Source organism: Prionailurus viverrinus, chromosome A1, assembly GCF_022837055.1.
Source record: "Prionailurus viverrinus isolate Anna chromosome A1, UM_Priviv_1.0, whole genome shotgun sequence".
NCBI lineage: Eukaryota > Metazoa > Chordata > Mammalia > Carnivora > Felidae > Prionailurus > Prionailurus viverrinus.
The window spans coordinates 140,155,945-140,382,605 of NC_062561.1; the positions used below are offsets into that span (position 1 = coordinate 140,155,945).

Sequence of the window (226,661 nt, forward strand, 5' to 3'; positions counted from 1 at the left end):
GGTGGCACTGGGGCACCTTCCGCACTCAGAACCTCTATCCACATCCTCCAAAGCTGCCAGGGAAAAAATCCATATAATGATTGTTTCTTACTAGGCAGTTTTAAAACAAGTAACTTAATACCTCTTCTAACCATGAAGCTGCCCATGAACCCCTTCTGGAAGAAAATTCTGAACCTGCAAACTTGGCAAAGAATTCTCCCCTAAGAGAAGCTTTATGAGTTAGATTAGTATGTTTATCATTATTGTGTTGACCAATATCTGCTTCTTTTCCTATTTTAGGCATATGAAAGTCTGCCCTCCTTAGTCTCTGCAGTCCTTGCAGCTGGACAGGGCCACGTGACTAGTTGTGATGGCCAATGTAATGGCATATATCATTTCCAGGCTGAGACAGTGAAATGCCCATGTGTGATCCTCTAGGCTCTTTCTGTTACATGAAGGAATCACAGAGAAGGCCTTTTGCTGAGATAGAAGGCCCAAGAGTTTGAAGCAGCCAGAAGAACTAAGTCTTTATGCAGAGGATAACTGCCCTGGAGAGCTGCCTGGGCCCACAGAGGATTTTGCATGAGAGAGAAATAAACCTTTGTTGCATTAAGCCTGTGAGATTTGGAAATTGTTTGTTACTGCAGCATAACTTAGCCCACCCTTACTAATATAGAATTAATGTTCCATGGAGTGCCTGTTGTTTCTCCTCTGATCCCATCCTTCTCCTCTAGCCAGGTATTCTTTTCTAAGCTAGACTTCTCTCCTGCAATTTTCTGCTTGGCCAGATACTCCTCTCGTGTCTTTCTTCCCCCCGTCAAACCATCCTCAGACCCTGCTCAGTTATAGAGTTCATGCTTCAACTGCTCAAACCTTACCATCCTGAAATCTTTCTCAGCCACAATGGCCTAAATAAGCAGGAAATTCTGCTGAAAACCCATCCAATTGTTTCATGAAACTGAAACTGTCAAGCCCCATGGAGAATTAGTGTAAGTACTGAGGGAGGACAAAATATTTGGCTTTCTTTACTTAATAAGTATTTTTACCTAACTAAGTTGTGGAGCAAGTCAAGATAAGACTACTTTCCTTTCATCCTGACACCTATATGTCACCCTTAGGACTTAAAATGTTGCTGTAAAAGTAGTTGTTTTTCTGTGAAGTTAACAGCTAAGCGTCTGGGAGGCTGTGCTACTGACCCAAACTTGAGACACCAAGCATTTGTACGGAAAGATGTCTCCCTGGCCAAAGACAGTGCCTCCTTTGCCTGCAAGTCAGCAAGTCAAGTTCGTAAAGGGCTTCATTGATCTGAAACTTCTCACTCTTACACCGTGACGGCTGGAAGGAACGCGGGTAACTAACAGGATCACCATTCTCTCTGATCACCTGTGAGCTGAGCCAAGCAGCGTAAACAAAACGAGGGGCCCGTAGATGTGCTTTAAGAAATCTACTGAGGTGAACTGTGGAGTTCGGAAAGTAGACACCGCTTGGATGAAATGCCTATTTGCCATTATGACTTAGTTAGAAGCAAATAACAGAAAATCTCATTATAGAGCCTTAAACAACTGGCAGTTTCATTGACCATTTCTCCTGGTTTGATACCTTAGAGCTCCAAAGAACTCTCTGAAGGTGAGAAGTAGACCTCCGAGAGTACCAGAATGTTATTCTGGCCCTCACGATACAGGGCTCTGTCAGCTATGGAGAGGTCAGAGAGCAGTAAAGTGTGAGAAAAAGCCTCTGTGGACCATGAGCAGGACAAAGAGGCTCCAGGACAGAGACAAAACTGATCCACTTTCTGTAGAGGATGTTATCGGTTGCTTCAGGGGTAAACCCTGTTAAGTAATTATCCACCCCGGGGCGCCTGGGTGGTGCAGTCGGTTAAGCGTCCGACTTCAGCCAGGTCACGATCTCGCGGCCCGTGAGTTCGAGCCCCGCGTCGGGCTCTGGGCTGATGGCTCAGAGCCTGGAGCCTGTTTCTGATTCTGTGTCTCCCTCTCTCTCTGCCCCTCCCCCGTTCATGCTCTGTCTCTCTCTGTCCCAAAAATTAAAAAAAAAAAAATAATAATAATAATTATCCACCCCAAATCTTATGTCCCCTTCCCCTTCCTTCTACAATTCTTCTGGCGTGGCAGGCAACACATCTGATGACAAATCATTCCTAAATATAAACCAATCATGACAACACTATTTCCTGCTTCCTCAGACTCATTTGCAGATAAGAATGGCCGGGGACCTCATGTGAACCAATGGGTAAGTTTGCTAGGGGACTTCTGGGAAAAATGTGTTGCATTTAAAATGAAATGGACAAGCGTGGCTGGCAAGAAATCCTCGGTTAAATGTAATGACAATGCTCAGTGATACAGTAACCGTTTGTGGTCATGACTAGGCCCCACGCATGAGGGGAAGCTTCCAGAGAAAGATGAAGATGGTAGACACCCCCTTGCCCCTCAGGGACTTCTGTTTCTGGCTGAGATGGTGTCACAGGGATCAGATTTACCCTTCTACCTGAAGTGAACATAAAAGAGGACAAAATATATGAAATGACAAGACCCAGGGACATCAGGCAATGAAGAACGTTGATGCATAAGAGGCCAGAAAAAAAGAATGCGAGCCCTATAGTTACCCCCAGAATTCTGCCTTGAAAGAGTTTCCAGGCTGTGGAGCAGGGAGGGGAAAACCAGGTAGAGCCCAGCAGACTCCTTGAGTGGAGGTGAGAGGGACAGAGTTGGAGGAGACCACAGCAGCTAGAGTTTGCAGGACAGAGAACCAGAGAAGAAAGAGCTGTATAAAGAGAAAAATCCAGAGATCTGCAGAGGGCCCTCCTTGAGTTTGAGCCAATTATTGATTAGGACAGGCATGTACGAAAATTACCTAAGGCTGTGAAAAAGAACCACCTGAATGGATTATGGTATGTTGCCTGACCATAGGGAATTAAATTAGAAATGAATAACAGAAAGTTCTCTGGAAAATCCCAAAATATTTGGAAACGAAACACCTTTCTAAAAAAAATGCGATCAGGGGGCGCCTGGGTGGCTCAGTCAGTTAAGCGTCTGACTTCAGCTCAGGTCATGATCTCACAGTTCATGAGTTCGAGCCCCGCGTCGGGCTCTGTGCTGACAGCTCAGGGCCTGGAGCCTGCTTCACATTCTGTGTCTCCCTCTCTCTCTGCCCCTTCCCTGCTCATGCTCTGTCTCTCTCTGTCTCAAAAATAAATAAACATTAAAAAAAAATACGATCAAAGAAATCAAAAGGAAAATTAGAAAGTAGTTTGAACCGGAAAAAAAAAAAAAAAAAGAATACAACATATCGCATTTTATGGGATGCCACTAAAGCAGTACCTGGGGGAGGGGGGATATCATAACATTAAACATTTATATTAGCAAAGAAGAAACATCTTAAAATCAGTGGTCTCAAATCAGTGGTCCAAGTTTCCGTCTTAAAGAACTAGAAAAAGAATCAATGAAACCCAAAGTAAACAGGAGAGTGGAAATAATTAATACCAGGGTAGAAAACACTGAATTAGAGGAGACAGAGAGGGATAGGGAGAGGGAGAGGGAGAGGGAGAGGAAGAGGGAGAGGGAGAAGAGGGGGAGGAGGAGGGGACGATGGGGAGGAGGAGGAGGGGAGGGGGAAGGGAAGAGGCAGGGGCAGCAGCTGGTGATGGAGGAGGAGAAAGACCAATGAAACCAAAAGCCAGTTCTTTGGGAAGGTCAGTATAATTGATAAATCTTATTAGGGGGGAAAAAAAAGACACAAATTACTAATGTTAGAAATGACTGAAGTGTTATCACTATAGATTCTATCGATATTAAAAAGATAGTAATAGGCTATAATGAATGCTTTTATGCCAATAAAATTGATAGCTTAGGTGAAATGGAAAAATTCTTTGAAAGACAAATTATTAAACTCACACACACAAAGATAACCTGACTAGCCCTATTGAAGAAATTGAATTTGTAGGTAAACAGTTTCCCATAAATAAGACTCTAGATCCAGATGGCTTCAATTGTAAATTCTACCAAACACTTAAGAAAGAAATAATATTAATCCTACAAAATATCTCCCCCCAAAATTAAACATGAGGAAAATATGTCCCAACTTATTCTATGAAGCCATCATTACCATTAGACTAAAACCAAAGACATTACAAGAAAACTAGAGCCAGAAATGAAAGACTGGTTTAGCATTTGAAAAAAAAAGATCTATCAGCAACAATCTATCAATAATTCACTATATAAACAAACTAACAACTTAATAAAACAACTCTACAAGATGATCTCAATAAATGAGGAAAAAAGTTAACAAAATTCAGCATTCCCTCCTGACATAAACTCTTAGCAAACTAGGAATAGAAGGAATTTTCCTAAACCCAATAAAAGACATTTGCAAAAATACACAGTTAATATCATTTTTAATAATGAAAGACTAAGAATAAGAACAAGACAAGGATGACTCAATACTTCTGTTCAACAATGCCCTTGAGGTCCCAGCCAGTGAAATCAGTCAAGAAAAAGAAATAAAAAGCATTCAGATTGGAAAGAAACAAAACTGTCCATTCACAGACAACATAATCTGTAGAAAAAAAAGCTACAAGAATGAGAGTTTGACGAGTTAGCAGGATACATGCATAACGTATAAAGATCAATTGTATCTTTGTATACTTGCAGTGGACGATCAGATATTTGAAATAAAAAAAAAATTAGCATTTATTCATTTTTGAGAGACAGAGAGAGATAGAGTGCAAGCAGGGGAGGGGCAGAGAGAGAGGGAGACACAGAATCCGAAGTAGGCTCCAGGCTCTGGGCTGTCAGCACAGACCCCAACACGGGGCTCAAACCCACGAACCATGAGGTCATGACCTGAGCCAAAGTCGGATGCTTAACCAACTCAGCCAACCAGGCGCCCTGAGATATTTAAACATTTTAAAAGAATACTAATTACCATACATAAAATATATGAAAAACTTAAGGAAAAATCTAACGAAAAGGTACAACATCTGTGTACTGAAAACATTACTGAAAGAAAATTTCCAATATACAAATAAATGGACAGATAAACTGTGCTCATGGGTCTGAAGACTCAATACAACAACAATACCATCCCTCCTCAATTTATACATTCCATGAATCCTCGGGCACCTGGGTGGCTCCGTCAGTTAAGCGTCCGACTTCAGCTCATGATCTCACGAATCTCACGATTCGTGAGTTTAAGCCCTGCATCAGGCTCTGTACTGACAGCTCAGAGCCTGGAGCCTGCTTCAGATTCTGTCTCTCCGTCTCTCTCTGCCCATCTCCCACTCGCACTGTCTCTGTCTCTCTCAAAAATAAATAAAACATTAAAAAATTTTTTTATAGATTCCATGAATCCCAATCAAAATCCCAGGAGGCTTTCTGGTAGATATTTGAGAATTCATATTATAATGCAAAGGACAAAAACTAGCCAACCATCTTTGAAAAAAATTATAGGACTTACATTACCAATTTCAAAACTTCTTTATTATTAGCTGTAATAATTGAGACAGGGTGATACTGACACAAAACTAAACAAGTAGATGAAGGGAGTAGAATGGAGAGATCAGAAATAAGCTCAAACAACTTTTCACAAAATTACAAAAGCAATTCAGTAGAGGACAGTCTTTTCATCAAATGATGTTGTAACAACTGAATGTCCATCAGCAAAAGGAAAAAAAGTGAAGGCTGATCTAAACCTCAACTGCATACAAAATTTAACTCACTTGGCCTAAGTGTAACATCTAAAACTTGTTCTTAAAAAGCTTCTAGAAGAAACTGTAATCTTTGTGACTTTGGATTACACACAGATTTCTTAGATACACCACTAAAAGCATAATTCATAAAATAATTTATCAATTGAATTTTGTCAAAATAAACAACTTCTGCTTTTTCAAAGACACAGGCAGAAGAATGAATAGATAAACTGCACACTGGGAGAAAATATTTGCAAATCATATATCTGATAAAAGACTTATTTCCAGAATAAAGAATCTTCAAAACTTGAAAAGAGGAAAACAAACAACCCAATAAAGAAAAGGACAAATTTTTGGATAGACACTTCACCAGGAAAATGTTAAGAAATAAACACACACAGAGGATACTTAACATCATTAGGGAAATGTAAGTTAAAACCACAATGTGATACCATTATATGCTTATCAGAATGGCTATAGTGAAAAAAAATGACCATACCTGGTGTTGCCAAGGATAGAGAAGAACTGGAACTTTCTTACACTGCTGGTAGCAATGTAAAATGGTGGAATCATGTTGGAAACAGTTTGGCACTTTCTTTAAAAAAAAAAAAAAGAAAAAAAATCTACTTATCAAATGATCCAGCCATTCTGCTCCTAGATATTTACTCAAGAGAAAAGGAAACACATATCTGGACAGAGATTTTTACACAAATGTTCATGGCGACTTCATTTGTAATAGTCAAATTCTGGAACCAATTGAAAAAAAAAAAAGTCTGGAAACGATGTCAATACCCTTCAATGGATAAACAATCTGTGATATATCCATACAGTAGAACACCACTCACTTTGTAATTAAAAGGGATAAATTACTGATACATGACACAACATGAATAATCTCAAAATAACTATACACAGTAAAAAAGTCAGGCAAAGAAGGGTATATACTATTGATTGCATTTATAAAAGTTTCTAGAAAATGCAAACTAATTTATAGTGACAGGATGTAGATCAGTGGTCACTTGAGGGGTGTGAGAAGAGACAAGAGGGAGGGACTAAAAAGGAGAATGAGGAAACTTTTGAGGGTAACGGGCATGTTCACTATCTTGAGTGTTGTGATGGTTTCATGGGTATATACATGTGTCAAAATCCATTAAATGGTACAGTTTCATTAGTGGAGTTTAATGTAGGTCAACTAAACTTCTACAAGGCTATAAAAAAGAAAAAAGAAGATGCTGTCCCTGACATTGTTGAGCCATTCGACCAATGATAGATAACTATCTGTCTCCAAATTTTTGATTATGAAAAACAATGTAAAGAATTAAGCCATGGCAAGCCATTTTCCCCATATTTGCAGCTGGAAACAAAATTTGCTGCTACATCAACCCCAAACCGTGGCATACATATAAAGATTACAGAAAACTAAAGCTTGAAGGGACATTGCAGATTAGCCATGCAAAGACTTCCCAGGCTCCCCCATTAAAAACAAAAACAAAAAGGAAACAGAAAACTAGAGGGACTTGCCCGGATCTGTTGGAAGATCCAGAAGAGACTCACATTGTCTTGACTCCCAAAGTGGGGATCTTTCTAAGTACAACATACTGCGGTGTGCTATTTCAATTATTATTTTCTAAACTGTATTTTCTTAAAACAGCAAAGACAAAAAAATGCAGAGTGAAATTGAATGTGTACAAGCGGAATTAGCAAGAATGGTCGTATGTTTTATAAATGAGGTAACGGAGCCTTGAGGTACGGGAAAGAAAGGTGATATTTTCTCCTAGACTCACAAGGCAAACATTAACACTGGTCTCTTGAGGTAAGTAAAGGAAAATGACACCGCGTGCCCTAAACAATATCAAATGTAGAATTACTTCCAGGAGTCAACATCTGTCTCTGTTAGGTGTCCCTCTGAGCGTATGTGTGTGCCTGGAATAGCATCAGACATTTCAATCCTGATGTTTCCGAGGGTGTTCACATGTTAAAAGTGAAGTGTAAAAATTCAGTCATTCTGTGTTAGTTGACATTTTTTAAATGGCATATCTTTTTTGGTAATTTCACACTAAATTTGTTTCAGATTAGGCTTACTCATGAAGGGCTGAAAGTTTGTTTTATTCCTTAAACGGTCTCATCTTTGAGCCAAGGCCAAAACAATGAAAATTCTAGCTGAGGTAGAATAAGGAAATGAATATTTTGCCAAGTTATGGGTGATGGAAAACCTTCCTGGCTCCATATGCTATCAATATCTTATGTGTCAAACCAAAGTTAGGAACACGGCTTTCATCTGTGCGGTTAACTTTATTTTTCTGGGCCACAGCACCAACGCACATGCTTTATAGAACTGCCCAGCTGAGAAAGGCTGATCTCTACTATTCTTCCTTTATAGGAAGAGTAACTCCAAATCCTGGTTCACCAGGGATGTTGAAGAGTCAAAGGGACTTGGGGAAAAGTTACCGAAATGACTGAATTTTGAAAAATACAAACGAACTGTGAAGGAAGATGAAAGGAATTGAAATCACTCAGCCTCAGTGACAAGTTAAGAGGATACTGAATCTCCACTGGGTATTATCTTCCAGCCTTCCTGTCCAAATTCTGCTGGAATTCTTCATGATGTTAATGACACCATATGGTAGACACTGATATTTGCCTGCCCAATATCCATTCCGGTCTCATCCCCATAAACAGAATCAAGGTCTTGTTTAGGAGTGGCAGTGCGCCCACCCAGACTACCCTCCCACATTCCCTTGCAGCAAGGGGTACCCATGTGACACTCATCTGACCAATGAGAAACAAGCTAGGAGTTTCTGGCCGGCTTCTCCCCCTGTTCTCCTGCACCCCTCCCTTCAAGCCTTTTCTGTCACAGAGGCAGGAAGCCTGGAGGGACAGCAGCCATCTGGAGATAAAGGTAATGAGCATTAAGATGATGTACCAGGTAGCCAAGTGACTTTGTGAAACTCTCTGCCAGGAAGAATGCCCCTGAGGCATCTCAGTCACAGCATGCCCAAAAGGGAACCCAGTATCTGCTCTTAGAATTTTCCTGTTTTGGTAAATGCCATCACCAGGCATGCTGTCACTATCATCAAAAACTTGGAAGTCACCCTCGACCTACTCCCCTCACTCCCAAGTCCCTACAATTCTGCCAGCCAAACATTGCCCTTGTGCTCTCTTATTGTGGTGAAATACACATAACACAATTTACCACTTTAATGTATTGATTTGGTGGCATTTACTACATTGACAATGTTGTGCAAACATCGCTTCTATCTTGTTCTGGAATATCATCATCATCCCCTAAGAAAACCCCATGCCCTGTAAGCAGCACTTCCTATTCTCCCCTACCCCTGCCTCCTGGTAACCACTAATTTGCTTTCTGTGTCTATAAATTTGTCTATTCTGGATAGTTCATGTAATTGAAATCACACCACATGTGGCTTTTTGTGTCTCGCTTCTCTCACTCTGAGTAATGTTTTCAAGGTTTATCTGTGTTGCATTATACATTAGTATTTCATTCTCTCTTATGGCCAGAGTACCCATTGTGTAGCTAGATCACATTTTGTTTATCCACTCATGAGTTGAGCCGTGTCTGCTTTTTTCTACCTTTTGGCTATTGTGAATCGGGTTGCTCTGCACATTTGGGTATGTTTTTGTTCGAGTACCTGTTTCCATTTTCTTGGGATACCTGCAGGTGGAAATGCCAGGTCATGTAATAAACTACATCGAACTTACTGAGGAACGGCCCCTATTTTTTAACAGTGGCTGGAAAATATTACATTCCCACCAGAAACTGGAGGGTTTCAATTTCTCCACATCTTCGCAACACTTGTTATTTTCTGTTTTGTTTTCCTCATAGTCATCCTAATAAGCGTGAAGTGATAATCTCACTGTGGTTTTGATTTATACCTCCCTAATGACTAATGACATTGAACATCTTTTAAGTGCTTGTTGGGCGTTTGTGTACCTTCCTTGGAGAGGTAATTGGCTTGTTTGGTGTACAACTGCTCAGGTAGAGTTCTGTATACATTAGATATTAGATCCCTAGCAGATATATGATTTCTGAATTTTTCCATTCTGTGGGTTGTCTTTTCATTCCCTTGGTAGTGCCCTTTGATGCACAAAATTTTTAAACTTTGATGAAGTCCAATTTATCTATTTTTTCCTTTCATTGTTTGTACTTTTGGTGTCTTACATCCACCTTTGAGTCATTTAATACATTCACAGAGCAGGATAATATTTTACATACTTAAATCTGATTATCACTCCCCTCCTTAACACCTTCTATAGTCTTCCATTGCACTTAGGATAAAGCCCCAAATCCTCCTCATAGACTATAAGGCTCTGTATATATAATTTGGTCCCTGTCTTTCTCTTTATTTTTTTTTTTCAATATATGAAATTTATTGTCAAATTGGTTTCCATACAACACCCAGTGCTCATCCCGAAATGTGCCTTCCTCAATACCCATCACCCACCCTCCCCTCCCTCCCTCCCCCCCCCCACCCCCGTCTTTCTCTTTAGTCTCATTGTTCCACATTTCCCATCATCTTCTTTGCCCTCAGTTTCTCAGGTATGCCAGGCTCTCTTTAATCCCAGGACTTTATTTTTTTTTTTAATGTTTATTTATTTTTCAGAGAGAGAGAGAGAGAGAGAACATGAGCAGGGAGGGGAATGGGGGGGGAGACATAGAATTGGAAGTAGGCTCTGTGTTGACAGCAGAGAGCCCAACATTGGGGCTCAAACTCACAAGACACGAGATCATGAGCCAAAGTCAGAGGCTCAACCAAGTGAGCTACCCAGGTGCCCCTAATCCCAGGACTTTCTCCTGTCAGGAATGGTCTTCCTCACCTCCTCTGTATTTAGCTAATTCTAATTCAGCCTTCAGGTTAAGGATATCACCTCCCTAGTGTCACCTCCCTTAAGTGTCACCGCCCTAGGCGTCTTGCTTAACCCCCAGCCTCAAACTTGTTCCAGCTCGTGAGAGGTGCAGGTTTGCAACTAGATGTTAAGCAGGATCATTAGAAATTAAATTATATAAACAGAGTCAAATGCATTATATTAAGAACAAACATGTGAAACATTACATCCTGATTATTTATTATGTTTTACTATTTAAAAAAATTTTTTTTTGTCGTTTATTTTTGAGACAGAGACAGAGCGTGAACAGGGGAGGGGCAGAGAGAGAGGGAGACACAGAATCCAAAACAGGCTCCAGGCTCTGAGCTGTCAGCACAGAGCCCGACGCGGGGCTCGAACTCACAGACCATGAGATCACAACCTGAGCCGAAGTCGGACGCTTAACCGACCGAGACACCCAGCACCCCTATTATGTTGTACTATTATCCACGCTCCTGAGGCCATCTACACCTGGCAGTACAATGTACTGGTCTCCTACCATGTATCTCATCCCAACTCTGCCTTTGGTGGCAGGGACAGCCTGAAATCAGTCACGGTGGCAGCATTTACACAAAGGACACAAGGCAGGGTATTTTGGGGGTGGAGTAGGGGTAAGATTTACCAGCACAGCACCATCAGATCTCCCTCAGGTGCTGACATGGCATCCCAGACTTTGGTCTTTTCCACTCCCGTGATCTCTCAATTTATTATTGAAATAGCGGGTTTCCTGTTGGTGCTTCTAGTAAGGATGCCAACTCCACGAGGGAGGCAAAGCTGTACCTGCCACCCCCTGTTGATCGCTGCACTCCCAGCACCCAGCACAGTCAACAGCATACGATAAACACTTAATGATTTTGTTGACAGGTTGTCAACAAGGCCCAAGGAGCAAGCTCTAACTTTTTAAACACAGAGGGGTTGACAGCAGGGATTCATCTAGAAGAGTATGAAATTTTCCATTTCACGGACTGGGCTATCTTGAGGATGTACACACTGGTGATCACTTAATTATGTTCTGAACTTGACCAGGCTTGAACATGGCCTTGAGGATTTTTTCATTAGAAGATAGTCAGTGATGGCCAACGATGCTTTTCACCTTGGTTCTCTATACAGACGTGCTGGTTTTCCCACCCTGTCTGTTGGTTTCCAGCTGCCTACCTCTGGCCTCTGCTCCATTCCACACGGCGTTCTTCCTCATATGTTTCCAACATCATCTTACAAGGACATCAGTCATACTGGATTAAGTAAGGGCCTACCCTTATCCAGCGTGACCTTATCTAAACTAACTGCATCTGCACAGACCCTATTTTCAAATAATGTCACATTCTGAGGTACTGGGGCTTAAGTTTAACTGTTACTAGTAAAATACAACTATCTTGGCAAACAATTCTTTTTTTTGTTTACTAAATTTTTAAAAAAAATTTTTATTTATTTTTGAGACAGAGAAAGAGCATGAACGGGGGAGGGTCAGAGAGAGGGAGACACAGAATCAGAAGCAGGCTCCAGGCTGTGAGCTGTCAGCACAAAGCCCGATGCAGGGCTCAAACTCAGAGTGTGAGATCATGACCTGAGCCGAAGTTGGACGCTTAACCGACTGAGCCACCCAGGCGCCCGTTGGCAAACAATTCTGAAGGCACTGAGTCTGGAGCTTTGCAATCCAGGTTCATTTTATTTAGAGACTTAGGAAGAATCACACATCGTCAGGTCTGATCAGAAAAACCAGTATCATATGCCAGGCTAGCACTCTTACTTCTGAGAGGCCTATGTGGCTCTCACTGTATGTTCCCGGGAAGCTAACTGAATTAAAAGTGATTGTCAGAGTTATATATTGATGTTTCTGAAAGGCTCTGGAAAGTCTCTGGTTAAATGTGGCAGACTAAACACTTGCTTTTATCTCCACCATCTCCTGAAATCCCCCCCAAAATGAGAGGGAAAAAAGTGGGGGAGGAATAGCCATAAATCATAATTTCTAAGAAAATGGAATGGAGGTAACTAAGATATAACAACAACAACAACAACAACAACAACAACAACAAAAGGTGTGGGGAGTTGGAAAGAGAAATAACTGTTACCTGACTTATCAGACCAAAGGACACAGAAACCTAAGGCTGCAGTTGGGGAAGCCAGCAGGAAGGGAGTTAATTTCCCCCCGAAGAACCCTGAAACGCCATGGGAATCTGAGAGCGAGAGGCACAGAAGACGCTGAGAACTGGCAGATTGGTCGCAGTGAGGCAGGAGGGTCTCTCCTTGACCTGGCAGGAAACTGGAGATGGACTCTGTGCAGAAACTGAGTCACAGAGGGTGTGGTCTAGGGGACCCAAGACAGGGCTGGCAAATGTGTGTGTGTGTGTGTGGGGGGGGGTGGGGGCCTGTGTCTCACAACAAAAACTGGAGTCTGATCTCTCAACGGTGGCTTCCAACTTGGCCGCACATTGGAATCACCTGAGGAGCAAGGTAGGCTCCACTTCCAGAGCCGATGAAATTGCTCTGAGGTGCAGCCCGGCATCAGGAGATTTTAACGTTCCCCAAGTGATTGTAATGTACAGCCAAGCCACAGAAATTCCACTTTAATGTAACCTACAGGCAACAGCTTCTTGTGTGTCATTCCTGATCTTTTCAAAGAACCAACTTTTAGTTCTACTGATATTCTCTATTCTTTGTCCATTTCCTACTTCACTCATTTGTCATCTTATTTCCTTTCCTCTCCTTTGGTTATTTTGGTTTAATTTGCCCTTCTTCTTCTAGTTTCTTAAAGTGGAAACACGAAGCATGGACTTTATGAAGACTTTTTTTTTTTTTCTAAAAGTAGCATTTAATGCTATAAATTTCCCTTAAAGCATTGCTGTAGCCATGTCTCACAAATGTTACGTTGGGTTTTCTTTTTGATTGTGTCCCAAATATTTCTTAATTTCTCTTGTGATTTCTTCTTTGGCTTATGAATTATTGAGGCATATCCTTAGTTTCCAAGAATTTAGTATTTTTTTTTTCTGGACATCTTTCTGTTATTATGTTTAATTCTATTGTATAGAGAATAATTTTGATCCTTTTAAATTCACTGAGACTTGTTTCATGGCCCAGAATATGTGACACCCTGGGGCATCCTATGTTCGTTTGAAAAGAATGCATCCTCAGTTGGGTGAAATGTTCTATAAAGGTCAATTAGGTCAAATCAGTTGTGAGTGTTATAAAACTGTCTATAGGTTGACTCATTTTTTGGTCTGTTTCATCTGTTCATTCTTGAGAAAGGAATATTAAATCTTCAACAATAACTTTAGCTTTGCCTAGAAATTTCTCCTTTCAATTCTAAAAGTTTTTGTTTCAAGTATTTTAAAGCTATGTCATTGTGTGCCTACACACTTGGAATTATTACGTCTTCTCGATGAATTGTCCCCTTTACCATTACGAAAAAGCTCTTTTTATCCCTGCTAATATTATTTGTTCCAAAGTATACTTTATCTGAATACAATTCAATATAAGCCTCTCTCTAGCTTTCTTATGATTAGTAATTGCACAGCATGTCTTTTTCAATTATTTTGCTTTTAGTCTATTTGCTTTTATACTTTAAGTCAGTTTCTTGTAGATAGGGTATAGATGGGTTGTTTTATAAGATCGTGAGATTCTTGGGGCGCCTGGGTGGCGCAGTCGGTTAAGCGTCCGACTTCAGCCAGGTCACGATCTCGCGGTCCGTGAGTTCGAGCCCCGCGTCGGGCTCTGGGCTGATGGCTCAGAGCCTGGAGCCTGCTTCCGATTCTGTGTCTCCCTCTCTCTCTGCCCCTCCCCCGTTCATGCTCTGTCTCTCTCTGTCCCAAAAATAAATAAATGTTGAAAAAAAAAATTTAAAAAAAAAAAGATCGTGAGATTCTTTCGATGGGAGGTCACAACAGAACGATGCTAGGATAACAGAAAGGCAGAATTGTGTTATTTACAGCTCCAAACGGGAGCAGGCTGTCAGGCAGGGCCACACAGGGCTCTGCCCATGGGGGACAGGAAGCCTGAGCTGCAGTCAACAGTTTTTGGGTTTTTTTAAAAATTATTTTTAATGTTTACTTATTTTTGAGAGAGAGAGAAAGAGGGCACAAGCGGGGGAGGAGCAGAGAGAGAGGAAGACACAGAATCCAAAGCAGGATTCAGGCTCTCAGCTGTCAGCACAGAGCCCGCCGCTGGGCTCGAACTCACAAACTGTGAGATCTTGACCTGAGCTGAAGCCAGAAGCTCAACCGACTGAGCCCTTAGGCGCCCCTGCAGGCAACATTTTAGATATGGTAAGTGGGGTAAGGTTAGCTAGGTTTCGTGGGGCCCCTTAAATAATATCAAGGGCTCCAGGGGCAGGGGGGCTGTACCTAGCTGTTTGGTACCTGACCCTGGTTAGTTAGGGCTGGTGCACAGTGGTGTGGGGTGTGACAGCCCTAATAAAGGAAGTTGTGGGAGTGCAGACTCCATCAGTGCTCAAGAAGAGGAACTCGCTGCCTTCCAGCCAGGGACAAGATTGGATCAAGACAGCAGTTAAAAAAAAAAAAAGTTGTTTTTTAAATCAAGTGTAATAATGTCTACTTTTAATTGGAGGGGTTAGATAATTTACATTTAGTATTTTGGTTAAGCTTAAGCCTATTACCTTGCCTTTTGTCTTCTATATTGCTATTTGTTCCTTTCCTCCCTTTTCCTGCCTCTTTTTATTTATTTTTAAATGTTTATTTATTTTTGAGAGAGAGAGAGAGAGAGAGAGAGAGAGAGAGAGAGAGAGAGCACTCACAAGCGGGGGAGGGGCAAAGAGAATGGATCTCAGAGGATTAGAAGCCTGCTCTGTGCTGGCAGCAAGGAGACCAATGAGGGGCTTGAACCCACAAAAAGATCATGACCTGAGCCGAAGTTGGGTGCTTAACTTAACCGAATAAGCCACCAGGTGCCCCGCCCCGCCTGCCTCTTTTTAAATTTAGTATATTTTATGATTCCACTTGATCTCTACCATTGATTTATTAGTTATATACCTCTTTGCTGCTTTTCATTTTTTCCCCCACATACTATAGTTTATATTTTTTGTTATTGCTTTTCACTTTTAAATATTTGCCCTAGGGTTTCAGTCTATACCTTTAACTTATCACAGCCTCCATCCAAATAAAAGTATGTCCTAAGGACCTTGTAACAGAGAACTTCCATTTCCTGAAAACCACCCATTCTTTGTGCTGTTTTTGTGATAAATTCTGCTTTACATATGTTTTAAACCCTGTAACACATTTCAATGTTTACAAACTTAAACAATTATCTTCTAAATAGTTTTTAAATAAGGAACAATGTTTTTTTATGATTATCTACATATTTATAATTTCCAGCATGCTTCATTTTTTATGTAAATCCAAGTTTCCATGTGGTGTAAATTTGCTTCTGCTTGAAGATTTTCCTTTAAGGTTGTGTGTGTGTGTGTGTGTGTGTGTGTGTGTGTGTGTGTGTGTTGCAGGTCTGCTGGCAGTTTATTCTCCCAGCTTTTTGATTGCTTGAAAAGCCTCTATTTTGCCTTCATTTTAAAAAGATTTTTAAAAAAAAAAATTTTTTTTTTCAACGTTTATTTATTTTTGGGACAGAGAGAGACAGAGCATGAATGGGGGAGGGGCAGAGAGAGAGGGAGACACAGAATCGGAAACAGGCTCCAGGCTCTGAGCCATCAGCCCAGAGCCCGACGTGGGGCTCGAACTCATGGACCGCGAGATCGTGACCTGGCTGAAGTTGGACGCTTAACCGACTGCGCCACCCAGGCGCCCCTAAAAAGATCTTTTTGATAGATGTAAAATTCTAGATGGACCTTTGTATTTTGTTTTTGTTCAGGGCTTTCAAGATGTCACGTTAGTGTCTTGTGGATTGAAGTTTCTAAGGAGAAGTCTACTTTAATTTTTAACTTTGTCCTATAATTTGCTTTTCCCTCTGGCCGTTTTGAAGATTTTCTCCTCATTATGGATTTCTGGCAATTTGACTGTCATTTTCTGTCTGGTTTTTGTACTTGGATTTCCTCGAGTTCCTTAGCTCAGTGTGCTTATAGTTTAATCAAATTTTGGACTTTTTGGGACACTGTGCTCAAAGATTTCTCCTGCTCCCTCTCCCTCCACTGCACATATGTTATGCACCTTGAGGTTGTCTCAAACTTCACTGAGGCTCTGTTCAGGGGTTTCTTTTGTCTTTCAGTTCAGGTGGCTCGTGTTGCTACATCCTTAAGTTCATTGATCTTTTCCTCTGCACTAAATAGTTAATCTCACCCAGTACCTATTTCATTTCAGATATTTTTCACCTCTAAAAAGCTTCATTTGATTTTGTTAACCATTCATCTTTCTTCTCGTCACATCCATGTTTCCTCTTACATCCTTGAACATAAGAAGCACGCTTATAATAGCTGTTTAACGTCCTTGCTGCTAATTTCATTTTCTCAATCATTTCTTAGTTTGCTTTTAAAGGCTGCGTTTTCTCCTTCTTATGGGTCCCATTCTCCTGCTTCTTTATAGGGCTAGTGATTTTTGACTGGATAGGAAACATTGTGAATTTGTTATTACCAAATGCTGGGTTTATATTCCCTTAAAGAATATCAAACTTTTTCTGGCAGGCAGTTTAAGTTGCTTGTGGATTAGTTCGATCCATTTGAAGTTTGTTTTGCAGCTCTTTTAAGGGAGGTCTAGAGAACCCACTAGCCTAAAGCCAATAGAATCCCACCTTTAAGGCACGGCCCTTCTGGTCTCTACTGAATGCCCAGGTATTCCGCGAAACCTTTCCACCCTGACTGGCGGGAACTTAAGTGGTTTTCAGACCTATGTGAGATTTAAAATCTGTTTATGTCATGGCTCCCTGTCAGTTATTCTTTTCTCGAAAAACGTTGTTGTCCACACTAGTGAAACTCTACCATGGGCATAAGCAGATTAGTATTTAGCCTAAACCTCAAGAGAGACCATATGCAGATTTCTGGAGGTCCAACTTCTGCCTTTAAAAAAAATTTTTTTTTCAACGTTTATTTATTTTTGGGACAGAGAGAGGCAGAGCATGAACGGGGGAGGGGCAGAGAGAGAGGGAGACACAGAATCGGAAACAGGCTCCAGGCTCCGAGCCATCAGCCCAGAGCCTGACGCGGGGCTCGAACTCACGGACTGCGAGATCGTGACCTGGCTGAAGTCGGACGCTTAACCGACTGCGCCACCCAGGCGCCCCCTAACTTCTGCCTTTTAAGTACTCTGCCCTGAAAAGTTTAGCCACCTTGCCCTCTCTAAATTCCATTCTCTAGTTAGGCTTCTTTTTTGTACCATGGTCTGAGCATTTCTTCCCAGCAGAAAGCCTAGGTGATAGTAAGGCTCACCTCATTTTTCTCCTTTTCTCAGTTTTGTGCTGCGTGTTGTCCAAGTCTGAAAACTGTTTTTTCGTATATGGTTTCCAGTTTTCTAGCTGTTTATGGTGGGAAGATACTTCCGGATTATCTTATCAATAGGAGCACAAGTAAGTATCCTGCTCTTTTTCTTTTCTTTTTTCTTTTCTTTTCTCTTTCTTTTTTCTTTTCTTTCCTTTCTTTTTTCTTTTCTTTTCTCTTTCTTTTTTCTTTTCTTTCCTTTCTTTTTTCTTTTCTTTACTTTTCTTCTTTCTTTCCTTTCCTTTCCTTTCCTTTCCTTTTAGCACTAGGGTTTATTAAGCTGTGCCTTAGTACAGACACTAGGGCTTGCCCGTGGTGTTCTTCATGTATAAAGCCTGGACATCCTGCCAATTCTTCTTGAGAAATTACATGAGGAGATGACAGCTAAGTGGATGCTGCACACACCTTCATTATCTGTCATCTTTACACGGTCAACGGCCACTACCAGACAGAGTACCTTCTTCATCTGGAATGTGATTACAGACTCCACTTCATCCACTGTGGCCACCATATTCTCATTGTGGGTCAGTCAGAAAGGGAACTTGCCCGCCTTTTAAAGGCCTGGGCCCAGGGTTCATGAGAGCTGCTTCAAGAGAAATGCTGAAGCAAAAAATAAGGCATCATATTTCTTGGCTAGCTTCTTGATCAATTTCTTATTTTTGTTGAGTTTCTTTAGTGCCTCAGTGTCCATGTGGGGAATATCCACCCCCTTGGCCTCATCACAATTTTGCTGGTCCCCTCAAAATACGTATGGAGAGTTTGGGGTGGGGAGTGGACCCAAGTCTGATGGTGCCCCAGAAGTGTTCGTCCTTCTGAGTGTCACAGCTCTTCAGGCTGACTTGCAGCTCCACCATCTCCCGACAATTCAGCGCTCACAGTAGTTCCCACGCAGGACCTCCCGCACCATCTCCCACAGGGTGTCTTGGGAGACTTTGCTGCTCATGGTGCGGAAAGCCACAATAACCAGAAAAGAGAGCAAATGCCCCACTCTTAAATTTCAGTTTCTGGCAGCAGATTACCTGATTGAGGGAGTCCTCAGTAAGAAACACAGACACTAAAAGAGGAAGAGGGACCAAAGAAAACAGATAATGCCAAGATCAAAGTATTTTTTTAATGTTTATTTTATTTTTGGGGGGGGAGGGGCAGAGACAGAAGGAGACACAGAATCCAAAGCAGGCTCCAGGCTCTCAGCTGTCAGCACAGAGCCCAACGCGGGACTCAAACTTACAAACCCGTGAGATCATGACCTGAGCCGAAGTCAGATGCTTAACCGACTGGGCCACCCCAAAGAACAAAGTATTTTAAGAATTTATAATTAAAACCCTAAAAGGGACCCAGGAAGATACTACATCACTGAAATCAGAGAATGCTGTGAAAATTTTTTCTAATTCAGGGAATAAGAAAGTTTTGAAATTAAAAATATGCTAGCAGGAGCCAAAATTTCAGCAGAAAGTATGAAAGGTACAACTAAGGAAGTTTTTTAGGCAGTTGAACAAAACGACAAGGAGAAAGAAAATACAAGAGAAGAGACAAAATCATTACAGGACTGATCAAGAGATTCCAAATTGTCAATTGAAAGGATCTTTAGAGGGGCACCTGGGTGGCGCAGTCGGTTAAGCGTCCGACTTCAGCCAGGTCACGATCTCGCGGTCCGTGAGTTCGAACCCCGCGTCGGGCTCTGGGCTGATGGCTCGGAGCCTGGAGCCTGTTTCCGATTCTGTGTCTCCCTCTCTCTCTGCCCCTCCCCCGTTCATGCTCTGTCTCTCTCTGTCCCAAAAAAATAAATAAACGTTGAAAAAAAAAAAAAAAAAAGAAAGGATCTTTAGAAAAAGACCATAGAAAAAAAATGGAGGACAGGAAATTACAGAAAAAAGAACAGAAAATTTCCCAAATAGCAGTGTGAACCTCTAGATTTAAAAGAACCAGTGACTGACCAGCTCAATTGATTAAAAAAAAGAAAAAGGATCCTTACCAGGTAAATCATGACAAAATCTCAGGACGCCTCAACAAATGAGATGCTCTCAAAAGCAGGCAAGTGGTCAGAAATTAGAGCGGCACAGAGACACAAGACATGAGAGGGTAATGGGCTAGTGCCTACGACTTCTAAGAGGATGTGACGGCCATCCGGAGATTCATACCCTGACCAATTATCAAGTGAGTTTAAGGGCCTAATAAAAATATTTTCAAACAGGCAAGGCAACAGAAATTTGACTTTCTATACATTCATTCTCACGAAGGAACAGAAGGATGTACTCCATCAATCACAGTGAAAACCCAGGGGAAGATACAGGGTCCAGAAAATGAAGCATTTCCAACAAGAGATTGTGGGAAGCCCCTGGAAAGTTCTGGAGGGAAATTCCAGGGTTACAGCTGTGTAGCCAGCCCAGAGGACAAATAGCATAGGTCTGAGCAGGACAATGGCAAGGGCATATGCAGAAAAGCAGACAAGGGGACCTGACTATTGACTTGATGTGACTGTATTGCTAAGACTTTTTGTTTAGTGTGTTATTTAGAATTACGAAGACAAATACAAAACACTGCAAAGATTTAAAAATGGTTGCTCTACAATGGAACTAGAGAGTGTTATGCTGAGTGAAATAAGTCATACAGAGAAAGACGGATACCATATGTTTTCACTCTTATGTGGATCCTGAGAAACTTAACAGAAGACCATGGGGGAGGGGAAGGAAAAAAAAAAAGTTAGAGAGGGAGAGAGCCAAACCATAAGAGAGTCTTAAACACTGAGAGTAAACTGAGGGTTGATGGGGGGTGGGAGGGAGGGGAGGGTGGGTGATGGGCATTGAGGAGGGCACCTGTTGGGATGAGCACTGGGTGTTGTATGGAAACCAATTTGACAATAAATTTCATATTAAAAAAATAAATAAAAAATAAAAATGGTTGCTCTGGGTAGTGGGTATTGGAGATCCCAAGGGCCTCGGGGAGTGACTGTCAGTTTTTGTTTTAACCCAGTACTTCTGTTTAATTTTTAAAAACTTTTCATTTATTACTTTGATAAGTAAAAATAATAATAAAAGGGTAAGAGGCCCAGAAACAAAAATACACAAACACTAGACCCATTCCTGGCACAACTTCTTGGCTGCTCCCCCAAGGACGTGTGACTGTGGCAGGTGATCAGGTCACCCCAGTGGGGTGGGTCAGCTCAGGGCCAGAATGTGGTCTTCCAGCCCTGGAGACACAGCCCTAATATCTGGCCAGGAAAGCTAGAGCCCTGGACAACTGGAGTTCCCACTGTGGATTTATTTTTAATTTTTTTTAAGTTTATTTATTTTTGAGAGAGACAAAGACACCATGAGTGGGAAAGAGGTGGGGGGGGGGGAGGGAGAGAGAGAAAGAGAGAAAGAGATAAAGAGAGAGAGAGAGAGAGAGAGAGAGAGAGAGAATCTCAAGCAAGTTCCTCACTGTCAGGACAGAGCCTGACACAGGGCTCAAACCCACAAAACCGTGGGATCGTGATCTGAGCGGAAACCAAGAGTCAGACACTTAACTGATCGAGTCACCCAGGTGCCCCCACCCAGTGTAAATTTATAAGGGACTTCACCAGAGGGCCAATTTAGTGAGAAACAGAATTGTGAAGGCTGATTGGAAATTCACAAGAACAAGTCCACACATTCTCTCCTTAATAGAGAAACAAACTCAAGAAGTCTACATTCAGAAGGTGGCTTGATAAAGAGGGAATCAAAGTGTAGGGAGTCATATAGTTCTCAGAAATACTGTAAATACTTAAATAAGATATACGATTAAAATAGCCTGGTGAGTCACCTGCTCCTTTAATAGTTATCAAAGATCAACAAACTTTCTCTGTAAAGGGCTAGATATTCAAAGTTTCCACTTCACAGGCTGTCCCTGTCATAACTGGTCAACTCAGCTGTTACAGCTGGTCCTAAGTTTTATCTGACCTGGTGTTATAGATAGCGTGTTCTGCCTTTTCATTCAAGTCCTATTTTTGTTTCTGTTCCAAGAAAAATAATAGCAGATTTTGCACCAGTGGATTTTCTAGAACAAGTTGGTTAATGGCTAAGATGTCTGGAAGCATCTATGCACTTTGGCTTGTCATTAAGATTTCACTTCATGAAAGGATGTTTCATGAGATTCTTACATACAAGGACAATTTAAGGTTGATTCTCTGAACTTACAGATGCTCTTAAAAAAATTGAAGAGGTTTTCTTACAGCTTGGCTATCTGACCAGCTCTGCTTTTTGTGTTCATTTGTTTTCACCACAATTAAAAACCACAGCAATTACTCAAATGCAAAGAACTGAAACAGCAAGAATTATCGTTTGACTCTTAGAAAGTGAACATTTTGCTTTCCAGTTGCTACATTCTGGCTTATTTAGTCTGCTGAGAGCAAAAGGGCAAAATAAGCACTGTTTTCCAAGAGTTACGTCAGTTCAGATGACAAACAGCAATTGTAGGGTCAGCCACAGAAAACGCAGAATTTTAGTCATTCAGCACCTATTTACTAGGTGTTTACTGTGGACCTGGTACACACACAGAACAGAGTGCTGAATGAAACACCTTGGTCCCTGGCCTTTTGGAACTTAAGTCTAGTGGGGGGAGACATAGGTTTAAAAAAGAAAAACACTTGGCATAACATCCTCCAGTTCCATCCACGTAGTTGCAAATGGCAAGATTTCATTCTTTTTCATTGCCGAGTAGTATCCATTGTAGATATATACCACATCCTTTTTATCCATTCGTCAGTTGATGGACATTTGGGCACTTTCTGTAATTTGGCTATTGTTGATAGTGCTGCTGTAAACATTGGGGTGCATGTGCCCCTTCAAATCAGCATTCCTATATTCTTTGGATAAATTCCTAGTAGTGCAATTGCTGGGTCACAGGGTAGTTCTATTTTTAATTTTTTGAGGAACCTGCACACTGAAGAAAGACAGCACATGATTTCACTCATATGTGGAAACTGAGAAACTTAACAGATGATCATAGGGGAAGGGAATGAAAAATAGGATGAAAACAGACAGGGCGGTAAACCATAAGAGACTCTTAAATACAGAGAACAAATTGAGGGTTGATGGTTGTGGGGAAAATGGGTGATGGGCATTAAGGAGGACTCTTGGGATGAGCACTGGGTGTTGCATTTCAGTGATGAATCACTGGGTTCTTCTCCTGAAGCGAAGACTACACTGTATGTTAACAAACTTGAGAATAAATAGATAAATGAATAAAATACAAAAGAAAAACACTTGTAATTAAAAATTGTGATAATGGCCATACAGGAAAAGTAAATAGAGGAGAATATCATTTAGACTGTGGTATCTAAGGAGATTCTCTCTTTAGTATCTGAGGTATCTAAGGAGGACTCGTTGGAGAGATATTATTTGATCTGGGACTTACAAGTTATGAATAGGAATTTCCAGGCATCTGTACCTGCATGACAAACCACCCCATACCTAGTGGCAGAGAAGACTCTTTTGTGCTCAAAAATAGGTTAGGATTTCAAACAGGGCATGGTGGTAACAGCTTATTTCTGCTCAACTTGTAGGGTATTAACTGGGAAAATGGGAATGCCTGGGAGCAATTCCAGTAGCCAGGGACTAGCATCATCTCTGGGCTGCCTCGCGCACATGGCTGGTGCCGCATTGGGCTGGATGGTGGCTCCAAAGACATAGATGCCCAAGTTCTAGTGTCACTACCTGTGAATAGGACCTGATTTGGAAAATGGATCTTTGTAGGTGTGATCAAGTCGGGGATCTCAAGATGAGATCCCTCTGGCTTTAGGGTGGGCCCTAAAGCCAAAACCAGGGTCCTCCTAAGAGACAGCAGAGAGAGAGAGAGTGGAGAATAGCAGGAGCACAGGGGAGAAGGGAAAATGAAGGAGGAGGCAGAGACTACAGGGATGCATGTACAAGCCCACAAGTGGCAAGGATGGCTGGCTACCACCAGAAACTTGGAGAGAAGAGCGGGTCAGATCCTCCCTCAGAGACCCCAGAATGGGGGGGCAACACCAGCTGACCCCTTGCTTTCAGACTTGTGGCAGATTTCAGAATTGCCAGACAATGACTTTCTGTTGCTTCAAACCACCAAGTCTGTGGTCATGTTATTACGACGGCCACAGGAAACTAGGACAGGTGCCTCGGCTGGGATGACTCAAGGATGCAGCAGCCACAGGTGGCCTCTTTATGTGGCCTTGGCTCCTCACAGTGTGGCAGCAAGGTTCTGAGACAGAGCTTCCTGAAAGCAAGGGACCCAAGAACACAACCTTCAAGAGACCAGGGCAGAGGCTTTCCTTGCCTGGCCTGGGAAGTCACACTGCAATCACCCAGATCAGAGGAGAGGCGACACAGGCTCCACATCTCAATTGTAGAATTTGTGAGCATCCCCTAAAATCGCCTCGAGGACTCAGCCATTTCTAGTAGGGAGCAGAGTGAACAAGATCAGTACTGTCCATGCCGGCAGGCCCCACGTGGCTATTTACACGTGAACTAACCGCCTCTGAAGTACTCCTTTGCCACACGTGGCTAGAGATGACCAAGTTTGACAGTGCAGACAGAGAACATTCCCATCACTGGACAAAGGTCTAGGGGACAGTACTGCTCCAGACTGAGGTAACACTATGGGTCAAGTCTAGGAGCTAGAAAATAAATGGCCTGGAAAGTGGAATGGAGAAAACTGGCTTTAAGGACAGGTGTTTGGGCTGGTTTTTGTTGCTGTATGCCCAGCATCTGGGGCAATTTTGTTTTGTGGAATGAAAGGATGCATACATAAGGCTTAAGTATACCATGTGTCATGCTAGAGAAAAATGCCTCAGAGTAGATTGGAGAAGTAGACAGGGGTCAAATCACACAGGGCCTTTCTGAACACTTTATGGAGTATGTATTTTAAGTGAAATAGAACTTGCAAAATATGTTGTTTCTTATTTTGAATATTTATGACAGGCCTAAAAAAGAAATACATTTATTGTGGCTAGTTGGTTTATTTGTTAGTAAAAAAGGCAAGAGACAGAAATCCAGAAATAACAAAGGTTTAACCAAATTAGAAATCTATTTATCTCCATTTATAGAAATGTAGGCTGCTATGGCAACTCCAGAATCATCAGGGACCCAGGCTCGTGGTGCAAATTTCCCCCTTATTCTCTAGGATGTCTACTTTGGTCCAGACAGGAGAAGAGAAAAGGGGATAGGGAGAGCTTCTGGCCTTCATATCCCGGATCATCTCACCTCCAGATCCTTAACTTCATTATGTCTGCAAAAACCCTCCCTCCAAATAAGATCATATATACAGTTATGGGGTAGAGGTCTTGGACATCTGCTCAATTCAAGGACACTTGTCAGGCAGTTGCTTGTAAAACTTTGACTATATCCCTTTGACCAGTACTTTATTGTATGACCACACGTACCTTGCAAGGGAGGCCAGGAAGCATAATATTTATCCTGGGAAACATGTACTGAGCTAGCAAGAAGAGTTCTATTACTACAGAAGAAGCAGAGATAAGACATGAGAGACACCAACTATCAGTCTCTGGCATAAATGTATGCACATGTGCATTTCCACTAGACCATGAACTCCTGGAGAATGAGTCGGTCTAATTCAACCCCGATCCCTAGCACAAAGCACTGTGCTCACCATGCAGTATCTCATCACTGATGGTGTGCTGAACTGTATGCTTTTCAATTTCAAGGTTCTTAAATTCCAACATCTTTTTCAGAAAGATTTATTTCCTAGAAGCCACGTTCCCCACCCCCCATCCTTACTTGCTGAAGCATGAGGAGACTTTTCTCCAGGCTTCACCCTGATAATCTGCTAAGGCTCCCGGACATTAACAGAAGTGTAGGGTTCCCCTAAAATTCCTTCCCACCCCTATCTTAGGACTTTGAACTCTCACCCCTAGCAATGTGCCACTTACAGTTGAAGTAATCCCTCCGGTGCTGGCTCCAGCTGTGAGCTTGTGCTCCTGGTAAGGAAGTTGCCTGTCTCTCCAAGTCTCAGGGTGATGGTGGGCCCTGGGAAATCCGTTCTCTGAGGGATCCAAAAATAGTTGTTGATTTTCAGTTTGTTCATCTTTTTTTTTTTTTTTTTTAACTGCAATGGTTCGGAAGAGGAGAGATTGGTAGGGGGACAACACGAGAGAAGGAAAAGGTGAGGGTCAGTGAGGAGAGGCAGGAAGCACAGGAAATAAAGACGCTCACGAGCCAGGAGCTCCACCTTCCCGTAGCCCCCGCCCCCTTCTTCCATCCGGCCAGGTGTGCCCCCCACTGGCCACCCAATTCCTGCTGCCACTTCAGCCTGTGAACACTTTTCAACTCTGATTGGTCATTAGAATCCCCTGGAGGGCTTTGATAACACCCTGCACCTCGGTCTCCACTAATTAGAAACACTTCCGGGGCTTCTAATGTGTAACTGGTGTTGAGAACCAGCGGTCTAGATTCTTGCTCCTCTGAGGATGGCCCACGGACAAGCACCATCGGCATCAATTGGGAGCTTGTCAGAAAGGCAGCGTTTCAGGCCCTACCCCAGACCTACCGAGTCAGAGTCTGCCTTTTAACAAGATCCACAGGTGATTTCTATGCACATTCAAGTCCGAGGAGCTTTGAGGAGGTGACCCTCCTATAACCCCAATTATGGCTGTCTTTATGAAGAGGACAGCTCTCTGAGAAGTGCTGTGTGAGCCGGGCGTCCTACGGAACACACGGTCTGTGGAAAAGTCTGACGCAGCCAGTGTAGACGGCATGTCTGCTGTCATTCCCCAAGCATAACATATTTGAAATAAAGAGAATTACATCCTCCGAATGGAAAGGGGCTTGGGCCCTTTAGTCTAAAACACCAATACGGGGTTCATCAACTTCAGGGTCCACCAGAGGAAACACCGCTCTAATTGAATTAATTGAATAGGTTATAATTGAAGAATTGGGGTTAACTTGGAGGCTGGGGTTGGAAGCAGGCATAAGAGACTTTGGCGTAAAAACAGGGTCAGGCATGAGGCCAAGAGAATGACATTGAGATTAAGGAAGTAAGAGCAGGAAGATCACAGGTCAAGTCAGCTCGGGGGTGAGGGGAGCACCACAGAGAGGGCTGGTGGCCTCCAGCAGAGTGACTAGGCACAAAAAAGGCAACGATGACCCTCAGGACCCAGGGTCTTCAAGCCCCATGGATGTGTCCCTCACCCTGGCTTCCTGTTTACATCCATAAGCTCTGGTTGCCTCCTTCCCTACAAGATCTCAGGACCGTGTGGAGTAAAATAACCATAGACATGTGTCTGGTACTTTCCTGCTCACCGGGACTGGTGCATAAAGCACAGGTGTTATCAAGTGGCTAAGAGCGTGGCCTCGGCAGCCACAAAGCCTCAATCCCAACCTCAGCTCTACCATTTACCACCTGGTGACCTTGGACAAGTCAGCTGACCTCCTCGGGGTACTTCGTCGTCTACAAAATAAAGATGATATAGGCAACCACTCATAATGGTAAAAGCAGAAGGATTGGAAGAGTATCATGCTTGGCACAGTGATATACACACACATATGATATATTATTTACACTGAGACCTGATTCTTTCGGCTTTTTTTTGTCTGAAGATTGTTCACCATTCCATGTTACCTGTTAGGTTCCTTTGAGAGTACTAAATGAGAATTACAACACTTAAAAAGTTATTTGCTTTCTTTCTCTCTTTCTTTTCTTCCTTCCTTCCTTCCTTATTTTAGAGAGAGCGAGAGAACTCTAGCAGGGGAGAGGGGCAGAGGAAGAGAGAGAATCCTAAGCAGGCTCAGTGCTGAGTGGACTCAGTGCTGAGTCCAAAGCAGGGCTCGATCCTACGACCGTGAGATCATGACCTGAGCTGAAATCAAGAGTTCGATGACTGAGCCACCCGGGTGCCTCAAAAAGTTATTTTATTTATTTATTTTTTTTTCTGTGAAAAAAATTTGGTGTTTCGCAGTCCTCCCTCACCCAAGGATCCCTATTAAATTCTAACTGTAACTCCATTACATTTATAAGTTGATTTTGTATCCTCATTTTAAGTGTGGGAAACTGAAGTTCAGTGGGGTAAGTTCTTCCCCCAACAAAATTCACTTGGTCCAAAGAGGCAGTTCTGGGACTAGAACACAGATTTTCTGGTTCTTAAATCAGTGTCCTCTCCACCAAAACAGCTTCTCAAATTTTAATATGCATAAAATCACCTGGGACTCTCATTAAATGCAGATTCTGATTCAGTAAGTCTGGGGTAAGGCCCAAATTCAGCATTTCTTCTTTTTTATTTTATTTTTTTTAATTTTTTTTTCAACGTTTATTTATTTTTGGGACAGAGAGAGACAGAGCATGGACAGGGGAGGGGCAGAGAGAGAGGGAGACACAGAATCGGAAACAGGCTCCAGGCTCTGAGCCATCAGCCCAGAGCCCGACGCGGGGCTTGAACTCACGGACCGCGAGATCGTGACCTGGCTGAAGTCGGACGCTTAACCGACTGCGCCACCCAGGCGCCCCCGCATTTCTTCTTTTTTAAAAAAAATATTTATTTATTTATTTTTGGGAGAGCGCAAGCCAGGGAGGCGCAGAGAGAGGGGGACAGAGGATCTGAACTGGGCTCTGAGCTGTCAGCACAGAGCCCAACGTGGTGTTGGAACTCATGAGCTGTGAGATCATGACCTGAGCAGAAGTCAGATGCTCAACCAACTGAGCCACCCAGGCACCCCCAAATTCAGCATTTCTAATAAGCACCCAAGGGATGCTAATGCTTCCATCTAAAGATGAGATTGAGTAGCAAGGGCATTGTATCTTTCAGTCCATATAGTTCTGACGTGGCTGCTACGTATTAGTTGTTAGGTCTTGGGTGCCCTTGCTTAGAAGAAACGGTCACTGAAAAGAAAACTTTCTTAGCTTGGGCTGCCTTGCACCCACCAAGCCTAGCTTCTGTCTTTCCTAAGGATATCAGAGCAACTGCCTTGTTCCTGAAGTCCCCAACTGTGTCATTCGTCACAAGAGGATTCACAAAGCTGATCTTGTGGTGCCGGCCCATTCTTCGCTCTTGGGAAGAAACCTTGGTGGTGGTGATGTCCAGGCCTTCGTAAACCTGCACGGAATCGGCACGGACGATTTCGCCACCGAGGGGTCGGCCTAGCTACAACGTCAGGGGGTTTCCGGGTACCCGTGGCCCCAAGAATCACTACAAGACACAGTGTCCTTGGCAGGCCTCCTAAGCCCAGAGCCCACGGAAATAGCTGGTGCAGCCGCCACCGCCCCCATCTTGAAGATCTCTCCAAAGAATTATTTTTAACAAATTAATGTGCAGACCTTGTCTGGATCCTGATTGCAACATGGTGGCTACAAAGACGTAGCTGGTAAATTTTGCAAATGGACTCAGTGTTACATATTAAAGACTTGTTAATTTTGTTAGGTGGGGTAATGACCTGGTAGTTATGTTAAAAAAAAAAAAAAAAAAAAAGAGTCCTTGACACTTAGATTCATATGGAAGTATCAGGTAAGACCATCAAACACTGCCAACATTTGCCGGCCTTTGACCTATAAAAGCAGCAATTGCAAATACCTCAAACATGGACAGAACAGGAGTCTGTCCCGCACTTTCCTGCTCACGAGGACCAGAGCATAAAGCACAGGCAGGCTGCATATCGCTAAGGGAAGTGTTATGATGTCTGGGATTTTCTTTTAAAAATATTTCTGGGGAAAACAGGGTGGAGGGATAGGCAGATGGAACAAAATGGTCACAATGTTAGTAAATGTGAGGCTGGGTAATGAGGCTTTATCATGCCATTCTCTCTACTTTTGTGTTTGTTCGAAATATCCCATAGTAAAATTATTTTACAGTTTTGTCTGGTAGCATTCAACTGTATATTCTTATTCTTCATGCCTACAGCTGAAAGAAACTCAAACCGGTCTTGTTTAAACAAACAAAAGGAAGGCTTTAATTGGGCTAACTGACCAGAGGGCAGGCTGGAGCTGGTCTCAAGAAAGATGGGATTTAGCACCTTTGATACTTTGAGGATCCTTTCTCCCCTTCTCTATTTCTTCTCTGTTCTTTGTGGCACATTGACTTCATTGGCTGATACAAACTTGTCCGGGTGGGGTTCGGAGCTGCCCATGGCTCATGTGCCTGTATCCTTGGGTTTTTACGATTAGAGACAAACAAGAGGTCTATCATCTATCTATCATCTATCTATCTATTTATCTATCGATCTCTTTTTCTTTTGGAAATATGGGTCAGCCTCTCTGCTTTCTTTTCAGGTACAAGAGGTTCTAATCCCCTGACAGGAATTTGGAAAGTCCCAGGAACCCCAATTAGCCTAACTGGTCCACGCAGTAGACAATCACTATGGCTATGGGGGGGGGGGGGGAGGGGCTGTGCCCGCTCGCTCGTTCAGTAGCCAGGAGGACTGTTTTCTGAAGATTCGGGGAGGGAGGAGGGCTGCACAGACAGAAGTGATAGCCACTCTTATGAGGTCTCTGGTTATTTGCACTAGCTATTAGATTATAAGAAAAGTTGCTTACAGATCATGTCTTTTTCCTTCCTGGTTGCTTAATTGGCTTTTTTCCAGTTTTTATTTTAAAGTTTATACAGGTGGTTGCAAACTTTGTTGCAAAAAAGCGTAGCAGCTTCCATTTCTTCCCCCATTTCCCTTCCCCAGTGGCAACTAGTTTCACCTCTCTGCATTGGTTCTTTCAGTTTTATTTCGACCTATCTCAATGACATTTTTATATTGCTAGGCTTGATTTTTCAGTTTTAGGCATTATCTCTTGATTCCTAGCATGGGAGATAAAATCTTTCACACACACACCCACACTTCCCACCCCACATATTCATCCTTTCTTTTTTTTTTTTTTTTTTTTTTTTTATTTATTTTTTTTTTTTCTGAAATTTATTGACAAATTGGTTTCCATACAACACCCAGTGCTCATCCCAAAAGGTGCCCTCCTCAATACCCATCACCCACCCTCTCCTCCCTCCCACCCCCCATCAACCCTCAGTTTGTTCTCAGTTTTTAACAGTCTCTTATGCTTTGGCTCTCTCCCTTTCTAACCTCTTTTTTTTTTTTTTTCCTTCCCCTCCCCCATGGGTTCCTGTTAAGTTTCTCAGGATCCACATAAGAGTGAGACCATATGGTATCTGTCTTTCTCTGTATGGCTTATTTCACTTAGCATCACACTCTCCAGTTCCATCCACGTTGCTACAAAAGGCCATATTTCATTTTTTCTCATTGCCACGTAATATTCCATTGTGTATATAAACCACAATTTCTTTATCCATTCATCAGTTGATGGACATTTAGGCTCTTTCCATAATTTGGCTATTGTTGAGAGTGCTGCTATGAACATTGGGGTACAAGTGGCCCTATGCATCAGTGCTCCTGTATCCCTTGGATAAATTCCTAGCAGTGCTATTGCTGGGTCATAGGGTAGGTCTATTTTTAATTTTCTGAGGAACCTCCACACTGCTTTCCAGAGCGGCTGCACTAATTTGCATTCCCACCAACAGTGCAAGAGGGTTCCCGTTTCTCCACATCCTCTCCAGCATCTATAGTCTCCTGATTTGTTCATTTTGGCCACTCTGACTGGCGTGAGGTGATACCTGAGTGTGGTTTTGATTTGTATTTCCCTGATAAGGAGCGACGCTGAACATCTTTTCATGTGTCTGTTGGCCATCCGGATGTCTTCTTTAGAGAAGTGTCTATTCATGTTTTCTGCCCATTTCTTCACTGGGTTATTTGTTTTTCGGGTGTGGAGTTCGGTGAGCTCTTTATAGATTTTGGATACTAGCCCTTTGTCCGATATGTCATTTGCAAATATCTTTTCCCATTCCGTTGGTTGCCTTTTAGTTTTGTTGGTTGTTTCCTTGGCTGTGCAGAAGCTTTTTATCTTCATAAGGTCCCAGTAATTCACTTTTGCTTTTAATTCCCTTGCCTTTGGGGATGTGTCGAGTAAGAGATTGCTACGGCTGAGGTCGGAGAGGTCTTTTCCTGCTTTCTCCTCTAAGGTTTTGATGGTTTCCTGTCTCACATTTAGGTCCTTTATCCATTTTGAGTTTATTTTTGTGAATGGTGTGAGAAAGTGGTCTAGTTTCAACCTTCTGCATGTTGCTGTCCAGTTCTCCCAGCACCATTTGTTAAAGAGGCTGTCTTTTTTCCATTGGATGTTCTTTCCTGCTTTGTCAAAGATGAGTTGGCCATACGTTTGTGGGTCTAGTTCTGGGGTTTCTATTCTATTCCATTGGTCTATGTGTCTGTTTTGGTGCCAATACCATGCTGTCTTGATGATGACAGCTTTGTAGTAGAGGCTAAAGTCTGGGATTGTGATGCCTCCTGCTTTGGTCTTCTTCTTCAAAATTCCTTTGGCTATTCGGGGCCTTTTGTGGTTCCATATGAATTTTAGGATTGCTTGTTCTAGTTTCGAGAAGAATGCTGGTGCAATTTTGATTGGGATTGCATTGAATGTGTAGATAGCTTTGGGTAGTATTGACATTTTGACAATATTTATTTTTCCAATCCATGAGCAGGGAATGTCTTTCCATTTCTTTAAATCTTCTTCAATTTCCTTCAGAAGCTTTCTATAGTTTTCAGCATACAGATCCTTTACATCTTTGGTTAGATTTATTCCTAGGTATTTTATGCTTCTTGGTGCAATTGTGAATGGGATCAGTTTCTTTATTTGTCTTTCTGTTGCTTCATTGTTAGTGTATAAGAATGCAACTGATTTCTGTACATTGATTTTGTAGCCTGCAACTTTGCTGAATTCCTGTATCAGTTCTAGCAGACTTTTGGTGGAGTCTATCGGATTTTCCATGTATAATATCATGTCATCTGCAAAAAGCGAAAGCTTGACTTCATCTTTGCCAATTTTGATGCCTTTGATTTCCTTTTGTTGTCTGATTGCTGATGCTAGAACTTCCAGCACTATGTTAAACAGCAGCGGTGAGAGTGGGCATCCTTGTCGTGTTCCTGATCTCAGGGAAAAAGCTGTCAGTTTTTCCCCGTTGAGGATGATGTTAGCTGTGGGCTTTTCATAAATGGCTTTTATGATCTTTAAGTATGTTCCTTCTATCCCGACTTTCTCAAGGGTTTTTATTAAGAAAGGGTGCTGGATTTTGTCGAAGGCCTTTTCTGCATCGATTGACAGGATCATATGGTTCTTCTCTCTTTTTTTGTTAATGTGATGTATCACGTTGATTGATTTGCGAATGTTGAACCAGCCCTGCATCCCAGGAATGAATCCCACTTGATCATGGTGAATAATTCTTTTTATATGCCGTTGAATTCGATTTGCTAGTATCTTATTGAGAATTTTTGCATCCATATTCATCAGGGATATTGGCCTGTAGTTCTCTTTTTTTACTGGGTCTCTGTCTGGTTTAGGAATCAAAGTAATACTGGCTTCATAGAATGAGTCTGGAAGTTTTCCTTCCCTTTCTATTTCTTGGAATAGCTTGAGAAGGATAGGTATTATCTCTGCTTTAAACGTCTGGTAGAACTCCCCTGGGAAGCCATCTGGTCCTGGACTCTTATTTGTTGGGAGATTTTTGATAACCGATTCAATTTCTTCGCTGGTTATGGGTCTGTTCAAGCTTTCTATTTCCTCCTGATTGAGTTTAAGAAGCGTGTGGGTGTTCAGGAATTCGTCCATTTCTTCCAGGTTGTCCAATTTGTTGGCATATAAGTTTTCATAGTATTCCCTGATAATTATTTGTATCTCTGAGGGATTGGTTGTAATAGTTCCATTTTCATTCATGATTTTATCTATTTGGGTCATCTCCCTTTTCTTTTTGAGAAGCCTGGCTAGAGGTTTGTCAATTTTGTTTATTTTTTCAAAAAACCAACTCTTGGTTTCGTTGATCTGCTCTACAGTTTTTTTAGTTTCTATATTGTTTATTTCTGCTCTGATCTTTATTATTTCTCTTCTTCTGCTGGGCTTAGGCTGCCTTTGCTGTTCTGCTTCTAGTTCCTTTATGTGTGCTGTTAGATTTTGTATTTGGGATTTTTCTTGTTTCTTGAGATAGGCCTGGATTGCAATGTATTTTCCTCTCAGGACTGCCTTTGCTGCGTCCCAAAGCGTTTGAATTGTTGTATTTTCATTTTCGTTTGTTTCCATATATTTTTTAATTTCTTCTCTAATTGCCTGGTTGACCCACTCATTCGTTAGTAGGGTGTTCTTTAACCTCCATGCTTTTGGAGGTTTTCCAGACTTTTTCCTGTGGTTGATTTCAAGCTTCATGGCATTGTGGTCTGAAAGTAAGCATGGTATAATTTCAATTCTTGTAAACTTATGAAGGGCTGTTTTGTGACCCAGTATATGATCTATCTTGGAGAATGTTCCATGTGCACTCGAGAAGAAAGTATATTCTGTTGCTTTGGGATGCAGAGTTCTAAATATATCTGTCAAGTCCATCTCATCCAATGTCTCATTCAGGGCCCTTGTTTCTTTATTGACCGTGTGTCTAGTTGATCTATCCATTTCTGTAAGTGGTGTATTAAAGTCCCCTGCAATTACCACATTCTTATCAATAAGGTTGCTTATGTTTATGAGTAATTGTTTTATATATTTGGGGGCTCCGGTATTCGGTGCATAGACATTGATAATTGTTAGCTCTTCCTGATGGATAGACCCTGTAACTATTATATAATGTCCTTCTTCATCTCTTGTTACAGCCTTTAATTTAAAGTCTAGTTTGTCTGATATAAGTATGGCTACTCCAGCTTTCTTTTGGCTTCCAGTCGCATGATAAATAGTTCTCCATCCCCTCACTCTCAATCTAAAGGTGTCCTCAGGTCTAAAATGAGTCTCTTGTAGACAGCAAATAGATGGGTCTTGTTTTTTTATCCATTCTGATACCCTATGTCTTTTGGTTGGCGCATTTAATCCATTTACATTCAGTGTTATTATAGAAAGATACGGGTTTAGAGTCATTGTGATGTCTGTATGTTTTATGCTTATAGTGATGTCTCTGGGACTTTGTCTCACAGGGTCCCCCTTAGGATCTCTTGTAGGGCTGGTTTAGTGGTGACAAATTCCTTCAGTTTTTGTTTGTTTGGGAAGACCTTTATCTCTCCTTCTATTCTAAATGACAGACTTGCTGGATAAAGGATTCTCGGCTGCATATTTTTTCTGTCTAGCACCCTGAAAATCTCGTGCCAATTCTTTCTGGCCTGCCAAGTTTCAAAAGAGAGATCAGTCACGAGTCTTATAGGTCTCCCTTTATATGTGAGGGCACGTTTACCCCTTGCTGCTTTCAGAATTTTCTCTTTATCCTTGTATTTTGCCAGTTTCACTATGATATGTCGTGCAGAAGATCGATTCAAGTTACGTCTGAAGGGAGTTCTCTGTGCCTCTTGGATTTCAATGCCTTTTTCCTTCCCCAGTTCAGGGAAGTTCTCAGCTATTATTTCTTCAAGTACCCCTTCAGCACCTTTCCCTCTCTCCTCCTCCTCTGGGATACCAATTATGCGTATATTATTTCTTTTTAGTGTATCACTTAATTCTCTAATTTTCCCCTCATACTCCTGGATTTTTTTATCTCTCTTTTTCTCAGCTTCCTCTTTTTCCATAACTTTATCTTCTAGTTCACCTATTCTCTCCTCTGCCTCTTCAAGCCGAGCTGTGGTGGTTTCCATTTTGTTATGCATTTCGTTTAAAGCGTTTTTCAGCTCCTCGTGACTGTTCCTTAGTCCCTTGATCTCTGTAGCAAGAGATTCTCTGCTGTCCTGTATACTGTTTTCAAGCCCAGCGATTAATTTTATGACTATTATTCTAAATTCACTTTCTGTTATATTATTTAAATCCTTTTTGATCAGCTCATTAGCTGTTGTTATTTCCTGGAGATTCTTCTGAGGGGAGTTCTTCCGCTTGGTCATTTTGGATAGTCCCTGGCGTGGTGAGGACCTGCAGGGCACTTCCCCTGTGCTGTGGTGTATACCTGGAGTTGGTGGGCGGGGCCGCAGTCAGACCTGATGTCTGCCCCCAGCCCACCGCTGGGGCCACAGTCAGACTGGTGTGTGCCTTCTCTTCCCCTCTCCTAGGGGTGGGATTCACTGTGGGGTGGTGTGGCTCGTCTGTGCTACTTGCACCCTGCCAGGCTTGTGATGCTGGGGATCTGGCGTATTAGCTGGGGTGGGTAGGCAAGGTGCTCGGGGGCAGGAGGGGCAGGCTTAGATTGCTTCTCCTTAGGTGATCCACTTCAGGAGGGGCCCTGTGGCAGCGGGAGGGAGTCAGATCCGCTGCCGGAGGTTTGGCTCCGCAGAAGCGCAGAGTTGGGTGTTTGCGCGGAGCGAGCAAGTTCCCTGGCAGGAACCGGTTCCCTTTGGGATTTCGGCTGGGGGATGGGCGGGGGAAATGGCGCTGGCGAGCGCCTTTGTTCCCCACCAAACTGAGCTCTGTTGTCAGGGGGCTCAGCAGCTCTCCCTCCCTTTGTCCTCCAGCCTTCCCGCTTTCCGAGCAGAGCTGTTAATTTCTGACCTCCCAGACGCTAAGTCGCGCTTGCTGTCGGAACACAGTCCGCCCGGCCCCTCCGCTTTTGCAAGCCCGACTCGGGGGCTCTGCTTGGCCGGCGAGCCGCCCCTCCGCCCCGGCTCCCTCCCGCCAGTCCGTGGAGCGCGCACCGCCTCGCCGCCCTTCCTACCCTCTTCCGTGGGCCTCTCGTCTGCGTTTGGCTCCGGCGACTCTGTTCTGCTAATCCTCTGGCGGTTTTCTGGGTTATTTAGGCAGGTGTAGATGGAATCTAAGTGATCAGCAGGACGTGCGGTGAGCCCAGCGTCCTCCTAAGCCGCCATCTTGCCGCAACTCCTCCATATTCATCCTTTCTATCCCCCCAAATTCATAATAAATTCTCTCAGACCCTATTGATGAGACCAATATTTAAAATTCACATGTTAACTATTACATGATTAACATTATCTGATCATGACTGTGTGAACAGTATGTCCAACTGAGTCACAGGCACAGCTACTCAACTTTCTGTTCTTCTTCTTTCTTCTTATAAATGTTTCCCATAGACATTCAGTCCCTCATTCTCCACTTGGCCTAATTTGCCTGTAAACAAATACATTCAGACTTAGGAGGTCTCTATATCTTCATCTTCCTGAAGAAATATCTGAAGCTTTCTGGCTTACTCCAGCGGGAACGGGATGCCACCCTTGCTGGCACCTAGCTCCCATCCTGGGATACCCCTTCATCATCGCTCCAAGGATCCACTTCCCTTCTTTCCACGTGGGATCCCCGGTTTCCTGTGGAGGTGGCCTTCCCAACAACAATTGGGGAAACTACCTTTAAAGCTGGATCGATGATTACCCTGAATAAAAAAGAACTAACAGCCAGTAAGAGTAAATGAAATCATGGGCCACACTTACGGCCATGAAAATCACCTGTTCCCCGTTGCTGTTTAAAACAGTGGGAAATACTCTTAAATAAAAGTAGGAGCTAGTTTCCCTTAGACGGATACATTTTTCTGAGTTTTCTCTGGCCGATTTTTTTTTTTTTTGAGTTTCCACCCATGGCTAAAGTAAAAACTTAGAAACATTTAGAGGATGACATATAACTCGGTATCTATTTTGCTTTGGCATTCCTATAGTAGCTTGAAACAGTGAAGAGTTAGAATGATATGGCTGTTTCAATATTTTTAAATTTTTTAAGATGGTTACATTGAAATGCTCATGAAATATTCCATCTGGGTAGTCTGTCTCAGCAGCACACATCGTTAAGAGAGTTAACACACAACTCTGAATTTGAGACTTCACCACAATAATTTCAGGTTGGGGTTCCCGGGTGGCTCGGCTGGTTAAGTGTCTGTCCGACTCTTGATTTCAGCTCAGGTCATGACCTTGCAGCTCATGGGTTTGAGCCCCACAACAGGCTCTGTGCTGACAGCATGTAGCCTGCTTGGGATTCTCTGTCTCTCCCTCTATTTCTGCCTCTACCCCCCTGACTTGTTCTCTCTCAGAAATAAATAAACATTAAAAAAATTTTCAGGTTACCTACACCCCCAAAGTTCATTTGTTTTTTTGTTACATTTTATAAAATAGTGGGGCGCCTGGGTGGCTCAGTCGGTTGAGTGTCCGACTTTGGCTCAGGTCACGATCTCGCGGTCCCGGAGTTCGAGCCCCGCGTCGGGCTCTGGGCTGATGGCTTGGAGCCTGGAGCCTGCTTCCGATTCTGTGTCTCCCTCTCTCTCTGCCCCTCCCCCGTTCATGCTCTGTCTCTCTCTGTCTCAACAATAAATAAACGTTAAAAAAAATTTTTTTAAATAGTTACAAATAAGGCAGTAATGTGGTTGAAGATAATTTTAGGAGGACCTGCAGTTATGGAAATATATCAACTTTGGTCATAATTAAAAATAGGTAGAGTGGGTTTCTGAACGGAGCCTGGATCCTACTTAAGATTCTCTTTCTCTCTCTCTCTACCCCTCCCCACTCACACACTCCTCCACTCTCTAACAATAGATAGATACAGATGTAGATAGATATAGATGATATAGGTATAGAATATAAATAGATAACCACCTCTTCAACAACGTAGAGACAGCATATAGGGCAGAGCATATAATCTATTTCTGAACTTCTGATCACAGCTTTTTAGGATCTTGAGGTATGTGTGCTTATTGTAATATTTGGTGCTTTCTATATGCTAACTTGGCCAAATGTTTCTCATGTAAAGAAATAATTTCAGGAAAGATATCCTACAAGTGGTTCTCAAAGTGGGGTTTAGAACAGCATCAGCAAATTCTCCTCTCCATCCACCACTCCACTTCATGACAGAGTGAAGAGGGCAGAGGGGGAGCAATTTGTATTTTAACAAGCCTCTAAATGATTCTGCTACAGACTAAAGTTTGAAAACCATCGTCCTCAGAAACACTGTAAGTTAGGGATCATGCTCCACTGTTAGGAATGGAGAGCTGAGGTCACAGTAGCTCAGAGTATGTATCACCCATAAAAGAAGATGAGATAGGTGGTCTTGGATGGTTCAAATGTTGTATTATTTTTCTCTCCTTGCTATAGAACTTGCATCCGCATGGTTTTAAAATGGCTGCTGAGATTCCAGCTATTACAAACACATTCTAGACAGTAGGAAAACCAAGGAAGGTGGAGGGAAGGCAAACTAAGTAAGCCATCTTTAAAGTGTATTCTCGGATGCCCCACCAATGACTTTTGCTTTTTCTTATCTGCCATCCCTAGTTGAAAGGGATGAGAAATAACGGTTATGTTGTTGCTCAGAATAAAAAAAAATAAAACACAAAAAACACAGGAGCCAAGGAGAATGAGTACTAGAAGGAACTGGCACCCTTGAGAGCCGTCCTGGAACAGAGTTCATCATCAAAGGCAAAGTTTTGAGAATATTATTCTGAACGAGCACTTCACTAACCATTCATTAAAACACCTTCTTTGATCTGTTAGAGGAACGGCTGCCTCCTTGCTTTAGATAAAGGTCTTTGCTACTTTGAAAATCACAATAGTCATTTATCAGAATAAATAAATACAGTTGATTTCTTTAAAAAAATTTTTTTTTAATGTTTATTTATTCTTGAGAGAGAAAGAGAGAGGGTGTGAGCAGGGGTGGGACAGAGAGAGAGGGAGACACAGAATCCGAAGCAAGCTCCAGGCTCTGAGCTGTCAGCACAGAGCCCAACACGGGGCTCAAACTCCTGAACCATGAGATCATGACCTGAGCCGAAGTTGAATGCTCAACCAACTGAGCCACCCAGGCACCCCAAATACAGTTTATTTCACATAGGTTGAGGCTATGTTTGATATATACCAACCAAATGTCCTATGCAATTCTTTGACAGGGTGATTTATAACATATGAAAAGCAATCAGAAAAAAAATATCCATTCTCTTCAGAACTGTAATTCTTTTTCAGAAAGTAATTCAAGGAAAGGAGAAGCTATATGTATAAAGCACAGCACTGTTATCTATGACAGCAAAGGGAAAAAAAAAAGTAATTTACAATCCAAATGTCCTGTAACAAAGGAAGGGCTGAGTGAATTACGGTATGACCATTAGACAGCCATAAAGATCATGCAGCAGCATGGGAAAGTGGTTGCAAATACATTGGTGGGAAGAGAGACAAAAAGCGTATATGTATATGGATAAGGTAGGAGAGGTATTCCGAGAACTATAATGGTTTGGTCAGGATGTGAGAATTATGAATACAAAGGGTTTCTGTTTAAATTTCCTTTATTCTATAAGGATCAATGGCAGCAATGACAACAAAAAAAGTAAGATGAATTCACCCAATCACTGACCATAATTTTTCCTCAAATTCTCTTCTGTCTGTTTGTCTTCTCCATGATTCAGTGCCAGGGGCTCCCAGGAAGGGCTTTGCTGCTCTATCGTGAAGGCTACACCTGAGGCCAGGTGGATAGTCTTCCTGTGGTTTTTACACACCCATACGATTTGGGTATGGTTATACCCACTGATTATCTGTCTCCAAAGCAAAGCTCAAGCTGTTCATTACACATCCTCATAGGAATATTTTTCCAGTAGTGAGAATAAATTTGCAATCATCTGCTCTCTCTCCTGCCAGGGTGTCCCCATAATCAGTTTCATGAAATGAGAAGCCAGTTGTCCTAGGTTATATGTAGATTTGTAGACCCCAAAGGGAACAAAAAAATATGGAACTAATTATCTAGGAATCAAGCCTATGGGTCTTTAATATGATGCCGAGTACCCCCACCCCCAACCACTACTGAAAGAAGTCCAAATCCTTCCATGACATTGCTGTGGATGTGTATGGTTGTCCAGCTTGGCAAGACAAAGAATTAACCATAGGTTAAGAGTAGATTTAATTTTTATTATGTAGAAAATTCCCAAAATGGCCTTACTCCTTGAGCTAGATTGTGATTTGTGACAATGACATTTATACTCCTTGCCAGCTAGGGAGGTTGGTGACGGTTACAGCTTTAGAAAGGGTCACAGAGGAAAACTGGCCACTGGGATTTTCAGAGTGGTTGGAAGGCATAGCAATCAGCAACAACAAGTAGTCCTTAGCTTAGTAGGGCTGGGAATGGCATTATCCAGAACAGAGGGGCAGTTCATCAGGAATAAGCAGCTAACCAAGCCTGAGGGCCTGGTGGAACCACAGTGAAGGGGACTCACACCAAGGCAGGAGTCCTGGTAGAGAGAGAAAAAGAGTCTTGATTTTCCAGGAACTGAAGAACCTGAGATGAACAACCTCAACCTACTGTATTAAAAACTAACTTCCAAGGGCTCCTGGGTGGCTCAGTTGGTTAACCGTTCGACTTCGGCTCAGGTCATGATCTCACGGTTTGTGGGTTTGAGCCCCGCGTCGGGCTCTGTGCTGACCGCTCGGAGCCTGGAGCCTGCTTGGGATTCTGTGTCTCCCTCTCTCTTTGCCCCTCCCCCACTCATGCTCTGTCTCTCTCTCTCTCAAAAAGTGAATAAACATTAAAAAAAATTAAAAAAATAACTAAAATCCATAAAGTCATCAAGCAAACACGAATTACTTGTCTAGATAATTAATCTTGGAGGAGAAGTCAGTCTGAAGGAGAATGAAGACAGAGATCCTGGAAAACAACTCAAGTTTGTGTGCCCATATTTTGTGTATAATCCACACGCTGAATTCTTTTACTCTGAGTGAAATTAACTTGCTCTTCAAATACTGGGCAAGTGTCATAAACTGAAAGAGTCTTTGTGAGGAGCCAGCACAGACAGAGAAAGGAAATATAAATTCCAGGGACTTGGGGGCACCTGGGTGGCTAGGCGGTTAAGCGTCTGACTTTGGCTCAGGTCACGATCTTGTGGTTTGTGAGTTAGAGTTCGGCACTGGGCTCTCTGTGGTCGGCACAGATGCTGCTTGAGATCCTCTGTCTCCTCTCTCTGCCCATCTTCCTCTCTCTCTCTCTCAAAAATAAATAAACATTAAAAAAATAAATTCCAGGGATTCGGCTTTTGGAGCACATTTTTATTTTATAATACCAGAGAATTAACATCTACCAGCCGCACAATACCAAAATGCAATACCAATCTATTTAAAACTCACAGAATGGGAAATATGCTTTTCAAAAATGGTAAAAAACAATAACACAAACAGCTGTAACATACACATAGGACATTCACTTTACATTCACAAAGAAGACTGTCTTTTTGTTTTAAGGAAATATGTCAAAAAATATATATATATATGTATGTATAATATTCACATTCTGGAAGGCAAGAGAAATATTCATATTTAACTCTGCAAATTTAAACATTATATATATATATATACATATACATATGTGTATATATATATATATTTTTTTTTTTTACTTATATTTTTTTTTACTTAGAATAGCCAAAACATTAAAAATAGCAGCAACATTGATCTTTAAATATTATAATGTTAGAGTAGATTATTTACATAATGTAGATATATTTTAGTAGCTCTTTCTAATATCTAATACAACTTACAAACTTCAAGTCCTGGTCTCATTGCCAAACAACTTAGAATCTAGATTCAATAAATACTATGCAAAGAATGATTATAAAACACAGACTGTAGAACATTCTCTAGAGCAGGAAAAATCATACCAAAAGGTTTTAGGGGAGACTCAGGTCTGAAGGAGGTTTGAAGGCCTATAAGGAAACTGTAGGATTCCCAAGGCAAGAGAGATGACCAGACAAGCCCCCTGAAATGTTGAACTGAATCATGGGAAATGTGTCACTGGGGAAAACAAGGTGCTGTCATCTCTTTGTGGTGGCATGTTTCATGTGGATATGGTGTGAAAGTGATTAACAACTGGAAAATTTCCCAATAAACAGGGGATAGAATCATTTGTCACCAAGAGGCAAGACATGGGACAAGGAGATCGAGTTTTCAGCCTTTACATTTATTCTGATGACCAAAGCCATAAAAACCAAGCTGTCTGTGAGAACTTGTGTATTTAAGACTAGAAGGTAGGAAAAACAGTTCTACCCCTAACCTCCATCCAAGACACGGGATCAATCTGCTAATCATATTGGCTTAAAAAGAACCCCAGATGTGGTGACAGGGGTTTCTTTGTACCTGGATTCATTTACAGAAGTTGCTCCTGCAGATGTGGCTTCTTTTATATTTCAGAGGTTTTCCAGAAAAGGTAAAGGGTTAAGTTTCACAATGGGCTTGGATCTCTGTTTTGCCTTATAATAAGACTACCCTCTGATATTTATTGTCAATAGTTTGTCTCCATTTTCAAACCAGTTCACATATTTCAGTTGATTCACACACACACACACACACACACACACACACACACGTGAGGAAGCCAGGGTAAGCATCCAAGTGTTCACTTTAAAGATCAGGAAACCTGAGGCTCATAGAAAGTGACTTAGCTTCTCACAGTCACACATGCTAACAAATGGTTAAGTATCTTCTGCAGAACTTAGCTCTGTCCAAGGGTGACTTATTTTTAAGAACAGGGGCTTGGTCACAGTTTTCTGAAGAATGAAGTAATTTGGAGGTCGGGCGGGGGGGGGGGGGAGGAAGAAAAATGAGTTCCAGAGAAGAAGAAAGGGAGAATAGTGATCCCGCTTGGCAGTCAGTATTATATACTTGAAAACAAGCAAAGTGCATTTCACATGGAGAACACAGACATTTTAGAAAATATTTAAATACATAGATTTTGCAGCCGACATTGAAACATAAGATCAGGAAGAAATTTTTACATGAGCTCCATGATTTCCCAAGAGACGTAAAAATATTACAGCCTGTTCTCAGGACTCTGCTCCTGTCCCATTTCAACTCAAGCACAATATAGCTACATTGAGATAGATGTATATTTGATTCGTTGTGGTAGTTTTCTAAGGAGTAGGTTTTACAAAATACCATTAGTGAAAATTCTTGCTATGTCCTTAAGAAAATTAACGTTTTCTCTCTCTGTATCTAAGCTGAGAAGACTTCAGTGAACTTAGAGGTTTTATCATTTTAAGTCTAGATTCTATTTGGATAGTTATTGGAGATGTAAGCAAGAATTTTAAATGACCATAACAGTTGATTTAGAAAGCTGTCATATTTTATACAGCCTTTTTGAGAAAATTCAGTGGCTCTTAGCTTAATGGTTCCATAAAACAAAATTATAACAATTCCACTGTAAAAAAAAAACACATACTTTTAATGATAATCTATGAACTAGAAGACTTAGGTTTAACGTTCAGGAGTGTGACATTTAGAACTACTAACCAAGTTCTTATTTTTCATCAATAAATGTGTTTTAAAGAAATAATTGACCTAAAAAAAGGAAACCATTCATGAAATTGTTGTGTACGATGATGCAAAAATCCTGCAAATCCCCTTGTTTCTCTTCAGGCACCACCTGTCCCAATCCCCTCCCCCCCACCCAACCTCCCCAACATTCATACACTATAAATGCCCCACTGACAGAGTCTTGCGACTCCGAATCGAAAGAGTGAGGCACTAATAGGTAAATTATGCTTTGGCAAACAGGAAACTGGACATTCTTTGAGCTTTCCTGAGGTAGTGGTTTCTCCTTCTAATATTCTTTTTTTTTTTAATTTTAATTTTTTACTTTTGAGAGAGAGAGCATGAGCAGGGCAGGGGGCAGAGAGACAGGGAGACAGAGGGAGGGAGAGAGAGAATCCCAAGCAGGCTCTGCACTGACAGAGGGGTTCGAACCCATGAACCAACCATGAGATCTTGACCTGAGCCAAAGTCAGACGCTCAACCAATTGAGCTACCCAGGTACCCCTCTCCAGGTAATATTCTAAAGGTTAAGAAAAGTCTAGGGAGCTGAATTAAGAGACAAGAGGAGAGTTGGTCACTACACTTAAACAGTACTCTGAAACTGGTGGTTTAAAAAGTTATGTGATTATCGCACACGCCAACACCTTTTCGGTAGAATCCTGATGGCTATGTGGAAAACTTAAAGTATTAAGTGTGATTAGGGTAAGCCTTGAGGGCATCATATGACTCGATCTCTGATTTAGCTCCATAAGATTACAAGGAAAAACAAACATAAAGATCACCCGACCAAGTGCAGTCTTATTGTCATCAAAGCCTAGGTAATTTTGCCTTATGTGTGGAATTTTGGACACCTCTCCAACTATGAGAAGGTTAAGCTCACGTGGTAGTGGGCATAGTATAGCACACAGTTCCATATTAGCTCCATTTATCAGATAGCTTCTTTCTGTCATGATTTTATCATGATGTGATTATGGGACTTTTAGCCATGAATAACTTTTTTGAAGACAAAGTAATCCATTCTCTCTGCTGTTCTTCAAGCTTTTCTGCCAGGCATTTAATCAAGACAGGGTCCACCTTAGAATCAAATTTATTAGCAAACCAATGTCCATCATTTATAAGCCACCTTAATTCCGCTGCTCCGTAGATACACACACTTCGAAGGTGGGAGCCAGTACAACGTGGATACAAAAGGCCTTCATGATAATTCCATTTGACAAGGCGGGTCTTACTCTGTAAGTCAGACACGTCCTGGGCTGACCTAGAAATCTCCCCAGGTATTCCTGGTACCCGAATTAAGGTAGCCCAAAAATGTTCATCAGGTGAGTACGTATCTTTAGACCAGGCAAAAAAGTCCTTAACGAGGGAGTTGTTGAAAATATATTTAACAAACGCTCGACTTAAAACAAAATAAGCACTTCCAACAAATATCTCAATGTTATGAGGGGGGGCTTCCTTGGAGATGTTTGTCCTTATTGGTAGCTTCACATATTCGTAAGGCACCTGTCTTAGTTCATGGTGGTAAGTGAATCTTTCCATTTTACTGTTAGGGGGTTTTACCGTTTCTAACATATTTGCCCCATTGAGCTTCTTCAGCTCTGACACTAATTCGAAGTTTGACTTCAAAGGAAAATCTTGCCCACACAGATTGATAACATATTTCCACTGAACCGAAGATTTGAGGAGGTCTGACAAGCAATTTAAATCAGCTTGGAGTCTGGAAATGTGGGCATATTGTACTGTCTCTATTTTGGAGGCAATGAAAACATTGGAGAAGCACTTAGCTAAATTGTTCATGGCAACTTTGAAGGTATCAGGTGACTTATAGTCATAATGGATGCAGTAAATATTGTGCTCATTGTATATAGCATGGATTAGTCTTTCAACCATAATTGCGTCTTTATGAACAACCAAAGAATAGGCTATCGGGAAGCTTCTCTCCTCCCTTGAAACAGGCTTTTGATGGTACCTTCTTAGGGTCTGATAAATGTCACAATCACTGGTTATTGCCACGACATCTTCATCATCCAAGTCGATGATTTCTCTCCTTCTTATTTCCAGACTCTTGCCAATTTCCAAAGGTGCCTGTTCATAGACACCTGAACAGTTAACTTCATACCTGATTTCATTCTTAACATTGGTGTATCTGTTTCTTACAAAAGGTGAGGTACTCAGGGAGTATTCAACCAAGTAAATGCCTCTTTGAGGGAAGAGGAGTCTCCTCACATTTAGAAGCTTCAACAGGGAGAACAGCCATAGAGTTAAAAATAAGACGAAAACTTTCTGCTGTGCTGGGTATTTAAAACAGCATTTGAATGTCTTCATTCTGTAAGAAGGAAAAGGAATAATTCAGGTGGAATAAGAGAAAGACAACTAAGAGGCTGTTAGTCCAGTTCAATCAACATTCACTGGGTATCTTCCACGTGCCAGGCAGAAGGCTGGGCCCAGAGGTAAATAAAACAAGGTTCTCACCCTTATAAGAGGATCCAGAAATCAGGAAGTGAGAACACACAGAATGGTGGTATTTTGTGGTATGCTGTGTTAACTATACCTAAATTCTGAGAGACATTGGTTACCAAATAAAGGCAAATAATGTAAGCGCCTAAAATATAGGTACTATGTAACTTTCACTGTCTGCATTTCTACTTAGAGTATTTGGAGAGAGATTACGCTGGTTTGGGCAGAGGTCTACAGAGTTAGAGGTCATTAAGGGGTCATCAGAGATGCAAATGGCCCACTGAGCCTGAAAGTAACATCCATCTTGATTCTGCCTTCAGATCCTTATTAGATATAGATGTGAAGTCAGATGGGAAGAGCCCAGTGAACCCCACTGCTATAGACTGAATGTTTATGTCCCTCCCCAAATTCATAGGTTGAAAGCTAAGCCCCCGGGTAATGACATTAGGAGGGGGGGCTTTGGGAGGTAATTAGAACACAAGGGTGGGTCCCTCATTAATGGATTAGTGCCCTTACAAGAAGAGACCCCCTCCCTTATCCCCTCTGCCACCTGAGGTATGGATTAATTACATCCATACTATGTGAAAAAGCTAGAGACAAAACTGCATGTGCCCATGTGGAACAATTTCCAGGATATACTGTGAAATGGAAATAAGCGAAATGCATAACTGTGTTTAGTGCACTCACATGTGTGTCAAAAAAAAGACGACACAAACCGTATCTACAGAAAAAGGGCACACGTTGGCAAACTTTTCTTTCCCTGTCACAAGTACTCGACTCTGCCACTGGAGTGGGAAAGCAGCCACAGATAACACACCAATGAGAGGGCATGGTTGTGTTCTAATAAAACTTCATTTATGAAAAGGCAGCTGGCTGGCTATTTCCTGAAGGATACTATGGAGACTCGACATGGGGAATGGGAGCTGCTTTCCAGGGTGGGGTGGGAGAGGGTGGAGGGTTAGGGGCCCGGGTAGGAGGGAGATGTACTTATCCGTGAATATCCTTTTGTATTTGAATTTAAAAAAATGATTATACCACTTTTTTTTTTTTTTTCAGATAAAAACAGGCTAATCAAGTGAGGGCACAGATGAGTTTATTTTGGGAGCAGCAGGAAGGGGGGAACCAGAAAGTGCTATTGCAAGGCTTGAGGACAGGAGGACCAGCTGAGTTCACAGAGCTGCTTCGAAGAGGTTCAAATCCTGAGAACTGGGAGGTCTGAGGGCCCCATGAGCAATTTCCTCACACATCTCAATAAATCTTAGATGAGGACATAATCATTGTTCCCAATTGTCTTAGAATTAACAAGCAATCTGAACCTCATTTATTTTTGTAGTTCAGATGAATTGAACTAGCTCTCCTGGGAAGGTCATGCCCTCACTCACATTGTTTGCTTTTTTTTTTTTTTTAATTTTTTTTTTTCAACGTTTATTTATTTTTGGGACAGAGAGAGACAGAGCATGAACGGGGGAGGGGCAGAGAGAGAGGGAGACACAGAATCGGAAACAGGCTCCAGGCTCTGAGCCATCAGCCCAGAGCCCGATGCGGGGCTCGAACTCACGGACCGCGAGATCGTGACCTGAGCTGAAGTCGGACGCTTAACCGACTGCGCCACCCAGGCGCCCCTCACTCACTTTGTTTGAATCACTCTCGTTACAGAACAACACCTTATGGACAACAGACTGTCCTGCAGAACCTGGTCCTCCCCAGCCACCTCGCAACCTCTCCTCGGGTTTCCCCAGAGCCCTACTTCAGCTCACTGCTCTTCTCGTGCACACTCTCCCTAGCCCTCTGGATGCTGATGTCCACACACACATTGCCAACACCTTTATCTCCAGTCCTCACCCGCTGCCCAAGCTTCCGACATGAACATCCAGTTGCTTGACGGACATATCCACATCTCCACTAGATATCCCACAGGCACCCAGCTGAGTCCAAAACTGAATCTGACATCTCCACCTCGCCTGTGTTTCCTGTGTCAGTTTATGGTGACACCACCCATTCAATGACCCAGGCTTGAAACTGGAGGGTCATATGACTCTCCTTTCCCTCACGCCCACATTAACAAGCCATCTCATAAATACGCCCAATTCCATCCCTTCTTCTCCATTCTCATTAGCTGAATCAGCACCCAGGTCACGGAATCCCCGTGAGGCTCATGGCTCTGGGTCCCTTTGTTAGGTCTCAGGCTTCTCCTCTGAAGCAAAACGAGTAGGGTTCTATCCACACCGGCTCAAGGCCAACGTTCCTGCCAGTTCTTACAGAGCGTGGGAAAACTGACTCCCCATGCACAGGGCAACAAGTTTCTTCAGAAGTTGGAGCACATGTTTAGAAGCAGGTGTTGTGATAAAGTTTGATTCTGAAGATTCATCAATCCCAAGTCAATCTATCTCATCATGGTCCTAGTTCATGGCAATTACTCATACATAGGAAGGAGCGTACATAAATGGCTAGAATTAGAATGAATCTTACCCAAAGTAAAATTGTGCTGTCTTCTCCGGTCCACGGGATCCCTACTTAGCATCAGTTAATAGTTCCCCCTGATACCATAGTGGTAAAATGAAAAAAATCTCCTTACATTTCTAAAGAGGTCTGCAAAGTCTTCCAGAGTTGTCATGGCATTTATGATGTACCATTTAACTATCATCTTCACACTTACATAAAAAGGCAAAGGCTGGCTCCCTGTCCTGTCACCCGTTTTCAAGGGCTCCTCTGTACCCACGCTTCCCCTGTCCTTCCTGAGAACACCTGGAGCACACACTTCCTGATTGCAGCCTGGTGCCTAGTCAGTTCGATTTGGGCTAGCGGGCGTGGCTGCCTGCCCACAGAGGGCAGGTGGCAGGGCATGTGTGGAAGGGAGACATGGCAGGCTTGCTGTGAGAAGTCCTGTGGGAACTGGTTCTGGTTCCACGTCTGAGCTTTGCCAGCCGGGACGAGAGTTAATTTAAAAAAAAATTTTTTTTTCAATGTTTATTTATTTTTGGGACAGAGAGAGACAGAGCATGAACGGGGGAGGGGCAGAGAGAGAGAGGGAGACACAGAATCAGAAACAGGCTCCAGGCTCTGAGCCATCAGCCCAGAGCCTGACGCGGGGCTCGAACTCACGGACCGAGAGATCGTGACCTGGCTGAAGTCGGACGCTTAACCGACTGCGCCACCCAGGCGCCCCGAGAGTTAATTTTAAAGGAACGAGGGGAGGGAAGTGGGACAGCCCAGGCATCTGGCTGTCTGATTCTCCTTTCCTCCTCTGGGCATCTTTAAGGAGGAGAGCTCATACGTCTACGGGTCAGCCCTAGATGTCAAGGGATCTGAGCAGCCCTCCAATACCACCTTGTCCCAGGTCAAAGTAAAACCCCTCCCCTTGCTTACCATGGCCAGAAATTCCTTTGGCTGAAAGGAGATGTGGTATAGACATACGATGGAATACTGCTCGGCGATCACAAAGAATGAAATCTTGCCATTTGCAACAAGGTGGATGGCGCTAGAGTGTATTATGCTAAGTGAAATTAGTCAGAGAAAGATAAATACCACACAATTTCACTCATATGCGGAATTTAGGAAACAAAACAGATGAACATAAGGGAAGGAAAAATAAGATAAGAACAGAGAGGGATGCAAACCATAAGAGGCTCTTGAGGACAGAGAACAAACCGAGGGTTGCTGTAGGGCTGTTGGGTGGGGGGGATGGGCTAAATGGGTGATGGGCATTAAGGAGGGCACTTGTTATGATGAGCCCCGGGTGTTATATGGAAGCGATGAATCACTAAATTCTACTCCTGAAACCAATACCACACTCTATGTTAACCAACTGGAATTTAAATAAAATCTTGGAAGAAAAAAAAAAAATGCACTCCTTCCCCCACGTGAGAAGTCCGAAAGGGGGAAGTGAATAAGCTTCTGTCAAATCCTGAAAAGGGCTGTGGGCCTCTTCCCAGCTTTGGTGAGAAGTCAGCAGGACATCCGTGGGCACAAAAGCCTGCAGGAGGTTAGAGACCACAGTTTCCAACCGTGGCTCTGCTGTTTCCTGGACAGAACCTGTGTGTGACATCCACGGTCAGGAGCTGCGGAGGGCAGAAGCGGGCAAGGGGTGGGGGTGGCAGGCACCTGCCTGTTGTGGCGCTTCCTCCCCTCCCTGCCACCGGCAGCCCAAACTCACGAGTCCCCACGAGCCTCAGGTTTGGAGGATGGAAACGAGCTCCTGATGGCTCACGAGAGCTGGCGGGTGCCAGACTGCCAGTTCTACCGGCCATATGGTTCCTAGGAGACTAGGGCAGCAAGGCCACCTTCTGCAAACACCCCACCCTGGCTCCTTCCCTGTTACAGGCCCTGAGCAGGAAGCAGGCTGGGGTTTTGCTGCCAGGAAGTGGTCTTACAATTACAATACAAATGAGCGCCCACCCACCTGCCCAGGCAAATAAGGAAGCTCGGCCCGCTGCCAAGTTCACTGCCACATAGGTACGAGTTCCTAGCGATGAAGACAGGGCTGGAAAGGACATGATATCGCTGTAGCGAAGCGGAAACAAGCTGTTAGGATAATTCAATAAAAGCCCAACAAAGATGCTGAATGAAGCCTTTCCCCCAAACCATCTTCTATTCCCAGTCCTTCCAGGGGCTGATTACAGTCTTAAAAGAAACAGCAGGCACACACACAAAGTGAACTCAGCTAAGTGGTTAGAACTGTAGTCAGGGCTAAGCGGCCACAGCCATTAGCAGCTCGTCCACGGACTCTCCTTAAGTCAGCAGTTTCAAAACCCAGGACTGTCCAAGAGGGGGGCACTTGGGAGAAAAGAAAAAGTATGCGGGCTTCACGATGCCCCAGACCCGGGCTTGAATCCCTTGGAGGGACGCTGAATCCAACGAATTCACCTCTGGAGCCCAGTTTTCTTATCTCAAAACGGGAACGACAAATCCCCTCCTGAATTGCGGGGAGCAGCTGCAAGGGGTCAGGAGACCCGGCATGTGAATGGGGTCACCCCGCAGAGGTGCGCAGCTTGCCTGACTCCAAACCTTTTCCTAGTTTTCTAGGTTTTCTAGTACGTTACACAGAATGTGCGGAAATGCAGACAGTGTTGACCTTCTCTTTTCTGGCCAAAGTAGGAGGTGGAAACATCGTAAGGGAGCAGCCGACAGCTAAGCCCTCGCTCAGGGGCTGAGCTGGAAAAAGCAGAAGCCACGCAGGGTCCTGCGATACACGTTTCACCCTCCGGCCACACAGCCAGGACTTCAGCTCAGAGGAGACCCCCTTTCAGCTCAGGAACAGCCTACCGACTGCCTGGACCCTGGACAAGTTGCTCAACGTCTCCACATCTCTGTGTCCACATCAGTAGAAGTACGTTAATACTAGCAACTACCTGTGGGATTTTGAGGTAAGTGGGTAATGCATGCAAAGCCCTTTAACACAGTCCTGACGGTGACTTGGCCAATGCGGGCTGTGGCTTCATCTTCACCAGCATCTTCACCTGACCTGAGCTACCCTCCTCCTCCTGACTTCTTTAAAGATCCTGCCCAAGACCTATGGCTTACTGTCCTATTTTTTCAAATCTATTTTCTATTTCCCCCCAAAGTTCTGACACAAATGCAATGTTTTAGAATTAATGCCTGAATGCCTCCATGTAGTGCCCCTTACTAATTTAATACCATCATTATTATTAATGAAGAGTCACCGAACAGAGAGGTGTTACCTGGGGCCACGCTCTGAGCCCTCTGCATGTACGCAATCCCCTCATTGGGTCAGTGAGGTAGGGACTACTTTTATGGTTCTTTACAAGACAGGAGACTGAAACATGTGGTAATTAAGAAAGTCCCCCAAGGTGAGCTAGGATCCCCGTCACGTGGAACTCGAACCCAGAGACTCTTGCTCCAGAGATGTACTCTTAACCTTCTAGGTAATACCGTCTTTTACAACATAAAGGTTTCCACAATGGTTTCAGTCCTTGACTGAAATTTCTCATTACTATGTCTTACCGATCCGTCCTAAAACTGGAACAGGGATGAACATAAAATCGCCAAGTCCTGAGACCTTCCACCCAGTTTAAGGGATTATATACCTGGAGAATCAGCCTGCAAGAACACTGGGGGAGGAGCTCATTCTATTCCTGCAGGCAGAGGCAGCGGCAAGCCAGGTGCTACTGATGAGAGTAGTCAGTCTTCCAGCCATGGAATCCATCGAAGGAAAAGAAAGCCAGCTCATCCTACGGAACTCTGACGGCAGTTATTCTTGTCTCATATCCCGTCACTGACCACTTACTGATTTACTTGTTCTCGTAGTGACCAGACAGTCACTGAGAGTTCAGGCTCTCTGAGAATTAGTACCTAGTTTAAAAAGCTTTCTCTCCACATGAAGAATATTTCCTCTGTGAGCCACTTTCGAATTCTTTTTTTTTTAATTTTTTTTTTCAACGTTTATTTATTTTTGGGACAGAGAGAGACAGAGCATGAACGGGGGAGGGGCAGAGAGAGAGGGAGACACAGAATCGGAAACAGGCTCCAGGCTCTGAGCCATCAGCCCAGAGCCCGACGCGGGGCTCGAACTCACGGACCGCGAGATCGTGACCTGGCTGAAGTCGGACGCTTAACCGACTGCGCCACCCAGGCGCCCCTCGAATTCTTAAACGTAATATCCATACATGTTAGTATGAAAAATAGGATTTGAAGACTTTATTGATTTAGAAATATCAGGATTTTGTTTCTTCCTAAAGTTTTCCAAAGAAGAATCGTCACTTAAGTACACTGATATAAAGATGAATTCATTAAAAAAAGAAAAAAAAAAGTCCTGATGTAGTTGAATAAGCTAAGGTCCTTCTACCGCAGCTCCTTGATTTCAATAAGGTCATTGATTCTCCCCTTGATGACATGCTCATCACCAAACCGAGAGAAAGTTTTCAAGTAAGACCATTTGTGGGAGGATGACTCAGCCGGGATGCATTTCCTCAACACCCCCACAGCACCCTACGAGTTCCTAAAGAAGCAGAAAGGCCACAACTTCTTACTCAACATGTCTCCAGAGGCAAGGGAAACAAAAGCAAAAATTAACTACTGAGACCTCATCAGAATCAAAAGCTTCTGTACAGCAAAGGAAACAATCAGCAAAATGAAAAGGCAACTGACAGAATGGGGGAAGATGTTTGCAAATGACATATCAGATAAAGGGTTAGTATCCAAAATCTATAAAGAACTTATCAAACATAACACCCAAAAAACAAATAATCCAGGGAAGAAATGGGCAAAAGACACGAACAGACAGTTAGTTCTCCAAAGAAGACATCCAGATGGCCAACCGACACATGAAAAAATGCTCAACATCACTCATCATCAGGGAAATACAAATTAAAGCCACAATGAGAGACTACCTCACACCAGTCAGAATGGCTAAAATAAACAACTCAGGCAACAACAGATGTTGGTGAGGATGTGGAGAAAGAGGATCTCTTTTGCATTGTTGGTGGCAATGCAAGCTGGTGCAGCCACTCTGGAAAACAGCACGGAGGTTCCTCAAAAAACTAAAAATCGAACTCCCCTATGACCCAGCAATTGCCCTACTAGGCATTTATCCAAGGGATACAGGTGTGCTGTTTCAAAGGGACACATGCACCCCCATGTTTATAGCAGCACTATCCACAATAGCCAAAGTACGGAAAGAGCCCAAATGTCCATCGATGGATGAATGCATAAAGAAAATGTGGTACATATATACAATGGAGTATTACTCGGCAATTAGAAAGAATGCAATCTTGCCATTTGCAACTACGTGGATGGAACTGGAGGGTATTATGCTAAGTGAAATTAGAGAAAGACAAACATCTTATGACTTCACTCATATGAGGACTTTAAGAGACAAAACAGATGAACATAAGGGAAGGGAAGCAAAAATAATATAAAAACAGGAGGGGGACAAAACAGAAGAGACTCACAAATATGGAGAACAAACTGAGGGTTACTGGAGAGGTTGTGGGAGGGGGGGATGGGCTAAATGGGTAAGGGGCACTAAGGAATCTACTCCTGAAATCATTGTTGTACTATATGCTAACTAATTTGGATGTAAATTTAAAAAAATAAAAAATAAAACAAGTTAAAAAAAAAAAAAAGCAGAAAGGCCAGTTTCTTGCCCAGATGACCTTACATTCTCATTGTTCTAGAAGACGGCAAAGCAAATAATGATCTGACTGTGAGTAGATAAACAGTGAGCATACAAAACATAAGAATGGCCTGATTGGTCCAGAAAGACAATACAAATGGAGGACAATTCCTCCACTAATAACAGGTTATAATCTCAAAAAGGAAAAAGAAACGCTTTTCCATTCTCCGTTTACAAAAGTAAACACTTCCATTAAAAAAAAAAAAAAATGAACAAGTCCATAAAGTGTAAGGAGGGAACTAAGGCTCACCAGTAACCCATCACCCGGCAAAAGCATTCTGTGGACCTTCTGTCCTTCCAGACCATTTTCAATAACGACACCTTTGTGGACTTGCTTTTGTTTAACAAGAAGTTTCACTATACAGATACTGCCTTATCTGTTTTTTTCATTTCACAATATACTGTGATTAAGTCCTATCCTGAACTGTGTCTATAAATTGTTCGAAAGTAAACAATTTCTAACTGAGGCCAACATACTTTTCTGTAGGAAAAAAAAATTCAATAATAGAATTTACTTTTCTGGGACTTCTTCACCAAAGCTTAATTAATTATCCCATAATTCCTGAAGAAGCCTAGAAGCAAAATCCTAAAACTGACAAAGGACTTTAATGGTAATTGAGTCCAAAGTCCTCCTTCTCTAGATGAGAAAACAGAGTCCTAACTGTCATTTAACACTGTTTCACTCTTGGGATGCCAAGAATATGTTTCCTCCATTACATACATGGGTTATTTATTTTTTTATGTTTTTATTTATTTTTGAGACAGAGAGAGACAGAGCATGAGCAGGGGAGGGGCAGAGAGAGGAAGACACAGAATCCAAAGCAGGCTCCAGGCTCCGAGCTGTCAGCACAGAGCCCGACGCGGGGCTTGAACTCACGGAGTGTGAGATCATGACCTGAGCCGAAGTTGGACGCTCAACCGACTGAGCCATCCAGGTGCCCCACATACATGTTTATACATCCAACTGCTCTCCCTCAAAGGACTGGACAGAGGGGGGACTTCTGTTCCTCAATATCCAGAACCCTCATGGTGGTACTCAGTCCAGCCTGGCTCCACTGCCCCGTCGACTGAGTCTGTTGGTCAAAGTCAACAAAAATTGTCATGCTACCAGATTCGGTGGACACATACCTGTCATTTCCTAATGGGCTACACTGAGCACTAATACTATTTGTGTTCTTTATTCCCTTCAATAAGCCTATGAGGTTTATTATCCCTATTACTCATTCTTTATCCCCCCTATCAATATCCTCATTTTTCAGATTAGGAAACTGAGTCACAGAGGATAAATAGCTAGTATGTAGAAGAGCCAGGACTTTCAACTCTGGCCCAATTTCCGAGCTTACACTGTCAACCACAAGGCCAGCCGCCTCTCCAATCTCTTGGAGGAGAACCCTGTTGGTTCTAAACGTGTTCTGAATCCATCCACACCTTTCCACTCCACCGTAGGCCAAGTTACCATCCACTCTTGCCTCTAAAGGAAATAACTTCCTCACTAGCCTCCCTTGAAAGTCCCTCTAATCCATCCTCTGTACTGTTGCCAAAATGATCATTTAAATACATAAATCAGACCACTCCTGCTCCCTAGTCCCACTCCCTACACTTAAAACCCTTCACTGGGATTTCTGTTGCACTTAGAATAAAATCAGAAATCCTTTCTATGGCCCCAAGGCCTAGCCAGTTCCTGTCCCTACCTTCCTCTCCAACTTCATCCTATTCTGTTTTTCTTGCTCATTCTACTCTAAGCAACACTTGCCTTCTAAGTTTTGGTTAGCAAAACAGAGCCCTGCTTCCAGCTCGGCACTGACAGTGTGGAGCCTGCTTGGGATTCTTTCTCCCTTTGCCCCTCCCCCACATGCCTGTATTCTCTCTCTCAAACTAAATAAATAAACTTAAAAAAAAAAAAAAGTTTCTACAACACTAGTCTCCTGCCTCAGGACCCCTGCACTTGCTGTCCCCATGTTCAGACAATTTTTCTCTGGATCCGGGGGTTACTGGCCCCCCTCTGTCCTTCAAGCTATTTTTAAAAAAATGTTTATTTATTTTTGAGACAGAAAGAGAGTGAGCAGGGGGAGGGCAGAGAGAGAGGGGGAAACACAGAATCCAAAGCAGGCTCCAGGCTCCAAGCTCTGAACTGTCAGCACAGAGCCTGATGCAGGGCTGGAACCCACAAACCACGAGATCACAACCTGAGCCGAAGTTGAATGCTTAACCAACTAAGCCACCCAGGCACCTCTGGCCTTCAAGCTAGAATAGAAATGTCCTTTCCTTGGGTTGTCTCCCATCACCCTTCTCCAGTCTTTCTCCTGACTACTGCACTCCTTGTTTTCTTCCAAGCACTTACCACAGCAGCAGTTACTTTGTTTCATTGTTTATGCCTGTCTCCCAGACAGACCTTGTTCCGGCTCTACCTCCAGCCCCTGGAACATACCTAACTGGCACAGAATAGTTGCTCGGTGGGACAAAGTCAGAAGACCCAAGTTCTAGTCTGGACTGTGCCATCAAAATCTCAAGTCACCCTGGCAAGTCATTTAATCTTGGGTAAGTCTTTACTTCCCCTGTGTTAAATGGAATAATGGTTTTCTTTTTTTTTTTTCAATTTTTTTTTCAACGTTTATTTATTTTTGGGACAGAGAGAAACCGAGCATGAACGGGGGAGGGGCAGAGAGAGAGGGAGACACAGAATCGGAAACAGGCTCCAGGCTCTGAGCCATCAGCCCAGAGCCTGACGCGGGGCTCGAACTCACGAACCGCGAGATCGTGACCTGGCTGAAGTCGGACGCTTAACCGACTGCGCCACCCAGGCGCCCCATGGAATAATGGTTTTCTATGCAGCAATGCGATCATGAAGGTCCTATGACACAGGCAAGTCAAAGGGCTACAGAAAGCAACTTTGGTATACAAATGTTGGTTACCAGGACCTCTAAAAGAGGAATGGTTTCTTGGGAAAACCAGGAATGAGTCTGTATGCTGTGGTTTAGTTTTATTTTCCTAAAATTTTTTTTAATGTTTATTTATTTCTGAGAGAGAGAGAGAGAGAGAGAGAGAGAGAGAGAAAGCATGAGCAGGGGAGGGGCGGAGAGAGGGAGACAGAATCCCATGCAGACTCCAGGCTCAGAGCTGTCAGCACAGAGCCTGACGTAGGGCTTGGATTCACAGACCGTGAGATCAAGACCTGAGCCAAAGTTGGACACTTAACCGACTGAGCCACCCTAGGGCCCCTAGTTTTATTTTTCTAAAACAGCACATGCATTGCTTCCTTCATTCTGACATTCTAATTATTTTTTGTTTTTCACTCCCTGACAACGGTCTTTTTTGTCAATGTCTGGTATATATATTGTTCCTAAAGACATACACCTGTCTTGGATCTTGAAAGACAGGAACATAGTTACTCTAGTTAATCGTTAGAGGTTTTTATTTTTTTTTCCCCCTCCACCTGCTCATTATCTTTTGAAAGACTGATAACCAAAGAATTCCTTATCTTTTAGATGGTATTATGATATTTTTGTGCTTTTCCACTAGGATTTTTGGCAAATATTCAAACGTTGTGCTGTATTACATGCCTTCTGAAAAGTTTAGATTTCTGCATTAAAAATGTATGCAATTATTATTCCTAAAAAAATAAAGATACCTAGGGAGACACATGTAGCCAGTCCGCTCAGTCACGTTCAGCTAACCAGCTTCTGTCACTACGGATGGCAGAAGCTATACAAATTTTCCCCTCCATTCAATATGTTCAGGGGCAATGCTTCTCCAGACAGTACAAAGCTGCAGTGACCCGTTCGGGCGTCCCTGCTTGGCAAAACCATCCCTAAGGACCACATCACAAGCAAAGCAGCACCGAGGACTCTACAGCAGTGGGAGCGCACAACAGCCTCAACGAGGGCCTCTACCAGTGCTCAGGGGCTCAGAGGGTTAACACGGTCTCGGTGCAGGAAAGCGGGACACCCCTCATCCAAAGGGGATGTGGTGGGGGTGCCGGCAGAACGTGGCACAACTGACAGCTTCCTCCACAGGCCCAGCGCTTGGCCTGCGAGTGCAAACAATGTGGTCACCACCTTTGAGAGTAAAGGTCTGGATGGAAATGCTGGGCGTGAACATCAGTTTGTCAACCACCTCTCGATAATCCTTTCAACCGGTAACTTAAGCGGAGCCCCTTAGTTTCGGGGGGGGGGGGGGAAGAACGAGCAACCCACGTCAGGATGTATTTACCGGACGGTGGTCCCTCAAGGTCATCTGAAATCTGAACTGCAGCAATGGAGCGAAAGAAGTGCCGAATTCAGCCAGGTTTTTTATAGTCACAAAAACTGGGAGGTGGCCAACTTTGCTCTGGCTTCGTTGCCTTTGGTTCACAGGACAAACCTCAAAAGCTGGTTGTATATGGGTTTTTTTTACTTTGTTGTTGTTGTTGTTTGAGGGAGAGAGAGTGAAAAGAGGGTAGGGGCAGAGGGAGAGGGAGAGAGAGAATCCTGAGCAGGCTCCACACTGTCAGCACAGAGCCCTGTTGGGCTCTATACCAAGAATCCGTGAAATCATGACCTAAGCTGTAATCAAGACTTGGACACTTAACTGAAGCAGCCACCCAGGCACCCGTTTTTGTTTTTGTTTTTGTTTTTATGTTTATTTACTTTTGAGAGAGAGAGAGAGAGAGAGCACAAGCAGGGGAGGGGCAGAGAGAAGAGAGGGAGACACAGAAGCTGCAGCAGGCTCCAGGCTGTCAGGACAGAGCCTGATGCAGGGCTTAAACCCCCAAACCGTGAGCTCACGAACTGAGCCCAAGTTGGACGCTTAACTGACTGAACCACCCAAGTGCCCCCCATGTACCCCTGTTTGTGTATCTTATTGGGCAAAACCACAGGGCTAAGTCTTTAGCAGGAAATCTAAAGGGCCATAAATGATACCACTGAATGAAGTGTTTACTTTTTTAACGGTTTGTGACCCTCATTATGTTGCAAAACATTAAGAGCTTTTTTTTCTACAGGAAAACAAAAACAAAAAAGGAAAGGTGGATTTCAAAAATATCTATGCTCTTAAATTTTAGCCTGGATGGAAACAGCTTAAATGAAATGTTACTTCCTTTACAGATACAAAAGATAACCAAAAAGAGGTTAACTGATGTACTTGAACTTTGCCTCTCAAGCTTTATAAACCCCAATCTTACATTCTTTCTTAGATTCTCCTTCTCTTCTCTGCCTTCCACACTTAGCTGGACACAATACAGAACAAAAATATATTTAATATTCTAGATGTAAAATGTGGATTGAGTATATCTTGGCTTCTTTTTCTACAAAGAAGAAGAACTGAATTGAAAGACACCGGTGTCTTTTTTTTAACTGTATGTTTAGTGTGCTAGAAAGAGAAAAAAACTCTTCCCCACCCCCCCCACCAAGGTCTGCATGGTATATAATTCACCGCCCACCCCGAAATCTCTAGAAGCACTTGTTTGCTATTGTACGGCTAACTTCATATTTTGTACTGGCCAAAATGAATTCCTCAGAGGTAGCAGCAGAAGAGATACAGCTACTCTGATTTCCATGTGTGCACCTGAAGTAGAATCTTTAATGTTCGTCACCACATCACAGAGGCAGTGTGGGGATAAACAGATGTGAATGAAGAATATGGATGGCAGGGATGGCTTAAGGCCAGGCCACACTCTCTACGAATGGATTGGACACACTCAATTTTACATCTTCAGAAGAGCGCCTTTGTTTGCTGGGTTTTGTCGATGCGGTGGGGGGCTGAGCTGGAGACTTCAGTACACTTCTCTACTTCCACTAAAAAATTCAAGGCCAGCTACTCCGGCCTGACTCTACCATTCCGTAAGATCTGTGTTCTCGGTTTAAAATGTACATATTGCCCTGAGAGCTTGTGTGCCTATAGATGCCACAAAGTTAAGGCCCAGGAATTTAAAATTAAGATAAACAGGTGGAACAAAGACAATCAGCAGTGCTCAAAAAACTTCTGCCCAAATAGGAATTTTCAAAGCAGGATTTCGTGGAAAGTGTCTCCAGAAAGTCAAATCTAGAAATTACTCCAGGAAGCTCTCCAGTTGGCATCTGCTACAAGGATGTATTCTAGCAATGGTTTTAATGAAGATAACAGGTCTCTCAATACGAAGGTTTAGATTTTGGATTAATGTAATAAAGAAGTCGAAGACTTTAGTGAAAAACCACCTAAGCAAACTTACATGCCAACGGTACAGAATGCCAAAGTAAGAACCAGCCTCTTCAGATGTTCACGCGGATTATAATGTTACAATCATCAGAACAGTCGGGTGCTGGTACCAGAACAGACACAGATCAGTGAGCTGAAAGTCAGCAACAGACCCGGTAGGTAAGGACTTCATCTATGGCTCTGATAGAGACGGCCGGTTGCTTTCCAACATCCATCCTCCCTTCCTTCTTTACCAAGCGAACCCCTACATTGTTGGCGGCAGAAATATGCCCCTCTAAAAGCTTTTTTCTTCAGCCTCCACTGAAGAGGAACAGTCAATAACAGTATATTATACTGTGGGGTATCTGGGCAAGTTCTCTAAAGGAACCTGATTCAGGGGGAGGTACGCCATTTTGTCCTTTTTTTGTTTTTGTTTTAAATAAACAAAGAACACACTTTTCTGCCTGGAAGTCCAACATGACGGCTAGAGTTATAGTAGCCGTGCTGGGACCATGAAGAGCAGGCTGAGAGAATATCAGCAACCACAGCCCAGAAAGCCTCAAACCCCTGACCCAGCCGCAGCAAACATCCACGCTGTATTCCTGTCATGTGAGAAAAATAAGCCCTCACATGTTTAAGCAACTTTGCAAAGATGCACTTTGGAAGACGAGCATTTGAAAAGGGGAATGTTTCATGCATATCAAGCAAGCTTCACACACAAGCAAGATTAAGCTTAAATGGAAATGAGGTTACAATATGGGGGCGCCTGGGTGGCTCATTTGGTTAGGCATCCAACTCTTGGTTTCAGCTCGGGTCATGATCTCACGGTTTGTGAGTTCGAGCCCTGCGTAGGGCTTTGCGTTGATGGCACGGAGCCTGGAGACTGCTTGGAATTCTCTCTCTCTCTGCCCCTCTGCCGTTCTCTTATCAAAAATAAGTAAGTAAATACTAAAAAAATAAAAATATATAAACTAGGTTACAACGACTAGGTACAACTACTTGTCCAACAGTACAATCTGTATGTGGTCAAGCGTGAAATTCTAGGTCTCAGGCGGTGCAAACTAGAGGCAGGTGGAGGCTTTAGGTAAACATCTGAAGGAAAGTAGTCTCCACGATTGACCAAATTGCCTCTGATACTGGCACAAACTGTGCAGTCTGCACACCATGCTTCAGGTACAACACAACACAGCTCTCGGCAAACCTCTACTTTGTATGGTTCTGGTCACCAGCAGGGGGAAGGCCATATAATCTCTGAAAGTCAACTTGGGCAGGCTGCCTTCTTGTGAGTTTATCTGTAACAAGCTTCTTACCTGTCAAGGAAGATAACAGCCCCACTTAGGGTGAAACATGCTGAGTAGTTCCGATCACCCCCTCCTTCCCTGACCTGCCTGACCCCATTCCTCTCTTCCCTGCCACACTTGACCCCTCTGCATCATACCCTCCTGCTCTACCCCTCTATTTACAGCATAGCCGGTTTGGAACTTAAAGCCAGCGGTTCTGAATTTAAGTCCTGACTTCACTAAGAAGCTGTCACCAGTCTAGTCAGTCCCCTGCCTCCTTCCCTGTGAAAGAGGCCAAGGTGCTAACTCCCATGGGTACTGTGATGACTGACTGAGCTCCTGCGTGGGGTACATTCTGGCAGGAAAAGCAGACGGGCACATAGGTTGCATGACAGTAAGGGGTCAAGAGCATTTAAGCAAGAGGAGCACCCACTACCATAGTCCAGGGGCCGTTCTGCAGGCAGGGACTGGGCTCATCCTCAACGTGCCACACCGGCTCCTGCACCCAGACACCACCTCCAGGGGGCGACAGCCAGGGCTCTCCATTGGGCAGGATGGTGCAGGAGCCATAGCAAAGCCTTCCACATTCACCTGCTCCAGGGGAAATGAGGCCGTGCCCACTGTCGTAGTCCTACAACTTTTCTGTAGGCTTGAGATTTTTTTCAAAATAAATTTTTTTTTCTTTTTTTAAAGCGGGAATCAAGGGGGTAAACGGGAGTGCGCAGGACTGCAAGGCTTCCAAAGTCTCCGCCTCATACGGAGATGCAGGCAACGCATTTTTAGTAGCATGGTCTTAAACATCTCAGTAAGTCTGGGGTCACTGCTGTCGTCCTTCTGTAAGTACGTGTTCCAAGTATGACCTGGTTCACCACTTTGTTATGGAAATATCTTCTCTCTTGTTCCGTATTTACGAACTAGTCGATGATCATAAAAATATTCTTTCTTCTATTATTTATTGTGGTTAAAATATACTTAATATAAATTTTACCATTTCAATCATCAGTGCTGAGACGTCTCTGCTTCCTAGTTTATCCTAGAAAAGCCATTCCATAAATGATGGAGACATCATGGGTGGATGAGTGTGTGGACAAATGGTGGATGGATGGGTGGATGGATGGATGGAGAGGTAGAGAGACATGGATGGATCAATGGTTACAATTTTAACCATTTTTAAGTTCTGTAGCATCAAATATATTCACATGGTTGTACAACCATCACCACCGGCATCCACAGAATTTTTTCCTCTTCCCCAGTGGAAACTTTGTACCTGTTAAACACTAACTCCTGATTCCCCCCCACTTCTGCAGTTCCTGGAAGCTACCCCCCTACTTTCTCTTTTTTATGAATTTGATTCCTCTGGGAACCTCGCAGGAAAGGAATCACAGCCTCTGTCCTTATTTTACTTACCATCATGTCTTCCAAGTTCATTTGTACTGCGAAATCCATCTAAAGTTCCTTCCTTTGAAGGCTGAATGATATCCTATTGTACGTATACACCATGCTTTGTTTAGCTATTTGTTGGTGGATGCTTGCATCGCTTCAATCTTTTGACTATTACGAATAATGCTGCTACAGACGTGGGTGTACAAATATCTGTTCATGTCCCTGCTGTCACCTCTTTTGTACACACCTTCATGCTTGTATATCCTACTTCTATCCCCCTTCAACTGCTTGCCTGTCCATCCAGCAAACGTCTACTGTGTGCCCACCATGTGCCAGGGAGGCGCTATGTTAGATTCTGGAGAGATAATAGAAAGTGTCCTGCCTGGAGGGATCCAGAGAGAAATAAACAGCGAGGTCCCAAGAAATCCCAAGTTACTTCGGTACCTCTGAATTTTATTGTATAATCTCTCAGAATTATAATCACCAGGTAGCATGTACAGATGATTTTTATTCAGGGATTTTCCTGGCACAGTGTTAATTATATGTCCCTCCTTTTAAGGATCTCCTCTCTGGTTCCACATCCCCTTCCTTCAGCTCCACGATCTCCGTGTTATTCCCTTAGTACTTTTTCACGATCTAGTCTTTGGAACTTAATTTGTGTTTGCCTTGAGCGGCACTCCACTTCCATCTCCTGACCCCTCGGATACTATATCCAACCCTGTCTGCCCGAGAGTATGGCAGGGTGCTTGCTGGGATGGCTGCAGGAAGAAAGAACCTGGTGGAAGAGTGTGGCTGGGCAGAGAGAGCCCCTCCGTGCTGCACCCAGGCGTTACGTGGGGGTGTGGAGAAAGGACACGACAATGCAAATATTCCAAATATGCCACCATGATGCAGAGGAGCAGAAGGAAGAGAGAAGGAAGGCTGGCCGGCACAGGAGCTACGTTAGGCTTTGCTCTTCCTGGTCCTGGGCACAAGTGGCCACCCTCTGCTGCAGTCTGAATGAGCTGCTGTCACTGGCTGTCTGGATCTGGAAAACGACCAGGAGAAATACCATGGTTTGCAGAACTTTTAGAAACAGGTCCAACCTATCCAAGAGCAGACAGGCTGACTGTCTGAGCCTGAACACAGACAGGAAACTCTCCTCCAAAGGGACCACCTCACCTGTTTGCCCCTTAACTAGATGAGGAAAGCAACAGAAGGGACTGGGGAAGGAAGAAAAGCAATCAAAGAGCTAGAAGTCCAGAGTATTCATAGAGATTACCTTGAGGTTACAAAGAGCTCCCTTATCACCAGGCACTTTTGTTTTGCTTGCCACGGCAAGAGAGCACATCACCTCAAAAGGCGTTTGGTAGCATCTTGGATGGGAAAGCAGGCTTGAATTTTATGGACATCTTTGCAGTTTGGTTTAAAGCTAGTCTTTCAGTGCCCGGGGAAAGTACGTGGGAGAGGGCCTGGGTAGGACTGGATACGGATCACGAATGATAGCACAGTGTTGGATTCCAGGCACTCGTTCATGCTCTAGCAACCATGGCTAAAAGCATTCTTGCCATAAAGCTGTTCTGCTTTTTACATTCTTTTTTTTTTTAATTGTTTTTTAATGTTTATATTATTTATTTTTGAGAGAGAGAGAGAGAGAGAGCGAGCAGGGGAGGGGCAAAGAGAGAGGGAGACACAGAATCGGAAGCAGGCTCCAGGCTCTAAACTGCCAGCACAGAGCCCAACGTGGGGCTCAAACTCATGAACAGCAAGATCGTGACCTGAGCCGAAGTCAGACGCCCAACCGACTGAGCCACCCGGGGGCATCTGCTTTTTACACTCTTAAACTTTGTGCAATTAAAGTATCTAATTATATTCCTTTAAAAGCCATATATGGACAAAATTCTACATTAAAAAAATTTTAAATAACCTGAATCTCTTCGCTAAAATGTAAGCTTTAGCACAAAACCCTCTTCAAGTCTAGAGCTTAGTGGTGGTTGTGAGGGGTGCGGTGAAGGAGAGGGAAATGACAAGGCACAATTATTGCTTCCTATTATTTTGAAATATCTGAATCCATCCTAATCTGACTATGAAGAAGCTGAAATTTACCTCTGTGTCACTTACAGAAAACCCCCTAAGCTGACAGTATAAACCAATCAGGACAACAAGAACAGTCATGGAGCTCCTGACCATAAGCTGCCAGTGACTATAAGGGGTGCGGGGTAGGGGGACACAGAGGCTGGAGTCAGAGAAGATGGTCCTCTCGTCCTCTCCCTCTCTCGGAGCAACCGCATGGGGACGCTTCAGAACAGCTGTAATTTAAACCAAACAACGATGGGCTGACGACAATTCTTCTGATGTCAGCCCCACAAGGACTGCAAAAGATGCCAAGTTTTTTAAGCCTCATTAGCCGTGAGGAAGGCCTCTACCAAAGCTACTCACATTGTTATTAATTCCTCTGGCCAGGACATCAGCAGCCAGATCAGCAGAGGACATGAAGGTTTATACGAAAGAGGACAGAAGGAGGATCGAAACAGATTTGGACAGACTTGAATCCAGCAAGATGCAATCTAACGTCAGTACCAAGACCAGCGCTTAGGTCCAAGAAATTAACTGCACTCACAGCAGATGGAGAAATGGGGTTTAACAGGAGCATCTGGAGAGAACAGTTCAGGGTTTGGCGGACTGTATGTCTGGGGGGAGTAACAGTTTGTTGGGGATGAGGAAAAGATTTTTTTTTTTTTTTTTTTTTTTTTTAAATTTTTTTTTTTCAACGTTTATTTATTTTTGGGACAGAGAGAGACAGAGCACGAACGGGGGAGGGGCAGAGAGAGAGGGAGACACAGAATCGGAAACAGGCTCCAGGCTCTGAGCCATCAGCCCAGAGCCCGACGCGGGGCTCGAACTCACGGACCGCAAGATCGTGACCTGGCCGAAGTCGGACGCTTAACCGACTGCGCCACCCAGGCGCCCCAAGATTTTTTTTTTTAAAGGCAGCAGATGCAAACCAAAACCCAAATCAGTGTGGTTCTGGGAAGCATGAGAACCACAGGGCTGCACAACCTGAGAGCTTAGAGGGCCCTCAGGAAGCATCTTCCCCGGGGTTAGACCCTGGGGCGGAGGAAGGGATGGGTTTGTGTCTGGGTACAACCCCCCACAAGGACACTGACCAGCAGAAGTTAAGCAGAACAATGAGAAGCTCATGAACACAAGAGGGAAACGGGAGGTCGAGACTGAAGAAACAAAAATTCAAGAAGAATGAAAGCTGGCTCCAAATATTGAAACACAGGGTGCTGGGCCCCATCCCCAGAGGTTCCCATTCAGCAGATCCAGGTGGTCTCGGAATTTGCATTTCTAAGTTCCCAGGGGAGGCGGACGTGGCTGGTCCAGGGAACATACTCTGAGAAACAAAATTGTAATTCAGAAAAAAATATGTATGTATTTCTGAGATTTTACTAAGACACAATGGCCATTCCCCAGCAAGTCCAAATTAGGGATAATGTTTTGGTTTTAAAACCCCACATATTGGGGCACCTGCGTGGCTCAGTCAGATAAGTGTCTGACTTCAGCTCAGGTCATGATCTCATGGTTCATGAGTTCGAGCCCATGTTGGGCTCTGTGCTGACAGCTCAGAGCCTGGAGCCTGCTTCAGATTCTGTGTCTCCCTCTCTCTCTGCCCCTCCCCTGCTCACCATCTGTTTCTCTCTCAAAAATAAATAAACATTAAAAAAAAACACACATTTATTTTTAAGATTGTGCTCTTTTTAAAATTTTATGTTGCTGAACAGAAGTTTCACCTTTACTTCTGACCCTTAGCATTTCTTATTAGTTCAGCTTCATAGAGCAAAATTCTGTCTCTCTCTCTGCTTCATTTCTTGCATTTTACGTAGTGGGCAGTCTCCTTCTGGTATTCTTCCATGCATCCTGTCCTGATGTATTATATTCGGCGGGTCAAGCCTCATTACATATTAAAATGTGACCTGCTTTCATCAAATGGTATCTGGCTTCCCACATCTGCTAAAATAGTAAATACTGATCTAGTCCTTTCCCCCTAAAAGCCCACACCGAGCCCACCGTGCCCAGGGGCCCATTAGATTTCAAACCAGCTGGATTTGATTCCTGATTAATTTTTATTTGATCTTATATACTTGAAGCTTTAGCCTTTCGATCCCAGTAGGAAAATTACCAGCATATGGAATGCATATACAATGACATGCAAAGCAATGCAAATTAATACAAAACATACACTTCTAAATTGCTTGGGACAAGTCTGTAAGCTTTGACATTGATATTATCTGCTTTGCTTCTCTACAGTCTGGCCAGCAGTGACCAGATTCTTTTATTACAGTTAATTTTATATGGCACCTAGCACCTGACACTGGTTAGCCTGTTAAATGGAAGGCGCCCCTGTGCGGGAGTCAGGCAAACGGGATCCTAGCCTGAACTTGGCCACTGTTTGGTTCTATGGCCTTGTACAAGTTCTCCCAATTCTCTGGTTCTCAGATCCTACATCTGGAAGTAATGAGGTGACATCATCCTAAAACCGCCAGCACTAAGGCTTACAGGCCGGCACAATGCACACATCGTGTACACGTTGTGCGTGCGGGATGCACACGTGCAATCCTCACCACAGCCCATGAGAAGGTACAATCAAGCGTGCGCCCCGTCCATGTGGTGTCATTTCAGAGGCCAGGAAACTCTCATGGGTAAGCGAGGGAGCAGCACAGCCAGAACTGGCCTCAGCAGTATCGCTCCAGGGGCCACTCAGTGGAGCTGCTGCTCTGTTGCCCCATTTCCAGCTGTGTTACTATGAAACATTAAGTTTGCATGATTCACGAAGTCCAAGTTCACATCTCACAGTCATATGTGCTTCAAAGTACTGTTTCTGTGAGATGCTGAGAGTTACGGGAGTTCGATGTCAAAATGCCAGCCCAATCAGACTGTAGTCACCTGAAGGGACTCCATAGCTTCGTTCCATCCCTTTCATGTATTGTGTGTGAAGCTCCGTCATCTCACAAAAGCCATCTCCCTTTCCCTCCTCTCACCTGAGGAGTGGCTTCCAGGGAGGCAAGCGTGGAGGCCACTGCCAGTCCTCAGCCCGCAGCGCGACCCGCGGACCGGGCAGGTGCTCGCTCCCATGTGTGAGACGCGCCCCCCTGGCTCTCACCTCTCCCCATGAAGGCAGGGGCTCTGTCCCAGGTCCACACCCCTGCCCCGGCCACCCCAAGCGTTAAGTAGTGCCCCAGCACAGGTGACGCCTACTCCACTGGAGCATCAGCCAGGGTCTCAGACTCAACCAACCGAACATATCTTTCCTCCAAAACCTGCCCCTCCTCTAATGTTCCCTTTTTTATGAATGGCAGCAACATCTGCCACAACCTGGAGAGAGTCGCCCTGCCCTCTCCACACAAAAGTCGTCACCAAGTCGCTCCAGAGTCTGCCTTGAATGCAAGCACTTGCTGCCACGGCCTCAGCCCAGCCCAGACCCCCAGGCCTCTCAGACCCTTGGAACAGCCCTGTTTACCTTCCGGGTACCTCAGATCCATTCTCACACAGCAAACCTAGTCTTGTTTTGTTTTGAATGCAACTCTCACCAGGACACTCTCAGGTGTGAAACTGTCCAGAGGATTAATTCCACAAAAGGGCCCCAAGGCCTGGCATCATGTAGCCCTGGCACCTGCTCACCTCACCTGTGCCACTCTCCCTTCACATCAAACTGGACCTCTCCATTCCACAAACTCTCTGCTAGTCCTTCTGTCTCAGGGCATGCTGCTCCCTGGGCGGGGAGAATGCTCCTTTCCCCCTTCTCTCCCGTGCACTTAGTGGACACCACTCCCACTCATCCATGAGGCCCACCTTAAATCTCCCCCAGAAGGCCACCTGCCTCTTTCCCAGACTCAGCACTTCTGCCCCCTCCCCCCTAGCACACGGCACTGGCCAGACCCACAGTAAGGTCTCAGCAAATTTAGATGGATGAATTGACTTTTCAACCTGGCATCACATAATCCCATTCTCGTGCTGCTTTCTTCCACTTCCCAGCCTAAGAAGGAAATCCTTTCTTTGAAGGAAACACAGTTTACTTCTGGTAGGGGCCCTAAGATAAGCCCCAGGTTACCAACCAAACTAGCAGCTGCAGTATTCAGTGATTTTCAAGGGAGAAAACAGAAGCTGGGCACAGTCATGTACATTCCCTACTTCCTCACCCCCCACTCCCCACCCCCCACCCCCCACTGCAGCCATGATCTGCATTCATTCAAAGTCACATTGATAACTATTTACTGCCTGCCTATCTTGAGGGTACGCACTTGGCATGGTGCTATCAAGTGCCGACTTTGACTTATTCCCCAGTTATGCCATTCACTCCTACCTACCACCGTGCTGGTAACTGTGGCGTTTAGCAAATCACTTTGGAATGAGTAAACTCTGGAATGAGTACAAGCAATAAACAGGAAGGAACCCTGCTCCTCATCTCCCCCTCCCCCAAATTCTTCTATCAGCTTTCCGAACTCCGGACCACACAACCAAATTCTTTGGCTATTGTTTCTCTGCTGATAAAAGAGGTAATTCAACAGCATCTTAATTGGTCATTTCTCAGACAGTATTGGATCCTTGGAAAGTACAGCACAGAAATGTTCCCTGCCATCATTCATTTATTTTTAAAGATTTTACTTCCTCAAGACACTATCAACGAAGGCTGTCAAAAGGGACAGTTAGGTTCTAAAATGTCTTAGGCTGATAAGTGGTTTGATAAGGGCACGCTTCATGCATGTAAGATCAAGAAGGGTGACTTCTATGTCTACCAACTCTCACGGGATACTTAATATTAGCCCTAATTCCCTTAATATTCTGGGTTGTTCCTCTTCAACTGTACGGACGAGAAGAGGGAAGGGTAAGGTCTGAGGGCTAACACTACCTCTTCGTGTGCCCAGGTAAGGGGGCAAATCACAAGCTTCCCGTGCAACAACCCGGAAAACCTCCCCAAGACCGAGAACTTGGTTCTAAAACTACCAGGCAATACCAGCTCACTCACGCCGTCAGTAAAGATGGTAAACTGACTCGAGAGTCCAGACCTCTTGGCTTGGATCCCCGGAGGCTCCAAGCCTGCCTGAGCGGCGCGGCCACCTCGCAGGGGGGACGTCCTGGTCAGCTCTGCGGCATGAAAACTTGACCTTAAAAAGCAACGAAGCTCGTCCCTGCCGAGGGCATCGACAGGAGGTCCGCCCCACAGCTTGCGATCTCCAAACTGGTGAGACCTCACCCCACCACCCCACCCCACCCCTCCCCTCCGCCCCAGAGCGCCCAGTGCTAATGGACAAGCCACTGGTGCAGCCCATCCCCGAGCGCCTCGTCCCTCTCCCGCCCACGCGCTTCCCGCCTACCAGGGACGAGGACGCCAGGGACCCGAGTCTCGGGCAGCGTCGCCGGCGGCGCTGGGGCTGCGGTGAGGCTGGAGCGCTGGGTTGGGGGGAGGAGGTGGGAATAGCCGGCGTCGCGCCCCCTCCCCCTTGGCGCCCCTCGCCAGAGCGGCCCTTGTGCCGCGGGACGGAAACTGCGGCCACCCCCCGCCTCGGAAAGGGCGCGTGCCGGAGCCGCGTTCTCACCGCTCGGGGAGAGTCCGGGGAAACCCTGGTGCGGACACGCCGCGCGGGTTCCCGAAGTTGCGGCGTCCGCGAGTGCCGAGGCGGGGTCACCCCGCAATAGCCCCCGACTCCATCTCCGCCCGCCGGGTGCCCGCGCCCTTCCTCCCGGCACCCGCTAGGCGCGCAGCCAGGCCGGGGCTCAGCCCGGGATCCCGCTGCGGCACCCCGTGGTCGGCGTCCCCGCCCCCACAACCCCCCCCCCCCCCCCCGAGAGCAACGCGGCGCCCAAGTTTTCCCTAGCGGGAAAGTCAAAGTCTCGAGGAGGAGAGGGTCCGGCCGTCCCGGCCACTCCGTGGCTGGGATCGGAGCCCTGCACCCCGGCCCCGGCCGTTCCTCGCTGGCCTGCGTGGCCAAGTCGACTTACGAAAGGGAGCAGGGGAGCCCCGGACGCGGGGTCCCCGCGGCTGCAGAGGCCGTCCGGGAGGGGGCCGCGAGCTGCGCTCCGGGCTCCCAGCCCCTCTGCGGCGGCGGCGGCGGCGGCGGCTCGCTCCCGCCTCCTCCCCTTTCGCCAACTCGGCGGCGCGCCCTGCTAGGGAGTTGCTTTCCCTCGGCCGGGGGTGGGAGAGCGCCGAGCGGCCCCCGTGACGTGGAGGAGAAAGGAGGAGCGCCGTCGCCGCGCTCCCGCAGCGGGAGCTCCCCGCCCCTGCACTCCGGGGTCCCCGCTCCAAGCTTGGGACAAAGTTGCGAGGCGCGCGGCGCGCTCCGCTCCCGCCGAGCCGCGCGGCTCTGCGCGGCTGCCCTGAGCGTCATCCAGGTTCGGGTGCCTCCCCGCGTTAAACAGACAAGAAATCCGAGGTCCGGGGAGCCAAGAGGCTTGCCCAAAGTCGCTCAGAGGGCGGTGACAAAGCAAACTTACATCTGCGACTCCTTGCTTTCCCCCAAGGCTGTGCTCTGTGAAGCTCGGGCCCTGCAGGATTTGCCTCGCTCTCATTGGTGAGACTGGGACAGTGTCCCACGCAGCCGGGAGAAATATCTAGGAACAGCGTGGGAAGGTGGAGCTTTATGGCCAATAAATAGGGTACAAAGTTGTTTTCCGTCAGTGCCTACATGCCAAATAGACACTCGAAGGCTTCCTTTTTACCCGAGAAAGCCGGGCGGGCTGGGGGTGGGGGGGACGGTGAGGGCGTCAGGCCTTGAGGGCGTGGGATCATGTACCAGTCCTGATCCCGGAATAATTGAATGAAAGCAAGCTCAGACCTACTTAACCAACTAAGAAATATCTACAGCTTGAAGTATACTAATTTTTGGAAGTGGATGTGATGCAGGCAGGCCAGTCTGAGGACACGGGAGGGGGGCCCCAAAGGACGAGCCAAAAGGATTCCTGGCTTCGGGCAGGATAGAAATCACATGTGAAAAGTTTATGGAATAGCGGGAGTGACCGAGAATAGCAGAGGGAGTGTCTGGGAGACTCCAAAGGGGGAATGAGTCTAGGGGTTGCTTTGGGTTAGGGATTTATATTGGAAAGGTGTCCAGGGTATGTGTTCCTTGAGGATTCCAGGAGAGGGGCCAAAGGCACATGACAGGTGAATATTAGGTGTTATTTTAGAAGGTCCGCGGTGTTGATGCCAGCCTCAGCCCAGATTTGATCGAAGCTAATGTCCTGGAATGAGTTTGGGATCTGGCTCTTTTTAGATGTTATCCGGTGTCTGAGAACTTAGGACAGAACTCAGAGAATAACTTTCTTATTTCCCCCTTGGAGTGGGAACATAGCTCCTCTGGTTTATGCAAACGCAAAAAATAGAACATGAGTAAATGGGGCCTAGCAGAAGAACAGCAGAGATGGAGCCTTTCTAAAAATGGAGTCCCTTCCGTTTCCCTATCTCAGATGCTTTATCTGTGCTGGCAGTTGTCTACTTCCAGAAGTCTCCTGCAGCACTCCTGTTCCTTTTAGGGCCAGAGGCTCCTAGGGCCTGACTTTTAGAACAGGAGGCCCACGAGGCAAGTCAGTCACAGCTGGTTTGCTGCTTCCTTCAGTGTCAGTCCGTGTTGACTAAGGGCTTGCCATATCCCTGGTTGGTGGGTGGAGAGCCAGATAAGACCAGACTCTGACACCCAGTGAATCCCAACGAGGGAGCACTGCATAAGACTCCGTATCCTTTACTCCCAGGATCTAGAGTCTGAGACTACTCTGCCTCTTAAAAACTTCTCTGTGCCAGGGGAGCAAATACTTCAAGATCCGTTTTGAAGGCACTTTCAAGTAAATGGCCAGCTTTGCACTCATCTCCTTTTCCCCAGTGGGACCTCCTTTTTCTGCAAGAGTCACTAAAGATCAGGTAATTCACTCTGCTTGTCTCCCCCGTCTGCACACAAAGAAGATGATGATAAAAACAAGTAAGGCTTCTATCATCCATCTTGGGCGCTATTCTAAGATATCTATACAGACTCCTGTAATCATCGCAAAGTTACGAAAGAGGTGCCATTTCTATTCTGATTTTATAGATGACAAGAGGGAAGCAGGTGAAGTGAAATAGTTGCCAATAAATGGAAGAGCCAGAACTCAGACCCTGATGGGCTGCCCCAAGTATCCATGCTGTTAACAGCTGAGGAGACTGAGGCCTCTGAGACTGGGATTTGAATGGCCCACCAGCCCCCACTCGCACCACCGAAGCTTCTGGTTATCTCAAGCAAGGGGCGTTACGAAAGCCACACTCACAGAATTCCTCCCAAAGAGACCAGTTTTCTTATTCTGAATATATCCAATCAAAAGTGGTTATCCAGGGGCATCTGGGTGGCTCAGTCGGTAAAGGGTCCAACTTCTGCTCAGGTCATGATCTTGCAGTTTGTGAGTTAGAGCCCCGCATCAGGCTCTGTGCTGACCTCTCAGAACCTGGATCCTGCTTCAGATTCTGTGTCTCCCCCCTCTTTCTGCCCCTCCCATGCTCATGCTCTGTCTCTGTCTCTCAATAATAAATAAATGTTAAAAAAATTTTTTTAAAAAGTGGGTATCCATTCACTCACTTGCTCCCCTGTCTCCAACTCCCAGATCAACCTACTTACTAGTCATAAAGCAAAATGTTTCTATGATGGGACCTTAAAAAACACCTTTAGCATAAAGTTTGGGCACGTTGTTTTAGATTGTTCTATATTCAGACCATGCCCATTCTCTCCCTTCCCTCTCTATTCACTGCCATCAATTAGTCCCTTTCCTTAAAACAGTGCCCCAAGTCTTCCAAAAGCTGATTGTCCAAGGCTGGATGGTGGCCATGGAAGGTCTCTGCTACGCTGTGCAGCACGCTCAGTATTCCTGTTAGTTTCCCAGAGCTGCCGTAACAAATTACCACGAACTAGGTGACTTAAAACAGTAGAAATGTATTCTTTCACAGTCTGAACCCAGAAGCCTGAAATTAAGGGGTTGGCAGGGCCATGCTCCCTCTGAAAGCTCTAGGGAAGAATACTCCTCTGTCTCTTCCTCGCTTGCGGTGGTCAAGGGCACTCCTTGGCGCTCCTCGGCTTGCAGAAACATCACTTCAGACTTTGTTTCCTTTACTACGTTAGCCTTCTTTTGTGTGTGTGTGTCTTCTCTGTGTCCAAATTTCTGTCTTCTTTAGGGTTATCGGACACTGGGTTTAGGATCACCCTAATCCAGTATGACCTCATCTTAACTTGATTACATCTGCAAAGACCCTATTTCCAAATAAGGTCAGGTCCACAGGTTCTGGGTGGACATGAATTTTGGGAGGACCCTATTCCACCAAGTACCAGCCCTAAAAGTCACTGTTAATGAAAATGTTTGCTTGAGCTAAGAATGCAAAGAGTTATAAATCACAGGGCCTCTCCTCCAGGTAAGACATTGTTCTTACAGACATAGTTCCTGTACCCAGAACATCAATAACCAACAGGACAGGAGATGCCAAGTGCCAAATGATGGGCCAAATGACAGCCATGCTCAGGAAGTCAGCCAAGGGGACACAGTCACTGAGGACACCACTAAAGCACATCACTCCGAGCAGAGGGCAATCTAAGCACACCCTTGTAGGAAAGCAAAGATAAGTAAGGATAGCTTATCAAAAGCACAGCTGTGAGTGGGGAAGGCGTGCCTGGCAGAATTTTACTTCTGAAGTTTTACTGCAGAAATGAGAGGCTAAAAGGACACCTACCATATGGAGTATAAGAACATGGTAGATTATTTGGCCACAATAACGGTATGTTGCAATGCCACTGCAATTAGCATGCTTTAAAGTGCTCTTTCCTTTCATTAATTTCATTCGGTCTTTTTTTTTTTTTAATGATCTGTTTATTTTTGAGAGAGCACAAGTGGGAGAGGCAGAGAGAGAGAGGGATGAAGGATCTGAAGGGAGCTCTGAGCTGCCAGCACAGAGCTGGATGCTGGGCTTGAACTCACGAAACACAAGATCATGACTTGAGCCGAAGTTGGATGCCCAACTGACTGAGCCACCCAGACGCCCCTCATTTGGTCTTTATAACAATCAGAGTGTCATCAGAGAAAAGGACATTATATCTTACATCTAAGGATCCTGGGGCTCAAAGGGGGCAAATAATTTGCTCAGGTCAAACAGCAAATCGGTTGTAGAATTGGTAGGAAACACACTGGCCTCAATAGTCCTTGTTCAGGAATTTCCTTACCAAATGATGTTTTCCCCTGGGTGAGCCTTCCAGTACTGGCTGTGTTGTCCTTGGCCCAAGGAAAGCATCTGAAGAACAGGGTAATCCTGTAAGAAATGAAAAGCCTTCCTAAAGCCATGTGAATTCCAAATTGGAATTGTGATAAACCTCCCCCAGACATCTGAATTGGTTTCACTAAACCTTCTGAGTATTTTTGGCTGTATTAAAGAATCTCCTTTGGCCTTCTAGAAACATAATAGGATACAGTGGCCTTCTGAGAAGCTCAGCTGATTAACTCATGAAAATAGAAGTTGGAGAAGTTGAGATGTTGGATACAAAAGGCAACAAATTACATCACAAAATGGTAAGCTGACAAAAACTGATAATCACAATTTCGTGTTGGATCTCACCAGTGTGGAGTCGTGCGCAGATGACCAGATCTTGGCATGTTTGAAAGATTTTCCACTAAGAATCTGTAACTGTGGCAAGCAGCTGGAAGTAAGCAGAAAGTCTAACCTTGGGCTGAGTATCTGATGATTGATGTGTGTTTTCCTGGATTTTCCTTTACTTAGTAATCAGGGAACTTGCTGTATCCTCTGCTGGCTGTGTTTAATGGTATGTTTAAGGATGAAATGCTTTTGAATCTAGTGTGATTCACTGAGTTCTTACCTGTGCAAAGTGCTACACTGGTTGCTACAAGAGAATACAAAAATATAAGAGACAGTCCCTGACCTTGATGAAAAGCCCATATCATTTAGGAGAGATGAGACCTAGAGATTAAAAATGGTATAAGTGGGGCTGCAATGATATTCTCAGCAGTTTCTCATCAATCAGTTGTCTGTTCAGATGCAACTTCTCTTGCCACCCTTTTTACAACAATGGCTTCCTGTACCTCCATATCACCTTCTAGCCCTTTATCTTGCTCTCTGGCCTTTATGACATTTGTTACTATCTGAAATTAACTTCTTTGCTTGTTTACTCTGCTCCTAGACAGAGGACATGGAATTGTCTCGTTTTTTGGTGTATTCCTAGCAGCTAAAAACAATGCTGGGCACATATTTGGTGCTCATTAAAATTTTCCAGACAAATGAATGAAGTACATATTAATCAACTGAAAATGGGCCAAGATAAGTTGAATTAATGTAGTGTTTCCCACATTTGACTGATAAAACTTATATGGACACTATCAAAAATTTTTTTGTGAAGATTTTGATTCAGTAAGCCTGGAATGGGGCCCAGGAATCTGTATTTTTAAAAAGCATCCCAAATGATTCTTTTAATGGGACAAGTTTCAGAAACACAGGATTAATGCAGTGATTGATGCATTGATGGTGGTTGGAAAAAAAAAAAAAAACTGAAGTTACAAGATCAGTTTCCAAAGATCAGTGGCTGCTCACTGGAATCACCTGGGAGAGATTTAAAAAACCCTGTAGGTGCCTGGGTGGCTCATTTGGTTAAGCAGCCTACTCTTGATTTCAGCTCAGGTCAGGTACTCATGGTTAGTGAGTCAGCTGTGCAGACAGCACAGAGCCTGCTTGGGATTCTGTCTCCCCCTCTTTGCCCCTCCCCCCCACATGGGTACGCGTGCTTGCTCTCTCTCTCTCTCTCTCTCTCAATAAATAAATAAACTTACAAAAAAAAAATCCCGACAGCACAGACACTACTCCAGATCAATGAAACTAGAATCTCTTGGGATGAGGCCTAGATTTGGTCTGGGTTTTAACATTCATCAGGTGTTCCTAATAAATATCCAAGACTGACAATCCCCTGAGATCTGCAGAAATATTTTATAAGTACTCCATGTATATTGCTAGGTTGTGGTCCAGTGGCTTCCAGCTTATTGTGTCCCACAGCTAGAATCCTTGATCTCCTAGTCTGGAAGAAACACATGCAGACACTTACACAATAACCCAATTTGGGGAGAACTATAGTAACTTGTTGCTATTGTAAAACATGTTATTGGGGTGCCTGGGTGGCTCAGTTGGTTAAATGTCTGATTTCGGCTCAGATCATGAGCTCGTGGTTGGTGGGTTCGAACTGTGTGCTGACAGCTCAGAGCCTGGAGCCTGCTTCCAATTCTGTGTCTCCCTCTCTCACTGCCCCTCCCTCGCTTGCATTCTGTCTGTCTGTCTCTCTCTCTTAAAAATAAACAAACATTAAAAAAATTTAACAAAAAAGGTTATTTAAAGCAACAACCGAATAAAATCTCATGTACTTCATGGCCAGAGAAAAAAACACATACAACATTTTGAAGGTGAGAAAGCCAACGCCCCTTGGGCATAGCCTAGATGGTTAGAATGAGTCATAGAGAGTAAAAATGCTATGCTTATAATAAAATGGGAGAAAACAGGGGCACCTGGATGGCTTAGTCAGTTAAGCGTCCGACTTTGGCTCAGGTCATGATCTTACAGTGTGTGGGTTCAAGCCCCGTGTCGGGCTCTGTGCTGACAGCTCGGAGCCTGGAGCCTGCTTCGGATTCTGTGTCTCCCTCTCTCTCTGCCCCTCCCACACTCACAATCTCTCTCTCTCTCTCTCTCTCTCTCTCTCTCTCTCTCTCAATAAATTAAAAAAAAAAGGGAGAAAACGTAGGAGAATCCTGAGTTTCTCTTGGAGGCCTACAGAAAGGTGAGAGGTGGCCCAGGAAAGAGAGAAAGGGGAAGATGTGGAAAGAGTCTGTAACAGTGGTTCTCAATCTGGCTGCATATTAAAATCACCTAAGGTGCTTAAGAAATTACCGATCCCAGACTCGTTCTCAAAGATTTTCTGTATTAAGTATAGGGATGTAGTGTGTGTGTGTGTGTGTGTGTGTGTGTGTGTGTGTGAGATGCAGCAAGGTTGTTAATCACAGGTTCAGAGAGGGGAGCCCGGGCAACTTACCCCTCATAACAACAACAGCTATCATTTATTTTTTTAACGTTTTTTATTTTTATTTTTATTTTTGAGAGAGTCAGCACAGAGCCTGACTCTGGGCTTGAACCCACAAACGTGAGATCATGACCTGAGCTGAAATCCGTTGCTCAACTGACTGAGCCACCCAGGCGCCCTGACAGCTATCATTTATTGAGCAACCCCTCTGTGCCAGCCACAGTGGCTGATGCCTGCTTTATGCAGCTTACCTCATTGAATCCTCACATACATCTGAGGAGGAAGGTACGTTGGTAGCTCCATTTACAGACATGGAAACCTAGAGAGGGTCACAAGTTTCCCTAAGTAGAGAGTGGCAGAGCTAGGATGTCGGCCCCGAGCCTGCTCTCATATCCACTGTCTTGTCCTGCTTCAACCAAGGCAGGGTGTGATGAGGACGTCCTTAAGGAGAAACTCCCTGTGGCAGAGGTCATGTCCAGTCATTAAGTTTTGTGCTGTACTGTGCTGGAACTTCTTCCCCTTTATCACCAAGCCTTCCGGGAAGCCCCTGCTCCACGACAGCTGGGGTGGGTGGTGCTTTGGGGAAAGGACCAGGTGGGGTGAGATCAGTATGAGGCAGAGGGATGTGGGAGGTGGTGAGAGCATTAGTGGCTGAGAGCAGTGTCCAAGGACCAAGCTGACCAGTAGGCTGATGGAGTTTCATAGAAAAACAGCTACAGTAGAGAATGTAGAGAAACAGCAGCAGAGGGACCAAAAATGGGGCAGTGGCGGACTTTGCCCTGTGTGTTGACTGAGCGGCTGGAGTCTGTCCCCTTGGCTTCTATAGGAAAGGGACCTCCACCATTTTAGAGAGGGGCTCTCTGGGCTTGCGTTACGACACATAAAATAATTTGTGACAGAGAGCCAGGTTCTTCCACATTTGACTGTCTACTTATTTATTTATCCTGGATACCTTTTTTTTTTTTTTTTTTTGGTTAAGTGTCAAAATTTTCTTAAACCTCTCCATATCTACCACTAGCACTTCTGTTTCGGGGACATTTTTACACGAGGAAACCTAATTTTTGTTTTGTTCTGTTTAGTCATTTCGTAACAGTTAATGTGTAGGCATAATGAGCAGAGAACAAAAATGCTGTGCTGAGGTGAAGATGTTGGGTGATTGGCAAGTCTCACCCACCAGCTGGGTAACTTGTCTCACCACTTCCTGGCCTCCGGCTTTGAAGGACATGACCCAACTTCATATCTCAGCCAGCCTGCCAGACGTCATGGAACTTTAAGGTGTCTTGTGAAAATCTAAAAACAGAAATGTTAACTGCTTTTACTTTTAGAAATACCACTATTTACATTACAGCTTCAAATGTTTGCATCTGCCGTTCCTACTTTAAAGTCCCTGGCAAAGTAGCCTAAATGAAAGAATGTGAAGTAACAGATATGTCCAAGGAATTTAAGGTTGACCATGCAGCCTGTACTCAGGGCTTAAATAGAGACCGAGGCAAGCTGATCTGACATGGCCTCAAATTCTGTTCCTCTTATTTAGGTCCATAAAAGAATTATGGACGTGAGAACGTTATGATTAAGTTTAAGCAGAAGCTTACTGTATTTCTTGGCTTTAACAAGTTTAAGAATGATACAGCCCTGGTATCCTTCTGTGAAATAGGCTTCAACATAAACGTGCTGAGGAGAAATAGGAGAGGGTGTCCAAAGAAATACACATGGTGGGTATGTGCTGTTCCTCCTCATGGAACTGAGAATCCAAAGGGACTTAAAAGTCCAGGTCCTCTGGGCACATGCATTCATTTAAAAACAACAGGACAGGGGCGCCTGGGTGGCGTAGTCGGTTAAGCGTCCGACTTCAGCCAGGTCACGATCTCGCGGTCTGGGAGTTCGAGCCCCGCGTCAGGCTCTGGGCTGATGGCTCGGAGCCTGGAGCCTGTTTCGGATTCTGTGTCTCCCTCTCTCTCTGCCCCTCCCCTACTGATGCTCTGTCTCTCTCTGTCCCAAAAATAAATAAACGTTGAAAAAAAAAAAAAAAATTAAAAAAAAAAAAAATAAAATAAAATAAAATAAAAAATAAAAACAACAGGACAGTTTCCCATGAAAATTGAGTTTGGGCAATATTTCAGATGAATAAGCTTTACTCATTCTGTGTACTGGAACTCCCTAGATTGAGAAAGAGAGAGCCCAAGAACAGATACCAATGTGTTCATATTGCAACTCATCCAGTAAGACTGCTGCATTCCATTTGCCACTTATGTCTCCGTCTGCCATGACTACCTGTCATTCACTGAAGTGAGCAAATACTGACTCCCTCAGAGTGTGTAGGAGGAAGGAGTCGATACGGTCGTCATCACTCAAAATGATGTCAATACTCTTGTAATCATTTTGTATATATATAATCAGGTAAATACTTTTGGTTGAGAGAGAGGAAATATATGGTAGCTGACAGCATGAGTTCTGAAGCCAGATTATTAGGTTTGAATCCCAGCTTTACCACTTGGTAGCTGTGTGACTTTGGGCCAGGTTACTTCATTCTGTCCCTCAGTTTCCTTATTTGTAAAATGGGAATAATATCTCTGCCTCATAGGGTGTGGTGAGGATTAAATGAATTATTACATTGAAAGTGGTTAACAATGACTGGTACATATTAAGTGTTCAATAAATATTGCTCTTAGCCCAACTCTTCCCCCTCACACATATGTTTGGTGTTTTTGTTGGTTTGTTTTACTGACAGATTCTGGAATCCGTACAACTGACTACTCTCCTGCACATGGGAAAATCCTTTTTCCTCTCAACCAATCAAGTTAATCCTACTTCCCAGGCCAGTGACTAGTTTACAAACGGGCAGAGGGTATAATTCTAGCCAATGAGACACAATGTCCCGGGGTGGTCGTGGTGCTCGGAAAAGATGTGCATTGGAAGAAAGTTATTTCTGTTCTTCTTCTAATGAGGCTGTTTCTACATGTACACCTCCTGTAATAGCCCAGCCATCTTGGCACTGTGAAGGGAGCTGGAAGAAAGATGGAAACAACAGTGACAATGTTGAGTTGAAGAATTAACGAAGTCTAAAGTTTCTACCTCTGGACTCGTTATAGGAAATAAATTTTCCTTATTGTTTAAGCCATTTTTGAGTAGAGTTTTCTATTATTGTACCTGAAACCTTCTAACTGGTTGATATTTCTTGAGCATCTAGTATGTTTGAGATATTTTATGGAAATAAGGTATAAATCTCTGAGCCTGATATCAACAAGTTTTCCAGCTATTTGCAGGGAGATGAACTATGAGAACAAATAACACCAAGCTGTAAATATTTGGTGCTTGGATCAGGGTGGTCTGAGAAAGCAATACATGAGGTCATATATGAGGAGAGGGCTCAAAGAGTAAAGAACACATAGATGGGCAGAAGAGAGAGGGAATATTCTAGGTAGTATAAACAAATGTATGGGAGAGTTAGGGATTGCATTAACTTGCTCAGAGCGCCATTACAGAATACCGCAAACTGGGTGGCTTAAACAACAAAAAGTTACTTCTCATAGCTCTGGAGTGTAGAGATCCAAGATCAAGGATTCAGCAGTGTTGATTTCATTCTGAGCCCTCTGTCCTTGGTTTGCAGATGGCTGCCTTCTTGCTGTGAATCACATAGTCTTTAAAAAAAAATTATTTTTAATGTTTGAGAGAGAGAGAATGAGCAGGAGAGTGGCAGAGGGAGAGGGAGATACAGAATCCGAAGCAGGCTCCAGGATCTGTGCCGTCAGCACAGAGCCTGATGCGGGGCTCGAACCCATGAACGAGACCATGACCTGAGCCAAAGTTGGGCGCCCAACTGAGCCACCCAGGCGCCCCTCACATTATCTTTTATTTGTATCTGTGCATCTCTGTTATCCCTCAATGTGTCCACATTTCTTCATAGAAGTACAAGAGATTGTATGAAGACCTACCTTACTGCCATATTTTAATTTAATCACCTCTTTAAAGGCCCTATTTCCACATATAGTCACATTTTGAGGTCTCAGGGGTTAGGACTTCAACATATGAATTTTGAGGAGACACAATCCAGCCTATAATAGGGACAAAGAAAGAATGACTTGCTTTTAAGAGTGAGTCAAGGACTGGAGATTATTGGCAGATGAAGCTCAAAGGTTATGTTAGGACCGGAGAGTGGGGGGACTGGAATGTTGGGCCTAGATTTTACTCTTGCAGCAGCAGGGAAGGAAAAGAGATCTTTAAGAATAATTTGGCACACTGTGCATGTTTTATAAAGAACTGGGTGAGGGAAATGGGGTAGGATTGCTGTTGCACATAGTCTAGATATGCACTGATAAAATTACTGAACTCAGGGAAGTAAGGTGGAGGGAAATGAACGAAAGAGAAATTGAGAAAAGAACAAGATGTATGCTTGGACATTCCCAGCAATCAGACCCGTGGAGTCTGTGCCATAGTAATTCAACTCATAAAAAGAAATATGATTTTATCATAATAGGATTGTGAGGTCTGGGACATTGTGGTTCCAGCTTCCTAACAGGACTGACTCCCTGTCTGAAAGGGAATAGGCTTCTTTGTTGAGTATGGAGTATCCTAGAGGTGGTCAAGAAGTTAATGTTATAGAAAGGATACAAATATCAGGTAGAAGACTGGATTGTTAGCTATTCTTGGAGGTCCCATACGTGGCTTAAGGCCAGAAGCTTGAGGGTTTCATTTAGACCTCAAAATAGCCAAAACATCTAGCAAACACTCCACACTGTTGTTTTCTCACGGGGATGATCTGGGGTATCCATAGCTCTCTGAACTCCAGACCCTTTTGTTGTTTAGTTTGGACAAGACTCAGCATGCCTCAAGGGCACTGGGGATTATGTTAGTTACCAGTTGGTAGATACATTCTTAATGGGATTAGAAAATTAAGTTTAAGAATTTGACCATTAAGATGAAAACTCAGAATTTTAAGTTCTTGTACTATCAACTTAGAATGTATGACTTTTGTAATCACTAAACAAAATACCTGCTTAAGTTATTCTTTAAAAACTATTTTTTTAAGTTTCAAAAGAAGCATGTGTTGGTTTTTTTTAAGTTGAATCTACACTGCAAAAGCATCCTTCCACCCTTCCCAGTCCAACTCTCTTAAGGGCAGACACTACAAATTGTTTTCTTTCTGGCATTCCAGAGCTTTTACTCAACATACCTGCACCCCCCCCCCCCCGCTCATTATCTACAAGTACACATTTCATGACTCATCAAGTATATGTCACACACATAATATAAATACATGCATATTTATTGGCTATAAAAATTATATACACACTCAAAGGCACATTTTTTATTCAACACAATCAGGACTTGCATTAACCACTACCTATCAACGTGAATTTTTTTCATTTATATATATATAATTTCTCATGTTAGTACATATATTTGCAAATGAGTCATGTTTTAAACATTTCCTTAAATAACAAAAGCCAAATAGGCCACCTCATGTACATTATTCAAGATTTAGGGGCACCTGGGTGGCTCAGTTCATTAAGCGTCTCTTGGTTTCAGCTCCGGTCATGATCTTACGGTTTCATTAGTTTGAGCCCCACATTGAGCTTGGGATTCTCTCTCTCCTTCTCTGTCCCTCCCCCACTCACTCTGTCTCTCTCTCATAATAAACGAATAAACTTAAAAAAAAAAATTTACAAAAATAGGGAGGCCTGGGTAGCTCAGTCGGTTAAGCATCTGGCTCTTGATTTCAGCTCAGGTCATGATCTCACAGTTTGTGACATCAAGCCCTGTGTTGGGCTCAGCGCGGAGTGTAGAGCCTGCTTGGGATTTTCTCTCTCCACCGCCCCTCCCCCCTCCCCACCATTCCCCTGCTTGCGTGATCTCTCTCAAAATAAATAAATAAATAAATAAATAAATAAATAAACAAACAAACAAACATTAACAAAATTCTATAATGTTAAAAAAAATTAGAAAAACATGGTAATCTGAAGAAATGATAATAGCGTAAGAAACTTGTTAGCTCTCAAATATTACGACATGTAGGGGTATTCTAACCTGAACATTTTCAATGGACTCTCACAAGAAGAAAAATGATCCAAGATGTCTTTACACTTTTATTAATATGCAAACCTTTCCAGGTGCTTCCTTTTCAGATATTTAAAATTTTTACTTGAACAAAAACACACCCATAGTACGCATTTCAAAAGGTGCCAAAGAGCACATGTGGTTCAGAGTCCCCCTTTCTTCTCAGTTCACTAGCCCCACGATTTTTCTTCCCACAGACAACTGTTAACCAGTTTCCCATGTATTCTAAAGATATTTATGACTCTATACATTTAAAATAAGAAAATATCAAAAAAGCAAGATTGTATCTCCCAAAGTCTAACACTTATGAGAGTAATTTTTATCACAGTTTGGTTCCTCTACCCAGATGACTCAAGCCACGGAGTCAAAAAGCTTCTTTGGGTGCCTAGGTTAATGACAGATAGGCAAAGAATAAGATGGCAATCACAGGATTAAGATAGACCCTTGAGGGGTGCCTCGATGGCTTACTGGTTGAGTTGGACTCTTGATTTTGGCTCAGGTCATGATCCCAGGGGCAGGAGACTGAGCTCTGTGTTGGGCTCTGCACTGGTGTGGAGCCTGCCTAAGATTCTCTCTCATTCTGTCTCCTTTGTCCTTCCCTCATGCACACATGCATCCTCTCTCAAAAAGACAGACAGACCCTTGAGAACTCTTGCCAAGTTTCCTTTTTTAAATTTATTCAGGGGAGGGGGGGACAGAGAAAGAGAGAGAATCCCAAGTAGGCTCTGTACTGACATGTTGGCTCTATCTAAGGGATCCTGAGATCATGACCTGAGCAGAAATCAAGAGTCAGATGTTCAACCAATGTGCCATCCAGGTGCTCCCCAAGTTTCTCTTATAAAAATCTTTCTTACAAAAAAAAAATAAAAATCTTCTTGACAATGTAGCAAAAGGTTAAGTATATCCTATTTAAAATAATCAGCCACCAAATCAACATTTGATTCATTTTTTGTCCTAAGACTTACCATAGTTACAGTTTTATCTATGCTAAATTTTATGAAATTTAAAATAAACCTCTTTCATAATTTTATATTTTGGTCACAAGATAAGTTCCAAAGTAAATGGGGGAAGGTACCAGGACATTAAGTTCTTGTTTTAAGTAGATACACTTTAGCCTGGCCTTTTCAGGACCATTTATCCATCTTTTTTTAATCCTTACTTCCCTTTAGTTAACTGTTATTTATGCAAAGGTAGAAGTATTGACTGAAAGATGAGTTTTACATTTATGTTAATAAAAAGAAAGCCAGAGATTCAATGTGGTTTATTTCAAAAATGCCTTTATTACAATGGCAAAAAAGTATTTTATCTAACTACAATAGTTTGAGTTCTATTTTTTCTTACAATAGTAAACACACATCTTAAGTAGCAACTCATAAAGTGTGTATTAAAATAGGCCCCCTGGCCCTTATAAGATAAAACATGAATGTGGCTTAATAATATGAACAAATACCTATTAAATTATTAAGAAAACAAGGTTTTAGAATGTTAGCTCTTCGCATTCCACATAGAACTTCCAATGTTGATCCATTATATGGCATGGGAGAAATTCTTGATCGCTGATTAATAGAACTTCTTTTATTTGTAGATAATGTGGGATGTTTTGCATTGACTCTCTGGAAGTTCCTATTTAAAGAAGAACCAACAAATTAAAACCTATTTAAAAAAAATAGTATTTAAATTTGCTTATTACAAATCTTAGACCCTAGTCAAGTCTACTGAGCACAAAATTAGATTTCTGACCAAGTCATAATTCACTCACTCTATATTCCATACCCAAGATAAAGCTATAAATCAGCATTGACTTCTTGGGAAAAAGAAGCCTGTCTGCAGTATAAAACACCAAGGCAAGAAAAGGATGACTGCAGCTTCTGAAGGTGGTTATATAAACCCCTCTGTGCCATAATTTCCAGTAAATTGAGAATGAAACAGAAATGAGGACTAAATGGGCTAATGCATGTCAAATGATTGGCTACTGAGTAGCATATAGCAAATACTCAATAAATATAAGCTGCTATTATTATCGTTATTTCTTACTGAAAATAGTATTAGGCTGGAAGACAGATAATCAGTTTTCTAGGCCACACAAACTTGTGTTGTCTCATGCAAGTTTTATGCCTTCTCCGGCCCAGTACAACTCGGAAAATAGCCACAGTGTGAACATTTGGCTCTTCTCATTCCTCCTCGTCCCCAAAAAAGACTGCACAGCTAACTAATGAACCATTCTACTCATGCAAGAAGTAGGAAGAAACCCATTTTCCTCAAGCGAGATCACCAAATATTAGATATTCTGCACAAGTCTCCTTAAACTGAATTGCTAGCTTCATCACTAGGCAAAAGGACAGGCTCATGCACCTATTCATGTTATCTAGTGGCCTAAATTAGCACTTCAAAATGACAAGCTAATTAGTTAGGTTAAAAATAATTTTAACTTTTACTTTTCTTTCTCCTGTAACATTTAAAAAAATTCCCTTAATAGACCGTAAGTAAAAATAATCAGACTCATTATTTTAACTGATAGTTCACTCCTCAAACATCACTAACCTACGTACTCCTTTCATTCAACCCATGTTACCTCTCTGGTTCTCAGTTTCATCATCTGTAAAATAGGTCCAAGACTAGATGATACAGAAATTTCACTTCTTTGCTTACTCTAGTTATAAATGGAAACGAATATATATATATATCATTTTCCCTTTGATTGGAATTATACTTCTTGTTCAGAAGTGTATATATATACATACACATTCTCATTCTGAACAAGAAGTATAATTCCAGTCAAAGGGAAAATGATTAGGAATTATTTTAATAGATTGTAAAAGTACATCTGCTATAGTTACACTGGGGAAAAAGTCAATTACAGCTATTGAAATACAAAATTCAATGCCTTTTTAAAATAAAAGGATTCTAAAGGCTAAACATGGTGGTAGAGTATTAGGTGATTTTATATTTAAAACTAAATTAATAGTATGAGATAGATTTATATTGATAAGATCAAAAGCCACCTGTGAAAACTATACTGGAATCAAGAAACAGACTTGGACATTATATTTTGAAGTTTAAATTATTTAAGCCCTTTCTTTATGGGAAAATAAATTTTATACGTGGTTTCTTAAGCTGAACTGGGTTTGAGACAGTTGACTTTATATGTAAAGTGTTCATGTTTTTTTCTGTGTTGTACAGACATCAGGTCTGGAGTTTTACTAATAAGAAACTCATCAAAGGCCTAAGGTATGTAAAACAATCTGGCAGAGGGCCTGGCACACGGCAGGTGCTCAACAGATAAATTAGTTTTCTTCTCTTTCCTCCCCTATCAGTGGATATATATCCTCCACTTTAAGAATTAGGTCAAAGTTAATCATGATACTAGGATGAAAAAAATTATGATTAAAGTAATGAAAAACAATCAAGAATCATCAACAGGAGCTGAAATAAACACCTTCTGCTCTGTTATCAGACACCCATCTTCCTTAGGTGTTTAAGTTTGAAGAAGTTCTTAACCACATAAAACAGAAGCACCTGTGAATGTTTGTGCTCTCTCTGTTACATATACTTTTACAGAGCAATGAAGCACAGTAATAGCACTGGAATGAACAAAACACTTTCTTTAAAGTAATTTATTTACAACATATTATCAGTAGGTCAAGGACAGTTTTTAGCAAAATCAAAAAAGAGTCTATTTTTTTTTTTTTTCTGAAAAAGCATGTTCTATTTTCAAATGAAGAAATGATGAAAGAAAATGATGTAATTAATATGCATTAAATGATGGCTTGGGAAAAGAAAGACTTCAGGAGATACTCTTTTTTTCTTAGATGAATACATTTGACATAATTTTCTTTGAGTGTTTTACTACTGTGCTGACAGGGGACATAGATATATATAAGTAAGATTGGCTTTCTGAGTAAATAATGAATTGTGATCTGCATTAACAGATTTTTTTTTAAGTACTGTAAAAAAGATTGATATGTTTGTACACAGTGATCACAAATTATGTAGAAGTTTGGGAATGTTCATTTTTTCCTTCCAATTTATTCTGAAATATCAGTGAAGATTTCCTCAATAACACAGAAGAGAAACTACAGCCAAGTAGGCAGAGGCTTAGGAGGAAGTTGTGAAATTTCAAGGGAAAATGCACCATAGATTCACTCCATTTTATAGCTTCTAAGGACTTTAGTGATATATATATATCAGGATTTCACCAACAGAATTTCATTTTTTAAGGCTGGTGTTTGTATGATTAAAATCTTTAAAAAAAAATTTTTTTTTTTACATTTATTTATTTTTGAGAGACAGAACCAGACAAAGTGAGAGTGGAGGAGGGGCAGAGAGAGAGGGAGACACAGGATCTGAAGCAGGCTCCAGGCTCTGAGCTGCCAGCACAGAGCCCGAAACAGGGCTTGAACTCATGGAGGGCGAGATCATGACCTGAGCCGAAGTCGGACACTCAACCGACTGAGCCACCCAGGTGCCCCTGATTAAAATCTTTAATTACAAATAGCATATACCTTCAAATCTGTTAATGTACCACATTCTAGCACTCTGGAGTCCACCAACACATTCACCTGAGTTACCAACTTGACTAGTTTTTGTGCGGGACTAAGAATAAAGCTCTTGGATAAAGTCTGAAAACAACAAGATTAAAAACTTTTATCACTAACCTTCGTGACTCAGGATTTTTTTTTTTTTTTTGAGAGAAAGAGAGAGGGATTGAGTATGCGTGTGCCCAAGTGGGAGTGGGAGAGGGACAGAGAGACTGGGAGACAGAGAATGTCGACACTGGACTCGATCTTATGACCGAAATCATGACCTGAGCTGAAATCAAGAGTCAGATGCTTAATCAAATGAGCCACCCAGGAGCCCCTAGGATATTCTTGATACCATGATTCCAAATGATATGAAGAAATAAATTAGTTATTGAGTTTGCTATCTGTCCCATGAAATGCTGACATCATCTGATTAAAGAGGTTTAGGAAATGTTACCAAAACTAAACAGATTTATTACTTATCATGAAGAGGGGGAAGTAGAAGGATATAGCTCTCTTTTAAGTATCTGGTTGAAAAAATGTGAAGGGCCATTAGTCTTCTATCTCACAGTCAGATGTCAAAAATTCAGATAAAGGAGATAATATTACCTAACCGAAATCCTATTTACAATCTGTTGAATTCTTCACAACAAATTCCATTAAGCCTGTGAGATCTAGGCATGTCTACTTCTTAGGACAGTCAATCACAAGTAAATTCAGTTTTAAATTAGCAGTCCTTTGGATCATATTCATGCATCCATTAATTCATTATTATTTGATGAACATTATTCAATGAACATTTACTGGCAAGCTATTGTGCTAGTCTTTGGGGAATATAATAAGGAGAAAAAGCCCAGAAAAGTCTCTCTGAACTCAAAGATCTCAGTCCATCAGGGGGTTAAGATTAGGTAGCCAGCAATTATTTATAAGATAGAGTGCTGGGGCACCTGCGTGGCTCAGTCAGTTGGGCGTCCGACTTTGGCTCAGGTCACGATCTCACGGTTTGTGAGTTTGAGCTCCCCGTCAGGCTCTGTGCTGACGGCTCAGGGCCTGGAGCCTGCTTTGGATTCTGTGTCTCCCTCTCTCTCTGCCCCTCCCCTGCTCATGCTCTGTCTCTCTCTTTCTCTCTCCATAATGAATAAACGTTAAAAAAAATTTATAATATAGTGTTATGCATAAAATTTGACCATCTATTTGCACAACAGTATGTAAGAATCTATATAGTTCTTATAGAGAACAAACTGATGGTTACCAGAGGGCAGAAGGGTGGAGGGATGTGTTAAAAGGTGGCAGGGATTAAGGAGGGTACTTGTGATGAGCACCAGGTGTTGTATGGAAGTGTTGAATCACTATGTTGTACACTTGAAACTAATACTACACTGTATGTCAACTAATTGGAATTTAAATAAAAACTTTAAAAAAAGTAAATGAAATTGGAGAGTTTCTCTTTTTTTTTTTACCTTTTCCAAATTTCATTTTTCCAACACCTATTTGCTTGGTTCCTATACTAGGTCATCTAAACAAGGCGCATCTGCAAGTCAAAGGGAGTGCTACTAATAAATTCGCTGGATTAAGGACTGCCCTGGCCCAGCTGGGATGCATAATCACCCTAGGTCTGGGAAATGTAAATAGGTCTTCCTAATTTCCTTACTCCCAGAAAGCACTATTCTGAAGAGTGTGACCATTAAAAAGTGTAAGAGAACAGATTATGTTCATGATACGAAGCAGGCTTTTGAAATCTGTAAGGCCTTGTTTTTCCTTCAAACTTTGTGTATCCTAGAATGTCAGATCCACAATTTCCATGATATTTTGATATGCAAAAGAGGGAAAAAGATTTTCTCTTCAATGGTTGGCTTGTAATAAGGTTATAGAGTTTACATTTTTCTAATCTGCCAGGTTGTTGGATTTCTGTCAGGTACTACAAAACCAGATACAGAAGAGTCCTAAATTAAAGAGGTTCAAATAAAGTTCCAACAGCAGCCTACAGAATGCCAGCAGAGACCTGCAGCATCCTAGGCCCAGATGAAGGTAGCAAGAAGTTGGCTGGCATATTGGCACTCCATAGTTCTCAAATTAGCATTGACACTGTGTGAAATATCTAAAGGAAAGAAAATTCAGTATTTCTGTAAACAGTGTTTACGATTTAGAAATTTGTTTATATTGCAGGCAACAGAAGCAGCAGTTCAGAACCCATTTTTTATTTCATGCTCACTTAGCAGGGGAACCATGAGCCCTCTGAGGAAGGAGAGAAATGGCTAGGGTTGGAAATGCCTGCCTAGAGCTAAGAAACCTGAGGAGCAGATAACTTCTGTGAAATAGGAAATAGGGAAGATCCTGTATTTCTGCTCTAATTCTTGAGGTTAGAAACCAGGAGGATAAAGGGTTTGCTTGACTTTCCTGTGTGTGTGTGTGTGTGTGTGTGTGTGTGTGTGTGTGTGTGTGTGAGAGAGAGAGAGAGAGAGAGAGAGAGAGAGAGAGAGAGAGAGAGAGAGACAATTTCTGTTTTACCAGATCTATTCTCCCAGAATGATGAAAAGCACTCTTGAGGCTATCTTCAGAAAAATGGGGAAAATGCATCCTATTCTAAAGCCAGTTTTTGAGACAAAGAAGGACCCTAGGAGGTTACAGTGGATTAGATATAAAGTTAGGAAAGGAAAGTCCTTGGAATTATTAAGGTTTGTTGTAGGAAGGATGGCCCTGGGGAGACTCTGGTTAGGGGCTTAATGATAGTAATCCCTGTTTGGTTGTTGACTCTGGTTATCACAGAATTATCATCTTCTGTATTATACTTCCATTTCTGCTTATACTGTCCCCAACTGGTCTGAGGCAGGGACACTGGGGGAAAAAGCAAAGGGTAACAGAGACTTAGTTATATTTGTTTTGTAGAAATGTGTGCGGCCTCTTCCCAGATCATTTCAAAATCTGCCGCTTAACAATGAAGACGACATTCTCTTCAGCTTTCTTGGGTTAAAGTTGATTCCACCAGATAAAGCACATTAGTTTACACTGACAAGCAAAGATTTATTTTAGTACTTGATTTTAGATAACTAACCAAATCATGCCTGCAGGAAGGAAAAAAGTACCATTTTTCCTTTTATATGACACTTAAAAATCTACCCAAAGTAAGTATAATATAGATTTAGAGAATGGAATTGTGAGAAAAGGTGTCATTTAAAAAATTCTCCTAGAATGAACTATGCTTAAAAATGGAGTGTTATAAACAAACCAACAGAAAATAAGTGTTGGTGAGGATGTGGGGAAATTGGAACCCTTGTATGTTGCTTGTGGACATGTAAATGACTCAGTTGCTGTGGAAAACGGTTTGGCTGTTCCTCAAAAACTTCAACATATGATTATCATATGATGCAGCAATTCCACTCCTAGGTATACATCCAAAAGAACTAAAACCAGGTTAAAATATATGTATAGACATGCTCACAGCAGCACTACTTCCAAAAAAGGGAAACCGAATGTCCTTCAGGGCAAGATCCTTAAAAGCATTATGCTAAATGAAAGATGTCAGACACAAAAGGTTATATATTATATGATTCCATTTATATGATACATTCAGAACAGGCAAATTCATACAGACAGAAAGTAGACCGAGGGGAGCAATTGTTGAATGGGTGTGGAGTTTCTTTTTGGGTAATGAAAGTTGTTTTGGAACTACACAGAGGTGGTGGTTGCTCACCACTGTGAGTGTACTAAATGCCACTGAATTGTTCACTGTAGAATGGTTATTTGAATGTTACATGAATGAAAATACAAAACAAGGAGTGCTTTCTCAGTAGCTTTGGGCACTTTCCTCACAACTAAGAAATGGGTGTTGGTCTGCACGTACCTGGAAGACAAGGTTGATGTTGCTGAGGCGCCATGTTTGGCTCTGAGGGTACAGGTATTTCCTCAGAAACGTACTTTACAAGCTCTTTCCCCAGATATGTTACCTGTACACAAGTAAGCACAGAATTCAAAAATTCTACATTTCAAAAGAAGCAAATACACGTCTCTCTTGCAAATTGTAACTTTGGTAAAGTATTGACTGTTGTCTATCACAGACTGGCAAACCATAGTCCATGGACAAATCTGGCCTGCCCCCTTTGTTTGTAAGTAAAGTTTTATTAGAACACAAAGATACCCATTCATTTACTTACTATCAATGGATGCTTTTATGCTACACCATCATTGAATATTGGTGACAAAGACCATACGCCCATGAAGCCTGAAATCTTTATTATTTGGCCCTTTAGAGAAGAAATTTGTTACCCCTGCTTTTTATCATTAATTCTCTTTCCATTCACTTAGTAAACAACCATTAAACCAGCATGGGCTACTTTATAGTGTTAAAGAAGTAGCATTGTACTAATAAAATTAAACCACAAAAGTTAATAGTACTTTTCAAGAAATAAGACATTTAACTGTTCAGATTAATATCATTTCAGGACTATGCATCCAATTTTTTTGGGTTTTTCTGGTTTGTTTGTCAACTTAGCTATTGTTTATCAGCCTTGAAGGTCAGATCTTAGAGATCCCTGCACACAAATGGGCTAGGCTGAGGCACACTGGCGAACATTTGCCACAGGGTCCTTGGGTTCTCCACTCTTTGTTCCTGGGCAGCCTAATAATACGCCTCAGAAGCTAGGCTCACTGTGGCTAAACCATCCAGTCTCAGCTCGAACATCCCTTCCTCCAGGATGCTTTCTTAGAACTTCTAGAAACTTAGGCAATAACCTTCCTCTAGACCCCCATAATTTCTGCGCTTATTTTTCTGTCAAGGAACTTATCTCATTTAAATGAAATTATGTGTTAAGAGGTCTGCTTCCATTAACATAAACTCCTTGAAGACAAGGTCTGTGTCATATTCATTTTTATACTCTTAGCACTTTGCATACTGCCTGACAATCCTGGGGAGAAAACCTCTGCAGTCTGAGCTCTTAAGCAAGATTCTTACATTCTTTGAGCCTCTGTGCATTTGTAAAACGAGTACCTCCAAGCTTATCAGGCTGTTGTGAGGATTAGAATACATGAAAAGCATTTGGCAAACTGTCGAGCATGTCTTGAGTGCTCAGTAAAAGCTGTTATTTAACAGAATGGGGCAGACATAAGGAATCTGGAAGGTTTAGGCACCCTCTGGGCTCAATCCCATGACCAAACAAACTTGGTAATGGAAATGGAACAGATCTGTCTGACCCACTGTGCTAACCCATCCCCACCTGCCACAGGAGAGATGAGGCCTCTGAATGCCATCTGTCAGTTCTCCCAACAACTAACAATTAGAAACAACAGATTTTGTTCACGTTGTGCCTTGATAATATCCAAAATACCTTACAGGCCCATCAATATGCAGGCTCAGTATATTCTCACCTGTACTTCAGATTTAAAGCAGATTTTTATCAGTTAGTACTGGGTAATATAAAGTGGTAAAATTGTACCTTAGTAGCCTTAGAAGCCATGAGTCCGCATAGGTCTTAAACATAGCACTAGGGGTAATTCAGACATAGAACACAGCTTTAAGAAAATCCACGGAGTTAAAGATCTAGTTTCTTCAAGGTGGGGGTAATTTATTGAATGAGGATAATAATATATAGACCTCAAACTGAACAGGCACTGGTCACTCCTGGAAACTGTCCATTTCATAATAGTGTCTGTGCTCTAGTTGTCTAAAGCATAAGAGCCAACAATCATCATATTTGCATATAACTCAAACTCTGAATCCTAAACTAAATCTTGAATCCAAATCTAGCTCATATGCCTGCTCTGATAGAGGCATGTAGGATGAGCTGTTGGTGAGGTTTTTAGGGTCTTGGACTACATAGCTGCCAGCAATCTTGACAACTTTACCACTCAAAACCCACTGTGATGAGGGGCAGCTGATGGGATGCCTCCTCCCCCCAGAGAACAGTAATAAAGCCGGAGTTAGGGTAAGATGCGTTCTGTGAGGGTTATCTGCAGGTTGTGGTGGTCCTGCTTTTCTAAAATGTATAACTACAGGAGTGCTTCATCCGAAGGTCACTGATGCTCTCCTTGAAGCTCTTAGGTAGAAGGTCCATTATTCTTCAGAAATTAGTTCATTGTGATTGCCTAATATTATACTTGGGAAAGAAATGGTGTGCATTTGTGTGTGTGTGTGTGTGTGTGTGTGTGTCTGTGTGTGTCTGTGTGTGTGTGAGGTAGATGCATGATTCAATTAGCCACTATTCTGGAAATGTAGTTAATCAGCCAAGTGAAATTATTAATTAACTTTATTTTGGTATGGTCTCTGAAGAAATAAAGTACAATCTCAATTGTCATTAACTGCAGTAACAAATGTTTCTCTATACCTTATGTTCTAACGCATCAAGAGAAAATATAAAACATAACCTGCCTCTGAACATTAAAGAGGTGTCCAAGAATTTACTCCCCTGCTGGGGCTCTATTTTATTTGAAAGTATCAGTCCATTTTTCGTATGTCTTCAGGAAAACCATTTGTTGGTACTGACTAATGGGAATCTGTTCATGGATGATCAAATGACTGTTTTACTTCCATTTCAAGTTTTATGAAGCAAGTCTAAACAAATTTACACTATCCCAAAAGGAAGAAAGAGGAAAGGAAAATTGTTTTTGTTGGAGGATGGGAGAGGGGGCAGAAAAGAGCAAAGAAACAGAAGAAAACTATAGGTTTTTCTTTTAGGTTCACTGTAACACCAAGACATATTTGGCTAAAAAATTAAAATAATTCTCAAATATTTGAGAAGGGAGGATAAAAGTATAATAACTGCCACAAAAGACAGATCCTGGGGAAATATGATGGAAGTGAGGTTCACTTTCACACCGCCCCCCTCTTCCCAATCCCCATCCTAGAGCCTTCTCCACTTCCTTCTCCACTTCCCCCAGGCAGTCTATGTAGCTCCAGGCAAGAGAAGGGCAGTAGGCCTTCATATTATTTACAATCTTCGGGATTCACACACCTCTTGGATATTTGTATTTTGAAAGGGCCCACGTCTCCAGAGTAGAAGCAGGACTCACAGAAGTTTAAGTTAATTAAGACACTTTAGGAATGATTAATTGACTCAATGAGGCTGGCTGGCTGTCCAGATCAACAATTCCCATCACTTTCTATACTCCTACCTCAACCTTTCCCTACCTTGATATTCCTAATCATGGTGGTGGGAGGATTATTTTAGAAAGTGTGTAGGGTGAGGGGTAACCACAGAGAAAAGTTAATACTAGATCCAAAACAGTGAATTTATAAGGGTCGAAACTCAGAGAGTGAGTCATTTGGATGGAAAGTATGTTTGCCCAAGAGAGCAGTCACTGCTCCTTCAGTCACTGCCCAAAATGGCAGTGTATTCTTCATCTGCAAAGATCCAGCCCTGAGCATTCACAAAATGAATGGTCACTGCCATTCTTACAATTTCCTACCACAACTGTATCACAGAAAGGCATTTTTTTCGGCCAGAAGTGAGCAATTTTTGCTGCACAAGAATGAGGCTTTGCATAAATCCACAAAGACAGCTAGGTAACACTGTGTGCTCTTTTCAGTTCACAGCAACTGGTTTCCAATGAAAGGAATGTGGGCTCCCTTGTGTTGTAAATGTAGAAAATAATGTCCTTCTGCCCTTACTTGTTGTAAATGTGGAAAATAATATACAGGGAACCAAAAGACCAGATTCTAATCCTAGTTCTGGCACTTACTGGCCTTGGGGGTAATCAACTCACTTAATCTCCTACAACTCTGGTTTTACATCCATAGATAGAGAAAATAGTTAATTTTCTTGCCTCATGGGGTTGTTGTGAAAGAATACATGTAAAAGCCTTTATAAATCACACATAACTATCCAAGTCCTAGAATTTCCACATTGGAAGGGTCTTTAGAGACCATTTAGCACTACTACTTATTTCATACATAAGAAAAATGACGTTCAGAAAGGTTAAGTGACTTGATCCAGATCAGTGATTCTCACTCTAGGCTGCATATTACAATTACCTGGAAAGCCTGAATTGCCACCTGGTCTTCAGTCAAGACTATTAGATCAGAAGGTATGGAGCTGGGGTCCTCCAGGCATTAGCAGTTTTTAAAAGCTCCTCAAGTGATTCCAATGTGTAGGCAGGATCGAAAAACATTCCCAGATCATGTAACTTATCACGAGTGGAACCGGGAACCAGCCTGGTCTCCTGTCTCCCTCCCAGAGATCACTCTGCCATATCAGGATGATACCTAATAGTCAGGAGACTGCAGGAGTGAGAGGGATCAGTGATGCCCAGTGGGAGTAAGCATCAGAATTCCCTGTATAGCAGCCCAGCTGCTTGGGTAGGAAGTATGAGTCATCTCTGTGTCTAGTGGCTGTTGTCATTCTGTCTGAGGCAGGATAAGACCTAGTTTTCTGGCATTTCTTGCCTGACAAGCAACCACTCCGGGACCTATAGCCACACCAGCATTCTCAGAATGAGTCAGGAGAAATGTTCACATTGACCAATGTAGCCAAAACACCCTGTCACTCAGAAGCAACTGTGAAGTCAGGAGTTACTTCAAGATAAGAGGAGGCAAAGGTTTCTGTGTTAAGTTTTAAAAGAGGGTTTTAAACACTGCAAAAATTTTTACTGGGGTAGTGTTTCTCAGCTTGGGGTATTTATTAAAAGTACATGAGCACCCTGTGGTAATTTTTAAGACTATTTTTGAATATTAAAACAAATCTAAGCCTACTTAATCTGTACGAATATCTTATACCCAATAATTCTAATTTTAGCACCCACATTTGCCTTTGACTTCACTATCACCTCGGTGTTAAACCATATGACTAACTGACATGTCCAATGAGAAAAGACCACAGGCAATGTGATATATAAATGAGGCTTAAGTACAGAGTGAGGGCCAAATGATGTCACAGCCAGCTATTCAAAAGCAGAAAATGCAGTAGTTCCAATAAAGAAAAAGAGTGGGAGAACTGAGTCATCACTGGGCACACTGTAGCAGAGGCATGTCGAGCTCAAAAAAACTAAACTACAGAAATCAGAACCATATTCAGGCTGTAAGCATAGACTATTTCAACAAAATGATAAAATCTATCACAAGTTTGAGAAACTTTTTAATAAAAAGGGATTTCCAAGGGTAAAATGTTAATTACTAACATGCAAATATGACTTATGAATCCACAGAAAGGACTGGGCAGGGTAAATTGAAAGCAGGTGGCCTGGTGACTCCAGGGGTGGGAAATAAACAACTAGAAAAAACCTTTAAGAAAAAACCCATAAAGACTATAAAGTAGAAAAAAATCCAAGATGTACTGATGTAAGTGAGGGAACTACAACACAATTTTGGAAGCACCTGACACAAAGGTCTAGAACACTGGAAAGCAATTTAGGGATGCAGAAGGAGAGGAGAAACTAGGAGGGAGGGTGGGCAGAGCTAAGTGGGACAATAAAGGAGAGAAGAAACTGGGCCTTTTATTACTAGTACACTGAGGCTTACTGTAATGGCTAGTGGAGGCTGAAGGCATCTGCAATTCTGTTTAACAGTAATGGTGGATGTCTGATGATTCACACTTTCCTGGGTGAATCATTCCAAGACTCTTCCCTGAAGTGTGACAATGGATATCTGGAGGTGGCTGATCTTGGCCATCAAAGGTGTCAGTCATTAATTGTCTTCAACTGGTGGTTAAACTGGGCTTACAACGCAGAAGACAGAACTGAGGGGAAGATTACTAAGTCTGGGAAGTCAGAATGAAAACAAGTATTTCTTTTTGGGGGTTTAGCAACTGATGGATAAGACTGAATTCAAACAAAAGTGCAGCATAACCTCTGTGGGTCTTAGGCTGCTTGCTCCTTCCTGTGGTCTTGGGGAAGATTTTCCTTCACTGCACCAGAATACTAACATATTAATTATCAATACATCAGAGGTCCCAAATTTTCTCTAGGGAGTCACAAAGACCTGAAATCACCTGGGGGAATCCTAGGGGGGAATCAGGACATTTGAATTTCTGAGACTAGGTGAGGAACAAGGATGGAGAGGCTCAGTCAGCTGTCCAAGTCTGCCCCTGGGGAATTCTGTTAAACAAGAGTTGTAGGGGAAAGCACGTAGCATATTGTATTAAGGATATATGAGGACATAAACGAGCTTGGAGAAGTTCAGATTTCTTAAAAATAATAGTTTTATCATAAAAATGTACATTTCTATTTGAATATGAAGTTACAGATAAATTAAGAATGACCCACCTTACTCCAAGCATAATTCCAAGTCACGTAACTGTCGTCTCCTAGAAGATCCTTGAGCCAGGTGACTGGATTTTGATAAATCTGACCATTTTCTACCTTAATTTTACCACTCAATAAAACACTGGCTTTGTGAGTAGTCTCCTGAAGTGAAAAATAAAAGAAAAATTAAGAAGGAAAAATACCTGAAATATGTGAACATCTGCTTTTGACCAGGATGAAGTAAGAGGAAGCAGATTTGTCCTAACACGAACAAAAAATAGACAACATATATAAAGCGATAGTGTGTAAGATACCAAACAACATCAGGCAACAAAGTACAGTGATCCCTGAGAAGTGAGAAATTAATGAGGTGAGCCTTCCAAGTGTCCCAGCCATTGACTTGAGAGAATTTCCAAGTCATGGTACAGGGAGAGGGGATCCAGGCAAAGCCTGTGGACTCCCGGAGGTGAAGAGGCAGAGCAGAGTATAGGAAGGCAAAGTGCCCAGAGTCTGTAGGACAGTACTGAAGAAGAGAGAAATACAAAGAGAGAGAGAGCTCTGTAGATCTTCAGAGGGTCCTCTTTGAGTATTCAGCTGAGTAGTGATTAGAGGTAATGACACCTGGCATTCAGAAAGGGCAAAAATAGTGCCTGTTTCCAACAGAAAACTCAAAACTGGTGGGGCACTGGTAAGGTACACAGAAGAAACTTACTTAAGTAGTGAGAAATAATTAGCCCTAGACTGAAAACATGCTCCAATCCTGCCTACCACATCTTAACAGCAAGACTTAAAAGGATCAAATTGTTTCCAAGGAACTTACCTGTATTTTGGAACAAATATATAAAATGTTTATAAGACTACAAAAATATCCAGCATCCAACAAGGTAGATTTCACAATGTGTGGGATTCAATAACAAATTAACAGGCCTGCAAATAAGTAGGAAAATGCAATCCATACAGAAGAGACAAAGCAATCAACTGAAAATGACCAAGACTGATAAGAATGTTATAATCAGCAGATAAAGACATTAAGTAGTTATTATAATCATATTCCACATGTTCAAAAGTTATGTGGAGGCAGGGAAAATATTTTTTAAAAGACTCAACTCAAAGTTCTAGAGATGTAATTACAATGTGTGAGATGAAGAGTACTAGATGGGAATAGCATGTCTAATAATAGATTAGACATTGCCAACAAAAAGATTGGAAAATTCAAAGATAAAGCAATAGGAACTGCATAAAAATGAAACACCGAGAAAAGAGAACTTAAAAAATGAACAGATAATCAGTGAATTGTGGAATGATTTCAACCAATCTGTGTGTAATAAGAGGTTAAAAAAGGAGGGGAGGGAAGAAAAAACACTTGAAGAAATAAATTGGCTGAAATTCTTCCACATCTGAGATTCAAATTTGGAACCCAGAGACTCAAGAAATCCAATAAACCCTAAGTATAAGAAACATGAAAAAAATTATGCTAATGCATCTCATAATCAAAATTGTTTAAATCCAGGGATCAAGAGAAAGTCACTAAAAGCAGCCAGAAGGAGCAAAAAGACACATTATGTACAGAGGGACAAAGTTAAGGACAATAGTGTATTACTTGTTGAAAACAATGCAATCAAGAACACAGTCAAGCAACATCTTTAAAGTACTCAAAGAAAAAAAACATTCCAACCTAGAAACCTGTATCTAGCAAAAATATCTTTCAAAAATGAAGGTAAAATAAACTTTTTCACAAATGCAAAAGTCAAAAGGATTCATTATCAGTAGAAGACCTTCAATACAAGAAATGTTAAAGGTAGTCCTCCAAGAGAAGAAAATGATAGCAAATGGAAATCAGGATCTACACAAAGAAAAGAAAAACAGTAACAGTAATTACATAAGAAAGATATTTTTCTTTTTATTTAAATCTCAAGATAATTAGCTGCTTAAACAAAAATAATGATGCAGTATGGAATTTATAACATTGGGTAAAATATATAACACAAAGGTCAGGAGTAGAAAAATGGAAGCATGCTACTTTGCAGTTCTTATAGTATACATAAAGTGGTACAATATCACTTAAAGGCAGACTGGGGGAAGTTAAAAATATGTACTATAAACTCTAAAGCCACAACTGAGTAAAAAGAGTTGTAGCTAATAAACTAACAAAGGAGATAGAACACAAAAAAAAAAAAAAAGAAAAAGGGAACAAAGAAGAGATGAGAGAAATAGAAAACAGATGTCATGTGATAAATTTAAACCTAACTATATCAGAAGTCTCACCAAATATAAATATTCTAGAATCAACTTCTGGCATGACAATGTGAGGATCCACTCCCAGGTGAAAAAGCATTTAAAAATCGTTTAAATCTCTGAAAATGGTCATAAAGGCATGCAGCAAATAGACATCTATTCAGCTAAATCTATGACAATTAGGTAAAAAAAAAAAAAAAAAAAAAGGGGAGTCTGTGGTATGTGAACCAAGATTGCTTCCTTCTTCCCTTCCCGGTTCAGTGAGGTGCAGATTCTACTCCAGAATGTGTAGCCACAAACACAGGGCTCCCTCTCCCTACAGCCCCTAGTCAGAGGGCCACCTTCTTGTCAAGGGCAGGATATCAACATTTCTCATCCTGCCCTCAGCTATTAGTTGCTAAGGTTAAGTTGAAGGTAAGTGCAGCCAAGAGGCTGGATGCCTGGGTGGCTCAGTCGGTTCAGCATCTGACTTTGGCTCAGGTTATGATCTCATGGTTTGTGAGTTCAAGCCCGCATCGGGGTCTGTGCTGACATCTCAGAGCCTGGAGCCTGCTTCCAATTCTGTGTCTCACTCTCTCTCTGCCTCTTCCCCACTTGCACTCTATCTCTCTTTCTCAAAAATAAACATTAAAAACATTTTTAAAGAAAAACAAAAATAAAAGAGGCAGGGGATCCCTTCTGCATAGCCTGCACTGGCAAGGTAGGGGCTCTACCTTTGGCATGGTGTCACTATGACTACTGGGACCCTGATCACCCTTGCCTGGCTTAAAAGGTGGTGGTTTCACATCAGGAGAGAGAAGCTATAAAGGCATGAAGCTACTGTGCCTGCCTCAGCTAAATGCTCAACTACTAAAGCCGGGGTGCCGTTCAAAGAAAAACTGCTGTGTTCTCACCCAGCTCCCGAGCTAAGGTACAGAGACTTTGCCTGGGAAAAGAAGGAAGCCTTAAAACAGATGGTTCCTAATCTCCTCCAAAGGAAATGACTTCATTTGCAACAGAACATAGAAGTTCAAGCTCAAAGGCACTTTAAAGGCAGTACAGGTTGTGGTAAAAGACAACTGAAAGTAAATTGGTGGATTCATTGGAGATACAGGCTAAGCTGTATGCTGGCTAGTTTTCAGGAGAAAATTGGGAGAATAGATAGTAGGGCAGAGACTTCTTAAAGTCAGAATAAAACTCCAACACTGACCTCAAAAACTATCCCTTCAAAGGAGCACACATTTAAATGGATTAGTCTGTAGCAATTTATGCTTCAGGTCATTGTTGAAAACAATAGAACAATGAACCAGCAATAAGTGGAGCTTGATGGTTAGCTATGGTCAGGGAAAGAGACACAGAGAGACCTGCCAAGGCCTAAGTCCATGTGATATAATATCAAAAGTTTAACACTATAGTACGTAAAAATAACCTCACTAAAACAATCTATCCAGTAACTAAATAAGCAGGCACATAACAATAACAAGCCTAAGAGAAGGTGGAAGCCAGTACGCAAATTTACTATAATCCATGACCCATTTAAAAATATCTAAAATGTCCAGTTCCAACAAAAAATGATGACAGATGTGGGAAAACAGGAAAAGTAAGACACATACACTAAACTAAAGCAACAGAAAACATCTGTGAGAGTGACCATATGTTGGATTTAACGAAGACTTCAAAACAGCTATTATAAAAATATTGAAAGAACTAAAGGAAACCATAATTAAACAAGTAAAGGAAGGAATGATGACAATGTCATATCAAATAGAAAATATCAATAAAGAGACAGAATTTAAAAAAGAGAACCAGGTAGTAGGTATGGAATTGAAAAGTACAATAACTAAAATGAAAACTTTACTAGAGGGACTTCTAGTACTAGAAGGACAAAAGAAAGGAATAGAAAATATACTGGAAAAAATAATGGCTAAAAACTTGCCAAATTTATTGAAAAACATTAATCTGTACTTTTCAAAGGAGGCTCAGTGACTTCTAATTAGGATAAACATGAAAAAGTTCATAAACAGAAACATGCTGAAAGTCAAAGACAATGAGAAAATAATGTACAAAAGAGAAAAATGACTCATTACTTACAAGGGGACCCCAAGAAGATTAACAGCCAGCTTCTTACCAGAAACAAGGGAGGCCAGAAGCAGTGGAATAATATATTCAAAGTGTACAAAGAAAAAAAGTGTCAACCAAGCATTCTATATCCAGCAAAGCTATCTTTCAAAAATGAAGTTAAATAAAAACATTCCAGAGGAAGATGGCGGTGTAGGAGGACGCTGGGCTCACCGCGTCCTGCTGATCACTTAGATTCCACCTACACCTGCCTAAATAACCCAGAAAACCGCCAGAAGACTAGCAGAATGGATTCTCCAGAGCCAAGCATAGATGAGAGGTCCACGGAAGAGGGTAGGAAGGGCGGAGAGGCGGTGTGCGCTACACGGACTGGTGGGAGGGAGCTGGGGCAGAGGGGCAGCCCGCTGGCAAAGGAGAGCCCAAGTCTGGCTTGCAAAAGCGGAGGGGCCAGACGGAGTGTGTTCTGACAGCAAGCGGGACTTAACATCTGGAAGGTTATAAGCTAACAGCTCTGCTCGGAGAACGGGAGGGCTGGAGGACAACAGGAGGGAGAGTTGTTGAGCTCCGGACAACAGAGGGCAGCTTGGAGGGGAACAAAGGCGCTAGCCAGTGCCATCTCCCTCGCCCATCCCCTAGCCAAAATCCCAAAGGGAACCAGTTCCTGCCAGGGAACTTGCTTGCACTGTGCAAACACCCAACGCTGTGCTTCTGTGGATCCATCCCTCTGGCGGGTCTGACTTCCTCCTGGTGCCACAGGGCCCCTCCCGAAGCGGATCTCCAAAGGAAAAGCAAGATGAGCCTGCCCCTCCCACCCCTGTGCACCTTGCCCATCTACCCCAGCTAATACGCCAGATCCCCAGCACCACAAGCCTGGCAGTGTGCAAGTAGCCCAGATGGGCCACGCCACCCCACAGTGAATCCTGCCCCTAGGAGAGGTGAAGAGAAAGTACACACCAGTCTGACTGTGGCCCCAGCGGTGGGTTGGGGGCAGACATCAGGTCTGACTGCGGCCCCGCCCACCAACACCAGTTATTCAAGACAGTACAGGGGAAGTGCCCCGCATTTCCACCCCACTCCAGGGACTATCCAAAATGACGAAACGGAAGAATTCCCCTCAAAAAAACGTCCAGGAAATAACGACAGCTAATGAACTGATCAAAAACGATTTAAACAGTATAACAGAAAGTGAATTGAGAGTAATAGTCATAAAATTAATCTCTGGGCTTGAAAACAGTATAAAGGACAGCAGAGAATCTACTGCTACAGAGACCAAGGGACTAAGGAACAGCCAGGAGGAGCTAAAAAATGCTATTAATGAGCTACAAACTAAAATGGAGACGACCACAGCTCAGATTGAAGAGGCAGAGGAGAGCATAGGTGAACTAGAAGATAAAATTATGGAAAAAGAAGCAGCTGAGAAAAAGAGAGATAAAAAAATCCAGGAGTATGAGGGGAAAATTAGAGAACTAAGTGATGCACTAAAGAGAAATAATATACGCATAATTGGTATTCCAGGGGAGGAAGAGAGAGGGAAAGGTGCTGAAGGTATACTTGAAGAAATAATAGCTGAGAACTTCCCTGATCTGGGGAAGGAAAAAGGCACTGAAATCCAAGAGGCACAGAGAACTCCCTTCAGACGTAACTTGAATCGATCTTCTGCACGACATATCATAGTGAAACTGGCAAAATACAAGGATAAAGAGAAAATTCTGAAAGCAGCTAGGGATAAACCTGCTCTAACATATAAAGGGAGACCTATAAGACTCGTGACCGATCTCTCTACTGAAACTTGGCAGGCCAGAAAGGAATGGCAGGAGATCTTCAATGTGAGGAACAGAAAAAATATGCAGCCAAGAATCCTTTATCCAGCAAGTCTGTCATTTAGAATAGAAGGAGAGATAAAGGTCTTCCCAAACAAACAAAAACTGAAGGAATTCATCACCACTAAACCAGCCCTACAAGAGATCCTAAGGGGGATCCTGTGAGACAAAGTACCAGAGACATCGCTACAAGCATGAAACCTATGGACATCACAATGACTCCAAACCCATATCTTTCTATAATAACACTGAATGTAAATGGACTAAATGTGCCAGCCAAAAGACATAGGGTATCAGAATGGATAAAAAAAAAACAAGACCCATCTATTTGCTGTCTACAAGAGACTCATTTTAGACCTGAGGACACCTTTAGATTGAGAGTGAGGGGATGGAGAACTATTTATCATGCCACTGGAAGTCAAAAGAAAGCTGGAGTAGCCATACTTATATCAGACAAACTAGACTTTAAATTAAAGGCTGTAACAAGAGATGAAGAAGGGCATTATATAATAATCACAGGGTCTATCCATCAGGAAGAGCTAACAATAATAAATGTCTATGCGCCAAATACGGGAGCCCCCAAATATATAAAACAATTACTCACAAACATAAGCAACCTTATTGATAAGAATGTGGTAATTGCAGGGGACTTTAACACTCCACTTACAGAAATGGATAGATCATCTAGACACACGGTCAATAAAGAAACAAGGGCCCTGAATGATACATTGGATCAGATGGACTTGACAGATATATTTAGAACTCTGCATCCCAAAGCAACAGAATATACTTTCTTCTCGAGTGCACATGGAACATTCTCCAAGATAGATCACATACTGGGTCACAAAACAGCCCTTCATAAGTATACAAGAATTAAAATCATACCATGCATACTTTCAGACCACAATGCTATGAAGCTTGAAATCAACCACAGGAAAAAGTCTGGAAAACCTCCAAAAGCATGGAGGTTAAAGAACACCCTACTAAAGAATGAGTGGGTCAACCAGGCAATTAGAGAAGAAATTTAAAAGTATATGGAAACAAATGAAAACGAAAATACAACAATCCAAATGCTTTGGGATGCAGCAAAGGCAGTCCTGAGAGGAAAATACATTGCAATCCAGGCCTATCTCAAGAAACAAGAAAAATCCCAAATACAAAATCTAACAGCACACCTAAAGGAAATAGAAGCAGAACAGCAAAGACAGCCTAAACCTAGCAGAAGAAGAGAAATAATAAAGATCAGAGCAGAAATAAACAATATAGAATCTAAAAAAACTGTAGAGAAGATCAACGAAACCAAGAGTTGGTTTTATGAAAAATAAACAAAATTGATAAACCTCTAGCCAGGCTTCTCAAAAAGAAAAGGGAGATGACCCAAATAGATAAAATCATGAATGAAAATGGAATTATTACAACCAATTCCTCAGAGATACAAGCAAATATCAGGGAATACTATGAAAAATTATATGCCAATAAACTGGACAACCTGGAAGAAATGGACAAATTCTTAAACACCCACACGCTTCCAAAACTCAATCAGGAGGAAACAGAAAGCTTGAACAGACCCATAACCAGCGAAGAAATTGAATCAGTCATCAAAAATCTCCCAACAAATAAGAGTCCAGGACCAGATGGCTTCCCAGGGGAGTTCTACCAGACGTTTAAAGCAGAGATAATACCTATCCTTCTCAAGCTACTCCAAAAAATAGAAAGGGAAGGAAAACTTCCAGACTCATTCTATGAAGCCAGTATTACTTTGATTCCCAAACCAGAGACCCATTAAAAAAAGAGAACTAAAAGCCAATATCCCTGATGAATATGGATGCAAAAATTCTCAATAAGATACTAGCAAATCGAATTCAACAGCATATGAAAAGAATTATTCACCATGATCAAGTGGCATTCACTCCTGGGATGCAGGAATGGTTCAACATTTGCAAATCAATCAACGTGATACATCACATTAATAAAAGAAAAGATAAGAACCATATGATCCTGTCAATCAATGCAGAAAAGGCATTTGACAAAATTCAGCAATGTTTCTTAATAAAAACCCTCGAGAAAGTCAGGATAGAAGGAACATACTTAAACATCATGAAAGCCATTTATGAAAACCCCACAGCTAACATCATCCTCAATGGGGAAAAACTGAGAGCTTTTTCCCTGAGATCAGGAACACGACAGGGATGTCCACGCTCACCGCTGTTGTTTAACATAGTGTTGGAAGTTATAGCATCAGCAATCAGACAACAAAAGGAAATCAAAGGCATCGAAATTGGCAAAGATGAAGTCAAGCTTTCACTTTTTGCGGATGACATATTATACATGGAAAACCCGACAGACTCCACCATAAGTCTGCTAGAACTGATACATGAATTCAGCAAAGTTGCAGGATACAAAATCAATGTACAGAAATCAGTTGCATTCTTATACACTAATAATGAAGCAAGACAAAGACAAATAAACTGATCCCATTCACAACTGCACCAAGAAGCATAAAATACCTAGGGATAAATCTAACCAAAGCTGTCAAAGATCTGTATGCTGAAAACTATAGAAAGCTTATGAAGGAAATTGAAGAAGATATAAAGAAATGGAAAAACATTCCGTGCTCATGGATTGGAAGAATAAATATTGTCAAAATGTCAACACTACCCAAAGCTATGTACACATTCAATGCAATCCCAATCAAAATTGCACCAGCATTCTTCTCAAAACTAGAACAAGCAATCCTAAAATTCATATGGAACCACAAAAGGCCCGAATAGCCAAAGTAATTCTGAAGAAGAAGACCAAAGCAGGAGGCATCACAATCCCAGACTTTAGCCTCTACTACAAAGCTGTAATCATCAAGACAGCATGGTATTGGCACAAAAACAGACACATAGACCAATGGAATAGAATTGAAACCCCAGAACTAGACCCACAAACGTATGGCTAACTAATCTTTGACAAAGCAGGAAAGAATATCCAATGGAAAAAAGACAGTCTGTTTAACAAATGGTGCTGGGAGAACTGGACAGCAACATGCAGAAGGTTGAAACTAGACCATTCACAAAAATAAACTCAAAATGGATAAAGGACCTGAACGTGAGACAGGAAACCATCAAAACCCTAGAGGAGAAAGCAGGAAAAGACCTCTCTGACCTCAGCCGTAGCAATTTCTTACTTGACACATCCCCAAAGGCAAGGGAATTAAAAGCAAAAATGAACTACTGGGATCTTATGAAGATAAAAAGCTTCTGCGCAGCAAAGGAAACAACCAACAAAACTAAAAGGCAACCACCGGAATGGGAAAAGATATTTGCAAATGACATATCGGACAAAGGGCTAGTTTCCAAAATCTATAAAGAGCTCACCAAACTCCACACCCGAAAAACAAATAACCCGGTGAAGAAATGGGTAGAAAACATGAATAGACACTTCTCTAAAGAAGACATCCGGATGGCCAACAGGCACATGAAAAGATGCTCAACGTCGCTCCTCATCAGGGAAATACAAATCAAAACCACACTCAGATATCACCTCACGCCAGTCAGAGTGGCCAAAATGAACAAATCAGGAGACTACAGACGCTGGAGAGGATGTGGAGAAACGGGAACCCTCTTGCACTGGTGGTGAGAATGCAAATTGGTGCAGCCACTTTGGAAAACAGTGTGGAGGTTCCTCAAAAAATTAAAAATAGACCTACCCTATGACCCAGCAATAGCATTGCTAGGAATTTACCCAGGGGATACAGGAGTACTGATGCATAGGGCACTTGTACCCCAATGTTTATAGCAGCACTCTCAACAATAGCCAAATTATGGAAAGAGCCTAAATGTCCATCAACTGATGAATGGATAAAGAAATTGTGTTTTAGGGGCGCCTGGGTGGCGCAGTCGGTTAAGCGTCCGACTTCAGCCAGGTCACGATCTCGCGGTCCGTGAGTTCGAGCCCCGCGTCGGGCTCTGGGCTGATGGCTCAGAGCCTGGAGCCTGTTTCTGATTCTGTGTCTCCCTCTCTCTCTGCCCCTCCCCCGTTCATGCTCTGTCTCTCTCTGTCCCAAAAATAAATAAACGTTGAAAAAAAAAAATTAAAAAAAAAAAAAAAAAAAAAAGAAATTGTGTTTTATATACACAATGGAGTACTACATGGCAATGAGAAAGAATGAAATATGGCCCTTTGTAGCAACGTGGATGGAACTGGAGAGTGTGATGCTAAGTGAAATAAGCCATACAGAGAAAGACAGATACCATATGTTTTCACTCTTATGTAGATCCTGAGACACTTAACAGAAACCCATCCGGGACGGGAAGAAAAAAAAAAAAAGAGGTTAGAGTGGGAGAGAGCCAAAGCATAAAAGACTCTTAAAAACTGAGACCAAACTGAGGGTTGATGTGGGGTGGGAGGGAGAGGAGGGTGGGTGATGGGTACTGAGGAGGGCACCTTTTGGGATGAGCACTGGGTGTTGTATGGAAACCAATTTGACAATAAATTTCATATATTGAAAAAAAACAGCTTAAAAAATCTGTTGTTTATTAAAAACAAACAAACAAACATTCCCCAGATAAACAAAAATGGAGACAATTTGTTGCTAGAGTACCTGAGAAGAAATACCAAAGGAAGTTTTTCATGTTGAAAGCAAGTGACCTCAAATGGTAATATGAATCCACTTGAGAAAACAAAAAGCATCAATAAAGGTAATTATACATTATAGAACACAGAATGAACAAATATTTATTCCCCTTCCTTAACTGATTTTAAAAAGCATTGTATAAAACAATAGGTACATAATGTATATATTTAGAAACAGCACAAAGGAAGTGTGTGGGAGCAAAGTTTTCTTGGGCTAGGGGAATGATACCAGATGGTAACTCAAATCCACAGGAACAAATGGAGAGAACCAAAAAGGGCAAATAAGAAGGTTAATAAAACAAAACCTAGAAATACATACTTGCTTTCTTTTCTATTTCTTTACAAATCACAAAGTTTTACGAAGTCATAATTACAACAATGAATTGTTGCATTTGAGATATAAAAGGGGGAGAAAGGGATAGAGCTATACAGGAGTTACAGTTCTTTATCTTACTAGAATTAATTAGTATAAATATGAAGCTGATTCTGATAAGTGAAGATATCATAGCATAAGCATTATGGAAATACTTCCAAAAATATGTCACTAAAGTCACTAAAGAAAAGTCACTAAAGGGGCTCCAGGGTGGCGCAGTCGGTTAAGCGTCCGACTTCAGCCAGGTCACGATCTCGCGGTCCGTGAGTTCGAGCCCCGCGTCGGGCTCTGGGCTGATGGCTCAGAGCCTGGAGCCTATTTCTGATTCTGTCTCCCTCTCTCTCTGACCCTCCCCCGTTCATGCTCTGTCTCTCTCTGTCCCAAAATAAATAAAAAACGTTGAAAAAAAAATTAAAAAAAAAAAAAAAGAAAAGTCACTAAAGAAACTAAAGTCACTAAAGAAACTAAAATGCTACACTGGAAAATATTCACTTAATGCAAAAAAAAGCAATAAAGGAAACACAGAGGAACAAAAAAGACATGAGACACATTAAAAACAAAAAGTAAAATAGCAGACGTAAGTCCAGCAATATTAATAATGTTAATTAAATGAGAGTGGATGAAAAAACTTATTCAAAAAGTAGAGGCTGTCAGACTTAGTTAAAAGAAAAACAAGATGTATGCTATATGCTGCATATAAAAGACAGATTAAATTGAAAGAGACAAGAAAATTGAACTTGAAAGGACGGAGAAAGATATATCATGCAGACAGCAACCTCAAAAAACTGCAGCAGTTATACTAATATCACACAAAATACACTTTACAATAAAAAGTATTACTAGAGATAACAAGAGACATTTTATAATAAGAAGAGGGTTAATGCATCAGGAAAATATAACAATTATAAACACACATGCACCTAATAAAAGAGCACCAACATACACGAAGCAAAAATTAACATAAATAAAGGGCGAAACAGACAATTCAACAATATTATAGTTGTCAACACTCCACTTTCAATAATACATAGAACAAACAGGCAGAAGATCAATGAGGAAAGAGAAAACTTGAGCAATATTATAAACTAACTACCCCAACAGGCATCTATAAAAAACCTTCTAACAACAGTAGAATAATTATTCTTCTCAAGTGCACATAGGGCCACATGCTAGTTAAGCCACAAAGTAAATCTCAGAAACTTTAAAAAAAATTTTTTTAATGTTTTTATTTATTTTTTTGAGACAGAGAGAGACAGAGCACAAGCGGGGGGGGGGGGGGGGGGCGGGGAGAAGAGAGGGAGACACAGAATTCGAAGCAGGCTCCAGGCTCCAAGCTGTCAGCCCAGAGCCCGACGCAGGGCTCGAATCCACAGACTGTGAGATCATGACCTGAGCTGAGGTCAGACGCTTAACTGACTGAGCCACCCAGGCGCCCCTAATCTCAGAAATTTTAAAAGGACTCAAATAATACTAGGTATACTCTCTAAATGCAACAGAGCGAAATTAGAAATTAATAAAAGAAAAAAATGGAACACTCACAGTTATGAGGAAATCAAACAACACACTCCTAAATAAGTAAAGTATTAAAGACATAATCAAAAGGCAAATACTTTGAGATGAATAAACAAACAACATACCAAAAATGATGGGATGCAGCAAAAGCAGTAGGCTAAAAGTAAATTTATAGCTGTAAATGCCTATATTGAAAAGAGAGAAAAATCTCAAATCAATAACCTGCACTTATAATGATGACACTGAAAAAAGAACAGCAAACTAAACACAAAGCAAGCAGAAAAAAGGAAATAATAAATACTAGAATGAAAATAAATAAAATAGGCAATAGAAGAACGATAAAAATCAATGAAATCAAAGTGGTTCTTTGAAAATATTAACAAAATTGACAAAACTTTAGTGACAGCGACCAAGAAAACAAGTGAGAAGACTCAAATTACTAAGATCAACAATGAAAATTAGTACACTACTACTGACCACACTGAAATAAAAGGGATTATAAGAGAAACTATCAATAATTCTGTGCTAATAAATAACAAAAAATAGACAAATTTCTAACAAAATAAAACTACCAAAAATGATTCAAGAAGAAATAGACAATTTGAAAAAACCTGTAAGAGACTGAATTAACACTCCAAACACTATGTACATAGAAAGAAAAAAAAATCCAGGTACAGATGGCTTCATTGCTGATTACTATCAAGCATTTAAAGAGAATTTAATACTAATATTTTGGATTACCAATATTCTAAAAATAGAAAAAGAGAAACATTTTAGTGAGATCAGTATAACCTTAATACCAAACCAGACAAAAGACAACACAAGAAAACTAAAGACCAATATCTTTAATAAATATGGATGCAAAAATCCTCAAAAACATATTAGAAAACCAAATCCAGCAACATATAAAAAGAATTATATACCATAACAAAGTGGGATTTATCTGCTTTTCCAGGAATGCAAGGTTGGTTTAATATCCAAAGATCAATTAATGTTCTACACCATTATCAAGAGAATACAAAACAAAAACCATATGATCATCACAACCGATGTGGAAAGAGCATTTAACAAAATCCAATATCCTTTCATGATAAAGACACTCAAGAAACTAGGAAAAGAAATTGCTGAGCCTAATATAGGGCATCTAAGAAAAAACCTATAGCTAACATTGTACTTAACAGTGGAAGCCTAAATTTTTTCTAAGAAACATAGTCTCATCTTAGGGAAAAAACAGAAGTGTGATCTCACTGTTTTATTTCAATACTGCACTGGTGTTAGCCAGTGCAGCTACACAAAAAGAAATGAAAAGCATTCACAATGGAAAGAAAGAAGTAAAACTGTCTTTATTCATAGCCAACTTGATCATCTATGTAGAAAATCCAATGACTTCTACAAAAATTTACAGGAAGTAGTGAGTTTAGCAAGATTATAAAATAACATCTCAATATACAAAAATCAATTGAATTTCTACCTATGAGCAATAAACAACCAAAAATTGACATTTAAAAAATATCATATATATTACTATCAAAACCATGAAATACTTAGGGATAAATCTGGTAAAAGATATGAAAGACCTGTATACTGACTCCTACAACTGCTGGGAAAAATCAAAACGTCTAAATTAACAGAGAGCTATATCATGTTCATGATCTGGACAACTCAATATTGCTGAGATGTCATCTGTCCCAAAATTCATCTACAGATTTAGCTCAATACCAATATAAATGACAGCATCCCCTTTTTTTTAAAAAAAGAAGCTGACAAACTCACTCTAAAATTCATATGGGATTGCAGAAGACCTAGAATAGCCAAAACACTTTACAAAAAGGAAGAACAAAACTGGAGGACTAACACTACCTGGTTTTAACCCTTATTACAGAGCTGCACTAATCAAGACAGTATTCATAGTAAGATAGACAAATAGGTAAACAGAACAGGGAGTCCAGAAATAGGCACATATATGGACAAATGATTTTCTACAAAGGTGAAAAGACAATTCAATAGAGGGCAATTTTTTCAACACATGTAGCTGGAAGAATTGAATACCCATATTCAAAACTATGAATTGGGATCTTGCTCTGTACTACATAAAGAAACTAATGGATCACAGACCTAAATTCTGGGAGAAAATCTTTGTGACCTTGGGTTAGACAAAGCCTTCTTAGATATGATACTAAAAACATAGTCAAAGAGCAAATTGCTAAGTTGGACTACATCAAAATTTTAAGCTTCTGTTCTTTATAACACAATTTTGAGAGAATGAAAAGGCAAAACTATATTAGGAGAAAATATTTTTGCAAAGTATGTATTGGATAAAGGACTTATATCCAAAATGTATCAAATAAGAGAATGAGCAGCCAATAAAAAAACAGGCAAATATTTGAAAAGGAACTTCACCGAAGAATAAGTATGGATGGCAAAGAGCACACGAAAAGATGCTCAACATAACTAATCATTATGAAATGCAAAATAAAACCACAATAATAAATTACTATACATATATACATATTATATACATACATCTACATTATATGTTAGTATGGCTAAAATTAACAGACGGATCATACTAAATGCTAGCTAAGTAAAAATATGGAGGAACCACAATACTCATCACAGCTGGTGGGAATGTAAAATGTTACTAACAACTTTGGCAGTTTTTTTAAAAGTTAAATATATACTTACCATATTTCATCCAGTCACTCCACTCCTAGGTATTTACCCAAGAAAAGCAAAAGCCTGTGTCATACTGAAATTTGTACACCAATAACCATAGTAGCTTATATGCGATAGTCAACAACTGGAAACAACCTAAATGTCTATCACAGATGAAATGACAAATTGTAGTACATACATACACACTCTAATGAGGATGACTCTCAAGTAATTATGTTCAGAGAAAGAGTCCAGACAAAAATGAACACATATGGTGTAATTCCACTTTTACAGAATTCTTAGAAGTGCAAACAAAAGTATAAGGACATAATGCAGACCAGTAATTATCTGGAGTTCAGCATGGGAAGGAAGAAGTATGAAGGAGGTATACAAAATTGCAAAAAGAAACTTTTGGGGGTGATGGATATGTTCATTACCTGTTTGTGGTTATGGTTTCACAGATATATACATACATCAAAATCTGTCAAAATGCTTAATTTAAATACATATAGTATGTATTTACTATGTAAATACATATGTAAAAACATATGTAATTTAAATACATATGTTAATTATATCTCAATAAAGCTGTTAAGAAATAGCTGAAATATGAAAAGTTATATTAAAATTTTATTATAGCTGCTCCAGAGAAGTAGCCACACCTGCAAAAATTTGAGTTAATGTAATTAATTTACTAACTAAAATCTGAGTTTCTCTAGCTAATCTGATGTAGGTACTACTTAACAGTAACTGGTTGACAGGCAAGCAAACAGGAACATCAAGAGACCTGAGATCAAGCCACTAATTTGGTCTTTAAACTACAATGTGAAATTTTGAAATTAATTTTTTTGCTCCTAACTTACAAGTAAAGTTTTTTTTAACTAGGAAAAGCCTTATTAACCAGCAATGGAAGGACTAGAAACAGTGGTCATTCAGATTAAATTCCAGTTAGCCTGGACCAATTTCTATTGAACTGGTGGTCCGTTAGCAAAGAAACATTCCAGGATTCTTAAAATCACTGCCATTCTGAATTCCTCTTTCAAAAAGTCAATGTAGGGAAAGGGGACAGGATGCCTGTTTTGTAGGCATTTTCTAGTAGAACAATTTTTTCCTCTTCTATTTATTAAAACATTTTTAAATGTTTATTTTTGAAAGTGAGAGGGGCGCCTGGGTGGCGCAGTCGGTTAAGCGTCCGACTTCAGCCAGGTCACGATCTCGCGGTCCGTGAGTTCGAGCCCCGCGTCAGGCTCTGGGCTGATGGCTCGGAGCCTGGAGCCTGTTTCCGATTCTGTGTCTCCCTCTCTCTCTGCCCCTCCCCCGTTCATGCTCTGTCTCTCTCTGTCCCAAAAATAAATAAACGTTGAAAAAAAAAAAATTAAAAAAAAAAAAAAAAGAAAGTGAGAGACACAGAGTGTGAGTAGGGGAGGGGCAGACAGAGAGGGAGACACAATCTGAAGCAGGCTCCAGGCTCTGAGCGGTCAGCACAGAGCCCAACGCAGGGCTCGAACTCACTAGCTGTGAGATCATGACCTGACCTAAAGTCGGACGCCTAACCGACTGAGCCACTCAGGTACCCTTTCTTCTTCGATTTTTATGCATATGTGATATTGTTTTCATTGAGTCAGATTTATCCAAATTCCAAGTCACTTCTTATTTCTAAATTGAACTTCTATAGAAGATGAATTTATATCTATCCTTTATCTGGGTAAGCTTCAGCAGTGCACAGTAATTCCTAAAACTGTGGAACCAAAGATAGCTCCCATTTATTATTTTTATGTTGTTCTTAAATTCTTCCAGGGCCAATATAATTGACTAACTCTGGCCTGAGAGCCCAAAGGTGCTAGTGACTAAAACGTATAGAGCAACCCAAAAGCATGATTTCACTAGCTAAGAATACAACGTTTTTGTCCCTTCATTCAAGAAGCCCAGCCAAACCCTACATCCATAATCAGAGCTAAATGCCTACACTTTATGAAAGAAACATTTATTTGCTTATTTATAAAATTACATGATTTTAGAGAAAAAAAAGGATACCTGTGTTTTGAATTCCAGAATGTTATTTCCTGGATTAATTCTTCCTAGTAATATCAGATCTTTTATCTGCATATATTTCTTTCTGGGAGCTGTGCTATTGTTTAAAGGGTTTTTTATAATATGTTGACGGCCAGATCCCGAGGAATAGGAGCTCTCACCATCATGAGCATGGGGAACAGCAAAAACTGATTTTTTAAGATATGATTTCATCTGATGCCCAGTAGTACTGCCTAAGGCATCAGTCCCTTGGTGTGCCAAGGATTCTAATGTCCCCCTAGGTGGCTGCTGGGAAGCTATTTTCCTGTTTCCTCTTTTCAGATCACAATTGGTAGGAGCCTGATTGCAAATAACAGTTGATAGATGGGCATCATTTTCGGCAAGTCTGCCTGTAGTCTCTGAAATATTTAATGTGCCAGTTACTGCTGAAGGACTACTGTAAGATTCATTCCCTTTGGCTGGAGTTTCTGTAAGATCGTTTTCTTTTTGTGAATATTCTGCTTGAGCAAGAAAAGCAACAGGCTGGGGTGGTAATTTAATCTTCTTAGTGCCATCTGAATGTCTGGATTTTGATAACCCATCCAAGGTACAGTCATTGACATTCTGTTTAGAATTCAGCTCATTTCCAAAAAATTCTTCCCTTCTCACTGTCTCTGAATTTACACAAGTGTTGGTATTTTGGCTGCCATTCCATGTTTCCAGAGATGACTGTGTTTCCTGTATGCTTCCACAAATAAGGCTGACAGGAGAACATGAACCTGAATGGGGCTGCACTGAATTTCCCAGACTGGTAAGCCTTTGGCTGTCCTTGTCACTAGAGATTTCTGAGCTGGATGGAAGCCTCTTCAAACCAGGACCAGACACAGATGTAATGTTTTTATAGTTTTGAATTTTCTGGCTAATTTTTTTCTGTTTTTTTGCCACAACTAAAAGGCTCTTCTGTCTTGTGGCCAAATTAGCCAGTTGTTCTCTGAGGACTCCTTGCTTAAATGATTCTATGGACACTCTAGAGAAAGAAACAGAAAGAGAAAAAAAAAACCAAAAACAATAGAAAACTTTTTTTAGCAATCATGTAGATTTTAAAGATACTTTGTCTCAATTTAAATTTTAATCAGCCCAAAGTACACAAGTATTTCCTCTGAAAGGAAAATGACTCCTAAGGTAAGTAAGACTGCCTTTTTCTGGAGGTGATGGTGTGGTTATCCACATTTATATTATTTACCAGTTGTGAGTCAACCCTGAAAAAAAACAAATGTGGACTGTTTAGCTGGAAGGAGGAACACCATTTTTAAATTCAGAGTTTGCTTACCTGTTTATAGTGGAAAGGTGTATCGGGAAATAAAATTTGGGAGTAAGTTCCACTCAAGTTCCCTTAGAGCTATGGAGGAGTGAGACTGTTTTGAATAATTATATCTGAGCTGGACCTGAGAAATGTCAATCCATCAAGTAATTACTGTAATTGTACTTTGAACCTGTATTGAGGCACTTTCGGGTCCAGAGGGACTACCAGGACAAGCATTAACCTGTGTGACCACAATGGGCTTGAGAGCGAGAGAAAATGGCTGCTTCACACCCTTCTTTTGGTTATACCCATCTACACTACAGTGCCCTTCAGGATACTGGACTCTTTGTTTCCAGTAGTTCTCAAACTTTTTGGCTTTATGACTGTTTTATGCTCTTAAAAATTATTGAGGACCCCAAAGGGCCTTTTTTCATATGGGTCTATCTATCAATATTTACTGTTCTACAAAATAAAACAGAAAATTTTAAAACACAAGAATATACAAAGATACATCCCATCGGCTATTAGAATAATGATAGCACCACACATGTGGCCACTAGAAAATTCCATTATACACTCATGAGAGAATGAGAGCCAAAAAGTTTCATTATAGAAACAGTTGTGACTTCATACACCCTTTGAAATGGTCTCAGTGACCTTCAGGGATCACCCTAAAGCAGCTGCTTTAAGGGATAGCAATAGTATCACAGTTTAGGGTTGTTGGTACTGAACTTCAAGCAGACCAGATGTTAGAGTGAATAGTAGACGTAGGTGGAAGAAGCAGTAAGAAGAAATATTAGCAAACAGCTAGTAGCATAAAATACAAGAAGCTGAACAGAGGAGAAAAAATTAGTAATATCACATTTAAAACAGAGTTCAGACAAAAAATAAAAACGGTTTTAAGATTACAAGATTTTAAGTCTTGCAACAGTATTAATAAGGACTTACACACCTACAAACCCAACTGCTTGGGAACTTCCCAAAACTCCAGGTATATTGTTAATCATAGAACATAAAGGAAAACTGAAGCTAGTCTTCTCCAAAGTTTACCTTCTCCAAAGGTAATTGACCTACCTGTAGGTCCTATAAGCTCACTTGCTTTATACTAACAGGAAAACAGAAAAGAGAAATAATCTGTAATATTTATTCACTGGGGAGAAAAGCAAAATGAAGATAAAATATTTGTGAATGAAAATAGAAAACTGATTTTTAAGTAAGTTCAGAAAAAAATGTCAAATGATTATAAGAATATAAAGAAAATTAGAGGGGTGCAGGTGGCTCAGTCATTTAAGCACCCGACTTTTGATTTTGTCTCAGGTCATGATCTCGTGGTTTGTAAGATCAAGCCCTGCATCAGCGTGGAGCCTGCTTGGGATTCTCGCTCCCTCTTTCTGCCCCTCCCCCACTGGTACACACGCACAGCACTCACACTCTCTCTCTTAAAAATAAACAAACTTTAAACAAAAGAATATAAAGGAAATTAGAAAATAACAGGTGAATAAGGAACAAGATCAAAAAGATAACTGCAACCCCATATTCACTGCAGCATTATTAACAATAGCCAAGACATGGAAGCAACCTATGTGTCCATCAAAGGCTGAATAAAGAAGATGTGGAATGTGCAAATGTACACACACACACACACACACACACACACACACACACAGAGGAATATTATTCAGACATTAAAAAGAGAGAAATCCTGTCATTTTTGACAACATGCATAGACCTTGAGAGCATTATGTTAAGTGAAATAAGTCAGACAGAGAAAAACAAATACTGTATGGTCTCACTCATATGTATAATCTAAAAAAACAAAAAACTACAAAACACAAAAAAATTAACTCATATATACAGAGAACAGATTGGTGGTTGCCAGAGGTGGAAGGTGGAGGGTGGGTGAAATGGCTCACCCATTTTGACCCCAGGTCAAAAGGTACAAACATCCAGTAATAAAATAGGTCAATCATGGAGGTGTAATGTATAGCATGGTGACTATAGTTAATAATACTGTATTGTATATTTGAAATTTCTAAGAGAGTAAACCTTAAAAGTTCTCATGAGAAAAAAAAAAAAGAAGGTATAGGTAGCTAAGTCTATGTATGAAAAACTAATAAAAATATGCCCAAACAAGAAAACAATATATCTTTCTCAAAAAAGGGAAAAGAAGAGGATATAATATAATCAGGATAAAACCCCTTAAAAGCCCTGAGAGTTTAAGACATACACAAAACCACAAAAAAACACATGGTTACACCACTTAGATAACATTTGTGATAGCAAAAAGAAAAAATTTTAGTGTAAAAAATCTGAGTTTACTATGGAAAGAAATTTATTTTGGGGATTCATGACCAGAGAGGCTGTCATAAAATTCTTGGCTATGGACAACTTTTTAAGATACTAAAATGTCCTCTTCTGAATATTTCAAGTAATAAAAAAGAAAAATATCTTTCTGGGAAGTACAATTCCCCATGAAGGTAATAGATTAGATGACCTCATGGTCATTCTTTGGCCCTAAGCAACAATTGTATTCTTAAAAAATTCCAGACCTAACTATTGTAGCTAAAAAGGGATAAATTATGAAAATTCTAAAGCAGTTCTACTTTTTTCACTCACCTGTATTTTTTAGCCAGATCATCCCTTTCTGCCTTCTGTTTGGCAAGCACATTATCCATAACCTCTTTTATCTCTAACATCTTTTCAATGTATTGTTCTGGAAACATGGTAATAAAACAAAAAGTTAACTGAGAGATAGCAATTGTTACATTTGATCACAGAGGACTCAGCCTTACTGTTAAATTTTAAAAAATTTATTTCCCTACGCTGCTCCCCAGTATCAATGGCCCAGATATATAAACCAAGACTCATTGAATTATGCCACCCTATGGAAGTACCCTGAAGAGGGCAGGCCAGCTTGAGTTCTAATCCTGCTACTCCACTAAGTTCTGTGACTCTGGACAAGACATATGACCCCTTTGGTTACTTTTCTTATTTGTGAAATGAGGGTAGGAAATAAATATTTTGTTAAACTTACTTTTTAAAACACAAAAGGAACACATTGTAAGAAAAATTTTCAAATAATATGAATGTTTACACAGAAGAAAAGTAAAAAAGAGTATCCCACTTTCACCCCCTGTTTCTCTTCTTTTTTACTCCACAAAAGAGACTACTGTTAATACTTTGGGAGGGCACTTGTTGGGATGAACACTGGGTGTTGTATGGAAACCAATTTGACAATAAATTATATTTAAAAAAAAAGAATAAAGAAAAGATCTATTCTTGATTTGAAAAAAAAATACTTTGGTAGCAGGGTACCTATTTGTGTGTGTCAATTTTTTTTTTTAATTGTGTATTTATTTAATGCATTGTTCTATATATTTATACTATATGTAACTATTTATTATATTTACCTAACAATAAGAATCATGCCATCAGTTCTTGTTCTTTACACTTAGCATTTAGATAGGGCTATATGATATCTAAGTTCACATAGATCTATATATAATTATTTTTATAATAATTACTTAAAATTTTCCTATTTTCTTCCACTGCTTCCTAAGTAACAGCATCATGCTCTGCCCCATCCATCACAAGTCCACAGATTTACACACAAATGCCAATTATGTCCAAGTCCACATTCCCAAGTAGTAAATGGAAAGGCTTAGATGAATACATTTTCTTTTAAATGACTTTTTTTTAATTTAATTTAATTTAATTTAATTTAATTTAATTTAATTTAATTTTATTTTATTTTACTTTTGGCTTTGTTTCTTACATTTTTTCCCTAATTATTTTAGACCAATGCATATTTTTCTAGATAACGTAGAGAAAATCAGTGGTGGGAAATGACATGAAGTTCAGAGCTGAAACTTTTTCCAGAACTTTCCTTTGCAAATCAGACAAATGACTTGATCAGTAAAGAGTCAGTGTTCCCAGAGTAGTTTCTGCCCATCACGCACTTGAATTTTAAATCACAGGTAAAAATACCATTATCATAGTAATCAAGAAAATTCTATGTATTGGGGCGCCTGGGTGGCGCAGTTGGTTAAGCGTCCGACTTCAGCCAGGTCACGATCTCGCGGTCCGTGAGTTCGAGCCCTGCGTCAGGCTCTGGGCTGATGTCTCAGAGCCTGGAGCCAGTTTCCGATTCTGTGTCTCCCTCTCTCTGTGCCCCTCCCCCGTTCATGCTCTGTCTCTCTCTGTCCCAAAAATACATAAACGTTGCAAAAAAAAAAAAAGAAAAAAAAAAAAAAGAAAATTCTATGTATTTCTATAAAAAAGGATAGGAAGAATTTTACATGTAACTTGACACTATATACTTATTTATCAGATACATTAATCAGTGGTATCTTAGGGAGAACCTAGAATCGCTCTAATATATGTAAGATTTTAATATATGATAATAAAGAATGAGGATGACAGAAATTATTCAACAGATAAGAGGAGGGAAATGGAACAGTTATGTGGGGGTGGGGGACTCTATTCTATCCTCATCTTGTGCCACGTGTGGAAAAGAGATTTCAAATGAAGAGCAGAGTTGAAATGCATAGGAAAAAACCAATATACAAAATGTTTAAAGTAAACATCGTTTTGGTCAGTTTGGTTGAGGCACTAAGGTTTCTGACATCAAAGTGAATACAAGACATCGATAAGAAAAACCTACAGAAGGGGCACCTGGGTGGCTTAGTTGGTTAAGCGTCCGACTTTGGCTCAGGTCATGGTCTCATGGTTTGTGAGTTTGAGCCCCGCATCGGGCTCTGTGCTGACAGCTTGGAGCCTGGAGCCTACTTCAGATTCTGTGTCTCCCCCTCTTTCTACCCCTCCCCTGCTCACACTCTGTGTCTCTCTGTCTCTCAATAATAAATAAGTGTTAAAAAAAAAAATTAAAAGAAAAAAGAAAAGAAAAACCTACAGAAAAATGTACAAAATGGGATCTGTCATTCCTGGACTCCTCAGCCAAATCACAGATATAAAAGGTGTCAGAAGGGGCGCCTGGGTGGTGCAGTCGGTTAAGCGTCCGACTTCAGCCAGGTCACGATCTCGCGGTCCGTGAGTTCGAGCCCCGCGTCAGGCTCTGGGCTGATGGCTCGGAGCCTGGAGCCTGTTTCCGATTCTGTGTCTCCCTCTCTCTCTGCCCCTCCCCCGTTCATGCTCTGTCTCTCTCTGTCCCCAAAATAAATAAACGTTGAAAAAAAAAATTAAAAAAAATAAAAGGTGTCAGAATAAGGAAGTGGTGAATTTGTAAAGACACTTCTTCAGAGAACTATTGCTCAACTGGATGGGAATCTCCATTCTCAACAGCCAGACTGAGAGGTGAGGTTTCTCTCTGTCTCAAGCCTAAGGAGGGCAGTTTCTCAAAGAACTGTTGAAGAGAGTAATACCTTTCTTTTGAGGTGATAATGGACTCACACCTGGCTTCCTCCTTTGAAATCTAGAGGTTGAGGCCCTGCAGGGCAAGACATGTGGACACCAGGGAAAAGGGAGAGTTGCTCTTGTGCTGAAAGTTAACTGTCCTCCTTTCTAACCACAGGTCCAAAGTGCCAGGATCCTGAAGACTTGGTACGGAGCCTGCCCTGTGCCTGTGAGACTGACTATGGAGACTTTTACCTGAGAGAGAGTCTGTGTAGGTGGACCACCAAAAAACAAAACAAAACAAAACAACAACAGCAAAACCAACAAAAAAACAGCAGCAGCAGCAGCAGCTGACGGAAGACAAAGAGGAGCCAGAGAAAGGAAAATGTGCACTGCCCTGCCACACCACAGGAGCCATATACAAGTTCAGAAAAGCCTCAGAAAATTGCTCTGAAGAGACTAAGTTTTAGACATCCGCCAAAGACTGATGGAGTCAGTAGCAGTCAGTATTTAGCCTAGTATTTAGGCTAGCAACTGCTAGCCAAGAACTCTAGAGTCCCGTTGCCTTACCGTTCCTCCCTTAAAGGGGCAGTAGGATGAAGATAAAGGGGTCCTGACTAGTCAATGTATTGGTCATAAAAGAATAAAATTAATTTACAAAGCCTAGGGATGGGGAGGGAAGAAAAGTTTCTAAACTTAAAAGCATTAAAAGAAATAGCAAAGGAAAAAGGCTGATATGTTTTATTATACAGAATTTGAAAATGTATGTACTTAAGCATAAAAAGACAGTTAAGTGGCTGAAAAACATATTTGCAGCAGTTATGGCAGAAAAAGAGTCAATAACTTGAATGTATAAAATGGCTCCAACTTATTAACAGAGAAACAGGAACAGTCAATTCACAAAGCAGGAAAAAAAACTAGAGAAAAAATACCATTAATAAGGTAAGTGAAAATATGAGGCACATTTTTCTCATTAAACTGGTAAAATTAATTTAAATGAAAATACTGCTGCTGTTAGCAGTGTAAAGGAAAACAGACACTAATGTGTGTTGGGGAAAGTGCAAATTAAATTAATATCTAATACTTTATGAAATAATTTATCAATACAAATTAATAGATTTTTAAATGTTTATAAATTTTTGAGCCAGTAGTTCCAAATCATTCCTATGAAGACAGTCCTAAATTCAAAAGCTATATACTATAAAATAGCAAAGAAGTAGAAAAATGTAAATGTTCAAGAAAAACAAAAATTAAGCCCTGGAACATTTACAAAATAGGATACTAGGTAAACCACTAAGAATAATGGCTCTAGAGAGAAAATGTAAAGTTGGCAAGTTTAGCATGATCTAAACTATGTTTTTAATAATTTTATTGAGGTGTCACTGCATAACCAAATTCTTAGAAGAAAGGAAACAAATACAACAAAATACTGTGGTGGGACAGTAGGTATTTTTAGCATTTTTTTCCTGGTTTTTTGAAGTGTATTTATATGCCTTTTAATAAAAAATTTTTAATTGGAAAATTCATCTTAGGTATATAAGGTATTATAAATACTAAATAAAATATATGAACTATTCACATTTGTTTGGGAGTATACATTACAGTATTTTGTATTATTTTCCTCAAAACATAACATGTTTACCATGTGTTAGGCCAAGATGAAAGAATGGGTATAATTTAAAAGGAAATAATTTTTTAAAAGACTGTACAGTATGAACTAGGATAAGAGATGAATAGCTGTATCCTATTACATTAAAGATTGAGGAGATACTTTTACCTACTTAAACATTCAGATCTAAATCTATCAAGACCCAATTTTTACCTTGTAATCGTTAACTCATGAAAACACAACTGTGAGCTATCAAAGATTTACAAATATTCAGTGAACTTTTGAGAAATTCCGATTAGTAGGTCAGGGATCAAAGTCAAATTTACTATTTTGAATCACTTGTGTTTTGTAAACAGGAAGACATCTATGCTAAGATACTTACCTGGTGTATCTGCTCATCTGAAAGGTCTGAGGATTTGCCCTACTTGAGTCACAACTGCATATTCCTCTGCAGATCTGTTTTTAAAGGGCTACCATAGCTGCAGGGAATAACATAATCTCCTCCCTAGTCACTATATTGTGCTTTCTTTTTTTCTTCACATCTTCATCTAAACATATCACCAGTAGTGGCTTATCTCTGATCATTGTTTCAAGTGTCTCTCATGTTACTTATGCTATACTTTGAGTCTTAGAAGTATCTTGATCAACAAGTACACTAACTACTGGTTTGCATAAATGACTTCTGATGCTCATTTCTGGCACTTTACCATCACAAAAAAAAAGGCTACTTTCAGCCACTGTAAGCTTTGACATAAACATGTACCGTAAGAAGTTGAGGTAGGAATGACCTTGGATGTATGAAATAATCAAACTTGAGTATGGGTGCATACTTACCTGCATCTTCAGGGGTTCTTATTTCAAATTCTAGTAAACTTTCTTGTTTTTCTTCTATGTCTTGTAGAATGGCACTGATGGTATGATGCTATCAGATAAAAATATTAAAAACTTCATTACAAGAAGGTAGGTATTTCTCTCTGATATGCAATTGTCAAATGCACAGTGAAAGTGCTAAAGAAAGTGCTGCTACAATGCTTATTTTGCTTTATGTGCAAAATGTGTTCATGCTTTGTTTACCTGTATAAATGTTGCATACTTGAGGGGAAAAATAAACTTAAATGTTTTGATTTATGTAGCAGATCTACTCCTGGCAAAAAGACTGTAAGAGTAGCAACCGTATAAAGAATCACAATTTCTCACTGACTTCTGTTACAATCATAGCTGTAGGTGAAACAAGAACAACTGAGAGCACATGATATTTAAAGACCACATATATGCAACAAGTTTACTTTAAGGCTCTGTGACTATCACTGCACACTATTGAAATCTCACACATAATCTTAAAACACAAAACACTACTCTCAAAAATTCACAAACGGGATTTAAAGCCCCCTCCCCACGCCCTTGTCAGTAGTGACTGTCTTGCCTGGAATGCCTTCAGTTAACTTTGCCCAGATCCACCTCTTTCCTACGAGAGATGTAATCATGGAGTCGATTCTAGAACTAGGCTGCCTGGGTGTGCTCTGGCTTCACTTCTTCCTAGCTGGGGGGGCTCTAGCAAGTTACTTGTTCTCTCCTTGCCTGAACAGACTAACACATGTAAAATGCTTAGGACAGGGCCACTGCAAAGTAAGAATTCAATAAATACTGCTTATTATATAAAACCCATCTCATACATGAAACCTCTGACAAATCTAATTCATACTGATTTCTCCTTTCTCAGAATTACTTAAGAATTGCAGTGCTACAAAACTTAGCATTAATATATATAATATCTTACATATTATAGTTCTCCCTCAAAATAATAAGATCTATAGGCAGGAGCATAGCTTTTATATTTGTGAATGATTTCCAAACTGTTGGATATATAGCTGGTGCTCAATAAATGAAAACTGATGGACTGACTCATATTATCTATTCTTTAATATATTCTCAATATACATTCATTTAAAAAATGTGTCAGTCCTCAAAGCCTTCTGAAGTATACTGCCCTGAAATTCTACTTTGGTGCCTACAAGGGACATGAAAAATGCACATAATAAACGTATCCAATTATGTGGAAAAGCAATCTCACTGCTGTCATTTATGAAATGCATCAAAGCAGAACTATAAAATATAAATATGCAAACAAACAAATGAGATTTATTTCTTTTTATACCAAATGGCTATAAAAGCAAACTAAAGGTCTGAACTGGCTATGCCTCTACCTATAGGTCAGGATAAAGAAAACACTTTCTGGAGGTGATTTTCCTTTCTCTTTTGCTCATATTGTGGATGCACTCAGTCTTGGCCACTATGGGCAATAACCTTTAACTCCACACAAGCTACACCTTCCACCATGGAGGGTCCAGCATAATCTTCCCCCCAAGAACCTCTTCTTTAGTCCTTCATTACTTGTTGTTTACCTTAAAAAAAAAAGCACAACAAAAAACCCAACCTAGGATCTGTCTTTGGAATAAGCAGCTTTACATACTTTATATTGTGCTTACTTAAAGCTTCACGAAAATTTTACTCCAATTTCCTATTTTTACTGTGGTAGGACCATCTTTGTCTCTGACACCTTTACAATTCTGTACAATATGGCACAGTGGTGAGAAGCACAGGCTCTGTAGCCAGACTGCCTGGCATTGCTTTAGTTCTGGTACTGCTACTTAACAGAAATGTATTTGGGGAGAGTCTGTCATATAATAAGTACTCAGTGAATACCAACTATTAGTATTGTTATCACTTCTGTACTTCGTCTACGCGGGTATAGAGGAGGCTGCCTACATGTTTTGATTTGATGGTGTTACAAGGTAGCACCAAACTAAAATCATCTCATTTCCTTTCTATCTGGCCATAGGGTCACCCCATCCCCAATGTGATTTGAAGTTTCCAACATTTAAAAGTTCACATTTACAAAAGATTCTTAATGACTTTAAAGTCCTTATATTTCTTTTGAGTTTTTCTTTCTTTTTTTTTTTTTTTTTGACTGGGAAATTCAGTTTTATTAGGTTTTTTTTTAAATTTTATTTTTTATTTTTTTAAATTTACATCCAAATTAGTTAGCATATAGTGCAACAATGATTTCAGGAGTAGATTCCTTAATGCCCTTTACCCATTTAGTCCATCCCTGTCCCACAACCCCTCTAGTAACCCTGTTTGTTCTCTGTATTTAAGAGTCTTTTCTGTTTTGTCCCCCTCCTGTTTTTTATTATTTTTGTTTCCCTTCCCTTATGTTCATCTGTTTTGTCTCTTAAAGTCCTCCTATGAGTGAAGTCATATGATGTTTGTCTTTCTCTAATTTCACTTAGCGTAATACCCTCCAGTTCCATCCACGTATTTGCACATGGCAAGATTTCATTCTTTTTGATTGCTGAGTGATACTCCATTGTATATATATATATACCACATCTTCTTTATCCATTCATTCATCGATGGACATTTGGGTCTTTCCATACTTTGGCTATTGTTGCTAGTGCTGCTATAAACATAGGGGTGCATGTGTCCCTTCGAAACAGCACACCTGTATCCCTTGGATAAATGCCTAGTAGTGCTATTGCTGGGTCCTACGGTAGTTCTCTTTTTGGTTTTTTGAGGAACCTCCATAATGTTTTCCAGAGTGGCTGCGCCAGCTTGCATTACCACCAAGAATGCAAAAGAGCTCCTCTTTCTCCACATCCTCGCAAACATCTGTTGTCGCCTGAGTTGTTAATGTTAGCCATTCTGACAGGTGAGGTGGTATCTCATTGTGGTTTTGATTTGTATTTCCCTGATGATGAGTGATGTTGAGCATTAGATACAACAAAAACCTACCATCAACAAGGCATATCATAGTCAAATTCACAAAATACTCAGGCAAGGAGAGAATCATGAAAGCAGCAAGGTAAAAAAAAGTCCCTAACATACAAGGGAAGACAGATCAGGTTTGCAGCAGAGTTTTTCTTTGTTAAAGTTGGTTTTCTTTTTAGGGGCACCTGGGTGACTCAGTCGGTTGAGCATCCAACTTTGGCTCAGGTCATGATCTCAGAGTCTGTGGGTTCGAGCCCTGCATGGGGCTCTGTGCTGACAGCTCAGAGCCTGGAGTCTGCTTCCGACTCTGTGTCTCTCTCTCTCTCTCTCTGCCCCTCCCCTGCTCATGCTCTGTCTCTGTCTCAAAAATAAATAAAAAAATTAAAAAAAAAAAAGAAAAAGAAAATCAGAGACTCAAGCCTATACTACACATGTGTGTAAGAACTAAATTTATATAATTTGTGTGGTTCAGGAACTCAAACTGAGAAATGAGCATAAAAACTTGTGTGAAGCTGATAAACTTCTAAGGGCCCCAGAAGACGCAAATGTTAAACACGAAGCCTAGGCACACCAAAATTCCCATAGTAATCAGTCCTCAATGAAATGAAATCATAACAAAAAATTAAAAACCACATAAAGAATCATGTTATCATGTGAGACTCAGGAAGAGACCTTAAAATTCCTTTTAGTTTTATTTTGTTCTTTCTTTAAAACAAAAATTCGAAAAGCAAAGAATTTCTAGAAATAAAAAAGAGTCATTTAAATTAAAGTTTCAACATATGAGTTAAAGAGAGTAGAAATATGGGTTAAATAGAGGAGAAATATTTGAGGAGAGAAATAATGAAGCAGGAGAGAGGTCAAAGGATAGCACACAGAATATAGTTAAAGAGTTGGAAAGTTAAAGAGATGGAAAATATGAAAAAGATACTAGAAGATATTAAGACTAGTCTAACCAACATCTAAAGAAAAGTTCAAAAAAAAAGAAAAAAGAAAAAAGAAAATTACTGAGATGGAGGAGAGGCAATTTTCAAAGGTATAAAGACTGAAAGTTTCTGGAATACAAATGAGAAATGTGCCTTCACATTAAAGGAGTATTTCTAGGCCTGAGTTTAATTAATAAAATGCTCCACATTTAGACACAACTTAGTGAAACTGGAGAACATAAAAGCTACAAGATTATCTATAAGGGAGTGACAATTAGATTGACAGGTGACTTTCTGTCCATTATTAACAGATACCAGGAACCAACGTAAATCATTTTCAAAGTGCTAAGGAAATGCAATTTAGTTTTAATACAACTTAAAATATTTATGCTATAAATTAGTTGATTAACAATAGTTGAAGTTCAAAGAATAATACTGTCTTCTCTACAATGACTAACAGAAAGCATATAAGAGAAGTCTAACTTCTCTTCAAAATAGTATTTCATTGAGGATGCTACTTAAGAAGTTAGTTTCTAGTAAGCTTTGCGTTCTTATCATGTTACACGAATCTTATCAATTAACGTATTTTTTATTGAGCAACTACTATGTTATTTTTGTAAAAATATATTTTTATATGAGGAGTTTCAAATACAGCAAACACTACCACTATAAACCATGCGATATCCAGATTGGCTAACCCAGGTTGCTTTCCTCTTTTCTGTCTGGAGTCCAGGGTCCACTGGACCCACTATGAATCCTAGACATTTTTACCCACTATGAATCCTAGACATTTTTTGGGAGTGGATGGGTGAAGACACACTATGATAGTGGCAGGGTCCATGGGACTAGAAGTAGCTAAAGAACCCAACCTAGGTGTAAACAATAGCAGCTAATCCATATTCTGTATTCAGTGCAGATAAGTGAGTTAACTACACAACATATTTTCTTGGCTCATTTTGTTCAATTAGCTATCTTATTTTCTTGTGACAAAAAATACTTTCAACCTGTGCATTCTTAAAATGGAAAGAGTACTGCCAACAGTTAATGACTGACTAGCCTAAAGAATGGCATTTTCTAAGCTGAAAATTTAAAGGATTTCAACTTCACTCACCACAGGATGGCTTTCTCTTGTTTTTTCTCTGTGTGAAAGAAAAGGTGGATCAACACTTTTGCAGTCGTCACTAAAACACTGTTTATGTCTTTTTGGTCGGGCAGCAGGAATTTTGACTTTAAAAATTAAAATTAGAAAATATAGTAAGAATGTATAAAAATTTAGCTTCATTTTATCAATTTTAATGGTGACAGGAATGGAAAGAATAAATTAAGTCTACAATTACTAAAATATCTTAATTTGGGTCAGCATCTCATTGTTTATTCTCAATTGCTTAATTACAGCTAACATTTACTGAATACTTATCACACGCTAGATGTCAAACTCTTCCTGAGCCATCTTATTTAATCTTCATACAAGCCCTGTAAGACAGGTAGTTTATTCTATCCATTTTACAGAAGAGGAGAGTGAAGCTTAGAGGGATTCAGGAAGTTTTCTTAATGTCACATAGCTAGTATTGAAATCAGATCTGAGGGGCGCCTGGGTGGCACAGTCGGTTAAGCCTCCGACTTCAGCCAGGTCACGATCTCGCGGTCCGTGAGTTCGAGCCCCGCATCAGGCTCTGGGCTGATGGCTCGGAGCCTGGAGCCTGTTTCCGATTCTGTGTCTCCCTCTCTCTCTGCCCCTCCCCCGTTCATGCTCTGTCTCTCTCTGTCCCCAAAAAAAAAAAAAAAAAAAAAAAAAAAAATGTTGAAATCAGATCTGACTCCAAAGTCCATGCTCTTAAACCACTACGTCTATGATTCATTGTCTCTGATCCTTTCCCATTCTGGATTCCCTTTCTTCATATAACTATTGTTCCCCTACATCCCTCATCCCTTTATGGTACCTGACCAAGGAAATGTACACACAAGAAACAACAGACAAGTGGGAATTGATACAGCATTTCATAACAGAGTGCCCAATAACTCTAAATACAGCTGTGGAGAGGGAGAGATACATGGCTAGGGCTCTAAGAAAGGCTCTGACCCTATATATTTACCATATGGTAGCAGGTAATGAAAAGAGGAAACCTTGTATCAGTCTTGACCTTGACCTACATGTGATCTAGCTCACTAGTAAAATAGGAGACAATGATTATCCTTGGCTCTGACCAATCGTAACAGTAATATGATTCCTCTCTTGAAAATCAACAATTGTTAAGGATAGTATAGGCTGGGAGAAAAGTGACAGGGATTCTTTTCCCAATCTTTCTGCCTCACTGGAAGAAAGGGAAGATATGTTCCTGGGTTTCTTGTATGAGTCAAGCAGGACAGAAAAGGAAGAACAATTCATTCTCCTCAACATTTAATAAATTGTGTTTAACTGTTTGTCTTCTGGTTGATCTCCACACAAGACTGGAACTTCCTCAAGTGCAAGTACATAGTTTGCATAGCAGGTGCTCAACAAATGTATGATATCTAAATTAGTGTTCACTGAATGCCTAATTCTTGTAGATAATTCATTATATTATTTAAATGCAAACTATTTCTAAAAAATGGTTCATAAAATTTTGCCTGGCTATACATTCCCTTGAAATATTCTTTACACTATATTCACACATACACATATGTATACATGTATATTTCCTTAACAAATTCATATTCTGGCATCAAAACATGAGATTCTTGAAAAGTTGGCATCAGTCCAACTTTCACATGTACCATTACAAATTTTGAAGTAATGGAATCTTACTTCCAAAGACTGAGTATAATGTCAACCTTTTCCAGCCCCTCTACGAGTAAGCCAATCTGTGTGGATTCAATTACATCTCTCAGACCCAATGTTAGAGATTAATAATGGTTTAATGAATAATATGGGCTCCATTTCAACACATAATTCCAAACCAACAGGATCATATGGTATATAAATTAAACCAAATGTGGAAATGCTAATTTCTAAAAATAAATAATGCTTTTCAAGAGTTTAATAAACATATAAAACATCTACCCCAGTCATGAAACAATTTACACTATAAGTATGAAGGTTTTATTTTTCTAAGCAGAGGCATACACTTGTATAAAAGAGCAGGCAATACTTCCACACATACCAGTGACGGTAGCATTACTTTCATCTCTATTATCAGTCTCAACAGCATCATAAGATTTCAGCAGCTCTTTCGTTTTTCCATCATCTGCTTCATCCAAAGCAGTATTCTGCTTTTGATTCTTTTGATTTGGGTTTGCTCCATGTTGTAGTAGAATCTCAGCTGCCTAGAAGATATTTTCCCAAGGTTATGTCCATAGACACCTTTCTGCTTTCATTTTAAGACACCACCATTAAAAGTTATCAAAGTATAAAAAGCTATCAAAAAAGTTGGCAAACTCTGGTCAAGAAAATTTTTGGTTAAATTTGATATGACAACTGTAACCTGATCCACTGATTTGGCCTGATCTGTCCTCACAGGAGAACCAAACATGATGACATGAAAGTACCAGATATGCAGCCTTCAGGGCAGTTAAGAAGCAAATATAGGTAAAATGAGGTGCAAGATTTACTCTGTCTCTTTAACAGAGCTCTTTGTCTTCCTCCAACCTGCATTACTATATTTTAGGTATGTTCCTTGTTTAAGAAATTTTATGAGCTAGCATGAGAATCCATAACCCTCCTAATAATGTCTATGCACGTCTATTATGCGTCCTAACTAACTTACATGTTAAAGGTAAAAGGCAACTTAGAATCTACTCCAACCCCATCATTTTAAGGAAGAGGGAACTGAGGTCAAAGAGCTTGTGACATTGGGTGGAGGGTGATTTCTAATATAAATGAATTTATAAGTTTACAAAGTCATTTATATTAGAATGTAAAGTTGAATAACTCAAAGTTGTTGCATATTAGAAATTAGTGAATGACCAAAGTTAAAGGTGTTACTAATTGGTTTATAGTATAACTCAGTTAGTGAGCAATAGCCAATGAGTCCATCTGCGTGAGGAAAGCGATTCAAATCACTGAAAAACCTGATCAGGAAAAGATGGCCAGGATTTTGTTAAAAATAGAGACATACTATGTGTCAGTGGCTTTTCTCTTTCTCCTTATGTCCAGGTATGGAGAAGCAGAGATACTTAGGAGCAGATGGGCCAGTGAAGATGACAAGGACAGCCCCTCATTTGTTCCATCAGCCCAGGGTTAGCATAGCATAAAAGAAAACACATTTGTTTTCAAGTCAAGCATATAGAACTCACTCCTGCTACTTACTAACTGTCCTTGAAGAAGTTTATTTACCATTTGAACCTCATTTTTATCACCTTTGAGAACTAAATGTGAGCCCTTGTCCAATATCTTATACTAGTGGGTCTTTAATGAAAGCAGTCCCGTCTGAGTAAAGGCATTTTGTTTTGTTTTTACAAGAAGGGGCGAGCAGTACCTCAATCCAGTAGTTTCTAAGCCTGAGTGATCAGTAAAGTCACCTGTGGAATTATTTAAAAATACAGATTCCTTATACCCTCTTTCCACTACTATATGGGGGGGGAGAGAGGAAGCTTGCTTTGTTTTGTTTTTTTAACAAAGGAAGCTTTTCTAGAGTTAAAAATTATGTCATATAAATAATGACTCTTCTGTGTGTTAGGATGAGGCCTTCCTCTCAGGCCTTGACCTTTAATGTATTAACATGGATTCATTTAATATATTAGTTCCGAGGAAACAGAGAACTCAGCCCATTGGAATGGGACCCTGAACAGCTATTTTTCAGTAATGCCTAAAAGAACAGCTACAGGGCCACAAGGCACTAAACAGGAATGGCTAACAGAGAGCTCCAGGCAATAAGATAGGGTGGACCTGAGGAGCAAAGAGCTTGACAAAAATTAGGTGACCAAGAAGTAGGCCCCTTGCTTAACTTTTTTTTTTTTTAATCCGCTTTACTAGGGTAATCACGACGACAACCATGACTTAGAAACATTCCATCATCATAAAAAAATTTATTATGGCTCTCTGCAGTCAATCTTTTCCCACCTCCCTTTGGCCCTTGGCACTCAGCAATCTGCTTCAATCACTATAAATTTTGCCTTTTGTAGTATTTCATACGAATGGAATCATACAGTATACAGTCTTTTTTGTGTGTGGCTTAAGTTAGCATGATGTTTCTGAGATTCATCCATATTGCTGTATCGATGGTTTCATCTGGCTACTTGCTAGCTGGTATGGGAACAGTGTTATAACAATGAATGGAAGTTACACCTATTCTGCCACGCAGACAGACGTGTTCAGGAACGCCTGTAATGAAGATGTTTCTAAGAATGCTACTTGCTAGGTATGATGAGAAGAGTGTTACTTCAGGGAATGGAAATTACATATCATTTGCAATGTATGTGGTATTAAAGGACACTTGTAGTAAAGATGTTTTTAAGAAAAAATAGTTTGTTCCTTTTAATGATGTACCTGTGTATCCATCTATTTATTTATCAGTTGAGACACATTTGGGTTCTTTCCAGTTTCTGGCTATTATGAATAAAGCCACTGTGAACATTTGAGTATATATCTTTATGTAAACAAAAGGTTCTTTTTTAAGATTTCTGTCTCTCTGTTGGACCTCTAGTTTTGTTCATGTATTACTTTCCCGATTTTACTGAGTTGTCTTGTAGACTGCTGGGCTTCTTTAAAACCATTATTTTAAGTTCTTTGCCAGATAATTCATAGATTTCCATTTCTTTGGGGTCAGTTACTGGATAATTATTGTGTTCCCTTCTTGGAGCCATGTTTTCCTGATTTGTTAGTCTTGCCTTGACTTGCCTTGAAGTCTTGCACTGCCATCTTCACATCTGAAGAGACAGTCACATCCTCTAATCTTCCCTAACCAGCTTTGAAAGAGACATCTTCACCAGTCAGTCCATCTCAGGATTCTGAGGCTTTCTTAGATTTTTTTCTATAGATGTATTTGCTGCACATTTCTTGTTTTCTCTTGGGGGGAGTTCTTAAAACTGTATGCCTTCTATTGATTCCATGAAGCCAGGCCAATTGGCTTTTGTTTGTTTTTCCAAGGGGGGTTCTCTAAAATGTCCCCTGAAATCCTACAGAATTGAACTTTCTGTGTTGGATTACTAGCAAGTCGGCAAAGTCTTACTTTTGCTGCCCACGAGAGTGCACAGAGAGAGCTGGCCACAGAGTAGGGTAATAGAAGGGGTACGTGGGTGAGGTGTGCAGAGCATTAGGGAGATCCAAGGAGCTACGTGGGGAGTTCTACAGGTGAGGCATCTCCAACAACCTGTAGGTAGGCTTCCTGGAGTCCACAAACTGGTTAGTTGGAACAACTGTGGAGCAGTTAGCAGCATCACAGAAGCTGGTGAGTTCTAAGCCTTTGCTGCTATGTCCCCAGCCTCTCCCAGCCCTTCAATCTTGCAGATCACCTCATCAATTCAGGTGAGGCAAAAAAGAAGTGTGTCTCTTGGTGTGTATTTGTATAAGAGAAGAATTTCCTAAGAGAAGAATTGCAATCACCAGCTATGATAGTGGATTTCCCATTTCTTTTTTAAAAAATTTATATATGAGAGAGAAAGAGAGAGAGAGAGGGAGAGAGGGAGGGACTGAGAGAGGAGACACAGAATCTGAAGCAGGTTCCATCTCTGAGCTGTCAGTTCAGAGCCCGATGCAGGGCTCGAACTCACGAACCGTGAGATCATGACCTGAGCCAAAGTCGGATGCTCAACCAACTGAACCACCCAGGTGCCCCTATTTCCCATTTCAATTCTGCTTTTACTTCATTTATTTTGAAACTCATTACTGTGTGCACCCACTTTCAGAATTGCTATGCCTTCTTGGTCAAATATTCCCCTTATACTTATGCAATGTCCCTCTTTATCCCTGACAATATTCGTTGCTCTGAAATCTACTTTGTCTTAAGCTTCCAGAGTCACTCATTCTTTTGATTATTGTTTTCATGGTGTATCTTTTTTCCTCATTTCCTCTTCTTCATAGCCCCTGGGAATCACTAATCTACCCTCTGCCTGTATGGATTTGCTTATTGTGGACATTTCATATTAATAAAATAGTATGTGGCCTTTTGTATCCATCTTCTTTCATTTAGCATAATGTTTTCAGGTTCATCCATGTGGTAGTATGTATCAGTACTTCTTTTTTTATGGCTTAATAATATCTTATTGATGTATACCACATTTTGTTTATACACTCATCCACTGATGGACATTTGGGTTGTTTCTACTTTTTGGTTATTTGGAAAATAGTGCTATGGACATTCATATACAAATTTCTGTGTGAACATGTTTTCAGTTTCCTAGGCTATATAGCTGGGAGTAATTCGCTACATTATATGGCAACTTGGTTTAACTTTTTGAAGGAACTGCCAGACTGTTTTCTATAGCAGCATCACCATTTTACATTACCACCCGCAATGTATGAGAGGTCCAATTTTTCCACATCTTTGCCAACATCACCTTTACTTTTGAAAGATTTTTTGCTAAGTACAGAATTCTAGGTTAACAAGTTCATTGCCCCTTGTAGTACTTTTTAAAGATGTTGCTCCTTTATCTAGTGGCTTGTAAAATTTCTGATGAAAGGTTGGCTACCATTCTATTTGTTCCTATATACACGTTTTTTTCCCAAACTTTCTGTTTCTCCCTTTTTCACTGGTTCTCAGCAATCTTATTATGGTATATGTTGGTACAGTTTTCTTCATTTTTCCTTTACTGGCAAGTTGGTAAGATTTTTGGTTCTGTGGATTTACTGTTTTCATCACATTTGGATAGTTTGGTCTTTATTGTCCAAATATTTTTTTCTGATCAGCCCCCTCCTTTAGGATTAAGCTTGCAGATAGATAGATAGATAGATAGATAGATAGATAGATAGACATATATCTGGGAGTATATGTCTATAGATATATAGGTATACATATATCTATATCTATAGAGGTATATCTATATAGATATATATATAGATATAGATATGTATAATATAACTTGATATTGCCCTACAGGTCACTAATGTTTTCTTATTTTGTCTTTGTTTTTTCAGTCTTTCTTCTCCCTTTATTCTGTATAATTTCTAATGTTTTATCTTCAAATCCAACGCACTTACTTTTTAGTATTTATATGCTGTTAACCAAGCCATTTGGTGAATGTTTCATTTCACATGTTTTATTTTCATCTCTCATAGTCTGAGTCTTATTTACACCTTCCATTTCTATTCTCATCCTGTTTCTGTTTTTCTCCACCATCTTAAACATAACAGAGTGTATTAGTTTCCTATTACTGCGTAACAAATTACTACAAATCTGATAGCTTACAATAATACAAATTTAAAATCTCACAGTTCTGTAGGTCAGAAATCTGAGCGTGGTATGGCTGGGTTGTCTGCTCAGATTCTTCACCATGCTGAAATCAAAGTGTCAGCATAGACTGTGATAGTCACCTAAGGTTTAGGGTCCTTTTCCAAGCTCACTAGTTTTTTGGCATAATTCACTTCCTTGAAAGTTTATGACTAAGCTTCCTGTATTCTTCTTGGCTGTGGATTAGGGACTGTTCTCAGCTTCTAAAAGCTAGCTGCAGATCCTTGCCATATGGTTCGCTTTGATGCTTTCCTTCTTTTAAAGGATCTACCTCATTAGGTTGGGCCCACTCACACTCAAAGGGAGGGGATTATACACAATGTATATAGGTCAGTGAGTGAGAATTTTCAGGACCATCTTAGAATTCTGCCTACCACGTACAGTATGTAATTATAATATTTGTTTAACATCCTTTTCTGCTAATTTTATTATCTATGTCATTTCTGGGTCTGTTTTGCATGATCATTTTTATGCCTGCTTATAGGTAATATTTTATACTCTTTTATTTAAACAATTTTTTTTTTGAACTGGTTGATAGACATTGTGATTTTTATATTGCTGAATGCTGAATTTTACTGTATTCCTTTAGATGTTGTTAGGCTTTGTTCTGGGATACATTTAGGTTATTGGAATCAGTAGGATCTTTTTGATACTTTCTTTAAAACATTAGAAAAAATTTACATTTATTTATTTTTGAAAGACAGAGAAGGACCAAGCATGGGCAGCAGAGGGGCAGAGAAAGCACGAGACACATAATCTGAGGCAGGCTCCAGGCTCTGAGTTGTCAGCAGTGCCCGACCCAGGGCTCAAACCCATGAACTGTGAAATCATGACCTGAGCTGAAGTCAGACGCTTAACTGATGGAGCTACCCAGGTGCCCCATATTTTCTTTTCAATTTTAAGGTGAATCCAGAGAAAGGACTAATTTGACTCAACTATGCAAGAAATACCTATTTGATGTTTCCATGTTTTATGAGTTTCTACCATTCTGGCTGGTGCAAACATAAACTACTCAGCCCCCTGTAAGCTCCAGAGATGATTCTGACAATCCTTCCTGCTACCTCTTTGCCTAACCTTACATGGTTTTCTTAAACATATTTGTAGATCAGCCAAGAATCAAGGTGGTTTCCTTCAAATTTCTGGAAAGTTCTCTGTGCAGATCCTTTCTCTCTGGTATTTTGCCCCATAAATTCTAGCTGTTGGAGACTTTTAAACTCCAAATTCTATCTTCTGAACTTGAGACCATAGCGCTGTTTGTTTTCTCTCTTCCTATGTTTCTGCCTGGAGACACCTAGTCCATATGGTAGGGCAACCATAGGATTTGCTTCCCTTCTCTAAAGGAGAAGAATGTCCTGTGCTGCATGTTGTACAATGTCTCAAAACTGCCATTTTATATATTTTTTCACTTTGTAGTTGTTAAGAGGGGAGGGCATATCTTGTCCCTCCTAATTTTTCTGGTATGAAAATGAATGTCCTCACCCACTTTGTATCTTTTTCTCTCACTCTCCTTTTCCTCTTCATTTTACAAGGTGAAATACAGGACCATTTTGGAAAATAACTTAAAGCAGAAACGAAGATTTAAAAAGAATTTAAAAGTTGGAAAAAATAGGCTGTTGAGTAACTTTTCATGCAGTAATGCAAGAATAAAAAAATAAAATATAAGAATTAGCTTTATAGGATATAGAATTGATACTGATTAGGTCTCTAATACCATATATTTACCTCCCCTGCTGTCTTTTTAACCTTTCTAATTTATCAATATTCTATCTCAAGATAAAGAAATAGGGACAAAGGGTAGGAAATTAGAAATAAAATGAGCCACTGATCAAAGAACTGCCACACAGAGGGAAAATGAAGGAAGATGTGAGGAAAGGTTCTGGCAATATACCAGAGTCAAAGAAATTAAAATATCTTTAAAAATACCACCTCCTTCTTTCAAATAGAACATTTCTCTTTAAAATAAAGGCAGTACTGATGTGGAAGGTTAGTCTAAATGCAAACTTTGTCTATACTGCCTTAACATAAGGTCGAGCAATAGCAAACTACGGCCCATGAGCTAAGTCCAGTCTGCTGCATATCCTTACAACAATGCTGTACGAAATCTTAGCTATGAGCACCACTGAATGCTGAGCTCTAGAAGTCCTTCTAATAAATTCTAAAATATAGGGGTGGTACTGGGGACCTCCTTATTTTCTTTGTTTTATATTCTATTTTTCAGGATAATGTCTAAAAACCTGATTTTCCTACTATGAAATTTTGGCCCTTATTTAAGTGGTTTCACTTTAAGTGGCCTTTTCCTGTACATATAACCAGTAAGTTCATTGATCTAATGACTCTTCCTGCTTCCTTTCTTCCATTTCATGAGTACATAACCTTGAGACTTTATCTTAGAGACCAAAGGGCTTCTTTGGTCAAAAGAAGCCACTCTGGACATTAGCCCACCCATCTGGTATTATTCTTAATCATTAGTTTATATCTCTTATCTCTGCAAATCATAAATTCCATAGTATTCCTTCACATGACTACCTTTAAACTGAATAAAGTGGGAATATGCTTTCATGAAATTAACAAAAAAATCAGCAGGCTCTTAAAAATATCTAGGGACAGATAAATTGGTGTTAGTGAGACGTTCAAGGTATTTTTTACATGAACCTTGGTTTTAATACTGTTATTCATAGTGGTTTCCTTAACTGTTTTCCAAAGTCAGTGATTTTTCCTGAAACCTGTACTGCCTATTGATAACAACAGAAGTCTTCTCAGATTTGTCAAACAAAGATGAGTCTAAAAATCTTAGGAATTTTAAGGTATAGATGTGAGATTCAGTGTTACTGAAGTAATTACCTTAGTAATTTTTTCTTGTGATGGCTGTCTGATTAAGAGAAACAAAGGAGAAAAATACACAACAAATCCTCAGGAACAAGCAACATTCATTTGTACCCATTTTTTTGAAACCTCAAACCCACTGAGAAATTTTGAGTTAAAGTCTGTCAACATGTATCATCACTATAATTAGGCTCTTATGCACAAGAGCCAATCATTTATGACAACTAAACATGAAACGTATTAAATTTATAGTCTGTGTTTACCCTGAGCCCTTTCATTTTATTCTGACTCATGTGAATTCTATGAACAGAGACAATGTAAAAATGATTCATTAGGAAATATGATTTTTCCAATCTATACACAATATCTTATTTTCATTTATAATTTTAAGTAGTTTTAAAAATCATTTAAGGAATCACTTTAGTGCTCAGTTTAAAATATCTTCATTTTCTTCATTCACTTTTCTAAGGAAAAGTAATAGGAATGCAATCTGATGTGCACTGTACCTTTAAATGACTGCTGGAGGCAGCATCATGTAAGGGCAGAATCCCACCTACATTTTCACAATTAACATTAGCACCAGCTTTTAACAACTCTACAATTATATCATTAGATCCCTTACTAGATGCCTCATGGAGTGGTGTCCAACCTAAAAAAAGGAAAAAAGAAAAAAGCCAAACAAGCTACTGCTTAAAAATCAACATTCATGTAATATCTCCATTCTTAAGTTTATTTGCACTAATGTAATTAGTATCTATATTGATTCAAATGTATACACTAAGCATTAGACAAGAAATTATACTGAAAACCGTGACCTTAAAATGTGTTTCATTTTGGGGGGCGCTTGGGTGGCTCAGTCAGTTAAGCATCTGACTATTTGTTTTGGCTCAGGTCATGATTTCAACGTTCGTTTGAGCCGTACATCCAAGCCCTTGCATGGAATTCTCTCTCTCCCTTTCATTCTCCCTCTCTCTCTGCCCCTCCAGCTCTCTCTCTCTCTCAAAATAAATAAATAAACTTAAAAAAATGTGTTTCATTTTTGTCAACAAATTGATCTCGGGAAAAAGTATTTCTTGATACAAGGGTCAAAGAAAAGACTCAGAGAACATAAAATATAATGGGACTAAATTTTTTCACCTCAGATATTAAAATAGAGTACAATCATGTCTGACTTTCTCATTTGTATCACTGCATTGTCACTTATCTCTTTAAAATGATATATGATTCTTGAAGTCAACCTCTGAGTTTTTCCCTCTGTTAATTCCTCATACAATGTTTGTGCTTGAGCAAAATGTTAGAAGATCAATTTAAAAATGGAGGCTTAAAATTAAAATTAACAAAGAGAGACAAAAGGAAGTATGTAAAGAGAGGAGAAAGAGAAGGGACAGGGAAATGGGAAAAAATTGGCATTCTCTCCAAAGTGAGAGAATAGTATTAAGGCCTCTAAGGAAAAGGCCTAAATAAAGCTCCCCTTACTCCCCATTCTGTATACTCCCTCTGAATGCTCCCATATGTATGTTAGAAACTGCTTCAGAGGAGGTTATTTTAGCAACTAGAGAAAACCAAGATAAATTTAACTATTCAACTAAATAATATATTATAAAAAAGAAAGTTCAAAGTTAGCAGCCAGGATCAAAATTGGGAGGGGGGATGAAATGTGTAGTTCAGTGAGTTCAAGTGATAAAGACAATTAAAATTTAAAGAATCCAAACCTGCATTATCTTTTACATTCACATCTGCTCCGGATTCTATTAGAGCCTTCACCAGAGACAAATTTCCTCTTGTGGCAGCCAAATGAAGCCGGCTTTCCCTTCTGGCATGCCTCTTATTGATTCCAGCTGTTTTCATTTCTGAAAATTTGCCAAGCAAAACTGAGGCTTCTCTTCTGCCAAATGCTGATTATTACAAAGGAGCTTAGAAAATACAGAGCAACTTCCTTAAAATACCCTAAGTAGGGTACACTATACAAAACATACATCGATATCATCATTGCTATTACTGTTTTAAAATGTAACTTGTGGAGAAATTGTAGAGCATCTAAGCACATTACTTTGCATTCATTCTAACAGTTACTCACTCAATCATAAGATTAAAACAAACTTACTACAGTTCTACACTCCTCTCATTCTCAGTAGTCCTGTAATAATGGATAACATTTTTCTTAAAACAAATTGTGATTTTATAAAACTCCTCTATTCTCTATCTCAGTGAGTGTGTTTCTGATCACAAAAGATGCCAAAAACCGAATTATGGCCTATTGACTGGTTTTTCTTCCATAAAGCATGTAGTACAATATCATTATCCAAAGATTTTAAAATATATTTATTTATTTTTGAGAGAGAAAGAGGGTGTGTGTGTGTGCATGAGCAGGGGAGGGGTAGAGAGAGGGAGGGAGACAGAATCCCAAGCAGGCTTTGCACTGTCAGAGCAGAGCCTGATGCAGGGCTCTAACCCCAAGAACCATGAGATCATGACCTGAGCCAAAGTCAGGAGTCAGACACTTAACTGACTGATTCACGCAGGTGTCCCCAAAGATTTTTAAAACTCTTTTCTTTGCACAAGTTAGAAAGACCTAAGTTGGAGCGAAAGCACACAAACCAACAACAACAAAAGAACCATATTTCCTTCTTAATTTCTTCCCTAAACCATGTTAAAATGATGGTAAAAGATTTTTTTTAAATACCATATAAAGACAAAAGAAGAGGAAACAATGGAGGACAGAGGCGTCAACAACTTTTTGGGAATCAGAAAATTAGTGACAGAGAAGAGTTAACTGACTTGGTAGACTGGGGGAAATGACTCAACCCAAATGGCTGCAAAAACAATTATAGAGAAAGAGAGTCCACCTGAACCCCAGCGCTTGAGGACATCAAGTACCATGGAAGGCAGGGTGCATGCAACTGGGCTAGAAGTGCAGAGATTGACTGAAAAACAAAAACCAAAAAACCATATATAGAAAAGTTGGGAATCCAAGTTCCCTTCCCTAATCCTGTAGTGTCTGGTAACCATTCCTCTTACCAAGGTCCCCATCCCCAAGCCAGGTAACTGGAGGTTATTTTCTGTAGAAATTGTATCAGAGAAGCTTCAGAGTGAGACATAAGGCAAAGTTGAGGTTTTGAGTGATGAAACAGAAAGTATATTCATTATACCAGTAGTTCTCAAATGTAGTCCCAGATTAGCAGTTATCAGTATGACCTGGGAAATGTGTTCAAATGCAAATTCTCCAGCCCACTCCAAAAGCCTACTGTAGAGGGCAGACTTTAAGATAACTCCTGGGGAGCTTGGGTGGCTCAGCCAGTTGAGTGTCAGACTCTTGATTTCTGCTCAGGTCGTGATCTCAAGGTTGAGTCAATGAGCCTGTTTGGGATTCCCTCTCTCCCTCTCTGCCCCTCCCCTGTCTGCGCATGTGCTCTCTTTCAAAATAAATTAACTTAAAAACAAAACAAACACAAAACTTCTAATGATCCCCATCTCCTGGTATTTATGGCCTTGGATAATCCCATCCTCTTGAATAATTTGCTTCTAACCAATAGAAGACCTCAATATCAAGAGTATATTTCATTCCTTTCATTAGGCTACAAGAGACTAACATTTTCTGTCTTGCTAGCAAATTTGCGCTATCACCTTCAACTTGCATGTTTTGATGAACCAAGTGGACATGCTGGAAAAACTCATGAAGGAAGAAACTGAGGATGACCACAAACTGGCCACAACCCTCAAGGAACTGAATTCTGACAACCACCACATGAGCTTGAAAATGGATCCTTCCCTTGTTGAGACTTCAGATGAGACCTGTCTTGGCCAACGGCTTGCTTGTAGCCTATAAAATAAACTGAGCAGAAGACCTGCTTAAGCCATACCCAATTCCTGACCTGCAGCAACTATGAGGTTGAAAAATGTGTGTTGTTTTAAACTAAGTTTGTGAATTTGTTATATACCAAGAGAGAACACACCTAATAAATCAGATGTTTTGAGGCTAGAGTCCAGCAATATGTATTTTAATAAGCTTTTCAGGTGATTTTGATGCAGGATAAGGTTTGCAAACCATTGCTTTAAACCTTAAGACCCTCTCCCTGCTCCATTTCCTAAATGCCAGCAAGAGGATTCTTTGATTATATGAATCACAGGAATAGTAACAGCCTCATGGCTATCTTCCACTGATGTCCAGACAAAATCATATTGCTCTTCAGAAATTTGTGCTCAGTGGGGTGCCTGGGTGGCTCAGTCAGTTAAGTGTCTGACTTCGGTGCAGGTCATGATCTCAAGATTCGTGGTTCCGAGCCCTGCGTCGGACTCTGTGCTGACAGCTCAGAACCTGGAGCCTGCTTCAGATTCTGTGTTTCCCTCTCTCTCTGCCCCTCCCCTGCTCATGTTCTCTCTCTCTCTCAAAAATAAACATTATGGGGCGCCTGGGTGGCGCAGTCGGTTAAGCATCCGACTTCAGCCAGGTCACGATCTCGTGGTCCGTGAGTTCGAGCCCCGCGTCGGGCTCTGGGCTGATGGCTCAGAGCCTGGAGCCTGTTTCCGATTCTGTGTCTCCCTCTCTCTCTGCCCCTCGCCTGTTCATGTTCTGTCTCTGTCCCAAAAATTAAAAAAAATTAAAAAAATAAAATAAAATAAACATTAAAAAAAAGAAGAAGAAATTTGCACTCAGGAATTCTTTACTGGAACAATAAAGACATTTTATGTCTATTATATATATTCAATATTTTATATACATATATAGAGAACATATTTTAAAATTATGAAATACCCAAAATGGCAGACCTGCAGTTTTCAAGTTTGAATTGAAAAATCTCTCCCAGTCATTGTTACTGTGAATGGTCCAAACCTTCTCACCTTGTTCTTTGTGTTATAGCAAAGGAGGTAGGCACATAATAAACATTTTGGGGCAAAAACTCTAAAATTCTTCAAAGTTATTGTCATCATAAATTTCTACACCATGTAACTAAAATTTTAAAATAAAATCTGGAAAAAGAAACTAGAAAGGAAAAAAAGAGGACTCAATTTAAACTTGCAAAAAAACTTCTTCATAAAGTCAACTGTTGTTAATACTGAGTACTTTTAAATAGCATTATACTTTATTAATAAATTAATAAATATTAATAATTATTAAAAATATAATATTGAATACATGGTATTAAGATTTATTTTTAGTTTGTGAGTTGGTTTTTTGAGAGTGAGTAGGGGAGGGTCAAAGAGAACGGGAGAGAGAAAATCCCAAGCAAGCTCGTGCTGTCAGTGCAGAGCCCGACAGAGGTCTCGAACCCATGAACCAGGAGATCAAGAGTTACCTGATCTGTAACCAGGAGTCGGAGGCTTAACCAACTGAGCCATCCAGGCACCCCAATAATATTATTTACTAATAAAGTATAATGCTATTAAATACTCAGCTTTCAGTTACTTTGTATGTGATCTATTCTTTACTCTCTGGAAGCTCAAGATCCTTAATTATATATGCAGAGATTCTTTTTCTAAATAAGATAATATTCACCTCTATATAAAATAATATCACAGGTTCCAGGGATTAAGACATGGACATGTTTTGGAGGACCACTATTCAACCCACTACAGGAGGGATGTATAAGAAGGTCTTTAGATTACACAAGAGAGGGACAATGGGACAAGGTTCTCAGAGAATGCCTAATCCAGTGTTCTTCCTACCTCTTAAGAAACAATAGACAAATGAACTTTTCAGTGTTTAATATTTAACCTCAAGTGGCTTGGCCCAGCCTATTGTTCACCACAGCCTTATCTCCAAGGACCATCAAAAGAGAGTTAGCTTGTCTATACTGCCAAGCACACACAGTTCATTCATCTGACAAAATGAAAACCAGTGGCTACTCTTTAATTTCCCTTATGTTGAAAGGGCTCTCTGGAAGCTGTTAAGTGATCTCGCCCAGTTCAGATGTGCTGCCCCCACTCAATATCATTGCTGTCTGCTTATTTTACCTCCTCTAACATTTCAAGTTAAAAGTCTTAGGCAGAAATATGACAAGAATGTATCTGAAGACTAATGGATTCTCAAGTGGCACTTTATAGTAAAACCATCTGATAAATATAGCTGAAGTAATCTTATAACCTAGTGAATGAGAAAAAAAATCAACCGTAAATGTGAAAGTTTAGCAATTCCCTGAAGTAGAGTGGATTGCTGGGATTGATCATGTCAACTTTTACCTAGACAAGTATAGAAATACAAACCTTGGCTGCAGGTAGCTTTCAAAAAATTTTGTTTTCTTCTCAAATTCCGGACTTTTTTGTGTTTCTGGATACCAGTAGACATTTGAATTTCAAAATCTGTTTTTTCTTTTTTTTCAATGTTTCTCACAGAGTTTTCATCTCCATTGATATTAGTTAATTTCTCACCTGAAAACCAAACATTTTGCAACATACAGTTTTCCTTACTAGCTACATGATTAGAAAAGAGTCTGGTCACATAACTGTTCAAGTTTCTGCTCCTACCTGGACTGGTGTGTGTGTGTGTGTGTATGTGTGTGTGTGTGTGTGTGTGTGTGTTTTAAGGGAATGAAAGTCTTAAAAATGTTTTTAGGGGTGCCTGGCTGGCTCAGTCAATAGAGTATGTGACTCTTGATCTCAGGGTTATGAGTTTGAGCCCCAGGTTGAGGACAGAGATTACTTAAAAATAAATTCTTAAAAAAGTATACCTTTATATAACAAAGTGTGCTAGATACAATACTTACAGGAATACAGTGAACCACTGAAATCAAATGAGCTAACGATTTCCTGCTATAGAAACTTCTATAAATTATTAACTTCTATAAACATCAATTTATCAACAATCTTTGATGATAATAGTTTGATTTTCAAGTCAACAATATTAATTAATAGTATCCCTAAATTATACTCTACATGTCCGGATTCTGGTCAGTTTGGGCATAAGGTGAGTGGAATTCAGTTAGAAATTTCTATCAAATAAGTAAATCTATTGGAAATGTGTACTAATCAAGAAATATTATTAATACCTGGTATATGAGAAATTTCTTTCTCTTCTTTTTGTCTAAGTTGTGAGACATTGGTCAATTCCTTATTAATATTGTCGGCAGAATAAAAAATTATATTATGTATGGTTTTGTTCTCTGGAATATCTTGTTTCCTTTTTTCAACTGTAGTTGTTTCTATTACATGAGAATTAACAACTGCAGACAAAGGCCCTTTGGAAGAACTTGGTTTTTGACTTTCATCGTTGTAATCCCTTTTAGCGTCTTCTCCCTCATTTACCTTTTCCACAGTATGCGTATCTGTTTGATCCATTAAAGGATCTTGAGGCCTTTTGAATAGCTCCACATGACTAGTCAACTTTGAAGTTCCCTGTGTTGAAAATGTTCCTGGACAAAGCTCTGGACTGCCATGTGAATGATCAAAAGAAGTTTCATATGTGCATCGTCCGTAATTTGCAACATGTTGTTCAGGACCTATTGTATTACCTGACTCAGAAAAATCAACAGCTTCCTGTTGTGGAAATATGGTTAGACTGCAAGCTTTTAACTTATTTTCCTGTGAAATACGGTCTTCAGAAGGGAAAACCTGTTGAAAATCCATTTCTTCTCTATTTGTTATATTCTCTTCACAATTATAGTGGTTTTTGCAACCCGTAGAACATACCACTTTTTTAGGTGTTATAGCCTTCTCAGAGATATAGCAATCATCATCATCACTAAGATTTTCCTTTATAAAGGATGCGAAAGAATTTTCCCACTCATTAAGGCTCTCACCTTTTTGACCCAAGTTACTATTTTCATGAGAAAGGCTAATGTGCTGTTGTTCTTGGTGAGTGTCAGGCTGCTGATGTGTAGTAACAAGTGGTAACTTGATTTCTTTCTGTAAGGAAAGTCCTGAGAAAAAAACAGCTTCAGCTCCATGAGTGGATTCCAAGCATTTTGTTTCCTGATTATCTGATAAATCCAGGCTGTGGATATGTGTCTCTTTGAGAACTGAACAAGCCTCCATACTATTACCTAATCCATTTTTCAGGCTTGACGGAGCTAGGCTAAAAAGTTTATGTGACTTTTCTGGAAGGTCAGCAAAGCCTTGGAGAATATCTTGTTGACCAGTAACCAATCTATTTATTCTTCTGGAAGAAGAAACAGCGACTGTCTTTCTTGGAATGCTTTCTTGTTTTGCATCATCCACTTGAGTTCTTTTATGCCATGTGTTTCTTCTTCCTCTGGCTTTAGACACATTTGTGCTAGGACCTTTGATATCCTGGAGACTGTCTTTTCTGAGTCCTCTAATAGAGTGTATTTGGTTAAGAGCTGATTGCTTATGCATGGATTTACCAAATTTTGTGTCTTTGGAATCTCTTCGGTAATGTTCATATACATCTTTATTTATAAATAAACCTTCTTTGCTTCCTTTATCAACTTTTACATCTTCTGATTTCTGTCTGTTGGAATTTTCATCACAAACAAACCCAATGAGATTTTTAGAACTGAATTTTGGTTTCTAAAGAAAGAAAACATAGTTAGCTTTAATTTTCCGCTGTAGCTCTATATTCAATTAACTCAGAATTGTTGATAAATGAAATCATTATGCCATTCAATTTTATGATTTGATCTAAACACAGCACCTGATGGCATATATATACAACGTCGTATTTCAAAAAAGGATTAACGGAAAAAGGGAAATGTAGTAGATTAAGACTCATTATGTGTACTAATCCATATTTTTTGGTTCACATTTTGTTTTTGCCAGTATTCAGCACTGTTCCTCTTATTAGGCATAATTCAAAATTTAATCTACTTAATTTTTATAGGCTTTAAACATAACCCAATGAGAATGCTTTAGAAATATTCTCCTCTCCCAATTGTTATACAGATAGAGCTAGAATTGAGAGTTTTTTCATTTAGTATCTGACAGACTATAGGTAGGGCAGGAAAAGAAGGGATTTAAAAACAAGAAGATAGCCTGGGTGGCTCAGTCGGTTGAGCATTAGACTCCTGATTTCGGCTGAGGTCATGATTCCAGGGTTGTGGGACTGAGCCCCATGTTGATCCCATGCTGAGTGTGGAGACTGCTTAAGATTCTCCTCTCTTCCTCTGCCCATCTCCCCTGCTGGCATTCTCTCCTTCTCTCTCAAAATAAAAAAAATAAAAATAAAAACCAACCAACGAACCAACCAAAAAAACCCCAAAAAACAAACAAAACAAAACCCAAGAAGGCAGATAGGCTCCCAAACCAATCTGCATGAAAAAACTGTTGTGGGCTGCTAAGATTAAAACAGGGACACTGCTTCCTCTCAGTCACCACAAACCAAGCCCCAAATGAAGAGTAATGGCCCACAGTATAAAGTTTGAAGGAATGGGTTGACACCTCTGGCCAGAAGAAATTTGTCATGGATGATAAACCCCATGGCTCCATGAAGAGGAGGAAAAAGGAAATGGCTATTGACACATCAGTGTGCCAAAATATGCTACCTTTACTCAACTGCTTCCTGAACTAACAGCCCAGAACACTGATTCTCACATAACTATTCCAAAGTTTCTTAAAAGCAAGGTGAAGTCACTGTTCCTGATGAATGCTTTAACCATCTTTCTTTCCACTCTGATAATCTATAAAATGGGCAGCATGTGCAATCTATAAAAATGTTTACTGCTAAACAGCGCTATACCTTGTGCTGGTGTACATCCTCTATGTCTGATAGGTCAGTGCTGTTCTTTTGAGCTGTAAACAAAAAGAGAAAATCAAAGAAAACAGCCTCCTGTAGTCAGACTCTAGACTTCTAAAACCCACAAGTCCTTTGGCATGAGAAAACCAGAGGATAAGTGAAATTATGCAAACATTTTCCATTCAAATTCGCACATACAACGTTCCTATAACTAATAACTTTCATATTTATTAGAAACCCCATACTATCTTGAGAAAGCTGAAAATATTTCTGTAGGAAAAGCAATATGGCCCCAACAAAATAACAACAAAGACGGGCAATGAACTATTTCTATATTTCCCACAGATATATCCAGATACGGAGCTGTCAGCAAACTACTTTTATATAGCAAAAAATTATTTCATAATTAACTGGATTATCATTTCCTAATATGTCTGCTTAATAAGGTTCTAGTCTGAATGCTTTGTTCTCTTAAAAATGAAACATACATGCATAGAAAAGGCCAGTCTTGAGAATGCGTAAGAAAAAAAAAGATGGCTTAATAAAATATACCTAGGTTGATAATAAAAGTACTTTAGTGTCTCTTTTAAATCCTAGAGGTAGAATTAGTTACCTATATATACATTTGGCCTCAAAAGACAAAAGCCTAGAAACAGTGCCTTATATGTAGGAGGTATTCAATCATTATCTAATAGAAGAAGGAACAATGAATGAACATCTTAGGTGTGATATGTAAACAATTTAAAATTCTTTAAATACACTAGGAACTAGAAATATAAAAATATTTTAACAGGGATGTAACTGGAAAAAAAGATATTTTATTTCTTGGGAATAATTTTCATGATAGCAATCAACTTACAACGAGCATAATGAGGCCTGGCATTCACCTACTCACCTCATACAGAAGACAGTAAGTTCATAGGATGTCCTTCAATGAAGCAAACAGGCTTGGAGCACAGTCTCTGGAGGCTACTCCTGAGTTTCTATCTTTACTCATTTGCTTAGCAGCTGGGTGACCCTGGGTAAGTTTCTTAATATCTCTGCCTCAGTTCCATAAAATGAAGGTAGTAATCGTCCCTATCTTACAGAATTGTTGTGAAGATTCAGTAAAATAATCCATGTAATCCATGTACAGAGTTTAGAGGAGGTCCTGACACAGAAAGTGCTCCATTATTAATTTTATTATTTTTTTTTCAAGAGCAGAAAGGACTCTGTGCTTTTTCCTAACTGTGGTTCTTAAATAAGACAGCAAAAAAATATTTCACAGGAACCACCATTTTGGGCATGGTTCCTAAGAGAATCTGGAAGCTAGAAAGGGGCTTTAATCTCCTCTCAGTTTCAAGAGTCTATATGCTCTAGTATAACCAATTTAACAAAAAAATCTATACAAGTATCAATTCTGAGGTGGTGAATGTTGGTGATGTAGCTGTAATTTTTTTCACTCTGTTATTCCAAGCTTCTGTCATATGTAAGGTACTGTACTGAAGCATCTTACATACATCAACTCTAATCCTGACAGTAACAATCCCACAGGTATCTAAGTAGAGGAGCAGATATTAGAAGCCCAAATTTACAGATGAGAAAACTGAGTGTTAATATATCTCAGGCTATAAAGTTACTAAGAATGAACTCCTGTCCTATACCAAAGAAGATGTATTTTACTCTAAGAAAACCACCAAATATTATTGCATGAGGGAAGTTGTTTATCCATCATTCCTGTAACTAAAAGCTATTCAACTCAAATTTAAAAACAGAAACTCTCAACTAGTTTTTTCATTTATATTGATGTCAGCTAATAATTAATGACAGACTTCAAAACTTCAAACAAGAAATATTCAAACCACCTACTAAAGCATGATAACACAGCCCAGCTTCGTAAATTCCCTCACCAAGGAAGAATGGAAGCTAAATCCTAAGAAAAAAGGCTTGGGATCCTTTTCCATGAAAGAAATTCCCTTGGGTAGGTGTAGGTCAGAAGTGGGCATTAGTGAATGGGAGATTCTGGATTTGGAGAAAGGGCTATAATGCTGGAGAAAGCACTCTCAGAAAAGCAAAACAATGCATCCTATTAAAATAGAGCAGTAAAGAAATTAAGCAGATTATCAAAGCAAAAATTTTAAAACATACATGCTTTGGCCTCCAACTGAATATGTGCAATTTTCCACATAGCTTGAAATGTAAATATAAGTGCAATAATTTATCTCAATGAATGGAAGCATGAATAATCTATCTCAATGTGCTTTTACAGACCTGGCCTCAACAAGGTGTAGTCTGTCCCTCTTATTTTCTGATGAGACTGGGCTACAGGGGAAGGAGTGTTTTGTTCTAAAGAACCATTAACTAATTGCCTCTTGGTGGCCTTTAATTCTCAATGAAGTTATCTCGTTATTATAAAGTAGGGTGTTGGGGTGCCTAGGTGGCTCAGTCAGCTGAGAGTCCAACTCTTGATTTCAGCTCAGATCATGATTCCAGGGTCTTGGGATCCAGCTGTCAGGCTCCATGCTTAAGATTCTCTCTCTCTCTCTTTCTCTGCCCCTATCCACCACTTGTACTCTCTCTCTCTCTCTCTCAAAAAATAAATAAATATTGCTTCTCGGCCTTTTGGCTAAGATCAAGTGTAAAAAAATAAATAAAATAACATAGGGTGTTTTCATCCAAGTCTTAGTTCTTTGTCAACAGCATTCAAATAGTTACCTCTTAGGGAAAACGTTATTAACATATAGTTTGGTAAAAGTGAATGAAGCACACATACAGCTCCTGAAGGTAAAGACTTTATTTTGTTTGTTTTGTTTAAAAGGACTGACACACTACTTATTCAACAAATATTTACTCAACGCCTACTGGGTACAAGGCACTTAAGTATTCATCACCAGACTAAACACAAATCCTTTCCTTCATGGAGCTTAGATTCTGGTGGGGGAAGACTGAAAATAAAAAATAAACAAATTGTCCAATGTGTTAGAAGGTGTTAAGTGCTATGGAAAAGGGATAAATAGAAGAGTAATATAAGGTAAGAAGGATTGGAGTGTGGCAGTTTGAAAAATATGTTCATAAAATTTTTGGTATTTCCTCCTTTCAAAAGGTGGAACTTCGTAGACTTAGTGACTTACTACAACAAATAGAATATGGCATAAGTGCTTCCAAGATTAGTTTATAGAAAGCTTGGGGCCTCTGTCTTGGGTGCGTTCTCTCTTAGATCACTTGCTCTGAGCCAGCTACAAGGCTGTCAGCAGCTCTATGGAGAAAGCTCCGGTGGCAAGTAATTGAAACCTCCAGCTAATGAGCAGTGAGGCAATGAGGCCTGCCGATAACCAGGTGAATGAGCTTCAAAGTGGATTTTCCTGCCCTAGCCGAGCCTTGTGATGACCATTCCTCACTAAGAGCTTGGCTGCAACCTGTAAGAGACACTGATTCAGAACTGGTTACTCAGTTAAACTGCTTCCAGACTTCTACTCCTCAGAAACTGTGAGAGATAATACGTTTGGTATTCTGAGATGCTAAATTTCGGGTAACTTGCATAGAGATAGGTAACTAATATGGTGAGGGTGGGAAAGAGGTAGGTTGCAGTATTAAATAGGATGGTTGAGGTCTCCCTGAGAAGATGACATTTAAACTAAGACTTGAAGGAGGTGGGAGAGGCATATTTGAGAAACAGCAAGGAAGCCAGTGTGACTGAAGCTGAGAGACAGAGGTAGAGAATGGTAGAAGTTAACTGGTTGGGTGGCCAGCTCATATAGGGGCCTGTATGCCACTGTAAGGATGCTGACATTTCTTCTAGATTAAATGGAAAGCCACTGCAGGGTTTGAGCAGAGGAATGCTGTGATCGTACCAAAAAATCTAACAGATGCATTAAGGAGAATATAAAGAAAGTGTCATGCATGTAAATTATTCTTATAACCTTGTTATTGACAACTATAAATCAAGTTCTTTGGTAGTTCAATTTTTAACAGTGTAATGGATGACAGGGCAAAAATATAACCATAGGAGAAGATTCTTAGGGGATGGAAACAAAAACAATCCTGACCATACTCATCGAACTACATCATATCATGTTAGCCAAAAAACTGTCAGGGGAGTGGGGGGGACCAGAACTTTATAAAAGTTTTCTTAACTGTTTGTAATGCACAACTAGGAAAAAGTACCTTTGATATTATCCCTTTTTTCTCTTTGTTCTTTTGGAGTCCTTACATTATGTGCATTTGCAAACAAGCCAGTGTGCTTTACTAAAGGAACGGAGCAAGGACACCACTGGATAGACATTCTCACAACTAAGGAGGAAAGGAAATTAAGTTTCTGTAATTCTAAATTCAATTCCTGTAACTCTCTACCAACATGATGAACAGATATAACAGGCCAGTTTAATCTTACCTGATGTAAGATGTTTTTGGTGTTTAGGAATATATTTCTCAAGGAGACGCTTCATACGTGAATCTTTGGCCTCATCCAAAGCACACTTTCCATTGTCACTTCTAAGTAAGGGATCAGCTCCATTCAAAAGAAGTAACGCTGCCACCTACAGGAAGACCGTTCATGTGAGCGTGCCCAGACAAAAGGTATATTATTGCAAATGTGTGCTGGCTTACAACTCTAAGCAACATCGGATATTTCTTTCAACAAGAGAGCTTGGGTTTATCTGTAACATCTTTGCCCAATAAAAAAATTAATGCAACTTACTAAATCATAATTTGTTGGTACACATATCCTTTCTCTTACAAAAATAGAGAAAAAGGGGGAAAGGGAGGGGGCAGAGAGGGAGAGGGAAGGAGGGAAAGACTGAGGGAGGAAGGAAAGATCAGAAATATAGATAGTTCAGGTGCTGGTGAAACGGATCTAGAGGTACACCGAGAATTAGGCGTCGGTTCTGTAGTAGTAAATACAAGTTTGACATGTTCCAGGAGATGGTTATGTCATCTTCCATCTGTAGCTGTGTTGCCGTTGCTCCTCCCCAGTGTCAGGGAGAAAGAAACCAGTCAATCCTTAATTGTTCCTACTCCTCAAGTTACCTCCTCATGATGCTCTCCCTGACCTCCTCATCCACTGCTGCTGCCTTTTTTTGGGTACATATTTTATCATAGTGCCCAATATATATTACACTTATTTCTTATTAATCTGTCTCTTGGGCACTCTAAGGTTGTTGAGGGTGGGACTATGTCTTTCTTTTAAAATTAATTACATATGAATAGGAAATTAATGAATATAGTTCAAAATATAGAAGACTCAGAAAAGTATACAATGAAAAATAAGTTTCCTCCTCTATCCCTGAATTTCAGTCATCTAATTTTTTTAAGTACTATAGTTTCTTCTGAATTTTTTGAGTTAATCTAGTCCAACATGTATATATGTATGTATACATACAAATATGTACAGATTTTCTTCTTACACAAGTGGCCATAGAATATATACATTCCTCTATATCTTGCCGCCCCTCCCCCAACAAAAGAGCTTAGAAATTGTACCATGTCAGTATAAAATGAACTTTCTCATTCTTTTTAGCAGCTGAGTAATAGTCTACTATTGAATGTACTATATGAATGTACTGTATTTTATTTTATTTTATTTTTTAATTTTTTTTAATGTTTATTTTTGAGAGACAGGAGAGACAGAGAACGAGCAGGGGAGGAACAGAGAGAGGAAGACGCAGAATCCGAAGCAGGCTCCAGGCTCCGAGCTGTCAGCACAGAACCCTATGCGGGGCTCGAACCCACGGACCGCGAGATCATGCCCTGAGCCGAAGTCAGGTGCCCAACTGACTGAGCCACCCAGGCACCCCTGTATTTTATTTAAGTACCCTATTGACAGATGTTTAAGTTGCTTCCAAGTTTTTACTACAGGTATATGTCTTAATCATCTTTATATTCCCAGTGCCTATCTCAGTGTCTGACAAACAGTAAATATTCACTAAGTACTATTTAATACATGAAGAATATAGGGGCGCTTGGGTGGCTCAGTCGGTTGAGCATCTGACTTCGGCTCAGGTCATGATCTTGTGGTCTACGAGTTCGAGCCCCGCGTCGGGCTCTGTGCTGACAGCTCAGAGCCTGGAGCCTGCTTTGGATTCTGTGTCTCCCTCTCTCTCTGCCCCTCCCCAGCTCATGCTCTGTCTCTGTCTCTCTCTCTCTGTCAAAAATAAATAAACATTAAAAAAAATTAAACAAAAAAGAAGAATATAATCAGGGAGGATGTCGGAAGTAGGCTTTAAGTAACACTACAAACACTAAACAGAGCCTAAATTTCCATGTTAGTATCTGGAATGACAGAAAGGACCTAAATTTGTGTAAATTATATATACCCCCAAATTAAATATATATACATTTTTCCTTTTATAACAAAGCATTCTAGGAGTGAAAAACATAACACTACAAAGGGACAATATAAGCTAGATCCTCTAAAAATTATTAAGACTCAGCAATTCTACTTTTCAAATTATTATGAGAATTTAATATTAGATAGGGAAATAGTAAGTAATAATAGATATAATTAAACCTATAATTCATATACAAGCCAGGTAACAGAGGATAACAAATTTATGTCTGGATCTTCATGTTTTGTTCAGCAAAGAAAATACAGAGTACACAGCTTTCTTTTAGGAAAAGAAGTTTTCCAAGGGAGTTGCCAACAGGGCTGTGCTGTTTATCTCGAGATTCTGTGTCAAATAATAATCCACGCAGTGAGGATGCACAGAAAGATGATCTCTTTTGCACTGCTGGTGAGAATGCAAACTGGTGCAACCACTCTGGAAACAATATGGAGGTTCCTCAAAAAATTAAAAACAGAACTAGGCTACGACCCAGCAATTGCACTACTAGGTATCTATCCAAGGGATACAGGTGTGCTGTTCCAAAGGGGCACATACACCCCAGTGTTTACAGCAGCACTATCAACAATAGCCAAAGTATGGAAAGAGCCCAAATGTCCATCAACAGATGAATGGATAAAGAAGATGTGGTATATATGTATACAATGGAGTAGTACTCGGTCAAAAAGAATGAAATCTTGCCATTTGCAGCAACATGGATAGAACTAGACGGTTTTATGCTAAGTGAAATCAGAGAAAGACAAAGATCATATCACTTCTCTCAGATGAGGACTTTAAGAGACAAAACAGATGAACATAAGGGAAGGGAAACAAAAATAATATAAAAACAGGGAGGGGGACAAAACATGAGACTTATAGAGAACTGAGAGTTGATGGAGGGGTTGTGGGTGGGGGCATGGGCTAAATGGGTAAGGAGTATTAGGAAGACATTTGTCGAGATGAGCATTGGGTGTTATACATAGGAGACAAATTATGGGAATCTACTCCTGAAATCATTATTGTACTATATGCTAACTTGGATGTAAATTAAAAAAAAAAAAGCGTTTCAACATTTACCGTAAAAGAAAAGAAAAACCATCTAGTGTGAGAGTGACTTAGGAACAAGGAGCATGAGAAAGAGGACTGGGAGAAAGGAAAAGGCAGGGGCTAGAACCTCACTTTCCTAGAAATCCGAGTTGGTAATTCCCAGGGAATGGATACATTACTTTGAGAGTCTCTGATTTAGACAATGGATAGTTTGCTTCACCAAATATCCACACTTACTCTTTCCCTCTCTAGCCTTAATATTATGAATTCTGCTTTACATATCCTCTAATTTGAAGCACTCTCTTCTCACCAAAAGGCAATAAATAAATGACTTTTCTGAGTATTTCTCCCATACTTTAAACCTGCATTTAGGTTCTTTATTAGCTCTTTTTGGCTACCTAACAAATTACCCCCAAATTTAGTGGCTTGAAACAAGAATAACTATTTATAATCTCACAGCATCTGTGGATCAACAATTTGGGAGCGGCACAGGTAGGTGGTTCTATCTGAGTTTCTCTTCTCTTCTCTTCTCTTCTCTTCTCTTCTCTTCTCTTCTCTTCTCTTGCCAAAGAGTCTAGATGGGATTACTGTCATTCAAGTATTTCATAGAAACAGGAATGTAACGACTGGGTCCAAGTAGTATGAAAAAGTAAAAACACTGCAGGTTTGTACATGCTGCTCTATTACCATCAGGAATGGGCTCCCCCGACATCAGACACAGCAGCTGTACTTGTCAGATGCGTCCTTGCAGATGCAGCCCTCAGCACACTTGGCACCGCCCACAGGGCAGCAGGAGGAGCAGCTCTTCTTACAGGGGTGCATTTGTACCCTTTGCATTTGCAGGAGCTGGCGCAGGTGCAGGAGCCCATGGTGGAGCAGGAACAGCGTGGGTCTATTTCGAGCCAAGGTGAGGGTGGAGGTCCAAAGCAGGTGACCCGGGGAGACACTGGTGGGGGCTGGAGGTCTGGTCAGAGTTATATGAGGATGTAGTCAAGAGGTTGGTTGGAGATACGATTATATAAAAGCTTGACTGGGGCTGCAGGATCTGTTTCTAAGATGGCTCCCTCACATGGGTGTGGGATGGAGAGGCCCTAGTTCACTGTCACAAAGACCTTTCCATAGAGCTACTCACGTGTCCTCATGATATGACACCTAGCCTCACACTTAATGACCTGAGAGAAGAGAAAACGAGGAAGAAGCTACAATACTTTTAACATAGCCTTGAAAGTCATATACTGTCACTTCTGCTACATCCTAATTGTTAGAAGCAACTCACTGACACTCCAGCCCACAATCTTGGGGAAGAGAATCAGGCTTTACCTTTTGAAAGGAGGACTATTAAAAATTCTGTGGACATATTTTAAAGCTACCACAGGTTAACTCAAACAAGCAGAGCAATTTCAGGAAGTGGCTGGCATCACAATCCTCCTTATTTGGCTGGTCAAACAATAGACTCCTTAACGAAATACAGGTAGACCTCTACTTAAAGTTTGCTTATGGATTTTCACCTCAAAGCATATTATTGAATCAAGTGCTTTCTTCCCTCTAAAATCAGCTGACTTCCTTGTGTAAGAAGCAAGTAGGACAGAGAATAAAATTCTTTTAAGTTTCTATTTAAATTTCAGTTAGTTAACATACATGTAATAGTAATTTCAGGTGTACAATAAAGTGATTCAGTACTTGCATACATCACCTGGTGCTAATCACAAGTGCATTCCTTGATCCCCAACACCTATTTAACCCACCCCCACCTCCCCTCTGGTAACCATCAGTTTGTTCTCTACAGTTAAGAATCTGTATCTTGGTTTGTCTCTCTTTTTCCCCCCTTTGGTCACCTGTTTTGTTTCTTAAATTCCACATATGAGTGAAATCATATGGTATTTATCTTTCCCTGACTGACTTATTTCACTTAGCATAATATTTAGAGAATAAAGTATTTTCAAGTACTTGAAAAGACAGTATTTTGACTATACAGAACTAATGAAACCTGCACAAAACAGAAAAAACTACAAAAAAACCCTTCATTAGTAGTTTCATTGTTGATAATAACATTGTTAACATGGATAATAATATTGTTGATAGTAATAAGTATATTATACAATAAAGAAATAAGTAATTTTTAAGAAACAAATGTTGAGTCTAAGAGAAAAAGAGACATAAGTATAAAATTAGTTAAATGTAAATGTATAATATTAAATTTGAAATAGTAGTATCAGTATGGGGTGCCTGGGTGGCTCAGTCAGTTAAGCATCCGACTACGGCTCAGGTCATGATCTCGCAGTTTGTGAGTTTGATCCCTGCGACAGGCTCTGTGCTGACAGCTCAGATTCTGGAGCCTGCTTCAGATTCTGTGTCTCCCTCTCTCTCTCTGCACCTCCCCCCACTCACACTCTGTCTCTGTCTCTCAAAAATGAATAAATGTTAAAAAAAAAAAAAAGAAATATCAGTATGAACTAATAATTTTTCTTTCTAAAAATATGTATTTTACTGAAAATGCCTAAAAGCAATGATATCCCATAGCAATGAGCACACCTAGCACCCAGATTGTGATTTCTAAATAGACTATCCACTTACAGACAATAGAAGAAGAAACAAGCTATACAACACCACAAAAATAAAATTAGCCAAATCCAGAATTTAGGAAATTCTTTAAGACAAAAGCCAAGATTCTAGAACCCCTAAGAAAACACAAAATAGAGGAAGAACTGTTATAGGTTAAAACACACTTAAGACACACAACAAACATATGTAATATGTGGACCTTGATGGATCCTGATTCAAACAAAAACTTACTATAAAAACGCATTTTTTAGATAAACTGGAAAATTTTAATATGGACTGGATATTAAATAGTAAAAGAAACTATATTAGGTAGGATGATGTTGTGGGTGTAAGAAAAGTTCTTATCTGTCAGAAATGCAGGCTCAAGTATTTATGAGTATAATGGTATAATACCTGTGATTTCTTTTAAAATATTTCCAGTATCAACAACACACAAGTCGTGTTCCAGCCTGTTGAGGGAGTTTGGCTCTTTATAGTGTAACAGAATATACAACAAACTTTAGAAGAGATTTCACTACAGATACATGTGGAATGAATAATCACCATGTTTAAGCGATGTTTTTCTCAATACATGTGAACCTAAGTAACACTGTCAGCCAACCTCCAAGTCAACATCTCATATACTCATACACCATACAACACTTCATCAAATAAAAGCTTTGTTAAAATCATGATAGCTTACACCAACTTGTCATGCCATTTCCTTCACCTATTAACAAAGTAAACCTAATAAAAGAGAAGTCAAGGTTAGCCTGACATGACTTGTTCTTAGGGATGCCTACAGATTCTCAAAGATCACTGCATTCTTATCTAAATGTCTCCTATGTGTCTAATAATTTGTTCCAGATTTTTCTAAGGAATCACAATGAGCCAATCATTTGTAATTCTCAAGTCCCACCTTTACCATATTGGAAAATGTAATTATATTGACATATAATTTACATGCCACACAATTCACCCATTTAAAAAATACAATTCAATGGTTTTTAGTATATTAAGAGAGTTGTATAACTATAACCCACCATCTAATTTTAGAATATTTTAATTTCTCCTGAAAGAAACCCTTTAACAATGAACTGTTACACCCCATTCCCCACCTTCATTTTTTTTGTTTTTATTTATTTTTGAGAGAGAGAAGAGAGAAAGCAAGCACAAGTTGGGGAGGGGCAGAGAGAGAGGGAGACAGAGAATCCAAAGCAGGCTTCAGGGTCTGAGCTGTCATCACAGAGCCAAACACGGGGCTTGAACCCACGAACCATGAGATCATGACCTGAACTGAAGTCGGAGGCTTAACTGACTGAGCCACCCAGGCAAGTCCCCACCTTCCATTCCTAATCTTTTCTGTCTCTAAAAGTTTGGACTACTGCAAATATTTCAAACAAATGGAATCATACAAGGTATTTTTAATGGCTTTTTAGCTTTTAAAAAATAGGTTATTATCTTTTAGGATCTCCCACCTTTTAGTATAAAAGTTAATTCCTGTAAGATAATACATTCAAGTTCCTTCAACTCTGGAATATTTAAGAAACTCACACTCTCCAGGTGCCTGATCCAGTATCAGGTTCCCAGGACTTCCTTGGTTTGACATTTTTAGTCCTATAACAAGTAATGCATGGGAGCAATACCCAGAGTCTAGACCATTTCTCTGATCATCTTTGCCTTACATATGAGATTCCCCAAGGTTAGCCTAGATCCTCATCTGATGCTCAAGCTATCCCTAATCCATCCTCCAAAACAACATCCTACCCTACTTTGATTTTTAAGGCTTTGGTTCTTAAGTCAGTCCAGAACTGACCTGGAATTTTGGAAATCTCTCTTGGACTGGGTGAAGTAACTTTCTGGCTCCCCCCAGCTAAACAGAACGGGAAGGGACAAAGAAGACCATGACTTCATCCCACCCCACCAGGTTTCAGCTTTTAATTCTTAACAACTGTTCTCTGGACTTCAACTTCCATCTTGCCATTCTCTTTTCTCCCGCCATCAGTCAGGATACGCCACGGTGCCAAAAGCATATCAGTTATAGGAACACAAAGGTTGGCATGAGGGAGTGAGATAGGAGCGAGGTAACTAGATTCTGGAGTCAAAGGTGTGTCTCCTTGGTCCCTTTTACTTCACTGAGGGAGTAAGACAAGGCTACATGTCTGCAAAGGTGAGACAGAAGATAGACAGTTATAGCCTGTGAGGCAGAAACTGACTAAAGCCGAGTTACCAGATGGGACAAAGGAAGAACTGAGAAAGAAAGGAGGAAAAAGTGAAGTGGTCAGGGCTCACCTTGCCCAAAGGGGTTAAAAACTTTTGACTAGGTTAAGTCAGCCCTGAATAGTTGGGAAAGCAGATGGGCCAAAAGGAGAGGGAAGAACTGCTTTGGCATGAGGTTTCTCTGCTGGAGGCCAGCTTTGAAGAGGGAGTAAAGGACAGAGAGGGCTCACACCACCACCTGTCCAAGCCTGCATTCTTTTGGCCATTCAATTAGGTCCCAGGCAGAATTCCCCTCCCCACCCAGCTTTCTCTACAATGTGGAGGGTGACCACCTACTAATAAGTGATATAGTATCAAAAGAAGGCAAAAGAACCTAAACTTTCCTGAAGTACTGTTTCACATTAGGAAGGGTTATGCTGTGTCCATGCCCATGACTCCCAGAAGCCTTCCCCAGATCTATTTGTTAGGCATTTCTTCTTGGAAGCAAATGTATTATAACTTCCCGAGCTCAGCTGATTAGCTCCCTTTTCTACCCTAGGAGTTTGAACCCAGAGGCAACTTCCAATACATGAGATAAAAAAAATTAATATTTTCAGCAAGTATCTCAATCCGGTAATGTGGTACCTGAACCAGAAAATGTCTGGCAATCTCAGAATGTAAGTTTATTTCTGAAATAAACTGCACGTGCTGAAACTGATCATCTTAATATTATCATTATAGTAGCTACCAATTTGTATGGAACTATAGTATTTTGATATTTTAAACAGTAGTACATCTATCCTAGTATGTACTAGTTAATCATTAAATCTAAGAGATTCATATCTTATATGGACTCTGAAAGTAACACTAGTGTCCAAAAAGGTGTATGCCTCCTATCGGGACTGGACGTCACCGTTTAACACTCTGTAAGCAGAAAACGTTCTGCTAAAACCTATAGAGCACCATACTGAAATAGTCTAAAGAAGTATATAAGTTTAAAAAATACTATGTGAGGGCACCTGGGTGGCTCAGTTGGTTAAACACTGGACTCTAGATTTTACTCAGGTCATGATCTTGCAGTTCGTGAGTTTAAGTCCCTGATCAGGCTCCATACTGACAGTATGGAATCTGCTTGGGATTCTCTCTTCTCTTCTCTGTCTCTTCCCCACTCTCTCAAAAATAAATAAACTTAAAAAATAAAAATAAAAAATACTATGTGTACCCATGGGGCGTCTAGCTGGCTCAGCTGGCTTAGAGTCTGACTTCAGCTCAGGTTGTGATCTCATGGTTTGAGTTTGAGCCCCATATTGGGCTTGCTGCTGTCAGTGCAGAGCCCACTTCAGATCCTCTGTTACCCCCTCTCTCTGACCCTCCCCCATTTGTGTTCTCTCTCAAACATAAAGAAACATTAAAAAAAAATACTATGTGTAACCAAACACTACCTGTAGTTATTAAAAGTAACACATAAAATGGCATCTACCATATTACACACAATAAGTCTATCACAAAGTAAAACTTTATTCCATATTCTGACTACCCATTAGAAGAATAAACTATAACTGAATCCCTATTGCTAGCTTCCAGAGATTTTTAGTATCTGTAGAATGTAGTATTTGATTTGCAAACAAAAGCATCACAGTACCTGATAACGTCCATTTATGACAGCATCGTGTAGGGGAGTGATCTGGTACATTCCTTTGATATTTACATCGGCTCCACCTTTTAATAGTTCACTTGCTGTCTGATAAAATCCTCCTACACTAGCTTCATGAAGTGCTGTCCAACCTATTTTACAAAAAGGAAATGGTATTTGTTTATGTTTGGCATCTTAATGTTTCGTGCTTGCCCTTATAAACTATATAAACTCTAAGTTGTTTCTTTAAAAATATTTTGATTAGGGGCGCCTGGGTGGCGCAGTCGGTTAAGCGTCCGACTTCAGCCAGGTCACGATCTCGCGGTCCGTGAGTTTGAGCCCCGCGTCGGGCTCTGGGCTGATGGCTCGGAGCCTGGAGCCTGTTTCCGATTCTGTGTCTCCCTCTCTCTCTGCCCCTCCCCCGTTCATGCTCTGTCTCTCTCTGTCCCAAAAATAAATAAGAAACGTTGAAAAAAAAATTAAAAAAAAATATTTTGATTAGATGAGACAAGTTAATCCCACCATGAAAATAAACTATTATTAGGTGGATTCAATAAATCTGAAGGCCAAATAAAATTCCTACCCCCCACTCAATTGTGAAAATATGAAAAATATGAAAAAAATAAAATATTTGAAACTATTCTTGTCCAGCTCAAATAAAAACGCTGTAAGGGAGTCATTGTTAGCTTAAAGAAATGCTAATTATAGGCTACTTTTTTGCAAAGAGGAGAAAAAACTTTATTTCTAGCTCAAGGTACTTCCATTAAAGTAACCCAGCTGTCAGGAATGCACAGAGGTCACTTCAAAAATATGGGCTCATTTTTAAAAAGCTCATTTGTAAAAAGCTATTTACAGTAGTTCTAACACACACTATTGTAATAAAACCAGGCATACAAGTAAGTATCTTATGTATCCTTAAATATGACTTATGTATCCTCATTAGCCAGAGACAATGGTACGTTATATTTATTCAATTCCAATAAATCATATGATTGATGTAAGAAAACCTAAAAGGTGCATGTTAAAAGTGTATTAAAAAGGGGGGGGGGTAATATTTCATTAACTCTTTCCAGAACCTTCTCCATAAGCTAGGGTTTCTCTATCTCAGCACCAACATTTTGGGCCGGATAATTCTTTGTTGTTCTGAGCATTCTATTAGATACCAGTAGCACCACTCCCCCATTCCAGTTGTAACAACCAAAAATGTTTCCACAAACTGCCAATGTGCCCTAAAAGCCAGTATCACCCCAGTTAAGATCTATTGTCATAAGATGTTATAGAAAGAGTTTCTCCTATAGTATTAAATAGAAAGCTTTGAGGAAGAAATGAAGAGCAACAAAAAAGGTAAATATATAGTTAATAGAGGAGTTTTTTCCTATAAATTTCCTTAAAATGCATGTGACCATTTAAATTGAAAATCATAACATTATATTTTAGTGTTATTAATTTATATAGCTGTTATATGGCATAAAAGATAAGGGAGATGTGTTCAACGTTCTGACATTTTATAGAAATATTAATATACTAACTCTGAAAAGAAAGAAACATTAAAGATGTACGTTGCAATCCCCGGGGTAATCACTACAAAAAAAAAAAACGCAAAGACATAGAAAGGAAAAAAAGGAAAACATACACGAGGAACAATTAGTAAAATCACAATCCTCACTCAATCCTACCTTTTATATTAAATTAAAATTGGCTAATTGCCCCAATTAAAAGGCAAAAGGCAGAGATAGTCAGAATTTATCTATTTCTTTTTATCTAAAAGCTATCTATAAGAAATATGTATGTATGCTATCTATAAGAAATAAATTTTAAATATAAAGAGGTTGAAAATAAAAGGATGGAAAAAGAGCAAATAGACAAGAAACATAAGATACAGCTAGGATGTCTATATTAATATCATATACAGTAGCTTCAAGACAAAATGTATTACTAGAAACAAAGAGAAATATTTCAAAATAATTAAAAGGTCAATTTATCAGAAGACATGACAATTTACAACTGTGTATGTACCTGATAACAAAGCTTCAAAATACAGGAAGCAAAAATGGAGAGAATGAAAGGGAGAAACAGACAACTCCACAATCATAGTTGTTAATATTTCAATATTCTTCTCATGAAATGACAGATAAACTAGACAAAACAATCCATAAAGAAAGACATGATCTGAACATTATTAATCATCCGCATCTAAGCAACAGTTAGAGAACATTACATAAAACTGAGGAATAAACATTCAAATACACAAGGGATATTAACCAAGAAAGACTATATACTAGGAAATTGACCGATTCTCAATAATTGTAAGAGGATAAAATTCACAGAAAGTACATCCTTTGACCAAAAGTAATTAAATTAGAAACCAATATCAGAAAGATACCTGGACATTCTTCAAATACTTAAAAATTTAACGACTTCTTGGCACAAAACCAGACACATAGACCAATGGAACAGAATACAGAACCCAAAAATAGGCCCTCAAATGTATGGCCAGCTAATCTTTGACAAAGCAGAAAAGAGTATCCAATGGAAAAGTCTCTTCAGCAAAAGGTGTTGGGAAAACTGTACAGTGACATGCAGAAGAATGAACCTGGGCCACTTTCTTACCCCATACACAAAAATAAACTCAAAAAGGAGAGATATCAAAATCCTAGAGGAGAAAAAAGGCAACAACCTCTTTTACCTTGGCTGCAGCAACCTCTTGATAGAGGTTTGGGTTACACAGGTGAATATATATGGCAAAATTCATCAAATAGCACATTTAAGATCTGCATGTCACCATATGAAAATTTTACCTCTAAAAAAAATTGAACTCTAGTTAGAGATATTATTTCTCAGGTGTTTAGTGGTAAAATGTACTAACTTTCTTTGAACTGTGTCAACATAAAGATGGATTGATGGACAGAGATTTATAGATGTAAAGGTATGATGGATAGGCAGGGGCTCTGCCCCCTGGTTCCTGGCACAGAATGTCTAAACCCTTTTAAACACGGGTGCTAGGAGAATCTTTTGTTCTAATATTTGGTCTCTCACCCCAGTTACTCATACAGAATCCCCAAGACCTTTACAATTTCCCAAGTGATAAAAATGTCTGACACAAAGCTCCTAAGTCCCTCATTCCCTGGGTGATAAAAATATCTTTTGTTCTAGTGAGGCAACTTTTGGTGGGCTCCAAGGTTGGGGCTGGTCATAAGAAAGACTAAACCATGATCAGAAACTTGGAACTTTCAGTTTCATGTCCTCCCAACCCCCACCCTGCCTTCATGATGAAGAATCCATGAAAACCCCAAAACTTTGGGGTTCAGAGAACTTTTCCACACTGGTGAACACAACTATGTGCTAGGAAGGTAACACTCCAATTCCATACGGACAGAAGCTCCTGTGCTCAGGACTCTTCCAGACCTCACTCTATGTATCTTCATCTGGCTGTTAGTCTGTATCTGTATCCTTTGTCATATCCTTTATCATAATAATAAGTAAACTTACATGGTAAACATAAGTAAGTGTTTCCCTGAGTTCTGTGAGCTACTTTAGGAAATGACTGAATCTGAGAGGGGACTGTGGGAACCTCCAATTTGTAGCCAAGCTGAACAGAAATTGTGGGCAACCTGGGGACCTACTACTTGTGACCGGCATCTGAAGTGGGGGTTTCTGACTGAGCCCTTAACCTGTGGGGTCTGTGCTAATATGGGTTAGTGTCAAAAATGAATTAAATTGCAGGACACTCAGCTGGTGTTGGAGAATTGCTTGATGTGTCCAAAACCCACATATGCGATATCACAAGTGTTAGGAATAAAAGTAGAAGAGAAACACACAAGTGTTCTTCCTTTATAGTAAGTATGTGATGAAAATAAATATGTAGAATGTGGGTATTAGGTATACAGATGCTTACTGTAGATTTTTTTTTAACTTTTCTGTATGTTTGCAATTTTTCATAATGTCATAAAAATTTCAAATCAATAGCTCACTTGTGAACTTTTGAAACATAAGCACTTAAGGACTACCTATTTTTAAAAACGTAACATAAAAATTAGGTCCCTCCAAGCACTTTTTCTGATAAAAAGTGTGAACTTGTTTAGATTTTGGGACCTGTGGAAATTTGCTTATCAACGCATATACTGATTAACCTGATTATCTGCCACCAGTCTAGGATGAAAAATGAAACGTGAGAAATCCAAAAGTTATTAAAGAAGATGATAATTTTCCTTCTAGAAAACTTCCTTTCCTTATTTAGGTTTTGATTAAACTATAATAAAAGTTAGTTTCCTAAAGGAGCAAAAATGACTGCTTTAGGAATGAGAAACCCGTAACAAAAGATTAGTTTGTTTTCCCTGAGCCAGAATGATGAAAAACATAAGGTAAATGTACAGTGAAAAGCTAGTCTCCTGTTTTAAATTTATTGCAGAAAATTCCCAAAGAAGAGAATTACTGCATGTCAGTAATTCAGAGTTAACGGTGGGGCCTCAAGGAAGGAGTGAAAAACGAATGTTACTCTGGAGACCTAAACAAGAAAGAACCAGTGATGAATAATACCAGTCTTAAGGATGAAAGAAATTCCCAGCATCCACAAAGCCAGATGGACCTTTATTTTGCAGAGAGAGCCATGGTAGACCAGATATAGCTACACATCTGACAGAAAAAAATCAAACGGGGGTGCCTGGGTGGTTCTGTCCATTAAGTGTCCGACTTCAGCTCAGGTCATGATCTCGCAGTTCATTGGTTCGAGCCCCGCGTTGGGCTCTGTGCTGACAGCTCAGAGCCTGGAGCCTGCTTCACATTCTGTGTCTCCCTCGCTGTCTACCCCTCCCACACTCAACACTCTGTCTCTCTCTCAAAAATAAACATTAAAAATTAAAAGGAAAGAAATCAAATGTACAAAGAATTTCCCTTCCCTTAGGGATTACTCCTTCTGTGTTATAAAACCACTCCTTCAAAATAAAGGTGGATCACACTTTACAACAGATCGTTTATCTCCCAGATCTACCAGTGGAAGATCCTTTTCTTTTTAAGTTTATTTATTTATTTTTGAGAGCGTGCGAAAGCATGAGTGGGGGGAGGGGCAGAGAGAGAGAGGGAGAGAGAATTCCAACCAGGCTCCACGCTGTCAGCACAGAGCCCGATGCAATGCCTGAAATCATAAACGTTAAGATCATGACCTGAGACAAAATCAAGATGCTTAACTGAATGAGCCATCCAAGCACCCCTACAGGTTAGAAGATCCCTGAACATTTTTTTTTCTTTTTAAAAATTTAATCATCTTGAAGGAAATATCTTTAAAGCTTTATAGGATTATAAATTTCCCAGAAAGAAAATATAACCTAACACATTTTTAATAAAGATTCAAGATCCTAACAATCACAATATTAGTTACATGCTCTAATGTAGCAATTGTTAACACCCACGGAGGTCTAAGTGCATGCTTTACTACATTATACAGTCCTCAACAATGTGTCCTCTCATTTATAATTTTTTTGTCTCTTGCCTTGTTGTTAAACTTCTTGCTATTATCAACATCCTGGTCTGTGCCAATCTTTGTTTTCATTTCTACTGTGCCATAAACTTAGGAATCAGATAGAATTCTGTGTAAAATAATGCTAAGAGCATTGGTGTGAGATAGTTTTAGCAAAGAAGCTTTATGAAATCTGTTTTGGGTATTCAGACTTCAGCCTATTTCCTGGTCATCACCTTTGTTTTGGATAAATGAAGAATTACTGCAATTGGTTTTTTAAATCAAAGAAAAAGATAACATAAAATGTAAACAAGGATTTAAAATGCAAATGTCAACCTATGACAAGACTATTGGTCTGTTATTGTAACATTTTATTAATTTCTCAAAAGGCACTTACCTTTTTTTTGGATTGTATCACAGAATATATTTAAATTTTTCTAGTAAACGTGTCTTTCTGTTTTCACAGCACGTGGCACATAGGAGACATACTATAAAAGCTCACTACAATGAACTGGTTTATTACATAGAGGTGTACACCTCTTGCCAGTAGTTGCCAGTAGTTCTTGAACTTTAGTGAGAATAAAAATCATTGGGGGAACATGCTAAAATACAGATTTCAAGGTTTTAACCTACATATTTTGACTGTGAGACTGGGTGTGAATATGTGTGTTTGGGGGGGTGAAATAAAGGCTACATTTTAAACAAACACTGCAGGTGACTGATGAAACAAATAGTTACAAAGTCTTTAAAAATGCTGCCCTCTAGGGGTGCCTGGGTGGCTCAGTTGGTTGAACTTCCAACTTCAACTCAGGTCGTAATCTCATGCATGGTTCCTGAGTTCGAGCCCTACATCGGGCTCTGTGCTGACAGCTTAGAGCCTGGAACCTGCTTTCGATTCTGGGTCTCCCTCTCTCTCTGCCCCTCTCCTGCTTGTGCTCTAAAATAAATAAACATTAAGAAAAAAACCAACACTGCCCTCTGCAATTTTATGGGATGTAACAGCCAGAAATAAAGGTAAGAGCTAAGATGAAGAGTTAGAAGGAAAAGTAGAGAACAAGAGAGACTTCAAAAAGTCAGAAAAGTATGTTAAGGATAAAGAATTCATGAAGGTCACAGAAGTACCTGGGGCAGTGAGGAGAGAGTGCACAATAAATGGCCAAAGACAAGGAGGGAAGAGACAGCAAGGATGTTAATGGCGCAGACAAGGGCTAATGAAAAGAAACATGTTAAGAGATTTTTGGGAAATCCATAAAGTAAAGTTAGCTGCATGCAGAGCTACTCCTGAATTTAAGGAGCAGATAGAGATTAACAAAAACTACCAGACACTTTTTGTGCACTGTTTCATAAAGTCTAGAAATGGTAGAAAAAGTATGGATACATAAAAGCACTACCCAGGCTGGCCCAGTGCTGCTCAGTGCCTTAAGTACTTAAGTGTCTTTAAGGAATCATTCTTGTCCAGGGGAATATAAGGTTCTTTCTGCAAAAAAAGACTACCAGAGATCCAGCCTTGTAGAAAGAAAGTTCTGAGCTCCCTGTCCCACCCTCTCTATCTCATACACCCTTCTCTCCATTTCCCTGGCCATTGCCCCTGTTATACACCTGCAATGTTATCTCAATTTCCGTCACATCTCAAGTGTACCATCAGCTTCTTTCAGCTTTTGACCTCACTTCTCTTCCATTCAAAGCTGAGTGTCACGGTAACAACGCCCATGCAAAGCCAGCAAGTCAGCCCCAAGAACGGCATTCTTCTGTGCAAGCCAACTGCACGTGACCCACCTGGTGGGCCCTCAGCAGGCATAATCTTTGAAGGTTATATATACTACTCTTCTCCTGCTCCTCTTTCCCCTCATTACCATTTCCCAAGGAGATGATGATGCTCAGCTACTCAAGCAGGAAAATGACCTGGAAACTCTGTGTGAGACTTGCCTCAGGTCCACTTTGCCATACTTTCACAGAAGTGACTCTGCAGAAACTACGAACCACCTTCAAAATAATGTGGGTGGTAACCCCAACTTACCAGCATAACTTTGTTGATTAACATTTCCCCCTTTTACTATAAAATGATGAACAAGGTCAGGGTCATTGTGCAGAGCAGCCTGATACAGTAAGTTCTCTCCAAATATGTTTCTACGGTTAATGTTAGAAAGAGGTATTTCATTCATCTTCATTTTTCCTGAAATGAGGGAATAAACAAAAGAAAACAAAAAAATAAGAATCCTTATTTGAAAATCAGAAGGAATACATGTAATAGAGGAATCTAGTCAACATTCTGGAATTATATTATGAAAAAGTATTGCATCTGTTTACCCAACATTATATAATGTTATCTACAGGCAAAAAGGTGAAAGAAAAAATGTCATTAGTTTGAAAACACCTGCAATACATTATAAATCATGTAAGAAGTTTATATTTATTGAAACCCCATGAAAAGTACATACTTTAGAAGACTAACAGATTCTTTGAAAAAAAAACAGATTATTTTAAGAGTTCTGGTGAAAAGGATTATTTAAATCTAGATGTTATTAAACCCCCCAAAATACTATAGTACTAAAATGTCTTATACCACCATGATGAGAAAATCTCAGAAGTACATAAGGAAGATATAAAAACTAACCCAGTGAGTCCAGAAAAGAGAAGGCTAAATTTTCTTTCTTTGCTAAAAAGAGCTGTCATAAAATTAAACAAAGAAATATGATCTTGATCTGTACAATAGTTTTGAACTCCTAAGCCAGAAAATATACAATTAAAATAGCTTCCCAGGTTATGCATATCATTTCTCCACTGTGTCTCCGAAAATACTGCCATTCCTCATAAGATACTCCAAGTCCTGTCAATTTTTATGGATAATACTTCATGTGGTTTTCCCGAATTTGAGAATAGCTTTGATTATAGCTTTTCCAATTTGAATCTAGCTAACCTACCCCTCCTAAATTCTCACAAAGGTAAATGAATACAGCAGCCCATTTTTTAATGGACTATAATTTATCTGCTTTGCCTTTATTAGACTCCCTCCATTCAGTTCCACTGTAAAAGAAACCAACTTCTGGCCATTTAACCTGCTTCCCCCCGTTCTGGACTACAAAGCATTCTGCTCCTACGAGAAAACTGTATGCTTACCAAAACCCAGTAGTCTTTACTCTAAGATCTTTGCCAGTTATATTTGCTATTCTAGTTATGTAATTTATTAAGGTAACAAATTAAGAAGAATGCCAAATTTTTCAATGAAAACTAAGTTGGAGAAGACATTCACTTCTAATCATGACTAGACAAAATATATATGGGGTAAAACAAAACAAAACCCTAATATTCAGACACTGGAAAACAGGCAGTTCACATCTACAACTCGTCTGAGAGGAGGGAAACAAAGTGAGCCCCAAGAGCACTCCAGTTTCTTGTCTGCTGGACAGAAACTGGATGCACTTTCCAGAACATAGCACAAGCATAGCAAGGTGATCCTGCTGAACTGAGGAGATAGAGATTAAAGTTTCAGGAGGCTGAGGTGATTAGATTTTGCAGGGCAGGATACCAGGGATGAGGGAGTAAAGAATAGGTACCAGAAATCTAAAGAAGGGACTCCTTGGGCCATTATCTGAATACTAAATGGCTCATATGGAGGAGGAGTCTTCATGAGGCTGGGCAAGAACAACTATCCAAAAACTATAAAATAATAATCGTTGACAGGTCACACAGGCCTGGGTGACATTTACATTCCTGACAGCCTGAGGAGAGAGACTTTTTTGAACAACCAGGGCATTAGTGAAGACAAACCATTGACAAGTCATGTCTCAGTAGAAGGAGTTAAACTAGCTCCAGGATAAAGCCTACACCAAACATGCTTAACAAGGTTTTTAAAAAAGTGCCGAAAGGATCAGTTTTTTCTTCAAGTGACTGTGGGCCAAAACAAAATTCAACATTCTTAAACTATATGGAGACATTCAATAACATTTTGTTGCATGTGGATGTCCAATTGTTCTCCTCTAGAAAAGCCTTGTGCCTTTGTCAAAATTCAGGTTTTGCTTGTGAACTCTTGTTACATTGCTTTCCCTATCTTGACGCAAAAGTCATGCTGTTGTGGTTACAGTAACTATATAATTCTTAAAATCAGGCAGAGTGTTAAGCCCTCTAACTTTGTTATTTTTCAGAACTGTTTTACCAGTCTAGGTCCTCTGCACTCTATTTGAATTTTAGAACCAGCCTGTAAATTTCTACAAGAAACCATACAGGAACTTTGACTGGGATTGTATAGAATCCATAAATAGTATCTAGGGAGAAACAGCATCTTAACAATATTGAGTCTTCTGACTGATGAACAAAGCAATAGACCTCCAATTGTCTCCATCAGATTTTCTTTGATTTCTCTGAATAATGTTTTGTAAGTTTCAGTGTATCTGTCTTTTACAATAGTTTGTCAAATTTATCCCTATGTAGTTCATATTTTTTGATACTATGGTATCAATTTTCACTATCTGTCACTAGAAAATAGAAACACAAGGTTTGTATTTTCATCTCGTATCCTTTAATTGTGCAAAATTCACTTATACTTGCTTTAATATAGATTCCATTAGATTTTCTATATAGATGATTATGTCATTTGTGACTAAACACAGTTTTACTTCTTTCCCCGAATGAATGCTTTTTATTTATTTATTTTTTCCTGATTGCACTGGCTAAACCCTCTGGTACAATGTTCAACAGAAGTAGTGACAGCAGACATCCCCTGCCTTATTTTTGATCTTAGGGGAAAAGTATTCAGTCTTTAAGTATAATACCTGTAAATATTTTTGTAGATGCCCTCTGTCAGGTTAACAAAATTCCTCTTTATTCTTACTTTGCTGAGAGTTTTCACGTGTGATGGATGTTAGGTGTTGTCAAATGTTTTCTCTGCATCCAATGAGATGATGATATGGTTTTTCTTTTTTAGCTTGTTAATGAATTACAGTAATTAATTTTTAAATCAAAACTAATCCTGCATTCCTCAGATAAACCCCACTCTGTTATGATGAATTTGATTTGCTAAAATTTCATTTAGATTTTTGCATCTATGTTTATGAGACATTCATCTGTAGTTTTCTGTTCCAGTGATGTCTTTGATTTTGGTTTCAGTTCATTGGTGGTTTCATAGAATGAATTGGGAAATATTTCCTTATCTTCAACTTTTTGGAAGAGTTTGTGGAAAACAGGTACTATTTATTCCTTAAATGTCTAGTAGAATTCACCAGCGAAGGTATTATGAACTGAACTGTATCCCCTCAAAATTCATATGTTGAAGCCATAATAAAATAGGACTGGTGTCTTTATAAAAAAAGGTAGAAACACCAGACCTCTCCATACATGAAGGAAGGACACTTCAAGATGGCTGTCTGCAAGCCAGGTAAAGAGGTCTTGTCAGAAATCAAATTCTCTATTACCTTGATCTTAGACATCTAGCTTCCAGAATGGTGACAATTTGTCATTTAAGCCATCCAGTTTGTGGTTTGGTTATGATAACCCTAGCAGACTTATCTAGAAGGCATTGAGCCTACAAGTTTTTTGTTTGTTTGTTGATTTTTTGGTGGCAAAGTTTTTAACTACAACTGCAACTTATTTAACAGATAATATTATTATTCAAGTTGCTCATTTCTAATAATTTGTTTCTTTCAGGGAACATGTCCATTTCATCTAAGTTGCTGAATGCATTGGCAAAAAGTTGTTCAGAACATTCCCTTATTATCCTTTTCATATTTGTAGACTATGAATGATGTTACCTCTCTAGTTTCTGATATTTGGAATTTGTATCTTCTTTTATTTCCTCATCAGTCTGGCTATAGTTTATCAATTTTATTGATCTTCTCAAAGCACCAGCTGTTCACTTCATTGATTTTCTCAACTATTTTTCTGTTTTCTATTTCACTGATTTCTGCTTTACCAGTGCTTTCTCTTTTATTATTTCCATTCTTTGGTTTACTTTGGATTTCATCCACTTGTATTTTTCTAGGTTCTTAAGGCAGAAACTGATGTCCTTAATTTGAGAGTGTTCTTCATTTCTAATATACATATTTGGTACTATGTTTCCCCCTTAATTACTTTCTGTGACATCCCAAAATATTGCTATGTTGTGTTTTCATTTTATTTTAGTCAAAAACACTTTCGGATTTCCCTTTCAACTTCCTTTTTGAGCCATGAGTTACTTAAAAGTGTGCTATTTAGTTTCAAAATATTTCAGAATTTTACAGAAATCTTTCTATTACTGATTTCTGATTTAATTCCATTGGTATAAGAGAACATACTCTTTTAATTTAATTCTGTTAAATTTATTGACACTGGTTTTATGGCCAAGAATAAAACTCTTAAAATATTCTGTATTTGAAATTCTGTATTGTGTATTTGAAAAATATGTGTGATCTTCTGCTGATGGGTGGAAAGTTCTAAAAACTTTAAGTCAAGCTGATCGATAGTGTTGCTTAAATATTCTGTATCACTACTGATAATTCTATTTGGCTTTTTTAAAAATAATTTAAATTTTTTTTAATGTTTATTTATTTTTGAGACAGAGATAGACAGAGCATGAGTGGGGGAGGCAGAGAGAGGAGACATAGAATCCAAACCAGGCTTCAGACTCTGAGCTGTCAGCACAGAGCCCAATGCGGGGCTCAAACTCACAAACCATGGGATCATGACCTGAGGTGAAGTCGTCGGAAGCTTAACCAACTAAGCCACCTAGGCACCCCTATACATTTTTTTTATGTTTATATATTTTTGAGAAAGAGAGACAGAATGTGAGTAGAGAAGGGGCAGAGAGAGGGAGGGAGACACAGAATCCAAAGCAAGCTTCAGGCTCTGAGCTGTCAGCACAGCCCGTCACAGGGCTTGAACCCATGAACCATGAGATCATGACCTGAGCCGAAGTTGTACATTCAACTGACTGAGCCAGGCAGGTGCCCCTGTTTTGTTTTTGTTTTTGTTTTTTAAGTTTATTTATTTATTTTTGAGAGAGAGAGAGAGAGAGCAGGGGAGGGGCAGGGAGAGGGAGACAGAATCCCAAGTAGGCCCCGCACGATCAGCACAGACAGGGCTCAAACCAACAAACTGTGAGATTATGACCTGAACCAAAATTGAGAGTCAGATGTTTAACTGACTGAGTCACCCAGACACCCCTACTTAGCTTATTATAATGACTTAACAATTGCTGAAAGAGTGGTACTGAAATCTCTAATTGCAGATTTGTCTACTTCTCTTAGCAATTTTATCAGTTTTTACTTTATATATTTTGGAACTCTATTAAAAGAGAAAACTTGCTTAGAATTATGTACTCTTCATGAAGTGGCCTCTGCACCATTATGAAATAACTTTCTTTATCTCTGCTAATATTCTTTGTTCTGAAATCTATTTTGTCTGATATTATTAACACATAATGACTCTAACTTTCTTTTAATTTGTATAGTAGGCTAAATACTGGTCCTCCAAAGGTGTTCACATCTTATCTCTAGAGTCTGAGAATGTTACCTTAATATCAAAAGTGACTTTGCAGGTGTGACTGAGGAGCTTGGGAAGGGAAGGGTACTTGAATTGCCTGGATGAGCCTTAAATGTAATCATGAGAATCCTCCTAAGAGGGTAACAAAATCAAAGAGGAGAAGCCCAGACTGGACTGACGCAGCCAGGAACAAAGGACTGCCACAGTCTCTAGAAGCTGGAAGAAGTAAGAAACAGATTTCCCCCCTGGAACCTTCAGAAGGAATCAGCCTTGCTGACACCTTGATTTTTAACTCCTTAATAATCATTTGGACTTCTGACCTCAGATCTATAAGGAAATAAATTTCTGTTGTTTTTAAGTTACTACATTTGTGGTAAATTGTTATAACAGGAAACTAATACAATTGAGTATTCCGTCCCCCTCCCCGCCCCCACCGCCCATTCTTTTAGTGTTAACCTATTTATGTCTTTATATTTCAAGTGTGTTTCTTAAAGTCAGCATGTAGTTGGCTACTGCTTTTTTATCCAATCTGACGATCTCTGCCTTTTAATTGGGAGTGTTTGACTATTTACATTTACTGTGATTGCTGATATGGTTCGGTATGAGTAATCATCTTGCTATTTGCTTTTAGTTTTTCCCATCCTTTTTTCCCTGTTCCCTCTTCTTCTACTCTTTTTGGATTAAAACTGAATTATTTTTTGTTACTCCATTTTATCTTCTTTGTTGGCTTATTAGCTCTAACTTGTTATAAGAGTTCCTTTAGGGTTTATAATATACATTATTTTTTAATTTTTTTTAGCCTCAACATTGGATTTTACTTTGGGCAGAGGTGTGGGGAGAAGAAGAAGGGAAAGGATGGATAAACAAGGTCTCACTAAATGCTCCAAAGTATATAAGACTGATAGTACAAGGATGGGGTAAGATGGCCAGGTAAATTAGACGGAGGGCCCCCAAGATTCTTTTTTGTACTGATTTCCATACTCCAATGAAAATGATATGACATATGTATAATTGCCTCGCACATGGTATTCAATAAATGCCAGTCACTTTTTCTAGCACTATTCTCCACAGGCTATGCCATACCTACACATCATCATCCTTCTCCTTTAGGGAATGAAGCTCATCTAGAAAACTAGGGAACTAAAAGCACAGTACAGTTCATGTGATATAGTTGGCTAGCTGGCTCAGTGGAGGGTCTCACTGTTTTGCCATCTCACCAACTTCACCCTGCCAGGGTAGGGTTGAAAGTAGTTTCCCTAAGGCCTATCAGTTTATCCCAGAAGATTACATGGGGAGGGCTGTGGGCTGCAACTCTGTAGGGAATACTCCTCTTGATGATTTTGTGGGCTGTCTTCAGGATCCCAACAGCCTAGATGTACTCAGTATCTTGGAAATCCATATCATTCACAGGCAGGACTTGGTCCCTTCCCTGAAGTCCTACTCAATGTACGTCAAAGTTAGGACTCACCTTAGAGATGAAAATGCCTAGTTGGGAGATCTTTCCTCCTCAGATATTAAATCCCAACAAAGCTCCAGGAGGCTTCTTCATTATGACAATTCAGGGCAGAAACTGAGTCAACTCAATGTTGCAGTTAGGGGGTGTACCCTCTCATGAGGAGGAATACACACTGGGGGATTCTCACAGAAAGGCAGGAAAACCACTAGGTAGTCATTGTACAGAAACAAGCTGTCCATCTGTGGCAAGGTCCTCACCCACCACAGGCCTCAGCCACCCTAGGCTCTGCTCACCACCAATTCAGTCTCCATAGTATACACCTATAACCCAACAAAGTCTACCTTCAAATGTTATATCCTTAAATACATTTTACAACAGTACGTTTCCACTTCTCCCCTCATAGCCTTTGTTATTATTACCACACATCTTATTTTTATATCTGTTAAAAAACCTCATAATCCATTGTTTTTTTTGTTTAAACAGTCAACTATCCTTTAAAATTGGTTAAAAAAAAGATAAAAATCTTGTATTTTTATCCATACAGTTACCATTTCCAATGGTCCTCATTCCTTTGTGTAGATGCAGATTTCCATTTAGTATCACCCTTCTGCCTAGAGAATGTCCTTTAGCATTTCATACAGTATGAGTCTGTTGGTATTGAGTTCTCTCAGCTTCCATGTGTCTGAAACTTCATTTCACCTTAATTTTTGAAAGATATTTTGCTGGGTATAGAATTTTATGTTCTAGTTATAGAACTCTAGGTATAGAAATTATTTTAATGCTTTAAAACTGCTACTCCACTGTCTTCTTGCTTGCACTGTTTCCAACAAGAAATTGTGTTATCCTTATCTCTATTTTTTTGTACATAACACACATTTTTGTTTCTTAACAACATATATATATTCTTCTCATTTTTTTTAAAGTTTATTTATTTTGAGAGAGAGAGAGAGCGAGAGAGCAAGCGAGCATGCACAAACAACTGGGCGAGCAGCAGAGAGGGAGTGAGAGAATCCCAAGCAGGCTCCACGCTCAGCACAAAGGCCGACACAGGGCTCCATCTCACGAACCTTGTGAGATCATGACCTGAGATGAAATCAAGAGTCGGATGCTTAACTGACTGAGCCACCCAGGTGCCCTATCTTCTGACTTCTTAAATGACTGAATATTACTTAAAGGTTATATTACAATTTTTTAACTATTCGCCTAGTTTAGACTACTTCTAGTCATTATGATAAACAAAGCTGTAATGAACATCTTTAAAAAAATATCTTTACGTATGTAAGCAAGTATAGCTACAGAATAAATCCCCTTAAGTAGAATTGCTGATTCAAAACAATTGTGACTTAAAAGTCTAATGAATATAAATAAACTGCCCTGTGAAGAGACTGAACAACCTTACACTGAACAAACCAACAACATAAGAGCATGCTTACTTTTTCCACATTCTTTCCACTGGGAATTTTCAAATGTTTAAACATTGGACATTCTGTTAAGTGAAAACTATACTTCTAATTTACATTTCTTTAATCATAAGGAAGATGCTAATCTTTTCAGTTATTTATCTACATCTATCTATCTATCTCACACTAAACTATGTTTTTTTTGAGCAAAATTGTAATGCAAAATCCAAGGTGCCGTGTTACTTACTTTATAGTTGAGTCCATCAAAGCCTCCTGTTTCCAGAGAGTGAATGGTATCAGGTTGACACTTGATATTGCATTATTTATGTGTTTACTACTATTTGCAATAACAAAAGCTATTAGAAGATGGGTGTCCTAGGATCAAATATCCCTGCATGAATTAGGTTTGCTGCTGATTAAAAATGCCTTTGCCCATATTTTGCATCTCCTCTGGATTATGATTTCTGAATATAGGATTTCTTTTGGGGGTAGAGGTACACTATTATGTTTCTCTTAGTGTCAGATACATACATAGTGTATATAGTTATACACACATATATATGTATGTATATGTATGTGTGTGTGTATACATATACATGTATATATATATGTATACATGTATATATATACATGTATACATATATATATATACACACACACACATATACATTTTTTTTTCTGTGAAGTGCTTGTTCGTGTTGCCTACCAACTTTTCTTTATCCTTACTGTTTTCTAACAGTTCTCTGCATGTTAATGCAATTAACTCCTTGTTATGTGTTACTAATATTTCTTTTGTGCTTGATGTTTGGTTTTCTTTAGGGTGTTTTTCATACAATTTTTTAAAATGTATGTAGTCAGTTTTATCATTCTTTTCCCTCCTGGATTCTGAGTTTGTCATTCTTTGAAAAGGTGCTTTTCCTTGAAGATTATAAAAAGATTCATTTATGTTTTCTTCTAGAGCTTTTTATTTTTAACTTAATCTTTGGTCAAACTGGAATTAAATTTAGCACAAGGAATGTTATAGGTATCCAATTTTATTAATGTTTTCATTATTTATTACTTAGTCCTTCTTTTTGCCACCAATTTGAGATGCCAGCTTTATCACATACCTTCCCCAATATTCACACTGTACCTGGCTTCTAACATCTAAATTCACCTGTTTCCTTGATTTATCTGTCTATTCCTGTGCCAAATTACTTCAATTTCTATGGCTTTCTAATTGCTTTCATATTAATTACAGCAGGTTCCAGTCTCTCCACTCTTCCTGTGCTTTTATTTTTCAGAATATTCTAGGCTAGTCTTTCATATTTAGTATGATTTTATAACATTATTATAGCTAATCTCCAGCCTTATAAAAAATAATACAAAATAAAACAATTGACATATAAACAATGTTTTTGATTGAGCTCTCATGCATTTATAAAGAGAAGTACTTAGGGACAAATAAATTTCTTATGACACTGAATACTTACGGTCAAGAGTAAGGTTCTTCTTTCTATTTATTCAAGTTTTTTCTTATATTAGCAGAATTTTTAAAGTCTCTTCTTTATAGGTCAGGTACATTTCTTATTAGTTACATAAGCAGGTATTTTCTCTCCTGTGTAATTATTACAAATGGGACCTTCTCCTATATTTTCTGAGTAACTTATATATATGAAAGGCATTTATTTTTGTCTTATTTTAGTTAAATGAATTTTTTAAAAGTTTTATTTGGAAATAATTTCAGGCTTACAAAAAAGTTATAAAAACAAAACAAAAGATTCCCCCATTGTTAGCATTTTGCCACTACTTTATGTCATTCTAGCTCCTTTTTTATATAAACATATGCATGTACACAGACATTTACATAAATAATAACTTATATACACCATGACCCTTTTGTTACTAATACTTAAGTGTTTATTTCCTAAAAACAAAAATATTCTCTTAAGTAACCAAATTATTTTAAATTCAGGAAATTTAACAATGATATATTATTATTTAACCTGTAGTTCGTATTTTAATTTTTCAACTGTACCCCTATTATATTTTAAACAGTATTTCTAGATTCTTATTGTTTCTGATAGTTTGTTAGGATATTCTTTGGGTTTTTTTTAGGAACAAAAATAACATCTTAGAATAACAATAATTTTGCCTTCTCCTTTCCTCTATTCATTCCTCTTGGTATGATTTCTCAAAGTCTTATGCTACGTTGGTTACATCACAAATAGGTCACATATGTAAATTTGAAAAGAGTTCTGTAACTATTCTCTCCAAAGGAGAAGTATAGAAAAAATGCCAGCCTATAAGCCAGAAGTTCATGATCAAGTCCTAGTTATGCTACTAATGAGCTGTGCACTACCAGGAAAAATACTTAACCTTTCTCAACTTCTTCATCAGTAAAATGAGAAAGTTGAGACAGATAATCTAGATCATCTCTAAATCCTTTTCAGTACCAAAATTCTATTTTTTTCTAAGTTACTTACTTAAAAAAAATTATAAAGAAATCAAATGTGCCTCACCATTTTTTCCAGCAAGTTTTCTGTTTTTCCTGATCTGTTTTCCACTCTTGAGTCTGGCTGAATGCATATTCTTCCTTTTACCTTTAATCATTAAAGCAGGATCCTGCATTCTTGAAAAATAAATATGTTTTTAAAATTACTATCATGTCCTCTACAACCATTCACAGAGAATCACATCAAATGTTGACTAAATTTTGAAAACTGAAAGGTATTTTACTGAGCTACTGTCAAGCAGCATGGCAGTTTTAAATATGAAGATTGCAGGGCATCTAGGTAGCTCAGTTGGTTAAATGTCCGACTTTGGTTCAGGTCATGATCTCAAGGTTCATGGGTTTGAGCCACGCATCGGGCTCTGTGCTGACAACTCAGAACCTGGAGCCTGCTTCAGACTGTGTGTCTCCCCCTCTCTCTCCCCCTCCTCTGCTCACACTCTGTCTCTCTCTCTCTCTCAGAAATAAACATTTAAAAAAAAGACTAAAATATGGAGCTGACTTCTGAATAAATTGCAGATAATTCTGTGACAGGCATGTCAGTCAGTGTGATTTCTAGCCTTTTCTTTGTACCTGAATTTCTTATGGGCTTCTCTCCTTTATGAGAAGTCATCTATAAGTATTCTGAGTCTCTTGCCCCTCACTCCCCAAATTGGCATGCTACTATCTATTCACCTTCTAGGGAAAAAGAGACAGGTTCTTTGCAAGAAAAAAGAACTTGCCATATGGGATTGCAGTGACCAAAAACTGCAAACTACTGGCATAAAAATAGACACACAGGTCAATGGGACAGAGTAGAGCCTGGAAATAAACCTACATATATATGGTCAATTAATTTACAACAAAGAAGCCACAAATAAACAATGGGTAAAGGATAATCTTTTTTTTTTTCAACGTTTTTTATTTATTTTTGGGACAGAGAGAGACAGAGCATGAACGGGGGAGGGACAGAGAGAGAGGGGGAGACACAGAATCGGAAACAGGCTCCAGGCTCTGAGCCATCAGCCCAGAGCCCGACGCGGGGCTCGAACTCACGGACCGCGAGATCGTGACCTGGCTGAAGTCGGACGCTTAACTGACTGCGCCACCCAGGCGCCCCGGATAATCTTTTTAATAAATGATGTTTTGAAACTGGATAGCCACATGCAAAACAGTGAGAACGGACCACAATCTTACACCATACAAAAAATCAACTCAAAATGGATAAAAAATCAACTCAAAATGGTCTTACTGGATTGTAAGACCTGAAATCATAAAACTCCTAGAAAAAAACACATGGGTTAAGCACCATGACATTGGTTTGGGCAATGATTTTTCGCATTTGGCACCAAAAACCAAGGCAAAAAAAAGGAAAATAAACGAGGGCTACATCAAACTAAAAGCTTCTGCACAGCACAGGAAACCATCAACAAAATAAAAAGGCAAGCTACTGAATGAGAGAAAATATTTGCAAATCATTTATCTCACAAGGGGTTAATATTCAAAATACATAAAGAACACATATAATGCAATAGCAAATAAACAATCCAGTTAAAAAATGGAAAAGGAACTAAAAAGACATTTTATTAAAGACAACATCCAGGGGTACCTGTGTGGCTCAGGCCTGTGTGACACTTGATTAAGTGTCTGAAAGATTTCTGCTCAGGTCATGATCTTGCAGTATGCAAGTTCAAGCCCCATGTTGGGCTCTGCGCTGACAGCTCACAGCTTGCTTGGGATTCTCTCTCTCTCCCTCTCTTTCTGCTCTTCCCATGCACTTGCTCTCTCTCTCTCTCTCAAAATAAATAAACTTTAAAAAAAGACATCCAAATGGCTAACCGGTACATAAAAAGGTAACCCACATCACTAATAGCATGAAAATGCAAATGAAAACCACAACGAGATATTACCTCACAACTGTTATTTACAATGGCTACCATCACCACTTCTGGATATTTATCCAAAGAAAATAAAATTACTATTCTGAAAAGATATCTGCACCTCCAAGGCCATGACAGCAATATTTACAAGAGCCAAGGCATGGAAACAACTTAAGTATCCACCGATAGATGAAAGGATAAAGAAATTTGGTATACAGTGGTGCCTGAGTGACTCAGTCAGTTGAGAGTTCAACTTTGGCTGAGGTCATGATCTCACAGTTCATGAATTTGAGCCCCACATCAGGCTCTGTGCTGACAGCTCAGAGCCTGGAGCCTGCTTCAGAGTCTTGTCTCCCTCTCTTTCTGTCTCTCTGCGATTTGCACTCTGTCTCGCTCTCCCTCAAAAATAAATGAACATTAATAAAAAATTTAAAAAAGAAAATTAGTGTGTGTGTATACATATATATATACATACATACACATACATACACACATATACATACAAATACATACACACACAATGGAATATTATTCAGCCATAGAAAAGGAAATCCTGCCATTTGTGACAATGTGAAAGGACCTAAAGGGTATTATGCTAAGCGAAATAAGTCAGAGAAAGACAAACGCTGTATGATCTCACTTATAAGTGGAATCTAAAAAAAAAAAAAAACCAAACTCATAGATACAGAGAACAGACTGATGGTTGTCAGAGGCCAGGGGGCGGGGTAGTAGGTGAAATGGGTGAAGGTGATCAAAAACTACAAACTTCCATTTAAAGATAAATAAGTCCTGAGAATTAAATGTACAGCATGGTAAATGTAGTTAACAATTCTGTACTGTGTAGTTGAAAGTTGTTGAAAGAGTAACTCTTAGAAGTTCTCATGACAAGAAAATTTATAACTGTGTAGTGATGCATTTTAACTAAACTTATTTTAAAAAAGAATGAAAATTAGCATTAGGCTGAAATACACCAAATCTCCCATTACCTTTAAAAAAAAAAAAGTAGAAGAGTTTTCTGGGATAAAAAAATAACTGTATAGTAAATAAGGCAACAACAGTAAAAAATAAAGTTCTTCACTTAGGGATAACTGTACAGTAACGCTAATGTTCCAATCAGAGATTTATCTATAAAGTCTATAGCATATCTAGAGAGAAAGAATAATTTGCTAGCATACCTGAAATTCTTAGTTGAGGACTTCTTCTTATTTGTTTGATCCTCACAGACAAGTATCTTTTGTAAAATCTTTTCTGGCATCTTATACATCTCATCTGTGTGCTTTGCATCTCTTCCTGCTTTCAGTCTGGATGATCTCCTCAACACGCACAGAGTGTCCTGGTCAGACCCATTTTCCAATGATTGTGAATTTTCCTTATTATTTAATAGTGAATCACAAGTGGTGACATTGTGATGAACTGAAGTTTGCAATCCAAATGGATTTGGATCTTCTAGAGTCTGTAATAAGATGTAAACACATAAAGAAATAATTCTAGCAATGCAAAAAATCTAGAATGAGAAGAGGGGCACCTGGGTGACTCAGCTGGTTAAACCTCTGATTCTTAATTTTAGCTCAGGTCATGATCTCACAGTTCGTAAGTTCAAGCCCTGTGTCAGGCTCTGCGCTGACAGCACGCAACCTGTTTGAGAGTCTCTCCTCTCAATCTCTCTGCCCCTTCACTGTTCGTGTGCACTGTGTCTCTCTCTCTCTTCCTATCTCTCTCAAAATAAATAAACATGAAAAAAATTTTATTTTATTTATTTATTTTTTTCAACGTTTATTTATTTTTGGGATAGAGTGAGACAGAGCATGAACGGGGGAGGGGCAGAGAGAGAGGGAGACACAGAATCAGAAACAGGCTCCAGGCTCTGAGCCATCAGCCCAGAGCCTGACGCGGGGCTCGAACTCACAGAGCGCGAGATCGTGACCTGGCTGAAGTCGGACGCTTAACCGACTGCGCCACCCAGGCGCCCCATCATGAAAAAAATTTTAAATGAGAAGAAATTAAGTATTATCTTGTCCTTTGATTACATAAAAATGCCTCTTATAAGATGAAAGTACAAAAATTCACATAGTGAAAAATTTAATATTACAATAATAAAGGATAATGCAGATTTAAAAACCTAAGAGAAGAAGAGGAAAAATAAAAACTATTTTTACCACTATTCATCCCTAAATTTCAAGGGCAAACCTAAGGTTACTCTAGGTGCTTTAATGTCACAGGAAATGGGTAGCAAAAAATGATGAGACATATAAAAACAATAGAAACGTCGCACTAGACCAGATCAATGTTCTATTCAGCCCAGTGTTTGTTGTTTGACAGTAGGAAGGATATTTTGCGGACAAGACAGTAGATAACTTCTGTTACATTAATTTTAAAAGACTACCAGTATATCCTGAATGACTCTAACTTACCCTTAATAATACATTATAGATTTAACCTTCATGAAGATATAAGTATTTTTATAAATATCATGTAAACCTTTCTTCAGCTTATTTATATATCCAGCTTACAAAGTTTTTTGGGGTATAAGTTCCATATTTTTATTACAGCTGAGTAAAAAGGTATTTAATTTGTTCTAAATCAATCTCTTTTTTAAAGAATTTCTTTTTTTTTGAACACGTGCTAATTCGTGCTCACTCTATTAATACCGATCAACTGTAATTTCCTACATTTTACTCATATTACCTCTTTTCAGATTAGAATACCACAATATTTAATTTAACCTTCATGCCCTATCCCCATGATTGGTTTTTATTTTTCTAGATTTTTTTAGTTTTATTATTTCTGTATTAGAACGCTTTTTATGAGAATTTCACACAGCATTATGCCAGGTATGTATTCTTCAACATGAGCCTAGTATCATGTTATATAAAGTGTCCCAGGTATATTCATTAGAGTATCCTGGCAGTAGCCAAAAGCAAAAGAAGAAAAGAAAGAAAACAATCCAAATGATCATTAGTGAATTAGTTAAATAAATTATATTTTATACAATATATGTATACACACACACAAAATATCCATATAGTGGAATAGTATTCAGCACGTGAAAAGATTTAAGTAGTATGCTACACTTGTCGACACAGATAACCAAGATGTATTATTTTTTTTTTTTCAACGTTTTTTGTTTTTTGTTTTTTTTTGGGACAGAGAGAGACAGAGCATGAACAGGGGAGGGGCAGAGAGAGAGGGAGACACAGAAACAGAAACAGGCTCCAGGCTCCGAGCCATCAGCCCAGAGCCTGACGCGGGGCTCGAACTCCCGGACCGCGAGATCGTGACCTGGCTGAAGTCGGACGCTCAACCGACTGCGCCACCCAGGCGCCCCAAGATGTATTATTATTAAATTTAAAAAACAAGTTCCAAAATGTCAACTATACTTCAATTAAAAATATTTTTAAAAGTTGCAAAGTATTATGTATAATAGAGTCTCATTTATATAAAGTAAACTTATATAAAATATGCACAGAAACAGGGGCACCTGGGTGGCTCAGTCAGTTGAGTGGCTGACTTCGACTCAGGTCATGATCTCACAGCTTGTGAGTTCAAGCCTCGCATCGGGCTCTGTGCTGACAGCTCAGAGCCTGGAGCCTGCTTTGGATTCTGGGTCTCCCTCTCTCTCTCTGCCCCTCCCCCGCTCACACTCTGTCTCTCTCTCTCTCTCTCTCTCAAAAAATAAATAAACATTAAAAAAAAAGAAAGAAAAAAAAATATGCACAGAAACAATTGGAGACAGATATACCAAACTGTTAATAGTGATTATTTCTGAAATGTGGAATTGTGGAGGACTTTTTCTTATTATTATTCTTATTATTATGTATTGCTGTAATATTTGATTTTTCTTTATAATCAGGATGCATTACTAATGCAGTCAGGAAAAACATTTTCTTTAAAAAGTAAAAAACCTGTCAACATAAAAAAGAGACTTGGCAAGCAGTAGCCCACTGCAGGGCCTCCAGGCATAATACTGCAGGGATTCTAAACCCAAGGAATTGTACCACTTGACAGGATCCTCAGACACAGACTTCAAAGTTCTGCTGAAGCCACACATAACTTTTCCCTCTCTTGGAAGCTCAACCACATATATTCTATCCTTAACCAGAAATTAATGTGCAATATCTCATCTCTACTCCACACCCAGGGAGACATAGTGATTTTCTGAGCTAATGGGAAAAATTCTGGTAAATAATTATTTCCTTCATAAATACAAGCAATATAATGATACGGCTTCTCAGGTCTTTTGGTGAGAAACTTATATATTTTGACATTTGGACGCCTTGAAAAGTCTATCCCAGGCATCTCTAGAAAGATCAGTTTATACTTTAAATTCAAAAGCATCTTCTGAGCATTGATATTTGGGTAGAAAATATGAATTTAAAATAAAGTATATGGGCAATGAAGACTTGCCAAAGGTCATTATAAAAGGCAAAATGACAGACTCATACTTGCACTTACATGCTGCAGTGAAAGATGCTTGTCCTGCAGCTCAGCTAACTTAGAATCTTGGTCAAAAAGCCGAGGAGAACAAAGAGACTCCAAGTTCACCTCTGTTATTTGTATACAATCTTCACCAGTCTGAGACATCTTGGGCTCCACTCCTAAACATTCATTTCCAGCAGTGAGACTGCTGCCTCCCTCTGTTTTGTGACAGATGGGTCCCACAGTGGCTTCTGATAATGTGTTTAAGGCTGCTAACAATTCAGTTGGCAATGCATTATCCTTTGTGTTTTTTAGTAAATCTCTGTGACATGTCAAAGACACTGATATGGAACTTGGAGACTTGCTCAATGGGTTGGTCAACTCTTTAGGATCGAAATCACTCATTATTTCAAATAGTCTTTCCTCCTGAGTGATTTCTGGTGATGTGAGTAACCTTTCTAAGGTAGACACAAATGTTTTAAGAGAGCTTTCTTCATCCTTGGTTTCTTCAGAATTCATGGTCGACATGGCTTCATTTCTAGACTCAGAAAACATATTTGGTACTGCTAAGATCTTCTCTGGCTCTATTAACGATTTCTCCTTTACAACCACCACATTGGATACTCTAAGAGCAGTACGTGAGAGAAAGCTAATTTCAGGAGAGTCTCTGTCTGTGCTTAGTTCCTGTGTGTTCCAAATAGGAATTCCATCATTATAGCATATATAAAAAATTAAAATTAAAACTTTATAGTTTTCTAGTTTATCATCTTGAGAAATTACCACTAAAAAGTTTCAACAACTTCCTTCTGCTTCCATAAATAAAAACACTCTTTACTAATTTCCTATGCCAAATCACTAATGACTCTGAATACATCTACAGTGGACCAAGAGTAAAAATGGCTGGGTCATAATTATAGATGCCAATTATTTGTTTAGCTAAGTTTACATTATCTGTGCTAAGAGAAGAGGCAGAGATGGCATGTATAGTTAAATTAGAAACTGATTTCAAAAATTCACTGGAGTTAATAACCATAAAATTCTCCTTTGTCTAAAATAACACTGAATTTTTATTTACTTATAATGTTTATTTAAGAGAGAAAGAGCAGGGAAGGGGCAGAGAAAGACGGGAACAGAGGATCTGAAGCAATCTTTGTACTGATGGCAGAGAGCCCAACGTGGGGCCGAAACTCAAGATAATGACCTGAGCTGAAGTCAGATGCTTAACAGATCATGAGCCTCTTAATCACTACTAAATTTTTTAAAGATCAATAACCAGTAATAAATTTGGTGTAGTTTCACCTACTTTTTATTCCCCACCTCAGTATGAATATGTAAATGTGAAATAAAAAGGCCAAATGACAAAAGGTCAGAGGAAAACAGAGAAGAAATAAAGACATGGTTCTATGTAAATATTAAAAGCCCCAGGTATAAATCAACTGTGGTTGATTTAAACACATAAAACAAAGCTTGTATTTTTAAGTGACTATTATTTTTCAAAGACATCATCTTAATAGGTTATACCTATTCTTATAGTTTTTCCAATGTTCAAAATATCATTAGACTTCCTCTTTTGAAATTGGTTTCAAAAAATATTGATAAGCCACTCAAAAAAATGTCTCAATACTTTAAAGACACTGCACTTTTTTCTAACCATTAAAAACTGTTAATTTGCTTGACCCTAAATAACAGAATGAGTTTCAATGACTTTTGGCTATTTCTAAAAATCAAATCCACCTTCCAATGACACAGCACTCTAATAGAATGCATTGTGATTTGTAAGCCCTCCAATGTTCTGATTTCATTTGAATAATAGAAGTGAAAACCATTTTAGTCTTCCCATCCTTTCCAACTGCCACCATTTAACTTCTCTGTAAACAGCATACAGAGTTTAAGAAGACATTTATTTATTAGTAAACTATAATTTGCTCACAAAAGTAAAAGGAATTTAGAAAAAATTCAAGAACCCAGATCCTATCCATTCTTTAAGTCACAGTACAAGGTCTCATTCCTATTTGAAGGCCTTATATCTACTAAATTCAAGGTCATTGGGGCACCTGGGTGGCTCAGTCAGTTGTGCATCTGACTTTGGCTCAGGTCATGATCTTGAGCTTCGTGAGTTCGAGCCCAGCATTGGGCTTGCTGCTGTCAGCCTGTAAGCGCAGAGGCCACTTCAGATCCTCTGTCCCCCTCTCACTGCCCCTTCCCTGCTTGCGCTCTCCCAAAATAAATAAATATTAAAAAATAATAATAATAATTAAAAAATAAATTCAAAGTCATAGATATAATAAAGTACATATGTTGGACTCTGCCCTAAAGGAACTTAATTTCTAAATGAAGACTGAGGCATAAACACAAAGACATTAAATAAAGTATAAACAATGTCAAAACATTGTATGAATTCAAATGAATGGCATAAACAAAAGAGCCTAGTGTTACAAGAAGTTTTCTGGGGGGAAAAAACCAGAAGGTAGAAGAGGGTTCTCATGACTGCTTGAAGAATGGTTGGTTAAACAAAGTTAAGCAGGTTTCTTTACCATAAGACTTTTCAGAGCATGTGCATTAAAATCTCTGAGGAGACTTTAGGATATAGGTTCTCCAAATTTTTTTGTTCACAAATATCCTTTTTCTCAAGATCTCATCTACTAATGTCATAGGATACAAGCGACTGAAAAATGCTGACATAGTCAGTGAATAACGAATGCTTAAGAGGGAGCCATTACTTTGGTCAAGATTACCAGAGTCATCTGAGACAGATCCACACAGGAGAAAGGACTTGAGCCAGAAATTAATTTGTGAAGGATTTAAAGAAGGGAAAAACACATATTAAGTACCACCTAGGTGCCAGACACCACGAACTATCATTGCTCTCAGTCCTCACAGTAATCTTGTGAAACAGATATTGCTACTGGTATGTTACACACGTAAATGGACACACTTGTCCTTGAAACACACACTATCTGGTTCCAAATGTTATGTTCTTTCTCTTGCTTTCTGGCTCCTGACTTAAACAAAAGCATGGAGATGGTAATGTGTAACATATAGGTGAGATAAAATAAGGTACAAGTATGGCAGGGTGGACCTGGGGAGGTCCTTGACTACTTGAGTCTGTTGTGGGCAGAGTCAGTCTTACAGTTCTCTGATTCCCCACGGCACTCAGCAGAAAACAAAGCCAAAACAAGCACTCAACACATGGTTAGTGATTAGCAACTGGAAGATGGGAAAACAGTATCTAGCAGGAAATATTGAAGGAACTGGGGTAACACACAAACAGAAGGCATTTCTGCTACACCATCTCAGCAATTAGTTTGATAATAAGTTACATACTTCTCCTCTAGATAAACGGTAAGAGACTAATAATACTGGATAAGAAACACAGATCAATATACAGTATAAGGAAGATGGCAGAATAGAAAGACCCTAAGCTCACTTCATTCCACAGATACAACTAGATAACACATCAGAGTAAATAACTCAGAAAACGACCCAAAGACTGGCAGGACAAACTCCATAGGTAATTATAGAGAAGAGGCCACACTGAAGAGTATAGGAAGGACAGAGATGCAGTGGGGAGCTAAACAGACCTGCGGAATCTTCCCTGAGGGAAGAACTCCAGGGGATGGAGAGAAGAGAGAAACATACCATCACACTGACGGGAAGGGACCCAGGTAAAATAAATCCCTGTAACATTTGGCTTTGAAAACCAGAGGGGCTGAATTTCATGGGTTTTCACAACCAGTGGGACTTAAAACCTAGAACTTTAAAAATCAATAGGCTCACCTCTTGGAGAGCCAGGAGGGTAAAAGGAAACTAAGTCCCCACACTTAAAGAGACAGCACAAAAAAATAGCCTACAGAGATATACCATAGAAGCAGCAGTTTGGAAAATACTTGGGGAACAGGGGTGGGAAATTTGTTTACTCATCTCAGAATGTGTGCCAGAGGTGCAGGGATAGTTGGAAGACTTCTCCAGGAACAAAGTAGGTGGCAGGTGCCATTTCCTTCCCCATACTAAATACCTGGCCATATAGGGGGACCAGTCGGATACAGACAGTTGTTACCTAACTTCTAACAATACACCTGCTCCCATGGATTTTATGGATCCTCCCTTCCAACCCTACCAGGCTTGGTCCCCACCTGCACAGGACTGGGAGCAAATCTTGGTAACACTGTGGTCCCACCCCTAAGCACTTTTTGGATCCACCCCCTCCAAAAAGCTCTCAGTCACAGCCCATCCAAAGAGATGCAATTAAGACTCCCGAGTGTAGGGGCGCCTGGGTGGCGCAGTCGGTTAAGCGTCCGACTTCAGCCAGGTCACGATCTCGCGGTCCGTGAGTTCGAGCCCCGCGTCGGGCTCTGGGCTGATGGCTCAGAGCCTGGAGCCTGTTTCCGATTCTGTGTCTCCCTCTCTCTCTGCCCCTCCCCCGTTCATGCTCTGTCTCTCTCTGTCCCAAAAATAAATAAATGCTGAAGACTCCCGAGTGTACAAGCTGCCCTGACAGGGGCCAGCACCCCTTCAAAAGGGACTCCTGCCCTGGGGAGAAAGAAAAACCACAACACACACCAGTCTAAATGCAGCCCCAGTAGTGGGTGAGGGGCAGACTATAGCTTGCAGCTTGGAGCCTACTTTAGATTCTGTGCCTCCCTCTTTCTGCCCCTCCCCCACTTATACTCTGTCACTCTCTCTCTTTCTCTCTCTCAAAAATAAATAAACATAAAAAAAAAATAGTTAATATCTATTGTTCTCAAACTATTCCAAAAAATGAAGAGGAAGGAAAGCTATCAAATTAATTCTAAGAGGCCAGTATTAACCTGATACCCAAACCAGATAAAGACATCACAAAAAAAAATGACAGGCCAGTATCTCTGATGAACACAAATGCAAAAATCCTCAATAAAATGTTAGCAAACTGAACCTAACAATACATTAAAAAATCATTCACCCCAGTCAAGTGGGATTTATTCCCAGGATGCAAGGGGTGGTTCAGTATTTACAAAACAATCAACATGATATATCACATTAACAAGAGAAAGGATAAAAACCATATGATCATTTCAATCAATGCAGAAAAAACATCTGACAGAGTACAACACCTATTCATGATAAAAATCTTCAACAAAGTCGGTTTAGAGGGAACATACCTCAACATAATAAAGTCCATATAGGAAAACCCATAGCTGATGTCATACTCACCTAGGTTAGGAATGAGACAAGGATCCCCACTCTCACCACTTTTATTAGTGGAAGTCCTAGCCACAGCAATCAGATAACAAAAAAGAATAAGATATCCCAACTGTGAGGAAGAAGTAACACTTTGACTATTTGTAGATGACATGATACTATATTTAGAAAATCCTAAAGACTTCACCAAAAAACTACCAGACCTAATAATTCAGAAGGTTGCAGGATAAAATATTAATATACAGAAATCCATTGCATTTCCATTAACTAATAATAAAGAAGCAGAAAGAGAAATTAAGAAAACAATCCTATTTACAACTGCACCAAAAAGAGTAAAATACCTAGGAATAAACCTAGCCAAGGAGGTAAAAGACCTATACTCTGAAAACCATAAAGCACTGATAAAATAAATTGAAAACAACACAAAAAAATGGAAAGACATTCCATGCTGATGGATAGGAAGAATAAATATTGTTAAAATGCCCTTATTACCCTAAGCAAAATACATATTTAATGCAATCCCTATCAAAATACCAACAGCATTTTCCACAGAACTACAACAAATAAACCTAAAATTTGTATGGAACCACAAAAGACCCCAAATAGCCATCTTCATTCCAAAGTTACTAACTTTTGGATTTCTCACATTTCATTTTTCATCCTAGGCTGGTGGCAGATAATCAGGTTAACCAGTATACACAGTGATAAGCAAATTTCCACAGGTCCTAAAATGTAAACAAGTTCACACACACTTTTTATCAGAAATAGTGCTTGGAAGGACATATTTTTTATATTATGTTTTTAAAAATAGGTAGTCCTTAAGTGACTTTGTTTCAAAAGTTCACATGTGAGCTATGTGATGTTTAATTAACTGGTATTGACTTCAAACAATAAAAATTCATTAAAAGCCATATTGATACATTAAAAAAAAAAAAAGACCCTGAATAGCCAAAGCAATCTTGAAAAAGAAAAATAAAGCTGGAAGTATCACAATCCCAATTTTCAAGTGATACTACAGAGCTGTCATAATCACAACAGTATGGTATTGGCACAAAAACAGACACACAGATCAATGAAAGAGAACAGAAAGCCCAGAAATAAACCCATGATGATATGGTCAATTAATCTTCAACAAAGGAGGCAAAAAAATGAAATGAGAAAAAGTCTTCAACAAATGGTGCTGGGAAAACTGAATAGCTACATGCAAAAGAATGAAACTGGACCAGTGATACCATACACAAAAAATAAAATCAAAACTGATTAAGAACCTAAATGTGAGACCTAAAATCATAAAAATCATAGAAGAGAACACAGGCAGGAATGTCTCTGATATCACCCATAGCAATATTTTTCTAGATATGGTTCCTAAAGCAAGAGAAACAAAAGCAAAAATAAACTCTTGGGACTACAAATAAAAAGCTATGCGGCTAAGGCAACGATTAACAATCAACAAAACTAAAAGACTGAATGGGAAAAGATATTTGCAAATGACATACCCAATAAAGGATTAGTATCTAAAACATATAAACAATGTATACAGAAGTGTCCGGGTGGCTCAGTCAGTTAAGCGTCTTACTGACTCTTCATATCAACTCCAGTCATGATCTCACGAATTGTGAAATTCCAAATTATAGAAGCAGTGCAGGTCCATTGATATATGGATAAAGAAGAAATGGTATATACATAATGGAATATTATTCAGCCATAAAAAGGAATGAAATCTTGCCATGTGCAATAAATGGATGGATCTGGAGTATAATGCTAAGCAAAGTAAGTTCGTCAAAGACAAATACCATATGATTTCACTCATATGTGGAATTTAACAAAACAAATGAACAAATCAAAAAGAGACAAACCAAAAAACAGACAGTTAACTATAAAATACAAACATGCTTATCGGGGGGAGGGAGATGGGGGTAGGGGTGAAATAGGTGAAGAGGATTAAGAATACACTTATCTTGCTTAACACTGAGTAATTTATAGAGTTCTTCAGTCACTACATTGTACACTTGAAACTAATATAACACTCTGTGTTAATGACACTGGAATTAAAATACAAAAAAGAAACACAGATCAAGAGAATACTATTAAAGATAAAGGAAGAACAAATACTGGAAGGGGTTGTTAGACAAGGATACATTTCTATTTACTGAAATGGTTTAGTCATATTCTCACAGAGGGAAAGAATCTAAATGGCTAAACTTTAATCAATATAATGTTTTAAAAATCTAAACACATGATCTGCATAGCCAATCTCTGTTATATAGACCAACCTTTTCTGGGTGTGGTAAAATTTCAGGATTTTCAGCCTCAGGCCCTAGAAGATAACCATACATTTTACTCCAGTTTTATTAAAGCACTAAAAACATACCCTCTCACTTACCATTTCTTAATCATGTAACTTGAAATGACTCCCTCAGACATTCGTGTGATTTATAAAATATTTTATAAATATTATACCTATTTATTGATATAAAAGTATCATTACACTGGCAATAAACAAAAAAAATTTTTTTCCACTTCTTTAAAATATACTACTTTACATGAAGATAGGTAAAATTATAATTATTTAGAATTGGTTCAGCTAAAACCCAGCTTCTCTATTTCGGCTGAGTGATTCTAAGAATAGGTAAGTACAAAGAGCACAAAATCTTATCTCCTTTCTCAGGGTCATTATCTTCTCCATTATGGGTAATAGAATATAAATTAATTTATGCTGTCAAGTTAGGCATGTAAAGGAACACCCCATGTAGGGGCCAAAAGGAATCAGGAGGTTGTCCTAAATATGACTTCCCCTTTACCTCCTCACTCTGCTCCCTCTGCAATTCATACCAAGTGAAGTTGAAGGAGGATCAGGAAAAAAGGTATTTCTCAAATTCCATTCCTCTTGCTTCATACCTTCACCATCAAGGACCAGGTACTCTGACATACTTAGGTAGGAAATTAGGGCTCTTTGGAGTTTCAGGCATATGCTTGAATCATTCACTGGTTTCTTTTGATTAGGCAGTATCTAGAGCTACAGCGTAATCCAAGTAATTGTCTGGTAACCTTACCATGCATCCTCACAAGCAACACAGGTTTTTCAGGAAAAAATAAGCATAAATACGCTTATCACATGGTGCAAAAATCTGCCTCTTACTGTTTTTTTGTTTTGTTTTACCTTTGCCATTTGATGATGACAAAGCTATGAAAATCAGCTAGGAAGGCTAACATCATGGCATTGCACACCCTCACAGGATGAAGAGCAAAAAGTTATTATGAATAAATAACTTCTTATCCTTGCATTAGAATTCTTTGTGCCAAGCAATGATGATAATACATGATGTTGTGTATATCTTATCATTTAAAATCTTATCTCTAGTTGTTTAAAATTTTAGCACAAATGAAAGAAACACTGTAATACAATAGATACATTTTCAATTATCTCTTTTTTTTTAACTATCTGATCCTTGGGGAGTTAGTTTAAAAACACAGAAAAAGACTTCATCTACTTTTGCCTTCTCTAAATTGTAAAGCAAATCCTCAAAACCACCTCCTTCTATATTGTTTTTAATCACCTCATCACCAAAAATGATCATTCTTCTATGCTAATACTTACTATTTTTAAAATTTGACAAGCTGGTATAATAAAATATAGTATACTAGTTTGACTATTATATTAAAAATAAATGTTATTTAGAGGAAATTCTCATTTTCTAGCTACAAAATTTACTTAAAACATTTTTTACAAATTAAAAAAATTTTGTGGAGTTTTGGTCTTTTAATAAATTATTAAAAGATTTTGTACATTTCCTACTAACACTTGAGACAAAATGTAGTAGTAACATGAATGTAGGAAAAAAGAATTCTAAAGTGCCAAATGAGAAGAAAATGCTCAGAGGAGCTAAATTTTAACTCATCAACAATTACAACAATTACTAATTTGTTTATTTTGATCATTCTACAATTTGGTTAGTATTACTTTTGAACGATTGTATTAGAACAGAGCTAGCAATACTAGCTAACAATTTAATAGTTTCCTTACATGTAATTTAACCTAAAGTCTAGGATGATAATAAAATGAGCTTCCTGTTCTGAACACTCTGAAAGGAATAAAAGGATGAGGGAGTTGCAGTGAAGTGCCAGAGGGGAAAAGGAGCGTCTAGTCACAGCAGCTTCATGGCAGCAAGAAAAACCACGAAGTCAAAATCCTGGTGCCCATGGCACTTTTAAAGGCTTGCAACTCAGAAGTTCAGTGAGGGTGGTGGTAAGAATGCACAGATAGCAACAGCATCATATGGCATGCGTGGCTTTCAGAAGGCCAAATGTCTTGCATTTCCCACACTTTTAACTTCCTACTCATTTGGCCTTCTGAGAGCCATTAACGCAAATAAATCCATATCTAACTAAGCCTTCTATTTTTAGGCAAAGAAAAATTTACTTTGTATGACTCTACCCATAAAAACATACCTTGAATGCTTCGGTGGTTCAGTGAAAGTTCAGCCTGGGGAAATGATTCAGTGACCACTGGAAAACTTTTTCTATGCCTAAAAAATCAATCAATTAATAAATAGATACAAATTTTGAAACGTTAAGAAAAAAACACTTTCTCATTCAAATACAATTTAAACTTTTTTTTTTCATTTAAAGGAATTTCAAAATTGCATGATTTTTTTTGGTCCATCATTTTAATTACTTTTACAATTACTACCAATTTGCTAACATTTATACTTCAAGTATTTACAAAAATGAACAAGCTGAAAACTTAATGGTGAAGTTCAGGAGTGTAAACATGATAACCTTACATTTAGATGTAGAAATCACTTTGGGATGACAGTACCAAGGATAGTGGGGGAGAAAAATTGGTCCTGGTTTATGTATCTCGGTTATCGAAATCCTACAATACATTGAAAGCTTGTCATTATAGTTTTAAATGTAAGTGAAAGTCACTAATGAGAAAATTCTCAGATATTTATAATATCTTGTATTTCACAGTAGGCAAAGAACACATATGAAATATTGATGGAAAGAGATTGAAAGCAAAATAGGAGTCATGCTACCCTGCAATTTTATCATCTGCCCTGGGATAATTAAAAGTTGACTGAAGAAAAGCACTCAGTTAATTATTTTTTCCTTAATCTAATTTACTACACAAAGGCAATCAAGATATTTCTCTTAAAAAAAGAACAAAACCCTCTTGTTCCAGCTGTTTTGAGAGAAGTTTTACACATCAGGCATGGTTACTTGAAGCCTAAGCAAGAATAATTAATTGAACACTTTCTCCTGTCTAAAAACAGAAGTGATCAATATACGCTACCTTGAAAATGGAACTGAAGCTGCTCATACAGAATAACTTCTATGAGGCAAATAGGAATGAATGTTGATTTTTTTCCCCTAAAATGTGATTCTTTGAGAAGAACAAGCTGACTTAAAACAAAATAAAATCATAGTCTGAGTCAACGACTGAATGTTTTTCCTTAATTACAAAGGAGAATTTAAGACATAAGTCTGAAAATAGAGCAAACTTTCAACTAAATTATTAAAAAATAGTTATTTATATTAAGTAACAGAGCAAATAATGTACACGTCTAACAGAGGAATAATTAAATGATTATTAGTATACAGTCAAGTTATACAGTGAAATACTGTGAGGTCACCAAAATTCATGTTTTTAAATAATATTAATCACATAAGAAAATAATTTGATAATTACTAAAAATTTTTAAAAAGGAAACAAAAAATTATAGAATGACTCTAATTTTGCAAAAAAATATAAACAGAAGTAAAACTATAAAAAAGCCTGAAATAAAATGTACCAAAATGTTAACAATGGGTCTCTAGGGCATGGATGCTGTGTTAGCCTTACCTAGTCTTCTTTCTTCCTCCATTTCTGTAGATGAACTTACAGTGCTAATACATTCAATAATAGAGTTATTTTAATAGGCTGGTTCTCAAACTTTTTGTTCTTTGGTCTCCTTTACACTCTTAAAAATTACTGAGAAACTCAAATGGCTTTTATTTACATGCAATATATTATATTTAATATAATTTTTATAATTTTATATTATTTGTAAATATATTTATATTTATGTAAAATTTAAAATAGAGAAATTTTAAAAAATAATCATTAACTTAAAAATAACAGTGAAAGTACATTTATCACGATGAGCACTGAGTAAGATACAGAATTGCTGAATCACTACATCATATACCTGAAACTAATATAACACTGTATGTTAACTATACTGGAATTAACATAAAAAAAATAAAATTAAAAATAAATAAAAATAAAAAAACAATAATCCAGTAACGTTAATATAATTTTATGAAAATTTATTATATTTTTCAAAATGAAAATGTGGCATTATTTAACATTTTGAAAAAACTATGGCTTCGATAAAAGCCAGTTGTCATCTCATTATCTGCTACTGCATTCAATTTTTTGCCAAGCATTGTTTTTTTAGTTCTTTGTTTGTTTTGAGAGAGAGATCTGGGGGTGGGGAGGAAAGGGGCAAGGGGGAGAGAGAGAGAGAGAGAGAGAGAGAGAGAGAGAGAGAGAGAGAGGAAGGGAGGAAGGGAGGGAGGGAGAGGGAGGGAGAGAGACTCCATGCTCAGCACAGAGCCTGACCTGGGGCTTGCCATGACCCTGGAATTAGGATCTGAGCCGAAATCAAGAGTCAAACACTCAACCAACTGAGACACCCAGGTGCCCCACCATACAAATACTGTTTTATTTGAAGTATATAACAAAAATCTGGCCCCGTACAGGTATGCAGTTGGAAAAGGAAGGAGTATTTTAGCAGTCTTTTTGGATAACTCTAGTATCACACCAAAACTCTAAAAGGAATAACTTTACAGGTGAATTGGAAATGTAGAAATTGAAACACCAACGAACTTTTTGTATTCTGTCACATTATAACCCAATGGTCTATTTGCACTTTGAATGGATCTTTCACCTGCATGTGATTTTGTGACATTATGCATTTGTCTTTTAGAAAATACTAATTCACTGAGTTATGCAGATCTTCCTTATACTGACAGATTATTAAAAATCAGAAAGATCACTTTTATAAATATGATCTCACTGGATCCACTGATCTCACTGGAAAATTTTAAGTACTGGGAAGCCATCAAGGTTGAGGTGGTAAAAACAAGTTTTCCTAACCTCTTATTTTCACTTGAAAGCTAGAACTTTTTCATTGGCAACAAATATCATAAGCTTTTCCTTGAAGTGACTGGCTTACTTCATTCATTTTCAAGACCATGTCTGCCATATACCCAAGTATGAATGTTATTTTGTCTGTCAATTATTCTTCCAAGTTCAAAGAAAAAGTGAGCTAATTTTCTTACAATGTTTATAATTCAAACAAATGCACAAGTGTTCTTAAGACAACTATCATGCTTCAGTATGCACAGAAGTACTTAGGCATACTTCCCCATCACTGCACAGCACATCAAGAAGATATATATTCAAGGGTAGGAATTCAATAAAACAATAACCTTTCTGCTTCATCAAATGCATTAAGTGAAGCTGAGTTTTTCTTCCTTTTCTTTTTTAAGTGCTAGTTCATGGGAGTGAAAATTACAGTGACTACTAATACTAATGGGTGCCACTGCCCTGATTCTTACTAAGGCTCCAGCATTTTACCCACCACTTACTTTAGCACTGTATGTGCAAATGTCAATACTATGAAAGAGGCAAATAATGTGTAGTATTATTATGAAAATGCCTTTTTAAAAAAATTTTTTAAGTTTATTTCTTTTGAGAGAGAGAGAGAAAGCACAATCAGGGGAGGAGATAAGAGAAGTGAAGAAAAAGAGAATCCCAAGCAGGCTCGGAGCTTCAGCGCAGAGCCTGATGCAGGGCTCAATCTCAGGAACCATGAGATCATGACCTGAGCTGAAATCACGAGTCAGATGTTCAACCAACTGAGCCACCCAGGTTCCCATGAAAATAGTTTTGATCTCACAGACCCTCTAGAAAAAGTCTCAAGGACTCTGAAGGGGTCTGCAGACCATACTTTGAGAACCGTTTTTTGTTTTTTTTTAATATGTTTATTTAGTTTTGAGGGAGAGAGACAACAAGTGGAGGAGGGGCAGAGACAGGGAGACAGAGTGGACTCCAAGCTGACAGCAGAGAGCCTGATGCAGGGCTCAAACTCACCAACTGTGAGATCATAACCTGAGCCACAGTCTGATGCTTAACTGACTGAGCCACCCAGGTGCCATGCGAACCATTGTTCAAAAAAAAACTGAAAGGATAAAGCCTTTTAAAATACAATAATTCTACAAAGTCTAATTTCAATAAGGTCTACAAATTCTTCCTTCATGTCATGCTATAAATTTACTTTTTAAATAACATTAATAGAGAAATCAACTTAATATGAACCAATCCTCATGAAATGAAACTTATCTAGAATATTTGTAAATAACACTTATGCTGCTAAAGGGGCATTTGTTTTTCTTCCAAGATTTTATTTATTTTTAAATTTTTTTTTTTAACGTTTATTTATTTTCGAGACAGAGAGAGACAGAGCATGAACGGGGGAGGGTCAGAGACAGGGAGACACAGAATCTGAAACAGGATCCAGGCTCTGAGCTATCAGCACAGAGCCCGACGCGGGGCTCGAACTCACGGACCGCGAGATCATGACCTGAGCCGATGTCGGCCGCTTAACCGACTGAGCCACCCAGGCGCCCCTTCCAAGATTTTATTTAAATTCAAGTTAGTTAATGTACAGTGTAGTACACTTTCAGGAGTACACTTTCAGGAGTAGATCTAAGTGATTCACCACTTACATATAACACCCAGTGCTTATCCCAACAAGCGCCCTCCTTAATGCCCATCACCCATTTAGCCCATCCCCCACCCACTTCCCTCCATCAAGCCTCAGTTTGTTCTCTATAATTAAGAGTCTCTTATGGTTAGCCTCCCTCTCTGTTTTTATTTTATTTTATTTTTTAAAGGGACAACCATTTAAAAAAATACAATAATTCTAAAACTCCTGAGAAAATGAAGACTTGTTTTAGTGTGTAAAATTACAAAAAAAATCTACAATATAACAAAGCCAGAAATTAATATACTTACTGGAATAGAGCTTGACTTTGTTCCATTTCATCTTGAGGTTGCTGGGGGCGGGGGGGAAGATTTTGTTTCTAAATGATAAATGCTAATACAAGAATTAAAAATTTAACATTTAAAATAATCTTATGTTATTGTTTCTTAGCATTTTTTGTTGTGGTAAAATATATATATAACACAAAATTCACCATCATAACCATTTTATACATACAGTTCTGTGGCATTTTGTGCACACTGTTGTCCAACCATCATCAACATCCAGCTAGAGTACTTTTTCATCTTTTCCAACTGAAACTCGATACCTATGAAGTACTAACTCCCCATTCACCCCTCTCCCAACCCCTGGTACCTACTCTTCTACTTTCTGTTGCTCTGAAACTAAATACCTAATATAAAAGGAACCATATAATATTTGTCCTTTTGTGTCTGAACTTATTTCACTTATCATGTCTTCAAGGTTAACCCATGCTGTACCATGAATCACTATCTCCTTTTTTTAATTCCATTTTATGTATGTACCACATTTTGTTTATCCACTCAACTGTTGATGGATGCTTGTGCTACTATCACCTTTTGGCTATTTGAATAATGTTTCAGTGAACATGGATGTACAAATATATTTTGGAGTCACTGCTTTCACTTATTCTGGGTATATACCCAGAAGTTCCACATGAAAGAGAGATAGATAAGGAAAGCAAAGAGAGGAAGAAATGAGACATTTTCAACATCCCCCTTTAAAAAAAAGAGGCTTGGGGCGCCTGGGTGGCTCCGTCGGTTGAGAGTCCGACGTCAGTTGAGCGTCCGACTTCGGCTCATGATCTCGTGGTTTGTGAGTTTGAGCCCTGCGTCGGGCTCTGTGCTGACAGCTCAGAACCTGGAGCCTGCTTCAAATTCTGTGTCTCCCCATCTCTCGGCCCCTCCCCTGCTCATGCTCTCTTTCTCTCAATAATAAATAAATGTTAAAAAAAATTTTTTTTAATAAAAATAAACAAACAAACAAATAAATAAATAAATAAATAAGGCTTTCACCAAAGTTACAACAAAGAAACAGAATGGCTAAGAAACGGTAAAAAACTGAGCAAGGGAAGAAAGAAAATAACAGACAAAAAGAATTAATCATTAGTAATTTGTCACTCTTTGAAATAGCATTTCCAATTTTTAATAAGTATGTATTTAATCAACATGCTACCTACCTGTAAGACTGCCTTGTCATTAAGAGGCATTATCTTATTTTTACTCATTTGCTCTTGGGGATTATCTCTCAGTTTAAACCCAAGTTGAATCTCAGGAGAAAGTTTGCCTAGAATGAAACAATCATAAATCCTTTGAAAATAGTCTCATTGCTCTGCTTTGGCAACAGCTCTATGATTTTATAGAAACTACAAAATGTCATTTAAATTTATTTTGTGAATTATAATTTCCTAACTGCCACTTCTGTATACCAAAGTTTTTAAGTTATTAATTTCAAAGAAACATATATACTACACTGGAATAAAACAACACTTGATATTTATTGTTTCAGGATGAATGAATGCAAAGGATAAGTAAAGACAATATACAGACTTAAGCCCCACTAGAAGGAGTATTTTCTTTTTTTTTAATTTCATTTTAGGTCATTTTTGAAAACTTGTAATGCTAGTATAAAATACAAAAACAGTCAGAGTTTTGTGTTTTTAAGATGGGAAATTGAGCTCCTATTTTAACTTTTCTTCTCTTCTTAGTTCCTGAAAAGAATCCAAACAAAAGAGTTTTTTTTTTTTTGAATAAAATCTGAAGCAGCAATGAGAAAAAATGAAATATACCCACCAAGGATCAAAATGAGAATGTATTAAAGGGAAACCAGAGGTGCCTGAATGATCAGTTGGTTGAGCATCTGACTCTTGAGCCAGAGTTCAGGTCATGATCTCGTAGTTTGTGGGATCAAGCCCCACGTTGGGCTCTGTGCTGACAACGCAGAGCCTGATTGGGATTCTCTCTCTCTCTCTCTCTCTCTCTCTCTCTCTGCCCCTTTCCCACTTCTGTACTCACATGCACGTGCATGGATCCCGTCTCTTTCTTAAAATAAACATTTTTTTAAAAAAGGGAAACCAAACATTGGTAAACAGCATGTCACTCAACAAAGGAAAAGGAGGGGCTCCTTCAGAAGTAACTATTTGGATTTCTTCCATCAGAATCTCAGAAAACCACCCAGCTCAGAGCAAATCCAACAAAAAGATTGAAGAGGGTACACTGGAAGCTCTCAGTGGGTCTCACACTTCACTGAGCTTGCTGTTTGTACCAAGGAGCTCAGGATGAATGCTATGGCCAGCTACTCTCTGTGGGAAGGTATCTTCCCTACCAGATACAGAAATGTACTTAAAACCAAGGTTTATAAAATAATGCAGTGACGGCACAGCAGTAAAAAAAGCCAAAGAGATCAAAGAAACAAAAAAAGTGGAAAGACTATATATATATAGTGGTATATATACCATATATATATATATGCCCTACAATGTATCTGCCCCCACAATAATGGTATTTTAAACAGTGGCAGGGTGCCTGGAGGGCTCAACAGATTGAGTGCCCAACTCTTGGCCTCAGCTCATGTCATGATCTCATGGTTTGTGGGACTGAGCCCTGCCTCAGGCTCTGGGCTGACAGCATGGAGCCTGCTTGGAATTCCCTCTCTCCCTCTCTCTCTCTGCCTCCCCTGCTGGCTTGCATGCGCTCTCTCTCTCTCTCTCTTAAATAACATTTTAAAAAAAGAAACTTTTCTTCTTTTCCACACCTATTTTCAGATATCCATAAAAATTAAAAATGGTTCACAAGAAGAAAGCACAGAAGAAAATAATCTACCACTTAAACAGCTACTGCAGAATTGCTCTTTTTGAACAGTGACGATTGGTGACGAATTTTTCTAGAAGTATTTAAATTGACCTAGAAGGTGCCTGGGTGGTTCAGTCGGTTAAGCGACCAACTCTTGATTTCGGCTCAGGTCATCATCTCACAGTTGTAAGATTGAGCCCCGCATTGGCCTCCGCTCTGGGCATGGAGCCTGCTTAAGATTCTCTCCCTCTGCCTTTCCCATGCTCACATGTGTGCTTTCTCTCTAAAACAAACAAACAAATCTAGAAGTGGACCCAGGAAGTATAGAAAAGTGGTAGGTGAAAGGTATTTTTTAAAAATATATGTACTACATATCAATGAAACCATATTGTATTTGTCTTTTTCAGTCTGACTTATTTCACTTTGCATAATCCCCTCTAGGACCATCCACATGTTGCAACTGGTATGAGCTTTCTTTCTTATAGCTGTGTACTGCTCTGCTGTGTATATATACCACAACTCCTTTATCCATTTTTCTATCAATGAACACTTAGGTTACTTCATATCCTGGCTACTATAAATAATGCTGTAGTAACTATAAGGGTACATATGTCTTTTAAAATTAGGGCTTTTATTTTCTTTGGGTGAATGTCCAGTAGCGGAATTATTGGATCATATGGCATTACTATTTTTAATTTTTTGAGGAACCTCCACACTGTTTTCCATTGTGGTTGTACCAATTCACATTCCTACCAGTAGCGCACAAGGGTTGCTTTTTCTCTATATCCTCACCAACACTTGTTATTTCTTGCTGTTTTGATTTTAGCTATTCTGACAGGTCTAAGGTAAAATCTCATTGTGATTCTGACTTGCATTTCCCTGATGATTAGCGATACTTAGCAAAAGACATACGTCTGTTGGCCATCTGTATGTCTTCTTTTTTAAAAATGTCAGTTCGAGTCCTCTGCCCATTTTTTACTTGGGTTATTTGCTCTTTTAGGTGTTGAGTTGTTTAAGTTCTTTATATATTTTGTAAATTAACGCCTTATCAGAGATAGCATTTGCAAATATTTTTTTCCAGTTCCGTAGGTTGCCTTTTTGTTTTGTTGATGGTTTCTTTTGATGTAGTCCCAACAGTTTATTTTTGTTTTTGTCTCCGTTACCTTAGGAGACAACTAGCTAGAAAAATGTTGCTAGGGCTGATACCTGTGTTCTCTTCTAGAATTTTTATGGTTTCAAGTCTCATATATGTCTTTAATCCATTTGAATTTATTTCTGTATATGGTGTAAGAAACTGGTCTAATTTCATTGTTCTGCTTATAGCTGTCTAGTTTTCCCAGCACCATTTATTGAAAAGACTATCTTTTCCCCATTGCACAGAAAAGACTATCTTTTTCCCACTGCATATTCTTCCTAATTTGTCATAGTTTAATTGGCCTCATAAGTGTGGGTTTATTTTTGGGTTCTCTATTCCGTTCCAGTAATCTTTTGTGCCAGTACCCATCCTGTTTTGATTACTACAGCTTTGCAGTGTATCTTGAAATCTGGGATTGTGATACCTCCAGCTTTGTTCTTCTTTCTCAAGACTTCTTTGGCTATTTGAGCTCTTTTGTGGTTCCATACAAATTTTAGTATTATTTGTTCCAGTTCTGTGAAAAAATGTTGTTGGTATTTTGATAGGGATTCACTAAATCTGTAGATGTCTTTGGATCATACGGGTGTTTTAACAATATTAATTCTTCCAATCCATGAGCATGGAGTATCTTTCCATTTGTTTATGTGATTCCAGAGGATAATTCTTTCATCTCCTTGGTTAAATTTACTCCTAGGTATTTTATTCTTTTTGCTGTAGTTGTAAATAGGATTGTTTTCTTAGTTTCTTTCTGCTACTTTGCTAATAGTGTATAATAAGTCAGACCAGGAAAGACAAATATCATATGGTTTCACTCATATGTGGAGTCTAAAAAACAAAACAAATAAATACACACAGAAAAGGTGAATCTGACCTGTAAATACAGAGAAGAAACTGATGGTTGCCAGAAGGGAAAGGGGTGGGAGGAATGGAAAAAAATGGTGAAAGAGAATGGAAGATACAGATTTCCAGTTATGGGATGAATAAGTCACAGGAATAAAAGGCACAGCATAGGGAACACAGTCAATGATAATGCAATAATGTATGTTACAGATGGTAGCTAACACTGTGGTGAGCCTAGCATAACCTATACAAAAGTTAAATCACTATGTTGTACACATGAAACTAATGTGACAGTGTGTGTCAACTGTACTCAAATTTAAAAATTTAATATATATAAATAAACCAAGGATATTTGGACCTTAATTTCAGCCTGAAATAATCAGATTGGTTATTTAAAAAATTTTTTTTTAATGTTTATTTTATTTTTGAGAGAGAAAGAGAGAGAGACACACACACACAGAGTGCGAGTGGGGGAGGGACAGAGAGAGGGGGAGACACAGGATCTGAAGCAGGCTCCAGGCTCTAAGCTGTCAGCACAGAGCCCAACGTGGGGCTTGAACCCACGAATGTGAGATCATGACCTGCAATGAAGTTGGACGCTTAACCGACTGAGCCACCCAAGTGCCTCAGACTGGTTATTAAAAAGTACTATTCACTTCTGCAAATATGCAAGTAGTATGGTTAAACTGGAAATTTTTGCAAGGAGAAGAGCTATCTGGGTATCATTGGCCTATCTCTGTAGCCCCCTTTAGGAGCCTGAAGTTAGAATTCCCCTTGCTATTGTTATAGTAATAGATCTTAATAGACCTCAGGGTCTATTACAGATGAGTACAAGAAACTAATTCTGTGTAAAGTTAAAAACAAAACTAACTATAAAAGGATAAGTTAGTAGAATATTAACACTTTGGAAATTAAAGTGACTACTTAGTGAAAAAAATTATTTCTCACCTTTGCACCTGCCACTTATACCAGGATGGAGACTGAACTCAGATCTAAGAGATGTGTCTTCATCAAAGAGCAACCTTTCAAATACCAAAAAAGAAGATACAGATTGTTATGTTTCCTAAATGTAGACTAACAATTTAACTGTAATTATTAATTATACCTAAACTTGCTAAAATTCTTAGTTACACCACTGTTAATATCTGTACCAAAGTATTTTTTAGTAATGTATGCTTTAATTAAAAACTTATACAAGATGAGCAATACTTATTCATATGGTCATGCTCATTTTTACAAATACCCCATTATTTCTGAGTACTTGGGAGTAAGGAATGAAGGGAGTAGTTTTTGAATGAGATGAAATTAGGTGATTTAAGGGAACAGTGCTGGTAGGTATTCTCTTTCACATTTCTCTATACCACAGAAACTGTGAGATTAAAATCCCAGGGTTAAATTTGGGTATATGTTTTCAGAACACAAAATGACAGAATTCCTTTAATTTTTGGATTCACTTCTTACTATGTTCTAGGCAGCACCAAGGTAACAAGGAGAGAAGACAAACAGTCCATGCCTCAAGAAGCTTCATTTATAATGATGAATACAAAACTAAAAACAGCAATGATACACCATGGCAAGTGTGCTAGTAGGCAGACTTAAGTGTTTATCTTTTCTATTTAAAAACACCCTTACAGGGGCGCCTGGGTGGCGCAGTCGGTTAAGCGTCCGACTTCAGCCAGGTCACGATCTCGCGGTCCGTGACTTCGAGCCCCGCGTCAGGCTCTGGGCTGATGGCTCAGAGCCTGGAGCCTGTTTCCGATTCTGTGTCTCCCTCTCTCTCTGCCCCTCCCCCGTTCATGCTCTGTCTCTCTCTGTCCCAAAAATAAATAAACTTTGAAAAAAAAAAAAAAAAATTTAAAAACACCCTTACAGAATTCAAAAATAGGCAAAGGACTTGAAAAGAAATTTACCCAAAGAAGATATACAAATGGCTAATAAGAACATGAAAAGATCCTCAACCCTACTAATTAGGAAAATGCAAATCAAAACCACAGTGAGATACCACGTCACATCCATTAGGATGGTTATAAACAAACCAAAACAAAACAACAAAAACAAAACAGAAAATTACAAGTGTTAGCAAGGATAGAGAGAAATTGGAAATCCTGGGCATTGCTGATGGGAATGGAAAATGGTACAACCATTTGGAAAACAGTATGGTTGTTCCTCAAAAAAGAGATCTATAACCACAATTTGATCTAGTGATTCCATTTCTGGGTATGTCCACAAAACAACTGAAAGCAGGGATCTAAAAAGATACCTGTGCACTCGTGTTCAGAGAAGCATTAGTCACAGCAGCCAAAAGGTAAAAGCAACCCAAGTGTTCATCAACAGATATGAGTGGATAAACAAAATGTGGTATGTACATAAAATGGAATATTATTCAGCCTTAAAAAGAAAGAAAATATTGACACATGCTATAACAGAAACAGACCTTAAAAACATTATACTAAGTGAAATAAGCCAGATAGAAATGTACCAATATTATATGACTCCAGTTATATGAGATAGCTAGAGTGGTCAGATCCATAGTGACAGAAAGTAGAACGGTGGTTGCCAAGGACTGGGAGCAGGTAGGAATGGGGAGTTAGTGTTTAAGGGATACAGAGTGTTAGTTTGGGAAGATGAAAAAAGTTCTGACATCAGAGGGCAGTGATGGTTGCACAACAATGTGAACATACTTAATGTCACTGAAATGTATGCTTAAAAATGGTTAGAATGGTAAATTTTATGAGATATATATATATTTTTTTACCCACAATAAAAAATAAAATGAAAAAAAATCTTTCCAAAATCTAAAAATGTAACAGTGTACCAAGGCATGAACATATAATTTGGTACTAAAGGCATTCTTTTGTCATTCACTTACTTATTTCATTTTGCTTTTCACCTTTTAAATGAAAATGAAAAACAAAAGCAATGAAAGAGATAACAGTACACTTATCGTCTAGGTCCAACAATTATCAGTACACAGACAATCTTGTTTCTTCTATAATCCTTCTGCCATCCTCTCTATTCCTGCCAGTCTCTCACTAGATTCTTTTGAAACAAGCCCTGGACCTCTTATTCTATTTCAGCTGGAAATATTTCAGTATGGAACCCTAAAAGATATGAACTCTTTTCAAGCATTACCACAATAATCGCAACTTTAAAAAATAACCATAATTACCTTACTTTCTAAAGCCAAAAATTCCTTAATATTACTATATTTACAGTCTTCAGTAAGCAGCCTCTGAAATGTCTCCCAGTATTTATGTCCTGTGCCCCGCTGTGAGTACAGACTAGATGCAGAAAGTCTTCTAATGAACACAATATAGCAAATGTGTTGGGATGTTATTTTTGAGGTTAGGTTACAAAAAGACACTGGCTTTCATCTTGCTCTCCCTCTTTTATTCTCTTGCTTATTCCTTCTCATGGATGTCAGCTTGTTATGTTGTGAAATGCTCTGTGGAGAACCCTATTTAGCAAGAAACTAAGGGAGTCAACCATCAGAGAGGAAGTGAATCTTAAGAATCACTATGCAGGAAGTGAATTCTTCTCATGAAGATTTCAGATGAATGCAGCCCTGTGAATCCCTGAGCCTGATGACCCAATTAAGACACTCCTGGACTCCTGACCCACAGAAACTACAAGATAATGTTTACTGTTTCAAGTTGTTAGGTTTTGGAATAAGTTGTTATACACCAACGGAAAACTAAATGGATTGTAATCACATTTCTCCAACTGTCTCTTTTTAGTTGTTTTGTTCAAAAGAGGATCCAAACAAGGTGCAAACATTGCATTTGGTTGCTATGTCTAAGTCTCTCTTTGAATCCATAATTATCCCCATCCCACTACAATTTATTAGTTGGAAAAAAATAGTTTTTTCCTGCAGTTTCCCACATTTTGAATTTTCTAACTGCATGTCATGTAACAGGTTCCTCTATCCCGTATATTTCATATAAACTGGCTATTAGAGCCAGAAGTTTGACCTGATTCAAGTTCAAATGGGGGTGGGGTGCATGTGTATACTTCCTATAGGAGATAATAAAGTACTGTTGAGAAGGCAGTCTCCTGTATAGTCTTTCAACTCCCTCTCAGCTTTCGGCATGGAACACTTTCTTACTAAGAAAGTGTTTCCCAGCGTGTGTTGGATTTATGACCTTGTGTGGGAATACCTTGCCCTGTTTCAGACTCAGTGTGTACTCTTTTATTGTGTAAGTATATGTGTATTTGCACCTGGCAAACCCCACTACTACATTTGTCCTCTGTGGGGACAAGATGAAGTCATTCTTTGGCACAAGATGGGTGTATGCAGCCCAATCTCTCTGCATCAACTGCAGAGAGTGACTGCTTGCTATGGGGGACGTATGCCTACAATTGAAGCTGATCTTGTGCTTCTTCTCAACGTGAGTAAAGTGCTGTTTCAGCCAGTGCTTGACTGCATTTTGTTTTCCTTGGTGATCCTGATAGCAAAATGGATAAGGCAGAAGTGTCTGCATTTCTGGGGAGCCTGGGTGGCTTAGGCAGTTAAGTGTCCAATTCCTGATTTTGGTTCAGGTCATGATCTCATGGTTTCATGAGTTCAAGCCCCCCACTGGGCTCTGGACAGACAATGCAAAGCCTGCTTGGGATTCTCTCTCATTCCCTCTCTCTCTGCCCCTCCCCAGCTTGTGCACACTTATGCACTCTCTCAAAATAAATAAATAAACTTAAAAAAAAAAACTATCTGCATTTCTACTGATGATGATTGGCGACTTGCTCAACAGTGTGGTTGTCACTCTTCTTAGTGGCCACTTATGAACACTGCCTAGGTCTATTCATTATCTTATTAGACCTATATAAAATGGTGGTATTCTACTTTGCCACTTTCTTCATTTATTAATGGCCACTGTTACATGTTAAAAGAAAATTTTTCATAGGGCGCCTGGGTGGCTCAGTCAGCTGAGTGACCAATTCTTGATCTTGGCTCAGGTCATGATCTCATGGTTCATGAGTCTGAGCCCTGAGTCAGGCTCTCCGCTAACAGGGCAGAGCCTGCTTGGGATTCTGTCTCTCCCTCTCTGTGCCCCTCCCCAGCTTGTGTGTGTTCTCTGTCTCACTCTCTCAAAATAAATAAGCTTAAAAAAATTTTTTTTTTCTCTCATCAACTATATCATTACATTCACAGTCAAGCCATGTTACTCAGCCAGGTTACCTAGGTACAGTTTGCACAGGTAAGAAAAAATAAATGCTTACTTCTTTCTTTTTCTTGACCAGTTTTCAGAATATTAAGACCATTATGAATTCATAGATTTAAATCCACTGCTGTTATTATTCTTATCAATGCTCAAATTGTCTAGTTTTTAGCTAGTGGGAAAACCTTCAAAGTGGCTCATGGAGGCAATTAAGGTTAAAGAAGGTCATGAAGGTGGGGCCCTAATCTATTATGACTGGTGTCCATATAAGAAGACAGACACCAGGGATGAATGCACACAGAGCAAAGACTGTACGAGCACACAGCAAGAAGGCGACCATCTGCAGCCAAGGAGAAAGCCCTCAGGAGAAAGCAACCCTGCCACCACCTTGATCTTGGACTTCCAGCCTTTAGAGATGAAAGAAAATGAATTTCTGTTAGTTAAGTCACCTAGTCTATGGTATTTTTTATGGCAGCCTCAGCAAATTAATACATCAGTAGTCTTCCCTAGCTTCCCAGAATAAGATATTCTAGGCTCAGCTTATATATCTCTTGCCTTAGACCCAGAACCACTCATTTTGCACAGAGCCTTGAAGTCCACCATACTAATATTATCATTAACAGTGTGATTATTGACGTTACTTTGCAATTTTTTTGAGAGAGAGAGAAAATTGTGTGCACCAGCGGAGGAGGGGAAGAGGAAGAGGGAGAGAGAAACTCAAGTAGGTTTCATGCTCTGAGCAAAGCCTGACATGGGGACTCGATCTCACAACCGTGAGATCATGACCTGAGCAGAAATCAAGAGTCCCACACTTAACCGACTGAGCCACCCAAGCGCCCCTAAATGTATTCTGCAATTCTTTATATCCTGAGAGTTAATCTCGTCTGGTATGTTCACCTAAATTCTGTTTTAAAGGCACTCAGGTCCTTTTTGTGTAATTATGCTACCAAGTCAATACACAATTAGATTCACTTGTTTAATCTTGCCTTTCCTTTTTAGAAAGTTTTTTCATGGTGATTTAATTTTGTTTTATAATTATGTAAGCTATTTACATCTTTCGAAAAACAAATGTACAAAATAAGATGTATTTAGAGAAGTCTAGCATCTATTCTTTCACTCACCTGTTCCCTCACTTCCCATTTTTTAAATATTGTATGGTTTATCCTTCCAATGTGTTTTTGGAAATATAAGCAATGTAAGTATATATGCCCTCACCCATTCTTAAATAAGCAGTAGCATTCTTTATATACTTTACTTTCTTTTTTTTCCTAACAATATATCCAGTAGATTGATCGTCCTAGAGGAAAGAGACTCTCCTTATTTCTTTTTATTAATTCATAGTATACCACTGTGTGGATTCTCACATTGTTTTAAAAGCTTAGTAAAACATAACTGTGGAGGCAAAAATTTTAAAAAAAAAATTGGGGGAGCGGTAAGAAAATTTACAGAACTATCTCATGTTTTCCATTCCCAGTTGCAAATATACATCACATACATAAAGAAGAAAGAACAGGCTACTAAGAAAAATAAGTCACCATTAAAAAGAAAAAAACCCCGCAGCACCTGGGTGGCTCAGATGGTTATTAAGCGTCCAACTTCAGCTCAGATCATGATCTCACATTCATGAGTTTGAGTCCCATGTTGAGCTCTGTACTGACAGCTCAGAGCCTGGGGCCTGCTTCAGATTCTGTGTCTCCCTCTCTCTCTCTCTCTGTCCCTCCCCAGGTTGTGCTCTTGCTCACTCACTCTCTCTCTCAAAAGTAAATGGATAAATATTAAAAAAAAAAAACAAAAAAAACCCAAAAAAAACAGGGATGCCTGGGTAGCTTAGTTGGTTAAGCGTCTCTCAATTTTGGCTCAGGTCATGATCTCACGGTTCATGAGTTCAAGCCCGACGTCAGGCTCTGTGCTGACAGTGCAGAGCCTGCTTGGGATTCTCTCTCTCTGCCCCTCACATACTCTGTCTCTCCCTCTCTCTCAAAAGTAAATAAACATTAAAAAAAAGAAAAAAACCCGTATTTCCTAATAGTTCTCAGCACAAGCAAAATTAACAATGTAAAGGACTCCAGTCCTTAACCTAACATACTCTAAGAGTGAATATAGTCTCCTACTATAAGGAGAAAAAACTTTTTTGGCTCAATTACTACTGGCCATTGCTAAGGACTGAAAATTTCATTATTCAAATATGGATAATACCATTACTTTAGTACATTTTTCTAAGAAGTAAAACAATCTATTCATCTTAATATCCCTAAAAGTCAGAATTATTTTATTTTTTAAAATTTTTTAATTTTTAAAATCTAAAAATAACACAAAAAAGGCATGAAGGAATTTTGGATGGTAATGGTACTATTCTATATCTTCACTGTAGTAACGGTTATTACACAATTTTGTATGTGTTTGTCAAAACACACAGAACTGTACACTAAAAAAATGAATTTTCCTATATGTAAATTCTACCTTAATAAAAAAAAGTACAAAAATTAACATGATGTCAATTTTCCATCAGTAAATTTATAAATTTAACATTATACTAATACAAATACCAACAAGACTTAAAAAAATTTTTTTAAGGTTTATTTTTGAAAGAGAGAGAACAGAGCATGAGTGGGGGAGGGATAGAGAGAGAGGGAGACAAAGAATCCAAAGCAGGCTCCAGGCTCTGAGCTGTCAGCACACAGCCCAACACTGGGCTCAAACTCACAAACCATGAGATCATAACCTGAGTCGAAGCCAGATGCTTAACCAACAGAGCCACCCAGGTGCCCCCTCCAACAAGACTTTTTATTGAATTAGACAACTAATCCTCAAATTCATCTGGTAAAATAAATAAGAACAGTTAGGAAAAAATTTTTAAATAACAATAAGGAGATAATAACCTACAGAACATTAAAATATTTTTGGATAGAAAATGTTTCTAAAGGGGCACCTGGGTGGCTCAGTCGGTTGAACGTCCAACTTCAGCCCAGGGCATGATCCCGCACTTCGTGAGTTCGAGCCCCGTGTAGGGCTCTGTACTGACAGCTCGGAGCCTGGAGCCTGCTTCAGATTCTGTGTCTCCCTCTCTCTCTGCCCCACCCCTGCTTGTACTGTCTTTCTGTATCCCCAAAATAAACATTAAAAAAAATTTAAAAGACAAAAGAAAATGTTTTTTAAAAATGAAACCAGCACATAAAATGACACACCAATAAACAGAATAAAATCTCCTAAATAAACTCACCTACATAGGAAATTTAGTATATTAAAATGGTAGTTGGGGCATCTGAGTAGCTTAGTCAAAGGCCTGACTCCTGATTTTGGCTCAGGTCATGATCTTACGGTTCTGAGATTAGGCCCTGCGTTGGGCTCTGTGCTGAGCATGGAGCCTGCTTGAGATTCTCTCTCTCTCTCTCTCTCTCTCTCTCTCTCTCTCTCTCTCTCTCTCTCTGGCCCCCCATCCCAGCTTGCATGTGCACATGGGCACTCTCTCTTTAAAAAAAGGGGGGAGAAGGGAACCTAGGCAGCTCTGTCAGTTAAGCTTCTGACTTCGGCTCAGGTCATGATCTCATGGTTCATGGGTTTGAGCCTTGCATCAGGCTCTGTGCTGACAGCTCAGGGCCTGGAGTCTGCTTTGGATTCTGTGTCTCCCTCTCTCTCTGCTCCCCCTACCCCCAATCACACTCTGTCTCTCAAAAATGAATAAACGTTAAAAAATATTAAAAAAGAAAAAGGCAGCATCTAAAATCAGAGGAAAAGATAGGATTTTTCAAAAAATAATACTGTGACAATGAAGGGGACATCTGGAAAATAATTTAGTTGGATCCACACTTCACAGTGTACTCCATATAAAAATGCCACATGAATCAAAATGTAAATGTTTAAAAATGAAACAAAAAGTATTAAAAGAAACAAAGGAGGTATTCTTTTATAAGTGTGGAGGAAAGAAAGCCTTCCTAATTATGATCTAAATCCAAATAAATCAATTATTAAGATTATAAACACCCATACTCTTTGACATAGTTCTTCTATTTCTAGAAAAAAATTTTACATATGCTCTCAAACATATACACATAACTTATAAAATATCTTGGCAGGGAGCCCTGGGTGGCTCAGTCGTTTAAGCATCCAACTCTTGATTTTAGCTTAGGTCATGATTTCACGGTTTGTGAGTTCAAGACCCCCATCAGGCTCCACATTGACAGCATGGAACCTGCTTGGGATTCTCTCTCTCTCCCCCTCTCTCTACCCCTCTCCCACTTGTGCATGCTTTCTCTCTCTCTCTCTCTCTCTCAAATTAAATAAATAAACAAAAAAAAGAAAATATCTCAGGGAGGATTAAATATATCGAATATATTGGCTGTCTATGGAAAAGAAAAATGAGTAGCTGAGGAGATAGGGATGAGAAGGAGATTTTTACCCTTTATACTTAAAATGTTTTGAACCATGTAAATATATTATCTATTAAAAAAAAAACTATACAAAATGTGGGCACTAAAGGGAATTATAAATAAGAATACAGAAATCTCCTATAATTCTCTCTGTAGTAAGACTTTGGTGTATTTCCTTTCAGCTTTCTTTCTATGAAGGCTAATGTGTTATAGAACCATTAATTTTACAAAGTTTGGATTGATCTGTATAAAGTTTTAGAAACTACATTTTTCACTTAACAATTATATTTAAACATGTGCAATGTCATTAAAATTCTTCCTAAAACCATTAAATATTGATAATACTCCCTCACAAGGATGTATAATTTATTTAAGCATTATATAATTCTAAAACATTTGTTTTTAAGTATTCATTATTGCAAATAACTCTGAAATAATTTCCTAATACACATAAATCTTTGGTCTTTTTTTTTTTTTTTTTAACTATTTCCATAAGAGAGTAGTCAGGAATATTTTTATACAAAAAGGAAAACCAAAAGACTGGGGGCCAAAAAATTACTTATCCATGTTCTCAATAAAATAGGGGCACCAGGGTGGCCCAGTCAGTCAAGTGTCCAACTCTTGATTTTGGCTCAGGTCATGATCTTGTGGTTCATGAGACTGAGCCTCATATGGGGCTCTGCATTGAGAATGTGGAGCCTGCTTGGGATTACGTGTCTCCTTCTCTCTCTGCCACTCCCCTGCTCATTCTCTCTCTTTCTCTCTCAAAATTAACATTTAAGGGGCGCCTGGGTGGCGCAGTCGGTTAAGCGTCCGGCTTCAGCCAGGTCACGATCTCGCGGTCCGTGAGTTCGAGCCCCGCGTCAGGCTCTGGGCTGATGGCTCGGAGCCTGGAGCCTGTTTCCGATTCTGTGTCTCCCTCTCTCTCTGCCCCTCCCCCGTTCATGCTCTGTCTCTCTCTGTCCCAAAAATAAATAAACGTTGAAAAAAAAAAATATTAAAAAAAAAAAATTAACATTTAAAACAAATAACTGAAAAGAGAACATTAATTTCAAAGTGAATTCTAGTCAAACTACTAGACTACATTAAGAGCTAATACACCAAAAGTCACTGACCACTTCATTACAGATGCATATTTTCTCTAATTTTTTTAACATTTATTTTTGAGAGAGAGACAGAGAGACAAATCACGACTGGGGGAGGGGCAGAGAGAGAGGGAGACACAGAATCTGAAGCAGGCTCCAGGCTCTGAGCTCGAACCCATGAACCACGAGGTCATGACCTGAGCCAAAGTCAGATGTTCAACGAACTGAGCCCCCCAGGTGCCCCACAGATGCATATTTTAATAATAAAATATAATTTTAAGATATTGGAAAATGAGATAGTAGCAAATACTAACTATAAAAAAGGGAGGGAGAAAATAGATGGCTGGATTAAAAGAAAAACTTTCAGGCAAAATCTGAAATTCTCAAATAATTTTCACTGTTTTGTTAAAAATACAGTAACATTTTTTGGGACAATCAGAGTTTCAATTTTATATGTTCAAAGTTTATATGTTATCAAAGTTATCAAAATAGCACAATTCTAATGTCATGTCAAGGCTTTGATTCATAAAAAAATCTAATTAAATATCCTTTCAGTGTCACAGTTCTAAAAATAGCACTTGACACCACTGTGTTTAATCAATGGAGTTGCCAGTATTTTGATATACACCCTGACCAAAATGTTGCTTTCTTTAGTCAATTTAATGTGGTTATTAAATCCTTGTCTCCTTGTACTTTGCTTTCTTTTCCTCCCTTTCCCAAGTATATCCTTTGTAACAAGTATTTTCCATCTACACAATTCACATGAAGACAGTGTTGGTCTGTCTTGAGGGACAAAATTAACACTCATCTTCCAGGGTAATTATGTTGAATTAGCTTTTCACTGTATGCAATTACAGTGTTCAGAAGACATGTGACCTGAACACATATACAAATCCATGTAGCAATGAACTATCTAAGGTGGTTCTATAAATGTACTCAACAGGATTAATTTGAGATATATCCCTCATGTTATAGAGCAGTTAACCTTACCAGAGGCTGTAAAAGAATACAAGGGTTGATAAAAAGTTCCCAGGGCACATATAAGAAAAATGAATCCTGCCTCTTAGAAAACAAATCACAAGCCAACAAAATCTCATTAGTCAGCAACTTGAATTTTCACATAAGACTAGTAGCAACACCCATCAAGTCACAAAAAGGAATGGATGCATTTTCAGACATGGTTTCCAGAGGGAAGGCTAGGACTAAATCCAGGCTCTCAGAGAGTGCTTTTTTAGACAGTGAACACAACTATACGTATTGCCTCCTGGGGATCTTTACTAGGAGCTGTATCCCTCATTCCAGTTAAAGTTGGGAACTTGTGCATGAAAAATAGCCAAAACAAAACATATACAAGCTAAGAAGATGAAGAAAAACAAAATACAATGGTCCAGCAATTCAGCTTCAGCAATGCTTAAACTTTGACCATATTGCCATGTCAATAAAATCACCAATTTTTAACCTTGAGCTGTGAGGTCTGAAAAAATGATGTCTGTATGGTACTGCAGAGAAGCATTTTAAGTGACTTAGAGGGGAAGAAAATGATTGGCCAGACAAGATAGAGTAAACCATCTACAGCCTATTTCTCCATTCATTACAAATAAAAACCCTGGTAGAGTATTTCTTAAAAGCTACCTGAGTAATATGAAAAGTAAACAATAGCAGGCATATTGGGGCTGAAGTCAAAATCTAAACAACCTTGTAATGGATGAGTTTCAGAGTTTGTTTCATTTTGTTGGTCCTTTATTTGTCTCCAGCTTTGATCCAAAGTCTAATCCTGAAGCTGCACGGTGGGCTCAGACAGCAAAAACTCCAGAAGAAACCCCCTATCTCTATCCACAAGACTAGGGAAAGGGATCTGTGAATGCGAGAAGGTGGGGGGAATCCCTGGGTTGTATTTGTTTTCTTTGGCCTCAGAGATATAGTGTTACCAAACATGGCATCTTAGGCACTTAAAACCCAAGAGAAAGCCTGTCTCTCTTGCTAGAGGAAGCAAACACTAAGGAGTAGGGAGAGCATCTCCTTTATTTTCTTCTCTTAACACTCCACCATGAAGGTTGCCTTAGTTTCAAGGAGTGCCCTAAAGCAAGAAGGCTAACACTGACAGAAATCTGGCTTTCTGGTCATAGGAACCAGCATGTGTGCATGGGGAAGGAAGGGTGCATGAGACTCCTGTAGGGAAAAAAAAAAAAAAAACAAACAAAAGGGGAATCACCTAATTCTGTATACAATTCAACATAAATCCTAGGCTCAACCTTGAGCTGTCCACATAGAAAGCAGATTCAAAGAAGCATAACAAAGATTTAGAGAACTCAACTACAATATTAACTACTGCCCAAGTTCCAGATTAACCCCTGAGTGGTACATGAGTCAGAGTCAAATAGCACAGTAAAGACTCTGAAAATTGGACTGAGGTAACCACCACCCAAGGAAGGCAAAATAGAATGTGCAGTCAGAACCTAATGAGGCTGATTACCTGTCAAAACAAAAATCAACACCCTTAAGAGGGTTTTAACAGGACCAAGAATCCAGAACATAAGATTCAAAATACATAGGATATAATCACAATTACTCAACATACAAAGAACAGGAAATCTAATTCTTGAGAGAAAAGATAATTAACAGATGCCAACCGCACCCCCATGACCAAGATGTTGGAATGATATGACAAAGACTTTAAAGCAGCTATTCCAATCATTCTCTATGAGAAAAGGTAAACCCTCATCAAATAGATGAAAACATTGAAGTTCTCAGCAGAGAAATAAAAACTATAAAAAGAATCCATTTTAGAAGAGAAAATGATAATATTTGAAGTTAAAAATGCACTGGATTGGCTCAACAACAGAATAGAGATGACCAAAGGAAGGAGTAAATAACTCTGAATATAGAGCAATAAAAATTATACAGTTTGAAGAACTGAGAGAAAAAAATGGAAAAAAAAATTAATTCTGCTTCAGGAATCTGGGAACCAGTATCAAAAGGTCTAACATTCATGTAGACCATTAAAGTCCCAGAAGAAGAGGAGAAAGATACTGGTACAGAAAAAAATATACAAAGAAATCATGACAGAAAACTTCCCAAGTTTGGTAAAAGACATAAATTTATATATTCAACAATCTCAGTGAAAAACACCAAAAAAACCCATGCCTAGACACACTGTAATAAAGCTAAGAACCAAAGATAGGGGGAAGAGGGCTGAAATCAGATAGATTAAAAAAAACCATGATATTATACATATAGGAATAGTGATTTAAATGAGTGAAAGGACTTGACTAAGAAGGACAGCACAAGAGAGGTGTTTTGTTTTGTTTTGTTTGGAGTGATGGAACTATCCTGGAACTTGATTGTGACGGTTGTTAACAGACTCCATGTATTAGCTGAAATGCACACCAAGGGCAAATATTGCTGTGTGTATAAATAAATGACCCCAAAACTTGGATATCATCCCTTACTTGCTGCTCTTCCCTCATCCTCCATATCAGATTAACCACCATCTCCTGCCAAATTACTTTCTCACGATTTCTTAAATTTGCCCTTTTCCTTCCATTCCCACTGTTTCTTCCTAGTTGAGTTCTCGTCATCCCAGCCTGTTACTACTTTAATGCCAAAGCTAACCCCTATACCCTTGCTTTGCAAAAGGCGATCTCTGCTGTAAGTGATACCAACTTTAAGCCGCAAGCTTGCTAGAAATGCAGAATTTCAGATCCCACCCTAGAACTCCTGAATTGGAATCACACTTTAACAGGATTCTGGAGTGATTTTATAAGGGCATTAAAATTTGAAAAGCCCTCGTGTAGGGCATCCTGGAGAGTGAAAATCTGATTATGCTGCCCCTCCACTTAACATCTCACAAAGGCGTTAAGGATATATGAGGCCTTACATCACCTCACTTTACCTTCCTCTCCAGGCTCATCTTCCACCACTGCCCACTCCACCATTTAACACTTCACTTCAGTAAGACTTAACTATTTGTACATTTCAAAACATAACAATGCTATGTCCCATCGCTACACCTTTACCCAACCAGTTCCCAGATTAGGATACCTAATTTCTCCAGATTAGGATACCTCTTCATCTGGCTAATTCCTAACCCACCTTCAAGCCTCTGTTCAGAAGTCAACCCTAGCAATCTCTGAGGACTACCTGGGTTGAGGTGAGAGTCCCTCTGGTTTCCTAAACCAGCCAAGGCATGCTTCCATCCCTGGACTTCCCACATTTTACTGAAATTACCTGCTTATGAAAAAAAGCAATTTATCTGTTTATGTGTCTTCCCTGGCCTGTCAGTTTCTCAAAGGCAGTGGCCTCACCTCTTCCATAGTTTTATATCTAGCATGGAGAACTAGTTATGTTCAAGAAGGTTTTGATGAACTGAACTACCATCTTTGATGCTTATAAGATTATTCGTTTCCAGTTTGGTAGTAACCAGTTCCCCCATCACACATTCTTTTCTTGAAAGAAATGATGTTAACCATCTCCTAGTTCAGAGCTTCGAGTTACTTAAACTGCATCTCAGAAGTTTAGACCCAACACTTTTTTTTGCCTGTGCGAAAGGACTTAGACTCAGGCTAAAAAGGTATATTATATTATATATATCATATCATATTATATTATATCATATCAGCCATCTACCAGAAAGCTCATTTGGTCCTAAACTGGGCCGAGGGGGGTGGGGGGGCCGTGGTGAGGTTATTCACAAGTTCTTAGCTCAGGCCTGGCTGCCTCACAAGACTCGAATCCCGCCTGCAATGACACATTTGGGTGCCAATGATTTCTACCCAAATCTCCGAGGGCTACTCCACCGCCAGGCCTGGAGCTAACAGGTGGTCACCTTCTCCAGGGCAGCTCCTCTTCTTCCAGGTCGCTCTCCGTCACCGACTCGTCTATCACCGTCTCATCACTGTCCCAGTCCGGGGCCTGGGAGCCTTCCTCCATCTTTGCCTCGCACCTGGAGCCTTTTTTATCCTCCTTCTCCACTCCCCGCTTCCCTAGAAAAGAAAGCGCACTCAGAGGGCCGGGGGAAATTGTGAGCAAAAAAGGAAATTCGAGGCTGCAGGCGGGAGGCGGGAGGCGGGAGGCGGGCCTGGAAAGAAAGGCTGAGCGCACCGAGGGGCAACGACCGTCGTACGCGGCGAGGCCTTCCAGCTCCGCCGTCTCGCTGCACGCCGCCTACAGGGGGAGCCGCACGCCCCACTTCAGAGCCGCGTGCGGCCCCGCCCCCGACTCTGAGGGCCGGAAGTGGCTGGCAACGCGCGCCCGCTCTGGATTTCCCGGCCGTCTGGGGCGTGGCCTCCCACCGCATCCGCTTTCTGTGCTTTTTTTTTTTTTTTTTTTTTTTTTTAACCCATCTTGAGCTGGGCGGAGGGACTGCGGTTGCGGTCGTGGGGACCAGAAAGGCAGCGATGCCACAGTAAAGACCGAAGTCCGAGTCTGCCTAACGCCGTTGGCAGGAGCGAGACCTAGGTTACCTTACCCGCAATGCGCTTCATGCTTGTGAGATCCAGACCCGAAAAGAACTGTCAGCAGCTGCCCGGCCCGCCAGCCCCTGGGCTGTCAGTCTGACATTCTGAAGCCAGAATGTTACCTGACCTCGTAGAGTGTTTTTGCAGTCCACCAGGTGCTGCCTTTTTTCCTTAATCCCAGTGACACCCTCTCCCCAGGTGTCCTCAGATAGGCAAGACAAGCATGTTTATCATTAGCTTATAGATCATCAACTACACTAATCGACGTATTTTGTTTGTATTTGTATTTTTTCCTCATTAACTCTTTAATTACCTTGAAATACAAGTTGTGTAGAAACAGTAGATATTTTTTTCTACATAAATTTTTAGAAAAGTGGTAGTCCCAGCAACTTTCAAAAATAGCCAATTACGATTTTTGATTGAAGTACTAGATTTTTATATATCTGATACATTGTATCAATATAACTTGAAACTTTTTAATTCAATCATTCAAAACAAAGCCAAGTGAACTCCATCTGCCAAGTGAGAGGTAGATTCAGGATAAGAGAGAACCCCTTCTGCCTAGCAAGTGTTTAGTATTCACTTTGAAAGCTTCAGTGTCTAGCACGTATTCAGTCTTTAAAGGTTTGTTGAATAAATGGCTGGACCTAGGACTTTCTAACTCCCCAATTCACTGCTCTTTTCTCTACATGCAATGGCTTTCCCATTCTTATTATCTTACTATTTAGATCTTATTTAAACCGCTACTATTTAGATCATATTAAAACACTTGGCTGCTGGTTGTCTTTTAAACTTACTTGATTATTCTTCATTTCCACTCTGTAAATTAGGTGGGACAGTAATAAATATGCATGAAACTAGGCCTCTTTGTGTTTCTCACACCTCTCCACCTACATCCTCCATGTTTAAATCAGTCCTAAATTCCTATCCACTCTCCTGCTCACCTACTCCTTTGATCATCTAGCTCTGTTTCCACTTTTTAGGGTTTTTTTAAGTTTATTTATTTATTTTTGAGAGAGAGAGAGCAAGGGAAGGGCAGAGAGAAAGGAGAGAGAGAATCCCAAGCAGGCTCCCACTCACAAACGGTGAATTCATGACCTGAGCCAAAATCAGGAGTTGGATGCTCAACCAACTGAACCACCTAGACGTCCTTCTGTTTCTACTTTTTAAGAAGTGTTAAGTAATTACCAGCAATGGAAAGTGCATATCCAGTAAAAGGCTTGTGGGTGGCTCTAAATGCCCTACACCAGAAGGCAACTCTCCACTAGTAAAAGCACTTGCTCCAGGCATCTGGTAACTTTAGCTAAGTATAGAAAACTTCTAAGCCTGAGATTCAAATTCCTTTTTTTAAAATGCTTTCTCCTTTGGTGGAAAAGAGTCGGTTATTTGTGTGCCTTCAGTTCTTTTATCTTATTCAAGAGACTTGCCAAGATTCAAAGCATAAAGAAGGAATAGCAAAGATGATTCGCATAAATGCCAGCATGATTTTATAGGAAACTTTTTTTGTTTTTTAAAATCCAAAGTTTCACTGCAGGACAGGGACAGAAGAATGACTGATCTGTGTTAGAAATCCAGGCTGCACATGACAAGAAAAGATACAATTCAAACTGATTTAAGCAGATAAAAAGGGTGGGTTGGATCCTGTAACTGAACCATCCATAAGTACCCAGGCATTTCAGGTGTGTTATGATCCAGATATTCAAACAATGTTGAAAGGAAATTTAACTCAGCTTCCTTTTGAATTGGTTGGTTTGAGTTAAACATTCAAATAAATTGAAACACATCAAATGTATAAAAATCCAGAACTTCCATTTAAAAATAATAATTGGTATTGGGGCACCTGCATGGCTCAGTCAGTTAAACGTCCAATTTCAGGTCAGGTCATGATCTCTCGGTCCGTGGGTAGAAGCCCCACGTCGGGCTCTGTACTGACAGCTCAGTTCGGAGCATGGACCCTGCTTCAGATTCTATGTCTCCCTCTCTCTCTGACTCTCCCCACTCATGCTCTGTCTCTTTCTCTCTCAAAAATAAATAAACATAAAAAAATTTAAAAATAATAATAATAATTGGTACTTTAGAAGGTTGATAGGCACCATTTTATTATTCTAAAACAAAAGGGAGAAAATAAAGCATTTATCCTGATGTTTCTACACCATCAGTTTTTCAGGATGACCAAGAGTTTATTGGGGCAAAATTTCTTGATAGAAAAATTACAGCTAACAAATATGAGCGGCATAATAGAATTAGAAAATCACCATTTTGCAACCCATGAAACAATGGATGTAGGCAATGCTCATCAATAGATGCAATGGTTATGCAGAACAGTAAAACAAAATAAGCAAACAAAACAAAACAAAAAACCAGAAAACTAGACCTCTGTTTTTTCACACCTGTCCACCTACATCCTCCATGTTTCAATGAGTCATAAGTTCCTGGGTAAAGGGCTAATGGAGAATTTTATAATGGATGGATTAGGCTGACAACCCTTAAGTCCAAAGATAATCTTTACGTCACTAAAAGTGAGATAACCAAATATTATGTACCTCCTGGCACAGTACCACAAAAATAAATGGCACTTCCTGATGAGGTATTCTAGGCACTCCCCAAAACCTCACCAAGCCTCTAGATCTATCAGTTATTTATATTCATGGAGGGGGGACAGAGGAATATGTTAACACCATGAGATGAAATTAACTAAGCCCAGGATGTGGGAAATTCTATAGGACAAATGACCTGGTTTCTTTCAATAATTAAATATCACAGAATTTTAAAAAAGGGAATGAAAACTCTTCTAGATTTAAAAGACCCTATGAAAAAGGGAAAAAATCAAGTAGTTAAAAAAGAGAATAGATTGATTGTTAATATAAATACTAATAAAGAGAGTGAATTAGCAAAAAAAAAAACCCTTTCTAAATCAACGAATATTTGTAAACAATTAAACAATACAAGGTAGAATAAAATTAAATTTGATTATAGAGAAATTTGAATCATTGACAAATGGTATTATGTACTAAATTCATAAAATGAAACCAA

At 39.6% G+C, this 226,661-nt stretch overlaps 2 protein-coding genes, 1 long non-coding RNA gene and 2 pseudogenes across 15 annotated transcripts; 1 reads left to right on the forward strand and 4 right to left on the reverse strand.

Annotated features, from left to right (window-relative positions):
- Positions 1 to 18,232: 18,232 nt before the first annotated feature.
- Positions 18,233 to 18,876, reverse strand: LOC125146503 (60S ribosomal protein L10a-like; annotated as a pseudogene).
- A 22,918-nt stretch (positions 18,877 to 41,794) lies between these two features.
- On the reverse strand, positions 41,795 to 72,039 carry GCNT4 (glucosaminyl (N-acetyl) transferase 4). 6 transcript variants are annotated; one of them, XM_047823223.1, is made up of 2 exons: positions 71,942 to 72,039; positions 41,795 to 46,394 (listed from the first exon to the last, which is right to left on the reverse strand). In XM_047823223.1, the coding sequence occupies exon 2, from the start codon at positions 46,391 to 46,393 to the stop codon at positions 45,029 to 45,031; it is 1,365 nt and encodes a 454-aa protein (XP_047679179.1). In that variant the 5' UTR covers position 46,394; positions 71,942 to 72,039; the 3' UTR covers positions 41,795 to 45,028. The 6 variants fall into 6 exon arrangements, with proteins under 6 accessions (XP_047679179.1, XP_047679158.1, XP_047679172.1 ...); XM_047823202.1 differs by lacking the exon at positions 71,942 to 72,039 and adding an exon at positions 71,450 to 71,835; XM_047823216.1 differs by lacking the exon at positions 71,942 to 72,039 and adding an exon at positions 71,047 to 71,241.
- Positions 70,812 to 81,631, forward strand: LOC125146513 (uncharacterized). 4 transcript variants are annotated; one of them, XR_007144821.1, is made up of 4 exons: positions 71,909 to 72,018; positions 73,193 to 73,358; positions 75,898 to 76,012; positions 81,242 to 81,631. It is a non-coding gene; the product is annotated as an uncharacterized LOC125146513 (long non-coding RNA). The 4 variants fall into 4 exon arrangements; XR_007144822.1 differs by lacking the exons at positions 71,909 to 72,018; positions 73,193 to 73,358 and adding an exon at positions 70,812 to 70,886; XR_007144819.1 differs by lacking the exon at positions 73,193 to 73,358 and having other exon boundaries at positions 71,882 to 72,018.
- A 4,196-nt stretch (positions 81,632 to 85,827) lies between these two features.
- On the reverse strand, positions 85,828 to 223,397 carry ANKRD31 (ankyrin repeat domain 31). 5 transcript variants are annotated; one of them, XM_047879451.1, is made up of 26 exons: positions 223,273 to 223,397; positions 222,998 to 223,154; positions 208,513 to 208,586; positions 203,978 to 204,084; positions 202,791 to 202,831; positions 198,173 to 198,249; positions 195,997 to 196,040; positions 188,582 to 189,229; positions 185,305 to 185,582; positions 182,281 to 182,390; positions 171,489 to 171,644; positions 164,029 to 164,171; positions 154,673 to 154,817; positions 150,307 to 150,359; positions 147,662 to 149,141; positions 146,880 to 147,044; positions 142,391 to 142,573; positions 141,185 to 141,327; positions 132,633 to 132,795; positions 130,604 to 130,719; positions 125,636 to 125,723; positions 120,457 to 120,553; positions 116,562 to 117,564; positions 99,276 to 99,416; positions 92,929 to 93,031; positions 85,828 to 86,190 (listed from the first exon to the last, which is right to left on the reverse strand). In XM_047879451.1, the coding sequence occupies exons 2-26, from the start codon at positions 223,099 to 223,101 to the stop codon at positions 86,045 to 86,047; spliced, it is 5,808 nt and encodes a 1,935-aa protein (XP_047735407.1). In that variant the 5' UTR covers positions 223,102 to 223,154; positions 223,273 to 223,397; the 3' UTR covers positions 85,828 to 86,044. The 5 variants fall into 5 exon arrangements, with proteins under 5 accessions (XP_047735407.1, XP_047735414.1, XP_047679149.1 ...); XM_047879458.1 differs by lacking the exon at positions 223,273 to 223,397 and having other exon boundaries at positions 142,391 to 142,528; positions 222,998 to 223,261; XM_047823193.1 differs by lacking the exons at positions 188,582 to 189,229; positions 223,273 to 223,397 and having other exon boundaries at positions 222,998 to 223,261.
- LOC125172248 (metallothionein-1-like) lies at positions 158,312 to 161,796 on the reverse strand (annotated as a pseudogene).
- Positions 223,398 to 226,661: the final 3,264 nt, after the last annotated feature.

What these genes read in the sequence shown, in the direction of transcription:
- ANKRD31 (XM_047879451.1), bottom strand. Translation starts at nt 223,101, where the DNA reads ATGGAGGAAGGCTCCCAGGCCCCGGACTGGGACAGTGATGAGACGGTG. An exon ending in CCTCCAGCAGTCATTTAAAG is followed by an intron (nt 132,796 to 141,184) that starts GTACAGTGCACA and finishes AATATCTTCTAG; the next exon opens with GCAGCTGAGATTCTACTACA. An exon ending in ACATCAACCTTGTCTTCCAG is followed by an intron (nt 86,191 to 92,928) that starts GTACGTGCAGAC and finishes TTCTTTAAATAG; the next exon opens with GAACTTCCAGAGAGTCAATG.
- GCNT4 (XM_047823202.1), bottom strand. Translation starts at nt 71,835, where the DNA reads ATGACGCTCAGGGCAGCCGCGCAGAGCCGCGCGGCTCGGCGGGAGCGG. An exon ending in GGGCTCCCCTGCTCCCTTTC is followed by an intron (nt 46,395 to 71,449) that starts GTAAGTCGACTT and finishes TCCTTCTTACAG; the next exon opens with AATGAAGACATTCAAATGCT.